This window comes from Leucoraja erinacea, chromosome 28, assembly GCF_028641065.1.
Source record: "Leucoraja erinacea ecotype New England chromosome 28, Leri_hhj_1, whole genome shotgun sequence".
Taxonomy (NCBI): domain Eukaryota; kingdom Metazoa; phylum Chordata; class Chondrichthyes; order Rajiformes; family Rajidae; genus Leucoraja; species Leucoraja erinaceus.
Window position 1 is genome coordinate 25,436,859 of NC_073404.1, and position 256,307 is coordinate 25,693,165.

At 45.2% G+C, this 256,307-nt stretch overlaps 4 protein-coding genes and 1 long non-coding RNA gene across 6 annotated transcripts; 4 read left to right on the forward strand and 1 right to left on the reverse strand.

Annotated features, from left to right (window-relative positions):
- The first annotated feature begins 5,423 nt into the window (after nt 1-5,423).
- LOC129710802 (cytosolic arginine sensor for mTORC1 subunit 2) lies at nt 5,424-112,751 on the forward strand. The gene is made up of 9 exons (XM_055658052.1): nt 5,424-5,834; nt 57,666-57,736; nt 96,835-97,028; nt 100,253-100,385; nt 102,410-102,533; nt 103,174-103,284; nt 104,759-104,841; nt 106,084-106,178; nt 109,639-112,751. The coding sequence occupies exons 1-9, from the start codon at nt 5,722-5,724 to the stop codon at nt 109,702-109,704; spliced, it is 990 nt and encodes a 329-aa protein (XP_055514027.1). The 5' UTR covers nt 5,424-5,721; the 3' UTR covers nt 109,705-112,751.
- A 10,612-nt stretch (nt 112,752-123,363) lies between these two features.
- Nucleotides 123,364-129,526, forward strand: LOC129710803 (uncharacterized). The gene is made up of 2 exons (XR_008725733.1): nt 123,364-127,046; nt 127,693-129,526. It is a non-coding gene; the product is annotated as an uncharacterized LOC129710803 (long non-coding RNA).
- Nucleotides 129,527-171,711: 42,185 nt separating this feature from the next.
- Nucleotides 171,712-208,182, forward strand: vkorc1l1 (vitamin K epoxide reductase complex, subunit 1-like 1). Its single transcript, XM_055658056.1, has 3 exons — nt 171,712-171,947; nt 197,583-197,692; nt 204,390-208,182. Exons 1-3 carry the CDS (start codon nt 171,757-171,759, stop codon nt 204,614-204,616), a joined length of 528 nt encoding a protein of 175 aa, XP_055514031.1. The 5' UTR covers nt 171,712-171,756; the 3' UTR covers nt 204,617-208,182.
- Nucleotides 208,183-208,872: 690 nt separating this feature from the next.
- Nucleotides 208,873-226,899, reverse strand: gusb (glucuronidase, beta). Of its 2 annotated transcripts, XM_055658055.1 has the most exons (14): nt 226,660-226,899; nt 224,750-224,938; nt 222,562-222,743; nt 221,962-222,104; nt 220,128-220,321; nt 219,049-219,201; nt 217,943-218,121; nt 216,954-217,100; nt 216,767-216,851; nt 215,013-215,189; nt 212,696-212,831; nt 211,043-211,169; nt 210,304-210,411; nt 208,873-209,267 (listed from the first exon to the last, which is right to left on the reverse strand). In XM_055658055.1, exons 1-13 carry the CDS (start codon nt 226,867-226,869, stop codon nt 210,327-210,329), a joined length of 2,007 nt encoding a protein of 668 aa, XP_055514030.1. In that variant the 5' UTR covers nt 226,870-226,899; the 3' UTR covers nt 208,873-209,267; nt 210,304-210,326. The 2 variants fall into 2 exon arrangements, with proteins under 2 accessions (XP_055514030.1, XP_055514029.1); XM_055658054.1 differs by having other exon boundaries at nt 208,873-210,411.
- A 9,020-nt stretch (nt 226,900-235,919) lies between these two features.
- On the forward strand, nt 235,920-246,530 carry LOC129710807 (transmembrane protease serine 9-like). The gene is made up of 4 exons (XM_055658060.1): nt 235,920-236,114; nt 237,585-237,847; nt 243,478-243,620; nt 246,066-246,530. Exons 1-4 carry the CDS (start codon nt 236,017-236,019, stop codon nt 246,441-246,443), a joined length of 882 nt encoding a protein of 293 aa, XP_055514035.1. The 5' UTR covers nt 235,920-236,016; the 3' UTR covers nt 246,444-246,530.
- Nucleotides 246,531-256,307: the final 9,777 nt, after the last annotated feature.

Genomic DNA, 256,307 nt, shown 5'->3' on the forward strand with positions numbered 1-256,307 from the left:
AGCAAAAAACAAAAGCTTTTCTCTGTACCTAATAATAAACACATGATAATAAACTAAACTGGACAGAACTAAATCTGTAGGAAGGAACGGAAGATGCGGGTTCCACCAGAGAAAGCTGGAGTGACTCAGCGGGGCAAGCAGCACCTTAAGATAGGAGCAATGGGTGGCGTATTGAGTCGAGACCCTCCTTCAGTCTCAACTAAATTAAACTAAGCTAAACTGTCTGAAGAAGGGTCTTGACCCGAAACGTCACCCATTCTTTCTCTCCAGAGATGCTGCCTGACCCGCTGAGTTACTTCAGCTTTTTGTGTCTATCTTCGGTCTAAACCAGCATCTGCAGTTCCTTCCTAAACTAAACTGAACTATTTGGTGATCCCTGCGGGGAGGAATTTGCCTTGGAATTAGGCGAGGAAAGGGACGGTCTGAAGAAGGGTCTCGACCCGAAATGTCACCTGTCCATTTTCTCCGGAGATGCTGCCGGACCTGCTGAGCTACTCCAGCATTTTGTGTCCTTTAGATGAGGAAAGGAACAGCCTCCACGATGGTGTCCATTACAAGTTAAAGGCTTGACCGTTCAAGAGGCCTGGCCTGTCCATACCCTGTGTCCAGGAACCCTTAAGCAAAGAGGGGAGAACTTCGGAGAGCTAAACTGATTAAAATGTTTTCAACGCTGTATCTCTAAACTAAACTAAATTTACTCTTTAATAACTGTGGTGCCTTGCGTTAGTGTAGAAAGGAGTGAAAAACGTTAAGGAAACGATTGCATCCCTAATTTTAATTAAAACATATTGAATCTTCTGACCTTGCAGCCAGTGATCGAAGTCTAATAAGCCACACCGTTTAAGGAAAGAAAGGAAAGCCTTTCAATAAATTGGTCTCTCATTTTTAGTGTGTTTTAAAAAGTATGCGTTACTGTTCTCTGGGTGGTTTTATGTGGGGGTGGGGGAGGGGGAGGGGGGGTCAGGGTAACGTTTTTCAATCTCGTACCTTGCCAGAGATGCGATTTTTTACTGGATCGTATCTCCGGTCGTTCTGCGGCCTAACATCATGGAGCTGGCGGTTTTGCTCGAGACTGACTTTGAGCCCCACCGCGGGGCCGTGGACTTACCATCGGAGCCTGCGATCCCTTGCCTGGGATCGACGCTCCAATTCGCGGCCTGCGGATTTCACCATCGAGGAGCTCGCAGTCTTGAGTAGAGACCGATGTCAGGCAGCTCCAAACGATGCAGAAGGTTTCGACCAGCCCCGACCCTGGATCAGATCGCCCGGCGCGGGGGAGCTGAGATTCCTCCCCCCCCCCCCCCCCGCCCCCGATGCAGAAACTTGATCGCTCCGACGCGAGGGCCCAAAACGCCGCCAGCTACGGGAGTCAAGATCGCCCCGTCAACGGAAGGCTATAGGTCCCCGGCTGCAGTGAGGAATGTGGAGGAGTCACTGTGGTGGATGTTTATGTTAAAATGTGTTTTGTGTGTTCGGTTGCTTTTTATTGGTATGACTGTACGGGAAATGAAATTCCTTGTATGTTGCAAAACACACTTGGCTAATAAAGTATGATTACTATTATTATGATTATAAGCTTGTGAAGCCCCACAGCAATCTCCAGTCAATAAAATATTTTACGATAGCACAGATTGTTATAATGTAGTAATCAACCCGGAATATCTGTGGGAATTAATCCATTCCGTTAACAATACAATATTAGGGACAATTAGTTGCAGCATTTCCTTTGCGTGTAGTCAAGAGGGTTAGTATTTGTCGGTCATCAGGGTCCTACAGAGTGATTGCTTTGGTGGGTATATGGAATGATCTGCCAGAGTAGATGGGCTCGGTGGCGCAGTAGTGGAGCTGCTGCCTTACAGCGCCAGAGACCCGGGTTCGATCCTGACCACGGGTGCTTGTCTGTACAGAGTTTGTGCGTCCTCCCCGTGACCTGCGTGGGTTTCCTCCGAGATCTTCGGTTTCCCCCTCACACTCCAAAGACGTGCAGGTTTGTAGGTTAATTGGGTTTTGTAAAGTTTTAGGTCGAAGGGCCGAATGGCCTACTCCTGCACCTATTGTCTATTGTCTACCTTTTCTCAAGCTTGAACTCAAACACAAGCTTGAACGCATGTTCACTCCGCCTGGGCCTACGCAATCTCCCAGTTGCTAAACACTTTAACTCCCTTTCCCATTCCCACACTGACCTTTCTGTCCCGGGCCTCCCTCACTGTCAGAGTGAGGCCACAAGCAAATTGGAGGAACAGCACCTCATAGACACAAAAATGCTGGAGTAACTCAGCGGGGCAGGCAATGTCTCTGGGGAGAATGAATGGGTGACGTTTCGGGTCGAGACCCTTCTTCACCTCTTCACCTCATATTTTGCTCGGGCAGTTTATAACCCAGCAGCTTGAACACTGATTTCTCAAATTTCAAGTTGCTCCTACCTTCCCTGCACTCCCCCCCCCCCCTCTCTCTCCCCACCCTCCCTAGTCATCCCACCAGTTTGCATCCTTGTATCCCTCTCGTTAGCACCTTCCTCAGCCAACAATAGACCATTGTGGGCTCCACCCTTCTGTTGCTGGCCCTGTTTTGTCCTGGCCTTCTCTATCTTTCAGTCTGACGGAGGGTTCTGACCCGAAATGTCACCTACTCCTTTTCTCCAGAGATGCTGCCTGACCCGCTGAGTTTCTCCAGCATTTTGTCTCTATCTTCGCTATAAACCAGCGTCTGCAGTTCCTGCCTACACAAGCTTTAACTTATCTTTTCTCCCTGGCTCTTGGTTGCTCACTGACCTAACAGCAACCTCAGCGAGACTTTAAACCCTTGCTTTGACCGGGAACATAATGGTGCAACTAGTGGTGCTGCTGCCTCACATTTCCAGATGTGCATTCAATCATATGTTAACCCACTCATTCCTGGGATCATTCTTGTCAACCTCCTCTGAACCCTCTCCAGAGCCAGCACCTCCTTCCTCAGATATGGTGCCCAAAACTGCCCGCAATACTCCAAATGTGGCCTGACCGTGGCCTTACGTAGCCTCAGCATTACATCCCCTTCATGCTAAAGTGTTTTGAAGAAAGGGCCCCAGAACTGAAACATTATCCAAAATGCTGTGGCTGACCTGCTGATCAGCACCCGCTGCATTTATTTCACGTTTTCATAGCTGAGTCTCTGCTCTGCTAAGTCCCATAACTTTAGTCTGCACCCCTCCCCCGCATATTGTATTAACCCCTCCCATTTCTCCTGATCTCACTCAGTCTCTAACCGCACCACCTACTCCTCGAAACCACCTCATGTTTGTCCCCAAGCAATGATCAGTTCAACTCCACAGCCTGAAGTCCCCACTCAATCTTACTCGCTGAATTCTCCTGTTCTTTTCTCTCAATTAAGGCCCTGAGCTTTCTAAAGTACTGGCTTATCTACGGTATGAGGATATGTTAAGATATTACTCCCACATGCTAAATGCTTCTAATTCAGTTTAGTTCAGTTCAGTTCAGTGCTGTTTAGTTTAGTTTAGAGATACAGCACTGAAACAGGCCCATCAAGTCCGTGATCCCTGCACACTAACACTATCCTACATACAATAGGGACAAATTACAATTTTGTACCAAAGGCAATTAGCCTACAAACCTGTACGTCTTTGGAGTGTGGGAGGATACCGGAGTACTCAGAGAAAAACCCACGCAGGTCACGGGGAGAACGTACAAACTCTGTACAGACAGCACCCGCAGTCAGGATCGAACCTGGGTCTCTGGCGCTGTAAGGCAGCAACTCTACCGCTGGGCCACCGTGCCGCCCTAATCTGTTTCTTTAATGTTTGAAAAAGTCAGAGTTTTGATAAAAGTCAACAGCCCAGTGTTATTGTTCAGAGTTGATATTTAGTTAAAGAAAAACAGACATAAAGGAGGTTAAGCAGCATCTCTGGAGACCAAGGCCCACTGAGTACTCCAGCACTTTGTGTCTATCTTTGATATAAACCAGCATTTACAGACCAAACCCACTAACCTATTTTGGCGTTAAAGTGTGTTACTATGCAAAATGTGAACACAAGCAATTTTGCATAAATATAACATTTCCGTATTTCGCTGCTTTCATTTATTTTCAGTTCTTATTATTAGGTACAAAGTTGAATCAAAAGTTGCAGAAGCTTCATGGCAACGCTCGTTTTCTATGTGTCATTTAATATTTACAGTGTGGTAAATGTCCAATATATTGTGATCGATTAGCTGCCATAACTCTTAACCATCATCAGCAAGAAAAACAAACCTTCTCTGCTTCCAAAGTGATTTAAAAAATACAAAAAGTCAGAATTCTTTCTTAGGCTGTTTGAACAACTCATGCCTTGTAGGATGTTGTTTTTTGAGACATTCATTTGAAACTTAAACCTTAACTTTAAAACTTAACTTGAACTTATTCTTTTTCTCCAGAGGTGCTGTCTGACCCGCTGAGTTAACCAGCTTTTGGTGTGTATATATGTGAATATATGTCGTAAGGAATTGCAGATGCTGGTTTAAACTGAAGATAGACACAAAAATCTGGAGTAACTCAGCGGGACAGGCAGCATCTCTGGAGAGAAGGAATGGGTGACGCTTCAGGTCAAGACTTCTGAAGAAGGGTCTCGACCCGAAACGTCACCCATTCCTTCTCTCTAGAGATGATACCTGTCCTGCTGAGTTACTCCAGCATTTTGTATCTATCTTATGTGTACATGTACTGTATGTGTATATATACACACACACTGAACTTTTTTTCTCTCTCGTTTATTATATTGCTTACAATGTACTATGTTTACCAATTATGTTGTGCTGCTGCAAGTAAGATTTCCATTGTTCTGTACGGGGCATAAGACAACAAAACACTATTTTGCTTACAGGGAACTATGTTTAAATATTCTGTTGTGCTGCTGCAAGTAAGAATCTCATTGTTTTATCTGGGACATATGGCAACCCTAAAACAGACACAAAAAGCCGGAATAACTCCGCGGGTCAGGCAGCATCTCTGGAGAGATGGAATGGGTGACGTTTCGGGTCGAGACCCTTCTTCAGACTGACAGTCAGGGGAGAGGGAGACACATTAGATAAGGAAACGTAAGACAGACACAAAAAGCTGGAGTAACTCGGCGGGGACAGGCAGCATCTCTGGAGAGTTGGAACGGGTGACGTTTCGGATCGAGACCCTTCTAAACGTAAGGTGTGAAACCAGGAGCAAGTTTCAAAGGTTTCAAAGGACTTTTATTGTCACATGTACCACAAAGTGGACGGAGATCAAGGAAAATGTAGAATAGATCATTGTTAGCTGGGAGAAGGTCTCTGGATTTCATGGAAGAGGGGCTCCAGCTAAAAATAAGCCACATTCACCGCGCATGCGCAGTAATTTGGACTACAACTCCCAGCGTGCCCTGGGCGCCGGGGCATGCGCAGTGCGGGCGGTCTGAGTAGCATGTTGTTTGTTACAGTGAAACGAGCTGTTACAGTGGGAACTGCTAGGATCATCACTCTGCATGTTGCCTCTTCCACCCAACCTCCTCTCTTTTTCTAATCTCTCTCCACCCACCCCTACCTCCCTTCCTCCCTCCCCTCCTTCCTCCACCTCCCTCCCTCCCTCTTTTCAAGGAACTTTTTATTTAAAAAAAAAACATATTTACAGACCAAGTGGGAAATGATATAAAGGAGGACGAGGATTTTTTTTTGATTTTATTTTTTTGTTGCAACGAGATGATCCACAAATGAAAAGGAGGAAAATATGGAACTGCACATCTTAGAGCACAGGCTGAAGGTAGCGAGTATAGCCAAGGACGACATTCAGTTGTTTACTCACGGATTAATAAAACTTGCTTTCCTGCCTTCAAAGACGAGGTAAGTCTGCAAAAACAAAAAACGAAGAACACGTTGAAAGGGGCAGAGCACAATGGCACATTTAGTGGGGACTCATGCAGTCCTGTCTTGCAGTGCAAACTGCAAGCTAAGGGGAGGAAAACAACAGTTGATGTCATTGCTTCGACAGACACCGGGAGGCAAGATAGAGGAGAAGGTGGCAGCAATTGACTGGGACTGTGTTTTTGGAAGAATTTTTAAAAAAACAGCTACTTATCCCGGCCTAGTGGGACAGTCATTGTCGTCTGCAGATGGATAATTTGATTCAAGCACAGCAGGGGAAAGTGCAGTTGAAATAAACGGCAGACCCGGGGGGAAAGGGGAAGAGAAGGGGAATGCAAACGGGTCAAAGCATTCATTCGGCTCTTGGTCTGGAGTAGTAGCCCTGGTGTTGGAAGAGGGAACCGGCGTCTTTAAAACAGCGTTTGAGCAGCGCCTGGGATTAGGTGGGATTTTTAACATTGTTGGGTTTAAGCACAGAGAGAGCAGGCTGTCCAACATTGCAATGACACCTGATCGCACCAGAGCTCAGCTAGATGAACGAACGACCTCCACACCCCACCCCTGTGTGTGTGTAAAAAAAAAAATCCACCGCTCGTTGTTGTTTGCAGAAATCATAATTTTGCTTTACGGTTTTAAAAAGACTATCCGTTCTAAGGGGTCTTGTTATCCCGGTTTATTGAACGTGCAGCGTCCCCCAGTTTGGAGTTTGATCGCCTTTGTTTAAGTGCACAGGCGTTAGCAGATACTAGGGAAAATCTCGTTGCTTCAATGACTTTCAGAACATTATTAGCTGGGATTTAACAGCGAGGCACTGCTTTTTTACATTTAGATCTTCCAATGCAATGTGATATTTGTTTGATCAAATTGTACTTATTTGTGGATATTCTCTTTTTTTTGGGGGGGTGGGGGAGATAAATCCCAGATATTGAATATAATGTTTTATGATGTGGTGAGTCGAACAGCCCACAGCTTATTGTGGCTGTAACGTGTTATTTTCAGTCCAGAAATGCAACCAAAGTTAAATCACCTTGGTGTAAACCCAGTGTTGCAGCCGGATAGTCAAACTGATTTTGCAAAAGTATAAAAAATAAGGTCGTTTAACACCTAGTTGATCTTGCAACCAATTTTTTTTTTCTCTCTCCCACTTTTTGCCAAGTCAGCAGATTTGTTTCACCCGGCCTGATGCACGCATTTGTACAATCACGACGCAGCGATTTAATGTGCAACACATTTTTCTTTAGAAGTTGCTGCAAGTATTGTGTTGTTGTTATTGTTGTTGCCCCGAAGAAATCAAAAAGTGGATATGTTGCAGAGAAAAGAAAAATAGCAGTGCGGGCTGACATACAGGGATTGCTGGGCTTTGATTCATTTGAAAGAGGCGGTCTGGTTTGTGTTACTGCTTTGCTAAATGCATGCACTTTCTAACGTGCAGAACAGCACAGTGCAGTGTGGCATTAAACAAATGTATGCAACAGTGTGTGTGTGTGGGTAACCTTCTGCCTGAAACCGACATTATCTAGCTAATTAAACTTCCATTTTCTTATAAAATGCTTAAGAGGTTTTTTTTTGGGGGGGGGGGGGGGGAAGGGAGGAAGGGTAATGGTTGCAAGCAGTAAGGAGTCCTGAACCATTGGGAAGTGCACGGTTTAAGTCAGAATGAAAAAGTAAACTACTTTCGTGTGACTTCGAGTAGATTGGAATAAGAGCAGCATTTCAGCAGGGGCCAACAGTCACGCCCCCCCCCCCCCCCCCCATTGATTAGCTGTGGAAAAGTACAAGGGTGGAAGTGTGCAGAGAACAGCAGTGAGAGGGTGAATAAATGGGGAGTGGTGAGGGAATTGTATCAACTAAGGAGAGGAGGGCTTGGACTTGTAATGATTTCTAAAACCTACTTGATGCTGGATGATTTACAGTCTCTACAGGAAGCGCTATAACAGTGCAGAATGTATGGGAGGACAGGATAATTGTAGCAGAGTGTGGAACTGGAGAGGTTGGGTAAAGAGTTACTCCAGCCTTTTGTGTCTATCTTCAGTTTAAACCAACATCTCAGACTGAAGAAGGGTTTCGACCCGAAACGCTGCCTTTTTCCTTCGCTCCATAGATGCTATGCTGCCTCACCTGCTGAGTTTCTCCAGCATTTTTGTCTGCCTTCGATTTTCCAGCATCTGCAGTTCCTTCTTAAACATCTGTAGTTCCTTCTTGGAGGAGAAGGGTCCCGACCCCATTCCTTCTCTCCAGAGATGCTGCCTGTCCCGCTGAGTTACTCCAGCATTTTGTGTCCATCTGCAGTTCCTTCCTGCACATTAAGAGTATATAGTGTTTTGTTGGACTTGGAAAGTAAAATAAAACACACACACACATACACACACCCTCCTCCTCCTCCTCCTACCTGGAGGAACTTAATGGGCCAGGATGCATTTGAGGAGGGAATTGACAGGTGATGTTTGGGTCTGGACCCTTCTTCAGACTGATGGGATCCCAACCTGAAATGTCGCCTGTCCATTCCTTCCTCAGATGGTGCCTGAAGCGCTTAGTTCCTCCAGCATTTTGTGTTTTGATTAGATTCCAGCATCTGCAGTTTCTTGTGTCTCCAAGCAGTTTTTCACCTTGGCTTATCAACACAATTCTAAAAGTTTCAGCAGAGCGGCAAATTAATTTGTGTAGTGACACTAATCAAAATATAAATAAGGACATAAAGTGCTGGAGTAATTCAGTGGACCAGGCAGCATCTCTGGAGAACATGAAACGTTGAAACTTACTGAATTGTGAAACTGGCCTGGATGAAGTTAATGTGGAGAGGGTGTTTCCACTAGTGGGAGAGTCTAGGGCCAGAGTAAAAGGATGTACCTTAGGAAAGGAGATGACGAGGCATTTCTTTATTCATTCTTAAAGCACGGAATAGTCTTCACCCTACCATAGTTACCCAACCAGACGCAACTAAATCTTTTTTCCCAATAACCTTTTTTTGATTAAGTCCACCCTCCACCACCTCCATTTGGAATATTTTTGGAGGACCAGGAAACCAAGAACCAAGGGTGATGAATCTGTGGAATTCATTGCCACAGAAGACTGTGGAGGCCGTCAATGGATATTTTTAAGGCGGAGATTGACAGATTCTTGATTAGTATGGGTGTCAGTGGTTATGGAGAGAAAGGGTTTGAGAGGGATAGATAGATCAGCCATGATGAATGCTGGTGATAGGTCAGCCATGATTGAATGATGGAGTAGACTTGATGGGCCGAATGGCCTAATTCTGCTCCTACAGCATATGAACCTATGGATAGGTGATGTTTAGGGTCATTAACCCAACAACCTGAGACGTCACCTATCCATGTTCTCCAGAGACGTTGCCTGACCTGCTAAGTTACTCCAGCATTTTGCGTCCTTTTGTGTCAACAACCATCTGCATTTCTTTGATTCTACAATCAAAATATAGATATTATTTGGGGGAGCCATTACTAGCATTAACTTACAGATTTTTGTTTTGGGGTGATAAAGGGGCGGAGCGGTGGGGTAGCGGTATAGTTCGCTGCCTCACAGCACCAGAAACCCGGGTTTGATCCTGACCACGGGTGCTGTCTGTACGGGGTTTGTACGTTCTCCCCGTGACCTGCGTGGGTTTTTTTCCCGGGTGCTCCAGTTAACTCTCGCCCTCCAAAGACATGCATGTTTGCAGGTTCTTTTTCATTTGGTTACAAAAAAAAAGGTACATTTTTTCTGTGCATACGGTATAGGTGCAGGCTTGGTGGGCCGAAGGGCCTGTTTCTGCGCAGTATCTCTAAACTGAACAAAAGATAGCAGTCAAGTCCAAATAGTCACCCTATAGCCACCCTAAAGAATTTATGACTTCTAAATGGCGTGCCTACCCCTTTAAGAATAAGGGGGTAAGCCATTTAGAACGGAGACGAGGAAACACTTTTTCTCACAGAGAGTTGTGAGTCTGTGGAATTCTCTGCCTCAGAGGGCGGTGGAGGCCGGTTCTCTGGATACTTTCAAGAGAGAGCTGGATAGGGCTCTTAAAGATAGCGGAGTCAGGAGATATGGGGAGAAGGCAGGAAATGGGTACTGATTGGGGATGATCAACCATGATCACATTGAATGGTGGTGCTGACTCGAAGGGCCGAATGGCCTATTCCTGCACCTATTGTCTATTGTCTAAACATTCACCCCCCTTTCATGGCTGCAGATGTGTACTGTCCACAAAATTATTGCACTGACTGACATAAGCTATTTCCAACAACACCTCCCATATCCACAACCTCTACTGCAGAGGGCTTCAGGAACTTTCAGGAAATTTGACTTTCACTCCTGGGAGAAATCCTAGTGGATTTGCTGTGAACCATGAGGTGGAACTCCATTCGCTCTATATTTCCGGTGGTGGACAACAATGCTGGAGAAACTCAGCGGGTGAGGCAGCATCTATGGAGCGAAAGAATAGGCAACTTCAGGTCGAGACCCTTCTTCACACTGATGGGGGGGAGGCGGGAGAGGGCTGTGGGAGAGCTGGGAAGGGGAGGGGAAGGAGGGAGAAAGCAAGGACTACCTGAAATTGGAGAAGTCAATGTCCATTCCGCTGGGGTGTAAACTACCCAAGCAAAATATGAGGCGCTGCTCCTCCAATTTGCGGTGGGACTCACTCTGGCCATTATGAATTTCCAGTCATCCATTTCCCAATCCTCCTCTGAACGTTTTGTTTCACCACCTGAACTATTCCATCAAAGTCCGACTTAAACCGAATGACCAGCAGCAGGCTGACACATTTCAGCGCTCATGACCTTATACTGAAGCTAGTATTTTAAGATAACAGCCCTTCCCTGTTAATATAGCACAATGGGACAATTTTGATGAAAAGGATCAACAATAATAGCAGCAGAAAATGTCAAACAAAAAACATGTGCATCATCCGTGGAAAGATAAACAATGTTAACTTTTCAGGGGTGACTTGAACGATTGCACTCGTGGCGGCACGGTGGCGCAGCGCTAGAGTTGCTGCCTTACAGCGCTTGCAGCGCCAGAGACCCGGGTTCGATCCTGACTACGGGCGCTGTCTGTACAGAGTTTGTTACGTTCCCCCGTGACCTGCGTGGGTTTTCTCTGAGATCTTCGGTTTCCTCCCACACTCCAAAGACGTACAGGTTTGCAGGCTAATTGGCTTAAATTGTATAAGTGTAAATTGTCCCCAGTGTGTGTAGGGTAGAGTTAATGTGCGGGGATCACTGGACGGCGCGGATTCGGTGGGCCGAAGGGCCAGTTTCCGCACTGTATCTCTAAACTAAACTAAACTTGCAGTATTTTTCCCCTCCTTTTTCTCTTTACAATCATATTACTGGGTGGCATAGTGCACAAATGCTAAAACTGCTGTCTCACAACACCAGTTACCTGTTCCTTGGAGCACTGCAGGATGAGGGGGTGATCTTATAGAGGTGTGTCAAATCATGAGAGAAATAGATCGGGTAGACGCACAGAGGCTCTTGCCCAGAGTAGGGGAATCGAGGACCAGAGGACGTGGGTTTAAGGTGAAGGGGAAAAGGTTTAATAGGAATCTGAGGAGTAACTTTTTCACGCAAAGGTGGGTGGGTGTATGGAACATGCTGCCAGAGGAGGTAGTTGAGGCAGGGACTATCACAACGTTTTAGAAACAGTTACACAGGTACATGGATGGGACAGGTTTGGAGGGATATGGGCCAAACGCAGGCAGGTGGGACTAGTGTAGCTGGGACATGTTGGCCGTTGTGGGCAAGTTGGGCCGAAGGGCCTGTTTCCACACTGAATGACTCTATGACCCTAAGTCCTGGCATCGAGTGTCACTGCACAGGATTGTCATATTCTACCTGTGGCTATTTGTGTTTTTCCTTTTACTTTCCTCCCACATCCTGGAGACGTGCAGGTTTGGAGGTTAATCGATCATTCTAAATTGCCCCAAGTGTGAAGGTGTAGAGCTGGTACCTCGCAGCGCCAGGTCATCACCTCGGGTGCTGCCTCTGCGGAGCTTGCACGTTCAGCGTTCTCCCAGTGCCCACGTGGGATTCCTCCGGGTGCTCGTGAGTATCGATGCTGTCTGTACGGAGTTTGTACGTTCTCCCCGTGACCGCGTGGGTTTTCGCTGAGATCTTCGGTTTCCTCCCCACACTCCCAAGACGTACAGGTTTGTAGGTTAATTGGCTTGGTATAAGTGTAAATTGTGTGTGTGTGTTAGTATGTGTGTGTGTGTGTGTGAGTGTGCTGGGACCGCTGGTCGGCGCAGACTCGGTGGGCTGAAGGGCCTGTTTCCGCGCTGAATCTCTGAACTAAATGGATAGGGCAGGTTTGGAGGGATATGGGCCAAGCGTGGGCAGGTGGGACTAGTGTAGCTGGGACATGATGGCCGGTGTGGGCAAGATGGGCCAAAGGGCCTGTTTCCACATTGCATGACTCTATACTAATGCTCAGCAATTCTTTATCCTCGTTTAAGATGCACATAAATGATCTGAATTCCCTGCTGACATTGGTCACCTTGCACTGTCATTGGATTAATGAAAACATAAAAGCTTTTTGTTTCCTGTAGATATATGTACTTTGCTCTTGTGGTATTTGAATGATATTATAACCAAATGTCTCTCCCAGCAGACTTTTATCAGAGCATTGAATCTTGATATAGTGCCCCATTGACACAGTGGTAATGAACATAAAATGATTAACTATCTTTCTTGCATTTTATTACATTGTGTAGAAGTTTTCGTGCTTATTCAAGACGCCCTTAAACACAAGAGCTTATTTTTACACTTTGTTCTTTTCATCAATGTTTAGGGCTGGAATAATTATCATAACATCAGGAATATAAATCATGTACAAATCACACACCTCTTTGAGGGATTTCAGTTTTAGAAATCCAGCTTCCTTGAAAAATTACCGGCCTTTTCAACATTGATTCTTCTGTGTGTCGGGCAGAGTTGCTTGCTTGGTTTAGTTTAGTTTATTGTCACGTGGACTGAGGTACAGTGAAAAGCTTCCAGACTGAAGACGGACACCAAAATGCTGGAGTAACTCAGCGGCTCAGGCCAGCATCTCTGGAGAGAAGGAATAGGTGACGTTTCCCATAACCTCGGACACCCGTACTAATCAAGAATCTATCTGTTTCTACTTTAAAACTATCCACTGACTTGGCCTCCACAGCCTTCTGTGGCAAAGAATTCCACCTTCTGACTAAAGAAATTTCTCCTCATCTCCTTCCTAAAATAATGTCAGTTAATTCTGAGGCTATGACCTCTAGTCCAAGACTCTCCCACTAGAGGAAACATCCTCTCTTCATCCACTCTGTCCAAGCCTTTCACTATTCTGTACGATAACCTTCTGTGATGTGTCAATGTAAACACATAAATATTGTACATCCCCTGACCCAATGTGCACCCACATCCCACCTCCTTCCCCCACCCCCTCTCATCACTTCCTCTCCATCCTTTGTACACTCATCTCCCATAGCAATCACCCCCCCCCCTTTCCTTTTTGCTTCTCCCTGTCCCCTCCTCTGTTCCCATCTTCCAAAGGTCCCCCCCCCCCCCCCCCCCCCCCCCCCCCCCCCCCCGGCTTTTATATTTCATTGTTCCCCTACCCTATCTGACACCCTTTTCCATTCACTCCACCCGTTTGGCTGTCTAAGACCGATCACCTGTATCTGCCTATCGGAAGAAGGGTCTCGACCCGAAACGTCACCCATGCCTTCTCTCCGAGATGCTGCCTGTCCCCGCTGTGTTACTCCAGCATTTTGTGTCTACTTGCCAAGCTTTGTTCTGCCTCGACCTCTCTTGACCAGCTCCTACCCCACCCCCCACACTACCATCTGTTTGAAGGTGGGCCCCCACACGTAAAACCTGTCTGCTCATTCCCTCCACGGATGCTGCCTGACCCGCTGAGATCCACCAGTTCCAGATTCCGATCAGAAAGAAAGGACGTACCTTAAGAAAGGAGATGAGGAGGGAGGCATTTCTTTAGCCAGAGGCTGCTGAATCTCGTGGGATGGAGAGAAGGAATGGGTGACGTTTCGGGTCGAGAAGGTCTTGAAGAAGAGTCTTGACCCGAAACGTCACCCATTCCCTCTCTTCAGAGGTGTTGCCTGTCCTGCTGAGTTACTGCAGCATTTTGTGTCTATCATATTGGTTTATTACAATTGAACTTTGGGAAGGCTGTATTAATTAGAACTACAGATTAGAGACTGACCTTGGACAAAGTTTTTTTTCCTTCTTTATTCCTCTCCTCATCGGGTAATGTGAACCAGGGGTATTTCCTTAATCCTGACTGCAACTGGATAGGCAGGGAAATGTCCGTAGAACTATGTTTCAGCATTAGAGCCCAGCCCGTGAATCACAGCCGTGTTTATAGCTCCTTGCTCAGAAGGAAAGATTGTGAAATTATAGATCTTGCATTTCTATAGGAGGTTTCGAGATGTCTGAGAGTCTTAACAGCGGTGACATTTTCGGGAGGGGTAATGTGGTACTCTGGGGAAAAGCAATTCTTAGTCTTCGGCTAGATTCCACAGACAGCCATCAGATCACTTACCAGACGGGATAAATGGCCGCCTTCATTTAGTTCATTGTCACGTGTACCGAGGTACAGTGAAAAAGCTTTTGTCGTGTGCGAACCAGTCAGCGGAAAGGCACGATTACAATCGAGCCATTTGCAGTGAATCGATACATGATAAGGGAATAACGTTTAGTGCAAGGTAAAGCCAGTGGAGTTTGATCAAACATAGTCTGAGGGTCACCCATGAGGTAGATAGTCGATCAGGTCTGCTCTCGAGTTGTGGTAGGATGGTTCAGTTGCCTGGTAACAGCTGGGAGGAAACTGTCCCTGAATCTGGAGGTTGACAAAAATGCTGGAGAAACTCAGCGGGCGCGGCAGCATCTATGGAGCGAAGGAATAGGTGACGTTTCGGGGTCGAGGTGTGTGTTTTCACACTTCTATACCTTTTGCCCTGTTTGTATTTCCAAGTGCGGGAGGAGATAGAACCTTTCATGCATTGGCATTTCCAGCACTCTGTGCTATACTGCAGTCTGAAGAAGGGTCCCGATCCGAAACGTCACCTATCCAATTTCTCCAGGGATGCTGCCTGACCCGCTGAGTTACTCCAGCGTTTAGTTTGGACCCTCCTTCAGTCTGGAGTTCTTTGTTTTTGCAAGTACTTTGTCATGATGCAATAAGTTTGCATGATTTACTGCAGCCTGTTTATAATATTGCATGCTCACTCAAATTAGGCGACCAGTTAATGCCTGGGGAAATTTTAATTACAGATGGCTATCTGTTGGAACTTCAGGTTTGGCTTCCATGCTCTTCTTTTAAGGAGTGTCGTTTGATCTTTTCCATGCCTTGGAGAATGCAAACAGGACTTCACCTGAAGGCCCCATCTGAAAGCTGACACCGCTCTAACTTGCTATAGTGCAGCTGTTGCTTAGTATAGGTTTGGAGTGTTTAGTTTAGATAGGTTTGGAGATACAGCATGGAAACAGGCCCCTACCACCGACCAGCGATCCCCGCACATTAACACTATCCTACACACACTGGGGCCAATTTGCAATTTTACCCAACCAATTAACCTTCAAACCTGACGTGGACACAAAATGTTGGAGTAACTCAGTGGAGTTCCCTCAGTAACTCAGGGAATGAATGGGAGATGTTTCGGGTCGAGACCCTTCTCCAGTCTGAAGAAGGGTCGAGACCTGAAACATCACCCATTCCTTCTCTCCAGAGATGCTGACCGTCTCGCTGAGTTACTCCAGAATTTTGTGTCTATGTTCAGTTTCAACCAGCATTTGCAGTTCCTTCCTGCACAACCTGTACGTCTTTGGAGTCATAAGGTTATAAATGATAGGAGAAGAATTAGGCCATTTGGCGCCATTCAATCATGGCTGATCTATCTCTCCTAACCCCATTCTCCTGCCTTCTCCCCATAACCCATGACACCCGAACTAATCAAGAATCTCTCTATCTCTGTCGTAAAAATATCCATTGTCAGGGCCTCCACAGCCCGTGGCAAAGAATTCCACAGATTCACCACCCTCTAACTAAAGAAATTCCTCCTCATCTCCTTCTTAAAGGAACATCCTTTAATTCTGAGGTCTAGTCCTTGACTCTTCCACTAGTAGAAACATCCTCTCCACATCCAATATATCTGACAACAATCTTAGTGTCTGTAATAAGATAAAATATATAGGGCATATTATTACAGAACAAATGACAGATGATGAGGATATCTATAGGCAACGACGCATGCTGTATGTACAGGTGAATATCCTCTTGCGTAAATTTGGTGCGTGTGCAGATGTGGTGAAGATGTCGCTATTTAGAGCATACTGCACACCACTCTACACTGCGCACCTGTGGTCGAACTATTTAAAGACAAGTATGCAGAGACTAAAGGTGGCATATAACGATGCCATGAGAACACTGCTAAGGCAACCTAGATGGTGTAGTGCCAGTAATATGTTTGTGGCTGCAGGAGTCAGTACTTTAGAAGCTATCCTAAGACACCACATGTATAAATTCATTTGCAGGATAAATGACTCTAAAAATGTGCTTATTGTGGCCTTGTCAAACATAAGGGTTAGCGCTACACGCTACGAATCCCAGCTGTGGAGACATTGGTATCGTTGTCTCGTTGTAGGACATTGATCATCTTTTAATCTGGATTTTTAACTTAAGTATTGTGTTTAAAAAATATATAAATTATGATGTTTTTATAAGTGATATACCATGATTTTATATGTATTTATGATATTTGATGTGCAATGCTTTTTTAATGTAATGTTGCCCCTTGCCTGGACCTTGAGTCCGTAATGAAGTTTATTATTATTATTATTATTATATCGAAACCTTTCACTATTCGATAAGTTTCAATGAGGTACCCCGTCATCCTTCTAAACTCCAGCGAGTACAGGCCTGGTGCCGTCAAACACTGATCATATGTTAAATGCTCATTATATGTTAACCCACTCATTCCTGGGATCATTCTTGTAAACCTCCTCTGGACCCTCTCCAGAGCCAGCACACCCTTCCTCAGATATGGTGTCCAAAATTGTTCACAATACTCTAAATGTGGCCTGACCAGCACCTTATAGAACCTGTGAGAGAAAACCCGGAGCTCCTGGGAAAATCCCATGCAGGTTACAGGGAGAAGGTACAAAGTCCGTACAGACGGCACCCACAGTCAGGATCGAACCCGGTTCTCTGGCGCTGTAAGGCAGCAACTACCGCTGTGCCGCCCGTGTGTAAGCTCAGACTTTCGTGCATGAGTTTCTGGACTAGATCCTTCATGCAGAGACATGGGGCGGCATGGTAGAGTTGCTGCCTTACAACGCCAGAGACCCAGGTTCAATCCTGACATGGGGTGCTTCTCTGTACAGAGTTTGTGCGTTCTCCCCGTGGCCTGCGTGGGTTTTCTCCAGGTGCTTTGGTTTCTTCCCACACTACGAAGATGTATAGTTTAGTAAGTTAATTGGCCTTGAATGCATTGTAAATGTTTCCTATTGTTGGCATGTAGGATAGCGCTAGTGTATAGGATGATCGCTGTTCAGCACGGACTCGGTGGGCCGAAGGGCCTGTTTCCACGCAGCAAGTCAAAAGTAAAGTCTAAAAGATTGGAGATTAAGCTCAGATGTTTGTGCATGAGTTTCTGAACTCGGTCCTTCCTGCCCAGGAAATGTGTCCTATTACCTCAGCCAGGGGCAAAATATATTGTTAAAAATCTACCAATGAAGGAACTGCAGATTATTTTTTGAACCAAAGATAGGCACAAAATGTTGGAGTAACTTAGCGGGACAGGCAGCATCTCTGGATAGAACGAATGGGTGACGTTTCGGGTTGAGTCTGAAGAAGCGTCTTGACCTGAAACGTCACCCATTCCTTCGCTCCAGAGATACTGCCTGTCCCGCTGAGTTACTCCAGCATTTTGTGTAAATGTTTAGTGCAGTTTAGTTTATTGTCACGTGTACCGAGGTACAATGAAAAGCTTTTGTTGTGTGCTAACCAGTCAGCAGAAAGACAATACATGATTACAATCGAGCCACTTACAGTATTCAGATTCAGATTCAATTTTAATTGTCATTGTCAGTGTACAGTACAGAGACAACGAAATGCATTTAGCATCTCCCTTGAAGAGCGACATAGCAAACGATTTGATAAAAAACAAGTGTCCGGGGGGGGGGGCCACTTATCAAGTATATAGTATAGTATATCAAGTGATCTATATACTTATCAAGTATATAGATACTTGATAAGGGAATAACGTTTAGTGCAAGGTAAAGCCAGCAAAGTCCGATCAAGGACAGTCCGAGGGACATCAGAGGTAGATAGATAGTAGTTCAGGACTGCTCTCTGATTGTGGTAGGATGATTCAGTTGCCTGATAAAAGCTGGGAAGAATCTGTTCCTGAATCTGGAGATGTGCGTTTTCACAACTCAGTACCTTTTGCCCGAGGGGCGAACAGGGAGTGGCCAGGGTGCGACCCGTCCTTGATTATTGCTGCTGGCCTTGCCGAGGCAGCGTGAGGCATGAATGGTATCAATAGAAGGATAGGTTGGTTGGTGTGATGGCCTGGGCTGCAATTTCTTACATGATAAGGGAATAACATTTAGAGTAAGTTAGAGCCAGCAAAGTCCGATCAAGGGTAGTCCGATGGTCACCGAAGAGGTAGATAATGTAATATGTAATCCTTCAGAGAGATGATTGATCTGTGTCGTGACTCACCAGCCTCTCGCAGAGGCACTGGGGTAACTTTTTCGCACAAAGGGTGGTGGGTGCATGGAACGAGCTGTTGAGGCCGGGACTATCCCAACGTTTAAAAACAGTTAGACAGCTATATGGATAGGTCAAGTTTGGAGGGATATGGACCAAACGCTGGCAGGTGGGACCAGTGTAGCTGGGGCATGTTGGCTGGTGTGGGCAAGTTGGGCCGAATGGCCTGTTTCCACACTGTATCACTCCATGACTGTCTCACTCTCAAGCACAAAGCAGGTTTCTCCTTTTTTTCTTGCCTCGGGGTAGCAAGTGCATTGCAAAGCTCTGAGGAAAAGGGCTAATTATGATGTTTTATGTCCACAAGTGGGAGTCTCACTCCCCTTTTCCCACCCGCGTCACAAAACAGCAGCAGTTGGCCTCGATCCCCACCCATCGAGCCATTGTCCCCATCCCGAGCTTTGCCTGCTGAATTATCACATTGTTTAAATGTGCTGAGACAACTCCCATGATAAATGCTTCGTAATGCATCGACAGCAAATACAGTGGACTTCCCTGCTCCACAGCCCCCTGTTGTGACAGCTCTGATCTGTCAAGATTACCTTTGTGATTTGGAATGGAGTTTATCAAGTCTTGAAGAGTGTAAGACTAGGTTTGGTCACTGCTGGAGCACAGCTCAGTGTGATTGCTACCTCAAGTCTTTTTTTTTACTTTATAGTTGATGGAGGTGGCACATTTGGCCAGAATTTGGTAGAGTTACTGCCTTTACCGCGCCAGAGATCCCCGGGTTCGATCCGGACTACGAGCGCCTGGCTGCACGGAGTTTGCACGTTCTCCCCGTGACCGCGTGAATTTTCTCTGGGGGCTCCGGTTTCCTCCCACATTCCAAAGACGTCCTGGTTTGTGGGTCCCATTCCTTCGCTCCATAGATGCTGCTGCACCCGTTGAGTTTCTCCAGCTTTTTTGTGTACCTTCTGGTTTGTAGGTCGACTGGTTTCTGTATGTTGCCTCCCCCCCCCCCAGTGTGTGTAGGATAGATCTAGTGTATCGGTCATTGTTGGCTGCCCAGCGCCGACTCGGTGGGCCGAAGGGCCTGTTTCCACGCTGTATCTCTGAACCAAACTAAACCAAGACTAAACTAATTACACACACCACAAATATCTTGCACGTTATCAAAGTTTGTGGCTTCAAGATTTAGGTGTGTTAGATGGACGGTTAATAATTTACCTGGGATCGTATGATTTCATGAGATTCTAAAGATCAAATGAATCTAACATTTTTATGGTTCACTAAGTTATGTGGTTTGGTTTGAATTTTAATGAATATATCAGGGCATTGACCAAGTTGGGAAATGAGACAATCTACAATATTGTTTTGAGTTAGAGGGGTTTGTGTTAATTTTTAATATTTCCTTCATAAGTTATAGGAGTCGAATTAGGCCATTCGGCCCTTCAAGTCTACCACGCCATTCAAACCTGGCTAATTCATCTCTCCCTCCAAACCCCCTTCTCCTGCCTCCTCCCCATAACCCCTGGCACCCGCACTAATCAAGAATCGGTCAGTCTCCAACTTTACAACATATCCACTGACTTGGCAATGAATTCCACAGATTCACCACCTTCTGACCCAAGAAATTCCTCCGCATCTCTTTTCCAAAAGTACGACCTCTATTCTGAGGCTATTGGAGTACTTCTCGCCACCCTGAGCAATTTTGGGCACTATATCTGAGGAAGGATGTGCTGGCTCTGGAGAGGGTTCAGAGGAGGTCTACAACTAATGATCCCACGAATGAGTAGGTTAACCGATGATGAGCATTTGCCGGCACTGGGCCTGCACAAGCTGGAGTTAAGAAGAATGAGGGGAGACTTAATTGAAACATACAGAATAGTCGTCTTCTTGTGTATGGCGCGCACAGCCTAAAGTTGTAGGACACCTTGTTCTATTTGATCTTATTTGAGTGTGCACGCCGGGTTGATTGCATTCGTTGAAACAGGGCGGACAAACGTGAAAGTTGCAATCTCCCACCCCACACAGAATAGTGAAAGGCTTGGGTAGCGTGGATGAGTAGAGGATGTTTCCACTAGTGGGAGAGTCTAGGACTGGAGGTCATTGCCTCAGAATTAGAGAACGTTCTTTTAGGAAGGAGATGAGGAGAAATTTATTGAGTCAGAGGGTGGTGAATCTGTGGAATTCTTTGCCAGAGAAGGCTGTGGAGGCCAGGTCAGTGGACAGTTTTAAGGCAGAGATAGATAGATTATTGATTAGTATGGGTGTCTGAGGTTATGGGGAGAAGGCAGGAGAATGAGGTTGGGGGGGAGGGATAGATCAGCCATGATTGAATGGCAGAGTAGACTTGATGGGCTAATTCTGCTCCTACCCCGTGTGACCCTGGGAAGTCCCTACGGTATTGTCGCATCGTGCGATGTGTCTCTTTTTCTGAATATGACATTAAACTCCGGTTCTGCCATATCCCATGGTACAGTTTAGTTTGGACATACAGTGCGGAAACAGGCCCTTCGGCCCACCGGGTCCGTGCCTACCAGCGATCCCCGCACATTAACACTATCCTGCACCCACTAGGGACAATTTTTACATATACCAAGCCAATTAACCTACAAACCTGTATGTCTTTGGAGGGTGGGAGGAAACCAAAGATCTCGGAGAAAACCCACGCAGATCACGGGGAGAACGTACAAGCTCCATACAAACAGCACCCGTAGTCGGGATCGAACCTGGGTCTCCGGTGCTGCATTCGCTGTGAGGCAGCAACTCTACCGCTGCGCCACCGTGACCGCGAGTTCTAAAGAAGAGGAAGTTACCTCGTGTCTGCTGGCCAGTATTTATCCCTGGATAAACATTACTGAAACGGACTGCACCGTGCTACCATCGCCTACCCCCGGAGCTGGCTGCGTACAGATTGAGTCCTCCCTCCCTTAAAGGTTCCATGGTTTCTTCATTATCACGCTTACCGAGGTAGGGTAGATATTCTTATGGCAGAGATAGACAAATTCTTGGGTGTCAAGGGTTGTGGGGGAAAGTGGGATGAGGAGGCAGAGATCAGCCATGGTTGAATGGTGGAGTGGACTCGAAGGGCCAAAGGAACTTCTACACCCTATAACTTGTGAGCTGCAGTGAGATTCTTTTTTTGCATACAGTTCGGCGAGATTATTTTCATACTTGGATACAATACCTAGTTAGCGCCTAATGCAAACAACCAGCCCTTTGAGTCCACATGCAAGAGTCGCCAGGATTTGCTGCCATGTCACGGTCCCAGCTGCAGCTGGCCAGATAGTCCTGTTGTTTAAGTTGCCTCTGTTCAGTTGTCCTGCGAACCGTCGTACCTTGCCACACCTTCGTGCCCCACGGGAGGGGGCTATGGGGGGGGGTGGGCCGTACCGCGCCTCCCACAGCCGACCATGAGGGTGCTCAAGGTAAGACCACCTGGTTCTCCGTCCCGTCCCTTGTCCAGCGTCCGTCGCCAAGGCGACTCCCTCCTCTGTGTGGGGGTGGAGCGGGCGCGCCGGGCTCGGCAGCTTCCCTCTCCAGGTTCGGCGGCGGGAGAGCCCGGGCCTGTCGCCGCGGTACGGGCCGTGGCACAGCCTGGACCGTCAGCCACCATCCCCGCGGCTCACACACCTGACGCGCTACACCTTGGCCGTGCCTGCACAAATACTTCTTCATCCGGTACCTTGGGAGATCCCAAATGTTAGAGGGGCCGAACTCTTTGTGGAATCTGTGGAATTCATTGCCGCGGACGGCTATAGAGACCAAGTCAATAGATTTTTGTAAAGGCAGAGATAGGTAGATTCTGCATTAGGGGTTCAGGTGTCAGGGGTTATGGGGAGAAGGCAGGAGAATGGGGTTAGAAGGAAGAGATAGATCAGCCATGGTGGAGTAGACTTGATGGGCCGAATGGCCTAATTTTGTTTACTGGAACAAATGAACTTATGAAAATTGATATGAAAGGTATATATTTTTAATATATATATATATATATATATATGCGTTAGTATTTTTTTAACAGTTGCGAGCAAAGACAAGGGATTGATAATGACATGAAGTTTTCAATGACTTGAATTATCAACCTTGCATTTTCTTTCCACAGATGCTGCCAGAATTGCTGTGAGTTATTTCAAGTTTCCTGTTTTCAATTCTGATTTCTAGCATCTGAGCTTTATTTTATTTTTGGTTTTCATCAATCTTCTGACTTTATGGTCGCGACAGTTTCTTTTAATAGAGCCCCAATCTGTTAACTGAGTGTAGTCTTTCTTATATATAGACACAAAATGCTGGAGTAACTCGGCGGGGACAGGCGGCATCTCTGGAGGGAAGGAATGGGTGACGTTTCGGGTCGAGACCCTTCCTCAGACTCTACTTTCCCACTTCAGCTTTCTACAAGACTATGTTTTAACGCAGTCGACCTGGACCTGCTTGGCAAAATATTGACACAACAGATCTAGTTTCACCATGTCCTGAAAACTCATTCCACTAACCTCCCTACATTTGCATTAATGTAAATAATGCAACGCTGAAGTCTGAGATTTAAATGTCATTTTCTGTCTATAATGTTTACTGAGTATAACAGGCATTGTGTTTGTAGTTTGTTTACTGAACAATCAGGGTGCAGGATGCCCTTGCTGTGGGATAGGTTGTAGTATATGAGCGGCACGGTGGCGCAGTGGTAGAGTTGCTGCCTTACAGAACCAGGGACAGGCTGGTCTGATCCTGACTACGGGTGGTGTCTGTACGCAGTTTGTAGCTAACGATGGCCTGATATCCTTTATCTTTGCTACTTTTTTGCATGTCTTTCATTCATTTGATCTATATATCTCTCCATCACCGTCAATATCTCTCGTTTCCCTCTCCCCTGACTCTCAATCTGAAGAAGGGTCTCGACCCGAAACGTCACCCATTCCTTCTCTCCAGAGATGTTGCCTGTCCCGCTGAGGTACTCCAGGTCTTTCTGGTGTCTATCATCGGAAGTAATAAAATCAGGAATGGGTCTGTGAGATTATAGCCAGGTGCTCATCTGTGGGGTCACGGTCCAAGGGTAAGTAGGAGGAGGTGTCCGAGAGCTTTAATACCACCAACCACAGCAACTGAATCTGCAATCCAGCAACAAGAGGACCACAGAATATTAAATGACGTGCTTCGTTAAATACTCTGCAGCCAAATGAAAGTAAATAAGGTCGACCATGCACTACAGCTCATTCAAACTGTTTAGGGTTTTTTTTAAATTTAGTTTAGAGATACAGCGCGGAAACAGGCCCTTCGGCCCATGGAGTGGATAGGCACACTATCCTACACACACTAGGGGCAATTTACAATTATACCAAGCCAATTAATCTACAAACCTGTACGACTTTGGAGTGTGGGAGGTAAACCCATGCGGTCACAGGGAGAAAGTACACACTCCGTCCAGACAGCACCCGTGGTCATGATTGAACCCGAGTCTCAGACATAGAAAATAGGTGCAGGAGTAGGCCATTCGGCCCTTCGAGCCTGCAATGCCATTCAATCTGATCATGGCTGATCATCCAACTCAGTATCCTGTACCTGCCTTCTCTCCATACCCCCTGATCCCTATTTACAGTGCATAGATACATGACAAGGGAATAATGTTTAGTGTGTAGTTGGAGTAAGAAATGTTGCAGTAGGAGTAGAGATTTTAAAGTTTGTAATATGTGATTGTAGATGTGCTTCCGTGGCCAGCACGCAAATAGTCGCCTGGGCCGGGCGCCATTTTGGATGCCGCAGTTAACTTTGTACTTAACTATAATGTAATAAAATTGAACCACAGATGCTGATTTATACCAAAGATAAACACAAGTGAGAGGTTGATCTTTTGTCTCTTTGTCCTGGCAGGCTTGTAACTCCCAATCCTTGTGTACATGTTCATCTGGAATCTTTATCTAAAAATTGTTTTCCTTTTGCCTGTGTGAACTTCTTTCCCCATTCTGCTTGAATTTCTTTCTTTCTCTGTCCCGGCGTGGTCTTTGTGGCTGAACCTTTTTCGCCCAGCGTCAAATCTGAGATTGTCTAATTTAGTTCTGAACTAAATTAATTCCAATTTAATTCTGAGGTAAATTAGTTGGGGTGGCTTTCTTGGAAAATGTGGTCACCTAAGTAAGACATGCAGGCTTGTACGTTGATTGGTCTCAGTAAATTGTCCCTAGTGTGTAGGATGGAACTAATGATCGCTGGTCGGCGCGGACTCGATGAGACAAAGGGCCCGTTTCCACTCTGTATCTCTAAAGCTAAAACTATAATGTTGGCATAAGTTGGTGGTGCAGTGATCAGTAGCACAAAACAATGTACTCTTTTTAAGGCAAGCCCTTGACTATGCAGGTAACTGCAAACATCTTCATCGGCACGGACTCGATGGGCCGAAGGGCCTGTTTCCACGCTGCGCCTCTAAACTAAACAAATCCACTTCAAAACTGGAACTGGGCCAAATTTGCCAACAGGACCACTGCCCAAGCCATTGAAAGGAGAGTGGGAAGTGTTGTAGGGATGGTCATGAGAGCCGGACAGAGGAGGGGGAGGAAAAAAGCAACCGAGAGACGACATAAAAGCGTGTGAAAGGATCGATTAAAAAGAGCTGACAAAGCTGCAAGTGGTGCATATTTGGGAGAAGTGTTCGTGAGCTGTCGGAGCAAGAGAAATGAAACACTTCGGGTGGTCTTGACCTTGTGTCTGTTTACAAAGCCACAGTGTAGTGTTTAAATCCTGTCCCTAAACTGGTGTTCAGTTCCATTGTGCCTCGCGCCACAGAAACGGACAAAATTGTTTACACTGTGCAAGACAAAGAAAAAGTGTTTTGTTTTTTTACACAACGCTGGGATCTTGAAAGTACATATGTTGAAGTTGAAAATACAAAGGTATTTCTGACACCACATTTTCTGAATTCCAGCTAAAGAGTGTTGGATTTTGTTCAGTTTACTGCCTCGTATTGTGTACAGCAATGCTCCCAGTTCTTCCTAGCTGAGCAGAATATGTGGCATTGGCTTCTGTTGTGTGTACAGCAATGCTCCCAGTTCTTCCTAGCTGAGCAGAATATGTGGCATTGGCTTCTGTTATTTTTGCAAGCAACCATGTGGGAGCAAGTTGAAAGTATGATTGGGATGCAGACCTGGGCATTCCAGAAAGTCTTCCCAAAAAAACTCAACCTGAAGCCTCTTTGAGAGTGGGCTCCCACATTCCTGGTAAATGGAAGATTAGTTTTACGCTGAGCCAGCAAGGGCTTCCTTCATCTTATTGAGCTGCGTTGACTTTAGATGGCCGTCTTGGAGAACTAAGCGGATTGATACGTTAAACACAAAAGGCTGGAGTAACACAGTGGGACAGGCAGCATCTCTGGAGAAAAGGAATGGGTGACGTTTCTGTTCGAGACCCTTCTTCTGACTGAGAGTCAGGGGAGAGACGAAACGAGAGATACGGAGGATGCAAGGGCTACTTGAAGATAAAGAAATCTATATTCATACCGTTGGGATGTAAGCTGCCCAAGCAAGATATGAGGTGGGACTAGTGTAGATGGGTCAGTGTCGGCAAGTTGGGCTGAAGGACCTGTTTCCACACTGTATGACTCTCTCTCCCTGCAATTGAATTGGGAAGTGATTTTTCTTTGCATATTTAGACGTGTTTTGGTGGGAAGGGATTATCCGGTGAAGATCTCGATGGAGGATTGCACCTTTCCAATGGAAAGTCTACTTTGGTTCAATGAACTCTGAAGAAGAGTCTCGACCCGAAACGTCACCCATTCCTTCTCTCCAGAGATGCTGCCTGCCCCGCTGAGTTACTCCAACATTTTGTGTCTATCCTCCAAACCAAATGCTTTGTATGTTGAATGTTGGAACTGGGGCCTCTGTGGTTTTTTGGCTGCTGTGCCTTTCCAGCATAGAATGCTGCCCTCCCATCAATCTCTCTTTGTCCACCTAACTAACCCCACTGCCTTGTTGACTGTTGTACACAATAGTCCAGTTTTCTTAACTCAGCGTTTCATAGACTGAACAGCTAACATAAATTCACTGGCTGGTTTTGGAAGTGAATCAATAATTAAAAAAAAGTCTTCTATCCCGTAATTCCCGCAGGTCACCTCCTCCAGGTCTTTGCATGTTTACTTTTCCCATCGGTGCAGTTTAGGTTATTGTCACATGAACAGTGGAAAGCTTTTTGTTGCGTGCTAACCAGTCAGCGGAAAGACAATACACGATTACAATCGAGCCAGTTACTGTGTAGATACATGATAAGGGGAGAACGTTCAGTGCAAGGTAAAGCCAGTAAAGTCCGATCAAAGAAGAAGGGTTTCGGCCCGAAACGTCGCCTATTTCCTTCGCTCCATAGATGCTGCTGAACCCGCTGAGTTTCTCCAGCAATTTTGTGTACCTAAAGTCCGATCAACGGCAGTCTGATGGTCTCCAATGAGGTAGATAGTAGTTCAGTACCGCTCCCTGGTTGTGGTGGGATGATTCAGTTGCCTGATAACAGCAGGGAAGAAACTGTCCCTGAATCTGGAGATGTGCGTTTTCACACTTCTATACCTTTTGCCCGATGGGAGAGGGGAGAAGAGGGAGTGGCCGGGGTGCGACTCGTCCTTGATTATGCTGCTGGCCTTGCCGAGGCAGCGTGAGGTATAAATGGAGTCAATGGAAGGGAGGTTGGTTTGTGCGATGGTCTGGGCTGCGTCCACAATTGACTGCAGTTTCTTGCGGTCTTTGGATGGAGCTGTTCCCAAACCGTGCTGTGATGCAACTATCCTGCTGAAATGCTTTTTATGGTGCATCTGTAGAAGTTGGTGAGAGTTGGGGACATGCCAAACTTCCTAAGCCTTCAAAGGAAGTAGAGCCGTTGGCCCCCGATCTCCTGCATTGCCCCGCACTCCTGCACTACACTGCGGGTATCACCCACTGTAGCCCGATCCCAGTAATTGTGCTGGGATTTGACACGTGGTGAATTGAATTGCAGATTTCCACTTTTTTTTTTGCGAGAGCTTTTGGATGACTGAATTACAGTGTTGAGCTTAATGTAGTACGGTTTGCTTTAGCGTGGGTATGGGGCATGTTCATAAGCCATTGGAGCAGAATTAGGCCATTTGGCCCATCATATCTACACCGCCATTCAATCATGGCTGATCTATCGTTCCCTCTCAACCCCTTTCTCCCCATAACCCCCGACACCCGTACTAATCAAGAATCCGTTAATCTCTGCCTTAAAAATACCCATTGACTTGGCCTCCACAGCCGTCTGCAGCAATGAATTCCACAGATTCACCACCCCCTGACTAAAGAAATTCCTCCCTTCTAAAGGTACGTCCTTTTATTCTGAGGCTGTGCCATCAATAGTGGAAACATCCACTCCATCCAGGCCTTTCACCACCCCCCCATCCTTCTGGACTCTAGCGAGTACAGGCCCAGTGCCGTCTAACTCGCATTATATGTTCACCAGAGAGGATGTCGAGAACATTAACTTCTCTAGGCAATGTTTTGGACAGAAACATTGCCCATTTCCTTCGCTCCATAGATGCTGCCTCACCCGCTGAGTTTCTCAAGCATTTTTGTCTACCTTCGATTTTCCAGCATCTGCAGTTCCTTCTTAAACAAAGAGTAGTTGGAGACTGGTCGGAGAACTGGGAAGGGGGAGGGGATGGAGAGAGAGGGAAAGCAAGGGTTACTTGAAGTTTGAGAAGTTAATGTTCTCGACATCCTCTCTGGAGAACATGGTACGGTAGCCTAGCGGTAGCGTGGCTGCCTCACGGCGCCAGAGACCCATACACTAACGCCAGTCCTACGCACACTAGGGACAATTTCAATACCAAGCCCAATTAATCTACAAACCTGTACGTCTTTGGAGTGTGGGAGGAAACTAAATATCTCGGAGAAATCCCATGCAGGTCACGGGGAAACGTACAAACTCCGTACAGACAGCACCCATAGTCAGGATCGAACCCGGATCTCTGGCACTGTAAGGCAGCAACTCTACCGCTGTGCCACCGTGCCTCCCCATGCCAGGGTAGATTGTCAAGCGCATGGGAGCAGAATTTATTGCACGATAGAACGTAAGCAACAGAAAACAAAATTAAGTTTTAATTTAGTTTAGAGATGCAGCACGGAAACAGGCCCTTCGGCCCACTGAGTCCGCACCGTCCAGAGATCCCCGCACATTAACACTATCCTACACACACTTGGGGACAATTTACACATTCACCAAGCCAGTTAACCTACGTACCTGTGTGGGAGTGAACGGAAAAGATCTGGGAGAAAACCTGCGCAGGTCACAGGGAGAACGTACAAACTCTGTACATACAGCACCCGTAGTCGGGATCGAACTCTCCGGCGCTGTACAGCAGCAATCTACCGTTGCACCACCGTGCCGCCCAGTGTCAGTTAAGCAGGTGGCACGTCTCAAAAAATTCATCACATCGGTGTCAACGGCTTAGTGATTCTCCTGTTGCTGAGCTATTTCAGTAGTAAAATTAACTGCTATTTGTAGAACATCCATCTGTGGCAAGAGTATTTCTGGATGTGGACCTTAGCAAGAGCTAGGGTGTGAGATGGTGTGTTTGTTAACACTCTAAGCAATCACATTTTTAAAGTACCTTTTTGTTTGTCGGACAGTATAGTTAATTCCCTGTTATCGGGCAACTGAATCATCCTACCACGACCAGAGAGCAGTCCTGAACTACTATCTATCTACCTCATTGGTGACCCTCGGACTGTCTTCGGTACGGCTTCACCTTGCACTGAACGTTATTCCCTTATCATGTTTCTGTACACTGTAAATAGTTTGATTGCCATCGTGTCTTGTTTTTCCGTTGACTGGTTAGCAAGTGGCACGGTGGTGCAGCAGTAGAATTGCTGCCTTACAATGCCGGAGACCCAGGGATCGATCCCGACTAAGGGTGCTTGTCTGTACGGAGTGTGTGTGTGTTCTCCCCACGACCGCCTGGGTATTCTCCGAGATCTTCGGTTCCCTCCCACACTCCAAAGATGTACAGGTTTGTAGGTTAATTGGGTTTGGTCTAAGTTGTAAAATGTCCCTAGTGTGTGTGTGTGTGTGTGTGTGTGTGTGTGTGTGTGTGTAGGGTTGTGTTAATGTGCGGGGATCGCTGGTCGGTGCAGACTCAGTGGGCCGAAGGGCCTGTTTCCACACAGTGTCTCTAAACTGGACTAATCTAAAAGCTTCTCACACTGTACATGTGACAATAAACTAAACTAACTAACTGTGGAACAGTTGCAGCAGGGACTTAAGAGATTAACTTGACTTCCCAGTCCTGAGTTGCCTGATCTTCACTGTTAACAGATTAATGGTAGTTAAAGGATGATGAGATTGGAGGTAAGATGCCTGATAGAAGGAGAGGAAAATGGACTAGAATTCCTGGATTGTGTCACTTGTCCACCATAACACACCCAAGGAACGTAGAATAAACAACAAACAGACTCATAACTCTCTGTGTGAAAAAGTGTTTCGTCATCTCTGTTCAAAATAGCTTGCCCCTTATTCTTAAACTGTGGCCCCTGGTTCTGGACTCCCTCAACATCGGGAATATGTTTCCTGCCTCCAGCGTGTCCAAACCCTTAATAATCTTATATGTTTCAATAAGATCCTTCCCATCCTAAATTCCAGAATATACAAGCCCAGCCGCTCCATTCTCTCAGCATATGACAGTCCCGCCATCCCGGGAATTAACCTTGTAAACCTACGCTGCACTCCCTCAATAGCAAGAATGTCCTTCCTCAAATTAGGGGACTAAAACTGCACACAATACTCCAGGTGTGGTCTCACTAGGGCCCTGTACAACTGCAGAAGGAACTCTTTGCTCCTATACTCAACTTGTCTTGTTATGAAGGCCAACATGCCATTCACTTTCTTCACTGCCTGCTGTTACCTGCATGCTTAATTTTATTGACTGATGAACAAGGACCCCCCAGATCCCATTGTACTTTCCCTTTTCCCAACTTGACACCATTTAGATAATCTGCCTTCCTGCCCACTCACCCAACCTGTCCAAGTCACCCTGCATTCTCATAGCATCCTCCTCACAGTTCACACTGCCACCCAGCTTTGTGTCATCATTGATGTATATTGTAAATAGCTGCGGCCCCATCACCGAGCCTTGCGATACCCCACTAGTCACTGCCTGCCATTCTAAAAGACACCCGTTAATCCCTACTCTTTGTTTCCTGTCTGCCAACCAATTTTCTATCCATATCAGCACTTCCCCCAATACCATTTCATTTGTCTCTGTACTGTACACTGACAATGACAATTAAAATTGAATCTGAATCTGAACCATATGCCCTAATTTTGCCCACTAATCTCCTATTTGGGACCTTCTCAAATGCTTTCTGAAAATCCAGGTACACTACATCCACTGGCTCTCCCTTGTCCATTTTCCCAGTTACATCCTCATCAAATTCCAGAAGATTAGTCGAGCATGATTTCCCCTTCGTAAATCCATTCTGAGTCGGACCGATCCTGTTACTGCTATCCAAATGTGCGGCTATTTCATCTTTGCTGACTTTTATGATTGACTACAGCATCTTCCCCATCACCGATGTCAGGGTAACTGGTCTATAATTGCCTGTTTTCACTCTCCCGCCTTTCTTAAAAAGTGGGATAACATTAGCTACCCTCCAATCCACAGGAACTGATCCTGATTCTATCGAACTTTGGAAAATGATTACCAATGAGTCCACGATTTCTAGAGCCACTTCCTTAAATACCCTGGGATGCAGACCATCAGGCCCTGGGGATCTTTCTTCCCCGTGGCCATCTAACTACAACTCCTCCCACCTTCTGTCGTGGGGTAGACAGACGGAAGTAGACAAAGTAGACTGACTCCCCCCCCCCCCCCCCCCCCCCCCCCCCCCCCCCCCCCCCCCCCCCCCCCCCCACCAAATCTTTGCACATGCCCATCCCCCAATCACTTTGTTTCATGTTTTTTTGTGTTTTTTATGACTTGGCAGATCAATTTCCCTCCTGGGATAAATAAAGTTGTACCGTGTTGTACAGTATCATCTGAGAGCTTCTATAGAAAGTGTAAATTGTCTGGTTGTAAACAGCTCGGACGTAGTCTGACACCGTCGATCAACTTGTCACTACTCACTCTGTGGTTACCAGACCTCAAGTGACACAGCGTGGTGCCGTTCACAAACCAGGTTTCCATTCCCTTCTTCACGCCGATGGAAGCCACAACAGCATCGCCCTTGTTGCGAACGTCTAACTTGAGTTTGGGTTCCGTTCATTGTGTACCAAGTGAAAAGCTTTTGTTGCGTGCTGTGCAGTCAGCGGAAAGACAACGCACGGTTACCATCGGGCCATCTGCAATGTACAGGTACATGATAACGTGCAAAATAAAGTCCGATCAAAGATAGTCCGAGGGTCTCCAATGAGGTAGATAGTAGCTCGGGACTGCTCTCTAGGGTAGTTCAGTTGCTTTCTGCACCAAAAAGTTTCCCTGGTGATTTTGTGCATGAAAAGAACATGAACTAATGCTCAGAAATGATCCAGTATTCAGTCCTGGATTTCTTTTGGGGCACGTTTCAAATGGTACAGGGCTGAATAGGACTATCTGGACTATTTGTGTTGGAAGGAACTGCAGATGCTAGTTTGCACCGAAGATAGACACAAAATGCTGGAGTAACTCAGCAGGACAGGCCTGACCTGTCATAGAGTGATACAATGTGGAAACGGGCCTTTCGGCCCAACTTGCCCACACCGGCCAACATGTCCCAGCTATACTAGTCCCACCTGCTCGTGTTTGGTCCATATCCCTCCAAACCTGTCATATCCATGCACTCCCAACATTTTGTGTCTAACATATTGCACCCTGTCAGGAATGCAGACGGGTCTGAAGAAGGGTCTTGACCTGAAACATCACCCATTCCTTCTCTCCAGAGATGCGACTTGTCCCGTTGAGTTCCTCCAGCATCTTGTATCTATCTTCAAAGTAAAACTGCTGCCTGTTTATTGCCGTGTTTTGGATTTCCAACTGTTCTGGAAGTGTTCTGTTTCATTGGAGCTTCCACCTGGAGCTGTTTTCAGATGTTGCAGAGTATTGGTGGTGTTGCAACTGGGAGTTGGCAAGCCCAGCCGTCTTCTAGGATTTCGCATTTTGTAATCGAGGCACTTGAGACTTGTTTATAGCGCGGCGGCTCGGAATTCGGCGGAGGGATCAGGTAATTAAATATAAATAAAGTCCCAAAGACAACTCTCAACGCACCAGGCAGTCACTGCCAATGACAGCTAGCTCATGTCGTGTAAAGTCTCCCAACTAGCCAAGCGGCAGAATTGTAGACAGCAATACGAGGATGTTGACAGGATTCGAAGGCCTGAGCTAAAGTGAGAGGTTGAAGGTAGACAAGAATGGTGGAGAAACTCAGCGGGTGAGGCAGCATCTATGGAGCAAAGGAGTATGAGACGTTTTGGCTCAAGACCCTTCTTCAGACTGATGTGGTGGGTGGGGGGGGTGCGGGAAGAAGAAAGGAAGAGGTGGAGACAGTGGGCTGTGGGAGAGCTGGGAAGGGGAAGGAGCTGCCTTGCAGCTGTGGCTCGCCTGCAGTCCGTTTGTCTTTTCATTTTTTGTTTTCTTTTGTCCCGTTTTTACAGTTTATCTCGGTTTATTTAGTTGTATATGTGTGGGGGGTGGGTGTGGTACGTTTTTTGACTTCCTTCGGAGGGGGGGGATGCAACCTTTCTTGCCGTTTCCCCCGTCTCCGTGTCCGTCTGCGCTGAGGCCTATCGCGGAGCTGGCGGCCTCCAACCGCGACCGACCTCGAGGCTGCGGAGGCAGAGCCAGGACTTACCAACGCGAGGCTGGCCGACTTCGGGGCTGTGGTTGCGGGGTTACCCAACTTCCGACCCGACTTTGGAGGCTCGGCCGCAGGCCAGTGGACGGCATCATCGGGAGCTCACAGGTTGGTGACCTGTTTTTCCGGAGCTCCCGCAACTACAGCTGCGTCCGCTGGGCTGGAGGACGGCAGCTTCGACCGCCCCGGGCCGCGGAGTTTGAACCGGCCCGTTTGCGGAGCACGGATTCAGCCGCGGGACGTGCACACCCGGCCGGGTCGCAATATCGGAGGCTTGGATTGCCTCGGCGCAGAGGGAGAGCAAGGAGGGAAGAGACAATGACTTATGGGACTTTAAACTGTGTTGAGTGTTTGTTTTGTTATTATTCTATGTTATGACTGCAGGCTAAACCATTTTGTTGCACTGAAAAGTGCAATGACAATATAATTGAATTAAAAAAATTAAAAAAAAAAAGCAGGGACTACCTGATAATGTTCATACCGCTGGGGTGTAAACTGCCCAAGCAAAATATGAAGTGCTGCTCCTCCAATTTGTGGTAGGACTCACTCTGGCCATGGAGGAGGCCCAGGACAGAAAGATCAGATTGGGAATGGGAGGGGGAGTTGAAGTGCTGGGCCACCGGGAGATCAGGTTGGTTAGTGCGAACCGAGCGGAGGTGTTGGGCAAAGCGAGCCTACACTTGGTCTCACCGATGTAGAGCAGTTGACACCTAGAGCAGCGGATGCAATAGATGAGGTTGGAGGAGGTGCAGATGAACCTCAGCCTCACCTGGAAAGACTGCCTTTGTCCTTGGATGGAGTCAAGGGGGGAGGTAAAGCGACAAGTGTAGCATTTCCTGCGGTTGCAAGGGGAAAGTACCAGGGGAGGGGGTGGTTTGGGTGGGAAGGGACGAATTGACCAGGGAGTAATGGAGGGAGTAGTCTCTACGGAAAGTCAAAAGGGGAGGAGATGGGAAGATGTGGCCAGTGATGGGATCCCGTTGGAGGTGGTGAAAATGTCGGAGGATTATCTGTTGTGGGGTGGAAGGTGGACTCTGTCCTTGTTACGAGGGGGACTCTGTCCTTGTTACAAGTGGGGGGATGGGGAACGAGAGCGGAGCTACTGGGATATAGAGACCCTGGTGAGAGCCTCATCTATAGTCAAAAATGATTTTTACCAAAGCCAATTAACCTACAAACCTGTACGCCCTTGGAGTGTGGACCACCGAATCTGCACCGACCAGCAATCCCCGCACACTAATACTATCCTACACACACACACACACACTAGGGGCAATATACACTCACACCGAGCCAATTAACCTACAAACCTGTATGTCTTTGGAGTGTTGGTGGAAACCGAAGATGTCGGAGAAAACCCACGCAGGTCACGGGGAGTCGAGTCAAGTTTATTTGTCACATACACATACAAGATGTGCAGTGCAATGAAGGTGGCAATGCCTGCGGATTGTGCAAAAAACGACAGAACAGAATAGAACAGAATCAGTATTTACATGTTGGAAAAAAAACAACAATTTTAAAAAGACACAACACAACAGTAAATGAGTCCCTGGTGAGATAAGAATTTACTGTCCTAATGGCCTGTGGGAAGAAACTCCGTCTCATCCTCTCTGTTTTCGCAGCATGACAGCGGAGGCGTTTGCCTGACCGTAGCAGCTGGAACAGTCCATTGCTGGGGTGGTAGGGGTCCCCCATAATATTGCTGGCTCTGGAGTTGCACCTCCTGTTGTATAGTTCCTGCAAGGGGGCGAGTGTAGTTCCCATAGTGCGTTCGGCCGAACGCACTACTCTCTGCAGAGCCTTCCTGTCCTGGGCAGAGCAGTTCCCAAACCAGATTGTGATGTTGCCGGACAAGATGCTTTCTACAGCCCCAGAGTAGAGGCCCTGGAGGATCCACAGAGAGCCTCTGAATTTCCTCAGCTGCATGAGGTGGTAAAGGCACTGCCTTGCCTTACTCACCAATGCGGCAATGTGTATTGTCCATGTCAGATCCTCTGTGATGTGGACTCCCGGGTATTTAAAGCAGCTCACCCTATCCACAGTAGCCCCATTTATCTCCAATGGAGTGTACGTCCTCGGATGTTGTGCCCTTCTAAAGTCCACGATCAGCTCCTTAGTGTTTATGACATTCAAGAGGAGGCTGTTGTCCTGACACCAGAGTGCCAGATCAGCCACCTCCTCCCGGTAGGCCTTCTCATCGTTATCTGAGATCAGGCCCACCACCACAGTGTCATCAGCAAACTTGATGATGGAGTTGGAGCTGAACCTGGCCACACAGGCATGTGTGTACAGGGAGTACAGTAGGGGGCTGAGGACGCAACCCTGGGGGGGGATCCTGTGTTCAGGGTGATGGTGTTCGATGTATGTCTTCCCATCTTGACCACCTGGGGCCTGGCGGTGAGAAAGTCCAGGACCCAGGCACACAGGGGGGTGTTGAGCCCCAGTTCCAGCAGCTTCTCAGCAGGTCTGGTGGGGACTATCATGTTGAAGGCTGAACTGAAGTCAATGAACAGCATCCTCACGTAGCTGTTGTTGAATCCCCAGTTCCAGCAGCTTCTGGCTGTCAAGGTGAGAGAGGGCGGTGTGCAGAACCTGGGAGACCGCATCGTCCGTGGATCTGATCGGACGGTGTGCGAACTGTAGCGGGTCCATGTTGCGAGGGAGGAAGGCACAGATGTGTTTCTTGACCAGCCTCTCGAAGCATTTCATGACCACCGAGGTGAGGGCCACCGTTCAGACAAGCTGGAGAATCATTCTTTAGTACCGGTACAATGATGGATCTTTTGAAGCAGGCAGGGACCATGGACTTGGCTAGGGAGAGGTTGAATATTGTGGAGAACGTACAAACTCCATACAGACAGCACCCGTAGTCGGGATCGAACCGGGGTCTCCCGCACTGCGTGCGCTGTAAGGCAGCAACTCTACCGCTGCGCCACCCTGGCCGTTTACCTTTCCCGTGAAGATTTTGTTTTTCTGATTTAAGTCTGCAGTTTATTATTCTGTTCGGTTCGCAGGATGTGGTCCAGGTTTGGCAAAATGTATTCACCACATCCTATTTATTAGGAGAACGTTTTGATGGGTTGAACCTCGAACCGATGTCCGTCTTGGCATAGATGCCGTCCCTTGGCATTTGGGGAAAGGAATTTCAACGGCAACAAGGTAACAATAATAAACATCCATGAAAGAATGGTGTGTGACTAGGAGATGTTGACCCCAATCCACCGTTGCATGTTTAACTTAATTTAGTTTAGTTTATTGTTGTGTGTACCGAGGTACAGTGAAAAGCTTTTTTTGTCGCCTGCTATCCAGTCAGCGGAAAGACTATACATGTTTACAATCAAGTCGTCCACAGTGGACAGATGCGGGTTGAAGGAATAACGTTGAGAGCACAAATAAAGTCCGATTAAAGATAGTCCGAGGGTTAATGGTAGGTCAGGACCGCTCTCCAGTTGTCTGTTGGGAGAACGCACAAACTCCGTACAGACAGCATCGATAGTTTCATGCGCTGTAAGACAGCAACTCTACTGCTGCGCCACCGCGCCTGTACCTGTGGAAATACCTCTCTGTACTTTGTTGGGATTGCCCTTTTAATCTCTTTCCAGAGCTTTTCTTTTATTGTTTCTCTGTCGAACCCATTTTTCTCACTAACAACAACGTGCCTTTTCTATGGGGAATTTAGCACGCTACCAAGACCCGTGTAAGTGGCACAGCGGTAGAGCTGCTGCCTTACTGCGCCTGATACCCGGGTTCGATCCTGACGACGGGTGCTGTCTGCACCGAGTTTGCACGTTCTCCCCGTGACCGCGTGGGTTTTCTCAAGTTGTAGGAGTAGAATTAGGCCATTCGGCCCATCGCGTCTACTCCGCCTTTGAAACATGGCTGATCTCTGCCTCCTAATCCCATTTTCCTGCTTTCTCCCCATAACCCTTGACACCCGTTCTAATCAAGAACCCGGTTTTCTCCGGGTGATCCGGTTTTCAGAGATTGGGTAGGTGACGTTTTGGGACGGGACCCTTCCTCAACGGCCTGAAGAAGGGTTCCAACCCGAAACGTCAGCTAGCCACGTTCTCCAGAGTAGCCGCCTTTGCATCTTTCCCTGTGTACACAATGAGCTTCCAGTGGGATGGTGGCAAACGGTTTTTTTCATCTTGGTATCATTTAAGTCAAGTCAATCTTTAGTTTATCGGCATACAGTGCTGAAACAGGAATGGTCGAGTTTGCACCAGAGGGTTATGGTATGACGCTGCACACACTAGGGACAATTTTATTTTAAACATTTACATCTAACCAATTAAAAAACCTGTACGTCTTGGGGTGAGTGGGGGGAAACGGATCTTGTAGAAAACCCCGAGATGGCCTGTTTCCACACGTAGTCAGGATTAAATCCGGGTCTCTGGCGCAGCTGGGCAGTAGCTCTATTGTTACTTGGTCCACAGCCTTATGGTTCCACAAGGAACCTCCTTGAATTCCTTGACGGCTTTAATTCTGAGGCTATGACCTCTGGTCCTAGACTCTCCCACTGGTGGAAACATCCTCTCCGCATCCACTCTGTTGGTGAAAGTGCTAGTGTGCGGGGCGAATTACTGCTGGGCGCGGGCGGGCCGAAGCGCCTGTTTCCACACTATATCTCTAAAACTAAACTGAAATAAGGACATTGCAAGCCGTTTCTGCTTCTCGCTCTGGCGGGCAGTCAGTAAATCTGGAGCACAAGTATTTTTTGTTTTGCTCCAGCAGAATTAGCATCTGCAAAATGATGTTTCCTGGTCTATTGTTGAGAGCCATTTTAATCAGCGCATAGGTTGTTGCTAATAACCTCAACAGCTGGTTTTATAGTAAACCGAGCGTGCCTTTCAGAGCGTCCAAGCCGTTTTCTACATGAAAAGTTCAAAATGATATCTTCGTCTTCAAAGTAGAACAATTGGCACTTAATTTTCTTGTCGGTTTTCATGGCCTTCTCCAGCTTTGCATACTGAATGTTTGCATAGCAACCCCCTGGATTAATTTGTACCCCGATCCCTAAGAGACTTGAGTGTACGTGAAGGCTGGACTGCAATCCTGCCCGGGACTGAAGGCGGCTTTGTGCCGGTGGAAATTTCCAACCCTGACTGGCAGTAAACAGATAATATATTTCTCCAGTAGACTCTGTGGCGCAATATTAAATTAAAAATATCAACCCAGTTCCTTTTTGCTTTATTAAAGCTGTCAGGTTTCGCACTCTTCGGACAGAAAGACCCAACATTCTTAAAAGAGTCGTGAAACCGTCCGTCGCGACTTGTCACCAGCTCTGGTTTATGTACGGGATAAAAACTCTGAACGGGAAGGTAAAATAAATGTTGTTTACTACCAGGAGAAATGGAATGGCATCTCGGTAATTCCATCTCGCTCGGCTGTTGAGAGAAAAGGGCTGGCTGTTTACCAAAAAACATGTCGGATTTAAGCCACTAATTACTTTTATTTTGGCACACCCGCATCCTCTCTCCCCCCTCCCTCCCCTCCCGCCCCCCCCCCCACACAAACTGTTGTCCCCCATGTTTTATTCTCCTCATTTTTTTGTGTGCATGAGCCGCAGTGTGTCAGAATGGTTGAAGAGTCATTTCGGAGTGAATGACACATTCGCGTTTTCTCCCTCCTCTCTCTCTCTCTCTCTCTCTCTCTCTCTCTCTCTCTCTCTCTCCTCGAGTGTCAGATGTTCCCCACTTTCTAACATATATATATATAGAGTAACTTTCATCAACTCTGCCTCACATAAAGCACTTTATGGACAGATGAATGGCTTTGAAGTGTAGTCGTTAAGACTCCCACACCAGCCTGGAACTTTAAACCTTTGGCCTTTTGGTGCCTGCGATGGATGTCACGTCTTCCAAAGTAGTCCACAAGATTGGCCAGCCAGGGTCACCCCTGCAGTGTGGATAAGGGCTGTTTAAGAGGCTAATTTCACAGTGCACATCGCTGACTTCTTTCCAACAACCTGAGAAATGGGTGCGTTTAATTGGCATCTCAAAATTTCATCATGGAGCAAACGTATTCATAGGTTGTAGGAGCAGTATGAGGCCCTTTGGCCCGTCAATACTACTCCACCATTCAATCATGGCTAATCTATCTTTCCCTCCAAACCCCACTCTCCTGCCTTCTCCCCATAACACCCGTACTAATCAAGAATCTATCAAACTCCGCCTTAAAAAAATCCAATTGACTTGGCCTCCACAGCCGTCTGTGGCAATGAATTCCACAGATTCACCACCTCTGACTAAAGAAATTCCTCCTCGTCTCCTTTCTCGAGATTAATTTTTTGGTTAGTTTAGTTTCGAGATACATCGCGAAAACAGGCCCTTCGGCCCACCGAGTCCGCACCGACCAGCGATCCCCGCACATTTAACACAGTGTTACACACACACACACACACTAGGGACAATTCACGTCAAACCAATTAACCTACAAACCTGTACGTCTTTGGAGTGCGAGAGACCTGAAGATCTTGGAGAAAACTCACGGGGAGAACGTGCGAACTCCGTACAGACAGCACCCATAGTCTGGAGCGAACCCGGGTCTCTGGCACCGTGCCAATAGACAATAGGTGCAGGAGTAGGCCATTCGGTCCTTCGAGCCAGCACTGCCATTCAATGTGATCATGGCTGATCATCCCCAATCAGTGCCCCGTTCCTGCCTTCTCCCCATATCCCCTGACTCCGCTATTTTTAAGAGGCCTATCTAGCTCTCTCTTGAAAGCATCCAGAGAACCTGCCTCCACCGCCCTCTGAGGCAGAGAATTCCACAGACTCATCACTCTCTGTGAGAAAAAAGTATTTCCTTGTCTGCAGTCTAAATGGCTTACTCCTTATTCTTAAATTGTGGCCCCTGCTTCTGGTTTCCCCCAACATCGGGAACATGTTTCCTGCCTCTAGCGTGTCCAAGCCCTTAACAATCTTATATGTTTCAATGAGATACCCTCTCATCCTTCTAAACTCCAGAGTGTACAAGCCCAGCTGCTCCATTTTCTCAGCATATGACAGTCCCGCCATCCCGGGAATTAACCTTGTAAACCTACGCTGCACTCCCTCAATAGCCGCCCCTGTTTATCCAAGATTGGTGTACCTAGTCTATTCTGTCACCTTCAATACCTTGGGCTTTGTGCATTCAATTCAGCAGATTAATTCAGCAGTGGAGCCGTGCACTTAAACTGGCCAAGCAGCATCATGTTAACATGGTTGAATAATTTCTAGCCTTGGCGATGAACTCCCAAGTTTCGCCTTTTACTGAAATGAGAAACCTCGTGGCATTTTTCCAGTTGGATGGAAACTCCCTTGTGTTCTTTGAATGTTGGTGCCTTCGAAACACTTGTACAGCGTGTCCCTAATCTCATTTAGCACCCTAACGAAGATCATTGATTCTTGGAAATATAATTAGTCTTAGGTCCCACAAGGCTGCTCTCGATGTCCACACAGGTACCCACTGTCATAATATTTGTGCGTTCCGCAGTAAACACTTCCAGGAAGCAATCAACTAGGTTGCGCAGTTTTAAATATCAATCTCTATTTCAACCTTCGGTTATTTCCTATCTTACATTGGGCGAATCCGAACAGTTTCAGGAATTCACTGCCACAGACGGCTGTGGGGGCCATGTCGGTGGAAAATTTGAAGGCGGAGATAGACAGATTTTTGATTAGTAAAGGTTTGTCGGGGGGTTATGGGGAGAAGGCAGGAGAATGGGGTTGAGAGGGAAAGACACATGAGCCACGATTGAATGGTGGAGTAGACTTGACGGGCTGAATGGCCTAATTCTGCTCCCTGAATTTATTAACCTATCTAGTTATCAACCAAATGCACCAATGGACAACATGCTGCAGAATGTGTTAAATCGTGAGTGATAACTGCATTAACCTAAAAATAATTTTGACCTGAATAATTTCAGTCTGAAGAAGGGTCTCAACCCGAAACGTTGCCCATTCCTCCCTCCCTCCAGAGATGCTGCCTGTCCCGCTGGGTTACTCCAGCATTTTGTGTCTATCTTTGATTTAAACCAGCATCTGCAGTTCCTTCCTGCACAAATTAATTCTACCTAATGTCCTGTTCTAGACGCTGATACCAATTGTGTCAAGAAGGCCAATTATATTCAGTGCAAGACATTTGTTTGAGTGGATTAATGGCCTGTGGTGTCCTTTATTAAGCAGACACTGGTCACATAGGAGGTGAGAGCAGGTATTGAGGGAAGGTACACAAAAATGCTGGAGAAACTCAGCGGGTGCAGCAGCATCTATGGAGCGAAGGAAATAGGCGACGTTTCGGGCCGAATCCCTTCTTCAGACTGATAGGGGGTGGCGGGGAGAAGGAAGGAAAAAGGAGGAGGAGGAGCCCGAGGGCTGAGGAAGGGGAGGAGACAGCCTGAGGGCTGAGGAAGGGGAGGAGACAGCAAGGGCTAACAAAATTGGGAGAATTCAATGTTCATGCCCGCAGGATGCAGACTGCCCAAGCGGAATATGAGGTGCTGTTCCTCCAATTTCCGGTGTTGCTCACTCTGGCCATGGAGGAGACCCAGGACAGAGAGGTCGGACGGGGAATGGGAGGGGGAGTTGAAGTGCTGAGCCACAGGGAGGTCAGGTAGGTTCTTGCGGACCGAGCGGAGGTGCTCGGCGAAACGATCGCCCAACGCTTAGTCTCACCGTCTGAGGAAGGGTTTCGGCCCGAAACGTTACCTATTTCCTTCGCTCCATAGATGCTGCTACACCTGCTGAGTTTCTCCAGCATTTTTGTGTACCTTCGATTTTCCAGCATCTGCAGTTCCTTCTTGAACAGATATTTGAGGGGAGTTCTTCTGGAAAGCCAGAACTAACTGTTGAGCATTGAGGTGTTGTTGGGCCTAACTCAACGAGACACCAGTGAAGAGAGATGCCCACTTGATAACCCCAATGATATACTTGCATCTACACCATCAGTCTTTATATCCTTGTTAAAATGTAGGCAGCTGTTTATTGCATACTGAATTCGTTATTGTCCTTGTGTTGGAAGGAACTACAGATGCTGGTTTAAGCCGAAGATAGCTGGAGTAACTCAGCGGGACAGGCAGCATCTCTGGATGGAAGGAAAGGGTGACGTTTCGGATTGAGGCGTCTGAAGAAGGGTTCGGACCCGAAACGTCACCCATTCCTTCCCTCCAGAGATGCTGCCTGGCCCGCTGAGTTACACCAGCTATTTGTGTCTATCTTTAGTTATTGTTCTTAGCATAAGTTTGTATAATCAGTTTAGATGGTGCTTTGGGTTTGGGCTTGGGTTTCATGGTTGAGAGCTTATCCCTGGTGTTACAGCATGTACTTTGTGTTTCCATTGTAATTCAGCAGCGGTAGACTTAAGAAGGATTAAGTATTTCTTCAATTTCAGGATTACGTACTCCAGCGTTGATTATCGTTTTAAAGGCCAATTCATTGCCATCGCTAAAAAACAAGAGTCATGTTGGCCTTTGTCTTTCAACTATTCCAAGTTATTGTGTGCGTTTCGTAGCTGTTAAACGGCCCAGTTTTGCCCTGATCGCCTTGCACGAGCCGTGAAATCCAGGCAGTTACGAGCTAAAATGTGTAGGAAGGAACAGCGGATGCTAGTTTATACCGAAGGTTGACACAAATTACTGGAGTAACTCAGCGTGTCAGGCAGCATCTTTAGTTTAGTTTGGGGATACAGCGTGGATACATCTAGAGTCAAGAGTGGTTTATTGTCAGTAGGTACACAAAAAAGCTGGAGAAACTCAGCGGGTGCAGCAGCATCTATGGAGCGAAGGAAAAAGGCAACGTTTTGGGCCGAAACCCTTCTTCAGACTTGTTTGTTGTCATATGTCCCAGATAGAACAATGACATTCTTACTTGCAGCAGCACAACAGAATATGTGATCATAGTAAATAATATAACAAAAACTCAGAGAGAAAAAAAAGAACAAACAATAACAGTGCAATCATAATAATAGTACTTTATTGGAGTTCATAGTTTGAGGTTGTAGTGTTTAATAGCCTGATGGCTGCAGGGAAGAAGCTGTTCCTGAACCTGGACGTTACAGTTTTCAGGCTCCTGTACCTTCTTCCCGATGGCAGCGGTGAGATGAGTGTGTGGCCAGGGTGGTGTGGGTCTTTGATGATGTTGGCTGCCTTTTTTGAGGCAGCGACTTCGATGGATCCCTTCGATGGTGGGGAGGTCAGAGCCGGTGATGGACTGGGCAGTGGTCACAACTTTCTGTAGTCTTTTCCGCTCCTGGACGTTCAAGTTGCCGAACCAGGCCACGATGCCACCAGTCAGTATGCTCTCCACTGTGCACCTGTAGAAGTTCTAGAGAATCCGAATCTCCGTAATCTTCTTGGGAAGTAGAGGCGCTGATGTACGTTCATCATGATCGCTGGCTCCAGGAACGATGGTCGTAAATATGTACGCCCAGGAATTTGACGTCTTTGACTTTGGCCCAGCGAGTTAACGCTGACCAGTGATCCTCACGCACTAACCCTATCACACACACACACACACACACACACACACACACACACACACACACACACACACACACACACACACACACACACACACACACACACACACACACACACACACACACACACACACACACACACACTAGGGACAATTTACAATTTTACCAGTCAATTAGCCTACAATCCCGTACATCTTTGGAGAGTGGGAACAAACCCATACAGGTCGCAAACTCCGTACAGACATAGAAAACATAAAAAATAGGTGCAAAAAGAGGCCATTCGGCCCTTCGAGCCAGCACCGCCATTCATTGTGATCATTGCTGATCGTCCCCAATCAATAACCCGTGCCTGCCTTCTCCCCAGATCCCTTGATTCCACTAGCCCCTAGAGCTCTATCTAACTCTCTCTTAAATCCATCCAGTAATTTAGCCTCCACTGCCCTCTGTGGCAGGGAATTCCACAAATTCACAACTCTCTGGGTGAAAACGTTTTTTCTCACCTCAGTCTTAAATGGCCCCCCCTTTATTCTAAGACTGTGGCCCCTGGTTCTGGACTTGCCCAACATTGGGAACATTTTTCCTGCATCTAGCTTGTCCAGTCCTTCGATCATTTTATATGTTTCTATAAAATCCCCCCTCATCCTTCTAAACTCCAGTGAATACAAGCCTAGTCTTTTCAATCTTCCCTCATATGACAGTCCCGCCATCCCAGGGATCAATCTTGTGAACCTACGCTGCACTGCCTCAATCACAAGGATGTCCTTCCTCAAATTAAGAGACCAAAACTGTACACAATACTCCAGGTGTAGTCTTACCAGAGCCCTATACAACTGCAGAAGAACCTCTTTACTCCTATACTGAAATCCTCTTGTTATGAAGGTCAACATTCCATTAGCTTTCAAGAAGGAACTGCAGATGCTGGAAAATCGAAGATACACAAAATTGCTGGAGAAACTCAGCGGGTGCAGCAGCATCTATGGAGCGAAGGAAATAGGCGACGTTTCGGGCCGAAACGTCACCTATTTCCTTCGCTCCATAGATGCTGCTGCACCCGCTGAGTTTCTCCAGCAATTTTGTGTACATTCCATTAGCTTTCTTCACCTGTGTTCACGGGAGAAAAAGAATATGTGGACGTTTCGGGTCTTTTTCTCCCGAGATGCCGACTGACCCGCTGAGTCACTCCAGCATTTTGTGTCTTATCTTCAGCTAACCCGATGCCAAATGCACGGGAACACAGTCGAACACTTGATGGTAATGAGATGCAATGGAGCTCTATGGATTCTGCAGGCATTGTTACCCACAGAATGATTAGATTGTGGAGCTCGCTACCACGAGGAATAGTTGGGATGATTGCCAGTAGCTAGGCAAAGCTGGGTAAACAGGAAAGAGAAAGGAATAGAATGATCTACTGTTGGGGTGGGATGGGGGAAGGTACATGGACGTCAACCTGTACGATACAGCAATTCGACTGAAACGACCTCTTTGTTAGCTGTACGTTCTGTGCAATAAATTGGTGAGCTGCAAATTCTCACAAGCGCTGGATCATTTTTATATTGTGACATTAGTAAAGGGATAAATACCAAAGCCAGGACTCGAGGGCCTCAGTTCAGTTTAGTTTATTGTCACGTGCACCGAGGTACAGCGATGTCAGGACTTTCATATGAAGAAAGGCTGGATAGACTCGGCTTGTACTCGCTAGAATTTAGGAGATTGAGGGGGGATCTTATAGAAACTTACAAAATTCATAAGGGGTTGGACAGGCTAGATGCAGGAAGATTGTTCCCGATGTTGGGGAAGTCCAGAACAAGGGGTCACAGTTTAAGGATAAGGGGGAAATCTTTTAGGACCGAGATGAGGAAAACATTTTTTACACAGAGAGTGGTGAATCTGTGGAATTCCTCTGCCACAGAAGGTAGTTGATGCCAGTTCATTGGCTATATTTAATAGGGAGTTAGATGTGGCCCTTGTGGCTAAGGGGATCAGGGGGTATGGAGAGAAGGCAGGTACGGGATACTGAGTTGGATGATCAGCCATGATCGTATTGAATGGCGGTGCAGGCTCGAGGGGCCGAATGGCCTACTCCTGTACCTATTTACTATGTTTCTATGTTTCTATGAAAAGCTTTTGCTGTATGCTAGCCACACAGCTGAAAGACAGCACATGCATAGGAAAGGACTGCAGATGCTGGATTAAATCGAAGGTAGACACAAAATGGTGGAGTAATTTAGCGGGACAGGCAGTACCTCTGGAGAGAAGGATTGGGTCGAGACCCTTCGTCAGACCTTTGGGTCTCGAGTCGAAAGGTCGCCCAGTCCTTCTCTCCAGAGAGTCTGCCCGCCTGTCCCGCTGAGTTAGAAACATAGCAAATAGGTGCATAGAAATTAGGTGCAGGAGTAGGCCATTCGGCCCTTCGAGCCTGCACCGCCATTCAATATGATCATGGCTGATCTTCCAACTCAGTATCCCGTACCTGCCTTCTCTCCATACCCTCTGATCCCCTTGGCCACAACCCTTCTTCAGACTGACATCTAACTCCGTCTTAAATATAGCCAATGAACTGGCCTCAACTACCTTCTGTGGCAGAGAGTTCCAGAGATTCACCACTCTCTGTGCGAAAAAAGTTCTCCTCATCTCGGTTTTAAAGGATTTCCCCCTTATCCTTAAGCTGTGACCCCTTGTCCTGGACTTCTCCAACATCGGGAACAATCTTCCTGCATCTAGCCTGTCCAACCCCTTAAGAATTTTGTAAGCTTCTATAAGATCCCCTCTCAGTCTCCTAAATTCTAGAGAGTATAAACCAAGTCTATCCAGTCTTTCTTCATAAGACAGTCCTGACATCCCAGGAATCCAGGGCCCCAGCATTCTGTGACTAAGCTGGATTACGTGCTGTGTGCAATGGCGATCCACAGCCTTGTGACTCCGAGGCAAGGTTACCCACAGTGAACCAGAGAAACCTTGCCTTGATGAAGCTCCCAAGAGCACAGGTCCAGTTCTTGAACCCTCTCGAAATGAAATGCTTCCATTTAAAATGTCGATTTTCATTCCTTCAATTCCCAGTGCACCACTGGTTGAATTTTGTAGCCTTAATTCGTGCGGCACGGTGGCGCAGCGGTAGAGTTGCTGCCTTGCAGCGTCAGAGACCCGGGTTCGATCCTGACCACGGGCGCTGTTGGTACGGAGTTTGTACGTTCTCTCCGTGACCTGTGTGGGTTTTCTCCGGGTGCTCCAGTTTCTTCCCACACCTCCCACTGGTGGAAACATCCTCTCCACATTCACTCCTACCCGACCTTTCATTATTCGTTTCACCATTGTTGCCCTGATATTTTAATTTCACGCTGTTTAATTAATTACATTAAAATCCTCCTGATTTTAAATCACATCTACGGCTCATTAGCCAAGATCTTCGGATTACAAATCCAATTATTTAGCCAATATGTTAGTATTCAATAGTACAGATTGCGTGCTACATTGATTAGGTTAATGGACTAGCAGGCAGAGACATGACTTCAATTTTCACTGTGAAATCATTAAATCAATCTAGATGTTGTAATATAAAAAATGGTATTAGAGTTGGCTACAATGAAAATGGTGGATTGACATAAAAATCTATCTGCATCATTGCTTTCCCCTTTGAGGAAGGGAATCCACTGCCTGGGGCGGCACGGTGGCGCAGCGTTAGAGTTGCTGCCTCACAGCGCCAGAGACCCGGGTTCGATCTTGACCATGGGCGCTGTCTGTGTGCGGTGCTTGTACGCTCTCCCCGTGACCACGTGTGTTTTCTCCTGGTGCTCTGCTTTAGTTTAGTTCATTGTCACGTGTACCGAGGTACGATTGCGTGCTGACCAGTCAGCGGAAAGACCATACATGATTACAATCGAGCCATGATACATGAGTACAGATACACGATAAATGGATTCCTCCCACATTCCAAAGCAGTGTTGGTTTGGAGGCTAATTGGCCTCTGTAAATTACCCCCAGTCTGCAGAATGCCAAAATGGGATAACATAGATCTAGTGTGTAAGAAGGAACTACAGATGCTGGCTTAAACCAAAGATAGACACAAAATGCTGGAGTAACTCAGCGGGACAGGCAGCATCTCTGGGGAGAAGGAATCAGTGACGTTTCGGGTTGAGACCCTTCTTCAGACTGAGTGTCAGCTGTTATCAGGCAACTGAATCATCCTACCACAACCAGTGAGCAGTGCTTTTTCTCACAGAGAGTGGTGAGTCTGTGGAATTCTCTGCCTCAGAGGGCGGTGGAGGCAGGATCTCTGGATGCTTTCAAGAGAGAGCTAGATAGGGCTCTTAAAAATAGCAGAGTCAGGGGATATGGGAAGAAGGCAGGAACGGGGTACTGATTGGGGATTATCAGCCATGATCACATCGAACGGCCGAATGGCCTACTCCTGCGTCTATTGTCTAAACTACTACCTACCTCTTTGGTGACCCTCGGACTATCCTTTTGTTAAAGAAAGAACTGCAGATGCTGGAAAAATCAAAGGTAGACAAAAATGCTGGAGAAACTCAGCTTGTGAGGCAGCATCTATGGAGCGAAGGAATATAGCGAAGGTGTCGGAAGAAGGGTTTCGACCCGAAACGTCACCTATTCCTTCGCTTCATAGATGCTGCCTCACCCGCTGAGTTTCTCCAGCATTTCTGTCTACCTCGGATTATCCTTGATCGGACTCTGTTAGCTTTACCTTGCACTAAACGATATTCCCTTATCACGTATCTATCTATACACTGTAAATAGCTCGATTGTAACCATGCATTGTCTTTCTGCTGAAGATTGACACAAAATGCAGTGGGACGGGCTGCATCCCTGGAGAGAAGGAATGGGTGACGTTTTGGGTCGAGACCCTTCTTCAGACTGGTGACTGGATAAACTGGATAAAAGCTTTTCACTGTACCTCGGTACACGTGACAATAAACAACATTAAAACTCAAACTAAAGGAGATAGGAACAAGAGATATACATGGTACCAAGTGGCTATAGGCCAGCAAGGTCGAAGCTCTGTGTGTGGATCTAGGAGGAGGTGGCAAGGGGATATCACAGTCCCCGTGCCAAAGGGAAGCCCAGCCCCAGTAAAATTAATTCCAAAAATAAGTAAAATCAGAATCCAATTAATTGCAATCTGTGCAGCAATCCATCAGGGAGTTTGCCCGATGTATTGTCACTGGCTGCTCTGATCACACCAGCTGGTTGTACATTCCAGTATCACTTTGTGGCCTGGCTTACCCCTTGCCAATTAAGTGACTGGTCGAACCTTCCGCGATGGGAGAACATTGTTCTTGATCAGCACGGGTGTCAGGGGTTGCGGGGAGAAGGCAGGAGAATGGGGTTGAGAGGGAAAGATAGATCGGCCATGATTGAATGGCGGAGTAGACTTGATGGGCCGAATGGCCTAATTCTGCTCCTATCACTTATGAACACAAACGCTGTGATCATTGAATGAGTAGGATGACTAATATTCAATGATCCTGAACCTTAAAAAAAATCACTCCTGCAATCTGTCTCTGGTACAAAAGCTCAAATGTCCTGCAGACTGATATGAGGAATGCATGAACAGACATCACCTGCCTTTTGCTGTTTACTTTTCACGTTGAGAACTGGGGCGTTTCAATCAGTATTACCATTTCTTTCAGCGGAAACCTGGAGCTTAAAAAAGAGAGTGCGGTACTCTAATCTCAAAAGTCAGTCGAGAAACTAAAACTAGCTTCGGGTCGAGACCCTTCTTCAGACGATGTGCTGTGTGTCGGTCAGTTTGTGTTATCGGGCTGACCGCTTCCTTTGGCTGAAGCTGAATCGACGGAGACCGATTATTTTCTTTTCTGTTTCCCCTTGCTCTCCTTTCCTCCTCTTGTCTCAATCGAGGCCTCCGTGTCAGACAAGTGGCCCTCAGGGGATTTAGTAAATGCCAATGAATGGGCACTTGTGCCGTTTATTTATGGCACAGGCCAGTCACAGTCTCGCAGCCCCACATTCTGGTCAAGTGTCAGACTAGGCAGCCCCTGCTGCCTGGAGCTAATTTGTGGGGGGGTGTGGGGGGGTTGGGTTGCCAACTGCCACGTATTATCCGGGACATCCCGTATTTTGGGCTAAATTGGTTTGTCCCGTACGGGACCGCCCTTGCCCCGTATTTGACGGCTACTACTCGGGTCAAGGGGACTGTCGGGTCGGAGCGCCACGTCCGGCCCCGCCTCACCCGTCCCGACGTAGGTCCCTGTGGTTTTCTCCGGGCACTTCGGATTCCTCCCACCCTCCAAATGTGTTCAGGTTTGTAGCTGTAGTTCAGTTGTAGTTGTAGTTCAGGTTCCTGTAAAATTGTCTGTGTATAGAACAATACTAGTGTATGGATGATCGGTGGTCGGCACGGAATCAATGGGCCGAGCGGCCTGTTTCCACGCTGTATATCATAATCATACTTTATTAGCCAAGTATGCTTTGCAACATACGAGGAATTTGATTTGCCGTGGAGCCATACCAATAAAAAGCAACAAGACACACAAAATACATTATAACATTAACATCCACCACAGTGACTCCTCCACATTCCTCACTGTGATGGAAGGCGAAAAAAAAGTTCAATCTCTTCCCTTCTTTGTTCTCCCGCGTTTGGGGGCCTCGAGCTTTCCGTTGACGGGGCGATCTTGACTCGCGTTTCCAAAATTAAATCTAAAAAACTAAAGTGCTTTGGCGATTTTTTTTCGGGCGACTGCCGGCATCATTGACTGACGTATCAGGTGACCGAAAAATTTGCGGCTTGATGACGTATGACACGCGGCAGTTTTTTCAAGTGTCGTAACATTTTTGGCCGCAGCTGGATTTTGAAATGTTCAAAATCTTTTGGCGACACTGATATGGCGCCGGCAGTCGCCGAAAAAAATCGCCAAGGAGAAAAATCCTCTCAGCATCTCCCTGTCAAATTCTCCTCAGAATGTTAATTGTTTCAATCAAATCAACTCTCTTTTTAAAGTCCATCGACCCAACCTATTCAATCGTTAAGACCATTAAGAAGACTCCATTATTCCAGGAATCAGCCCGATGAACACTTTATTGTAACTCCCTTCAATAAAGAGCTCATAATACTCTAGTTGTATTCTCACCATTGCCTTGTACAATAGTAGCAAAACTTCCCAACATTTATACTCTGACACCCTTCCAATAAAAAGTGTAGGAAGGAACTACAGACACAGGTGATCTTACAGAGGAATAGATCGGGTAGATGCACAGAGTCTCTTGCCCAGAGCAGGGGAATCAAGGACCAGAGGACAAAGGTTCAAGATGAAGGGGGAAAGATTTAACAGGAATCTGAGGGGTAACTTTTTCACACAAAGGGTGGTGGGTGTATGGAACAAGCTGCCAGAGGAGGTAGTTGAGGCAGGGACTATCCCAACGCTTAAGAAACAGCTAGACAGGTACATGGATAGGACAGGTTTGGAGGGATATGGACCAAGCGCAGGCAGGTGGGACGGTGTGGGCAAGTTGGGCTGAAGAGCCTGTTTCCATGCTGTATCACTCTATGACGCGATGCTGGTGTGCACTGAAGATTGACACAAAATGCTGGAGTAACTCAGCGTCTCTGGAGAAAAGGAATAGATGACTTTTGGGTCGAGACCCTTCATCACACCCGAGTCTGAAGAAGGGTCTGGACCTGACATGTCACCTATTCCTTTACTGCAGAGATGCTGCCTGCTCCTCTGAGTCACCCTTCCAACGTTAGCCTTCCTAACTAATTTGTGGAATCTGCATGCCAACTTTGTGTTAAATCTTCCCAAAGAAGACACCTAAATATTGCTTTGTCAATCTGTAGCCCGAGGCAAGAAGAAATTGCTTAAACAACTTCTGTTGAGCACTGCAGCGATGTGACTTTGCCAGCTCGTTGACCTAGTACAAGTTTGAAAGTGGTTTGTTTCCCAATTGACTCGTAATGTCGCAGCCTTTAATTACTTCACAAGCTGGAGGCATCAGGAAGTCACTCACCTTGAGTGAACTGCAAGGAACAATCGAGAAAGAATCAATCCGAAGTGTCGACAATTTTCAGCTATAATTAACAGAAGGTTACATGTTTCAGTGCCAGAAACATTGGCGTTATTGCTGTTGCAAACACTGGGCCAGTTGGGATCTGCACATCGGGAGGTGCGGGCAGCATGAGGACTTGATCGGTTTATTTTACGGGGCAGACCATTCTTCAATCCAACTATCGTTGGGGCAGCGGTAGAGTTGCTGCCTCACAGCGCCAGAGACCCGGGTTCGATCCTGACTATGGGTGCTGCCTGTACGGAGTTTGTACGTTCTCCCCGCGACCATGTGAGTTTCCTCCAGGTGCTAGGGTTTCCTCCCACACTCCAAAGACCTACATGCTTGCAGGGTAGGTTAATTGGCTTTGGTGAAGGTGTAATTTTCGTAGTGTGTATAGGATAGGGTCAGTGTGCATGGTGGCCACGAGCTGGGGTGGACTCGGTGAGCCAGTTTCCACGCTGTATGTCTGAAGTAAAGTCTAAAGATTCAAATTATTCCTTAAACCTCAGGTTATTGCTTAATCCCAGCAACTATCGGGCTCCTGAACACTACGCAATGCTAGCGTTACCTCAGCAACTATGGTTCTCTATGGACTATGACTTTAGATGCACCACGGACTTTGGTTTTGCACTATTATGGATACCTGGTATTACGGTTATTAATTTACTGTATTATCGATTAGTACATATTAATAATCAGTGTGTTGTTGTGTTAATAGGCCTGTTAAACTACAGCAAATCAGAATGTTATTGTTCCATTGCTGGTACATATGACAACTAAACACTGGAGATAGACACAAAGTGCTGGGGTGAGTCAGGGGGTTTGTCACATACACATACGAGATGTGCAGTGGCAGCACCTCGAGACTTAACACAATGCGGAGAAAAGACAAACACAAAACACCAAACATTTTAAACACGATAACACACATATTCTTCAGATAATGAAGAAAAACGTTCTGTAGAGTTAGTCCCTGGTGAGATAGGCGTTTACAGTCCGAATTGCCTATGGGAAGAAACTCCTTCTCAAACCTCTCCGTTCTCACCGCATGGCAACGGAGGCGTTTGCCTGACCGTAGATCGTATCAGGGGGTAACTCAGGGGATCAGGCAGCACCTCTGGAGAAAAGCACCAGGTGACATTTCGGGCCGATACCCTTCAGACTGAGAGTCGGGGGGAGGGACTCGAGGTATGACTAGAGGTATGAATAAGTTCAGAACAAATCAGAACCAAGGAAAGGTGGAGCCCACAATGGTCCATTGTTGGCCGTAGAAGACTTGCAACTGAACACTTTTGGCTCTCTTTTCAATAGACAATAGGTGCAGGAGTAGGCCGTTCGGCCCTTCGAGCCAGCACCGTCATTCACTGTGATCATGGCGGATCATCCACAATCAGTACCCCGTTCCTGCCTTTTCCCCATACCCTTGGCTCTGCTATCTTTAAGAGCCCTATCTAACTCTCTTGAAAGCATCCAGAGAATCGGCCTCCACTGCCTGAGGCAGATAATTCCACAGATTCACAACTCTCTGGCTGAAAAGGTTTTTCCTCATCTCCATTCTAAATGGCCTACCCCTTATTCTTAAACGGTGGCCCCTGGTTCTGGACTCCCCCAACATTGGGAACATGTTTCCTGCCTCTAGCGTGTCCAATCCCTTAATAATCTTATATGTTTCAATAAGAACACCTCTCACCCTTCTAAATTCCAGTGTATACAAGCCCAGTCGCTCAATTCTTTCATCATATGTCAGTCCCGCCATCTCGGGGATTAACCATTTGAACCTACGCTGCACTCCCTCAATAGCAAGAATATCCTTCCTCAAATTTAGAGACCAAAACTGCACACAATACTCCAGGTGTGGTCTCACCAGGGCCCTGCACAACTGCAGAAGGACCTCTTTGCTCCTGTACTCAACTCCTTTTGCTCTGGAGGCTTTCTTCACTGCCTGCTGCACCTGCATGCTTACTTTCAGTGACTTTTCAGCCAGAGAGTTGTGAATCTGTGGAATTCTCTGCCACAGAAGGCAGTGGAGGCCAATTCGCTGGATGTTTTCAAGAGAGAGTTAGGGCTAACGGAATCAACGGATATGGGGAGAAAGCAGGAACGGGGTACTGATTTAGGATGATCGGCCATGGTCATATTGAATGGCAGTGCTGGCAGGTAAAGAGTCTATCATTTAGTACAAGATAAAATCCGATACAGTCTGATGTAAGATAGTTCAAAGGACTCTAATGAGGTAGTTTGGAGGTCAGCACCGCACTCGAGAATGGTTCGCCTGATAACAGCAGGGATGATCGATTCAAAATGCTGGAGTAAATGCTGGAGGACAGGCAGCATCTCTGGAGGGAAGGAATGTGTGCGGTTTCGGGTCGGGACCCGTCTTCAGACCTTTCATCACCCACTCCTTCTCTCCAGAGATGCTGCCTGTCCCCGCTGAGTTACTCCAGCATTTTGTGTCTGTCTTTTGATCGAAACCAGCATCTGCAGTTCATTCCTACACAACAGCGGGGAGGAAACTGTCCTTGACTCCGATTCCGAGATGTGCACTGTTATCTGGAAACTTGGTTTATACTCTCTAGAATTTAGAACTTCTGTACCATCTTAGTATTGGACAGGCTAGATGCAGGAAGATTGTTCCCGATGTCCCAGGGAAGTCCAGGAGGGGTCACAGCTTAAGGATAAGGGGGTGAAAATCCTTTTTGAACTTTTTTCACACATGTATCTCTGGAATCTGCCACAGAGGGTAGTTGTTTTTGTAGCTAGTTAATTGGCCCTCAAAATTCTACCGAGAAAATTGTTGGCAAATTTAGTTCCAATGGAAGTGCAACTTTTGAGATAAGCTTTTTTTTTTTGCCATGTAGAATGTATGTTTGTACTAAAATTAGTTTTTGCTGTAATGCGCACTGGAATCTTCTCTTACATATTTCATTAGCGTGGCTTCCTAGGTAGGTTTGAGTAAATACTTGCTTAATTACTTTTCTGTGGCCTTTGCTGCATGCTATTGATCCCTTCAGCTGTTGGTCTGTATATTAGTCTTAATTTTTGAAACTTGTCGCTGGCCCTCGGTGTTTGTTTCTTCAGCAAATTCCAGAGTTGCTGTTCATTGTGAAACATTCCAATAGCTGGAAGAGCCTCTCCGGCCTGTCTGCACTGCAGCCATTTCGTCAGCATCTGTTCTGCCGGCCCCCCACCTCAGGCTTGCTCTCCAACGCGTAATTCTACACATTCTCTGAAGGTCTGGTGGATTAAAGAGGTTCAGACCAAAAGTTCCCCACAGCCATCAGGCTATTAAACCTGGCTCGGACAAAACTCTGATCATTAATAACCCCTTATCTGTTATTTGCACTTTATCAGTCTATTACATAGAAACATAGAAAATAGGTGCAGGAGTAGGCCATTTGGCCCTTCGAGCCTGCACCGCCATTCAATATGATCATGGCTGATCATCCAACTCAGTATCCTGTTCCTGCCTTCTCTCCATACCCCCTGATCCCTTTAGCCACAAGGGCCACATCTAACTTCCTCTTAAATATAGCCATTGAACTGGCCTCAACTACCTTCTGCGGCAGAGAATTCCAGAGATTCACCACTCTCTGTGTGAAAAAAGTTTTCCTCATCTCGGTCCTAAAAGATTTCCCCCTTATCCTTAAACTATGACCCCTTGTTCTGGACTTCCCCAACATTTATTCATGTGTGTATATATTTATATTATGGTATATGGACACACTGATCTGTTTTGTAGTAAATGCCTACTATGTTCTGTGTGCTGAAGCAAAGCAAGAATTTCATTGTCCTATCAGGGACACATGACAATAAACTCACTTGAACTTGAACTTGCTCCCTGTTTCAAATGAAGCCCGCGACTGAGGGGTTCGAGAGTTATATTATTATCCTAATTCCCGGATAGAACAATGAAATTCTTTCTTGCAGCCTGATAAATGATGCATGTTGTGAGGTGATGGATATAGACTTTCGACTCGGACACGGTGTGGAAACAGGCCCTTCAGCCCATCAAGTCCGAGCTGACCAGCGATCACCCATACGCTAGTTCTATCTGACACACTAGGGTCAAAATACAGAAGCCAATTAACCTACAAACCTGCACGCCTTGGGAGTGTGAAACCGGTGCACCCGGAGAAAACCCACGAGGTCACGGAGGAGAAAGTCCAAACTCCATACTGCCAGCACCTGTAGTCAGGATCAAACCTGGGTCCCAATGATTCAGTTCAGTGATGTTTTACTGTCACGTGTGTACCTGGGTACCGTGAGATTCTTGTTTTGTTTGCATACAATACACAAAAGAGTCGCCACATTTCTGGTGCTGACAAAGTTCAGAAAGTACTCTTGTTATTGAGGGAGTGCAGCGTAGGTTCACCAGGTTACTTCCCGGGATGGTGGGACTGTCATATGCTGATGGAATGGAGTGGCTGGGCTTGTACACTCTGGAATTTAGACGGATGAGAGGGGATCTTATTGGAACATATAAGATTGTTGAGGGTTTGGACACGCTAGAGGCAGGAAACATGTGCCCGATGTTGGGGGAGTCCAGAACCAGGGGCCGCAGTTTAAGAATAAGGGGTAAGCCATTTAGAACGGAGATGAGGAAACACTTCTTCACACAGAGAGTTGTTAATCTGTGGAATTATCTGCCTCAGAGGACGGTGGAGGCCGGGTCTCTGGATACTTTCAAGAGAGAGCTAGATAGGGCTCTTAAAGAGAGCGGAAAAGGGATATGGGGAGAAGGCAGGAACGGGATACTGATTGTGGATGATCAGCCATGATCACATTGAACGGCGGTGCTGGCTCGAAGGGCTGAATGGCTCCTACATCTATTGTCTATTGTCTATTAGAGTCATGTTGGTCCCACTCGGTTCTCGGCAGCAGAGGGTGGTGAATCTGTGGAATTAATTGCCACAGAAGGCTGTGGAGGTCCAGTCGTAGGATATTTTTTTAAAGCAGAAATAGATAGATTCTTGATTAGTACGGGTGTCGGGGGTTATGGGGAGAAGGAGGAAAAATGGGGTTAGGAGAGAGAGAGATAGATCAGCCGTGATTGAATAGCCTAGTAGACTGGATGGGCCGAATGGCCAAATTCTGCTCCAATAACTTGCGATGCACGCTCCTGCACCCCTGGGGCTACAAGGAAACCGTTACATACTCAACCACTCTCATCCCTGTGCCCCGCTTGGTCCTCTCGTGACAGCAGATAGTTCGCTGCTAAACATTAATGATATAATTTCCGAGAATTATATCTACTATAAATTCAAATTCACACATGCACTGACTACACCGCCCAACACGGACTTCCATCTGTATATATGTATATATGTATGTAGCGCCGCAGAATTGGTGCACCTATTCCCCCCCCCCCCCATCTCCCTTCTGTTTTTTGTGCTAAATTGTATGTATGCACTGAGTCCGAGCAGCTTTCAGTTTCACTGTACATGTATAGTGACAATAAATGGCATATATATATATATATATTAATTTGGCTTTTGGTAAATTTGGTCTTCATCTGTGCAGGATTCTGGCTCAATCATTTGCACATGAAACCTTCTCGTATAGACAGCCTCGCAACCTCGTTCAGTTTCAATAATCGGTACACAGTCTCAGGTGCTTTTTACCAGTAATGTGTACATGGCCCTTCCCTTCAGGATATTCCACAGTGCTGGTATAGAATGTAATGTGACTCTGTGCACAAGGCCTTATAGCCACTCACTGACCCAAAACATAGACAGTTTTAAATCTCCGCTGATCACGGGGAGATCTGTAGCTGAATTATCTCAAGCTAATGGCCTTGTTTTCAATCTCTCTCTCCTCCTAGGTGCAAGTTCTTCAGTTTGACGGAGACTCCTGAAGACTACACCATCATCGTCGATGAGGAGGGTTTTAAGGGTGAGCACCTTCTTTGCTGCTGCTTTGGTCGTGTCCACCAATAATGGAGATGCGTTGAGCTATTTACTGCCGTGTGAATCTTTTAATGTGGTGATAGTGTGTGCCAAAGCCGTCTTTTTGAGTCTCATTGTCTGTAAAGGGCCTGTCCCACTTGGGGCGTCATTTACGTGACATCTTTTACGTGTCAAGAAGCAGGACGCCTGCGTCGTGACGCGTACACGTGATGTGCGCATGGTGTGCATTACGAGCGCATGGTGTGCATTACGCACGCATGGTGCAGTAGGCAGTGGCGCGCGGTGCCCCAGGATTTTGGGATGTACAAAATCTTTGCGCCCCATCTGCGTGACGCGCAAATGACGCCCAAGTGGGACACGCCCCTTAACTCGTCCTCACCTAGGGCACAGCTAACAATGGCCTGTTCCCTTTATCATCGTTCCTTTCTTGCCTATTTTTGATTAATTTGTTCTATATCTCTCTGTATCACTGTCTATGTCCGTCTATGGGCGGCACGGTGGCGTGGCAGTTGAGTTGCTGCTTTACAGCGCCAGAGACCCGGCTTCCATCCCGACTACGGGTGCTGTCTGTATGGAGTTTGCACGTTCTCCCCATGACCGGCGTGGGTTTTCTCCGAGATCTTCGGTTTCCTCCCACCCTCCAGAGACAAACGGGCTTGTAGGTTAATTGGCTTGGTATAAGTGTAAATTGTCCCCAATGTGTGTAGGATAGTGTTAATGTGCGGGGATCGCTGGTCGTGTGTGGACTCGGTGGGCCGAAGGGCCTGTTTCCGCGCTGTATCTCTAAACTAAAAAAAAAGAAATATCTCTCGTTTCCCTTTCGCCTGATTCACAGTCGGAAGGAGCCACCTATTCCTTCTCCCCAGAGATGCTGCCTGAACCGCTGAGTTTCTCCAGCATTTTGTGTCAATCTTTGGTTTAAACCAGCATCAGTAATCCCTCCCTCCTCAAACGAATCACGATGGGAAGTTCTTAAGTTACTGCCTACGCAAGGGTGCTTTAATGAACCACGGTGACATCTCTCTGAAGATGCAATCAGTGCCCACGGGAGTTAGTAGATACAAATTAAACACTTATCTGCTATCAAACGTGTTATTTTCAATGGATTTCAAATGCAGCTGTTCGCCAGTTGAATTCATCATATAATTGACTTTCCCCAGCTAGTTACATCTTTTCACCAAATGCTGCGTCACAGATTCCTCCTCTCCAGAGATGCTGCCTGTCCCGTTGAGTTCCTCCAGCATTTTATGTCTCGCTTCGGTTTAAACCAGCAGTTCCTTCCTGCATACATTCATTCCTACACCTGCTTACACCAGTGCAGTTGGCCATTGGGCTTTTGAAATTAGCTGAGCAATAATATTTCTGCTAAAAATCTGCTTGATATATAACATTTGCAAACATTCACAGACTCTATTCACAGTGTAATAGAGTAATTCCTTCATTCATCATCGTTGAACACATTAGCGACGCAGTGGTGCTGGTTTCCGATGGGAATGGTGACGGACGCACCGCACATCTCTGTCCTCAAGTTCCTATGGACTTCCGCCGCTGGAAGTATAGGATTTTGGTGTGTGTGCTTTATCATCATTCCTTACAATGCTATGTCCGACAGTGATCGCAACTTCTACTGAAGTGTGGATGGGCGTTGGCTCGCTAGAAGCTCATCCGCCCTTAGACAGGTCTTGTTTTTGATCCTGCTGGGGGTCCACAGCCCCCTCCTCACCTGGCAAACCAGGTGGGGGAGACGGTTTAGTCGCCGACTATCTGACCATGGAGCGGGTAGCACGGGATTACATGGTACCCGTGGCGGGGGGAACATGGATAGGACAGGTTTGGAGGGATATGGACTAAATGCTGGCAGGTGGGACTAGTGTAGCTGGGACATGTTGGCCGGTGTGTGCAAGTTGGGCTGAATGGCCTGTTTCCACACTGTATCACTCTATGACTCAATCTCTACCATCATCGTAACACCCTTGCCTAATGTGCCCTGAGTCCAATTCTGATTTTATTCCCATTATTCAGCTTCCTTTCTTTTCTTAAAGAGACTGCATGGAGGGACACCTCTCCTTTGATTAATCTTTCCTTAACCTTTTCACGCAAAGGGTGGTGGGTGTATGGAACGAGCTGCCGGATGAGGTAGTTGAGGCAGGGACTATCGCAGCGTTTAAGAAACATTTACACAGGTACTTGGATAGGACAGGTTTTGAGGGATATGGGCCAAACGCATGCAGTTCGGACTACTGTAGATGGAACATGTTGGCCAGTGTAAGCAAGTTGGGCCGAAGGGCCTGTTTCCACACTGTATGACTGTGACTCCATGACTTGGGGCATCACTGGACAGAACCTGAAATGTTGGAAGAACTGAGCAGGTCAGGCAACTTCAGTTGAAGGGATGAACAGATGACGTTTCAGGTCCGAACCTTTCAATCTGAGGAAGGGTCCTGACATGAAACGTCACCTTTATCCTATAAACCCCAGAGATGTCCAAAGATGCTGCCTGACCCACTGGGTAACTGAGTACTTTAACACTTTGGGTCCTTTCTAGGTTCAAACTAGTTGGAACAAAGAACTAAAAATCTTCAGTCTGACAAAAGGTCTGAAGAAGGGTCTCGATCCGAAACATCACCCATTCCTTCTCTCCAGAGATGCTGCCCGTCCCCGCTGAGTTATTCCAGCATTTTGAGTCTTTAATTAAGTAAGACTCTTTAGTCTCTATGACTCAATCTTCACCCTCCCCACATCTCTGCCTTTAAGAATAAGGGGTCGGTCATTTAGGACTGAGATGAGGAAAAACATTTTCATCCAGAGAGTTGTGAATCTGTGGCATTCTCTGCCACAGAAGGCAGTGGAGGCCAATTCACTGGATGTTTTCAAGTGAGAGTTAGACATAGATCTTAGGGCTAACGGAATCAAGGGATATGGGGAGAAAGCAGGAACGGGGTACTGAGTTTGGATGATCAATCATGATCATATTGAATGGCGGTGCTGACTCGAAGGGCCGACTGGCCTAATCCTGCACCGATTTTCTATGTTTCTACCGGTGTCTGAACTACACTTTCAGCCATTCCATCTTCAATAGCCGGAGGAATTCCCATTCAATCCCAGAGGAAACCCGGCTTTACTGCTTGCTGGCCTCTCCACTCTCTTTCTCAGGACGGCCTTTGTTATCTGGGCGCTACTGTGTAACCTCACTGACTCCCTCGTATCTGTCCATTCTGTGATGTGGTTTATATTCCCTGTGTCCATCTGTGTGCGTGTGCGTGTGTACGTACGCGGGGCAATGAACAGCTGGAACACAGTGTAACGTCCCACTCCTGGGGACAAGGTCAGGTCACGGTGTCTGACAGGAATAGGTCTCATGGATGATTCACGATGGCGGATTAGTTACATAGATGTTGCTGGCAAGGTGTAAGTAAGTGCAGTGAAAGGCTCCGACCTCTTGCAATCAGGCATGAATGTTTTGTTTAGTTTAGAAATACAGCGCGGAAACAGGCCCTTCAGCCCGCCGAGCCCGCGCCAACCAGCGATCCCCGCACACTAACGCCACCCTACACACACACTAGGGACAATTTTACATTCATACCAAGCCGATTAACCTACCAGCCTGTACGTCGTTGGAGTGTGGGGGGAAACCGAAGAACTCGGAGAAAACCCACGCAGGTCACGAGGAGAACGTACAAACTGGTTTCCCTCCCCCCCCCCCCCCCCCCCCACACTCTAAAGACGTACAGGTTTGTAGGTTAATTGGCTAGTTCGTGTAGATAGCGTTAATGTGCGGGGATCACTGGTCGGCACTGGTCTCGGCGGCCCTGTTTCCGCGCTGTATCTCTAAACTAAACTAAAAGTGACACAGAGAGAGAGAGAGAGAGATGGAGGCCGGAGCAGAGAGTTGCAACAGTGGGTCCTGGATCTGATGTTCGCTGCACAAGATCTGGTAAATTGGGGATGATCTTATTTTAAAGTGCAATTGCGCAAGTTGGACAAGGAAATAGTTGTTTATTTCAAAGCAGCTCGTCAATGCCCCGTGTTGCCAGGAGGAGCACAGGAGAATTAGTGATGTGGCATCGATCCAGTGAAGCCAAGTACAAAAATACACTTTAAAAAAAAGTATGTGGCTTCCTCTTAAAGGGGGAAAAAAAGAAGGAACTTGTGGTTTTCGCAGTGACCTGAAGTTGCCGAATAAATGCCTTGAACGTGCAGTCTTGCCTGTAGTGGGATTTGGTTCTGGTCCAGTGAGCTTTGCTCCTAATATAAGCATCCATGAATTGGAGCACTAACATGGCTAGTGTGGGACGGAACTACAGAGGCTGGTTTCAACCGAAGATCGACACAAAAAAGCTGGAGTAACTCAGCGGGACAAGCAGCACCTCGGGAGAGAAGGAATGGGCGATGTTGCAGGTCGAGACCCTTCTTCAGACTACAGCCTACAAACCTGCACGTCTTTGGAGTGTGGGAGGAAACCGGGGAAAAACCCACGCAGGTCACGGGGAGAACGTACAAAGCAGCATCTCCGGAGAGAAGGAATAGGTGATGTTTCGGGTCGAGACCCTTCTTCAGACCTTCTTCTGAAGGTCCCCTTTAAACATTGCCCCCTCTCATTTAAAGCCATCTCGTCTTTGATATTTCCAAGCTTGGGGGGGGAACAAGGTTCTGACTGTCCACTCTATCTCTGCCTCTCATCATTGTACCTGGTCACCCCTCAGCCTCGGAGGTTCTACCCCTGTTAATAATTTCTTCACCATTTGTTCTGTATGGTATGGAATGGTAGAGCATTTAAAAAAAGATTAGTATATTCTATAACTTTACAGCCACTCGCAATAAACGCAGGATTTTTAAGTAGAAACGAGGAACTGCAGATGCTGGTTAATACACAAAAGGACACAGTGTGTGGGAGTAACTCACCGGGTCAGGCAGTATCTCTGGAGAGCACAGATAAGTCACATATCGGGTCGAGACGCGAGGATCCCGATGTTGGGGGAGTCCAGAACCAAGCACCACAGTTTAAGAATAAGGGGTAAGCCATTTAGAACGGAGATGAGGAAATACTTTTTCACGCGGAGAGTTGCGAGTCTGTGGAATTCTCAGCCTCTGAGGCCGGTTCTCTGGATGCTTTCAAGAGAGAGTTAGATAGAGCTCTTAAAGATAGCGGAGTCAAGCGATATGGGGAGGAGGCAGGAACGGGGTACTGATTGTGGATGATCGGCCATGATCACATTGAATGGCGGTGCTGGCTCGAAGGGCCGAATGGCCTACTCCTGCCCCTATTGTCTTCTTCACACCAAGAAATCCAAGAAAAACTTTGATGAAAAACTGGCCCGTTGATTATAATGGTATTTTAATTTCAAGCTACAGCTCGGAAACAGGCCCTTCGGCCCACCAAGTCTGTGCCGAGCAGCGATCTCTGTACACGAGTTCTACCCTACAGAACAGGGACAATTAACCGAAATACCTGCACGTCTTTGAAGTATGGGAGGAATCCAGAGCACCTGGAGAAATACCCACGCAGGTCACAGGTGGAAGGTACAAACTCCGTACAGACAGAGCCCGTGGTCGGTATCGAACCAGGGTCTCTGGCGCTGTAAGGCAGCAACTCTACCGCTGCGCCGCCGTGCCGCCCCATCGGGGGACTGAACTCTACAATCGTCTCATTTCAAAATGTTGAAATGGCTTTGACAGTCCTGCCCCAAATCTGGCTGTAAAGTCCATCTGTCTTAGAGAGAGGGGCTGGATTATTCTCTCTACCCCCCCCCCCCCCCCCCCCCCCCTTTAGTTCAGTTACAGATACAGCAGGGAAACAGGCCCTTCAGCCTGTTAGAAACATAGAAAATAGGTGCAGGAGGAGGCCATTCGGCCCTTCGAGCCATTCATCGTGATTATGGCTGATCATCCCCAATCAATAACCCGTGCCTATTCTCCCCATATCCCTTGATTCCACTAGCCCCTAGAACTCTATTTAACTCTCTCTTAAATCCCTCCAGTGATTTGGCCTCCACTGACCTCTGTGGCAGGGAATTCCACAAATTCACAACTCTCTGGGTGAAAAAGTTTTTTTCTCACATCAGTCCTAAATGGCCTCTCCCCTTTATTCTAAGACTGTGGCCCCTGGTTCTGGACTCGCCCAACATTGGGAACATTTTTCCTGCATCTAGCCTGTCCAGTCCTTTTATAATTTTATATGTTTCTATAAGACCCCCCCCTCATCCTGCTAAACGCCAGTGAATACTTGCACTAAAGGTTATTCATCCATCAATACGCTATGGACAGCATGGTTGTAATCGTGTATTGTCTTTCTGCTGACTGGATAGTCACAACAAGAAGGCTTTTCGCTATACCTCGGCACACGTGACAATAAACAAAGCTTAACTTCACTCAGCAGGTCCACGCCCACCAAAGATCAGCCGTACACTCGTTCTATTCCTACACACACCACACCATTTGCAGAAATGCCAATTAACCTAATCCCGCGTGCCTTTGGAATGCGGGGGGGGAACCAGAACGCCCGGAGAAAACCCACGTGGTCGCGGGGAGAACGTACAAACTCCATACGGATAGCTCCCGTGGTCAGGATCGAACCCGGGTCTCTGCCGCTGTCAGGCAGAGACTCTACCGCTGCGCCACCGTGCCGCCACCCTGTTAAGGCTAAATGCTTTCAATGAGGTACTTGAGTACCTGACCCCGACCAGTGCATTTCCATTCAGCGGTGGTGGGAAAGGGTGCAAGCAACAGCCTCCCCTTTCACTGTCCGTGGTAGCCTTTCTTCACGTCTGATGAGCTTAGCTTCTCTTCAGGCAAAGGACCCAAGCTGCCTGCCAAAAGTGCTTGTGCGATTATGCTGACTCTGCAGTTTTGGCCGAGCCAGACGCACAAAGCAGCTGAACAAATAGAATATTTCTCTGTCGCTGCACTCCCCCAGCTTTTGCCAAACACATTAAAGCCTGGAGAACTGCATGTGTTATCAGTCACCGTGATGCACCCTTGCAGTCCTGTTACTGCACGGGTTGTGGTTTCAGCAACATATTCAAATTACAGCAAGAGCGTGTTAAGGGAAGGTAACTGATGTTGCTGGTTTAAATCGAAGGTAGACACAAAACGCTGGAGTAACTCAGCGGGACAGGCAGCATCTCTGGAGAGAAGGAATGGGCGACGTTACGGGTCGAGACCCTTCCTCAGACCGATCTGAAGCTTGTTCAACTGTGGGATAGTTTTTTGATATGGAGCCGGAGTTTTCTGCATTATGGTGAAAAAAGAGATTTATAAAATTTAGTTTGAGGAGCGGTGATAGGCACGGTGGCGCAGCGGTAGAGATGCTGCCGTACAGCGCCAGAGACCCGGGTTCGATCCTGACTACGGGCTCCCAGTGACCACGTGGGTTTTCTCCGAGATATTTGGTTTCCTTCCACACTCCAAAGACGTACAGGTTTGTAGGTTGATTGGCATGGTATAAATGTAAATTGTCCTTAGTCTGTGTAGGATAGTGTTAATGTGCGGGGATCGCTGGTCGGCGCGGACTCGGTGGGCCGAAGGGCCTGTTTTCCGCGCTGTATCTCTAAATTAAACTGGATCGGCCACTGGCTGTGACATCATGGGCAAGGTGGCAGAGGGAACAAACACAATTTGGAAAGGGAAATGTCATTTTCCTTTGTAAATCGGCCTTGAACGTGGCCCAAGTGTATGTCCACAGCACAGATTCCTCACAATGATGTTGATGGATTGGCCGTGGTTTGAAGGACTCGGCCTTCAATAGACAAAAACACGCTGTGTTACGCAGCTGAGGCCAATCATCTGATTGCCCTTTCAATGTATCTGCTTCCAGCATGCTACAATTCCTAGATAACACCTGGGGCGGGATTAATTTACAATTAATTTAACAATTAATTAACCTACAAACCTGCACGTCTCTTTGAAGTGTGGGAGGAAACCGAAGATCTCAGAGAAAAACCCATGCAGATCACGGGGAGAACGTACAAACTCCGTACAGACAGCACCCGTAGTCGGGATTGAACCCAGGTCTCCGTTCATTGTAAGGCAGCAACTGCACCGCTGCGCCATCGTTTAGTTCTTAGGGCTAACGGAATCAAGGGATATGGGGAGAAAGCAGGACCGGGGTACTGATTTTGGATGATCCGCCATGATCATATTGAATGGCTTGAAGTGTCGAATGGCTTACTCCTGCACGTACTTTCTATGTTAGCCCCCCCCCTCTCGGACCTCTTCCTACCGGCCCTTTGTCCAGCGTCCACTATCACCTCCTCCCATTTCTCGACCTTTGGGGGACGGGCTGGAGACGGGAGCGTGGGCACACTCCGTAGCGGATTCCGCGGCCCGTCGGGGTCTGGCACCGACTCCAGTGGCTCTACCTGGTACTTTGTACAAGGAGGAGCCCAGCAGAAATTCCCCCCTACAAACGAGGATGTTGCCAAGACTCAAGGGCCTGAGCTACAGGGAAGGTTTGAACAGGCTGGGACTCTATTCCTTGGAGCGCAGGAGGGTGAGGGGTGATCTTATAGAGGTGTACAAAATCATGAGAGGAATAGATCGGGTAGACGCACAGAGTCTCTCGCCCAGAGAAGGGGAATCGAGGACCAGAGGACATCGGTTTAAGGTGAAGGGGAAAAGATTTAATAAGGGTAAATTCTTCACACAAAGGGTGGTGGGTGTATGGAACGAGCTGCCATAGGAGGTGGTGGAGGCTGGGACAATCCCAACGTTTAAGAAACAGTTAGACAAGTACATGGATAGGACAGGTTTGGAGGAATACGGGCCAAACGCAGGCAGGTGGGACTAGTGTAGCTGGGACATGTTGGGCAGGTTGGGCCGAAGGGCCTGTTTCCACACTGTATCACTCTGTGGCTTGTACTCGGGGGTGTTTGTGCTCTGTACTGACAATGATCCCAGTAAGGAGCACAGTTCACAAAGTGAATCTTGTTCTTGCTCCTTGAATGTCATATTACACCAGGCCGCACCTTCCACAGAAGTAAGATAATCTCACCAAGGTTGAATAATATTGATTAAAAATATTTCTCATGCCGTGGGTCAGTTTTCGTCATGATTGTATTACTGTTAAAGTACATTTGCAGCGTTCTGTTCTGGGACGTGCCAAAAAGTGTAGGCAAGCATTTGGGTCGTAGGAATGAAGGCGTGGATTATTTTTCTACATGGGGAGTGAATCCAGTAGTCGGAGATGCAAATGGACTTTGGAGTGCTGGTGCAGGATTCCCATAAGGGTAATCTGCAAGTTGAATTGATTGTAAGGAAGGAAAATGCAATTTATTTTGAGAGGACTAGAATATAAAAACAGGGATGTAATGCTGAGGCTTTATAAGGCGCTGGTCAGGCTGCATTTCTAGTGTTGTGAGCAGTTTTGGGCCCCATATATGAGAAAGGGTGTGCTGTCCATGGAGAGGGTCCAGAGGAGGTTTACGAGAATGATCCCGGGAGTGAGTGGGCTAACATATGATCAGCGTTTGACGGCACTGGGTCTGCACTCGCTGGAGTTTAGAAGGATGAGGGGGTACCTCATTGAAACTTACCGATTAGTGAAAGGCCTGGATAGAGTGGACGTGGAGAGGATGTTTCCACTAGTGGGAGAGTCGAGGACCAGAGGCCATGCCCTCAGAATAAAAAGACGTACCTTTAGAAAGAAGATGAGGAGGAATTTCTTTAGTCAGGGGGTGGTGAACCTGTGGAATTTATTGCTACAGAAGGTTGTGGAGGCCAAGTCAGTGGATATTAAGTCAGGAGGAGATTAAGAGATTCTTGATTAGTTTGGGTGTCGGAGGTTATGGGGAGAAAGAAGGAGAATGGGGTTGAGAGGGAGAGATAGATCAGCCATGATTGAATGGCAGAGTTGACTTGATGGGCCGAATGGCCTAATTCTGCTCATATAACTTATGAACGCCTCACTTGGGCAGATCTGGTGACCGGGCTTAGTTCAGAGTATTAAAGCATGCACTAAGTGAGATTGCCCCAAATGCCAAGTGGGCACAGTGATGGAATCAGTAAAATAACACCTCTCACCTGGGTGAGCTGTTACAGGATTGTAAGTCACTGTCCATGTTGATGTGTGAATGAAGCTGGTTCGATGTACGTCTCGTTAAATCAGTGACCCCAGCACAGCACCATCCCCATGCACACTTGCAGACACATTTAGCCACAGTTATTACGTGGAATTTTAAAGCACTTATGTGATAGCACATGGTGGCAGCCTGACCTTATGGACACTTATTGCAGGAGGTTTAACAGCCAGTGTCAGCAGTTTGAATACAGGCGTTGATTTATTTCCCAAGTCGCCATCTCTCAGCTTGCCAGGGCTTAACCAAGGTGGAAGTGCATCCCGATTTTAGGCAAAGTTGATATTTGTGGTTAGACACATAATTCTGGAGTAACTCAGCGGAACAGGCAGCATCTCTGGAGAGAAGGAATGGGTGACGTTTCGGGTCGAGACCTTTCTTCAGACTTCTCAAGCCGAAACGTCACCTGTTCCTTCTCTCCATAGATGCTGCTGCACCCGCTGAGTTTCTCCAGCATTTTTGTCTACATTTTCGATTTTCCAGCATCTGCAGTTCCTTCTTAAACATGTGAGCGTTCAGCATTTGTTAGAGTGAATGAATCATCTGTAGTTTCAATAGACAATAGGTGCAGGAGTAGGCCATTCGGCCCTTCGAGCCAGCACCGTCATTCAATGTGCAGGCTCGAGGGGCCGAATGGCCCACTCCTCCACCTATTTTCTATGTTTCAATGTGATCATGGCTGATCATCCCCAATCAGTACCCCGTTCCTGCCTTCTCCCCATATCCACTGACTCCGCTATTTTTAAGAGCCCTATCTAGCTCTCTCTTGAAGGCATCCAGAGAACCTGCCTCCACCGCCCTCTGAGGCAGAGAATTCCAGAGTTTCCTTTATTCAGCAGACACTGGTAGCACATGTGGTGATGGCTTGTATTGAGGGGGGTGGTACTTTACTTTAGAGATACAGCGAGGAAACAGGCCCTTCAGTCCAGAGAATTTGGTGGTGGACCTGTATAAGGCTGCTAATGCAAAACAGGTTACAGATTGGGTGAAGAAATGTCATTGGGAAGCTGGTACTGCAGCAACATGCTGTGGTAACTGGTCTTTCCTGTGGTAATGAAAGAGCTGCTGTTCCACTCTTTTTGAAATGTTAATTCCAGAAAAGGGGATTTACTATTCAAGGAGGCTTATGTGAAAAGGACAAATTTGTTGAAAAAGATTAACTAGTCGTCCTGAGACCATTGCTCAGGAGATTTCTTGCTCTATTTTTTTTTCACAAGTCTGACCCTTTAGACTTTGCTTTAGGCTTTAGCGACACAGCGCGGACACAGGCCCCTCGGCCCACCGAGTCCGCGCCGACCAGCATTCCCCCCGTACACCAGAACTATCCAACGCAGACTTAAGGCCAGTTTACAGAAGCCACAAACCTGTACTTCTCTGGAGTGTGTGGGAGGAAACCGGAGCACCCGGAGAAACCCTACATGGTCACAGGGAGAACGTACAAACTCCGTACAGACAGCACCTGTAGTCAGGATCGAAACCGGGGTCTCTTGGGGCTGTCGGACCCATTTTGCACCAAATCTATACATCAGATAGTAGGGTTTTCTTGTTTGTGGACAGAAATGCTGGAGAAACTCAGCGGGTGCAGCAGCATCTATGGAGCGAAGGAAATAGGCAATGTTTCGGGCCGAAACCCCTTGGGAAACCAACAGACATATAGCTATTTAGCACCACGGTGCTTTGCTGGGAAAATAATGATCTCAGCTCTCCTGTGTTGGTATAGAACACAACATGCTGGAGTAACTCAGCAGCATCTCTGGACAGAAGGAGTGGGTGCCGTTTCAGGTCGAGACCCCTCTTCAGACTGAATCAGGGGAGAGGGTGATGCAGAGATAAGGGAATGTAAGGTATGAAAATGAGACAAAGGGGGGTGTGGATCAAGGAAGAGGTAGAATAAAGGTTTCGGCCCGAAACGTTGCCTATTTTCTTCGCTCCATAGATGCTGCTGCACCCGCTGAGTTTCTCCAGCACTTTTGTCTACCTTCGATTTTCCAGCATCTGCAGTTCCTTCTTAAACAATGGTTTTCTTGTTTTATAAGAATATATATTATCACGTTCTGGGTTGAGGGGAGATTTGATAGGAGTATAGGAAATTATGAGAGGCAAAGAGTTGCCCCTCAGGTTCCTATTCAATCTTTCACCCTCTCACCTTAAACCTTGGCCCCTGGTTCTTGATTCCCCAACCCTGGATAAAAGTCTCTGCTCCCACACCCTATCGACTCCCCGTGTTATTTAATACCTTTGTGTCCATAACTTGAGTCTATGATGAGCGTTTGTCGGCACTAGGCCTGGTCTCTCTGGAGTTTAGAAGAATCTGAGGGGGGACCTCTTTGAAACATACAGTAGAGTGAAAGTTTGGGATAGAGTGGATGTGGAGAGGATGTTTCCACTAGTGGGAGAGTCTAGGACAGGGGTGGGGAACCTGGGGCCTTAAGGCCACATGCAGCCTTCTAGGCCATTAAGTGCGGCCTTTTGAATGTGAATTTTAAGTGCGGCCTTTAGAACAAATCCATTTATTTTTATTAATATGTTTTTGTTCGTCTTGTATTATTTTTATTTTAATCTTAAAATGAACGTATTTAAAATACCAAAGAGTAAAAGAAGATTGAACGAAACAATCCTATATCTCATTGAAGTTTCTTGGATGCGGCCTTATTAGATCACAGCTAACTTAATACAGCCTTCCAACATGAAAAGGTTCCCCACCCCTGGACTAGGACAAGAGGTCATAGCCTCAGAATGAAAGGACGTTCTTTCAGGAATTGGATGAGGAGACATTTCTTGAGTCAGAGGATGGTGAATCTGTGGAATTCTTTGCCACAGAAGGCTGTGGAGGCCAAGTCAGTGGATATTTTTAAGGCAGAGATAGATAGATTGTTGATTAGTGCGGGTGTCAGAGGTTTTGGGGAGAAGGCCGGAGAATATACGGTTAGGAGGGAGAGACAGATCAGCCATGATTGAATGGCGGAGTAGACCTGATGGGCCGAATGGCCTAATTCTACTCTTATCACTTATGTTTGAGAGGATTAAAATTCAGGCCAGAATAGTTCATAGACAAATTACTAATACTCTCGTAATATACTTTTTAGTTTAGTTTAGAGACACAGCGCAAAAACAGGCCATTCGGCCCACCAGGTCCGCGCCGACCAGCAATCCCCGCATATATTAAGACTATCCTACACACACTAGAGTGAATTTTTACATTTACCAAGCCAATTAACCTCCAAACCTGTTCTTCTTTGGAGTGGATTTTAACCACTTTTGTGCGGATTTTATGCAAGAATAAATCTGTTTGTTTTCACTGAGAAAGTTTGTGTGAAAATAACACAGGGTGTAACATGAGAGCGAGTGTGTTCAGAAAGTGGTGGAAAGAAAGTACTTGTCATTACACAGCATCATTAATGAATTCAGAAGGTCCCGAAGTGTTAGGCAGCTAGCGAGGTACTCCTGACATGCAGGCAGTTTACTAACAGCAGGGTTTCACACCAGCAATGTATTTACCAGCAGGTTTTATTTTTAAAGCAAAAGAACTTTAATAGCAAGTTTAACTTTAAAAATAACTTTGGAAGCAAAATTATTTTTAAGGCAAAAGCACCACGGTGGTGCAGCGGTAGAGTTTCTGTCGTACAGCGCTTGCAACGCCGGAGACCCGGGTTTAATCCCGACTACGGGTGCTGCCTGTACGGAGTTTGTCCGTTCTCCCCGTGACCGTGTGGGTTTTCTCCGAGAACTTCAGTTTACTCCCACACTCCAAAGACCAACAGGCATGTAGGTTCATTGGCTTGGTGTATGTGTACATTGTCCCGAGTGTGTGTCGGATAGTGTTAATGTGCGGGGATCGCTGGTCGGGGCGGACTCTGTGGGCCGAAGGGCCTGTTTCCGCGCTGTATCTCCAAACCAAACTAAAAGCAGTTTTTTGCTGGAAACAATCACCATGTCAGGCAGCATCTATGGAGAGAGAAGCAGAATTTGATCGTCCAATACTTGGTGGAAAGCACTGGTTGCCTTATGGGGCCACGTGCTTCCCTGGCTTGTAGCAGGCGGGCCAAACTCAGTCTGCAAGTGTATCCAGGATCTGATTGTTGAGGCCAAAAATCAAGGTGAGAGGGGGACAGATTATGTAGGCATCTGAGGGGCAACCTTTTCACTCAGAGGGTGGTGGGTATATGGAACGATCGGCCATGGGAGGTAGTTGAGGCAGCTACAAATACCACATTTAAAAGACTCTAGACTCCGAGTCTCAAGCAAGGGTCTGACCCAAAAAGTCACCTATTCTTTTTCTCCAGAGATGCTGCCTGACCCGCAGAGTCACTCCAGCATTTTGTGTCTATCTTTGGTATAAACCAGCATTTGCAGTATCTTCCAACAATGCTTATGGATCACACTAACACTTGAACGAGAGTAGCAAAAACAATCCTTTGTGAAAGCTGAAATCCCGCCTATACTGGGAGGTATAGAGATTTTCCCTCTGAAGTTTTTGAATGTTTAGCATACTGAGAATGTCTAAAAGCCATCAAAAATCGCATGATCATCTACATTTTCGTAATTATTTAAAATATAAAGATTATTTAATGGCCTCAACGCTTGGAAACACTTTGAAATAATTCACAAATGCAAGGTAAATTTAATTAAAAACGAATGTAACTTTCTGGCATGGGGCATTTCTGTCTCCATTGGACAAGGGCAGAAGGTTCTATGCCTCTGAGTAAAGCCCGTGTCCCACTTTCCCGAGTTACTTACGAATTCTCCCGAGTTTTCCCCTTGATTCAAACTCGGAGAATGTCCGGAGCGAGTCCATAGGAGTCCGTAGATATTTCGTAGCGGCTCCTAATGCCAGCCGTAGGTACTCGGGGCATCAGGTAAGTCGGGACGTTTTTTCAGCATGTTGAAAAATGTCCACGAGTTTAGAAAAAAAATAGCCGCGAGTACCTACGGCTGGCTATTACCGTAATTCTCCGAGTTTGAATCAAGTGGAAAATTCGGGAGAATTCGTGCAAACTCGGAAAAGTGGGACGGGGGCTTAACTCAGCGGATCAGGCAGCATCTGTAGCGAAAAGGAAAAGGTGGTGTTTCGGGTCGAGACCCTTCTTCAGACCAAGAGTCAGGGGAGGGGGGAACGAGGGATATAGATGGCATTTAAAAGAAATGAATTGAAGATTATGTTAGTGTCTGTCTTTGGTTTAAACCACCATCTGCAGTTCCTACACAGGGTTTAGGCCACGTTCTTCAGCAGCGTACCATTTTATTTATTTATTTGGAAGCCACCCTGGTGTGAAGTTGGCCTGCAGGGTGAGTTCAGGTCTCGGGAGCAGAGATTGAACCCACGACTTTCTGACTCAGAGGCGAATGGGTTAGCAATTGAGCAACGTCCAACCTTTAGAAACTATAGAGATCAACTCAGTTTAGTTTTAGTTTAGAGATACAGTGCGGAAACAGGCCCTTCGAAGCCCACCGAGTCTGCACCGACCAGCGATCCCCGCACACTGACACTATCCTACACGCGCTAGGGGCAATTTACATTCATACCAAGCCAATTAGTCTACAAACCTGTACGTCTTTGGAGAGTGGGAGGAAACCGAAGATCCCAGAGAAAACCCACGCAGGTCGCGGGGAGAAGGTACAATCCCTGTACAGACAAGCACCCGTAGTCCGGATCGAACCCGGGTCTCTGGTGCCGTAAGCACTGTAAGGCAGCAACTCTACCGCTACGCCACCGTGCCGCAGCTAGTAGAGGCGAGCAGAAAGGATGATGAGAAAGAGGACTATTGAACAGCACAATGTAGTGTAAAGATTGCAGAGATGGGCAAGAATAGACGGAGCTGAAGTAAATGTGTGCAGCCCCGTTTAGTGTGTTTCTTTTAATGTGTACCGAGGTACAGTGAAAAGCTTTTGTTTGCATGCTATCCAGTCGGAGAAAAGACCACACGTATGATTGTAGATCTGCTTCTGTAGCTGACACACAAATAGTTACCTGGGGTGGGCGCCATCTTGGAACCATCAAGGTGAATAACGTGAAGAACGTTCCGTGCAAGATAAAGTCCAGTAAATTCTGATTAAAGATCGTCCGAGGGTCTCCAATGAGGTAGATAGTAGCTCTTGTATATATATATTTTTTTGGCATTTTAAAAAAACAGAGATAGCGATGGAGGTGGTGAGGATAAGAAGGGTGAGTTCTTGTTATCTCTCTGTGCTGACTCTTGTATGACAACAGACAATAGGTGCAGGAGTCGGCCATTTGGCCCTTCGAGCGTATACACCGCCATTCACAGTGATCATGGCTGATCATCCACATCAGTACCCCGTTCCTGCCTACTCTCCATATCCCTTGATGCCGCTATCTTTAAGAGCTCTATCTAACTCTCTCGTGAAAGTATCCAGAGAACTGTCCTCCACCGCCCTATGAGGCAGTGAATTCCACAGACTCGCCACTCTCTGGGTCAAAAAGTATTTCCTCATCTCCGTTCTAAATGGCTTACCCCTAATTCTTAAACTGTGGCCCCTGGTACTGGACTTCCCCAACACCGTTCGAAGGTGATACAGCGTGGAAACAGGCCCTTCGGCCCAACTTGCCCACACTGGCCAACATGTCCCAGCTACACTAGTCCCACCTGCCATATCCCTCCAAACCTGTCCTATACATGTACCTGTCTAACTGCTGGGATAGTCCCGGCCTCAACTACCTCCTATGGCAGCTCGTTCCATACACCCACCACCCTTTGTGTGAAAAAGTTATCCCTCAGAATCCAATTAAACCTTTTCCCCTTCACCCTGAACCTATGTCCTCTGGCCCTCGATTCCCCTAGTCTGGGCAAGAGACTCTGTGCATCTACCCAATTTATTCCTCTCATCTTATACACCTCTATAAGATCACCCCTCATCCTCCTGCGCTCCAAGGAATAGAGTCCCAGCCTACTCAAACTCTCCCTGGAACTCAGACCCTCTAGTCCTGGCAACATCCCCGTCAAGATGTTGCATTTGGTGAATCATAATTTGATTGGCATTCCTCACGGCTCATGCCTCGGTCGCCATGGTGAAATCCTTTTAATACCCAGCAACCCAAACTTCCATTGTTCAAAATAAGTGGTGACTCACCAAAAAAGCCAGAATGGTCTCTTATTTTGGACTAAAAGTACCCATTGAATCAGATGACACAGTAATGTACGAGGGAAGTGCTTACTGATATGAACAGGATTTATATTTTATCCATAATTTTTTGCCAAAGGGATTATCTTTCCTGTATGTAAGAGAAAATCTAAGGTTGCAATTGACGACTTAAAGGACTCTGTTTCCCTTCCCACTTACAAATCGATAAAGCTCTGATTTGATTTTTCTTTTAACAGGCCATTCGGCCCATCAAGTCCACTCCGCCATTCAATCAGGGCTGATCTATCTCTCCCTCTCAACCCCATTCTCCTGCCTTCTGCGGCCCTTAACCCCTGACACCCGTACTAATTAAGAAATCTATCTATCTCACTGCCTTAAAATTGACTTGCCCCCACAGATTCACCACCCTCTGACTAAAGAAATTCCTCCTCATCTCCTTCGTGAAGGAACATTTGGTCCGAGGCTCTCTCACTATTGGAAACATCCTCTCCACGTCCACTCTATCCGGGCCTTTCACTATTCGGCCTTCTTAATTATGAAGCAGAATTTTCATTTTTGGTCTCCTTGACTACCGGCGTTGGAGATGAATGAATGAATGAATGAATAAGTTTATTGGCCAAGTATTCACATACAAGGAATTTGCCTTGGTGCTCCGCCTGCAAGTGACAACATGACATACAGTGAGAGTTAGGAATGACAGATAAAACATTAAACATTAATAATAAATCATTATTGATTTTACTTCGGAGTCACGTGAGTGACTACGTGAAGAACCCACCCAGCGCGCAGGCGCGGCATTACGTCAGCAGTGCAACAGCGGCAGCAGCTGGAGCCAGGCTCTCCAGCTGCAGCATAAAGACGAGACCTCAGGTAAGTGTCTTTTTTGTTACAGAGTCGCGCTAGAGAGAATAATGGCCTCTCGCAAGCGACCAGCCAGGAGGACTGCCTGCCCTACTCCACCCGAGGACGGGTCCATAGCGGGACGGCAGCCTCTCGCAGCGGAGGAGCTTTTTCAACGCTCCCGCTCACCCGACACCGAGCCGCCCCCAGTGCTGCAGATCTCAACGCCCCGCACAGGGAGGAAGGCGACACAGAAAACCGACCGGCCGGTGTCCTCCGATGATTCGGAGGAACGGGAACACTCTCCCCCACCGAAAAGGGGAGACGCTCGGATAAGCTGCATGAGGCAGCTCCTCGAGCGTATGATCAATGAGGAGATGCGGCATCTCCCAGGAGGACGGGCTTTGGCCTCCTCCTCTCCACACCCTTCTGTACCCTCTATATTCGAGGGCAGTAAGGGAGGCCAGGACTGGGCTGGCCTATCCCAAGGGCAGGCGGAGGATATCGTCAGCATGCCGGGCGTGCCGGAAGAAGAGCTACTGGGTGTAGTGGGCCGATATGCGGCACCACCAACAACTGGGATGGTGTTGCCACCCAGAATGGCGGCAACTATAAACAGGCTGTCCAACAACCCGCTGCAGGACAAGGCTGTCCAGCAGGCCCTTGACAACTACATCGTGCCCGAAAATTGCGAGGCGCTGAGGGTCAAGACGGTAAATGGGCAGATCTGGAACCAGCTGGGGCAGCACATAAGGGCTCACGAGGTCAAAATGCAGCGAGTCCTGAAGCTCCACTCAGCAGCCGTCACCGCCTTTGCTCGGTCCGTTGGGGATGAAGACTTGACCATACCCCAGCAGGATGCCCTCGCACTGATGTGCAGCACCACGTATGAGCTAAACAACCTACGGCGGGACAACATCAGGCCTGCCCTCAACCCAACATATGCCGGCCTCTGTAAAGCTCCAGCGCCCGAACGACAGGCGCTGCTATTTGGTGCGGATCTGGCCAAAAGGCTCAAGGAGTTGGAAGAGGCGGCAAAACCAGTAGGCCTCATGAGGGCAGGGCCAGGACCGAGCAGGGCGAAGACACCCAGTTGGCCGCACGCCTCGGCAGCCACCAGCAGATACCGAGCTGGTGAAAGCCTGGTGACCGCCTCCCACTACCCCCAGAGCTCTTTTTTAGAGCGGGGCCCAGGGCGGAGCCGTGGGAAGATGCGCCGCCCCACCGCAGCACCAACACGGACAACCTTGGGCCAGACCCACCGGAAACGACTCCACAAGTGAACATGGAGGTAGGTGGGTCTGGTTCCTGTCAACATACACAGACAAAGGGTGTAGTATTAACAGGGGGACGGTTGAGGTTCTTCAAGCATGTTTGGTGCTCCCTTACTAACAATCAGTTTATACTCAACAGTATTAGTGGATACAAGATTGAATTCAAACCAGGCGTAGAACCGCCAGTTCAGCACATGCCCCAAAGGGTGTTCCTTCCCTCGGCAGTTGAGAAGGTAGAAGGACAAGCTGAACTTGATCGGCTCGTGGCTAAAGGCATCATAGAAATGACCACACACGAGCCGCAAGAATTTGTATCAAATATTTTTCTCAAAACCAAAAAAGATGGTGGATGTCGCATTATTATTGATCTGACATCACTCAATCAGTCTGTTGAGTATCAACATTTCAAAATGGAGACATTTGTCACTGCCAGACAACTGATCTCCAAGGGATACTACATGGCAAGCATAGATATCAAAGATGCTTACTATTTGGTACCCATTCATAAAGATTACTTTAAATATCTGAAATTTATCTGGAGGGGCCAGCTATGGCAGTACCGAGCTTTGCCCAATGGTTTAACGACAGCTCCCAGACTATTTACGAAAATTCTTAAAGTGGCCATGAAGAAATTGAGAGAACTAAAACATTTAGTAGTGGCCTATCTGGACGATGTTCTCATATTAGGAAGAACACGGGAACAAGCTGTCGCAGGAGTGTTAGCCACTAAACAACTCCTTGAAACTTTGGGTTTTATCCTCCACCCAGATAAATCAATATTGGAGCCTACTACTAACATGGATTACTTAGGCTTCACTATTGACACGATTCACATGACTGTCACTCTGCCCAGGAACAAAACAGTTTCACTCATTGAAGCTTGTAGCCATTTAATTGCCACACCACAACCTAGAATACGGCATGTAGCCAGAGTTATTGGCTCTATAGTAGCAGCATTTCCGGCTGCCCAACATGGGCCCTTGCATTATCAAAATTTACAAAGAGCAAGGACTCATGCATTACGCCTTCATAGGGGGCATTATGATCGCAAAATGGATTTACCCGCTGAAGCCAAATTAGAACTTCAGTGGTGGGTTGACAATATTTGGCACGGTCACAGTCCTATCACCGTAACCAATCCTAACATAACCATTGCAACGGATGCCAGTGCTTTAGGCTGGGGAGCTACTAACTCCAAAGACAGCACAGGTGGCAGATGGACTAACTCAGAGGCATCGCTACTACAATCACTGGGCATTAACTTTTTGGAAATGCTCGCCGCCTTTTATGGGCTAAAAGCATATGCATCTGGTATGCGACACGTGCATGTTAGAATTATGATCGACAACACTACGGCAGTATCTTATATCCAGCACATGGGTGGCATTAAATCAGTATCATGCGACAAATTAACTGCTATAATCTGGCAATGGTGTGTCGAGAGACATATTTGGCTATCAGCTGCCTATTTACCAGGCAAACTAAATTTAGTGGCGGACACCAGGTCACGAAAATTCAACGACAACATCGAATGGATGTTGGACCCAAAATTATTTGCTAAAATTATCAAGCAATATGGTACGCCAGATATAGATTTGTTTGCGTCTAGGTTAAATCACCAACTACCCATGTATGTGGCTTGGGAACCAGACCCAGAGGCAGCAGCGGTAGATGCCTTCACGCTGGACTGGGGAAATTTCTTTTTCTATGCTTTCCCTCCCTTCTGCCTCATCAGTCGGGTACTCCAGAAAATTCAGGCAGACTCAGCCTCTGGCATTCTGGTCGTGCCCGACTGGCCTACCCAACCATGGTTCCCAATGTTCCACGACATGGTGGTAGAGACACCAATGGTCCTTCAACACCACCCCCAATTATTGACTCACCCGGTAACTGGCATTAGCCATCCATGCCACCAAAAATTGAAACTCCTGGTTTCCAGATTTTGAACAGGCCTTACCGGGGATTGGGGTTATCAGACAGAACAATCACCACCATGTCGGCATCCCTGCGAGTTTCCACCAAGAAACAGTACCTGACCTTCATCAGGAAATGGGAACAGTACTGTCTGGACGCAGGGACATCCTACACGACGACTTCGATCTCGGATGTGCTGGAGTTCCTGGCCCACCTGCACCATGACCTCAAGATGAGCTACAGTGCCATCAATACGGCTCGGAGCGCACTGTCCGCATACCTCATGCCGATAGAACAGCATAGTGTGGGATCCCACCCTCTAGTCATCAGACTCCTTAAGGGGATCTTTAATACCAAACCCCCTACACCTAGATACACTCACATGTGGGATGTGAGTGTAGTTCTTACACACCTTCGAGGTTGGCCTCCGGTGGGATCCCTGAGCCTGGAACAGGCCACTTACAAAACCCTCATGCTCATGGCGCTTGTCTCAGCTCAAAGGGTCCATTCGCTCCATCAGCTTAATCTGAACTACATGGTGACCACCCCAGATACCATTACTTTCACCATGCCGGGGTTGGTAAAACAAAGTAGACCAGGTACATCAAACTCCCCGTTGATCTTCCGGGCTTACCCTCCAGATCCTAGGCTGTGTGTGGTGACCCACCTTCATCATTACCTAGACACTACCCAAACGCTAAGAGGGAGAGAGAAAGCCTTATGGGTTAGCCACAGAAAGCCTTTTGGACGGGTAACCAGCCAAACATTATCCAGATGGTTGAAACAGGTCCTCAGCATGGCAGGGATTAACACAAATGTTTTTAAATCCCATTCAACCAGGGCAGCGTCCACCTCAGCGGCGGATAGGATGCAGGTTCCCCTCGACCACATCCTCAGAGCAGCGGGATGGTCAAGGGAATCGACATTCCAACGATTTTACAAACAAACCGCTGATGGAACAGGACGTCTTTGCGGATACCGTTTTAAAAACCGCAAAGTTATGATTTAAAGCCCATGGGAGCTATTTTGTTTTTTGTTATAGTTAATAAATATTTCTTTTATAACTAAACAAACTTGTTGGTCTCTAGCTACCACTTCCTCCCTCGATGATCTTTCGGCAGTGAGTGATATAACTGTTACACGGTTTGAAATCACAGACCTTTGAAGTCTTCACGTAGTCACTCACGTGACTCCGAAGTAAAATAGTAAGATTAAACGAGTACTTACCAGTACGAAGTTTGATCTGTATTTTATGAGGAGTTACGATGAGGGATTACGTGCCCTCCGCTCCCACCCTCATTATATAGATCAAATTCGGACTAATGTCTCGTTGGTCTTCACTATCTTTACTTCAACTAGTGTCTATCTGTGATTCCACACCGCTGCTTGGAAGTATGCCGCGCCTGCGCGCTGGGTGGGTTCTTCACGTAATCCCTCATCGTAACTCCTCATAAAATACAGATCAAACTTCGTACTGGTAAGTACTCGTTTAATCTTACTATTAAACATGTGAATTAAATAAAATACCACATCTAAAGGAGACTACAGATTTTTTGTTATTGAGTAGAGCTACTAATCGTGGGGAAAAAAAAAGCTGTTTTTATGTCTGGCTGTGGCAGGTTTGACAGTCTCCACATCGGCCAGCGAACCTTCGTCCCTCTCCTCACCCAGCTTCCGTTCAGCCTTCGTACCACGGGTGCGCCTCCCAAAACCAACCGTGACAGTGAGGATGGTAAAACTCATTGGCAATATGAAGGCACATGCAGACTGGAGGAACAGCACCTCGTTGCCGAGCTTACAACCTAACAGTAACCGTACTAGTTCTGCCTTCCAACTCATCCAGAGTTTAGTTCAGTTTAGAGATACAGCGCACTAACAGGCCCTTCGGCCCACCGAGTCCGCACCGCCCAGCGATTCCCGCACACTAACACTACCCGACACACTCTGGGGACAATTTCTACACTTCTGCCAAGCCAATCAACCTGAAAACTTGCACGTCTTTGGAGTGTGGGAGGAAACCGAAGATCTCGGGAGACAACCCTCGCAGGTCGCGGGGAGAACGTACAGGCAGCACCCGAAGTCGGGGTCGAACCTGGGTCTCTGGCGCCGTAAGGCAGTAGCTCTACCGCTACGCCACCGCGCCGCCAGTTCATCCAGAGGCAAGCGGCAGCAGATGGCTATTTGCTGGGTTTACTGATCTTGCAGAAGTATAAAGCACACACGAACCACTCTCTGCTGCGCTGCATTTAATTGACTTGCAACTCAGCAAACAGTTTGCCACACAAGCATAATTACAACTCCAGATTGATAATGCTTTATCTTGTGTGTAAACGCAGGCCACATGTTGCAATGAAATTGGATCTAACCTCCGGCAAGATGCCACCGACCTCGCTCTTGCTCTCTCCCTCTCCCTCTCCCCTCCTACACGTTTAACCTACAAACCTGCACGTCTTTGGAGGGTGGGAGGAAACCGAAGATCTCGGAGAAAACCCACGTGGTCATGGGGAGAACGTACAAACTCTGTACAGTCAGCACCCGTGGTCAGGATCGAACTGGGGTCTCTGGCACTGTAAGGCAGCAACATTACCGCTGTGCTACCGTGCCACGCTGCCTTCGTCAGTCTATGCTGGGAGAGGTCCAGACTTCTGATCAGGCTTTCCACCATCTTAGCTACGGCACATCATCAGACCATAAAGGTGTGGCAGAGCATTTGGCTTTGAATCCTAGAGGCCGTGTGACATTGCTGTAACTAGGTACTGTATTTAATACCTCCATCTAGCATGAATTCCACGGGAATTAACCTCATTGACTTATTTTCCTTCAAATGGATCATCAATTCGAAACCAGGGTGAATTTAAAAAAAAATCTATTAGCTTAATTGTAGGAGGATACGGGGTGACCTTTTCGAGGTGTATAGAATCATGGCTGATCATCCAAAATCAGTACCCCGTTCCTGCTTTCTCCCCATATCCCTTGATTCCATCAGTCCTAAGAGCTTATATCGAACTCGCTCTTGAAAACATCCAGTGAATTGGTCTCCACTGCCTTCTGTAGCAGAGAATTCCACAGATTCGCAACCCTCTGGGTGAAAACGTTTTTCCTCATCTACTCTCTGAATGAATACGTTTATTGGTCAAATATTCACATACAAGGAATTTGCCTTGGTGCTCCGTCCGCAAGTAACAACATGACATACAGTGACAGTTGGGAATGGCACATAAAACATTAAACATTAATAATAAAACATTTTCGATTAAACATGTGAATGAAATAAAATACCAGAGCAAAAGGAGGCTACAGATTGTTGGTTATTGAGTAGAGCTACTGCTTGTGGAAAAATAGCTGTTTTTATGTCTGGCTGTGACAGCTTTGACAGTCCGGAGTCGCCTTCCAGAGGGAGTTTGTGGCCAGGGTGAGAGGGGTCAGAGATGATCTTGCCCGCTCGCTTCCTGGCCCTTGCAGTGTACAGTTCATCAATGGAGGGAAGGTTGCAGCCAATAACCTTCTCTGCCGATCGGACGATTCGCTGCAGCCTCCAGGTGTCATGCTTGGTGGCTGAGCCAAACCAGACCATGATGGAGAAGGTGAGAACAGAATCTACGATGGCCGTGTAGAATTGGACCATCATTGACTTGGGCAGATTGTGCTTCCTCAGCTGCCGTAGGAAGTACATCCTCTGTTGGGTCTTTTTGACTGTGGAGTCGATGGTGGCCCCCCCCCATTTAAGGTCCTTGGAGATGATGGTTCACGGGAATTTAAAATACTCCACAGATGTGACTGTGTGAGGGGAGGGGGAGGAGGAGCTCTCCTAAAGTCTACAATCAATTCCACTGTCTTAAGAGCATTGTGCTCCAGGTTGTTGCGATGGCACCAGGATGCCAGCTGTGCCACTTCTTGTCAGTAGGCAGATTCCTCCCCATCCTGGATCAGTCCAATCAGGGTTGTGTCGTCCGCAAACTTGAGAAGTTTGACAGAGGAGTCAGTGGAGGTGCAGTCGCTGGTGTAGAGAGAGTAGAGGAGAGGGGAGAGTACGCAGCCTTGCGGTGCTCCTATGCTGAGGGTCTGCTGGTCCGAGATGTGCTTTCCCAGCCTCACATGCTGCTTCCTGTCTGTCAGGAAGCTGGTGATCCACCGACAGAGAGGTTCAGGCACAGTCAACTTGGATGAAGAAGTTTTATCCTCATCTTAAGAGGAATAGATCGGCGTATAAAATTATGAGAGGGATAGATTGGCTGGAAACACAGAGTCTATTGCCCAGAGAAGGGGAATTCAGAATCAGAGGGCACAGGTTTAAGGTGAAGGGGAAAAGATTTACGAGGAACCTGAGTGGGTAACTTTTTCACACAAAGGGTGGTGGGTGTATGGAACGAGCTGCCAGAGGAGATAGTTGAGGCTGGGATTATGGCAACGTTTAAGAAACAGACAGGTACATGGATAATGTTTAAGAAGGAACTGCAGAGAATCGAAGGTACACAAAAAAGCTGGAGAAACTCAGCGGGTGCAGCAGCATCTATGGAGCGAAGGAAATAGGCAACGTTTCGGGCTGAAACCCTTCTTCAGTCTGAAGAAGGGTTTTGGCCCGGAACGTTGCCTATTTCCTTCGCTCCATAGATGCTGCTGCACCCGCTGAGTTTCTCCAGGTACATGGATAGGACAAGTTTGGAGGGATATGGGCCAAACGCAGGCAGGTGAGACTAGTGTAGCTGGGACATGTTGGCCGGTGTGGGCAAGTTGGGCTACTGCTAACAACCAAAGTTTAATTTTACACATTTTTGAATTGTGCGCTGTTTTTCAAGCACGTGATCGCTGCATAAAATGTGAGGTGCCCGTATTAATAAACGACCTATGGAGAGTGGGCCACGTGCAGTTTGCGCACATTTCTAACCCCAGGAACTTGTGATTGCCCGGTGCATGTCGCAACAAGGTGCCATTGAGCCATTGAAATAAACTGATCCTGTTAACCTCAAGCAGATACTGATACTTGACCTTAATGAGCGACGCATCGATTACTTTGTGAGAAGCATTTGCCTTTGGCTCTGGACCTTCAGAATGCAGAGATACCTGTTGTCAGAAGGTGCCCCACAGGCAGTGTCGAGATCCAGTCTGTTCGGAGAGAGTAATCTGTTCACCAGTTTGTTTTCACGGCCATAGAGAGAGCAATGTCGGAGAAAACGGACCTGGAGTAACACGGCGGGTCAGGCAGCATCTCTGGAGCAAAAGAATTGGGTGACGTTTCGGGTCGAGACCCTTCCTCAGACTGAGAGTCGGGGGAAGGGGAAACGAGAGGTATAGAATGTAAATAGAACAAAAGAATGAAATCTACGCATAATGCAATGATGATCAAGGAAAAGTGGAGCCCACAATGGTCCATTGTTGGCTGTGGCGATGGTGATAACGAGTTACACAGACAGTGAAACTCAACAGGACGGCAGTGAAACTAGTATGATGACTAGGGTGGGGGAGGGACCGAGTGAGAGGGGGCGCAAGGGCTGCTTGAAGTTGGGGAAATCAATATTCATACTGCTGGGTTGTAACTTGCCCAAGCGAAATCCTCCAGTTTGTGTTTGGCCAAAGTTTGAAAAATGCAGATTTAGAAAAAAAAATTGCAAAGTAACATAAGAGAAAAATTATAGGAAACTGGAAATTGGATAAAAACCCAGATTAGTATTAGTTTAGTTTAGAGATACAGCACGGAAACAGGCCCTTCAGCCCACTAAGTCCGCGCCTACCTGCGATCCCCGCACATTTAACACTATGCTACACACACTTGGGACAATTTACATTTATACCAAACCAATCAACCTACAAACGTGTACGTCTTCGGAGTGTGGGAGGAAACAAAGATCTCGGAGAAAACCCACGCAGGTCACGGGGAGAACGGTACAAACTCCGTACGGACAGCACCCACTGTCGGGATCAAACCTGGGTCTCTGCTGCTGTAAGCGGTGCAAGGCAGCAACTCTACCGTTGCGCCACCACCACCCCTTTCTGGAGTAAGAACGGTGCAATTTCACTGCTTAGCAGTATCTTCCCCGCTGAGAGCCTTAAACATACACTTTATTTGGAAGCTTATATCTGTTAATTTGGAATGGCTCTGCTGTTGCTTTTCTTGTGAAGCGTTCTCTTTAGGTTACTAACCATGTAGCTGTGAACTTCTCACCAACCTGGACTGCAGTCCAAGTGCTAGGTTCCAGCAGTAAGGGTGTATCAAAGGTTACGGGGAGAAGGCAGGAGAGTGGGGTTGAGGGGGAAAATTAGTTCAGCCATGATCAAATCAAGCAGGTCTGACGAAGGGTTTCGGCCCGAAACGTTGCCTGTCTCCTTCGCTCCATAGATGCTGCTGCACCCGCTGAGTTTCTCCAGCATTTTTGTCTACCATCAAATCAACCTACAAGCCTGTACGTCTTTGGAGTGTGGGAGGAAAGTGAGGATCTCGGAGAAAACCCACGCAGGTCACTGGGAGGACGGTACAAACTCCGTACAGACAAGCACCAGTAGTCGGGATCGAACCCGGGTCTCTGGCGCCGTAAGGCAGTAGCAGCTCTACCGCTGCACCACCGTGCCGACCAATCCAGAGATTGGTAAATCAGTTCTGTCTTTTTGTTTTACCACCATGAATTGCCACAATCGGGAAACCTTCTTTTTTACAGACACAAACACTGAAGAAAATGACTGATAAGAGCTCAAAATCACTTATTTGTTGAATGTTCTGTGCGTTCACAATCACTTTTGTTTCTCTTTCTTCTGGACATTTGATGAAAAATATCAAACAATACTATTATCAGTTTGTTTTTTTGCCGGTTCCCATGCACTGTTGCAAAGCTGACTGTGCATCCGAGATTTCAAAGAGCAATCTCGCCACTAAAGCCCCTGTCCCAGTGTACGAGGTAATTCAAGAGTTCTCCCGAGTTTTCCCCTGATTCGAACTCGGAGAATTACGGTAATAGCCGCTCGTAGGTACTTGGGGCTCCCTTGGACATTTTTCAACGTGTTGGTAAAACGTCGCGAGCTTACCGCGTTTCCCGAGTACCTGCCGTTAGCGTTACGAGACGTCCAGAGATCCGACGTACCCGCTACGTACATTCTACGTACTTACCATGAGTTTGATTTTTTTGTTTAAACTCGGGAGAACTCTTAAGGAAAAACTTGTATAGTGGGACAAGCCCTTAAGCACAGCAGAAGCAAGTGTCCCCGGCAGAGTCCCAGACCCACCCATCAGAACTCTTTCCATAATCCGGGAATGTGATAATTTTTGGAGGAGGTTACCGCAGATGCTGGTTTACACCGAAGATAGACACAAAAAGTCAGGGTCACCTATTCCTTTTCTGCGCATAATGTGTGTGACAGCAGGAACTACTCAGGAAGAGTGTAGAGGCAAGGAACCTCCAGAATGGGCAGCATGGCGGTAGAGTTGCTACCTCACAGCGCCAGAGACCTGGGTTCAATCCTGACCGCGTGACTTGCGTGGGTTTTCCCCGGGTGCTCCGGTTTCCTCCCACACTCCAAAAACATACAGGTTTGCAGGTTAATTGGCTTCGATAAAATTGTAACTAGTCCCAAGTGCGTGTAGGACAGCGTTAATGTGCGGTGATCGCTGGGTGGCGCAGACTCAGTGGGCCGCTGTTTCCATGCTGCATCTCTAAATTAAAATAAGAACATGGCTCTCCATTAAGTGTGTGTGTGTGTGTGTGTGTGTGTGTGTGTGTGTGTGTGTGAGAACGTGTGTGTGTGTGTGTGTGTGTGAGAATGCGGGTGTGTGTGTGCACGGGTGCGTGTGCATGATGAGGGAATGTGAGTGTGAGAACGTGAGCATGTGTGTGTGTGTGCGCGTGCATGTGTGTAACATGCCCTTCCTGCATTCAGAGCACTATTGAATTCTTTCTTCCAACTAAATTCAAACTACTTCACCAGAGTGGAGATTGTAAAAAAATGCCAAACGATTACATTCCATAAACATCACAGTCTTGCAGCAGATGATGTTACTCGAGCCCTGAGATAAGAGTGCCCTGCCTTGCAACCAGTGACAGGGGGCCCAAGATTGTCTGAAGAAACAAAACAGGAATAAAACGTTGCCAAAACCCCCCGTAATCAACTGGCTGGCTTGTTTACGACACTATTCATGTTTCAAGCTGCAATAACCTTTTAATTGTGGCTTGATTTTAATCGTCGCTGGTGTTACGACTCTTGGTGCCAGCATTTATTGGGGTCCAAAATAATGGAGGCACTCTGTGGTGGCAAATCTTTCTTACAAACAGCCAGCTGAAATGGCCTCAAAGGCAAGAAAAATAACATCCTTCCTACACGTTTTGGCTGCTCCAATTTTTTTTTAAAGTTTAGTTTATTGTCAAATGTACAAGTGGGAAGTGCTTTTTACCAGTAATGTGTACCTAGCCCATCCCATCATGTTTATTCGACAGTACTGGTTACAAATGCAACGTGACACTTGGGCGTAAGGCTTTAAACCAGGGGTTCGGCAACCTACGGCCCCCGGGACGAAATCATCCGGCCCGAAGGCGGATTCTTTTTCCCGTAATCATCCTGCCCGCCGAGCGCCGAGCTCTTGCTGTACCGCATCCTGCGCAAAGCCGCCGGCACGGCCGCGGACCCTTCTGTGAACACGTTTTAAGAAAGATCTGCAGATGCTGGGAAAATCAACGGTACACAAAAATGCTGGAGAAAATCAGCGGGTGAGACAGGCAAGGATTGCATGAGGCTGCCTCACCCGCTGAGTCTCTCCAGCATTTTTGTCTACCTTCTGCCAAGACGTGATTTGATGGGTGTCAAGGGTCATGGGGAGAAGGCAGGAAAATGGGATTAGGAGGCAGTGATCAGCCATGATTGAATGGGGGCAGAATCGATGGGCCGAATGGCCTAATTCTACTCCTGTAATTTGCGAACTTGTGCACCGAGGTACAGTGGAAATCTTTTGTTACGTGCCAACCAGTTAGTGCAATGACAATGAATGAATGCAATCGAGCCTTTCACAGCGTTCAGATACATGATAAAGGGTGGCCTCCCACATTGCCCACAGCTGTGCAGGTTTGTAGGTTGATTGGGCCTCTGTAAATTGCCCCCCCCCCCTAGTGTGTTGGATGCGCAAGTGGGATAAGGAACAACTAGTGTACGGGTGATGGATGGATGGTCGGTGGGGCCATCCACAGAGTGCAGTACAGTCCGTGATAAAGGGAATAACGCAAATAGCCTTCAGCGAAGGGGTGTCAAACTCTCGGCCCGCGGGCCGCGAGTTTGACACCCCTTCGCCAAAGGTTATTTATGGGGTCCAAACAACTAGTGTGGGCTGTCCCCGTTGGATGCTGCGTTAGCGCGTGGTGCAATCCATCCACTAAAATGAGTACAGGTTGACGGTCCAGGTGATAAAGGGAATAATGCAAATAACCTTCAGCGAAGGGGTGTCAAACTCTCGGGCCGCGAGTTTGACACCCCTTCGCCAAAGGTTATTTAACCATATAACCATATAACAATTACAGCACGAAAACAGGCCATCTCGGCCTTACAAGTCCGTGCCGAACAAATTTTTTTTCCCTTAGTCCCACCTGCCTGCACTCGTACCATAACCCTCCATTCCCTTCTCATCCATATGCCTATCCAATTTATTTTTAAATGATACCAATGAACCTGCCTCCACCACTTCCACTGGGAGCTCATTCCACACCGCCACCACTCTCTGCGTAAAGAAGTTCCCCCTCATATTACCCCTAAACTTCTGTCCCTTAATTCTGAAGTCATGTCCTCTTGTTTGAATCTTCCCTATTCTCAAAGGGAAAAGCTTGTCCACATCAACTCTGTCTATCCCTCTCATCATTTTAAAGACCTCTATCAGGTCCCCCCTTAACCTTCTGCGCTCCAGAGAATAAAGACCTAACTTAAATAAAGACCTAAATAAAGACCTAACTTATTCAACCTATCTCTGTAACTTAGTTGTTGAAACCCAGGCAACATTCTAGTAAATCTCCTCTGTACTCTCTCTATTTTGTTGACATCCTTCCTATAATTTAGCGACCAAAATTGTACACCATACTCCAGATTTGGTTATTTATGGGGTCCAATCCGACCCGCGGGATGATTACCCCGGTGCCAGAGTGGGCTGCAGCTCTCCCCGTTGACGGATCAGGCTGCGTTAGCGCGTGCACGCCGCAATCCGGCGCGCATGGTCGCATTTTGCCCGCGACCTAAAATGAGTTTAAATGAGTTTGACACCCCTGCTTTAGTGCAGGTTAAAGTCCAGTAAATTCCGATCAGAGATAGTCTGAGGGTCCCCAATGAGGTGGGGAGCAGTTGGTCGGATGATGCCGTGACTGAACCCAAGAAGCCATCTTTTAAAATAATCAGACTTGGTTATTAATTTATGAACGGGTCTCCCAGAATGCGTGATCATATGTCCCAGCAAGAGCTGGGGCAGTGAATTATTCACTCCCAGCTCTTCCATTAATTATCCAGCGAACATATCGCTCAGGAAAGCAAGCCCGTCATTAAAATACTTGTCAGCAGTGAGGTTAATGCATCTAGACCGTCTTGTGCGCGACCTGCGGGCATGTTGTGCCATTTCACAGGCCATGGGTTTTTAAGTGTACTTCTGACACGCAAGCATGTGGAGCAGCAGCTTGCACATATCACTATCTCCCTGGCATCAAAACAGATCTGTATGGTGTAAGAAGGAACTCAGCGGGACAGGCAGCGTCTCTGGAGAGAAGGTACGGGTGACGTTTCGGAAGGAGGGTCTCGACCAGAAATGTCGTCCATTCCTTCTCCGCAGAGTTGCTGCCTGTCCCGCTGAGTAATGCCCTGTCCCACTTAGGAAACCTGAACGGAAACCTCTGGAGACTTTGCGCCCCAGATTAAATTGCTTTCTACTGTGCATCCGACACACGCTAGGGACAATTTTACATTTATACCAAATCCAATTAACCGACAAACCTGCACGTCTTTGGAGTGGGGGAAGAAACCGGAGCACCTGGAGAAACCCCACGCACATCACAGGGAGAACGTGCAAACTCCGTACGGACAGCAACCGTAGTCGGGATCGAACCCGGATCTCTGGCGCTGCAAGGCAGCAACTCTACCGCTGCGCAACCGTGCCGCCCCTGATTAGTTCCGGGTGTCAAAGGTTACTGGGAGAAGGCAGGAGAGTGGGGTTGAGAGGGAAATATGGATCAGCCATGATCAGATGGCGGAGCTGAGTTGATGGGCCAAATGGCGGAATTCTGCTCCTGTGTCTTCTGGTCTTTTTCATGGGCATGAGAATGTAGTCTAATGTTATCATTATAAACACGAATGAATTCTCACATGGGCACTGTTATCCCAGAATCTGCACTAAACAAACGTTGGCATCGAAGCAGCTTTTAATGGCCTGTTATCTGTAATACTAGTATCAGCTTGTAATATCCAAAGTCTGCACCAGGTACTATAACGCCGCGAAATGTGGAGTTATAAAAGATGATAAATGTAGTTAACCTTGCGATCATCGGGAGAATGAAGGGCCGAGAAATAAGAAGGAACTGCAGATGCTGGTTTACACCGAGGCTGGACACAAAATGCTGGAGTAACTCAGCGGGACAGGCAGCATCTCTGGGGAGAAGGGATGGGTTGAGACCTTTCTTCAGACTCGACCTGAAATTCCTTTTCTCCAGAGATGCTGCCCGACCCGCTGAGTTACTCCAGCGTTTCGTGTCTATCCTCAGAGGCTTGATATAGGTTCATTATTGATCACGGAAGAATAAATGGAGTGGAAATATTCAAAAGTAGGACACAAGATCCTGAACTGAAAAGAGGAGAAATAAATTATCGGCAGGTAATTTTAGTCAGCTTTGACCCTCGGTATTTTATAGATTTACAGCCACCTGTGGCAATGAATTCTGCAGCTTCACCCCCTTCAGGCTAATGAAGTTCCACCTCACCTCACCATGAAAATAAATAAATAAATAAATAAATAAATAAAAAATCATGAGAGACCTCTTCCACCCCTGCAACAGACTGTTCCAGCCGCTACGGTCAGGCAAACGCCTCCGTTGCCATGCAGTGAGAACGGAGAGGTTGAGAAGGAGTTTCTTCCCAGAGGCAATTCGGACTGTAAACGCCTTTCTCACCAGGGACTAACTGTACAGAACGTTTTTCCTTCTATTATTTATTATGTAAAATAATATGTGTGTTATGATTGTGTTTATAATTTGTTTGGTTTTGTTGTTCCGCGAGCATTGCCACTTTCATTTCACTGCACATCTCGTATGTGTATGTGACAAATAAACTTGACTTGACTTGACTTGACTTGACTTGCATTCCAAAGGGCCTGTCCCACTTGGCGATTTTTTCGGCGACTGCCGGTGTCATATCAGTGTCGCCAAAAGATTTAGAACGTTTCAAAATCCAGCGGCGACGGAAAAAATGTTGCGACACTTGAAAAAACACCGCGCGTCACGCCACGCCACGCCACGCCACATCACGTCGTGAATTTTTCAGTGACCTGATACGTCCGTCAATGTTGCCAGCAGTCGCCAAAGAAATCGGTACGTCCTTTTATTCTGAGGCAGTGCCCTCTGGTCGTAGACTCTCTCAGTCTCTCCCAGATAGAAGCCATTATTAAACAAATAACAGGTCGTTTAAAGAAAAAACTCAAAGTCAACAACACAGTTCTTGAGTCATGGAGAGAGATAGTACGATAGCAGGCCCTTCAGCCCACCAAGACTGCGGTAACTGCTGAGCTAATCCCATCCTCGTATCCTCTCCGGCCCAGATTCGATCTCTCCCCCGTAGATTGGGATGTTTCACAATGAACCTGTCAGCCTAATTGTTTTTGGGATGTGCAGGTACTATCGCTGCGTTTAAGAAACATTCAGGCAGGTACATGGATAGGGTAGGTTTAGAGGGGGAAACGGGCCAAAGGCGGGCAGGTGGGGCTGTAGATGGGGGTCTCGTCTCAAAACGTCACCCATTCCTACTGTCCGGAGATGCTGCCTGTTCCACTGAGTTGCTCCAGCATTTTGTGGCTGTCGTAGATGGGGCACGGTGATCAGTGTGGGCAGGTTGGGCCAAGGGGCATGTTTCCACAACGTGTGGCTCGATGTTGGAGGAAATGTGAACTCCTGGAGGACACTTACTCAGACAATAGACAATAGGTGCAGGAGTAGGCCATTCGGTCCCTTCGAGCCAGCAACGCCATTCAATGTGATCATGGCTGATCATCCCCAATCAGTAACCCGTTCCTGCCTTCTCCCCATATCCCCTGACTCCGCTATCTTTAAGAGCCCTAACTAGCTCTCTCATGAAAGCATCCAGAGAACCGGCCACCACTGCCCACTGAGGCAGAGAATTCCACAGACTCACAACTCTCTGTGAGAATTGTGAATCAAAGGAAAAGTTCCCACCAAATAGAACCCTGTTCGCTGGAGCTGTGAGGCAGTGGCTCTTCAAGCTGCTCCACTGTGTCACTCTGTCTGTCTTTGAAAACCTAACGTATTTGGAAAAAGGGAAACCAATGAATTTACCATGTCTAACTTCAAGTAGCCCTTGCTTTCCCTCTCTCTCCATCCCCATCCCCTTCCCAGTTCTCCGACCAGTCTTACTGTCTCCGACTACATTTTATCTCTGTTTGCTTTGTTGTTACCTTCTCCCAACTAACAATAATCTACTCTCCATGTTCCTTGATCACCATGCCCTTTGTCATGTTTCACACCTTACACTTCCTTATCTATGTATCTCCCTCTCCCCTAACATCAGTCTGAAGAAGGAGACGTCGCCCATTCCTTCTCTCCAGAGATGCTGCCTGTCCCGCTGAGTTACTCCAGCATTCTGTGTCTATCTTTGAACTAAACTAAACCTTTGTCAACGCAATCTCCCTGTCCTCCTGATTAATTCTACCGATTGTATGCCTCGTTGTCACCTTCCCCTCAGCTAACAATGATCCATTCTACATTTCCTTGAGCAGCGTCTGCTTAGATCTGTTATTTTCACACCTTACCCTTCCATATCTCTAGTCTCTCTCTTCCCTGACTCTCAGTCTGAAGAAGGGTCTCGACCCGAAACGTCACCCATTCCTTCTCTCAAAATGAGTTACTCTAGCATTTTGTGTCTGTCTCAAATTTACCATACTTCGATTTCTAAAAGGCACTTGATAAGGTGCAGTATGAAAGCCTAATGATATGATTAAAAAAATGATATAGAAGGCAATAGATCAGTGGGATACGGGACTGTTTTGTTTGTTTCGAGACACAGTGCGGAAACAGGCCCTTCGGCCCACCGAGTCCACGCCGACCAGCGATCCCCGCACATTAACACTGTCACACACACTAGGGCCAATTAACAATTTAGCCAATTAACCGACAAACCTGTACGTCTTTGGCGTGTGGGAGGAAAATGGAGATCTCGGAGAAAACCCACGGGGAGAACGTACAAATTCCGTACAGACAGCGCCCGTAGTCAGGATCGAACCCGGGTCTGTAAAAGGCAGCAACTCTACCGCTGCGCCACTGGCTTCTAAGAAACAAAATAGAAGTAAATAGATCTTTATTCTGGTCGTCAAGGTGCAATGAGTTCCAGAGGGTTTTGTGACCAGGCCTGACCTTCATATTAATGATGAGGATGATGGCATTGCAGCACTGCTCATTAAATTTGGCCATGACACAGGGATCAGCTGAAGATTAAGGGCAAGACAGAAGCAGGCTTCAAAAGACACAGAGAGAGAGGTAAAGTGACGAAGCATAGGAACATCCTGCCAACTGGAGAATAATGCTGGAAAAATTAACATCCATTTTGACAAGAAGATTCTAAATGAAGCATATTACGTAAATTGTGAGAGACAGCAATGCTCTGAGATGCAGAGCGATTAGGATCACTGCGCATGAGTTTCAAAAGGCAAGTGAACTGTACAGCAAGTAGTTAGGACAATTGCAGAAATGCTTTCTTTACTGCAAAGAAAATCACTTGAAAATGCTGTAAGACTGTGCCTCAGTTCCATCATAGAACAGCGCAAGGCCATTCGGCCCACAATTTCTGCCACCACAACACGACACACAACACACAACATCAGGCAGGGTCCCGACCCGACATGCCACTGTTTAGGAATAAGGGATAGGCCATTTAGAACGGAGATGAGGAAAAACTTTTTCACCCAGAGAGTTGTGAATCTCTGGAATTCTCTGCCTCAGAAGGCAGTGGAGGCCAATTCACTGGATGCTTTCAAGAGAGAGTTAGATAGAGCTCTTAAAGATAGCGGAGTCAAGGGATAGGGGGGAGAAGGCAGGAACAGGGTACTGATTGTGGACGATCAGCCATGATCATAGTGAACGGCGGTGCTGAAGGGCCAAATGGCCTACACCTGCACCTATTGTCTATTATCTATTGAACGTTTATCTCCAGAGATGCTGCCTGACCCACTGAGTTACTCAGGTAACTTTTTTTAAATGTTAACAATAGAAAGGGAAAATATAGTAAATAAAAACACATAGGTTTATGAGTAGAGTTAGGCCATTGGGCCTATCAAGTCCTTTCCGCCATTCAATCATGGCTGATCGATCTTTCCCTCTCAACCCCATTCTCCTGCCTTCTCCCCGTAACCTCTGACACCCTTGATAATCAAGATAATACCATTTTCCGGACATCCACCCATGAAGTGTGACACAGTTGACTTTCCTCGTCCTTCTTGCTGACGGGTACAGCTAATCGGCCGGCGCCCACTGACTCACATTCATTTTTGACGCGCACATGACCATGTGGCACCCGTTGCCACTCAGTCCAGCGCCACTCAGAACAGCATCCCTCCTCATCAGAACTGACTCCTTTAAATCGAGGCTCAAAATTTTGGAAGAATACAGCTATTCCAACTGTTAAAATGTGGATTAGGAATATGATGGACATAGCACGCCTTGAAGACATGAGACTCCGACTAATAGATAAATATGACCAATTCTTAAGGAGTTGGTCCCCTTTTATCGACTTTTTGGAATCATGTGATGCAGTGGTACCGTAAAGATGACTGATTTCAGGTCAGGTCGTGGATAGATCTACATCTCCGAATAAAGATTTGAAAATTTCTCTTTTAAGGGTCTTTTTCTCCCATTTCTACTTTCCACTTTTTCTTTTCTTATACACACACTTCATGTTTTTTTTATTTTCTTCTATCTATTTTTCCTCTTTTTCTCTCCAATTTTTTTTTTTTTTTTTTTTCCCCTTCTTCTTGTCTTTCTTATTTCCTTTTCAAAAACATAAAACTAGAGGTTGTACATAGAATGTATAATTACGTTATGACATAGTTCGCACCTAAAATTAGGTCCCACTGTATTGTTTTGTATTGTACTAACTTCTAATAAAATAAACAAAAAAAAAAAAAAAAGCTATTTCGACTCCCTAGTGTTTTTGAGGTCCTCTGAGGGCGTGCTGTAAACAGTTTATGTATGTATTGTTAGGCCTGTGTACCATTGTATGTAGCACATTAGTATCTGCACTAATGTACAGCACTTTGGTCAACGTGAGTTGTTTTTAAATGTGCTATACAAATAAAATTGACTGACTGACTGACTGGTTTTCATGAACATCACTGCAGAGAGCAACAACAGTGATTAATTCCTGGTTACGGATGGATCATTTCAAGCCTGCTTTGATCGAGTTTACAACCTGGCCAAGAAAATTGATATTTTTATGGCAGAGATTGATAGATTCTTGATCAGTACGGGTGTCGGCGGTTATGGGGGGAGAAGGCAAGAAAATGGGGTTGACAGGGAAAGATAGATCAGCCATGATTGAATGGCGGAGAAGACCGGATACGGCCTAATTCTGCTCCTACGGACTTAGGTAACCGAGGTTTGACTGAATTTCTAACGGGACATATTCCCCCATTGTCCTCCTGCAGAATTGAAAACTATAGTTTTAAGTTTTTGAGATACACCATTTGAAACTGGCCCTTCGGCCCACCGAGTCCATGCCAACCATTGATACCCTGTTCGCAGTGCCCTACTTTCTCATCCACCCCCGACATCTAGAGGCAATTTAGAGAGAGCCAATTAACCTACAAACCCGCACCTCTTTGGGACGTGCGAGGAAACCATAGCACCAGGTACAGTGGATAAAGAATCTAACATATATTTAAAGCTGTGTAGCAAGAAACTGCAGATGCCGGTTTACACCGACGCTAAACACAAAATGCTGGAGTAACTCAGCAGGTCAGGCAGCATCTCCGGGTCTCCGCCATTCAATCATGGCTAATCTATCTCTCCCCCTCAACCCCATTCTCCTGCCTTCTCCCCATAACCCCTGACATCCGTACTAATCAGGAATCTGTCAATCTCCACCTTAAAAATATCCATTGACTTGAACTCCACAGCCGTCTGTGGCAATGAATTCCACAGATCCGCCTCCCTCTGGCTATCGGGTGCCGTATCCAGTAACAATCGTTGTTGATCCCAACTGTTCCAGCAGCTAGAGAATTCATTCGTTAAGTAGATTTCGAGGTTTCGGTATAAATTGTAATGAATTAATCTACACATTGGATACATTCCAAACACTTCAAGGTATGTTTAACGGTTTTAAACTTACTGCACAGAGGGGCAGCACGGTGGCTCAGCGGTAGAGTTGCTGCTTCACAGCGCCAGAGACCCGGGTTCAATCCTGACCACGGGTGCTTTGTCTGTGCGGAGTTTGTACGTTCTCACTGTGACCCGCGTGGGTTTTCTCCGGGTTGCTCTGGTTGCCTCCCACACTCCAAAGACAAGCAGGTTTGTAGGGTGTGTGTGGGGTAGCGTTAGCGTGCGGGGATCGCTGGTCGGCGGGGCCGAAGGGCCTGTTTCCGCGCTGTGTAACCAAACCAAACTAAACTAACCCGTGCACTTTGCTTGAAAGTGATAGCCTGCTCCTTATTCACTTGTCTTTGGTCTTTGCAGAACTGCCAGGGCCCGAGCAGCTGAGCGTGGCAGATGAGATGTGGCTAGCGTTGAATGTGGTGTCTGGCGGTGGCAGCTTCTCCGGCTCACAGCCCATCGGAGTCACCAAGATCGCCAAGTCAGTGATCGCACCCCTCGCCGACCACAACATCTCTGTCTTCATGCTCTCTACCTATCAAACAGACTTCATCCTGGTAAGACATCGCTGCTCGGAGACTGTGTGCCACCTTCTCCCTGGGTGTGTACTCACTCACGTTCAATCGTGCCAAGAGTTAGCGGCAAGGTGGCGCAGCGGTAGAGTCGCTGCCTCACAGCGCCAGAGACCCGGGGTTCGATCCTGACCACGGGGGTGCTGTGCTGTCTGTGCGGAGTTTGCACGTTCTCCCCATGACCTGCGTGGGTTTTCTCCGGGTGCTCCGGTTTCCTCCCACACTCCACAAGACGTGCCGGTTTGTAAGTCAATTGACTTCTGTAAATTGTCCCCAGTGTGTGGGATGGAACTAGTATAGGGGCGGTCGTTGGATGGCACGGACTCGGTGGGCTGAAGGGCCTGTTTCCACACTGTATCTATAAACAAAATGAAACTAAATATAGAAGGACTCCGGCTCTCCCATGACTTTGTTCGTGCTGGACCAGCAGATTCTTCAGACTTTTAGATGTTATTATTTCTACTAATACCCAATATCACTTTTTAAAGACTTTCCTTAGATGTCACATCAAAGCTAAACTAAACCAAAGCAAACTGGCTCTTGGAGGCAGGCGTAGTGATAATGTCAAAAAAATAGCACGTGCAGACTTAAGTCAAATTCATTATTGTGTCAGGAGGGTGTCAGATACGGAGCATTTAAATGTCAGTGGTGTCGGGGGTAATGGGGAGAAGGCAGGAGGATGGGGTTAAGAGGAAGAGTTAGATCAGTCATGATTGGATGGCGGAGTAGACTTGATGGGCCGAATGGCCTAATTCTGCTCCTATCACAACTTCTTCTTAACACCTTTTCTCCTCTAGGGAGCAAAAGCCATTGACAAATGTCCTCCACCTCACTCGGTTGTTGCCAGTTGTTTCGAGATCTCCTCAGTTGAGCCCCACTCTCAGACATTTCTGTCTGGACACCTCTTCTCCAGCTGTTCCTGGGGCGACCTCCGTTCCTTTTTCCTTGGGGGGGGTTCCATTTCAGGGCTTGCCGGGTGATGTTTGTGGCAGGTTTCCTGAGGGTGTGTCCAATGCAACTCCATTTTATGATGCTAATGAATCATGTTCCAGGTGCACGGCACTCTGCAGTATCTAAGTGGCTCGAGGGGCTATTTTGGGAGACCAGTGGGTGAATTGTGTAACTAATGGTTACAGAATTGTTGAAGGAGGTGGCAAAGAGAGTCTGCCCCTGATATCCACCCGCCCTCGATCTTCTCCTCAGCTGCATTTTCTGTAACACAGCCAGCATGGACATTTCAACATCAGACCTCTGATTCGAGCTGCCTCAGGTGTTTCCTCCGTGATGTGTTAACAGTATCCTTCAGTATAGTTGAGTTTAGTTTATTGTCGCGTGCAGTGAAAATATTGTGTTGCGTGCTAACCAGTCAGCAGAAAGACAATAGCGTCATAGAATGCTACAGTGTGAAAACAGGCCGTTCGGCCCAACTTGCCCACACTGGCCAACATGCCTCAGCTACACTAGTCCCACCTGCCAGCATTTGGACCATATCCCTCCAAACCTCTCCAATCCATGTACCTGTCTAACGACTTCTTAAATGTTGGGATAGTCCCAGCCTCAACTGCCTCCTCGGACAGTTTGTTCCATACATCCCCCACCCTTTGTGTGGAAAAGTTACCCCTCAGACTCCTATTAAATCTTTGCCCTCCACCTTAAAGACAATACATGATTACAATCGAGCCATCCACTGTGTACAGAGACATGATAAGGGAATAACGTTTAGTGCAAGGTAAAGCCAGCAAAGTCTGATCAAAGACGGTCTGATAGTAGACCAGGACTGCCCTCTGGTTGTGGTTGGATGATTCAGTTGCCTGACAATACCTGGGAGGAAACTGTCCCTTTTTGCCCGATGGGAGAGGGGAGAAGAGAGAGTGGCTGGGGTGCAACTCATCCTTGATGATGCTGCTGGCCTTGCCAAGGCAGCGTGAGGTAGAAATGGAGTCAATGGAAGGGAGGTTGGTTTGTCTGATGGTCTGGGCTGCGTCCACAATCCGCTGCAATTTCTTGCGGGTCTCGGATGGAGCTGTTCCTAAACCGTTGGGGAAGTCCAGAACAAGGGGTCACTGTTTAAGGATAAGGGGGAAATCTTTTAGGACCGAGATGAGGAAAACATTTTTCACAGAGAGTGGTGAATCTCTGGAATTCTCTGCCACAGAAGATAGTTGAGGCCAGTTCATTGGCTATATTTAAGAGGGAGTTAGATGTGGCCCTTGTGGCTAAAGGGATCAGGGGGTATGGAGAGAAGGCAGGTACAGGATACTGAGTTGGATGATCAGCCATGATCATATTGAATGGCGGTGCAGGCTAGAAGGGCCGAATGGCCTACTCCTGCACCTATTTTCTATGTTTCTATGCATCCCGATAAAATGCTTTCTACGGCGCATCAGTAGAAGTTGGTGAGGGTTGTTGGGGACATGACGAACTTCTGAAGCCTTCTCAGGAAGCAGCGGCGGTGGTGTGCTTTCTTGGTCGTTGCTTCAACAAGTAGTTCTTTCGGCTACTTGAGTGGACATTTCATGAAACGAAATACAATACTTTACATGGCTGTGGCCATTTTCAAAAACATCACCACTCGCACAATGCAAATAAATTGGAAATTCAGAAGAGATCATTTTCTTGTGAGCCGCAGGCTTTGGTTCAGTTCAGTTTAGTTTATTGTCACTTTTAACAAGGTACATTTTTGCTGCATGCTATCCAGTCAGCAGAAAGACTATACATGATTACAATCAAGCCGTCCACAGTGTACAGATACAGGATAAAGGGAATAATTTTTTGTGCAAGATAAAGTCCAGTAAAGTACGATTAAAGATAGTTCGATGGTGTAGATGGTTGATAGTTGAGGTAGATTGTAGATCAGGACCTCTCTCTAGTTGGTGATATGATGGTTCGGTTGCCTGACATCAGTCTGAAGAAGGGCTTCGACCCGAAATGTTGCCAATTCCTTCTCTCCATCTAGTTTCTCCAGCATTTTTTTGTCTACCTTCGATTTTTCCAGCATCTGCAGTTCTTTCTTAAACATCCTTCCTCAGATATGGTTCAGATTCAGATTCAATTTTAATTGTCATTGTCAGTGTACAATTTATGGTGCCCAAAATTGCTCGCGATACTCTCAATGCAGCCTGACCAGCGCTTTACTCCAGCTGTTTGTGTCCCGTTCCCATCCGGGACATCAGAAGGGCTTTGACATTTTCCATTTCTTTTGCTCTTAGGTACGGGAAAGAGACCTGCCTCTGGTCATGCACACCCTGTCAGCAGAGTTTACCATCCTCAGGGTAGTGAATGGGGAGACAGTGGCTGCTGACCACCTAGGAATCACCAATGGATTTGTGAAGCCAAAACTAGGTGAGTTTGTAACCACTCTGTTACTTGGACTTGTCTATGACTTGGCAACGTTGGCCTAACCGGGGGAAGGAACATTGGAGGACCCGGCGTGAGGGTGGGGCAGGCACGGAAATCGGTGTAAAAACATGCGGGGGACACAATTTCCTGCCGGCCACGCGCGCGCGCACATGCGCACACACAAGCGCACACACGCGAGGGTTTGGCTGTGGGCAACAGCAGTTTCTGCCGCCCCGAATCGTGGGGCTTGAATTGGCCCGTTCATGGGGCCTTTCATCAGCTGGCGGGGGCTTCAACATCGGGAGCCTCGATCGCCTCGATGCAGCAGTTTGATTTTAAGCCGCGCTGGGCACTGAAAGGCCCCGCGAACGGGACGATTCAGCCCTTAGAAAGCGGCTGATAAAGTCCGGATTATAAAACATGAAGGGGGGACCGTCCCCCACCTCTCAAAGCACGTGTCCCCCCTGTACCCCCCCGGGATTTCCGCCCCTGAAGGGGATGAGGGGAATACAATGGGGACCTGGCGCGGGGGAGGGTGAGGGAGCACAAAGGGGGACCTGGCGCGGGGATACTTTGTAACTTTGTTCGGTGCCCTTTACCTGGCCACTATTCGCATACCTTGGGTTGTGCAAGCAAAGAATTTCACTGTGACTTGTCACATGTGGCAATAGAGCATTCATTCATTCATTCATTCATTCATTCATTCATTCATCCATTAAATCATTCATTCATTCATAACCAAGGACAGTGAAGGAATTGATCACTGTGTGAATGATGAAAGAGCATCTGCACTTCTTTGCTGCTACTCTTTGAAGTGTTTTCAGACGTCACCAAATATGTAAGTGGCTGGGTTATTTTTATTTTTTTAATTTTTATTAGAAACAGTGTACAGTAGTATAAAGCGTGGCATAGGACATAATACATTTCGTGTACAATTTCTATTTAAAATTTAACAAAAGAAAGATAACACAAGAAAAAGAAAGCGAGACAAGGAAAGAGTAAAATAAGTTATGACGTGTAAACCCTTGGAGTGCCTGGGGTTAACAAGTGATAGCTTGTAGGGTGATCAGGGAGGAGCAACGGACGCTGGTTTAAACCGAGGACAGACACAAAAGGCTGGAGTAACTCAGCGGGTCCGGCAGCAATTCTGGGGAGAAGGAATAGGTGACGTTTCGGGTCGAGACCCCTCTGTTGATTTTTATCCATTGTACCGATCGCAGGTTGCAACTGGATCAAAGCAGGCTTGAACTGATCCATCTGCAGCCAGGAATTAATCACTGTTTAGCTTCTCTGCAGTGGCGTTCATGAAATCTTTAACACTATAACAGAGTGTGTAGGAAGAAACGGCAGATGCTGGTTTAAACCGAAGATAGACACAAAAATCTGGAGTGACTCAGCTGGACAGGCAGCATCTCTGGTGAAAAGGAATCGGAGACGTTTCGGGTCATAGAAACATTGAACCATCAAAAATAGATGCAGGAGTAGGCCATTCGGCCCTTCGAGTCAGCACCACCATTCAATATGATCATGGGCGATCATCCAGAATCAGTACCCCGTTCCTGCTTTCTCCCCATATCCCTTGATTCCGTTAGCCCTAAGAGCCACATCTAACTCTCTCTTGAAAACATCAAGACCCTTCTTCGGACCAGAGCGGACTGACCCGAAGCGTCACCTCTTCCTTCCAGACATACTGCTTGACCCCGCTGAGTTGCTTCATCTATTAGTGTGGGAAAGAACTGCAGATGCTGGTTTAAATCGAAGACAGACACAAAATGCCAGAGTAACTCAGCGGGCCAGGCAGCATTTCTGGCGAGCTCTCCAGAGGTACTGCCTGTCCCGCTGAGTTACTCCAGCATTTCGTGTCCATCTTTTGGTGTCTTGTCTTCGGGATGAAGTGCTTTATGGTGCATGACGTAGCTCCCGCCTGTCTCCATGCACCAGTAGAACCGATGCATCAAGTGGCAGAGACCACCTTTCACCGAAGGGCTTTAATGCAGACATCTTGATTTTTGTCATCCGTCACACAGTTCAGAGGCCAGTTATTCATCCGCTCTCGAGCCCCAGCAACAAGTTCTGTGTAACCAGCTTGGATCCCGACACCTTACCCACCGTAGCTACTCTTCTCATGGACGTCATGTTTTACTCCAACGGGTGAGTCAGAAAGATCACGATGATTTATGTTTGCTGCGCGATCTGTAAATAGCCGATGGAACTGGTGTGAAGGACAAATCCTGATGACGTTTTTCTTTTGCCAGTGAGAAATTGAGATTACAATCAAATTTTTTTTGGTTCTCGAGACCTTGGCTGTTTCATTTAATCCTCCGTGGAGAAATATGCCCTGTCTTCATCGTCGGTCACTGGCAACGAGTATGACTGTCCTCTGCTTAGGATCATCTATTTGTGGGTCTGCAGATGTCTGCAGAGGCCGATCCGCGATCCACACATCTTGGTGCAACGTGGGCAGTGGAGACTGGCGGCGGTTGGTAGTCGTCGAGCTGGTGCTGTCGTTTTGTCTCTGCGACACGGCATCGATCCATTTCGTGACGTGCAGCTCCTTCCTGCACGGATTTCCTCCAGGAGCGCCTGTCCAATGCAATGTGTTCCCAGTTGCTCGATGTGATGTGATGTTGTCCTTGAAGCGCTGTCCTTGAAATAACGCATAGACGATTATCTTAATGTGAATTTTCGTTCAGTGAAAAAGCTTACAGATGTACGCAAGTGTGCCACAGCGTTTCAACGAGCACAGAGCGACAATGTATTTGACCACGTGATGTGTTTGTTGTGGTTACAGTGTGAAAGACTCGGCAATAGGCAGCGAGGAAAGTGGTCACATTCGGTTCTTTTCCTTCTCCCTCATCGAACGCTACATCTCGCTAGTAATGGACGTGCAAACGCAACAGAGGTACGAGAACTCTCAGGGTTGTAACGCTGAGGCTTTATAAAGGCACTGGTCAGGCCGCATTTGAAGTATTTGTGAGCAATTTTTGGGCACCATATCTGAGGAAGGATGTGCTGGCTCTGGAGAAGGTCCAGAGGAGGTTTACGAGAATGATCCCAGGAGTGAGTCGGTTGACATGTAATGAGCGTTTGACGGCACTGGGCCTGTACTCGTTGGAGTTTAGAAGGATGAGGGGGCACCTCATTGAAATGGACCGAATAATGAAAGGCCTGGATAGAGTGGAGAGGATGTTTCCACTGGTACTGCCTGCCCCGCTGAGTTACTCCAGGATTTTGTGTCTATCTTTGGACGACATTGAAACTAGTTAGAGAGTTGGAGAAATCAATATTCATACCGCTTGGTTGTAAGCTGCCCACAAACTTGGAAACACGTACACATAGTCCTTTCAGGTGAGGCAGAGGTTCACTTGCACCTCCTCCATTGACCATACAAGATACAAGATACATTTAATTGTCACATGTGCCAGATGGCACCGTGAAATGAAATTCCCATACAGCCATGCAAAAAAAATAAAGAACTCAACACACTATAGAATTTGACATAAAACATCCCCACACAGCAGAATCAAAGTTTCCCACTGTGTGGGAAGGCACCAAAGTCACTAAACTAACAAACTAATCTACCTATTAGAGACACAAAAAAGCTGGAGAAACTCAGCGGGTGCAGCAGCATCTATGGAGCGAAGGAAATAGGCAACGTTTCGGGCCGAAACCCTTCTTCAGTCTGAAGAAGGGTTTCGGCCCGAAACGTTGCCTATTTCCTTCGCTCCATAGATGCTGCTGCACCTGCTGAGTTTCTCCAGCTTATTTGTGTACCTTCGATTCTCCAGCATCTGCAGTTCCTTCTTAAAACACTACCTATTAGAGACCTTTGCCTATCTTTAATCGGACTTTTATCAGACTTCAATGATATATCTTGCACTAAACCATTGCCCCCTTTATCCTTAAGTAGACACTAAATGCTGGAGTAACTCAACGGGACAGGCAGCATCTCTGGAGAGAAGGAATGGGTCGAGACCCTTCTTCAGGCTGGTTAGGGATAAGGGAAACAAGAGATATAGATGATGATGCAGAGAGATAAAGAACAATGAATAAAAGATATGCAAAAAAGTAACGATGGTAAAGGAAACAGGCCATTGTGCACTGCGGACAGTTTGATTGTAATCATGTGTAGTCCTTTCTTTGACTGGATAGCACGCAAACAAATGCTTTTCACTGTAGCTCGGTACACGTGACAATAATAAACTGAACTAAACTAGAAACTTTTTTTAATACAAAATAGCAGAATAAAGAGTATTATTCAGAGACCTGTAAAAAATTATATTTAGAATCCAATATGATGGTCAAATTATAATATCATAATTTCAGTTGATGCCAAGCTAAAGCTAATTTATTTCACAATCTCACCTATGTTTAAGGTTTCCAAATAATCTACTATTTACAAGTGCATCTGGTGAACTTTGGAAGATGGTTCGAATAGGTGGGCAGCCCCTGGGATTTGGTACGTAACTATCTTTTCACTTCTTCACTGATTTTCTTATTAGTCATCTGAGTTTGGGCGGCACGGTGGCACAGCGGTAGAGTTGCTGCCTTACAGCGCCAGAGACCCAGGTTCGATCCTGACTACGGGTGCTGTCTGTACGGAGTTTGTACTTTCCCCCTGTTTTCCCCGAGTGCTCCGGTTTCCTCCCACACTCCAAAGATGTACAGGTTTGCAAGGTGAATTGGCTTCGGGAAAAATTGTCCATAGAACTCTGTACGAGCGATCGCTGATGGGCGCGGACTTGGTGGGCAGAAGGGCTTGTTTCCACGGAGTTTCTCCAAAGTCTAAAGTTTATCACGGCTTCAATGGATCAACTTGCATTTCCCCAATGGTTAAATCTGAACAACTTGTGATATGCCTCACCTCTGTTCCCTTCACCCTTCTTCAGACTGAGAGTCAGGGGAGAGGGGGACGAGAGTTATAGATGGCACACAGTACAAATGGATGAAAGATATGCAAAAAGCATTGATGATAAAGGAAAGATAGAGCCCACAATGGTCCATTGTTGGCTGTGGGGTTGGTGATAATGAGTTATACGGACAGTAAAACTCAACCGGACGACAGTGAAACTAGTTCACCGACTAGGGTGGGGGAGAGATGTAGAGAGGGGGGATGCAAGCGCTACTCGGAGTTGGAGGAATTAATATTCATACCGTTGGGATTGTAAGCTGCCCAAGCGAAATATGAGGTGCTGTTGCTCCAATTTGCGCTGGGCCTAAGTGGAGGAGGCCCAGGACAGAGAGGTCAGGGTGGGAATGGGAGGGGGAGATAAAGTGTATGGCAAGGCGGACTGTCGTTATTTCAACGGATCGTTGCTACGGCTAGTGTTTTCTACTGGAGGAGGTTACGCAGTGTGAAAGAGATCAGAAGGGCGGCACGGTGGCGCAGCGGTAGAGTTGTTGCCTTAAAGCGCTTGCAGCGCCAGAGACGCGGGTTCGATCCCGACTGCGGGCGCTGTCTGTACGGAGTTTGTACGTTCTCCCCGCGACCGCGTGGGCTTTCTCCAATATCTTCGATTTCCTCCCACACTCCATAACACTTCAGGTTCATTGACTTGGGTAAAAGTGTAAATTATCCCTAGTGCGTGTAGGATGGTGTTAATGTGCGGGGATCGCTGGACGGCGCGGACTCGGCGGGCCAAAGGGCCCGTTTCCGCGCTGTATCCCTGAAATGAACTGAACCTGAATTTCTTCCCACCAGATGAATGTGGAATCGTAGCTCAGATTGCAGAGCCCCTGGCGGCGGCTGATATACCAGCATACTACATCAGTACATTTAAGTTCGACCATGCCCTGGTAAGTTCTGAAACAGGCTGGCTGTAAACGCGCACACTGCAGTGTCACTCTCTGCCAGAGAAACAAGCCTGTAGCTTTGCACTACTGTTGCTTATTAAATCTATTAATTCCTCTGAATCATAGAAACATAGAAACATAGAAATTAGGTGCAGGAGTAGGCCATTCGGCCCTTCGAGCCTGCACCGCCATTTCAATATGATCATGGCTGATCATCCAACTCAGTATCCCGTACCTGCCTTCTCTCCATACCCCCTGACCCCCTTAGCCACAAGGGCCACATCTAACTCCCCCTCTTAAATATAGCCAATGAACTGGCCTCAACTACCCTCTGTGGCAGAGAGTTCCAGAGATTCACCACTCTCTGTGTGAAAAAAGAGTCTCGGTTTTAAAGGATTTCCCCCTTATCCTTAAGCTGTGACCCCTTGTCCTGGACTTCCCCAACATCGGGAACAATCTTCCTGCTCTAGCCTGTCCAACCCCTTAAGAATTTTGTAAGTTTCTATAAGATCCCCCCTCAATCTCCTATATCAGCAATCACAGCAATGGGCCCAGCAAGACCCTCAAGAACTCGCACGCTGAATGTGAACTGCGTGAAGATAGACACAAAACGCTGGAGTAACTCAGTGGGACAGGCGGCATCTCTGGAGAGAAGGAGTGGGTGACGCTTCGGGTCGAGACCCTTCTTCAGACCTGAAGATTTTGGCCACCCATTTCTTCTCTCCAGATGATGCTGCCAGTCCCGCCGAGTTACTACAGCGTTTTGTGTGTTATCTTCGGTGTAAGCCAGCTCCTCCCCGCACACATGAAGCTGATGTTCCTGAGCGAGGTTAATCTACTAAAACCGTGGGCAGTGTGAAGTGTTGTTCTCTGTGTTTGCATGCGCGCCGTCTGCTCCACTGCTCTGCAGTACTAAACGCGATTTATCAGCACATTGATCACTGCTAATTGCTTCAGCCCGGTAAAGCGTAAAGCAGATGGCACCGACCTTGCACAATTTTTGCTTTTAAATCTTTCTTGTAGTGTTTGCTCTTTTCCCTTCCCCTTTTGAGTGCAAACCTGTTGAGCTGTGACCCGCTGCAGACAGCGCAAGAAATGCCCAACCCTCAACCCCCCACCCCCCAATCCACAAACTGCTCCTTACTGCAGGTCTGCAGAGTGCCTGCCTCCATTCAAAGGGCGGCTCCAGAGACCCGGGTTCGACCCTGACTACGGGCGCTGTCTGTACGGAGGTGGTACGTTCTCCCCGTGACCTGCGTGGCTTTTCTCCGAGATCTTCGGTTTCCTCCCACACTCCAAAGACGTACAGGCTTGTAGGTTAATTGGCTTGGGATAAATGCAAATTGTCCCTGGTGTGTGTAGGATGGTGTTAGTGTGCGGGGATTGCGGGTCGGTGCGGACTCAATGGGCCGAAGGGCCTGTTTCCGTGCTGTATCTCTAAACTAAACAAAGCCTCTTTGCTCTGCTGACTCTGGTTACCACTGTTTCCAGTTGTGTAAGCACAATTTTTTTTTTTAAGTGAGTGAGCTGATTCCTCATTCCTAACCCTGGGTTGTCGTTTTATTTTGTGCCTCTGTTTGTCCAGATAAGTTTTCCTACTGTAAGTAGCCAGTATTTTTTTTTTAAACTGAATAATTAAATATTAAAAGGCCCATAATAAATCATCCATCCCATCACTCTAACAGCTTTTATATTTGACTTGAATGTGTAAATGATCTAAAGTATCATCTCAGCAAGTAAGAAATGGATCGGGGTTTCCATGTAGCCAGGATACGCTGTCATCTTTATATATTTTTTCCAATCACATTTATTCCCCCTGAAGGCATTTAGTCCCGCGTAGACCAATCTCACGGAGCTAGCTATTGTGTGACGCCATAGTGCAGCACGGTGGCACAGCAGTACAGTTGCTGCCTTACAGCGCCGGGGACCCAGGTTCGATCCTGACCAGGGCTGCTGCATGTACGCAGTTGCCACGCTCTCCCTGTGACCGCGTGGGTTTTCTTCAGCTGCTCCGGTTTCTGGAACATCGCAGGAGGATTTGCATCATTCCGAAGACCAGCCCTGAACGACAGGCTGATCCCTCATCCCAGCCTCCGGAATGACCACCGGGTTTAGTGACGCCAAAGATGAGCAAAGTCCACCCATGTTTGCCCAACAACTAGGACCTTCATGTGCTCTATGGGAAGGCCACGTCTAGGCCCATCTCACTCACCCTCAAGCTTCACTAGTATTTCTTGACAGACGCACTGTAAATTGCTGGCGTTTAGTTTATCATTAGGTTCACCATTGTCACATGTACCTAGCTACAGTGAACAACTTTGTTTTGCGTGCCACCAAACAGATCAGACAGACCACGCATAGACACTAACTCAAGTGCAACAGCTAGAACAATGGGGAGGATACAGCAGTGTGATTGTTTAACTCATGATCCCAGCGCTGGCAGACTCTTTAGTCTTCATCATGACGGTGGCGCAGCGGTAGAGCTGCTGCCTTACAATACCAGAGACCCAGCTTTGATCGTGACTGCGGGCACTTGTCTGTACCGAGTTTGCACACTCTCTCCGTGACGCCGTGTGTTTTCTCCGCGGTCTTCGGTTTCCTCTCACACTCCAAAGACGTACAGGTTTGTAGAATAATTGGCTTGGTGCAAGTATAAACTGTCCCTAGTGTGTGTAGGATAGCGTTAATGTGCGGGGATCGCTGGTCGGCGCGGACTCGGTTGGCTGTTTCCGCGCTGTATCTCTAAACTAAACTAAACTAAACTAAACTATTGAAGCACTTCCCTTGGGTGCCATTTTGTACACTTAGGGTCTTCCTGGTATATCTGGATCTGAGATTTCTATTCTTGAGACAGCAGGATGGCTCTGGTCAATTGGTCTGGGTTGGATTAGATAAGATGCCAGTCCTTCAAATGCTTTTTAGAGTCATAGAGTCATACAGTGTGGAAACAGGCCCTTCGGCCCAACTTGCCCACACCGGCCAATATGTCCCAGCTGCACTAGTCCCACCTGCCTGCGTTTGGTCCATATCCTTCCAAACTTGTCCTATCCATGTATCTGTCTAACTGTTTCTTAAACATTTAGGTAGTCCCAGCCTCAACTACCTCCTCTGGCAGTCCCATCACCCTTTGAGTGAAAAAGTTACCCCTCAGATTCCTAATAAATCTTTTCCCCTTCACCTTGAACCCATGTCCTCTGGTCCTTCATTCACCTACTCTGGGCAAGAGACTCTGTGCATCTACCTGATGTATTCATCTCATGATCTGGTACACCTAAAAGAAATCACCCCTCTACCTCCTGCGCTCCAGGGAATGGAGACCCAGCCTACTCAACCTCTCCCTATAGCTAACACCCTCTAGCCTGCAACACCCTCGTAAATCCTCTCTGAACCCTTTCAAGCTTGGCAATATCTTTCCTATAACATGGTGCCCAGAACTGAACACGGTTTACCTGTTTGTTTCCAGGTACCTGAAGAGAATATCAACAGCGTGATTAACGCTCTCCAGGTCAGCCAGAACAAGAGACATTAGGCGGAAAGCCGAGACGCTGTTGTTCCTTCCTCGCACGGTATTTGAAGCTGGGCCTAGATTTGAAGAAGAATCCGTCGGGTGTGTGTGTTGAATAGCGGAGAGATTGTTTCCTTCCCCCCGACGAACCGTTGGCTTACTGAAGTCGTCCCCAAAGTGAATGTTCCCTTTGTGTTCTGTTTGTGGACCGTGTCACGTTGTGCTGGTGAAGTCAAACTACTTTCTACTGATATTTGCCACCTCCCTCATCCCACTGCCTTCTGTGAAGCATCCACGATGACTGACTGTCCTTCTGTGAATCGCTCGGGATAGTTTTAAGATGCGTCACGTAGTTGAGTTTGTGTCAGTGGGGGGGGGAGGGGGGGCTTTGAGGCGGCTAATTAAGTCTGGGACAGGTATGGACAGTCTAGGGACAGGTACGTAATAGTACAAAGTGAATTTACAGCAAAACTCTGCTTTGAAGTGTCGACCAGGTTGGGGGGGGGGGGAACACTTATCGACCGCAACGATGACTACAAGATTCCAACTGTCGGCTCCTGATGCCTGTTTACCCGCTGAATGAAAATCAGCTTCATTTGTGGTTCCTGGAGGGAGAGGCAGGTTGCATCTTGCAGTGACCTTTGGCAAAGAGCTTCACCTGATCTGTCCGTGGTGCTGACAAGGCAGTAATCCAGTCCTGGAGCAAGATCACACGCACGGTGCCGTTAACGGCAAAAGGTGGCGTTGGAATCTTGCTCGGGGGGGGGTCTCGGGTCACTCACTACCTGGCGGTCGGTAGCGTGTTCCCCGTCACCCCCCGCGGGAGGTTGTGCACGGTGGGCGGGTCCGCTGGCTCCCAGCGCCGTCCACGCGTCTGGTCAGTGCCATCAATGGAGGTCAATGGACAGGTGTCGCCTCCGGCACTGATCCCACGCACAACCACCGCACAAGCACCGACCGCACCTGCCCACCGCCACCTGTGTCCTCCCAGCGTCGGGGGAACGGCAGACGGATAGTCACCGTGGAAGGCTGACGTCAGTAGAATGTCCCGGAAGAGTGTTTCCCCCCCCCCCCCCCAATTTAGAGGCGAGAGAGATGGGTTTCCGCGAACAAGAGCAATGAACGCCCAGCTCCGCCAAGGCTCGTTTTGCTCCCCATTCATATTATGCCCATTATTATCGACAAACCTGGACAAGCAAGTCGAGCGGAAAATTCTTCTTATCTTTCAATGACGTTTTGATCAAACTTTGGCCAGGCATTCCTAAACTTGGAGATCGGACTGCTGGGATCTTAGGAAGGGATCTTATCCTTGATGTTAACGTGTGGGGCATAAGATTCCGACCCAATCATCAGGTTCCCAATTAGGAATTGCAGTCTAACCCGATATTTTAAATGTAATCCCGCTGCGTTACGGATGCCACACCTCTGGATTAACATAGTTCAAGCCAATACTGATGTAGCATCAAGATAAATGTACAATGTTTCTCGTCTGAAGTTACAGTTCATGAGGGGGCAACAGAATTAATTATGCACCACCCATTGCAGAGTTCTGAAAAAGGGGGGAAAAGACAAATTGGTTGAAGGGAATATTAAAAAAATGTAGATATATATATACAGCATTCCACTTTTATTGCTGGTCACGTCTTTAGAAGTGGCGAGAACTAACATTAGATTTGGTTAAGGAAGAACTGCAGATTCTGAAAAAAAATCGAAGGTAGACAAAAATGCTGGAGAAACTCAGCGGGTGAGGCAGCATCTATGGGGAGGAATAGGCGACGTTTAGGGTCTCTGCCTCGTCTTTTTCCCGCCTCCTCCCCTCCCCCCGACATCAGTCTGAAGGAGTGTCTCGACCCAAAACCACGCCTATTCCTTCTCTCCACAGATGCTGCCTCACCCACTGAGTTTCTCCAGCGTTTTTGTCTACCGAACATTATAATTGGAATCACATTGGCTTGGGTTTTATATTAACGTACAACTGATTGTCGTCGCTGTTTTAATAGCTCTGCTCTTCAAAGCTGACCCCAATTTACTTTCGAAGGAGTTGAAAGAAGTGTGCATTATTGCTGTATTCGCCCTTTTTAATTCTGCAATTGGTGGTATATTTTATCGATTATTCTTTTAATAGGGCAGCACCGAGTCTGGCGCCTTTATCTCCATGACAATGGATACATGTGCTGATACTTTAGAACAGGTGCCACCTATCCGTCAGGGGCAGGGAGAATGTAGAGTGCTATTTATATTTTGTACACTAATTTGCACACAGTTGCCAGAAAGCCCTTGAATGATAACTTGAGACCACGTTTACCTGGGTCAGGTAACCTCCGCCATCCACCGTTTCCTTCGATGTCATTTATGCACATTTTTGTGAAAGTAAATAGGACTTCACTTTTTTTTTGTACTCCGACATTCACTGTAAAATCCACTCCTTTATTCTTCAGTGGTCGGTAGTGGAAGGATTTTTTTGCTCTTCTAGACTCCACAGTATTACCTGTCGGATGTACAGTCGCAAGAGGCGATGGCAAGAGACATGAAGCTGCCTGTAAACATGTGCTGAAGTGCCTGCTTAATCATCAGCCTGCTTCATTAAGGAACATTAACAAAGCTAAGATTGTAGTTCTGAGATGGGGGTTCCAAAGTGTGTCATGAAATTACGAAATAGTTCAAAGCTGGTCTGCTTTCGATTGAATTTACTTTTGTTAAAAACTACATTTTTCATTTATTTCAAGGCCTGGTTTACAGAAGTGATGTGTGATCCTTGATCGTAGATGCTGTGTTTTACTATTGGGGAAATGTGCTGAAACACTAACCGGAGATTTTTTTATTAAGTGTTTTTTTAACCCCAGCTGCTTGTTGAATCAGTGGTAGCAGCAACGTTTACAAGCTAGTGACTTCTGAACTCTTCATTTCATGCTCGTCATTAATATATCTATATTTGCTGTGCCACATTCACGGACCTCTTGTGTTTTCATTTTTGCATGCGTGCATTCAGCTCGTCCTAACTTTTAGTTTGTTTGCTGCCTGTAATTGGTGAACCACTGCGTAGTCCATGGTGATGGGAGAACGTGTGAATGTGGAAACACTCACAACCTCCTTGTTCCTATCAAATTCGCGTCAGTGGTACCCATTCTGAAAGCGACTCCAAAATGGTGTCGAGTTGCTGCCTCACAGCGCCAGAGATCCCGGGTTCGATCCCGACTACGGGTGCTGTCAGCACGGAGTCTGTACATTCTCCCCGTGACCTGCGCGGGTTTTCTCCGAGATCGTCACTTTCACCCCACACTCCAAAGACGTACAGGTTTGTAGGTTTAATTGGCTTGGTATAAATGTAAAATTGTCCCTAGTGTGTGTTGGAGAGTTAGTGTGCGGGGATCGCTGGTCGGCGCGGACTCGGTGGGCCGAAGGGCCCTGTTTCTGCGATATGTCTCTAAATGAAACTTTAAATTCACTCATCCAAAACCTAACCTCGGTCAATATTCTTAAGTCATCTCTTTCTAAACCATAAATAGACACTGGTTTCTTCAAGCATTTGTGTTTAGATCTGAGATTAGTTCCCTGCCTCCCCTCCCCTTGCCAGCTTCAGATGAACGCTCCTAAAGATGGTGCAATCTCCATCTTGCCACTCGGATGGCCACTTACATAGACGAGGCACAGAAGGAGTGTGTAGGAAGGAACTGCAGATGATGATTTACACCGAAGATAGACACAAGATTCTGGAGTACCTCAGCAGGACAGGAAGCATCTCTGGAGAGAAGGAATAGGTGACGTTTCGGGTCGAGTCTGAAGAAGGGTCTCGACCCAAAACTTCACCTGTTCCTTTTCTCCGGAGATGCTGCCTGACCCGCTGAGTTACTCCAGCATTCTGGGACCATCTAAGGCATAGAAGGAAAGGGTCCTAACACGTGCAAATGGGATGAGTGTTAATAACCATATAACCATATAACAATTACAGCACGGAAACAGGCCATCTCGGCCCTACAACAACTTTTTTTTCCCCTTAGTCCCACCTGCCTGCACTCATACCATAACCCTCCATTCCCTTCTCATCCATATGCCTATCCAATTTATTTTTAAATGATACCAATGAACCTGCCTCCACCACTTCCACTGGAAGCTCATTCCACACCGCTACCACTCTCTGAGTAAAGAAGTTCCCCCTCATATTACCCTTAAACTTCTGTCCCTTAATTCTGAAGTCATGTCCTCTTGTTTGAATCTTCCCTATTCTCAAAGGGAAAAGCTTGTCCACATCAACTCTGTCTATCCCTCTCATCATTTTAAAGACCTCTATCAAGTCCCCCCTTAACCTTCTGCGCTCCAGAGAATAAAGACCTAACTTATTCAACCTATCTCTGTTGAATAATGGCCAATAAGGTTAGCATGGACCTGGTGATTGATTCATTACGATACTGCAGAAAGCAGACTGTGGCAGATTTCTGCATCTAACACAATATAAAGACAGGATTGCTAGCCACATCTGTAGGAAATGCACTCAATCCAGCTTAAAGCTTCAGCAAAAACTGCCCGACGTGAAGAGTGGCATCAAATGTTCCTATTTCTCGAACTGTGAAGGTGCTCTGTCGCAAATAATTGCATTAAAATGTAATAATGTCAAAACGACCCCCATTGTGGCTTCAGTATGCCCACTAGCAGTTTAAAATGACCACCGGTCAAATGGTGCTTCACACTGTGGCCTGGCTGGTTGAAGTCACAAGGAATAGGAGTAGAATGAGGCCATTCGGCCCATCAAGCCCACTCCGCCATTCAATCATGGCTGATCTATCTCTCCCTCCTACAACCCCATTCTCCTCCCCATAACTTCTGACACCCGCACTGATCAAGAATCTCATCTACCTCTGCCTTAGAAATATCCACTGAAGTCGCAACTGATTGTTGGTACTTGCAACTCCTCCCTTGCAAACTTCACCCACCTTGTTTCTCAGCCACAGGCCTGCTAGCATGAACCTTGGCACAGACTGGACAATTGAAAGGAGGACAAAGATTGAATTCTGTAAGACTTCGACCTCCCCTGTTTGTTTTTCAAACAAAACAACCCATCCGTGTTCTGGTTGTCTTCCAGCACTCTGGCTGACAATATCTTGTGTCAACGTTACATCATTTTTGTTCTTTGTTTTCATTTCCATTGTTAGGTTCATCCCCTTAAAATTATTATGCTATTATCATTGCGGTTTGGAACTACCATCATCCAGCAATTTCTCTTAGCCACAGGGGCCAATCCGCTATTGAATGAGGCAGGTTCTTGATTAGCGCGGGTGTCAGGAGTTACGGGGAGAAGGCAGGAGAATGGGGTTGAGAGGGAGAGATAGATCAGCCATGATTGAATGGCGGAGTAAGCTTGATGGGCCGAATGGCCTCATTCTGCTCCTATGAACTTAGGTAATGGAGGTTTGACTAAATTTTTAATGGGACATCCCCCCCCCCCCCATCAATTGGCCCCCTGTAGAATTGAAAAGTATAATTTTCAGTTTTCGAGATACAGCATGGAAACAGGCCCTTCAGCCCAGCAAATCCACGCCAACCATCGACCAACCATTCACATTGGTACTATCTCACCCCCACTTTCTCATCCACCCTCGGGGCAATTTACAGCGAGCCAATTAACTTACAAACCCGCGTGTCTTTTTGGACGGCGGAGGAAACCGGAGCACCCAGAGAAAACCCACGCGGTCACAGGGAGATGCACACAGATAGCACGTGTAGTCAGGATCGAACCCGGATCTCTAGCGCTGTGAGGCAGCAGCTCTGCCAACTGCGCCATCGTGCCACCCTTATTGCTTCATGTCATGGACCAGCAATGGAGCTCATCCGTCTTGTAAACTTAAGCTGTGAATGGAACCTACGATGCTCTTAGTGAGAATCAAGTTGTCGATGATTTTTCATTCACTTAATGGTCTATGGAATAAAGCACCATCGTTTTCAATTTCACAACGAACACCAGGGCTAAAGAAGGGTCCTGACCCAAAATGGTACCTCTCCATGTTCTCCAGAGATGCTCCCTGACCCGCTGACTTACTCCAGCATTGACCCATAGGTAATAACATGTAGAAAACAGATTTCAACCCAATTCAGTCGCAAGGTTTATAGACCTGCCTACCTTACATCCATCTGTTGCTGGAGAATCATTTGTAGTCATTCACTGATCCATGAAAGAGTCTTGGAGAATCAAACAATGTTAATCCTTTAATCCATCCAGAGGATTTGCATTTAGTGCTTCAATCGCCAGTGCTGCCTTCCATAATCCTGAAGTGATGGCACATTTGTGGAAGACCAGCTTTGTATTGCTACCTGCTTCACACAAGAAGGATCAAAGTGCAACATTGCCCCAGGTATTTAACCGGTCAAGCCTCCATATGTTTTTATTTTTGACCTCCAAATGGATTGAACGTCATCTAACGCCAAATTCGTGCCAAGTGTAATTTGGAACATTATCTTGACGGCTTGGATCCAAGAGCATTGTTTAAATCTTCTTAAATCCTCCAAGTTTGTTTCAATTGCAGAGGCAGCAAGCCTTTTCATGCATAAACCGTGTGATCTGAATGCACCTGCTGCGAAAGTAGTGAACAATTTTTTCAAAGAAAACTGTGCTTCAATAATACATCTCCAATATAACATTCCCAGGATCTTGCCCCGTTGCAGCTTACCGTTCGATGCTTTCTACATATATGCATTTGGTTTTGTCGGTTCCTTCCATAAATTAAAGACAAAATGCTGGAGTAACTCAGTGGGTCAGGCAGCATCCCTGGGGAAAAGGAGACCCTTCATGGTCTCGATCTGAAACGTTGCCCATTCCTTCTCTCCAGAGATGCTGCCTGGCCCGCTGAGTTATTCCAGCTTTTTGTGTCTATCTTCGGTATAAACTAGCATCTGGAGTTCCTTCCCACTCCTTACATAAATTAAGCTGACATCCATTCTTTTGAAGGAGAAATTCCTGTCTGATCTCGTGCGAATGTTAACTAGTTAATTTCCAATCATACCTTCATTGCCTTTGCAGTTATTAAAATATTAAAATATTAGCCAGGGTTGTTAAACAATAACCATATAGTATGAATTATTCTCTGTTCGGCTAACTTACTATGTTAAGGTAGCATTGTTTTGCTGAAAGATTAATGACAATGAGTAGAAAGGTTAAAAATAATTACCTATTTGCACAATCAATCATTTTAATTTATGACCAGTCACACGATAACTAAGTTATTAATCTGAAGACCCAAATATTATGACATTTGACAAAATATATGACTATGTTATCGTTCCAGAAAATAAATCTGATCAAAGTTCTGGGCAAGTTCATGATCAAAGTTCAGCCACATCTGGAGAGGAGGAAGCAAATTGCAATAAACCTTCTCCAACTAGAAACCTACTGCGCCACTATGTGGTGGAGTTGCTGCCTCACAGCGCCAGGTACCCGGGTTCGATCCTGTCCTCGGGTGCTGTCTGTGCGGAGTTTGCACGTTCTCCCTGTGACCACGTTGGTTTCTTCCGGATGCTCCAGTTTCCTCCCACATCCCAAAGACAGGAGGGTTTCTGAGTTAATTGACCTCTGTAAATTGTGTAGTGTGTAGAGTGAATACGAATAAGTGTGACAGAGAATTAGTGTGAAACATAGAAAATAGGTGCAGGAGTAGGCCATTCGGCCCTTCGAGCCTGCACCACCATTCAATGCGATCATGGCTGATCATCCAACTCAGTATCCTGTACCTTCCATCTCTCCATACCCCCTGATCCCTTTAGCCACAAGGGGCCACATCTAACTCCCTCATGAACAGGTGATAGATGGCCAGCATGGACCTGATGTGCTGAAGGGGCTGTTTCCATGCTGTATCTCTAAACCAGGTTAGAAGTTGATAATATTGTTCACTCTACGGTGTTATCAAGAACTTCTCGTTAGAATAAAATGGAGCTTTATACTGCATTTAAAAAAAAAATATCAGTATATATATATATCTAGGTGCTGTCCTTATGGAGTTTGTACGTTCTCCCCGTGACCATGTAGGTTTTCTCCGGGTGCTCCGGTTTCCTCTCACTCTCCAAAGATGCACAGGTTTGTAGGTTAATTCGCTTTGGTAATTCAATTCAATTCAAAGCACTTTATTCGTCCCCGAGGGGCAATTTAAAAAGGTGCATTACAGTAGCTTTTTAAAAAGGGACACAATCAACAAACATAAGCAGCACGCATACTGCACAATCAACCAGCACACGCATTTCACAGACACACTGCACAATCACACATCAACATTCAACACATAGCAATAGTTTTAAAGTGCTTCCTAAGTGCTTCAATTAAAAAAGTGCATATAGAAGGGTTATTTCATTTCATATGTTCATGAGTCAGTGATCAGCATTAAAAAGCTGGACAGCCCTGGGGATGAAGGTTGCCTTCCTCCTCTGTGTCCGGCATCCCGGACAGCGGAGTCTGCGTCCTGAGGGGAGCCACTCAAACTCAGGAAACAGGATGTGAGAGGGGTCCTGAAGAATCCTGCGTGTTAACTTTACAGACTGTTGGTCGCATAGGGCAGTGAGAGTTCGGACGGGCTGCTCAATGATTTTTGAGCAGACCTTGACCACATTCAACAGGCGGTTTCTGTTTTGCAGGGTGATGGAGTGGAACCAGCTAGTGAAAGAGAAGGTTATTACATTTTCAATGAATGCGTAGTAGAATGTAGTGAGAATGTCTTTTGATTGTAAAGATTGTAAATAGTCCCTATTGTGTAGGATAGTGCTAGTGTACGGGGATCGCTGGTCAGCATGGACTTGGTGGGCTGAAGGGCCTGTCTCCACGCTGTATCTCTAAACCAAACTAAACTAAATTGTACAACAATCCTTCCAGTTAACCTTTACTACAATAGTATTCTCCATCAAAATTATTCTTCAAACTTGCGTTCTTTGCTATAAATAAGCAATGTTTGATAATAAAGACCAGTGAGACTTTAAAGTAGGATTTAAAAAACGTTTGGTGCTCAATATCTAATCAGATTGCATTGTTCAGACAGGGCGACATCAGTGACATCTCATTAGCTTCCTCCCTTTACACCAAATGGATTAGAATAATGTGCTACTTTTTAATTTAAGATGCTAACAATGCGATCTAATTTAGTTTTGATTAAACATCTGCTTGCTTTGCTCCGTTGAAGAACATTACATGTTTTAACAAGCCTGCTCTTCCATGAAATTGTTTGTGTGTAACCTTCTTGAAGGAGGATTGTGGCGATGGGACTAATACTGGAAATGGCGAATAATCATTCCGAGGGATAGAACAAGTGTTTATGATTGTTGAGATAATTTAGTGGTAGGCAATCACCCGCTCATGTACATTATGTTTAATCTTCATCCATGTACTTTAGTTTAGTTTAGTTTAGTTTAGTTTAGTTTAGTTTAGTTTAGAGACACAGCGTGGGAACAGGCCCTTTGGCCTACCGAGGCCGCGCTGATCAGCGATCCCCGCACACTAACCGCGCACTATCCTACACACACTAGGGATAATTTACAATTTTACCAAAGCCAATTAACCTACAAACCTTTGGAGAGTGAGAGGAAACCAGAGATCCCGGCGAAAACCCACGCAGGTCACGGGGAGAACATACAAACGTGGAAACTGCATGCAGACAGGCACCCGTAGTCAGGGTTGAACCGGGATCTCTGGCGCTGTAAAGCAAGTTACTGCTTAGTAAACTGCGATAACGAGGCTTGAAGGAGCCAATTGGTGGCAAAGTGCAACTTTAGCAACTACAGTGTGGAAACAGGCCCTTCGGCCCGACCTGCCCACACCGGCCAACATGTCCCAGCTACACTAGTCCCACCTGCCAGCATTTGATCCATATCCCGCCAAACCTGGCCTATCCATCTACCTGTCTAACTGCTTCTTAAACATTGGGATAGTCCCTGCCTCAACTCGAGTACCTCCTCTGGCAGCTCGTTCCTTACACCCACCACCCTTGCTTGCTTGTGAAGAAGTTACCCCTCAGATTCCCATTACATTTTTTCCCTCTTCACCATATTAGATAAATTTATTATAAGCCTTTGATTGGGGAAGATAGCAGAAGTGGACATTGGCTACAGGACATGTGGCTGGGTTGGCTCCAACGTTCTAATCTCTAACCTTTGTTCCAACTACCTGCCTGTCTTCTGTGTCCACCTGTTACCTGACGTGCGTTGTCCTTTCTCCTCTCATCCAACTTTACACCCCCCCCCCACCCCCCACCTAGAATCAGCCTGAAGAAGGGTCCTGACCTGATTCGTCACCTATCCATGTTCTCCAGAGATGCTGCTGCCTGACCCGCTCAGTTATTCCAGCACTTTGTGTTTAGTTTGGTTTAGAGATACAACAGGGAGACGGGCCCTTTGGCCCATCGAGCCCATGCCGACCGGCGATCACCCGGCCACTAACATAACCCTACACTCTCAGGACAATTAACAGAAGGCAGTTCACCTACAAACCTGCACGTCTTTGCGATATGGGAGCAAGCTTAAACCCATGGGGTCACAGGAGAACGTGCAAACTCCGTGCAGACAGCACTTGTATGCTAGATCAAACCCAGGTGTCCGGGGTTGTGAAGGGCCTGTCCCACTGTACGAGGTAATTCAAGAGTTCTCCCTAGTTTCCCCTGATTCGAACTCGGAGAATTACGGTAATGGCCGCTCGTAGGGGCTCTCGTGGACATTTTTCAACATGTTGCAAAATCTTCACGAGCTTACTGCGTTTCCCGAGTACCTGGCGTTAGCGTTACGAGCCGCTAAGAGACGTCCCCGAGCTCTGACGTACCCGCTACGTACATTCTACGTGCTTACCACGAGTTTGATTTTTTTTAAAACTCGGGAGAGCTCTTGAATTACCTCGTACAGTGGGACTGGCCCTTAAGGCAGCAACTCTACCGCTGCGCCACGGTGTTGCCGTGACCCTCTTGTGTAAACCAACATCTGCAGTTCCCTGTTTCTCCAATAAAGATGATGGTTCTATTATTCAGTCTATGAATGTCAGTATTATAGTGAAACAGCTGAGGCAGCATTAACCCATTACCCGGGCAAGCAATCAATGCTGTTAGTTCCAAAGACGTTGTCCACTTCCTTAAAATGCATCCTTAAAATAGAAGCATCATTCATTGTCATTCCACTAATCCCAGTGTAGTTACACTTTGTGACAATGATCCAACACTACAGAAAATAGGGGTACATTACAGTACCTCTGTCTCAGTATCGACAAGATGACAAGCACTTAATAATTTTAAAATTCATTTTGATTGATTGTAACAGACAGCTGTTGCCCTGAAACGGAAAGCTTGCGAGATGTTTTATCGCCTTGCGGAATAAAGCACATGTGGCTGAATCATTTAACAACACAGTGTCTTCATATTAAAGCTCGTGATGTACGGGAGCTATTTAATGACTAGCTGATATTTTCTGCCGATTTTTTTCACCATGCAAACAAGGTGAATACGAATAAATGACAGAGCGTTCAGTGTTAGTGTGGGATTACACTCCAGGAAACAAGTAACGGAGCGATTGATGCACGTGGCTCACTTGCCTCTAACGTCAGGGAACTGTGGGCATTTTGATCATGAGCTTGATCGTTTTAATGAAAATGAAATTATGGGCAGAGCTTCCAAATTCTCGGTGTCAAATAATGGAGCTAGAGCCACTGAATTAACAGGTAAGTCATCCCTGATAAGTTCAGACAGTAAGACATAGCAACTGAATTAGGCTATTCTGCCCATCGCGTGTGCTCCCCCATTCGATCATCATGGCTGATCTATATTTCCCTCTCAAACCCCACACTATAAGACCATAAGCTTGAAAGCCCTCACTCTCTTGCACAAACTACACTGGGATTAATGGAATGATGTTTCTATATCCAAGCATTTTAAGGACAAAGACAACTTCTTTGGAACCAACCACATTGAGATGCTGCCTGTCTCATTGAGTTACTCCAGCATTTTGTGTCTGTCTTTGATTTAAACCGGCATCTGCAGTTCCTTCCCACACAGCATTGATCGCTTGCTCAGGTAATGAATGGGTTCATGCTGCCTCACCTGCTTAACCAGGATACTGGCAGAAGACATGAAGCTTGAAAACCCTCAGTGTCCCATTTAATGTGTTTATTGAACAGGACAATGCTTCCCTCAAGGAAAACAGTGAGGAATTTCATGCTAACACACAGCATTGATGGGACAGTATGGAACTCAAAACTTGCCAACCTACATGAAGCTTTGTGAAATCACAGACTGGTTGTTCTCTGACAACCCCCAGCAGATCGCAGATGGATTACCCCGTCGATGTTGCAGGAACCAAGTGAAAAGGGATTTACATTTGGGAATTACATAAGGATGCGACTCAAAAGACAAGCTGATTATGTTAGTTCTTTGGCAGTCTACGGGAATTTTATGCGTGCAGTTTGACCAAGCAGCAAGCAATAATGTGTGGTATTAGCCATTAACTTCTCAAAGAAAATTAATGAGCTTTAAGAGTGCCAACACAAAAATAATCTTCCAGATTAGTACAGATTCCCAGATATTTGGGGCAACACGGTGGTACAGCGGTAGAGTTGCTGCCTTGCAGCGCCAGAGACCCGGGTTAGAACCTGCCTACGGGTGCTGTCTGCACAGAGTTCGGACGTTCTCCCTGTGACCACGTGGGGGTTGCACAAGTTATAGGAGTAGAATTGGGCCATTCGGCCCATCGAGTCTACTCCGCCATTCAATCATGGCTGATCTCTGCCTCCTAATCCCATTTTCCTGCCTTCTCCCCATAACCCTCGACGCCCGTTCTAATCAAGAATTTGCCTATCTCTGCCTTCAAAATATCCAATGGACTTGGCCTTCACAGCCCTCTGTGGTGGTGAGTTCCACAGATTAACTAGCCTCTGACTAAAGAAGTTCCTCCTCACCACCTTTTCTCCGGGTGCTCCGGATTCCTCCTACACTCGAAAAGCCGTACAGGTTTGTATGTTAGTTGGCTTCGATAAAGATTGTAAATGACCCCTAGTGTGTAGGATAGTGCTAGTGAACGGGGTGGTTGCTGCTCGGCGCAGACTCGCTGGGCCAAAGTGCCTGTTTCCACGCTGGATCTCTAAACTAAACTAAGCTAAAAGCAGTCGTTTTTTTGATCTCGCATTTTACTCTAGCAGTTTTTCCTCTGGCCTGTTTCAAACAGCACTTGAGCAGTCACTGTTGCAGATTGACTGGAGCATATGTTTTGAATCAGAACTAGTTCAGGTCAGATCACTTCTGATTTAATTCTGTTCCCCCAGCCAGTCTACTTAATTGAAATGATTTCCAGCTGATTCCAATGACTATTGCAACCAGGGAAAACGTGACAAGGCAACTTCAGGAAACAAGAGGTTGGGAAGTAGTGCAGCTGGCTGGCTGGAAAAATGTCGCTGCAGGTAGGTGCCATCTCGAACCATCTCATGTGTTTCAACCTTATTCCTGTTCCTAGTTTATTTTGTGTCAAGGTGTACACAGTCTGAACATTCATGCCATCGTCTGGTTTAATGGCAACTGAAGCACCTGGATAAAATCTTTGGCCTTACACCCTTATGCCCCTGTCCCACTTAGGAAACCTGAACAGAAACCTCTGCGTCCGTGCGGTTCCCGGAGGTTTTCGTCAGTCTCCCTACCTGCAACCGCCGGGAACCGCACGGAAACCTTGGGCGGGGCGCAAAGTCTCCAGAGGTTTCCGTTCAGGTTTCCTAAGTGGGACAGGGGCATTTAGGCTATTCGTTCCACCAAGTCTACTCTACCATTTGATCATGGTTGATCTATCTCTCCCCTCTCAATCCCGTTCTCCTGCCTTCTCCCCATAACCTGACACCCGTACTAATCAAAAATCTATGTCTGCCTTGAAAAATATCCATTGACTTGGCCTCCAGGGCCTTCTGTGGCAGTGGCGATGGCAAGTGAAGGCTAACTGAAGAGAGAAGGTGCAACAAAGAAATTACCCTTGCATTTTCACAATGTTCTTAGTCATCAGTGAATGTTAGCCATGCATTGCCCCTTTTGAATAAAAATCTGATTCCTTCACCCCCAGCCTTTTAATTATTTATGGTTAAATACAAACTGCTGGAGGAACTCTGCAGATCAGGCAGCATCTGGAGGGTATGAGACAGACATCGTTTTGAGCTGGGACCCTTCTTCAGATTAAAACGTCATCTGTCTCTTTCACTCCATGGACGCTACCTGAACTCGGGCAGTGCGGCACGGTGATGCAGCGGTAGAGTTGCTGCCTTACCCTGCTTTCAGCCCCAGAGACCCGGGTTCGATCCCGACTACGGGTGCTGTCTGTACAGAGTTTGTACGTTCTCCCTGCGAACCCGTGGGTTTTCTCCGAGATCTTCGGTTTCCTCCCACGCTCCAAATACGTACAGGTTTGTAGTTTAACTGGCCTGGTGTTTGTGTAAATTGTCCCTGGTGTGTGCAGGATAGAGTTAATGTGTGGGGATCGCTGGTCAGTGCGGACTCGGTGGGCTGAAGGGCCTGTTTCCGCGCTGTATCTCTAAACTAAAACTAAAACCGTCTCGACCCGAAACGTCACTCACTCCTTCTCTCCAGAGATGCTGCCTGTCCCACGGAGTTACTCTAGCTTTTTGTGTCTATCTTCGGTAGAAATCAGCGTCTGCAGTTCCTTCCTACACATAAAACTAAAACTCCTCCAAATGTTTTTTTTTTAAAACTCAAGATTTCAGCCCCTGCAGTCTCTTGTGTCCGTCGTTCTTTGGTTCCTTTTGAAGTGTGAGGGTGAAATTAGTCTCTCTTCTCCCCCCCCCAGTGAAGAGGAATATCAATGGATCATAAGCTGACAGTTTCACACTTTGCTTGAACTTCTCCAGTGTGAGTTCAAAAGGAAAATAAAATTGGACGCCGTGTAAAAGTGGCTATTGATTTGTTCCGTTTGGCATGGTTGGGGAAAGCCCGATTTCACTCTTGTGCCCTTGCCGGGCTGGTCACTGTGATAAGCAGTCGTGTCACGTCGCAATAACCCAGTCGATCGCAGTTGGATTTACAGCCGCTGATTACAGCTGTTATTGCGGGGCCATGATCGACAATTTGTACCCTGGTCTCGGAACGGGTTCGCCCCATCTGCACATTCATCGCCACCTCCACAGAAAGCGCGGGAAACGCTTAGTAAATCAGACAACGCGGCCTGGAGTGAACGGAGGGCCAGTGACCTTTCCACAGAAATAGTTCCAGCACTGTTTTCCTGCCAAGTTTCCAGTCCCTCAAGTATTTTACTGTTGCATATTAAGGCACACAGTCCTGGCTATGACTTCATAAGTTCTTAAGTTAAAGGAGTAGAATTACTCCGAAGGACCCAACCTCTTCAGATTTCAGTTATTAGCATCGTTCAATTATTATGTGGTCTGAATTTCTAAATTAAGCTCAGTTCCGTCTTATGATCATAAGTGAATTAGCAGAATGAGGCCATTCGGCCCATCAAGCCAACCAATCACGGCTGATCTATCTTTCCCTCACAACCCCATTCTCCTGCCTTCTTCCCGTAACCCCTGACACCCGTGCTATTCAAAAATTCAAGCCTTTGAAAAAAATATCCATCGATTCGGCCTCCACAGCCGTCTGTGGCAATGAATTCCACAGATTTGCCATCCTCTGACTAAAGAAATTCCTCCTCATCTCCTTTCTAAAGGTACGTCCTTTATTTCTGAGGCTGTGACCTCTGGTCCGCGACTCTCCCACTAGTAGAAACATCCTCTCCGCACCCATCCTCTCCACATCCACCCTATCCAGATTGCTGAACTAATCTAGCCCCTATTGCAATGATGTGCGGATGCCCTATATTAGGTTGGAAGCTTCAACCCATTGGAGTGCACTTCAGCATTCTCAAGGGTACTGAACATGAGTTTTCATCTCTCTGTATAAATGAAGTGTACACCTAAATTCTAAATTATTTGGTGTGTACTTTCAATAGCAGGACTCCCTGTCAGGAACTATCCATGCAAACAATTACACTCATATTTTTGATTTATTTTGTTCTCAAAACATATAAAGGACAGCACGGTGGTGCAGCAGTAGAGTTACTGCCTCACAGCACCAGAGACCCGGGTTCGATCCTGACTACGGGTGCTTGTCTGTATGGAGATTGTACGTTCTCCCCGTGATCTGCGTGGGTTTTACCCAGGTGCTCTGGTTTCCTCCCACACTCCAAAGACGTACAGGTTTGTAGGCTAATTGACTTGGTATAATTTAAATTGGCCTTAGTGTGTGTCAGATAGTATAAGTGTGCGGGGATCGCTGGTCGGTGCGGACTCGGTGGGCCGAAGGACCACGCAGTGTCTCGAAACTAAACTAAAATGACACTCCTGCAATTTTTCCCTTTTCACCGCAAATTGAAAAGAGGACTTTTTTTTTTCTCTTGTTTCTGGAATCCTGTTTGCAGCTATCAAACATTTCTCATCTGTTTCCATTTGCCCTGGACCTTTTTCCTTCTCCATAAGTAGTTAAGGTAACTTGATATTTTTACGCAGCAGTGTTGCAGCATTTCAAGAACACGGGATTCCAAGTGTGGAAGGAATGTACTTTTTAAATGTCCATTTCTCGATAGATTTCGGAATGGCAACTTTTTTTGATTCGAACCTATAACTATGCTTGAGTGTTTCTTGGTGAAGGACTGTTTTTGGGGAGGGAGGGGAGAGTGGTTGAGGGCAGTTTCAGTAACAAGGGGACATGCTAGTGTGACTTATCGCCTTGGAATTTGCCGATCTTGCTCCAATTGCCTTCTGCAGCAATCAAGTGATTTTTGATAAAAGTTTTAATTTTTTTTTTCTCTTTTCAGTTTTTCTTCTTGGCAGAAACTGGGAATTTATTTGAAATGTTGTGAGTTATTTGAAAGGATCCAAGTACACCAGCATAAACTGGAATTAGGTAGTGTTCCGATTGTGTCCCACTTTTATGATTTTTCTTTAAGACTTTGCAAGTTAAGCGTAGTTAATTTCCGTTCATTTTTAGTGAGGTTGTTCTGTGATTATTAGAAACTTAAATATACAATGTGTTAGGAGCAACAATTGTACAGAACAATCTTTGCAGTTATGTGCTAACTTGCAGCAATATATATATAAATTTAATAAGATTTTTGAATGTTTGAACAGTAAAATGCTTTAATCTTACTGTGGTGCTGTAACATGAGCAGTGGGGAACCCACTTGATCAGTATTCAAAACAAAACATCTTAAAGAGAGATGTTCATGTGTGTGTGTGCGTGTTTACAGAGATCGTGTCATGAGTAGGTTGTCTGTTGTTTGCACAGTATTGTACAAATAGTGACTGCTTTGACCACATATAGATCTAGGCATTTAATGGGACACAGCAGGGAACAGTAGGGCTGCTTACCCCGTTACAAGGACAGGTAGTCACTGCAATATCTATTGAGCTTCTGCTATGCTCAGCACTCGGTACTATTGATCAGTCGTGCTCTGACTAGTAGCCATTGACTCTGGGCTAATCGAGGAAAATGTAAGTGAACTGGTGGCTGTTTGACAAGGAATGGCCTTCAAGCTGATTTATCGCCATTAGTTTTTCTATTGTGCCCATTTCTGCAAGGGGGGGGGGAGGGGAGGGGGGGGGGGGGGGGGGGGAGTCCTTTGGAATTTGACCAACATAAGTAACCAGAGAATGTATATCTAGCACAAGGCCTATTGTTAAAATAAACTTGGAAACATAATTGTCCCGAGTGTGTAGGATAGTGCTGGTGTACGGGGATCGGGGGTCGGTGCGGACTCGATGGGCCGAAGGGCCTGTTTCCGCACTGTATCTAATCTAAACTAAATAAGCGTCTATATCTCTTGTTTCCCTTTTCCCTAACTAGTATGAAGATGGGTCTCGACCCGAAACGTCACCCATTCCTTCTCTCCAGAGGCGCTGCCTGTCCCGACACCAGCTTTTTGTGTTTAAAGGGCCTGTCCCACTTGGGCGTCATTTGCGCGTCACGCAGGTGCCATGACGCGTAAATGATGTTGCGTAAATGACACGCAAATAACGCCCAAGTGGGACAGGCCCATAACTTTAAACTAAACTACTGTTATCTGGTAAACCTATCCATGTTACTTCCCCAATTTATTTAATTATTTCAGAAATAACCAATCTCATCTGAGTGTGTACAAGCTGTGAAAGTCGTGAAAAGCTTCCGACTGAATGAAACTGAGGTTATTTGGGTTTCTTACTTGCTAATTCTTTAGCAAATTGTCTCTTCTCCCCACCCCTCCGTAGACTGCTCCTACTGCAATCCATTAATCCCTTGACCAAAATGTATAAGGTGTTAGTCAGTCCTCTCAATACCGCTGGAGTGAACATTAATAATAAGAGCCAGAGCCATCTTTAAACCCACAAATATTAATTATAGCGAGTTAAAGCACTAACCAAATGAATATGAAGCTAGTCACTTGGATGCAATCCAACTGGGCCACTTGGTCCCAATGGTCTACACAGGCGTTTAATACTCTACAGGAGTAGCACACTTTGAATGTGAAGGAGAGTTGTCATGATGTCAGGTTATGTTTTGCAGTGCATGACTTTTTCCCCCATAACTATTCCGATCATAAAGGGTGCTGCTAACTTTTAACAGTGTGGACTGATGTTGGTGGGAAACACAGCATTAAAGAAAATCGAAAAGGATTTTTTTTTTTTTTTTTTTTTTTTTTTAAACTTTGTGTCCGAACTAGGTCTTATCCCCAGAGGTGTGATGCCCAGGGTATCGTACAGAATGAAACTTGCGCAAAAGAAACCGACTTTAACTTGGTGCCGATTAAGAAAGCAGTCACAATTTGTTCTGGTGTACTATATATACACACCCTTGGGCTGGGAATGCAGGGGAAGGATATCAGAATATTGGTGACTTTTGATGCAAGCAAAAAAACCTCCAGCAAATGTTGGAGCGTTAAACACAGCGTTAAAGAATATCTTTGAGCAGCATTTTGTGCATCAGCCGCGGGTGTAGTTTTCTTGAACGCTTATTGAGTTGCAAAGCCTGCGACAATTACGGATAATAACTACCGAGAAGGAAAAATGTCGGTTTGGTTTATTGTCACGTGTACCGAGGGGCAGTGAAAAAGCTTTTGCTGCGTGCCAACCGGTCAGCGGAAAGACAATCCGCGATTAGAATCGAGCCTTTTACAGTGTGTGGATACATGTTGAGGGAGTAACGTTTAGTGCAAGGTAAAGCCAGCAAAGTACGATAAAAGTAAGAAATGTTGCCGTGGGAGTAGAGATTTAAGAGTGTGGAGCGATTGTAATATGGGATTGTAGATCTGCGTCTGTGGCTAGCATGCAAATAGTCGCCATCTTGGGTTGGACGCCATCTTGGGTTGGACGCCATCTTGGAATCAAACACTTGTACCTGGATAAATAAAACCATACTTGCTTTGGAATTGATTTGATGCTTTCTTCCTACATCCCCTCGCCAACTTTTTGCTGATACTGTGATTTTAATAATTATATCACTAAAAGAGATGGTTATAGCGATGGAAATGATGTGTTCATTTAAAGAAAATGTTTTAAAACGCTCCCCTCAACTTGGAAATGTGATATTCTAATAGTGTACAACACTGGTTTTCATTTCAGTCCTTTTGTGTTCACTTGCTATTCATTTTAAGTGCCTTTTGTATCACTTAGCATCGAAGCATATGTTAAAAATCAAAGGTGTTTATTTTTATTTTTTTAAACTGTGGGGAGTTCTAAAATTGGCACCTCCACAGCCTTCTAAAGGGGAGCCAGCCTTCAGAAATAACTGGCTCAGTGTTCACCACATCCCAGGGTACATAATTGGTAGCACGCAAAAAAAAAAAACCCCACCCTTCCAGAGTTCACGGAGGGCAAATATCAGGAGAAAAAGCTTCGCATTTCACCTCATCCGTTTTCTTGGACTGTGAAAGTGATTTTAAGTGATCAGCTCCAGCTCCAAAATATTGAATTAGTAATCACACTGTGAAGAACATGTACACTTCTAATGGGATTAACGCTTCCTATGTGCATCTTCTTAACAGTTCTCTGTTTTAAGTGGTGCGCTATTTCAGTACAGTGCTGCTTGGTAATTAGTAAAATTCCCCAAACAAAGAATTTAAAAAAAAAAAAAAATTGTGTGCCATTTTATTAAGCATTGACACTCAAAATTACATCTGCCTAATATACGATGAATTGCGTAGATTTATTCTAAATTGAACTTTTATATATTTCCTAAATCGAGTTCTGGATGATCATCTAATGACACAGTAATCATGGCAGCATATAGGAGTCCCAAAATATTACAGTCATAAGTGATAGGAACAGAATTAGGCCATTCGGCCCATCAAGGCTACTCTGCCATTTAGTCATGGCTGATTTAACTCACCCTCCTAAACCCATTCTCCTGCCCACAACCCCCAACCCCCTAATCAAGAATCTATCTCTGCCTTAAAAATATCTGTTGACTTGGCCTCCACAGCCTTCTGTGGCAAAGAATTCCAATTGGTTAAAATGATCTCGCTGATTCTTGTGCACAGAATCTCGCTTAGTTCTGAGAATGATCGTTGACAATAGACAATAGGTGCAGGAGTAGGCCATTCGGCCCTTTGAGCCAGCACCGCCATTCAATGTGGTCATGGCTGATCATCCCCAATCAGTACCCCGTTCCTGCCTTCTCACCATATCCCCTGACTCTGCTATTTTTAAGAGCCCTATCTAGCTCTCTCTTGAAAGCATCCAGAGAACCTGCCTCCACCGTCCCTCTGAGGCAGCGAATTCCACAGACTCACCACTCTCTGTGAGAAAAATTGTTTCCTCGTCTCCGTTCTAAATGGCTTATCCTTATTCTTATTCTGTGGCCCCTGGTTCTGATCTTCCCCAACATCGGGAACATATTTCCTGCCTCTAGCGTGTCCAAGCCCTTAACAATCTTAATGTACTTTACTTGTTCTTTTTTTGAAGGGAAGGTTGTGGAAACAAAGGTAATGTAATAGTGTGACCTATTGTCACCATTTTCACGCCTGCACTTCACGACTGGGCTGGAGGCTTAAATGCGGCCTGGCAGTATTTGCACTCACTATAATCTTAAACTTGTCATCTGCTATCGGTAAACACGAAGATCCCACAGTGATAAGGTTTGCAAGGGCGGCACGGTGGAGCAACGGTAGAGTTGCTGCCGCGCAACGCCAGAGACACAATTTTGATCCTGACTATGGGTGCAGTCTGTACGGAGTTTGCACGGCCCCTCCGCATGACCATGACCATGTGGGCTTTCTCCGAGATCTGTAGGAAGGAACTGCAGGTGCTGGTTTACACCGAAGATGGACACAAAATGCTGGAGTAACGCAGCGAGACAGGCAGCATCAAGGAACGGGTGACATTTCGGGTCGAGACCCTTCTTCAGACAAAAGAAGGATCTCGACCCGAAATGTCACCCATTCCTTCTCTCCGGCGACGCTGCCTGTCCTGCTGAGTTACTCCAGCATTTTGTGTCTATTTTCTCAGAGATCGTTGGTTTCCTCCCACACTCCAAAGACGTGCAGGTTTATAGGTTAAATGGCTTGGTCCCGAGTGCCAATTGTACCTAGTGTGTGTGTGGGGGGTAGTGTTAATGTGCGGGGATCGCTGGTCGGTGCGGACTCGGTGGGCCGAAGGGCCTGTTTCGCACTATATCTCTAAACTAAACTTAACCACATCTACAAAGCTGGATTGTTTTAAAAACCAATCTTAATTAGCACCAATGATAAGTCGTTCTGAAATGTTAGCGTTTACCAGAAGTTGGAATACTGTTCAAAAGTAAATGACTCCTTTTCTTTTTTTGCCTGACAATAATAAACATTGCAATTGCTTTGTTCGAAATGAGGGTTTCCTTTGAAACAGCGACTGATCTACTCCAAGCGTATACTTTAAAGCCAGTCTTTTGTTTCCTTAATTATAATGAGCATTAAAAGTGACAAGCAAAAGCCTTCTGAGGAACTATTGGAAACAGAACAGCTCGGTTGAAACTAGTGCTATCTCTCGGAGAATGTGAGAAAATGCACATGCTTTTGTTTGCTTGTCTTAAGCTGAAACTGAAGATTTATGTACTGTAAGTAAAATTAATTCATGTTTCAAACAAAAGACGGTATATTTGTATTTTGTACGTTTGTAAAAAACGTGTTTTTTAAAAAAAGGGCCAATGTGTGGGCTTTTGTAAAAAAAACCTTGCTTTTTTTTTTTTTAAAAAGTAACGTTGGGCCTTCAAGCAATGATCTGTGGCATTTATTGCTTTTTGTACTTGTACCCAACAATGTTCACCATCTCTCCTCCATGAAGGCACAAGGCGTGTAGTCCTCCATTTTGAGGAAAGGGGCCGCAGATGCTGGTTTGCACCGAAGATAGCCACTAAAATCTGGAGTAAACTCAGTGGGGTCAGGCAGCGCCTCTGGAGGGGATGAATGGGTGATGTTTCGGGTCGAGACCCTTCTTCAGACTGAGAGTCAGGGGAGAGGGCTTTTGGAGACTGGGGCTTCATTGGTCACACACGTGGTAGCGAGTCGTGTTAAAATGGAGCCCAGCAACGGGATCTCCCTCTAGGGTCGAAGAACGAGAGCACAAAATGTCATCCACAGAGTGCTGTCACTGCTGAGTTATGTAGGTCTTGCATGGCAGGAGTTACGGCCTATGGACAATAGGGAGAACGTACAAACTCCATACCAGACAGCACCCGTAGTCGATTGGATCGAACCGGCGCTGAATTCGCTGTAAAGCAGCAACTCTACCGCAGCGCCACCGTGCCACCCATAATATTCGGTAACAGCTGCTGAAAGCCACCTCAGGAGGTGGCTAACCACCTCAGAAGTCCATCGAACTCATGGTAGGGGTTTTCCATATGGGCCATGAGTATTAGGCGGCCTTGCCGACTTCGTACCATATCTTCTGTCTCATTTCTCTCACCCTCGCCCCCTTCCTGTCCAAGTCCCTTGTGGGGCCTTTATGCTCCTGCGATGCCAAGTGATTGGCTTCTTCCACTTCTACAATCACCAACAATCTCTGCATTTCCAAACCCCAAAAGATAGCAGGAGCCTGAACCTATGGATCCCTGGTCATTCCCTCTTGGGGTCCATGCTCTTGGCTGCCGGTATGTCAGGTATGTTTGGACCAGTCTTTGGGGAGAGTTCGGGCGGCAGGGTGGCTCAGCGGTTAAGTTGTTGCCTCCCACCTCCAGAGGCCCGGGTTCGACCCTGACTACTGGTGCTGTCTGTGCGGAGTTTGAACGTTCTCCCCGTGTCTGCATGGGTTTTCTCCGGGTGCTCCGGTTTCCCCTCGCTTCCCAATGACCGGCAGGCCTGTAGGTTAATTGGCTCCAGTAAATTGTCCCTATTGTGCAGGATAGAACTGGATGGCAACGTGGATCACTGGTCAGTGTGGAGTCAGAGGGCCGAAGGGCCTGTTTCCATGCTGTATCTCTAAATGTGTACCGAGTTGTTTACATCGGGGCCCAGACATTTGGATTGGGAGGACCTAAACTCTAGGGCACCCCTTAACCTAGGACTCTTTCTTCCCCCTTGAGTTCAGATGAATCGGAACAATCAAGTCTGAGGAAGACTACTGCTACACTCACTCATCATGGCGTTGCAACGCTATTGTATGGAGGCCAATGTGGATTCCCTTCCCAAAGAACACGGATAAAAATGAAAGAGGAAAATGGCTCTAACATCGGGAAGCATTTCGTTTATTTTAGTTTATTGTCACGTGTACCGAGGTGCAGCGAAAAGCTTTTGTTGCATGCTAACCAGTCAGCGGAAAGATTACACATGATTACAATCGAGCCATTCACAGTGTACAGATACATGGTAAGGGAATAACGTTCAGTGCAAGGTAAAGCCAGTAAAGTCCGCTCGGAGATAGACCGGGGGATCTCCGATGAGGCAGATAGTAGTTCAGGATTGCTCTCTAGTTATGGAAAATTTGGGCCACATATCTGAGGAAGGATGTGCTGGCTCTGGAGAGGGTCCAGAGGAGGTTTACAAGAATGATCCCAGGAATGAGTGGGTTAGCATATGATGAGCGTTTGACAGCACTAGGCCTCTACTCGCTGGAGTTTGGAAGGTTGAGGGGGGACCTCATTGAGACACAGAATAATGAAAGGCACAGATAGAGTGGATGTGGAAAGGATGTTTCCACTGGTGGGAGAATCTGAGTCCAGAGGTCGTAGCCTCAGAATTAAAGGGCGCGCTTTTAGAAAAGACTTGAGGAGGAATTTCTGTAGTCAGTGGGTATTTAAACTATGGAACTCATTGCCACAGAGGGCTGTGGAGGCCCAGTCAGTGGATAGTTTTAAGGCAGAGATAGACAAATTCTTGATTAGAACGGGTGTCAAGGGTTATGGGAAGAAGGCAGGAAAATGGGATTAGGAGGCAGAGATCAGCCATGATTGAATGGTGGAGTAGACTTGATGGGTGAAATGGCCGAATTGTGCTACAATAACTTGTGAACAGCTGGGAAGAAACTGTCCCTGAATCTGGAGGTGTGCGTTTTCACACTTCTATCTATTTTTATTCCCGCAGTGATCAAATAGATGGGGTTTTCCCCCATGGTAGACAAATCACTACCCAGAAGGTTGCAAATTGCTGTAGCAGGGATGCAGTGTGTTTCTATGGTGAACTAGTGGCTTGAACTACCTTCCTGTGAAGAATGTGATCATTATCCTTCATCATAAGTATGATGGATTTATGAAAAGATGGATCGGGTGAACAAAATGCACAATGGAATGTCACTGAATTTGAAGTCTTTATTATGTGCGGCAGCATACAATTCTACCGTGTGAGTTTGTTTTTTAAAAAGCGTTAGCAAACTATGGGACCATTCAACAGGAAGAGGGTTTTATAAATAATCTTGTTTTCCTGGGATATATCCTTCCTGTGTGTACTAGCATCGGTCCTTGTTTTAAACTTGACAACTGTTTTTGTTAACTGTGTTAATGTTTTTAGGCTGTGTTAGACCCATTTTAAAATCACACGATGCAACTCCAAATCTCACTGCCTTGGCACTCAACAAATATATTCTACCTTTCTTCGAGGTTTGGAGGGATATGGACCAAACGTGGGCAGGTGGGACTAGAGTAGTTGGGACATGTTGGCCAGTGTAGGCAGGTTGGGCCGAAGGGACTGTTTCCACCCTGTATCATCCTATGACTCTGAGGAGTTTGATTTACTGCCAGATCTGTGTATTGGCCAAATGATTTTCTTTTGAAAGGAGATTTTCACCAGGTGGTTTATGCCATTTAACACTTCCTGAGTGCCTGAAGGCCTAAGAAGCCTTACTACTAGAGGTGGCTGCAGCAACTGCAAGCCTTTCTCATAGGTTCATCAGGGATAGGAGTAGGATTAGGCCATTCAGCCCATCAAGTCTACTCTGCCATCCAATCATGGCTGATCTATCTTTCCCTCTCAACCCCATCTCCCCATAACCCCTGACACCCATACTAATCAAGAATTTTATCGATCTCTGCCTTAAAAATATCCATTGACTTGCCCTCCACACCCTTCTGTGGCAATGAATTCCACAGATTCACCACCCTCTGACTAAAGAAATTCCTCGTAGCCTCCTTCCTGAAGGAACGTCCTCTAATTCTGAGGCTACTACCTCTGGTCCATGACTCTCCCACGAGTGGAAACATAGGTTACAGCAGAAAGGTTTCCTCTATGCTGTTATTTACCAGCGGATGCCTAACACACTGTGTTATGATGGAGGATACTCATAGCTCCATAGACTTCTTGGCTGTTCCCGCTGTGGTTCTATTACTGGACTAGATGGTACATGACTCCCAAGGGAGAAATTTTAGTGCAGTGTAAGCAGGGATGGAAATATTTATTTTTTCTTAGTCATGTCCAGGGCTCGGTGACTTGGTTACTGTACTCATTTTTATTTCCGAGTCGTACAGTGTGGAACCAGGCCCAGCGGCCCAACTTGCCCGCACCGGCCAACATGCCCCATCTGCACTGGTCCCACCTGCCTGCATTTGGCCCATATCCCTCTAAGCCTGTCCTATACATGTATCTGTCTAAATGTTTCTTAAACGTTGCGATTGTACCTCCCTCAACTACCTCCTCCAGCAGCTCGTTCCATATACCCACCACCCTTTGTGTGTTAAAAAAAAAGTTACTCCAGGTTCCTATTAAATCTTTGCCCCCCTCACCTGAAATGTATGCCCTCTGGTTCTCGGCTAGACTGGACAAAAGACTCTGTGTGTTTACCCTCTTCCTTTCTTCTTCCCACCCCCCCCCCCCACATCATCAGTCTGAAGAAGGGTCTTGACCTGAAACGTCACCTATTCCTTCGCTCCATAGACGTTTCCTCACCCACTGAGTTTCTCCAACAATTTTTGTCCACCTTAGATTTTTCCAGCATCTGCAGTTCTTTCTTAAACGGTGTGTTTACCCGATCAATTCCCCCTCATGATTTGGTACCCCTCTATAAGATCACCCCTCAACTTTCTGCACTACAAGGAATAAAGTCCTCGCTTGCTCAACCTCTCGCTACAGCTCGGGCCTTCCAGTCCTGGCAGCGTCTTCGAAAATCTTCTCTACACATCTTCCAGCGTTACCACATCTTTCCTATAATATGGTGCCCAAAACTGAAGACAATACTCTAAATGCGGCCTCACCAACGTCTTCTATAACTGCAACAAGATCTCCCATCCTCTATGCTTGATATGTCGGAAGGAACTGCAGATGCACCGAAGATAGACACAAAGTGCTGGAGTAACTCAGCGGGACAGGCAGCATCTCTGGAGAAAAAGGAGGGGTGGGATTGCGGGTCGGAACCCTTCTTCAGACTTGTTCAAACTTCAGACAGAGAACATTTTGAATTTGGAAAGCAAGCAATGTGAAGATTTATTTTTCCACCACAATATCTCACACCAGGCTGTTTGGCAAGAGTACAGTAAGTCATCTCTATAGGTGGTTTGACAGCGGGTGAAGGAAGGTTTCATGTGTCTGGTGACTTGAGATGATTTCTTGTGCGGCTTTTGACTGATATTAGATCTTTACCAATGACCTCCAGAGAGTGAACAAAAGTAATGGGACATATGGGATTCAGGCCTAGTAAGATGGAAGAGGAATAGACAATAGGTGCAGGAGTAGGTCATTCGGCCCCTCAAGCCAGATCCGCCATTCAAGGTGATCATGGCTGATCATCCACAATCTACCCCGTTCCTGCCTTCTCCCCATATCCCTTGACTGCGCTATCTCTAACAGCTCTGTCTAGCTCTCTCTTGAAAGCATCCAGAGAACCAGCCTCCACCGCCCACTGAGGCAGAGAATTCCACACACTCACAACTCTCTGTGTGAAAAGGTTTTTCCTCATCTCAGTTCTAAATGGCTTACCCCTTATTCTTAAACTGTGACCCTGGTTCTGGACTCCCCCAACATTGGGAACATGTTTCCTGCCTCTAGCGTGCCCAAACCCCTAATAATATTATATGTTTCAATAAGATCCCCTCTCATTCTTCAAAATTCCAGTGTATACAAGCCCAATCGCTCCATTCTATCAACATGTGACAGTCCCTCCATCCTGGGAATTAACCTGGTGAACCTACGCTGCACTCCCTCAATGTCCTTCCTCAAATTGGGAGACCAAAATTGCACACAATACTCCAGGTGTGGTCTCACTAGGGCCCTGTACAACTGCAGAAGGACCTCTTTGCTCTGAAACTCAACTCCTCTTGTTATGAAGGCCAACATGCCATTTGCTTTCTTCACTGCCTGCTGAACCTGCATACTTCATTGTGAATCACAGGAGGGAGTGATTTGCAACATATTTCATGACTTCATGTTGGATTAGGTACCTCCAGTTATATAGTAAGCTAAAAATCTATCTGGCAAATTCATTTCAGAATAGGTTGCTAGTTCCAGGAAGTGATTTTTTTTTTTTTTAAACTGCAGATAATGGAAATTTAAAATAATCCTTCCGATTTATTTTGGTACATGCTAACTGATTGTGTTTCCACTGTCCTGCAGACAGTGTGACTCTGGTCAAAAGGCTTTTCTATAATCCCTGTTGTATCATTTGCTCAACCTTGTAAACCTGTACCAAGAAAGTCATAGAGTTGTACAGCGAGGAAACTGGCCCTTGGTCTCAACTTGCCCACACCGACCAACATGTCCCATCTACAATTGAATTGAATTTCCTTATTTGTCAATCAAAAACAAGTATGCAGCCATAACAGTAAAAAAGCAACAAAACACACAATTAACACGAACATCCATCACAGTGTCTCTCCTCCAGGCACCTCCTCACTGTGATTGAAGGTCAAAAGTCTTATCTCTTGCTTCTTTTCCCGCGGTCAGGCAGTCAAACTGCTGAGTCGAGGCTAGGCGAAGTTCCACCTGCCTATATCCCTCTCAACCTGTGCTATCCATGTTACTGTCCAATTGTTTCTTAAACATTGTGATAGTCCTTGCCTCAACTACCTCCTCTGGCAGCCTGTTCCATACACCCATCACCCTTTGTGTGAAAAAAGTTACCTCTCAGATTCCTATTAAATCTCTTCCGCTTCACAAACCTATGTCCTCTGGTCCTCGATTCCCTTACTCTGGGCAAGAGACTGTCTACCCGATCTATTCCTCTCATGATTCTATACACCCCCTCATCCTCCTGCGCTCCAAGGAATAGAGTCCCAGCCTGCTCAACCTCTCCACTATCGCTTAGACCCTCGAGTCTTGGCAACATCCTTGTAAATCTTTTCTGTACCCCTTTCCAGCTTGACGACATCTTTCCTGTAACATGGTGCTCTGAACTGAACACAAGACTCTTAAGTGCGGCCTCACCGACATCTTATAGAACTGCAACATGACCTCCCAACTTCCACTCCAAGTCAATGGAAAACTTTGTCCAAAAGACAATACCAGCAGCTTATACAAATTAATTCTGGCAACAGAAATTTATTTCTATCCTCCAATTACTGATCAGCAAGAGATCCACAGGTATTTTTCTTTCCGAATCTGGGGCACTGTTTAGTTCAGGTTAGTTTAGAGATATAGTGCGGAAACAGGCCCGACCAGTGATACATTAACACCACCGTACTGGGGACAGTTTTTACATTTTTAACAAAAGCCAATTAACCTACAAACACGTACGTCTGGAGTGCGGGAAGAAACCGAAGTTCTTGGAGAAAACCCACGCAGTCACGGGGAGAATGTACGAACCCCGTACAGACAGCACCCGTAGTCAGGATCGAACCCGGGCCTCTGGCGCTGTGAGGCAGCAACTCTACCGCTGCGCCACCGTGCCGCCGTACTGATCCACAGGTATTTTTCTTTCCTGATTTTAATCTTCCAATTGCTGAGATTAGCTTGCTGACTGCACACTAAGGATCAGAGACGGGACCACTGTTCCTTGCAAGCCAATACCATGCAAGGTGAGGTGTACATAAGGAGCGCACCTTTCAAACGGGAGAGTTTACTGTGAATTATCTGATGGCCAGCACTCTTGCCCACTTTAGATTTGCAAGCTGTTTCTTTAGTTTGGTTTAGAGATGTACCGTGGAAGCAGAGGCACGTCTGCCTACTGAGTCTGCGCCGACCAGCGATCCCCGCACACTCGTTCTATGCTGGACACTAGGGACAATTTACAGAAGCCACTAAATTGTACAGAGTCCAGTTAACCCACAAACCTGTACGTCTTTGGAAAGTGGGAGGAAACCGGAGCACCCGGAGAAACCAATGAGGTTGCAGAGAGAACGTACAAACTCTGCACAGACAGCGACCGGGGTCAGGATCGAACTTGGGTCTCTGGCGCTGCAAAGCAGCAACTCTACCGCTGCGCCACCGTGCCGCCCCATAGGATGATGCATACATTGGCATAGAACGCTGCAGCATGCAAACAAGGCAACTTAGCCCACCCAGTTACTGCTAATCCTTGACCATTCATTTGCACTGTGCTATGAATGAATGAATGCTTCATTGTCACTTTATTGAATACCTTATTGTCAAGGTATGCAAAGAGTTACCACATAAAGGGCACCGACAAAAGTTACAATGTATCCGTCCTCATCCGTTGGTCAGCGGCATCATTGACCCCCACATCGTGACCCACTCCACTATCACCGCCAGGTGCATCCATGGCACTGGCCCCAGCCACGGGCTCCACAGACCCAGGGGGGCAGCCGTGGGCTCTGTCCCACACCAACCCCTTTAGTTTATTCATTCTCACCAACTGCTTCCAAGATTCTACCTTGCCATAGAGGGAGTACAGAGAAGGTTCACCAGACTGATTCCTGGGATGTCAGGACTTTCATATGAAGAAAGACTGGATAGACTCGCTAGAATTTAGAAGATTGAGGGGGGGATCTTATAGAAACTTACAAAATTCTTAGGGGGTTGGACAGGCTAGATGCAGGAAGATTGTTCCCGATGTTGGGGAAGTCCAGAACAAGGGGTCACAGTTTAAGGATAAAGGGGACCGAGATGAGAAAAACATTTTTCACACTGAGAGTGGTGAATCGCTGGAACTCTCTGCCACAGAAGGTAGTTGAGGCCAGTTCATTGGCTATATTTAAGAGGGAGTTAGATGTGGCCCTTGTGGCTAAAGGGATCAGGGGGTATGGAGAGAAGGCAGGTACAGGATACTGAGTTGGATGATCAGCCATGATCATATTGAATGGCGGTGCAGGGCCGAATGGCCTACTCCTGCACCTAATTTCTATGTTTCTATGTACCCACGGTGGTACAGTGGCGCGGCTGGTATAGATCTAATGCCTCACAGCGCCGTGGACTCTGTCTCCACTGCTGTGCCACTGTGCTACCACTTCTATCCATGCACAATCCCCCACTGTTTTTACTTGTGAGTCCCAAGGTTAAGGCCCATTATAAAACCCACAAGATCTGTGCTGAAATAGCGCAGCAAACTCAGAAAATTGGATATCATTGAAACAGTCTCTTCAAATGGCTGTGATGAATTCAAGTGAAAATGACTTTGACTTTCAGATGTACGGCAGATAGACTCCCAGAATCTCATTCAAAATATTTAACCAATGCGAGGGGCTTTGTGGAACCGATTCTTGTGTAGATCGACACCGAAGATAGACTGTCTGAAGAAGGTTTCTCGACCCGAAACGTCACCCATTCATTCCTTCTCTCCAGAGATGCTGCCTGTCCCGCTGAGTTACTCCAGCATTTTGTATCCATCTTTAGTGTAACCCAGCATCTGCAGTTTCTTCCCACACAAGATTCTTGGGTAGGTTAACTATTCTTTTCCAACATATTCCTCAAGAATGACACTGAATCTTGTCAATTAAGCTACTTATCAGCGCATATTTGAAGTAGAACAAAGCGTGCTTGGATGCGATAATAATGAAACCATTGTGTCTGTTAAATGGTTGGAACAAACGACACAATTTTCCAGCCACACACTGTAACAAAATATCCTACAAAAGCTGGGAATTCCTGCCATGACCAATGATTTAACACCGGTGAGGCTTGTCAGAATTTCCTTGGTAGATTGGGCGGCTCATTAGATTATTAAGTGTGACCCATGGTAGATCACAAGACATCGGAGCAGAATTAGGCCATTCAGCCCATCGCGTCAATACCGCTATTTAATCATGGCTGATCTATCTTTTCATCTCAACACCATTCTCCTGCATCTCCTTGAAACATTTGATGCCCATCCTAATCAAGAAGGTATCAATCTCCACTTAAAAAATACCCAATGTCTTGGCCTCCACAGCTGTATGCTGCAATGAATTCCACAGATTTACCACACCCTGGCTGAATAAATTCTTCCTAATCTCCATTCTAAAGGTGTGTAATTTTATTCTGAGGCTGTACCCGCTGGTTGTGGACTCTCCCATTACTGGAATAATAATCCTGTTTAGTTCAGTTTAGAGATACAATGTTGAAAGAGGCCCATCAAGCCCGCGCCAACCAGCGATCCCCGCACGTTAATACTATCCTACACACACTAGGGACTAAACCTACTTAGTTGACATCTCCATTGCAGGTCTACGCCGCATCTGCTCCACAAACCTGGACGTCTTTAGAGTGTTGGAGGAAATCAAAAATCTCAGATAAAATCCACGCAGGTCATGGGGAGAATGTACAAACTGCGTACAGACGAGCACCTGGAGTCGGGATCGAACCCGGGTCTCTGGCATGCTGAGGCAGTTGCTCTACCACTGGGCCACCGTGCCACCCCAACAGGATATATGTAAAATACCTGTTGTTCCTCAAACTTCTACAGTGCATCACATTGTATCCCTTGCATCAGAATCAAAGGGAACTGGTGAGGTAGAGTACACACAAAATGCTGGAGTAACTCAGCGGGACAGGCAGCATCTCTGTAGAGAAGGAATGGGTGGATTTTCGGATCGAGACCCTTCTTCAGACAGGGAATTGAAGCACCTTTGTCTTGGCACAGGATTTGGTGAGAGTACATACTCGCTTGGCACCCAGACCATGTTACACTAAAGGAGTGTTTAAGAGGGAACTGCAGATGCTGGAGAATCGAACCTGCCTATTTGTAGGTTACGTCGAGCAATCCTTGTTCAATACATACCAGGGCCCCATCCCCGACCTCTACCTCCGCTACATCGACGACTGCTTTGGTGCCACCTCCTGCACCCGCACACAACTGACTGACTTCATCCACTTCACCACTAACTTCCATCCGGCACTCAAATACACCTGGACCATTTCCGACACTTCCCTACCATTCCTTGACCTCGCTATCTCCATTGCAGGTGATAGACTTCTAACCGACATACACTATAAACCCACTGACTCCCATGGCTATCTGGACTACACTTCTTCCCACCCTGCTTCCTGTAAGGACTCCATCCCCTACTCCCAATTCCTCCGTCTACGCCGCATCTGCTCCACGGATGAGGCGTTCCACACCAGGACATCTGAAATGTCCTCACTATTCAGGGAACGGGGGTTCCCCTCCTCCACCATAAATGAGGCTCGCACCAGGGTCTCTTCCATACCCCGCAACACTGCTCTCTCTCCCCATCCCCGCACTCGCAACAAGGGCCGAGTCCCCCTAGTCCTCACCTTTCACCCCACCAGCCATCACATACAAAAAGTAATCCTCCGTCAGTTTCGCCACCTCCAACGTGACCCCACTACTCGCCACATCTTCCCATCTCCCCCCATATCTGCCTTCCGCAAAGACCGCTCCCTCCATAACTCCCTTGTCAATTCTTCCCTTCCCTCTCGGTCCACCCCCTCCCCGGGCACTTTCCCTTGCAACCGCAAGAGATGCAACACTTGTCCCTTTACCTCCCCCCTCGACTCCGTTCAAGGACCCAAGCAATCGTTCCAGGTGCGACAGAGGTTTACCTGCATCTCTTCCAACCTCATCTATTGCGTCCGCTGCTCTAGATGTCAGCAGATCTATATCGGTGAGACCAAGCGGAGGTTGGGCGATCGTTTCGCCGAACACCTCCGCTCGGTCCGCAATAACCAAGCTGACCTCCCGGTGGCTCAGCACTTCAACTCCCCCTCCCACTCCGCCTCCGACCTCTCTGTCCTGGGTCTCCTCCATGGCCACAGCGAGCAGCACCGGAAATTGGAGGAACAGCACCTCGTATTCCGTTTGGGGAGTCTGCACCCCGGGGGCATGAACATCGAATTCTCCCAATTTTGTTAGTCCTTGCTGTCTCCTCCCCTTCCTCAGCCCCCCTGCTGTCTCCTCCCATCCCCCAGCCTTCTGGCTACTCCTCCTTTTCCCTTTCTTGTCCCCACCCACCCCTGCCCCCGATCAGTCTGAAGAAGGGTTTCGGCCCGAAACGTTGCCTATTTCCTTCGCTCCATAAATGCTGCTGCACCCGCTGAGTTTCTCCAGCTTTTTTGTGTAACCTTACACTAAAGGAGCCTTGTTTGATGAAGCAAGTTTCCATTGCATACCAACTGATTTCAAAGGAGTGTCTTGATATGGGGTTTTCAAAGCAAACTCGAGAGTTGACACAGCGGTAGAGATGCTGCCTTACAGCGCCATTGACCTGGGTTCGATCCCGACTATGGGTGCTGTCTGTACGGAGTTTGTACGTTCTCCCCGAGATCTGCATCGGTTTCCTCCCACGCTCCACAGGTGACAGGCTGGTAGGTTAATTGGCTTGGTATAAATGTAAATATTGCCTCGTGTGTACAGGATATTGTTAATGTGCGGGGTTCACTGGTCATCGTGGACTCAGTGGGCCGAGGCTAGAGCGGAACTCGCTATAAAAACATGGAGGGGACGGGGGACAATATTTTGGCGGCCACACGTGCATACACACACACACACACACACACACACACACACACACACACACACATATATATATATATATATATATATATATATATATATATATATACACACACACACACACACACTGGATTAGCTCAGTGGGACAGACAGCATCTCTGGAGGGAAGGAATGGGTGACGTTTTGGGTCGCGACTCCAGCAGAAGAATCTCGACCCGAAACGTCACCCATTCCTTCTCTCCAGAGATGCTGCCTGTCCCGCTGAATTACTCCAGATTTTTGTGTCTATCTTCAGACGCGAGGCTTTGGAGGCTCAATCCAGCGCTAAATGCAGCTCAACTCTGCCTGTCTCGCCGGGTTAACTAACAGCCCTGCCTGGACTGACGGGACACCAGCGCAGCTTCTCCACGCTGGCCATATTTCCTGCCCCTGGGCCGAGGGGCCTGTTTTCGCGCTGTATCTCTAAACTAGATGGATATCTTCTACTGCTCTACTAAAATAGCTGCCCTCACTTCTCAGCAATGACATGTGCCTCAGGAAGTTTAGTAATAAATGATTGCTGGAATAAGCTAATGCATTAAAGCAATCATTGCTTTTGCTTTGAACCAATTTCGGACTAAGGAACAATGGTTGACTTGTGGACTTCTTTAAAAAAAAATGTTGTTCCATGTGAGGCAAATACTTGAGACTATAAAAAGAGACAAAATGTTGGAGTAACTGTGGGTCAAGCAGCACACCCTGGAGAACATGGATTGGGACCCTTCTTCACACCCATCCCAAGAACATTTTGGGTCAGGGCCCTTCTTCAGACCCCCTTGCCTTGAGAGCCATGAATATAAAATAATTCCGTTTTAAACTTATGAAACATTTCACTGCAGCCTGATTTTTTTTTTAAATTTATTTATTTTATTAATTTATTTATTTTTTTCCTGGTAATCAACTCTCTGCCTAATTTTTTTAAGGATATGGATTGATTTACAAGAATTAAACAATTTTGCTTTGAGTGGAACGGAGGCTTTCACTTATCAGTGTAAAAAAATAGAATGCATGCAAATAGAAAAATAGAATAGAATGCATTTCGTTGTCTCTGTACTGTACACTGACAATGACAATTAAAATTGAATCTGAATCTGAATCTGAGAAAGGCTCGAATCAAATCCAAACTCCATTTACGGGTGACATTTCCAAATCTTTGCCCATCAATTCTTTGGTCATGTTTGAACGTTATTGAGTTTGAGGATTATATATGCAACTTTTTAAAGGTCCTGTGCAGATGATCCAAAGATGGGGCGGGGTAACAATTGGGAAACTTGTTCCGCGTAGAGTTACAACTGAGTTAAGCAAATGCGGTCAAGTAGGAAGCAGATGGACAATAATATGGGGAATTGTGACATTGGTGGTAAGAATAGGGAAGAGGGGTGCTTTGTTTTTTAAGAGAGTGATGGGGAGATCATGATCAAGGCCCAGTTGATAAACATGTAAGTGCAATTAAAAATCACTAAGAAAAAGTAGCGAGTCTGAGTTAAAACATAGAGCAGGAGGATAATCAGATTTCCCTCTCCCCTTCTTCTTATCGAGTCCACACACAAGATCAGAGGTAGTTCAGCCAGAGCTACCCCATTGGAAACCCTCAGACTATCTTTGATCGGACTTCCCTGTTCAACCTCCTGCCCTGTGGTAGGTGGTACAGGTGCGTCAAAAGCTGGACAAACAGACTCAAGAACAGGTTCTTTCCCGGGGCCATCAGAACTCAAAATTCCTCAAATATCCACACGACATGAGAGATGCTGTCATCCATTCCACTGTAAAACAGACCACTCAGCTAATATTTCTTTTAAAATTCTTTTAAAGTATTTATTACATTTTAAAGTGTAATATTCTCCCAGTGCAATGTTCTAACAACGTGTGACAAATCTAATTTATCTACTATTTTAAGCAGTTAAATAATGTATTGGATGTATTGGTTGTGTTTTTATCTTGTTTTGGTTGCACTGATCAGTTCTAATTTTGTTGTATTTCTAAGTACAATGACAATAAAGGCTTATTATTATTATTATTTACTGGACTTTATCCTGCGTTATTCTCTTTGTCATGTATCAGTACACTGTGGATGGCTCGAATGTAATCATGTGGGACCCGTTAGGTCCCTGTCACACAGGCTTGGTCCCCCAATGCAATATTCCACCACTCACCCATAGCCCCCAACTTGACAGGCACAGCTCATTTCCCCTCATCCCTAGCACTCTCTCCCCCTCCTCTTCACCCTCCCTCTTCTTTCCCCTCCCTTCCTCCCCTCCCCAATCCCCGGAGGAGCATCAGCCATCGGCGCGGATCCTCAGCTCGGCCTGAAAGCACCAGCAGTTACAGCCGCGCCGGCGTGTAGTTGAGGGGGGGGGGAGAGCTCGGAGAAAAGACTGGGGGAGAGGGCGGTGTCACGAGGGAGGGGGCAGGAGCCAGCGAGGGGGACCAGAGGGGAAGGGGCATTGTGATGGCGGTACAACGTTTGGGACTCACAGTGGGTGCTGGACGCTCTCCTCCGCCGGAATCAGATTCTCTGCTTTCCAATTGGCGACATCTCCCGGGCTGGGCCGCTTCCGGTCCCTCCGAAAATTGCGTCCGGTTGAAGACCTCGGCCGGCCACGCGCAGCGTCCCTCAGCTCCAGTAACGACGCGATGGCGCAGGAAGGGGCGGACCATCCCAGGGAGTGACAGGAGAAGAGACCAATCCGCATGGCGCTGACTGTCAGGAGAGGAGATCGATCTGCGCACAAGCTGTTTATAACATTTTTAAACCTCGCTAACTTTTACAAAAGGCCACTGATCGGAACAAAACTTGGTGCTCTCGCAACACAGGAGAACGGTGAGTGAGCTGGTGAGAAATCATAGCGCTATCGTGTACCGTTTTTGCACGAATAGAAAAACCACTCAAATCCGAAGAGTACAAGATCAGAGTTGTAGTGATAGATAGATAGATAGATAGATAGATAGATAGATAGATTGTCTTTCCACTGACTGGTTAGCACGCAGCAAAAGATTTTCAGTGCGCCTTGGTACACGTGACAATAAACTAAACTAAACCGATGAACATTAAAAGTAACTCTATCCAACTTCCACGCTACCTATTTAATCAAACTCACAAGCAACAGCAGGGTAGTGTCATTTCATTGCTTGCAGGCTTGCATTAACCAACAAAGATGATCACTGTCAGGATAAAATTATATCACAGCTGACCTGACATTCGCACATTTTCCAGAGTTCAGCCAAGTACCAATTTAAAATAACTGGGCTGTATTTTTTTTTATTATTTTTTTTATAGCAGCCTTTGAGAACTGTGCTTATGAAATGAAATTTAAGTTACTGAAGTCAAGGAAATATTGTTCAGCACAGCAAATTAGACAGTAAATCATTCTTTGGTTTGTTTTGTGTGGGGGGGGGAGGGGAGGGGGGGGTTGGGGGAAACTTTTTTTCAATCTCTTACCTCGACGGAGATTTTATTAATTTTTTTAATTCCATATCGTATCTCCATCCGCACTGGGGCCGAACATAGTGGAGTAGCGCGGCCTTTCCTGGAGACCGACCCGGCGCTTCAAGCCGTGGGAGTCTGCGGGACTTCAACATCGTGGATCTTGCGACCCCTTTGACGGGGATCGAAGCTCCAACCGCGTGGCCTGTGGATTTCAACATCGTGAAGCCCGCGGTCTCTGGTAAGAAGAGGCCGACTCGGGAGCTCCATGCCGTGGAGAGAGTTTCAACCGCCCCAACGCGGGAGTTTCGATCACCCCGATGGGGGCTCCGATCGTCGGCTGCGGGGGCTTTGATCAGTCAATCACCCACGTACTTTTAATGTCCATCAGTTTAGTTTAGTTTATTGTCACGTGTACCGAGGCGCACTGAAAATCTTTTGCTGCGTGCTAACCAGTCAGCAGAAAGATAATCTATCTATCTATCTATCTATCTATCTATCTATCTCTCCAACTCTGATCTTCTGCAGTCAAACCTGCAGATGGTTTGACTGCACCGCCCGTGGGAGATTGAACTTTATTGCCTTCCATCACAGTGAGGAATGTGGAATCCACTGTGGTGGATGTTTATGTTAACTTTTATGTGGCTGTGTGTCTTGTTGCTTTTCACTTAGTAAGGCTGTATGGTAACTCAAATTTCAGTGTACCTTAATTGGCGCAGGTGACAATAAACTGACCTTGGGACCTTGAATTATCAAACAGAACCATTTCATAAGAAGTGTTCAAGAAGGAACTGCAGATGCTGGAAGATCGAAGGTACACAAAATTGCTGGAGAAACTCAGCAGGTGCAGCAGCATCTATGGAGTGAAGGAAATAGGCGACGTTTCGGGCCGAAACCCTTCTTCAGACAGGCAGCATCTCTGGAGAGAAGGAATGGGTGACGTTTTTCGGGCCGAGACCCTTCTTCAGAGATGTAAACCAGCATCTGCAGTGTCTTCCTACACATCGCTTGTCAGGCTTTGTCCTGACCCCATTTCCCTTCCAGCATTCTCCCAACCCCCCCCCCCCCCCCCCCCCCCCCCCCCCCCCCCCCCCCCCACCCCATCCCACTCCACTCCACTACAATAACCACCATAGTCAGGGGCTCAACCCAAACTTATTCATGTTCTTCAAAGATGCAGCCTGACCCACTGAGTTACCCCAGCACTTTGTCTTTTCTTATCTCTCCCGTATGTAGTTCAGTTGTGGAGATACAGCGCGGAAACAGGCCCTTCGGCCCACCGAGTCAGTGATCCCGCACACTAACACTATCCTACACACACTAGGGGCAATTGCTACACCAAGCCAATTAACCTACAAACCTGTACGTCTTTGGAGTGTGGTTGCAAAATTAAGTTTGATTTGATAAGATTTATTGTCATTCAAACCTAGGTTTAAACGAAATATCATTTCTACAGTTTTTAACATTACAACACAATCCAAGACTCACACTTAACACAGTTTACATAAACATCCATCACAGTGAGTCTCCAACATCTCCTCACTGTGATGGAAGGCAAAGTCTTTATCTCTTCCCTTTGTTCCTTCTCCCGTGGTCCAGCAGCCCAACTGCAGTGTTGAGGCGAACTCGGAGAATGTACAAACTCTGTACAGACAGCACCCGCGGGCAGGATCGAACCCGGGTCTCTGGCGCTGTGAGACCTTACTGGCCTGTGTTTTTTACACTTTTTGAAGTAGGCTCCCCCTTGTGGACAGAGAGGGAGCTTGATTGTTGGGGATGAAAGCCTGCATGTTGCTGCTGCCGGATTACATGTATTGAGTATATCTCCTGGTGGGTGGCATTGTGTAGTACATGGTGATAATGTAATGTAAACCCCACTTCTGTCAGTCCTGTCTCATGGCAGTCTCAGCCTCTGACTCAGAGAATGGCTGTGGTTTGGTCCCACTCCAGGGACTGGAGCAAGCAATGCAATGTAACGCTCTGGTGCATTGCTGAGAACATGCATGGCAAGTTATATTGTTCAGGAAGGAACTGCAGATGCTGGTTTAAACCGAAGATAGACACAAAAATCTGGAGTAATTCAGCGGGACAGGCAGCATCTCTGGAGAGAAGGAATGGGTGACGTTTCGGGTCGAGATTCTTCTACTGCAGTCGCAACCCAAAACGTCACCCATTCCTTCCCTCCAGAGATGCTGTCTGTCCCATTGAGCTACTCCAGCTTTTTCCGTTGTGTGTGCGTGTGTGTGTGTGTGTGTGTTTTTATTTTCTCGTTTATTATGTTTACAGTGTACTATGTTTACATATTCTGTTGTGCTGTTGCAAGTAAGAATTTCATTGTTCTATGTGGGACATATGACAACAAGACACTCTTGATAGACACAAAATGCTGGAGTAACTCAGCGGTTCAGGCAGCAACCCTTCTTTGGACTAGTCAACTTTCAGACTAGTCAACTTTTTGAGTCAAGACCCTTCTTCAGGTACGTCTCTGGTGCTGTAAGTCAGCACCTCCACTGCTGTGCCACTGTGCTACCTCTTCTATCCATGCACAATCCCCCTCTGCTTTTAGTTGTGAGTCCTAAGGTTAAGGCCCATTATAAAACCCACAAGGTCTGTGCTGAAATAGTGCAGCAAACTCAACAAATTGGATATAATTGAAACGGTCTCTTCAAATGACTGTGAAAAATTCAAGTTATAAGAGCTTTTGATTTTCAGATGTACTGCATTCAACCCTGTGTAGTTGACTGCTATAATCTCATTTAAAATATTTAACCAGTGCAAGAGGCTTTGTGGAACAGATTCTTGGGTAGCTAGACACCGAAGGTAGACAAAGATAAGGTGGTGAATCTGTGAAAATCTTTGGCACAGAAAGCTGTGGAGCCCAAGAGTGGATATTTTTAAGGCAGAAATAGATAGTTTCTTAATTAGTACAGGTGTCAGAGGTTATGGGGAGAAGGGAGGAGAATGGGGTTAGGAGGGAGATAGTTCAGCCAGCATTGAATGGCGGAATAGACTTGATGGGCCGAATGGCTTAATTCTACTCCTATTCCTTATGACCTTATGACTGTCTGAAGAAGGGTCTTGAACTGAAGCGTCACCCATTCCTTCTATCCAGAGATGCCGCCTGTCCCGATGAGTTACTCCAGCTTTTTGTGTCTATGGTGAGTCATATTAATGACCTTCATACATTCTGGTGTATTTTACTCGTTTAAGATATTGTAAGCTCCTGATTGCTATGTGTCTATTCTCAGAACACGGCATTCTTTCGCAAAAGTAATAAAATAATATTGCGCCTATAAAATAGTTAATATCTTTATGGAAAAAATATATATCTTTTTGTTCAAAAGGTGAGATTTCTTGAATTCAATGGCAGGTCCATAAAGCTGTGCCTTTAGTTAAATTTATTTAACAGATTTTGTATTTTGCGCAATTTAGATTTAGAAACATAGAAAATAGGTGCAGGAGTAGGCCATTCGGGCCTTCAAGCCAGCCCCACCATTCAATATGATCATGGCTGATCATCCAAAATCAGTACCCCATTCCTGCCTTCTCCCCAGATCCCTTGATTCCGTTAGCCATAAGAGCTGTGTCTAACTCTCTCTTGAAAACATCCAGTGAATTGGCCTCCACCATCTTCTGTGACAGAGCACTCCACAGATTCATAACTCTCTGGGTGAAAAAGATTTTCCTCATCTCAGTCCTAAATGGCCAACCCCTTATTCTTAAACTGTGACCTCTGGTTCTGGACTCCCCCAACATCGGGAACAATTTTCCTGAATCTAGCCTGTCCAATCCATAAGAATTATATATGTTCCTATGATCCCCTCTCAACTTTCTAAATTCCAGTGAATATATTGTAAGCCCAGTCGACCCATTCTTTTGCTGACCGATCCATTTAGAAATGCAGCGTGGACATTTTGGCGCAGAGAGTGGTGAATCTGTGGTTTTCATTGCCACAGAAGGCTGTGGAGGCAAAGTCAGTGGATATAGTTAAGTCAGAGATAGATACATTCTTGATTCGTGTCAGAGGCTATGGGGAGAAGGCAGGAGAATGGGGTTAGGACAGAGAGATAGATTGAATGGCGGAGTGGACTCGATGGGCCGAACGGCCTAATTCTACTTATGAACTGATGAAAACATGAACTGATGAATATGCTTAGTTGGCCAGAATATCATTCAAAAGAACCTTGGCAATAGATCCAGGGTCAGGATCCCATTCTCTGCAGGTTCCTGGGGCATGGCTGCAGATGAAGGGGTTGAGCAGCATCCAAGCATGACGTGCGTCTTGGTGTCTCCAATAAAGGCGACAATCTGCCTGCCGCTGCGGAGGTGTTGATTGATTGTCTTGCATCATAACACGGGGTGTGCTGCTGGGCATCTGCTGTGCACAGGCTTATTACTAAGCATTGGGCAGGTGGTGCTGAGGGGAAGTGTGACACTTTGGTTATCACCTCATTTGAACAGACATATTCTCATTTGATGGGTGATCACACCAGGGTTTCATAAGTGATGGAAAATCAGCAAATTATTTTATGTTATTTAAGTTGAGGGAAGGGGGGGGGAGTTGCAGTGAGAACACCTAACGTGACACGAACCATCCAATTGTCTGCATTCCCACGCCTCATAATCCCTTGTGAACCAACGTTTATTGAGCGGAGCATCCTGCTGTCTTCATCATCATCGGCGGTCACTCGAAACGAGTATGACTGTCCTCTCCTCTCCCCTCCATAGGGTCGTCTACTTGTGGGTCTGTGGAGGCCGATCCGCGATCCACACACCGTGGTGCAACGTGGGCAGTGGAGACTTGCGGTGGTTGGTAGTCGTCCGAACCCCCTTCTCTCTCCCTCTCTCTCCTTACGGTGCTGTCGCTTTGTCTCTGCGATACGGCGTAGCGCCGTTTCGTGACGTGCAGCTCCTTCCTGCACGGATCTCCTCCAGGAGCGCCTGTCCAGTGCAATGTGTTCGCAGTTGCTCGATGTGATGTGGAATTTCTTCAGACTGTTCTTGATGTTGTCCTTGAAGCGTTTCTTTGGCCCACTGGGGGCTTGCCGACCTTCCTTCAGTTGAGAGTACAGGATCAGTTTAGGGAGACGTGTGTTGGACAGCGGATGACATGGCCAGTCCATCGAAGTTGGTGCTGCATTATTGTGGTGGTGATGCTGGCCATGTTGGCTTCCCCCAAAACGCTGATGTTGGTGCGTTTGTCCTCCCAGCTGAGCCTCAGAAACTCTCGTAAGGATCTTTGAGGTACTGTTCCAGCGCTCTCATGTGCCTGCTGTAGGTGGTTCATGAGTGTACTGCTGTATTGGTTTAGGGATACAGCGCGGAAACAGACCCTTCGGTCCCCATGTCCGCACCGACCAGCGATCCCTGCACATTAACACTATCCTACACACACTAGGGACAATTTTACATCCATACCAAGCTAATTAACATCAAGAGATCAAGAGTCAATTTAATTGTCTCTGTATGCCGTTTCTGCCATACATTACACACAAATAGAGGACACAACATAAACCGAAGATCTCTGAGCCAAAAAAACCCACTCAGAGGTCAGCCCGCTGGCGATGGGATTGTCCCGCGGCCATTAAAGAGTACAAACCGGGTCACGGTGTGCGTACAGCCAGCAGGCCCCGCAGTCAGGATCGAAGCCCCAGGTCTCTCCAGGGAGCCGCGGGGTGCGTTGTAAGGCAGCAGCAGCACTCTCCACCGCTCCACCCGCCGTCTCTGGTGCGTGAAGGTAATTCCCTGCCTGCCAACTCGTGGCCTGTAGACGAGGAGCTGCTGTATAATAATCCCCCCCCCCCAATTTGACATGGCCAGAGCCGCGCCGCCCTTACTTTGGTTATACCTTAACGTTATACCAAAGATCCTAGAGTACACACACTGTACATCCAGCACCCCCAGTCAGGTATCGCTAGCTCTGCTATAAGATCTTTGGTGATACCTTAACGATGAACAATTAATACAGGTTGCCGTGCTGCCCTGGTGGTTTACAGATAAAGTGTAAACTTAACCATTTTGTGTATAGGCTTATTCTTTGTGTTAAATTATAGAAATAAATGTGTAAATGGTTGGTCCATCATCCCTCACTGATTCAATGTCTCAATGACACTTTGTCACATGTACCTAGGTACAGTGAAAGTCTTTGTTTTTGCATCCGGTAAAATTATACAGCATAAAATTATACCCTCTTTGTTCTTTTTTTTTTAACCAAAAATGATTTCAATCAATTATTTACAAGAATAATATTTACAATACAAAACAATACCCACCACCATCGCACAAAGTAAAAAAAATATTCTTCAATATCAATAGGCTGAAAATTAAACGGCTATATTACACCCCTTGTCAAGGATACATTCCACCCCGCACAGGGTCCGAGGCCCCGGGAATCCCCCAGGGCGTCCGTGGACAGCACGTAGACCCTCTCTAACACCACCCGGGCGTTTACTTCCATCTTTGTTCTTGGGAGGCCCCCCCCCCAATCCGGGTTCTACTTTGTTCTGGGCATCTTCCCCCCCCCCCCCCCCCCCCCCCCCTTCCCCCCGCCAGGTCTCTCTTTATTTTTGGGGGCCCCCTGCTGGTCCCTCTTAGTTCTAGGTGGCTCCCGCTCGCCAATGGACAGATGCCAACCAAATTGTAGAAATTCAAATAAAATTATTCCAGTGTTGTATAAGTTCCTGGGTTTCCTTCGTTGGTTGTAAAAGGCTTTGGGGCGCGAGTTCATTAGTGATTGGGGCAGAATTGGGCCATTCGACCAATCAAGTAAACTTAATGGGCCAAATGGCTTAATTCTGCTCCTGTGACTTATGAAGAAGGGTCCCTGCCTGAAACATCACCTATCCATGTTCTCCAGAGATGCTGCCCAACCCATTGAGTTATTCCAGCACTTTGTGGCTTTTCTTGTGAACCAGTGAGTGTAGACGTTGGGAGGTCAAGTTGCAGTTGTATAAGATGTTGGTGAGGCCGCATTTAGGCCCATTCCGTTCTGGGCACCATGTTATAAGAAAGATATTGTCAAGCTTGAAAGGGTTCAGAGAAGATTTAAGAGGGTGCTGCCAGGACTAGAGGGTCTGGGCTATAGGGAGAGGTTGAGTAGGCTGGGTCTCTATTCCTTGGAGCGCAGGAGGATGAGGGGTAATCTTATAGAGGTGTATATAATCATGAGAGGAATAAATCGGGTAGATGCACATAGTCTCTTGCCCAGACTAGGGGAATGGAGGACCAGAGGACATAGGTTCAAGATGAAAGGGAAAAGATTTAAGATTCAAGATTCAAGATTCAATTTATTTGTCATTTGGACCCCTTGAGGTCCAAACGAAAAGACGTTTCTGCAGCCATACATACAAACAAATAGACCCAATCTAATTTACATAAACATCCATCACATTTTGATGGAAGGCCACAAAACTTATGTGGTAGGGGGAGGTGTCAGCCATGATAGAATGGGGGATAGACTTGAGCCGAATGCTACTGAGTTTGAGACCTGGGGGTTTTCTTCGGGAGTTGTTTAATAGGAATCTGAGGGATAACTTTTTCACACAAAGTGTGGTGAGTGTATGGAATAAGCTGCCAGAGGGCGTACTTGAGTTGAGGCAGGGACTATCCCAACGTTTAAGAAACAGTTAGACAGGTACATAAATAGGACAGGTTTGGAGGGATATGGAACAAACGCAGGCAGGTTGAACTAGTGTAGCTGGGACATGTTAGCCAATGTGGGCAAGTTGGGCCGAAGGGCCTCTTCCACACTGTATCACACTTTGACTCTAAAATCTGTAATGTCTACATCGGAATATAGCAATCAGGTTCACTCACGGCCAGATAGCTGAGTGTTGTGCTGTGCCACAGAGACTGTAAAATATTGAAAGATCCATAATAGGAATTAGTATCATTTGATTAACATGTTAGCCTTCTACAAAATTACCTCCTGAATTTTCAATGAATGCAGGTATCATCTATTCGATGTGGCCTGGCTGAAAATATTTCAATGGGTAAATAGATTTTAGACATACAGCACAGCAATAGGCCCTTCGGCGCACAGAGTCCGCCCCGACCAGCGATTACCCCGTACACCAGCACTATCCTACACACACTCGGGATGATGGCGTAGACTTGCTGCCTTGCATCAAATGCTGCGCTGGAGACCCAGGTTCGATCCCGACTACGGGTGCTTGTCTGTACGGAGTTTGTACGTTCTCCCCGTGACCTGTGTGGGTTTTCTCCGAGATCTTCGGTTTCCTCCCACACTCCAAAGACATACAGGTTTGTTGGTTAATTGGCTTGGTAAATGTGAAAATTGTTCCCAGTGTGTGCGTAGGATAGTGTTAGTGTGCGGGGATCGCTGCTCGGCACGGACTCGGTGGGCCGAAGGGCCTGTTTCCGCGCTGTTTCTCTAAACAAAACAATTTACCATTTTTACCGAAGCCAATTAATCTACAAACCTGTACGTCCTTGGAGTGTGGGAGGAAATCGGAGCAGCCGGACAAAAATCACACAGTCACGGGGAGAACGTACAAACCCCGTACAAACTGCACCCGTGGTCAGAATCGAACCAGGTTCTCTGGCGCAGTAAGGCAGCAACTCTACCGCTGCGCCACTGTGCCGCCGAAATTGGGATTGCAAAACTTGTGCAATAACAAATGATTTTCAGCTGCAGTTACTGTAACCTGTTCCTGACTGAAAAATGTCAAACTGCAAAATCAATTAGTAAACAGTTCAATACAGAACCTTTTTCCCAGCTTGGAAATGCCGAAGACTAGAGGGCATTGCTTTCACGGTTTAGTTTAGTGATACAGCATGGAAGCAGGCCTTACAGCCCACCGAGTCCGTGCCGAGCAGCGATCCCTGCACATTAACACTACGCTAAACACACACTAGGACAATTTTACATTTATACCAAGCCAATTCACCTACAAACCTGTACGTCTTTGGCGTGCGGGAGGAAACCGGAGCTCCTGGAGAAAACTGACTCGGTCACGGGGAGAACGTACAGACAAGCACCCGTAGTCAGGATGGAACCTCGGGTCTTTGGCGCTGTGCGGCAGCAACTCTACCGCTGCGTCACCGTGCCGCCCACTATGAGGAGGTGAGAAAAGGAGGAAAGTTAAAAGGAGATGTTCGGAGCGAGCTTTTTTTTAACTCGGGGAGGTGGGTGCCTGCAATGCGCTGCCAGAGGTGGTGGTGAAGGCGATTCTCGGTGAAGGTGATTCTTGATTTGTGCGGGTGTCAGGGGTTATGGGGAGAAGGCAGGAGAATGGGGTTAGGAGGGAGAGGTCGATCAGACATGATAGAATGGGGGAGTAGACTTGATGGGCCGAATGGTCTAATTCTACTGAGTTTGTACGTTCTCCCCGTGACCTGCGTGGGTTTTCCTCGGGATCTCCGGTTTCCTCCCGCACTCCAAAGACGCACAGGTTTGTAAACTAATTGGATTGGTATAATGGTAAATTGTCCCTAGTGTGTGTGTAGAATTGTGCTAGTGTGTGGGATGATTGCCGGTTAAAAATGAGCGACTGGTTAACCGACTGTGACATTGCAAATACTTCTCGTAGACAAGAAATGCAGAAGTGCGGCAACTTTTTAAAAACGTAATATTCACAGACTTCCTCTTTCCACATCCTGCTGTGTGTTTCCAACATATTCTATTTTTCTTTTTCCCCAAACATTAACTTGGTTTAATTGGAGAGAAGTCTTGGCTGGGTCATGAGACAGATTTTTATAAACACTGAAGAGAATTAATTACACATTTAAGCATTTTATTTAGGTGTTTTTTTTTTTTAAGGTTTGGAGATACACCGCGGAAACAGGCCCTTCGGCCCATTGAGTCTGTACTGACCGGCGATCCCCGCGCATTAACACACATTACGGACAATTTTATATATGCAACAAGCCAATTAACCTACAAACTTGATTAGTTTAGATTAGAGATAGAGTGGCGGAAACAGGCCCTTCGGCCCATTGAGTCCACACCGATCAGCCATCCCCGCACATTAGCATTATCCTAAACACACTAGGGACAATTTATAATTTTATCAAAGCCATTTAATCTACAAACCTGTACATCTTTGGAGTGTGGGAGGAAACCAAAGACCTCAGAGAAAACCTATGCAGTCATGGGGAGAACGTACAAACTCCATACAGACAGCACCTGTGGACAGGATCGAACCCGGGTCTCTGGCGCTGTAAGTCAGTGGTTCTACCGCTACGCCACCGTGCTGCCCGGTCATTCCAAACTTGGAAATACGATACAAAATTAAGCATCAAACCTGCCAGTCTGAGACTACAAAGAATCACTTTTCACTGAGTAATGGAGAAATGCAATGGACTTCGCTCAAAAACAATTAATTAGTTTTGATTCCTTTCTTTAAAAGGAGGCTAAGTAAATAGTGAAGGTGTGACGCTCCATGCCTTGTGAATGGATGATTACATTATAAAACCTGATAGCTCCATTCGTACTGAGATTTCAGAAATGTGTCCACTTGAAAATGAAGATGAGATGGAATTTCATTAGTCAGAGGGAGGTGAATCTGTGGAATTCATTGCCACAGTCCACAGAAGGCAGTGGAGGCCAAGTCAATAGGTATTTTTAAGGTAAAGATTGACAGATTTATGATTAGTATGGGTGTCTGGGGTTATGGGGAGAAGGCAGGAGAATGGGGTCGGGAGGGAAAGATAGATCAGCCATGATTGAATGGCAGAGTAGACTTGAGGGGCTGAATGGCCTTATTCTGCTCCTAGAACTTATGTACCTGAATTCATGAAGTATGTGAGGCTGGTGTGTAGGGGTTTGGACTTGGAGGGTTTAGTTTAGTTTATAGATACTAGTTGGCCTGCCGAATCCGTGCAAACTAGCAAACCCTGCATATTAACACTACCCTACACACACTAGGGACAATTTTACATTGTCTTTGGTGTGTGGGAGGAAACCGAAGATCTCGGAGAAAACTCACGCAGGTCACGGGGAGAATGCACAAACTCCGTACAGGATGAAACCCGGGTCTCTGGCGCTGTAAGGCAGCAATTCTACCTCTGCCCCAACATGCCGCCCTAATGGGTCATGGGCAATTATTGAGTTCTGAGTGCATTTCTGACAGAAATCCAAATCCGGTACAGACTAGAGATTAAACCGAACTGCACCTTTGTCCCAAACATTCCCATGACATTGTTTTAGGACGAGATGCTGAATTAAAATGTTTTTCTGCAAAGAAACAAACAACCTAATGGCTGACTCATCCTGGATTAATGGAATGTCTCACACGGAGGAGGCTGATCAGTTTAGTTTAGAGATACAGCACGAAAACAGGCCCTTCGGCCCACCGCGTCCGCACCGACCAGCGATCCCCACACACTAACACTACCCTACCCACTCTCGGGGCAAGATTTACATTTCTAAATTCATACCAAACCAATTAGCCTACAAACCTGTGCATCTTTGGAGTGTGGGAGGAAAGCAAAGGTCTCGGAGAAAACCCATGCAGGTCACGGGGAGAAGGTACAAACTCCGTACAGACAGCACCCGGAGTCAGGATCAAACCTAGGTCTCTGGCGCTGTAAGGCAGTAGCTCTACTGCTGTGCCACCATGCCAGAGACTGTTATCTCCACTGGTACACAAACGTGCTGGAAAAACTCAGCGGGTGCAGCAGCATCTATGGAGCGAAGGAAATAGGCAACGTTTCGGGCCGAAACCCTTCTTCAGTTATTTTGCTACAAATTTTGCAACGCCTGAATGTATGTATTGCCTCCGAGAATGTCGGAAGTATTTTTGCACAGTTCTTGTTTAGTAGAGATTTTTTACACTGAATAAATTTTATTTTGTTTATATTTTTAAAAAAATGGACAATGGGATTGTATATTACAGCAATGTTTTTATTCTACTTTTTTAATAATTTAATATAGTGTTTCAAGCTGGCCTTGATTTGAATCCAAAACTGCTGAAGTGAGGAAATGAAACATTTGCACCTTTTATACCCACAGATTCTCACCCTATACTTCTCAATAACCTCCTTAAAGATCCTCTTTAAAATCCACCTCTTTTTGCCAAGATTTGGAGAATGTATTTCCTTCTTTGGTGTGACATCTAGGATAGTGTTAATGTGCAGGGATCGCTGGTCAGTGTGGACTCGGTGGGCCGAAGGGTCTGGTTCCACTCTATATCTTTAAACTAAATAAAAACTAAACTAAACCTTTCTTTTTAAACCTGCCAACACCTCTGTTGCGCATTGGGTATATCTTCTGTATCATTGTTGGCACACGATATGAATGTAACTTATAGAACTGGTAATTATTAACTCAGTTCTTTGCTGTACATACAGAAGCATTTTACAAAACAAAACTAAACCTGGCATTTCAACACACATCTGAGGTTACTGCTGCCTCTTCCACCCCCCACCCCCATCACAGTGAGATAACAAAAGTCCAGCCCTAACCTGCCCCATCTACACCAGTCCCACCAGCCTGCGTTTGGTCTATTTCCTTCTAAACCTATCCTATCCCTGTGCCTGACTAAATAATTTTTAAACCTTGAGCTAGTACCTGTACCTGCCTCAACTACCTCCTCTGGCAGCTCGTTCCATGTACCTACCATTCTTTGTGACATCAGTCTGAAGAAGGGTCTGGAACCGAAACGTCGCCTATTCCTTCTCTCCATGGATCCTTCTCACCCGCTGAGTTTCTCCAGCATTTTTTGTCTACCTTAGATTCTTCCAGCATCTGCAGTTCTTTATTAAACATCTTGAGCCATGAGACTTTTGCCTACGGTGTGTGCCCATTAAATTGATGGTATAAAGGCCATTACAATTGGGTTTTTTAAATCTTGTATGCCGCCTTCCATTTTAGCTTGGAAGGAGACAAAAGTGCTGGAGTAACTCAGCAGGTCAGGCAACATCTCTGAAGAATGTGGAGTATTGTGTTCAGTTCTGGGCACATTGGCCTTCATCAGTCAGAGTATTGAGTATTGAATGTTGGGAGGTCACGTTGCAGTTAAATAGGACGTTGGTGAGGCCACATTTAGAGTATTGTGGTCAGTTTTGACCCTCACTGATATCGTAGTCATATAGAATGGAAACAGGCCCTTCGGCCCAACTTGCCCATTCCAACCAAAATGCCCCATCTACATTAGTCCCATCTGTCCGCATTTGGCCCATATACCTCTGAACCTTTCTTATCCATATACCCGTGTAAATGTATTTTAGGTGCTATTTGAGTTATTCACTCACAGAAAAGTCAGCTTTCACAAAGTTTTCCCCAGAAATTGTGCTATTTAATGGACTAACCCTGAACTGTATTATTTGACCTTGGGCAACAAAATATAATCTCTTGTATATGTGCTCTTAATGGTTTCCTGTTGCCGCTGATATCAACCACATTTTAGGTGCATGGTTCTTGAAAGTGACCTCATAGGCAGATGGGGTGGTCACAAAGGCTTTCGGCACATTGGCCTTCAGCAGTCAGAGTATTGAGTATAGAAGGTAGACACAAAATGCTGGAGTAACTCAGCGGGACCTTATGAGAAGAGGGTATGGTAGATATACTTTACTTTAACTTTAGAGATACAGCACAGAAACAGGCTCTTTGGCCTTTGGCCTCACCGACCAGCGATCCCCACACATTAACATTATCCCACACAGTGGGGACAATTTTACACATACACCGAGCCAATTACCCTACAAACCCGTACGTCTTTGGTGTGTGGGGGGAAACTGAAGATCTCGGAGGAAATCGACGTGGCCACAGGGAGAACCTTCAAACTCCGTACAGACAGCGCCCGTAGTCGGGATCGAAGCCGGGTCTCCGGTGCAGCATGCGCTATAAGGCAGCAACTCTACTGCTGCGCCACCGTGCCTCCTGTCTATGGCATGGGTTTCCAGTTCTTTTGGGGCTTGTCCTGCGTGCTGGAGGCGGTCCTCCATGCAGACTTTGAACTGTTTCTTTGGGCGCCCTGGGTTCCTTCGACCCTGTGACAGAGGGTCCGTGCAGGAGTTGACCAAGAGGATGAAGTTGCTAACTCACTGCACCACCAACTGCAAACTGGCTCGTGGTCCCCCGACTTCCCCGTTCAGTTGTCGACGATTAGCTCCTTGGCCTGTTGACGTCGAAAGAGAGGTTGCTGTCTCAGCACCAGTCAACCGAGCGTTCTGCCTCTCTCCCCCATGTGCTGACTCATCGCCACCCGCGAGTCGACATCTGCCACAGTGACAATGTTAGGAGTTATTATTGACTACATTACGGCAAGGCGTTGACAATAATGCAAGGTAATCAGGCAAAGTCAACATGGTATCGTGATAGGAAAGTCATGTTTAACCAACCCACTGCAGTTATTTGAAGAAGTAATGTGCTGCGGTTGAATGGGAATCGGTACATTTGGTTGAGTTTTTAGTTCAGCGCGGAAACAGGCCATTCGGCCCACCGAGTCCGCGCCGACCAGCGATCCCAGCAAACTGATGCACCACCAAATGTGGTAATAGATTATCAGAAGACATTTAATAATATGTTAAATGAAAGACTATTGCAGAAAATAAATAAAAAGTGTTGGAGGTAGTATATTCATAGAGTTGTACACCATGGGAAGAAGGCTCAACTTGCCCACGCTAACCAACATGCCTCGCTACACTAATCTCAATTGTCCTATGTCCCTCCAACCTTCCCTGTTCACATATTTGAGGTCCAAATGCCTTCTACTGTAGTTTTAGAGCTACAGTGTGCAAACAGGTCCTTCGGCCCATCTAGTGCACACTGCCCCAGCGATCCCCGTACACTAGGACTATCCTACGCTCGAGAGACAATTTACAATCTTTGCCAAAGCCCAATTGACCGACACCCTGCCGTCGTTGGAGTGTGGGCACAGACAGCAAATCGGAACCCAGGTCTCTGGCGCCCGGAGCCACCCTTTTAAATAAAAGCCAGCAGGCAGTCATGGAGAGACACGTACAAACTCCGCACAGACTCGCTGAGCATCCCGTAATCAGTTTTGATCAAGATTAGAGCCCAGGTCTCTGGCGCCTGCAAGGCAGTAGCTCTACCCGCCGAAAAACCTCTCGCTGTCCCATTTACACCCTTTTTAAAAATATCGAGTTTTTGCTGGAGAAGAAAGCCAGTTCAGGTCAGTGTGGCACGGTGTCTGTGGGAGGAGATGGACAGGTGACGTTTTGGGTCCAGGAGTTCCCCTCAATTGCTTCGGGTGACTGATGTATACTGCCCCTAGGCCTGACTCGCTGAGTTCCTCCCATACGTTCAGGTTTTGCTCAAGATTAGAGCAGTCTTTGTGTCTTGCCTTTTAAATATTACAATTGTATATCCTGGGTTTAACTTACCACGCTATATCTCTTAATATAACACGTTGGTAACTTCTCCCAAATGTATGAATCGCATCAATGAATCCTTTTTAACAAAATCCCTTTAGGTGTAAAGATCCAACTGCAGCCACCAGCGATTTGTACACCTGTAACATGATGTCCCAATTACTTTTCTCAGTGGCTCAGCACATGAAGCCAAGTACCTTCTTCACCATACTGTCTACCTGTTAAGATACCTTTGGGAAACTATGTACTACTTACACTCTAAAGTCACCACTCTATGGCCTACTGGGTGATTTAACTTCTCAGAAGCCAAATTAACCTTTGGAGTGTGGGTGATCGATGTTTCACACCTCAACCAGATTTACAGAAGACCTGGAGGACCTGGAGAAACACCCACACAGTCACAGGGAGAATGTAAAAACTCCGTACAGAGTACCCGTAGCCGAACCCAGGTCTCTGATGTTGTAAGACAGTCACTCTACCACTGCACCACCGTGCCACCCAGAAATAAGGTCATATAAGTGATAGGAGTAGAATTAGGCCATTTGGCCCATCAAGTCTATTTCGCCTTTCAATCATAGCGGGTCTATCTCTCCCTCCTAACCCCACGTTCCTGCCTTCTTCTCATAACCTCCGACACCTGTACTAAACAATAATCTATCCCTCTCTGCCTTAAAAATATCCACTGATGGCCTCCACAGCCTTCTGTGGCAAAGAATTCCTTTAATTCTCAGGCTATGACCTCTAGTCCTAGACTCTCCCACGAGTGGAAACATCCTCTCCACATCCACTCCATTCAAGCCTTTCACTGTTCTGCATGTTTCAATGAGGGCCCCCCTCATTCTTCTGAGCTCCAGCGATGAGTGCTGACAAACGCTCATCATAGGTTAACCTACTCATTCCTTGCATCGTTCCTGTAAACCTCCTCTGGACCCTCTCCAGAGCCAGCACATCCTTCCTCAGACATGGTGCCCAAAATTGCTCACAAATGTTAAATCTCATCAGTCACTCCCTTGCCCATTTTGTCAATTGAGCTAGTACCTTTTGTGACCTTAGATAACCTTCGTCACTGTCCACTCTACCACCAATTTTGATATGATCTGCAAACTTTTGTCATGCCACTTTTATTCCCTTTCAAATTATTAAGCCTGCAATGACAAATAAGGGAGCAAGCACCAATTCCTGCGCCACTGGGCAAAGGTCTCTGAGAAACAACCCTCTATGACTCCACTTTGCCTCCTACCATCAATATAATTTTGTATCCAATTTGCTATCTCAGTTGTGTGTGTTTGGGCTGACCTACTATATGAGACCTTGTCAAAGCCCTTGCTAAACACCACGTAACAGTGTTCACCGTCCTGCACTCTCTTGGTACTAGCATGGTTAGAAGATTGGCTGGTCAACGGGGAAGATGGCTCTCGATCCGAAACGTCACCTATTCCTTCTCTCCAGAGGTGCTGCCTGACTGTCTTCTGGGAAATAGATAGCTGGCACAAATGCACTGTTTTAAGTTAGCGAGATGCAGAAAGTGCTTTGGCACGGGGGATTAGAGTGCTGGCCAACAGATTTTGCATCAACTATTTAGACAAAGGCACCGATGGTATGGTTGATAAATTTGTTAGTTACACAAAGATAAAATGGAAATTAAGTTATGGTGGTGTCAAATTAGCACTTTTCTGGACTATTGGATAATCGTCCTGTAGTTTCTGTCTCTCTCCCAGTGTGAATTAGTTACATTTGCTATTTTCAATAAGGAATTTCAGGAGATTGATATCAATGCATCAGCCATTTTGCTTCTGTCTTGCATGCAGCTTCCTGCTAAGCCGGTCGCCACCAAATTGTAGAAACATGGAACTGCAGATGCTGGTTTACCAAGGAAAGACACAAAATGCTGGAGTAACTCAGCAGGTCACGCAACATCCCTGGAGAACCGAGTGGTGAATCTCTGGAACTCACTGCCACAGAAGGTAGTTGAGGCCAGTTCATTGGCTATATTTAAGAGGGAGTTAGATGTGGCCCTTGCGGCTAAAGGGATCAGGGGGGGTATGGAGAGAAGGCAGGTACAGGATACTGAGTTGGATGATCAGCCATGATCATATTGAATGGCGGTGCAGGCTCGAAGGGCCGAATGGCCTACTCCTGCACCTATTTTCTATGTTTCTATGTTTCTAACATGGACAGGTGACGTTTCGGGCCAGGGCCCTTCTTCACACCCACTGAGTTACTCCAGCATTTTGTCAAAGCCCTTGCTTGTTTAATGATTAGCGGAGTAGACTTGTGTAAGAAGGAATTGCAGATGCTGGTTTAAACCGAAGAAAGACACAAAAAGCTGGAGTAACTCAGCGGGACAGGCAGTAAATCTGGAGAGAAGGAATGGGTAATGTTTTGGGTCGAGACCCTTCAAGAGTCTCAACCCAAAACGTCACCCATTCCTTCTCTCCGGAGAATCTGCCTGTCCCGCTGAGTTACTCCAGCTTTTCGTGTCTTTCAGCAGAGTAGGCTTGACGGGCCGAATGGCCTAATTCTGCTCCTATAACACCCTGAGGAAATTAATAGCAGTACAGACAGAGACGAGGCTGGAGATGTTGTTTGCCTAAATTTTCAGAAGGCCCTCGATAAGGTGCCACACGGCAGGCTGCTAGGGACGATGGGAGCCCAAGGTATTAAAGGGAAGATACTAGCATGGATAGCGGGGCTCTCTGCCTTAAAAATATCAACTGACTTGGCCTCCACAGCCCTATTTGGCAATGAATTCCACAGATTCATCACCCTCTGTCTAAAGAAGTTCTTCCTCACCTCTTTTCTAAAAGAGCGCCTTTTAATTCTGCTATGACCCCTGGTCCTGGACTCTCTCACCAGTGGAAACATCCTTTCCACATCCACTCTATCTATGCCTTTCATTATTCGCTAGGTTTCAATCAGTTTCCCCTCAACCTTCTAAACTCCAGCAAGTGCAGGCCCAGTGCTATCAAATGCTCATCATTTGCTAACCCTCCCATTGAATCATTCTATTAATCCTCCTCTCGACCCTCTCCAGAGCCAGCACGTGCTTCCTCAGATATGGGGCCCACATTTGCTCACAGTACTCCAAATGCAGCCTTATAGAGCCTCAGCATTACATCTCTGTTTTTGTATTCCTGTCCTCTTGATATAAATGCTAGCATTGAATTTGCCTTCCTTAATACCAATATGACTTGCTAAATTAACTTTTTGGGAGTCCTGTACCAGCACTCCCAAGTCCCTTTGCATCTCTGATTTCTGGATTCCCTCTCTATTTAGAAAATAATCTACCGTCTGATCCTTACTACCAAAATGCATGACTCCGCACTTTGCTAAATTGAATTTCATCGCCACCTCTCTGCCCACTCTCCTAACATGTCCATGTCCTTCTGCAGAGTACTTGCTTCCTCTACGCTGCCTGCCCCTCCACCTATCTTAACATCATCTGCAAACTTGGCCACAAAGCCTTCAATCCCCTTATCCAAATCATTGATATACAATGTGAAGAGAAGCAGCTCCAGCACCGACCCTTGTTGAACTCCACTAGTCACTGGCAGTCAACCTGAAAAAGTGCCTTTTATTGCAACTCGTTGTCTTCTGCCATCCAGCCAACCTGCTATCCATGCCAGTATCTTCCCTTTAATACCATGGGCTCTCATCTTCCCCAACAGCCTGACGTGCGGCACCTTACCAAAGGCCTTCTGAAGATCTAGATAACCAACATCTACAGCCTCCCCTCTGTCTGTCCTGCTAAGAACTTTCTCAAAAAACTCCAGCAGATTCGTCATGCAAGATCTTCCCTTCGCAAAACAATGCTGGCTTTGGCCTATTTTATTGTGAACTTCTAAGTACTGCATAACCTCATCCTTTATAATTGACTCTTAAGGTGAAGTGGAAACCTTGGGGGTAACTTTCTAACACAAGGGGTGGTGGATGTATGGAACAAGCTGCCGGAGGAGGTAGTTGAGGCAGGGACTATCACTACGCTTATGAAACATATAGACAGGAATATGGATAGGACAGGTTTATAGAAACATGGGCCAAAGGCAGGCAGGTGGGACCAGTGTAGCCGGGATGTGTTAGTCGGTGTGGGCAAGTTTGGTCGACGGGCCTGTTGCCAACCACGCTGTAAGAGTCTATGACCCTCGGCCAACTTACACACTCTCTGACCACAATATTGATATCATAATTGTACATTGACTGAGTTTGTCATTGCCAATTAAGATGGTTACTACATCAATCAATAATCCAATTTTAAAGTGCATTTTTAAAAAAGGGTTATAAACGATAATCTCTAAATTAACAAAAACAAAACAAAAACAAATTAAGTAGACACCAATCCTATTTCGATTGCAAGAATCAACTCAGTTTAAAAGAATTTCATTGTTCTGTCTGGGACATAAGACAATAAATATTGTTCATTAGGAACTAGAAACTGCAGATGCTGGTTCAGCAAGGAATGACACAAAATGGTGGAGTAACTCAGCGGGTCAGGCGGCATCCCTGGAGAACATGGATAGGTGACGTTTCAGGCTGCGACCGTTCTTCAGACTGGTTGCAGGGGTGAGAGGAAAGAAAGCTTGACATGTGGAGAGGCAGGGCAAAGCACGGCAGGTCATAGGTGAACACAGGTGAGGAGGGAGGGGACTGGGCTGATGGTTGGACAAAGGCCAGGGATGAACGCACAGAAGGATTAAAGAGTTGTGAATTGTGAAGCTCGAGGATGGACGAGGTGCGAATTGTGTAGCCAGGGGAGGGAATGTAGGTGGAGGTAGAGGGGGGAGAGATAGGTGCAAGGTCATCCAGGCCTTAGGGGGGGGTGGGGGGGGGGGGGGGGGGGGGGGGGGGGGGGGGGGGGGGGGGGGGGGGTGGGGGTGGATGTTATGTGGGAGAGTTCAATGTTCATACCATTGGGTCAAGTTCAAGTGAGTTTATTGTCATGCGTCCCTGTATAGGACAATGAAATTCTTGCTTTGCTTAAGCACACAGAACATAGTAGGCATTTACTACAAAACAGATAAGTGTGTCCGTATACCATAATATAAATATATAAACACATGATAAATAAACTGATCAAGTGCAAATAACAGAAAATGGGTTAATAATAATCAGAGTTTTGTCCGAGCCAGGTTTATTAGCCTGATGGCTGTGGGGAAGTAGCTATTCCTGAACCTGGTTGTTGCAGTCTTCAGGCTCCTGTACCTTCTACCTGAAGGTAGCAGGGAGATGAGTGTGTGGCCAGGATGGTGTGGGTCTTTGATGATACTGCCAGCCTTTTTGAGGCAGCGTCTACAGTCTACCAACTTCAAAAGGCCCCACGTATTCCAACAGACTCCAAATCTTTTTTCCCTTGAACAGTTGACACGGTAGACCATTTTAATCGTGGAGGAAGAAATGGGCGGCACAGTGTCGCAGCAGTAGAGTTGCTGCCTTACAGCACCAGAGACCAGGGTTTGATCCTGACCACGGCTGCTGACTGTACAGGGCACCTGTGTTGTGAATTATTGTGGAGGATGTTTGGTCACCACTCTTTACAGATTTTGGTCAATGGGGCAGAAAATCAAGATCCATTCGCAGAGGAGGTTGCTGAGGGGGCGGAGTCCTTGGTGCAAGAGTGTCCTTGTTATTCAGACTTGGCTCCATTCAGTTGAGTCTTGTGCCGTTTGTCCGGACTGGTCTCAGTTGAGTCAAATTTTGTGTCATTTGTTCCACACTGAATCAGTTTCTCTAATACACAATAACATCAATCCAAAATTATGATTTGAACTTGTATGTTCATTTGTGTGATCGTATTAAGATAAGACGATAACTTAGCTATTGGTGGTATTGCCAACTCAGGGTCAAACATTGCTAATGAAGACCAGTCATCTGTGACCAGAATCTACCCAATAAAAGCTGAAGTCACATTTGCACCTAAAGCATTTTGCAATGCTTCTCTGCCAACTTGAGCATAATTTTGCTCATTACAGCTGCCCCTTGACCTACGATAAACCCATCGTAAATTGAAAATATCGTAAGTCGAAAACGCATTTAATACAATTTGATCGCATGACCGGAAGTAACGTGCGGCTCGCTGCCGCTGCCCAGCATTTGCACCATTGTAAAGTCGAGCTATCGTAAATCGAAGCATTGTAAATCGGGGCGCTCCTGTATTTGTCAAAGCTGTTGACGGCACTGGGCCTGTACTCGCTGGAGTTTAGAAGGATGAGTGAGGATCTCATTGAAACGTACAGAGTAGTGAAAGGCCTGGATAGCGTGGATGTGGAGAGGGTGTTTCCACTTGTGGGAGAATCTAGAACTCCGAGGCCATAGCTCCGGAATTAAAGGACGTTCCTTTAGGAAGGAAATGAGGAGAAGTTTATTTAGTCAGTGGGTGGTGAATCTGTGGAATTGTTTGCCTGTGGAGGCTCGTCAATGGGTATTTTTAATGCAGAGATCATCAATAGATTTTTGATTAGTGTCAAGTGTTATGGGGAGAAGGCAGGAAAATGGTGTTAAGAGGGAGAGATAGATCAGCCATGATTGAATGCAAAGTAGAAGATGGGTCGAATGGCCTAACTTGGCTCCCATCACTCATGATCTTATCAATATGTGTGGCAAATGCAAATGGTTGGTCTTGACCCATTCCATAATTCAAATCATCACGCACAAGTTTCAACATGTTATGCTGCAATATAATGGATTAACAAAGGCTCTTTTTTCATAAATCATGTCCTTTATTGCCCTTTGCCCCAAGTCCATTTTTCATCTTGCCAAAGACGACAGGAAATTTAAATTTCTTACCGATTATGATTTGGTCGCTAACACAGTGTCAGTCACGTTCTTATTAATTAGCTGTACTGACCAGCATCACCTTGCTTTCATTTACGCATCCTTTTATACCTAATGTAATGGTGTCAATATGCTATAAGATCTGGCATAAATCCACCAATTGTACTTTGCTTAAGAATGATTAAAATTTGGTTATGAGACACATCAACTCCCGCCTCAGTAACAATCTGGACTCACCTTAATTTGCCTAATGTCATGATAGATTGATACTAATGAGATCTGACTGTCTCTCCACTCTGCCATGCACCATTTGAACAACAGGAAGACATACGTCAGGCTCTTCGCTCAGTCCGCCTAAACCTACCTGATCTCCCGGTTGCTAAACACTTTAACTCCCCCTCACCATGAAGGTGACACCTTTCCGGCACCCGCTGGAGAATAAAGCCCCGGAGGCGAGGCTGAGTAAACAAGCCGTGCTGATTGAGTCCGCAAGAGTGGAGTCGGGAAAGCCGCTGTGTGGAGTCGGGAGGTGCTGTGTGGTGCCGTGGCTGGTGGCCGCTGAGTGGAGTCCCTCACTCCCCACTTCCCCCTCCCTCCTCCTTCCCACTTCCCCCTCCCTCCTCCTCCCCACTTCCCCCTCCCTCCTCCTCCCCACTTTCCCCTCTATCCTCCTCCTCCCCCACTTCCCCCTCCCTCCTCCTCCCCACTTTCTCCCTCCCCTCCTCCTCCCCACTTTCCCCTGCCCCTCCTCCCCACACACCTTTACCCCTCCCCCATTCTCCCCCCCTTCCCCCACACCACATCATCACCCCCTTCCCCCCACCTCTGCTATCTTTAAGAGCCCTATTCAGCTCTCTCTTGAAAGCATCCAGGGAACCTGCCTCCACCGCCCTCCGAGGCAGAGAATTCCACACACTCACAACTCTATGTGAGAAAAAGTGCTTCCTCGTCTCCGTTCTAAATGGCTTACCCCTTATTCTTAATCCGTGGCCCCTGGTTCTGGACTCCCCCAACATGGGGAACATGTTTTCTGCCTCCAGCGTGTCCAAACCCTTAACAATCTTATTGTTCAAGAAGGAACTGCAGATGTTGGAAAATCGAAGGTACACAAAAGAGCTGGAGAAACTCAGCGGGTGCAGCAGCATCTATGGAGCGAAGGAAATAGGCAACGTTTCGTCCCGAAACGTTGCCTATTTCCTTCGCTCCATAGATGCTGCTGCACCCGCTGAGTTTCTCCAGCTTTTTTGTGTACCTTAACAATCTTATATGTTCGACATATGACAATAAAACACTGTCTGAAGAAGGGTTTCGGCCCGAAACGTTGCCTATTTCCTTCGCTCCATAGATGCTGCTGCACCCGCTGAGTTTCTCCAGCTTTTTTGTGTACCTTAACAATCTTATATGTTCGACATATGACAATAAAACACTGTCTGAAGAAGGGTTTCGTCCCGAAACGTTGCCTATTTCCTTCGCTCCATAGATGCTGCTGCACCCGCTGAGTTTCTCCAGCTTTTTTGTGTACCTTAACAATCTTATATGTTCGACATATGACAATAAAACACTGTCTGAAGAAGGGTTTCGGCCCGAAACGTTGCCTATTTCCTTCGCTCCATAGATGCTGCTGCACCCGCTGAGTTTCTCCAGCTTTTTTTGTGTACCTTAACAATCTTATATGTTCGACATATGACAATAAAACACTGTCTGAAGAAGGGTTTCGGCCCGAAACGTTGCCTATTTCCTTCGCTCCATAGATGCTGCTGTACCCGCTGAGTTTCTCCAGCTTTTTTTGTGTACCTTAACAATCTTAAATGTTCGACATATGACAATAAAACACTGTTGATTCTGGATTTGGCTCTGGACTTCAAGTCAAGTTTATTTGTCACATACACATACGAAATGTGCAGTGAAATGAAAGTGGCAATGCTCGCGGAACAACAAAACAACCAAACAAATTATAAACACAATCATAACACACATATTATTCAAACTTGACACTAAACTGACCTTGGAAACACTTGACTTCAAACATGACACTTGACACTTGACATTTGACACTTGACACTTGACTCTTGACACTTGACTCTTGACTCTTGACACTTGACTCTTGACATTTGACACTTGACACTTGACACTTGACTCTTGACACTTGACACTTGACTCTTGACACTTGACTCTTGAGGAAGGTACCATGTGCCTCAAGGGCCAAAACCTGAAGCCTCTGCTGCCACAGGGAGGGCGCACCTCTAATGACGTCAGCAGGGGGGGGGGGGCGGGGTTGGTGACGTGGAGGGCGCCGGCGCTGGCCAATGGGAGTGCGCGGCGTCTCGGAGGCGGCGGCGGCGGGGGGGAGGAAGGCAAGATGGCGGCGCCCATCCTGAAAGTGGCGACCCCGAGGTGGGAGAAAGTAGCGCGGGGCAGCGTCTGCCTGCTCGGGGCGCTGCTCTCCGTCTACGCCTACCATGTGGAGAGCGCCCGGGGCAGCGACCCCGGCTACGTGGCCATGTGCGACCTGAGCGAGCGGATGAGCTGCACCAAGGTGTTCGGGTCGAGGTGAGTCTGGCGAGAGGGGAGGGGAGGAGAAGGGGATAGCCAGGCCAGCCCCAGTCCTTCCCAGCCGGGCCCCCCTCATCCCACCCCCATCCACAGGAGAAGAGTCCCCCATCCCTTCTCTCCAGCCCCGCCGCCTGCCCCGCTGAGTTACTCCAGCATTTTGTGTCTGTCTTCGGTATAAATCAGTATCTACAGTTCTGTCCTACACGGACCTATCCATGTTCTCCAGAGATGGTGCCTGTCTCCTTGAGTTACTCCATCCTTGTGTGGCTGTCTTTGATGTTTACCAGCACCTGCAGTTCCTTCCTACACGTTTTGTAAACATTCAGTGTTGCCATCCCTTCAGGGTAAGCCTTTGACAGGTGGTGGTGGGACCCAACGCTGAAAGAGAAATCCATCTCCTGCAGGAGATGGTCAGAGTTGATCAGAGCTGTGGTGTTGTCACTGAGGTTTTATTGATTATAGAGCATCTGATTTATACTTAACTAACATAGAACAGGGTACTCCAGAGGTCCCGCCTGTCCCACTGAGCTACTCCAGCATTTTGTGTCTATCTTCGGTGTAAACCAGTTACTGCGGTTTCTTCTTACACAGGGTATCATCTGTTCTAATTTGTGCGGTCTGGCCAAAAGGTTTTGGTTCCCACTACCAGATCGAAGATCTGTCATTGCTGTTTAAAACAATTTTAGTGTTGCAGATTCTGGTTTGCAAAAGAAATACAAAATGCTGGAGGAGTAACTCAGTGAGTCAGGCAGCATCTCTGGAGGATATCAATAGGAGAAGGGTCCCTGTCTGAAGAAGGGTCCCGACTAGAAAAGTTACCTATCTATGTTCTCCAGAGATGCAACCTGACCCATTGAGTTACAATGCACTTTGTGAAGTTTATTTGAGCTAAGTTATTGTGCACTTTGTTTTTCTTTATCCGTGAAGCCAAGATCTATGCCTTAATCTTTATATTGGTATATACGGGTTACAGATTGGTAAATATCTCAATGGAACCAATAGAGACAATTGAAGCACACCATTATGTTGGAGTAGAATTATGGGTGTCGTTTTCTGCAGTCTTTTGTTTCAATTACAATGCGGCTAAATGCTGAAAATGGTATGGACATTTTTTAAGGAAGGACTCGATTGATGCAGAAGGATCTTGTTGTGTATCATGTGTTCATTTATGAGGATTAGTTAAACCGTTTTGTACATTATGAGTTACAGATGAGCCTTGTGTACTTGTATCATTACAGTGCTCTGAAAGAAAATTTGGAATTTAATTTTGCTGATGGAAATGTACATTAGTTAGGAGTAAATGTGCACAGCAATGACAAATAAAAAGCCTTGCGGGCATTCCTGAAACAACCTGAACTTTTATTCTCTGGTGACAGGTGAAATTTAAGGCAGTCGCAATGAGCTGTTCAAGAATTTATTGATAGAAACATAGAAAATAGGTGCAGGAGTAGGCCATTCGGCCCTTCGAGCCTGCACCGCCATTCAATATGATCATGGCTGATCATCCAACTCGATATCCTGTACCTGCCTTCTCTCCATACCCCCTGATTCCTCTAGCCACAAGGGCCACATCTAACTCCCTCTTAAATATAGCCAATGAAAGAAGTAGGCGACATTTTGGGTCTCCAGAATATTTTATCTACATCCTAACTTATATACTCAATACTCCCTTCTGAACCTTCTGAATTTTGTAGTCGGCAGGGCAGTACTCTGTATATCGCCAACTTGGACAATTTTTACTGCCAAATAACCTACAAATCTGTATGTCTTTGGAGTGTGGGGGGGAAACCGAAGATCTCGGAGAAAACTTACTGGAAGAACGTACAAACTCCATACAGACAGCACCCGTAGTTGGGATCGAACCCGGGTCTCTGGCACTGCATTTTGCTGTAAGGCAGCAACTCTCCTGCTGTGCCACCATGACTGCCCATTGATATTATGGAAAGAATAATTGGTGGTATCAGTTAAAGCTGAGGTTTTATCAGTAAGTTCCCATTGTTAGACCAATGTGTGGACAAGATAGTTTGGGGACTATTTAAAAAAAAAAAAAAGGTTTTTATAATGTTTTGCTGAGATGAAGCAAGGAAGGGAAGCCCCATTCAAACATAAATATAAAAGTTTGCTTGTTTGGACCACGTGGCATATTCTTTCTACAGAAGATAAACACAAAATGCTGGAGTAACTAAGCGGGACAGGCAACATATCTGGAGAGAAGGAATGGGCGACGTTTCTGGTTGGGACCCTTCAGACCCTTTTATGTTACAATTATTGTCATGAAGAAGGGACTTTAATCAATTATAAATCCATGTAGACAAATGGGTTGCTTATTGAGTGGACATGCTTGGAGGCAGGGAGAAGATTCAGGGAAATTTGTTCGATTCAACCCTGGCATTTGCCCACATTCTTTTGGGGAGAACTTTCTATGGCAAAGTAATGTTTTAAAGTCCCACATACACCTTCAAAAACTCCTTTAATTCCATTGATTTTGACAAAAGCGATTCCATTTAAAATCCAGGAAACTATCAGTGTTGCTGATAGAAAATAGGATGAGATTAGTGAGATTGGTGTTTTGTCCAATAAATCCAAAATTTGATAAATGTTTGTGAAAATTACGTTGATCCCCGGATCATGGATCAAATTATTGGAAAGTGGTGTTGTCTTAAATAGCTTTCTTCTTGGTCGGCCTGGATGATTCTGTTATGTTTTTGTTTTATATGCTATACTGTTGGTCAGAATAGTCCAATTTGTCTCCCTCAATGTTCAATACATTTTATTGAAGAATATTTTGAAATGATATTGAACGGTTTAAGAGGGACCAATGGCGACTGTAATGAATACGTTATAACTATGTCGGCGCCCGATACGTGGCACTTCTTTGCATACCTTGTATGGTGTACAAAACAAATAATTTCACTTTGACATGTCACGTGTGATAATGTATCTATTGTAGAATATGTCACAAATTACATGCCTCCAATCAATAGACAGCGACAATATGATCTGTATTTTTATGACGTTGTGCCAGAAAAGGCAACATGCAAATATTGTTCCCACCAGCACATCAAAGTTCACATGATAATTGTACTTGCTTTAATATCAGGAATATTACTCTGCAATGTAGTCGTCGTTCTGAAGAAATATGTTATTTTGTTTTTATAATTTGAAGAGTACAAGTGTACTGTGAATTTCGCTGGCTTCATTTATTGACTTTTGGTATAGGATTATAGAGTAATTTGTAAAGTGACAAATATCAATCAATAGTAGAAAAGCCCAGAAAAAAATAATGAAAAAAATAATGAATATAAGAACCAGTGCATTTAGTTCATGTTCAACTTGTTGCATTGAGAAATGTAATACAACATGTACAAACAGTAATAATGCCTTGTGTTCATTTAATCTGTTTCTTTAAAATTTAATATTTTCTTCCCTTAAATAGTGAAACATGATAGAATTAAGATAGTAAGGCAGTTACAATGTGAGATACCTAAATGTCTTACACACTTCTTCTTGCTTATGGCGTGCACAGCCTAAAGTTGTAGGACAACTTGTTCTATTTGATCTTATTTCATTGTGCACGCCGGGTTGATTGCATTCGTCGAAAACAGGGCAGACCACGTGACGGTTGCAATCTTCCACCCCATACACATACTGATGATACTGATGATTGCCTGCAGTATTGATTTGCCTGGTGTACCTACTTTTGTGTGGAGTTATATGAAATTGTAGAGTTGAACATTGTAGATTTTCATCTGTCAGAATACAACAGATACAATTAATTTACATGAGTTTGAAGATCTTGCTGCATTTTGTTTTAGGGTTGGGAGTAAATTGATTGGAAATGGGTTAAATACAAATGGCTAAAGATAGACACAGTGCTGGAGTAACTTAGCAGGACAGGCAGCATCTCTTGAGAGAAGGAATGGGTGACATTTCGGGTAGAGACCCTTCTTCAGACAATTGGCGTTTTATTTCAGAATGCAGGAGTAGATGAATGTTGCTCTGAAATGGTAGAACGGTTACAGGAGCTTTTCCTCCAAACTAGAAATATACTTTTAAATTCTAATTCAGAATGTCTTTTGAAGAGATTAATTCTGTGTGATTAGTCCATCTGCAGCCCTGGGTAATTTTCCCATTTTGTATTTGTGCTTTTTTTTTCAACATATCATTGAAGTGCAAAGTCTAGGTACATTTCCTCTAACTCACACCCAGTATCTCACAATCTTTGCTTGAAGAGCCACAGGACTTAAACTTGTCTTCAACTTGTCTTAAAACTTGACTCAATCATATCTTTGCCACCTAACAAGCTAGGCTGTTTAAATAGCTTGGAGTTTCTGCACTATGGCATTGACCCTTCACCCATGTTCCTCAACTCCTATTTTTTTTTTTAAGAGATATCTTTGCTGGAGATAAGGTTGGAATTTTGTATCTCTTGCTTTCTTCCAGTTTCTTTAGTCCTTAGTCTTTATTTGACATGGGGTTACTTCATTTGGCTTTCACATAAAGAAACTCTGAAACCTGGAAGTATTTTAAAGAATACCTAGGGAGTGGTTGAGATAAATGGCAATGGAAGAAAGTTACGAACAGTAGAGAAAAAAAAAAGATGATGGTTAGATTGGATGAAATAGGGCGGGACGATACATTATAAAGCATAAATACCAGTATGGTGTAATTAAACAGCTCCATTACTATGTTCATTTATATTTTAGCCTCATGAAAGACAACCAAGTGAATTTAATTTTATTCCTGAATTAAATATAGCAACTTTGAACTATCCATGCTGTGAATGTTTTAAATTGAAATGATTGCTATCTTTCTTATAAACTTTGGAAAGACTACTGTCTTTATTGTTACAGTCTTAAAAACACATATATGGCACAGTGTGCAAAGAAACAATATTATGGTGAGCATTCTTTTAATTAAAACAACATAATCTTAGTATAAGTAAAGGTTGTGCTTTATCTCCTTAAAGATTTGACTTGTGCAGCTCACAGGTTAAGACTGTTCTTTGGTGTCTTGACTGGAACAGTCATGACCTGTCACCTTCACTGGTCCAATAAGTTTGATGTGGCTAAGGCTGAATGAACGGTGTCATAACGGATAAAAATCTTGTTCATCTTTGGGTCCATGGGCAATATGGATCTAGAAATAGTTTACCTTTGTTTAGTCTTATCCAGATCATTTATGATCCTGTACACTTCTATCAGTCTCCTCTTGATCCCTTTTGCTCCAAGACGAGCAATCTCCATTTTAACCGTTTATCTGTAATCGCTCACCCCTGAAACTATTTTAGCAAATTATTTTTTTATTTTAGGTCAGTTCATATATTGTCATGTGTACTGAGTTTTTCACACAGAGAGTGGTGAATCTCTGGAACTCTCTGCCAAAGAGGGTAGTTGAGGCCAGTTCATTGGCTATATTTAAGAGGGAGTTAGATGTGGCCCTTGTGGCTAAGGGGATCAGGGGGTATGGAGAGAAGGCAGGTACGGGATACTGAGTTGGATGATCAGCCATGATCATATTGAATGGCGGTGCAGGCTCGAAGGGCCGAATGGCCTACTCCTGCACCTAATTTCTATGTTTCTATGAGTACAGTGAAATGCTTTTTTGTTGCTTGCTATCTAGTCAGTAAAGAGACTATACATGATTACTAGTTTCACTTTCGTCCTGTCGTGTTTCACTGTCGGTATAACTCGTTAGCACCTAGCCCATAGCTAACAATGGACCATTGTGGGCTCCACCTTTCCTTGATCGTCGTTACTTTTTACATCTTTTTCATTCACATTTTCTATATTTCTCTATATCTCTGTCTATATCTCTCGTTTCTTTTTCCCCTGACTCTCGGTATGAAAAAGGGTCTCGACCTGAAACGTCACCTATTCCTTTACTCCAGGGATGCTGTCTGACCCGCTGAGTTACACTGCTGAGTATGGGAACTTTCATTCATGCAACAAGTGTAGACAGAAGCCTTGCAGAAGGGCCACACCACCTCATGAAACTCCATACATGCCTGTCCGGTCAGGCAACTCTTTCCTGCACCAGCTCTGGAGGAGTTGCAGGTTCTCGCATTGATGTCACCCGTTAGCCAAGAATCTTTACATTTGCTTGAAAGCAGCTCGTCCTTCCTCTCATGGGACTGCCAAAGAAGGATCCAGTAATATTTGAAGCAATTTTAGTATAAAAGGAAATTTTGATAAAAACGTATATTCTACTAAGCTGTTGACTATTGCAAGTTAGTGATAAGGTTGTGTCAATGGAAATGGCCACATTCTGCAGCGCGAAAAGAACCCGGGTAGACACACAACGCTGGAGTAACTCCGCAGGGCAGGCAGCATCTCTGGAGAGCCGGAATGGGTGACGCTTTGGGTCGAGACCCTTCTTCAGACTGAAGTGTCTCGACCTAAAACGTAACCCATTCCTTCTCTCCAGAGATGCTGCCTGTCCCGCTGAGTTACTCCAGCATTTTGTGTCTCCCTTTGATTTAAACCAGCATCTGCAGTTCTTTCCTACAAAAAGAACCAGTTCTGCTTTAGAAATCCCTGCAGGCAAGTTTAAATTTAAAAAAAAAAAAAAAAAAAAATCATCACAGTAACTCCCCCTTCCCCAACTTTCCCAACCTTTGAAAATGTTGCCCAAAATTTAAAATCTTTGGTCCCTTGGGCATCTGCATTTAGAAACGGTTTACATTTGTTTAGCCGTGTCTAATCCAGTTATGATCTTGTACACCTCTTGTCCTCTTGATTTTTTTTTCCGAGAAGAACAACCACATCTTTGCAATTTTAACCCTTTATCTATAATCATTCAGCCCCAAAACCATTCTAGTAGATCATTTCCGTAACCTCAATCAGTTCTTTATACCATTATTCAATGGTGTACATATTGGGTGTTTAATGTAGGTTCAATGTAACATTTCAATGTATGAATCCTAAGAATCAGCAACGCTTAATGAGCACTCACTCAAACTGCCCTTCCTCTTTTTCGAATTTGTGCATATTCGCACACAATGCCTCCGTCCACACACATCTTGTTAGAATTGTACCATTTGGTTTATTTTGCCTCCCCTGATCTTTCTTCCTACGTGCAACACTTCACATTTCCCAGTATTAAATTTCATCTGCCATGTGTTTACAGTTTAGTTTATTGTCATGTGTACTGAGGTACAGTGAAAAGCTTTTGTTGTGTGCTATTTAGTCGGCGGAAAGATATTAAATGTGATCACTAACGAGCCATTTACTGTGTATAGTGCCTGTCAATTCTACTAGCCTAGCACTTTCTCCCCCTGCTGTCTTTTTTACTATTTGTATTACTTCCAAACATTGTGCCATTTGGAAATTTTACTGTGACAACTCAAGCCTATTTTTTTTTAAACATTTCAGCTAAAAGCAGTGGACCCGATATCAGTCTTTATGGAACATTTCTATTTGCTGTAATTCAATTTGGAAGTACAATCATTCACCACTATATTCTGACTTTAAGCCAATTCCTTTCTGTCTACTAGTAGAGCTTTAATTCCATTTGTAGACCATTTAACGTTTTTGCACCAAGAAAAGCACCAATATCTCAAGATAATGGTAACTCAAATTTTGAAGATCAGTGTAACTACCTACAGCTTGGATCCATTTGAAAGAGCAGTTAATTAACTAACATTTTATCACTCGATGTCCTTATAATTCTTTGTAATATAAAGCCATTAGTAAGGTGGACAAGAAAGAGGCAAAAGGAATATACTTTGGCAGAGTATAAGGTAATGTATTTGGCATTGGCAATTTGGCATAACAAGGGTTGTTAGAAACTTTAAGCTACACAAAAATGCTGGAGAAACTCAGCGGGTGCAGCAGCATCTATGGAGTGAAGGAAATAGGCAATGTTTCGGGCCGAAACCCTTCTTCAGACTGAACGAAGTCTGTTAGAAACGTTCTTTTGAAAGCAGAGACGTACAAAAAGATTAGGGAGGGCGTATTAAGCTGCATGACACGCTAATTAAGCCACATTTGGAGAACCAAGTATAGTTCTGGTCACTACATTAAAGTTTGAGTTAAATGCAGTTATCTACAAAATGAGTAGTTCAAAATCAGAGTAGTTCAATGAGTCAATTAGATGGTGATCTTAAAATAGTAGCAACAAGACTCTTAGATCATTTCCAGCGACAGACATCTAAGTTTGGTAAAAGACAAGGCTATCTCCTGAAAGAATTTAGCTGATTTAGGGCAGCACAGTGGAGCAGAGGTCGAGTTGCTGCCTTATGTGCCTGTTCCACTTAGGCGATTTGTTTAGGCTACTGCAGGCGCCGGGGTGTGGCCTATATGGTCGTGAGTAGTCTCCACAGTCGCCCAAAGCGTCGTGGCGCCTTTCTGGTCGCCGCTGGATTTTCAACACGTTGAGAAATTATCGGCAACAGTGGCAACTGTGGTTTGAGGCCAATGAGCGTAGCTCGACATAGGTGCTGTCGTAGGTTGTCGCCAGCTTCACGAAGGTTGTCGCCAGGATGTCATAGGTTGTCGCCAGGAGGCGTAGCTTGTCGCAGGTGCTGACTTCGGTGAATTCCATTGTCGTATTCGCACGCTGTCGCCTAAAAAATCGCCTAAGTGGGACAGGCCCATTACAGTGCCAAAGACCCGGATTCGATCCTGACTACGGGTGCTCTCTGTATGTAGTTTGGACGTTCTCCCCGTGACCTATGTGGGTTTACTCCAGGTGCTTTGGTTTCCTCCCACATTCCAAAGATACGCAGGTTTTAGATTAATTGGTAATTTGTCACTCGTGTGTAGGGAGTGTACGGGTGGTCGTTGGGCATTCGGACTCTGTTTCTGTCTCAGTTGAGTTTATTGTCACGTGTACCGAGATACAGTGAAAAGCTTTTCTATTTGTTAAAAATTTTGTTGCGTGTTTACCAGTCAGCCGAAAGATGGTACATGATTACAATCGAGCCATTTACAGTGTATAAATACATGATAAGGGAATAACGTTTAGTGTAAGGTCCACATCCGATCAAGGATAGTCCGAGGGTCACCAAAGAGGTAGATAGTAGTTTAGCTCTGCTCTCTCATTGTGGTGGGATGATTCAGTTGCCTGATAACAGCTGGGAAGAAACTGTCCCTGAATCTGAGGGTGTGGGTTTTGACTCTTCTATACCTTTTGCCTGATGGGAGTGGGGAAAAGAGGAAGTGGCCAGGGTGCGACTTCCTATATTAGTCGAGAAAACTTTTGTCTCCCTGCCCTACTTAAGTATAGTTTAATCAGGGATTAAATGAAACAACATTTCATTTAAATATGAAATTGTATTGACAAATAAAATGACAAATGACAAATAAAACTATTGTATTGTATTGTATTGTAATCAGGGATTTGAGGTTTTATCCAGAAATGTGGTCCAGTATATTTTAGCATCACGCTCTCACGTAATGTCATAAACTATCGTGAAAAACTGAGGGACCAACATTGATCCTGTGGAATATTAATAGTCACTATCTATGTATGTAGCCATTATCCCCATTATTAATGTCTAAATAATCTTCTAACTAGCAGCAATTAATTCAGTTGCTTAGGCTTCAATTTAAGTTCCCAGTTAGTTTGTGTGGAACATTATTGAAGGCCATTTTCAACTATATCCCAAAACGTAAGATTCAGTTCGGATTGTTAACCATGCTCCAACCTTTACGTTGGTTTTCGAACCTACTTGTGTTTCTCCAAGTGCTCAGTCATTTTGTTCATAATTATCCTTTCTAAAAAACTTCCCGCAAAAGACAGGCTAGGCTAACAAGTCAATATTTTCCTGGCCTCTGTCCATTTTCTTAAAGGATGGAATTGCATTTGCAGTTTTCCTATGAGTTATTTTCCAAATCAAGAGGACTTTGAGAAGCAATGGCTTGAGCCAACTTCTTTGTCTACCTCTGTTAAGTACAGGGACGGAAACAGAGTGAGCTTCCAGTCTACCTTGAAAGTTATTTTTCTTTGTGTTCCTACATAATCTGCTGTGTAATGTAATCCTTGATCGATTATTACGGATGACTAGAACAATGATGCAGAACGGAGGCTTTAGAGTCCCAGGGACAATGGGACACACTATGTGGGAGGTGAGACCTGCTGCGATCAAATGGGTTGCCACATAGTAGGATTGAGACCAATTTTGTGAAGAAGTCGACAGATGTCTGAGAACCTATTCAGAAGAGATAAGAATAAATGTGAAAAACTTAAGCAGAAAATTAGCAAGCCAGTATTAATGGCTGCAGAAACAAAAGCAACTTGGACACCAATGACGTTGAGCAATCCTTAGTGATGAACACTTCATTCCAAGGAGTCCAGTGAAGAAGCAAAAGGTGACGGTCGATTAGTCTTGAAGGGTAAAGGATGGTGCCAGAAATGTGGCGACTCTTGTAATTTACTATCTTAATCTCTTGTACTTGAGTGTGATTATGTCTAAAGTGTAGTAATATTGTTACTGAACTGTATGCAAAAAAAAGGGAATTTCACTGTACTTTGGTACACATGACAAAGAAGTACCATTGAACCATCAAGCGTTTGCATTTTTGATAGCCATTGGAAGCTGTTTCCAGAATGGTTTTGCAGGGCTCAGACTAGCTTCCTTGATTTTTAGCTGTACATTAATGATTGAGGTACAAGCTCAAGTGTCTGATTTAAAAGGTTTGGAAATGATACAAAGATTGGCATTGTGGTTAATAGTGAACAAAATGGGCTATAGATTGTGTGATGGTATCAGTGGGCTGTAATACTGGAAAGGAGAGTGTTTTGTTAGTCCTGCCTGTACTCATTCTTTGGCACTTCAATAAACTCCTCTGCTATTGTCAAAGGAATTTTGAAGGAATTTTTGGGGATATCTGGACCTTGCCTCATGTAAGGGTGAGAGAGGCGGCAACCTCCTTTCATTTAAAAAGTATTGGCATTTAAACTGGTGCAGCCTTAGGGTTTATCAAGGCAAAATAGTGGTCTGCTAACTTTCAATTATGAGCCATTTATGCATGTTAATATATTATAGCCATATCTAGATATTTCTAGTTTAATCTTTTTTGGTATGCTTGTGGGTGGGATTTGATATGTAGTAGGGCGTGTCTACATCTGAGGAGGCTGGCATAGCCACAGAGATTGGGATTCAGTTTAGCCTCAAGGGATGGTGGAGACAACAATTTTTTACTACTCACACAAGACGCCACACTCTCACACGACTCTACAGGACAAGGATGAAACAGTAAGAACGAAAAGTTCTATGAATTATTTCTTTGTTTTGTATCACTTCAATAAAAGACCAATTAATCAAGAAACAACGACTGGAAGATTCATTTTTGCTATCGGCAAGTGCATAGACTATATCTCGATTACATCCCCGAATAGTAATGGCAATTAAAAGTTGGACATTGGAAAGTTAAGAAATTGCCATTACAATCCTCTTGTCGTAACAAAGTACTTATTTACCAGTGCTACTCCTTATTTTGATTTGTAATATAATGTATAGCTACTTTGGAAAGGCCCACGTGCTTAACATTTATTGTTTTAATAAAACACTTCCCATTTCATTTCCCTCTTTAGTAAATCTTAATATCTTTTACCTTCCTTTAAGTTTTGCAATCTCCAGAATCAAGACTATGAGTGGGTTTACACAATGCTGGAGTAACTCAGCGACCCAGGCAGCATCTCTGGATAGAAGGAATGGGTGAAGTTTTGGGTCGAGACCCTTCTGAAGAAGGGAAGGTTTCAAATAGTAGAAGCAGAGACGGTAGTTTGTGTCTATCTTCTGTGTGAACCAGTTTCTTCTGCAGTTCCCCACTACACATTAGTGGGTTTATACGCTCTTTCCCACAGTTTTATATCCTCTTTTGCTTCCTTTCTTGACCATGGGATGATGCATTGTTTGTCAACTAGAGCACTATTATAAACAACATCTGCCATCTGAAAAATATGGTGCTGTTTATTCACTTATCGGAAAGAAATGAAGTGAAGAAATTAATGAATATAAATTGGACCAGATTCTTTGGATGATGATCGGTACTTGTGACTTGAAAGGAGATAGTCAGGGATGGTTGCTGTACTGATTGCAAACTCTTGATCATCACAGCAGCACAGTGGTTAAGTTGCTAGTTTAATATCTAAAGACCTGCATTATTAATCCAGAGGGATGAGACTATATTCCAGCAATGCAATTCAACTCATTATATTAGCTCTGGAATGTTTAAAGACTAATCGCAGTTAAGACGATTGTGAAACTTCATGATTATCTTAGAAATCTATCTGCAAATCAGGCCAATCCACTGGGCTTGCCTGATTTGTCCTATGTACAATACAATACAATACAATACAATATAATTTATTTGTCACTTGAACCTCATAGAGGCTCAAGTGAAATGTTGTTTCTGCAGTCATACATACAAGAAAAAAAAGACCCAAGACACAACACAGTTTACACAGACATCCATCACAGCGCATCTCCTCCTCGCTGTGATTGAAGGCAAAAAAACTTATCTCTCCCCTGCACTTCCCTCTCCCCCCGATGTCAGAGTCAAAGTCAGAGCCCCCGGCGGGCGACAACAATTGTCCCGCGGCCATTAACGCTACGCCGGGTGGTGCAAGGCCACGCTCCGGGTCTTGCGGATCCCTCAAAGTGGTTGAATCTCAAGCACCCTCTGAAATGGCAGCAAGCCATCACTTCGAGAGCTGATTAAGGATTAGTTTTAGTTTAAAGATACAGCAAGGAAACAGGTCCTTTGGCCCACTGTGTCCACGCCGACCTACCCATTCACACTAGCTCTATTTTCTTCCACTTTCACGTCCACACTAGGGGCAATTTACAGAGGCTGGTTAACTTACAAATTTGGAAAATCCCAGTGAAAGTGATGAAGAAAATTGTGCTCAACTTTTCCTGCCAAAATAATGCCAAGTCCAATGCCACCTCCATTGTAAAGCAAAATGCTTAAGCAACCATCAGCAGGGTGCAAGCTTAATATCAAAAGGTCACTGTCATGATTGCTCCGCTTGTTATTAATTAATTTTACAAACACAGTATCTCATTTGACTCTCTTTTGAGATCAATACCATAAAGTTGTTTCATCTCTACAGCAGAAACAAATTAAATTTGCGACAGATTTAATTTTTCTCACTACAGTGGGTACAGCTGGTAGAGCTGCTGCCTCACAGCACCAGCGACTCGGGTTTGATCTTGACCTTGAGTGCTGTCTGTGTGGAGTTTGCCCATTCTCCCGGTGACCGCGTGTGTTTCCAACGGGTTTCTCGGTCTCCTCCCACACATCTCCAAGACGTGTGGGTTAATTGGACTCTATAAATTGCCCCTAGTGTGTAAGGAGTGGATGAGAAAGTGGGATAAGATGGAACTAGGGTGAACAAGTGAATGATGGTTGGCATGGATTCAGTGGGTCAAAGAGCCTGTCCCATGTTGTATCTCTAAACATTCCCGGACTCGTCACATAATGTGTCAAATGGTAATTGTTTCCAATCAGTCACTCTTGTAAGTAAATTACTATAAGGGTGGCATACCATTCATTCATGTTTTGTCAATGATTCATATTTTTTTAAATAAACCTAATGGGCCATTGCGGGCTCCACCTTTACTGAGTCATCGGTGCCGGCTCTGATTCATTCTGTATCTTTTTATACCTCTCGTTTCCCTCTCCCCTGACTCTCAGTCTGAAGAAGGGTCTCCTAGATACATAGACAATAGGTGCAGGAGTAGGCCATTCGGCCCTTCGAAAGCCAGCACCGCCATTCAATGTGATCATGGCTGACCATCCACGATCAGTACCCTGTTCCTGCCTTCTCCCCATACCCTTCATTCCGCTAGCCCGAAGAGCCTACCCCTTATTCTTAAACTATGGCCCCTGATTCTGGACTCCCCCAACATCTGGAACATGTTTCCTGCATCCAGCATATCCAATCCCTTAATAATTTTATATGTTTCTATAAGATCTCCTCTCATCCTTCTAAATTCCGGTGAAAACAAGCCCAGTCGCTCCATTCTTTCATTACATGACAGATCTTTGGTCCAGCCATCCCGGGAATTAACCTCGTGAGCCTACGCTGCATTTCCTCAATAGCAAGAATGTCCTTCCTCAAATTAGGAGACCAAAACTGCGCACAATACTCCAGGTGTGGTCCCACAAGGGCCCTGTACAACTGCAGAAGGACCTCTTTGCTCCTATACGCAACTCCTCTCGTTATGAAGGCCAATATGCCATTAGCTTTCTTCACTGCTTGTTGTACCCGATGGTTACTTTCAGTGACTGGTGTACTAGGACATATTCCTTTTCCTTTTCTCCTGCGATGCTGCCTGACCCGCTGAGTTACTCCAGCATTTTGGGTCTATCTTTGGTGCAAACATTTCCTTCCTACACATTTTAACTTTTACAATTATTTTTCAATTTTATTGTTCCTTCCCGACCCTTGTTTAATATTGAATTCTCTTCTATAGTGGACTTGATTCTCCAAGAGATATTGCTCTTAATTTCAGACGCTTTCCTTCAGCCTGTTTGATAAAGTTCCGTTGCTTGCCATGTTCAAGCACTTGCTTGCCCTGCCGCACTAGTACCCAGATCTGTTTTTCCCCTCCGAGATATCCATTAACCTGTAAACTTTGTTATATTAAAAATATTCTAGGGCACATTTCACAGGGTCAAGTACAATTAGTTACCCTTCTTCAGAAAATTCAACCCAATGAAAAACTCGGTTGAGTGTGGGTAAAGCAACCCATATGGAAAATATTCAGAAATAAACACGCAGCTAATGCAAGTGTGAGGTGGGGCCACTCAGCAAAGAGGTGCCTATGTCCTTGTACTTTGTCTAAAGTGAAGATATGGAGGTAGTAAATATTGACAGTTGAGAGCAAGATTGATAACTTGATGGTTACAAAGAAAATGTTCAGAGGGTAGTTGAATCATCAACACTCTTGTTTACTTTTTGAATTCATTGAGTTAATAGCCTCTTGGTTCTGTTCCCAGGACTCGTGAAATTTTGGAGTACTGTGTTACACCATATGCCGGAGTAACTCAGCAGGTCAGGCAGCATCTTTGGAGAACATGGTTAGGCAACGTTTCATGTCGGCACCTGTTTTCTGATTGTAACGTCGCCTATCCATGTCCTCCAGAGATGATGCCTGGCCCGCTTACTCCAGCACTTTGCTTTTTTTTGGTGTAAGCCAGCATCTGCGGTTCCTTGTATTACACCAGTATGTATATACGTTCATCGGAGTTTTCTAAAGATTTTCTAAAGCTCATAGTTGTTTGGCTGAAGAAACCGAAGAATCCTTGAGGTGCACTGTAAATTAGAGCTTCACGCAGTAGCTGCAAATATCTGTCATGTCGTGGTCACCATCTTTAGAGAGTTTGTGTACTGGAATTCAAGGACTGAAATATTCATGTTAATATTAATCTTTGTAAAGGGTATCGGGCTGATTTAGTGGTGTAAAATGAGTCAGAACAAAACCTGAAGGAAATAATAATGGGAAAGGAATTTAATCAATTAAAGACAAGTATTTATGAGATGATGACTCACAAAAGGTCTATTGAGACTGATCAGCATGGATTTGCAAACATGATGAATGTGTTTGCCACATGTGTCTGATCCTCTTCATGGGTTCATGAGTGATAGAAGCAGATTTGGGCCATTTGACCCATCAAATCTACTCTGCCATTCAATCATGTCTGATCAATCTCTCTCTCTCCTAACCCCATTCACCTGCCTTCTCCCCATAACCCCTGACACTCCACACTAATCAAGAATCTATCTCTTAAAAATATCCATTGACGTGGCCTCCACAGCCTTCTATGGCAACGAATTCCACAGATTCACCACCCTCTAACGAAATAAATTCCTCCTCCTCCTCATCTCCTTCCTAAAGGTACATCCTTTTTTTTCATAGGCTATAGCCTCTACTGCTAGCCTCTCTCATTAGTGGAAACATCCACTCTATTCAGCTTGATTTGAATATTTTGGTGAGATAACATGGATGTTAGCAAGGCCTTGGTAAGTTCCCCCAGCAGATTGGTCAGATAATTACAAGATCAAGGAGCAATGATAAGTTGGATTCAAAACTGGCTCGGTGATAAGAAGGAAATGCATCAACTGATCTTGAAGCAAACACGACCGTCTCTGTTTGCCAAGACTCCCTATACAAACAATCTGATTTTTTTATTGAGGGATAATGGAAGCAGGAATCTAGCCAAGACGATGAGAGAATGCCGTTCCCCATCATAATTATCATCTACCTGAACAAACAAAAGCTTGTTTAAACATACTGTCTGTCTGAAACACAGCAGCAGACAAAGTGGCATTCATTTGTTGGAGCGCTGACCTAAATTGTGCTCCAGTGGCTGGCATGGGGCTTATCATATCCTTGTAAAAAAATCTTGTAATACATACGTAATATACTGACCCAGTAACAATGGCGTCAACTGAAGCAGGCTTATTCATACCTGGACAATTAACTTTGGTAGGGTATTGGGTGCGAAGAAGGGTCTCGACCTGAAACGTTACCCATTCCTTCTCTCAAGCCTGTCCCGCTGAGTTACTCCAACATTCTGATATCGTAATCTATTTATACTCAAATTATTTTCGTTAAGTCCAGCTACCTCTGGGCCAAATGTGATCAATGGACCTTTCTCTACTGTCTATTGTCTCCCTGAAGACAATTAGCCTTTTATCTGCAGGCCATTCTTTGTGTGAACTTGATTGAGGACCGATCAGGCAGAAAATCTATTTTGAATTCAACCTCCAGAGCATGAATATTGATTCAGTAGAACTCTGTGTCATGATTTCTCAGCAATGGTGTAAGTTGACGATGTAATTGGTTCTTTATATTTCAGATTGGCTTGACAAAACCAAGTTATGTCATAATCATCTAGCAGAAAATGAGGCCCTTCAGCCCACCAGATTCATGCTGCCCATCTAGACTAAGCGCATTTGCCAGAACTTGGTTCCACAACCATCCCAGCTTAAGCGGTTAACCTGCTTTGTCTTGAGTAAAATTAATATGTTGTCTGTGTCGTTCCCAAATCAATGCTCCCAGAGTTCTTCCTTTTCCAACCTCAGTTTTCTTCTCTGCTTCCAAATTTGGGAGGAAATGCTGTTTCCCGTAGCACTTAATAAAGAACAATGGTGACCATCAGTAAACTCTGTCCTGGACTAAATGAGCCAGTAGTAAATTCTGTAGTCTGTAAATGTGGAAACCTGGTACTTTTGGTTCAATTTACCTTGCTGTGCTCCGATGGTGTTTTCCTGCTAGGCTGGGGACTGAAATGTCTGAAATGAAGTGGCAATGCTGTCCTTTCCTCCTTAATGTGGCAGGCACAGTGATGCAGCTGGTAGACGCTCACAACGCCTGAGACACTTGTTCCATCCTGACCCTGGATGTTGTCTGTGTGGATTTGGCACGTGCTCCCCGTGACTGCGTAGCTTTCCAGCAGGTGCTCCGGTTTCCTCTTGAGTCTCAAAAATGTGCGGGTTTGTAGATTAATTGGCAAATGTATTTTGTCCCAAGTGTGAAGGGAGTGGACGCAAAAGTGGGATAACGTAGAACTAATGTCAATGGGTGTCTGACAGTCTGCATGCACTTGGTGGGCCGAAGGGCCTGCTTCCACGCTGTATCTCTAAACAAAATAAACTCACAGTTGGGGGGTGACACAGTGGTGCCTCACAGCGCCAGAGTCCCAGGTTCAATCCTGGCCACGGATGCTGTCTGTACGGAGTTTGTACGTTCTTTCTGTGACCGTGTGGGGTTTCTCCAGTTTCTCCGGTTTCCTCCCACACTCCATAGATGTACAGGTTTGTAGATTAATTTGGCTTCTGAAATTGTAAATTGGCCCTAATGCTAGTGCACGGGGATCACTGGTCTGCGCAGACTCGGTGGGCCGATGGGCTTGTTTCCGCGCTGTATCTCAAGTCTAAAGCTGTGCGCACACGGATGATCTTTGTTTTAACTGCTAATTGTTGACAAACCTTTTTTTTAAATATTGAGAATTTACCGTTCATGATTTTGACATTTGTTTAGACCTTGATCACTTAAAAAAAAAAAAAAAAAAAAAAAAAAAAAAAAAAAATTATTGCTGGAATCATATGTTGACACTGAAAAGTTTGCACAAAAGCTGCTGTCAGTTGTAATTGTATTGAATAATTCCTTTGTGGATTGCAGAATATGGGCCATTGTTCACAAGTGCTTGGTGTTCTGTGATACGTTACCTAGTGAATATCAGCAAGTGTTTTTACAGAAAATGGGATAAGTGGTCGAAGGATTTCACCATTTTGTTTTCACACATATTCTGCTAGGAACGTCTGATGATCAGAAACGGGGAAGAATTTTTAGATTAACTATCCCCAGGCTCAATTTTGTTGCATTCATTATTGCACCTGTCTTGGATTATTAATTTTTTTGTGTGGTCGGGTTCTGCACTGGGTTGAACCTTTGCCCACTCACTGAGCCATCATGAGAATTGCACTTGAACTGTGTAATTAATCTTTGAGAAAAATGGATGAGAAAGGGACGCAAGAATGGTGCACCAATAGAGACCCGGGTTCGATCCTAAAGGGGCTGTCCCACTTGGGCAACCTAATTGGCGAGTTAAGAAGAATTTAGGAGAGTTTGAAAAAATGTCATGTTGAAGACCTCCTTCGACTAAGGTGAAGACTAGCTACGACTAACTTCGGGAAAATTGGACAACGAATAGTGGAGAGTGAAGACGACCTCCTTCGATCTCCCTTCAACGATGATGAAGACTATCTACGACTACCTTCGACTACCCTCGATTACCTACGACTAACATGCCGACCTACTACGACTAAACCTACGAGTAAAAAAAGCACTGATTTTTTTTTCATGGCAACCTTTTTTTTTATTCGCGGGCAGTTTTCAGCATGTTGAAAAATACGGCGCAACGTAGCTGAGGCCTCGGGTACACGGGGACTACTCTCGAGCATGAAGGAGAGTTACAAAGACCTCCTACGACCTCGTGTCGATCATGCTGCGGGTTTGAGTCGAGGGCAAACTGGCCAGAACTCGCGGATTAGGTCGCCCAAGTGGGACAGCCCCTTTAGATTGCTGACTGTACGTTCTCCCTGTGACCACATGGGTTTTCTCCGTGTGCTCGGCTTTCCTCTCAAATTCCACAGATGCGCAGGTTTGGTGGTTTCTGTAAATCCCCCGACTGTGTAGGATTCACACAGGGATAACATAGAATTAGTTCACAGGTGATCGTTGGTCGGAGCGGATTCGGCAATCCGAAGTGCCTGTTTTCCACAAAGTATCTCTAAACTAAACTAAACTAAACTATGAACTGACCTAAACTATGAATGTGATGAAAAGGGGTTGGCAGAGGAAGGAAGAACAGTGGTAATATTTAAGAAGGATAATTAGAGTAAAATAAATCTTTTTAGTAAGTAGCAGGTGATCTTTTATCGCCATTGACATTGTGTTTCTGTGAGGTCTTTAATTCTTGAAGTGCACTTTCCATCAGGCAATAATAATGATTAGTGGTGCTTGACAGGTTCAACTCAAATATTCAGAGGTTCTTAATGCGTTGGACTGTTGAATATTTGAGTTAAAGATAGCCTTGGGAGCAATGAGCAACCAGAACATGGGCAGATTATCAGTGAATTGCTAGTTGGCCTGTCCGTTTGATATTCTGTCGGTCATGGACTTTCTCTCGGACCATGGTGCCTGTTTAGATATTTTTTTTCTCCCTCCTGAGATCTGGTGGAATTTCCAATCTAAAAATGTCCTGTGTTCATAGTTAATTATCTCCAGGTAATTCTCATCAAACCAGTTTGGGAGATTTCTGGCATAAAGCTCAGAGTCTTTTCACAGGTACTAATTATGGTGGACCACAGAACAAATGACATGTTGTAGACACTATGTGGCTCCTGTTGTGTGGGGAGATCTGGCTGCCTATGAATTGATGTCAGAAGAGGTATCTGCAGGGCCCACGAGACACGACAGCAAAGTTTCATTGTTTTGAGGCACGATTAACAAAGATTACCAAGATTAAGTGATCTCCAGAGTATTGTTAGCAGCGGTCATGTCATAAGGAATAGTAAAATTAGGCCATTCGGCTCATCAAGTTTACTTCGCCATTCAATCATGGCTGATCTATCTCTCCCTCCTAACCCCATGATGTTGGCGATGTGGTCATTCTTCCAGTCGTCTCCTCGATTTATAGACGGTAACGGTGGTGCCAGGAACTGCACTTGTGGTGTTGCAATGAAGTTCCCTGCTTTTTCTTTCTGGCAAAACGTGGTTGTTTGCACTGAGCATCTTTTCAGCAGACGGGCTCTGTTGGAATTTCCGTTGACTACACCCTCCTTGCCAATTGTTTGACTCGAGGGTTATTTTTTTTTAATAAGGTGAGAGTAGAAATCATGTACAGTTCCAGGAAGACAGCATATGTACTGATGATTATAGCCGGCTGCCGGGTATGAGTGAGTGCGCTGTGACATTACTTATCCCACGGGGAACTGGTGAGATTCCAGATTATTTCATTTCTGATGGCAAAGCTCACCCCATGAAGACAGCTTTTTTAATTCTGGATTGCCCTTCCTGAAGAAAGTATTCTAATCCACTTGATTAGTTTAGAGATACTGGGCGCGGTAACAGGCCCTTCCCCCCCCCCCCCCCCCCCCACCAAGTCCGCGCCGACCAGAGATCCCCACATACTAACACTATCTTACAACCACTAGGGACATTTATAATTTTACTGAAGCTATTTAACCAACAAACCTGTACGTCTTTGGAGTTTGGAAGGAAACCAGAGATCCTGGGGGAAATCCACGCAGGTTACAGGGAGAACGTACACACTCCGTCCAGACAGCACCCGTGGTCAGGATCGAACCTGGGTCTCTGGTGCTGTGAAGGCAGCAACTCTGGCAGAAGACCAAGGAACTCATTGTAGACTTCAGGAAGTCTAGGGGCGGCACGCACACCCCCATCCACATCAACGGGACGGAGGTGGAACGTGTTTCCAGCTTCAGGTTCCTGGGGGTCAACATCTCCGATGACCTCTCTTGGACCCACAATACCTCAACTCTGGTCAAGAAGGTTCACCAGCGTCTCGTCTTCCTGAGGAGACTGAAGAAGGTCCATCTGTCTCCTCAGATCCTGGTGAACTTCTACCGCTGCACCATCAAGAGCATCCTTACCAACTGTATCACAGTATGGTATGGCACCTGCTCTGTCTCCGACCGGAAAGCACTGCAGAGGGTGGTGAAAATTGCCCAACGCATCACCGGTTCCTCGCTCCCCTCCATTGAGTCTGTCCAAAGCAAGCGTTGTCTGCGGAGGGCGCTCAGCATCGCCAAGGCCTGCTCTCACCCCAACCATGGACTGTTTACCCTCCTACCATCCGGGAGCCGCTACAGGTCTCTCCATTGCCGGACCAGCAGGTCCAGGAACAGCTTCTTCCCTGCGGCTGTCACACTACTCAACACTGTACCTCGGTGACTGCCAATCACCCCCCCCCCCCGGACACTCCTCCCACAGGAAAAACACTATGTCTGTATACATGTAAATAGATTTATTTATTGAAATCATATTCTATGTTGCTCTTCCAGGGAGATGCTAACTGCTTTTCGTTGTCTCTGTACTGTAAACTGACAATGACAATTAAAGTTGAATCTGAATCTGAACCTGAACTCTACCGCTGCGCCACCGCAACACCTGGAAATGTGTGTTTGTGTCACAGCTCTTGAGCGTTAAAGCAGAGTGATGTTTGGGTGCGTCAGCACTGGAGCTGTAGATAAGGGGGCGAACATTCCAGTTCCAGAACTACCACCATACCTGAAACATTACCCAGCTGCCTGACCCGCTGAGTTACTCCAGCACTTTGTGATTGACTAAATTGATGAGATTGTGATCAGAAAAAGTATGTTTGACGTTTCGGGCCAGACGCATAAATATAGATACTATTGGAAGATTAATTTGAAGCCAACAGCATTCTGTTCTGCTCCTCTGATTGTTCGCCATCTTATTTCTGATGTGTTTAAAATTGAATTCTCTCTTGGTTGGGATAATGATTAGTATTAAGAAGTGTCTTTGCAGCGGCTTAAGTACCGCTAATTGCCTGTCCCACTGGGGAAAGGGTGGATGTGATTCAGTTCTGCATGGTGCTGTGTTAACTCTGCCCATGGTGCTAGATTAATTATTAATTTTACTTTTCTGTAATGCAGGGTAACTGCCAGTCTTGGTGTTTATAGAGTTGTAGAGAATATCAGAAATTCTGTAACGCCATTGAGACAGGATCAGTGCACAGTGGTAGACACAAAATGCTGGAGTAACTCAGCGGGTCAGGCAGCATCTCGGGAGAGAAGGAATGGGCGGCGTTTCGGGTTGAGATCATTCCTCAGACTGATGCCAGGGGAGGGGGTGGGACAAAGATGGAATGTAGTTGTAGACAGTAAGACTAGTGGGAGAATGGGGAAGGAGAGAGAAAGCAAAGGCAATCTGAAGTTAGGGAAGTCGATGTTCATACCACTAGGGTGTAAACTACCCAAGCAAAGTATGAGGTGCTGTTCCTTCAGTTTGCGCTGGGCCTCACATTGGAGGAGGCCCAGGACAGATTGGGATTGAAGTGTTGAGCCACCGGGAGATCAGGTAGGTTAAGACAGACTGAGCGGAGGGAGGTACAGTGTACAGGATCAGTGTACAGTAGTCTACATTGTCAACAGTACTGGTTATTTGTGGCAAGCACGGGTGGTACCTTTCACGTTCGTTGCTTCTAACTAAACCTTTTAATGCATTGTGCCATAAGCTAGGCTGTGTGCAACTTCTGTAAACGAGTGGCATTCAGTAGTATTGACGGGGGATAGTTGCTCCTGTGTGAAATGACCAAACATTTCTCGTTAGATGCATTTCTCCTTCTCCTGGGGTGACGCTTGTTTGGTGGTGAGTAGTCGCCCAAACAGCTGTACCTTTTTTGGGTCGCCGCTGAATTTTCAACATGTTGAAAATTTTCGGCAACCTGCTGCGACTATGACGGGTGCCGGCAAGTTGCCGAAAAAAACCGCGTGTGGGACAGGTCCTTTACCATGCCTTTTAAAAAAAAAAACTTTGATCCCTCTGAAAAATACACAAATGTTATTTCATCTTGATGGTTTCAAAATTAGTCTCGTGCCTTAATTGTGTTTCTGATGGAATGGAGTGAAGAAGTGCATGAGGTTATGAGTAAAAAAAGAAATAAATCCACTGTCCGGTAAAGAAATAAAGATGGTGCAAAGGAAACCAAAAAATATGATTAGATTTGGGGTCAACACAGTGCTGAAACAGGCCCTTCAGCCCACCGAGTCTGCACCAACTAGTGATCACCCCATACACTAGCACTATCCTACACACTAGAGACTGTTTACATTTACAAACCTATAGGTCTTTGGCGTGTGGGAGGAAACCGGAGCCCCCGGACAAAACCCAAGCTGTCACGGGGAGAATGTAAAAACTCTGTATTGACAGCACCCGTAGTCAGAATCAAACCCGTGTCTCTGGCACTGTGTGGCAGCAACTGTACCTCAGCGCCACCGTGCTGCCCCAATTCGAGTCGAGTCCATTTTATTTGTCACATACACATACAAAATGTACAGTGAAATGAAAGTGGCAATGCTTGCGTTGACTGTGTCAGAGACCCAGATTCAATCATGGCCTCGGGTGCTGTCTGCGTGGAGATTGCGCACTCTCCCTGGGACCACATGGATTTCCTCCAGGTGCTCTGGTTTCCACCTACATTCCAAAGATGTGCGGGTTTGTAGGTTAATTGGCCTCTGTAAATTGCCCCTAGTGTGTAGGTAGTGGAAGTGGGATAACATAGAACTGTGTGAACGAGTAATTGATGGTCGGCTGGGTCAAAGGGCCTGTTTGCCTGCTGCATCACTCAACTGAACTAAATTGGAGGTTAAATGAACAGCCTACAACTGTATAGGTTCTGCAGTTCACAAGCTATAGGAGTAGAATTGGGCCATTCGTCCGATCAAGTCTACTCCGCCATTCAATCATGGCTGATCTCTGCCTCCTAATCCCATTTTCCTTGCCTTCTCCCCTTAATCTTTGATACATGTTCTAATCAAGAAATTGTCTATCCCTGCCTTAAAAAATATCCGCTGACTGGGCCTCTACAGCCCTCTGTGGCAATGAGTTCCACAGATGAACCACCCTCTGACTAAAGCAGTTCCTCCTCACCTCATTTCTAAGAGTGCCCTTTAATTCTGAGGCTATGACCTCTGATCCTAGACTCTCCCACCAGTGGAAACATCCTTTCCACATCCACATTATCTGCAGTTTCCTCCTTTGTGCCAATGAGTAAAGCTAATTTGCTACCGTAAATTGCCTCTTAGTGTAGGTGAATGACAGGAAAACAGAGGTGGGGGAGGAGGAATAGTGATTGATAGTGAGAGAGGGAAAAAATGATCATGGTAACGATGGTTGGCGCTAAATTGGTGGGCAAACGGACCTAGTTCTCTGCTGTTTAACCATGACTTATGTGTGGAAAATATTCGAGCTACAGCAGATTTGCTGTTACTACCTGACCTCATTTTGGGAACAAAGAGTGCTTTGAATTAGTTTAACAGTATATGGACTCAGCTTTTTCCTGCTGCAAATGTTGTTGGGCAAGTACAATATACAACTGAGTTAATCTAAGTTAAACCACAGTGAACACATTTAAATTAATACGCACAAGTATCTGAGGGAAGATGGAAATTATTTTTACATTCCAGTTTATGTCTGCAATGCATAGCTTAAAGAATGGAGAAAACTGATTCAGCGCTGTCTCGAAAGGGAATTGAAGATTTTTTTTTTTAGTTTGCCTCCTCCTAACATTCATCGACCTGAATCTCATAATTCCCCCCCCCCTCTCTCTCCCTCTCCCCCCTCTCCCAAATGTGACTTCATCCAACTGTTATCCTTCACCAAAGACAGACACAAAAAGGCTGGGTCTCTCTTGTCCAGCAGTGGCTCCTGTTGCACCACTCTCAATCCCAATGTACCACTGATAATTCCTCAACTACCCAACCTATGCATGCTGCTAGATCTGCTGATTTCCTCTGGCCCAGATTGATTGTTACTCCAGATTTTGGCACCCGCAGTCTCTTATCTCTAATTGGAAATGTCTCCTGGATGGAAAATATTTTTCCAAATTGCATCCTAGCCCTGTGAGCTTTAGTGCACATTGAGCCAATATCCTTTCTCCAACTCAGTGCTTCCTGTTACAGCTGTTTATGTTGCTAATTTTGTGGTGCTTTTTTTGGGGGGGGAAAGCCTCCTTTTGTTAGTTCAGGAAATTAAACCTTCCTTTAGCTAACAGATGAACATTGAACTATTGCTTCTAGAGATGGAAAAAAAATAGTTACCTGGGATTGTGGTTCAAGATCATTTTTACCAATTCTACTTGTTCAAGTGTCAGAATTTCCAGTTTTTGTTCTATTTTTTTTCATTATTGTGTGTGTGTGTGTGTGTGTATGTGTGTGTGTAAGTGTGTGTGATCTGTGTGTGTGTGTGTGTGTATTTTGTGTAAGTGTGTGTGTGGCGTTGTGTGAACGTGTGTGTGTGTGTGTGTGTGTGTCTGTGTATGTGTGTGTGTGTGTGTGGTTGTCCATGTGTTACTAATAGTTATGTACCTACTGTGTCATTTAACTCATTATTATTTGTTGCAGGTGGGGAAGAGGATTTGGACTAGTTGGGATCATTTTTGGAAAAGAGAGTGCTTTGAATCAGCCAAACAGTATATATGGACTTAGTTTCTATGTGCTACAAATGTTGTTGGGTGAGTACAGCTTACGTCTAAGTTAATATGATTCCCATTTGGTGATCTCAGCTTCATAGAGTCACACAGTGTGGAAACAGGCCCTTCTGTCTAACATACAACTTCAGTGAAGGCTTAATTTGTTGAATTATAAAGTTTGTGCAGAGCTGATCTTCATCAGTCCTTAACCTACTTAAGAATGTTGCCATGGTGACTGGGTGTTTATCCATCTCAGTGAGGTCAGCCAGGTTTTCCACTTTTTTTTTTTTTTTTTATCGTTCCAAATACTAATTTTAAATTAATTTATATCCGGATTATTTGAAATGTGGAAAAAGTGTTTTTATTCCCACTGATCAACAAAATTGATCGTCGTTATGCACTTTATGAATTTACTGAGCCCAGCTCTTAATGTCTCAGTCTTCCTAATTTTGCCCGTTAAATGCCATTGGTAAGATGATCTACTTTCAAGATGCAGCATTCTTCTGATCAGTAATTATATTTTGTCACCATGAAGATGGGGGTGGAAGACGGCTGTAGGTTCACTGGGCTCCACGTTAGGTATCTGAATACTGACACTAGATTATGTGAAAAGATTCAATCTCCTTCCCTCATGTTTGATTTATGCTTGTTTCGCATTCACGTTCCCCTCGGTATCTTACAGAGAAAACAAAATTCAAGGAAAGACAGAAAATGCTGGAGTAACTCAGCAGATCAGGCAGTATCTCTGGAGAACATGGATAGGTGACATTTCAGGTTGAGGCCCATCTTCGGACTGAGTGAGATGTGGGGGGGGGGGGGGGGGGGGGAGGAAGAGAGGATGGGCAGGACAGAGCATGGCTGGTAATAGGTGGACATAGGCAAGGGGGGGGGGGGTTTTTAGATGGGCAGGTTGTTGGACGAAGGCCAGAGAAAAGACAGCTGTGAGACATGGATAGGGAGTTGCCAAAAGTTGTGAATTGTGTAGCTGGTCGAAACGGGTAGAAGGGCAAGGAAAAACCAGTGCAAGGAATGGCCTTAAATAGGGTTTGTTATCTCTGTGTCCTTTTTTTATTCCAGGAAAAGAATCCAAATGCCACTGGACTGAGTAAATCCTGCTTTGTGATAGTAAAACACTGCGCTTGATCCAAATTAAACATTGGCTCTGTTTAAAAAGTCAGGCTTTAACGTGGAGCAAACTGAGGAATCTAGTGGCCAGTGAACTACTTTGGAATTGTGCTCTGTCATGGTTCATTGATCTCATTAACCAGTTTTGCTACTGCGTTGAAAGCTTAAAGCTCAGAATCCTATTGCAACATTCTGCTTCATTTTGGGAACGTCATGAATGGAAATTAATTTCTAATCCTGCAATTGGAACTTATGTGGAGCAAGACTAAATAGTTTGGTTTAAATTTCGCTCTGGTGAGAATCCAAGGAAAGAAAGTGAGATTAGCACATCTGATTTTATCGAGCTTTCAATATTCTATGGTTTCTTGTGATGCTACTGTGGTAGAATTTCTGGCGGCACAGAGGTAGAGTTGCTGCCTTAAGGCGCCAGAGACGCAGGTTTGAGATTCTGACTACGGATGCTGTCTGTACAGAGTTTATGTGTTCTCCCCGTGACCTGCGTGGGTTTTCTCCAGGTGCTCTGGTTTCCTCCCACACTCCAAACACTCCAGGTTTGTAGGTTAATTGGCTTTGGTAAAATTGTAAATTGTCGCTAGTGTGTAGGATAGTGCTAGCGTACACAGGGTGGACTGAAGGGCCTTTCTCTAAAACCAACAGTGCAAAGCCTAAATTTTATATCTTCATTTAAAGTCATTTAGTTCAAGATGAAACCTTGATCCTAAATCTAATAAAGTAATGAGGTTTGATTTGGTTGCAGTAGATTGGAAAAGTGAATTAAAAAGTATGGCAGTCGATAAGCAATCAAACGTTTAATGAATAATTTGTTTACAACATATACATATCCTTTTAAGGCAATTTAAAAAACAACAGGAAAAGTGGTTCAACCATGACTTAAAAAGTTAAAGATAGTGTTAGATCTGAGAAAAAAACATTCAGTCAGTGTGAAGATTGCGGTCATTTTTGGAATTTGGCGAAGACCATACATTGATAAGGAGAGTAGAATAAGAGAGTAATTTAGCAAGAAAAATAAAAAAATAAAGTGTTGATGCTTCTGTGGACATTTGTCAATAAAGATGGGCAGGACTTAATGCTAAAAGCTGGTAACATTTCAGGTCCCTGTCCCAGTTCTAACTAATTTGTTCAAGAAGGAACTGCAGATGCTGGAAAATCGAAGGTAGACAAAAGTGCTGGAGAAACTCGGCGGGTGCGGCAGCATCTATGGAGCGAAGGAAATATGCAATGTTTCGGGCAGAAACTTCTGAAGGGTTTCGGCCCGAAACGTTGCCCATTTTCTTCGCTCCATAGATGCTGCCGCACCCGCTGAGTTTCTCCAGCACTTTTGTCTACCTCTAACTAATTTGTCTCCAGTTGTGGGTCAGAGAAATGAGGTTGGCCACCTTTGATTGCGGAAGATACAAGGAACAGCAGATGTTGCTTTACTACAACAGACACAATGTGCTTGAGTAACTCAGCAGATCAGTCAGCATCTCTGGAGATCATGGATAGGTGATATTTTGGATTGGGGTCATTTTCAGGTTGTGATTATGTATATGATACAAGATGGGCAACGTTTCGGGTCAGGTCCCATCTTCGTTCTGAAGTAGATTGCTCAATAGTTAGCTGGAATGGATTGGATTTGTCGTGCTTTGTATGAGCAGAACTCACCTGGAGAGTGTTCCTATTGTTTAGGGTGATGTCATTTGCAGCATGAACTCCTTGCTCTTTTTGCTTTGTCCAGTCAATGTTAGTATCCTTTGTGCAACCTTAAATAACTTGTCTATTTGTCCTGCAATCCTCGCTGAAATGTGGACATGCATTCCATGGATTCAGTATATCACATTTTCCTGTTTATAACCTGATATGATGACCCCCAAATGCATTACCTTGCTTTTCTATTTTGAATCCCATTTGCTGTATGTTTGGTCACCCAACTAATTCTATTGACATCCTCTTCATCCTTCACCTTCCTTGCTTGCTACTAATCGCATTGCCAGTGTTGGTTTGTCTGTAAACTTCGAAGTGTGGACCCTATCTTATGTTTGATCATTCAGCTACACCACATAAAGAGACCAGCACCAAACCCTGCAGAATGCTTATTAACCTTTTCCTTCCTGACACCGAGTCAGTTCTGTATCCAATCTGTGACTTTCTTTCTCTTCACCCATAGAGAGAGGGCATTCAAGGAAAGGTTACAAAACTGCCACTTGTGGTGGTTTTAGTGAACTCGACCCTTTTATTGCAAAGTTCAAATCAGAAAATACTGTAGATGGGGCCCATCTCACTTTTATATTGTACATTTTGGAATTATTTGAAACTGAATCTGTGATCGTTCTGATATGTGTTATATTTTGCTTTTATTTTAGTTTGACATTCCTCTCACCATCAACTTTAATTTATGTATTGCTGTAATAGTAAAGCACCCCAAGCAAGCCATCTTACTGGTGTGAAGTTGAATAAAAATTGGCATGAGGTAAAGAAGTAGACTTTGGGTTGGTTCATTGGATTGTGGAATAAGTATTATTTGACATATTTCATATTTTCTTACAACAGAGGGGGTCACTATGAACATTCTTTCACACATTTTCTAATAACCCTTTCTCTCTCGCCTGCCCTCGTCTTTCCCTCACCGTCTCCCTCACTTCTCATACTACCCACCTTCATTGTGTCTGATTTGTAGTTCCCAATTATCTTACATCTGTGGGGCTTAGAAAGCAGGAACCCCTGTGATGGGAGTGGCGCTGGGGGGGGGGGGGGGGGGGGAGGGCAACCCTTATAGATAAAGGGAGAGCAAGTAAAGTCCACACGCATGGTACCTAAGATCAGGATGAAACCTAGATGACAGTAGGACTAATGGCTGAGCCAATGTCTAGCCCCGTAAATAGATTGTAAGCAGGATTTTTTATGGATACAGTTGGAACAGAAAAAGGTTTACCGTAGAAATTCAGAAGTTAAGGGCTTGATAGGTTAAAACTGTGATGGAGTGACGGAATATATTGTAAACTAACCATTTTTAGGATTAAATTCAATAAGAGTAAAATCATTCTGTTTCATGGACCGTTTACTGGAATATTTGTACATGTACTCCCATGTGTCTAAAATGGTACATTTTAGTTTTAGATCATAATGCTAAGGGCTTAGATGAGGTGAAATTTGTTAAGTGTGAATTTACTCAATTAATCTGCAAATGGTCCTGCTGGAAATGGAGCAAAATTTGACCTCTTGGGAAACAAGGCAGGTCAGGTGAGTGACGTGGGAGAGCACTTTGGAACCGATGACCATTAACTAGTTATGGGAAATTGCTCGAGACGAGCCCTGTCCTTTTTCAAGAACATTCAAAGGGCAGGGATTGGGGGGAATTGATATGGGGGAGGCCGTTTGTAGGTATATCTGGGAAGTGGGAGGCTTTTAAAAGTGAGATTGTGAGAGTTCGGGGCCGGGCCTGTTCCTGTTAGTGAAGAGCAAAGGCTAGGCTGGTGCGAGTAGGAAACACTGACCCTCAAGAGATGCTGAGGCTCTGGTCAAGAGAAAAAAGCATATGTCAGGAGTGGGCAGCTGGAATCGTGAAGAGTATAGAAGAGGGAAAGGGAAAGCAGGAGGGCAAAAGGGGGTTGTAAGAAAGCTGGAAGATAAGATAAAGGATAATACAAAGACATTCTTCTGCCCTTAATATACTTGGTAAAGGTAGAGGGTAGAAGATGGGGCCAGAAATGTGGCGACTCTTGTACACGGCCTCGGTGTAATCCACCATCTTACACTCTTGTCGTTAAGTTTGATTGTGTCTAATGTAGAGTAAGATTGTTAATTAATTGTATGCAAACAAATAATTTCACTGCACCTAGGTACATGTGACAATAAAGTGGCATTGAACCATTGCAGGAGAAGATGCATAACAAATCAGACTTGGAAGATCAATGTTTCAGGAAGAATTGTATGGCTGGAGTAGATGGGAATGCCCAACAGCGAGGCAGGGGGGACTGGACAGACAACATGGCCATTTTAAACTTGGGGCTTGGACCCATTGAACGTTCCTGAGCACAGAGATAAATATCTATTCAAATATAATTTGTCTAGAGTCAAACTCAGCAATCCATGTGAACTGCATATTTGCATGTGGATTTGCAAAGCAGTAAATATCACATTTTCTGTATGGTGCAAAATGAAGTGTTGTATTGCATTCATAATCTACAAGATGTTGTATGTGTCCATGGCCTTGGGATAGGTGTTCAAAAAATACTCGGCCAGGTTGTTAAGACAACGTAAATGGTGCGGGAATAATATTTGTTGCTTCTACTGAGTTTTAGTATTGCTTTATTATTGTCACCTATACCAAGATACAATGAAAAGCCTTGTTTCTTGCTATCCCATCACAACATATTATTCCATCAAGCCACACACAAGTACAACAGGTCGTGTAAAGAGAAAAAAAATAGATTGCTGAAAATTGTGTGGCAGCATTATAACATTAGTTACGAAGAAAAAGTGCAAGGCCCGCGCATTGGAGTAGATTGGAAGATTGGGACTGCACCCCAGCTTATGGGACGGCTGTTCAGTAATCTGATAACAGACGGGAAGAAGCCATTCCTGAATCTGATGATACATTGCTATCTTCTACCCAATGGAAGAGGAGAGAAAAGAGGGACTGACTGGGGTGTAAATGGTTATGATGACTGCTTTCCCGAGGCAGCGTGAAGTTTAGATGGACTTTATAGTGTGGGGGGCAGGGAGGGGGGGGGTGGGGGGGAGGGGGGTTTGTGTGATGGATTAGGCTACATCCACAATTCTCTACACATCCTTGTCGTTTTGAGTAGAGTCGTTGCCAAACTGTTCTTGTTCTCTGCCATAAATATCCAAATGGCTCAACGGACCCTCCGGACATGACAGTCATACAGCGTGGAAAGAGGCCCTTCGGCCCAACTTGCCCACGTCGACCAACATGTCCCATCTACACTGGTCCCACTTGCCTGCATTTGGCTCATATACTTTTAAACCTGTCCTATCCATGTACCTGTCCAAATGTTTTTTCAACGTGATAGTATCTGCCTGAATAACATAGAAACATAGAAAATAGGTGCAGGAGTAGGCCATTCGGTCCTTTGAACCTGCACCGTCATTCAATATGATCATGGCTGATCATCCAACTTGGTATCCTGTACCTGCCTTCTCTCCATACCCCCTGATCCCTTTAGCCACAAGGGCCACATCGAACTCCCTCTTAAATATAGCCAATGAACTGGCCTCAACTACATTCTGTGGCAGAGAATTCCAGAGATTCGCCACTCTCTGTGTAAAAAATGTTTTTCTCATCTCAGTCCTAAAAGATTTCCCCCTCATCCTTAAACTGTGACCCCTTGTTCCGGACTTCCCCAACATCGGGAACAATCTTCCTGCATCTAGCATGTCCAACCCCTTAAGAATGTTGTAAGTTTCTATAAGAATAGCCTTTTCTGGCAACTCATTCAATATACCCACTATCATTTGTGTGTACAACAGAATATTTATCATGGTTTTGCTAAATGCAGCGACATTTACTTCTGTAAATGTTTACAACTGTTTGTTTTGTACAGCAAAGAATGACTTTTGTTCATGAAGTAACATTTTATTTTCTTTCCCGCAGGTATGACCGTGAGTGCAATGGCTGCTTTAATACTAATGACGACCTCCATAGTGTCTGTGGTGGGCGCACTGTATCTAAGTTACATCCTGTATTTTGTGCTGAAGGACTTTTGCATAATTTGCATTACTACATATGTCCTGAACATCATTCTCTTTATTATCAACTATAAACGACTCGTTTACTTGAATGAGGCCTGGAAACAGCAACTCCAATCCAAACAGGAATAATGTGTGATCTGCAAGCCTAACACCTGGAGAGCCTGCTTTCATTATGTCTATTTGGCAGTCTTTTTTTTTTGAGAGAGAGAGAGAGAGAGAGAGAGGTGTATATGATATTATGGAAATCAAAGTCATTGAGAACCAATTTTTTTAAATGGAATACTTCTGTGGGGCCCTGAGTGTTGGTTTATCCTCCCTCCTGCACAGATATAACAGAGACCAACAAAGAGCAAGCTTTAACTGTAGTGCACATTCCTTCGGAGATCTGAATTTAAACAAATACACTAAGTGGCATTTGTAATTTTAAGCATTCCTCTTTCTTTTCCTTCTCCCAATAATGCAAATTGTGTTAAATTGTGATTGAAAGTGCCTTCTGTTACAGAGGAATTTGCTGTTTTATTTTAATCCTATTCAAGTGTTTTGTATTGCACAGAAAGTGGTTAACAGGTGTCCTGGGTCTTGGTGCTTTTTTACGTGGGGTCAAAAAAATGTACATCTTGGTTGAATGGCAGTGTGAGTGTTGCAAGTCCGATTTTTCTTTCCGTACAGTAGTAATTTATCACATGTTAAATAGTGGCTTTCCATGTAAAAATGTTTGGGTCCTGTAGGCGTAGGCCTTATCTGTGTACATGCTTGTTTTTCTTTTAAAAGGCCGACAATGTACCACAAAGGTATTTAAACCAGCATTATTCTTAGTGCTGGGTAGCTCTAGTCACAGCTTGCTAATGGTTTAAAATGACGCATCTGAGTATTTTCGGTAAAGTTACAAAAGCTCTAATCTTTGCAGGTGACTAAAATGGGACTAAGAATTTGTTAATATTTTTGATGTAATTTAGTAAAAGTGCAGTATAAAATAGTTTACTTTTTGTTAACAAAAGAACTTCCACATTGCACTTTAGACATAGTAATTTTATTTTAATTTCAGTTTTTGAAAATTTGTTGAGTGAAGCAACAGGACCATGTCTATATAAATGTGTGGTCATCCAGACCCATGTTTAATGGACCCCTTTTGGTTTGAATTTAGTTGTGCTGTATACAACTTTTTTTTAAATTCATGTAAGTTTTTAAAAGTTTTGATTACGTTGAAGCCCCCTTTTTTTGTCGCTAGTGTAACAGCATTGTGCCAATTGTTTGTGTTTAAGATTAGTTGATTTCAGAACCAGTGCTATATTAAACATATGGGTGGCACGGAGGAGTTGCTGCCTTACAGCGCCAGAGACCCAGGTTCGATCCTGACTAGGGGTGCTGTCTGTACGGAGTTTGTACGTTCTCCCCGTGACCTGCGTGGGTTTTTCTCCAGGATCTCCAATTTCCTCCCACACTCCAAAGACGTACAGGTTTGTAGGTTAATTGGCTTGGTATCATTGCAATTGTAAAATTGTCCCTACTCTGTGTAGGATAGCGTTAATGTGAAGCAGGTCGGCGCGGACTTGGTGAGTCGAAAGGCCTGTTTCCACGCTGGATCTCTAAACCAAACTAAACATCTTTCAAATTAATTGGACTGACTGGATGGAAAGAGGAGTTTACATTTAAAAAGTTTGATCTGGCATTAAGAAAGTATTTAAAATCGATTCTATCCCCTTAAACAAATTAAAATATGCATGACAAGTGCTTAAATAAAGGATTTTCTCTCGTTACAAACAAATAACTGCCATTTAAAATGCCCGATTTTGCTCAATACCATCTTCGAGCTTTGTTTGGAAGTTTGTCATTTTCAGCACGATGACAATTAGACCTAGAGGCTTTTCCTGGTTTTGAAGCTGTGGTGCTCCTTAAATATTGTTGGAAATGTGCATTCACTGTGCAATGCCGGCTGATTAATTTTGTATTCATTGCTGCACTAGATAAAAGATTTCAATTCAATATGATGATGATGATGTCCCCGAAACTACAAGTTGTGGAGATTGTAACAAATTTAATAACTTTTTTTCAAACACTGTAATTATTCACATCAAGCAACCTTGTGGTCTATTGCACTAATTGATATCCTAACAGTTTTGAATTTCTTAAAGTAGCTTATGATCTCATTAGAATGAGGTTACTTTACATTTCATAGATCGTGAAAATGTTTAATGAAATGATGTAATTGCGACTTTGAACTGGTAAATATTGGTTTATTGCAGAGGTAGTTGAACCAATTTTTTTTTTTCTCCTAATGTAAATTTTAATGCCTTGAACCAACTTTCCATAAAAAAACGTGTTAATTTTTAGTATACCTCAGATACTGTGCACATATGCACAGGATCCATCTTACATGGTTGAGTCATCCAAACAATTGTCAACTTTCTGTGCCTACTTGATGTGCATAGTCTAATCAAAATGGAAGGGACAGTTTTAGATCAGCAGACTCACTGGCAGAAAAGGATGAGTTCTATGTCAATCAAGGACTGCATGTATAGCTAACGCATAGTAATTTACTTTGAAGCTAACGCTTGTTAACGTGCAAGATGTTGCACACGCAATCAGTAATTTATGGAGCCAGTATTTTCGCAACTCTTTGTTTTGTGTGCCCTTAAATGTGTGATTTTTAAAAAAAAATCCTTGCACTGTAAATGTTTAGTTGATGTTAAATGCCATTACTACATTCTTCATAGAATGCTGATAATCCAGAGGAAGTTGGACACAGTTAAAGCTTGCATCCTGGATGTGGGGGAAGTACATTTATTGTATCTGTGCTCCTTGAAGCTGCTGGGTTTAGTAAATATCTCCGTCTGTCTTGAGATCTACATGACCACTGGAATGCTATTGTACTATTTTGTGACATTCCTGTGGCCCGATAAGCTGTAAGAAAGAAGAAAAAAATTCCAAAGGAGTTAACTTGTGTTTATAATACTGGTACTTTATACCTTGACTGTGGACGTCCTGCTCATTCTTGATCCTGTTTTGGGGTAAAACTATATACTATGTAACTGCAATTCTACATGTTTGGTACAAAACAAATTGAATATTGGTTTTTGCCACTTTTGGGTTGGGTTCGAATTTTGTGTATCGCCTGGTATTGAGATCATTTTACCAGCAGTAGAAAGATGGACAAATTTAAGGTCTCAGAAATCTAATTGTATTAACCCTCTTCCACCACCATTGTTTGAAAATATTGCACTGTCTAGCATGAAACCCATGTTTACTGCTCATAATGTACTGTAATTGAATATAACTAGATTCATCACTACATATCACTGGTATCAGTATCAATACAGGCAAATGGGCCCCTATTAAAGACAGTGAAGTAAATTGGTTTTCATTACAGTAAATTGTCATTATGAAAGTGACAGGGTGACAGATGCTCTTTATTTTTGTAAACTGTATCTAGCATGGCAGAAGTACTATGTTCTTGATCTGTATAATATGTTCCATCAGAGTTATTTATTAATGCTGCTTCATGCTCATGAGCACACATGTTAAAACTTTAAAGGTGGACTCTCTGGGCATTGATCCCTTTCACAGCCACAGACGAGAACGGTTTTTTATACATAGGTTCAGGAATATGATTTTGCTAAATGGCAAAAATTGTAAATATGTATGAATGTGTATTCATTGCACAAAATTTTTGGTATGAAATAAATGTAGAATTTACATGAGTCTTGTACTTTTTGAATGTTAATTTTGTCGGATGGCTTCTACTGTTAATAACTCCTGCAAGCAAAATTGTTCAAAACAACCCATAAACTCAGAATTTTGTTTAAGAAGGAACTGCAGATGCTGGAAATTCGAAGGTACACAAAAATTCTGGAGAAACTCAGCGGGTGCAGCAGCATCTATGGAGCGAAGGAATTAGGCAACGTTTCGGTCCGAAACCCTTCTTCATACTGAAGGGTTTTGGCCCAAAACGTTGCCTATTTCCTTCGCTCATATATGCTGCTGCACCCATTAACTCAGAAAACTGACTAAGGAATCAATACTTAATAACTCCTGCCTGAATCATTCATTGCTTTTCCATGCTATTTCTTGGTTATAACCAATTCCAGGAGTGCGGATTACTCCTGGATAATACTGTGAATTTCACGTATTAGGATGTGGAAAGAAATGCTGTTTAAATACTCACCCATAGTTTTCTGTGATACGACCAAATAAGATTTTAATTTGATTAGGTTTAGATTAAATTCTCCTGCGACTAAAAACCATCGTATGAATTTGACCATGGCATACAATGAAATGCATATTTCCAGAAGCTATTAGTCTGTTCATGCTGAAATTTTAACTATGTGCAATTTAGTACCTGAACCTGTAAGAATTTATGATGAAAGCATGCTTTGTCTGACAAACTATTTTTCAGTCATTGACATTTTTATTGGTGGCAAACATTTTTATAAAAACATTGCACGTTTGTCAAATTTTAATACATTATTTAAAGAACTTAATTCTGCCACACATGTTGAAGGAGTAACTGTATTCAATTTCCCATTACTGGTAACTTATCTCTTAAACTTGGTTCAGTTTAAGTGCATTTTTTAAAAAAAGAGTAAAAGTAAAGCTGTAGGTAACATTTCTTGAATGCTTAAAGGGCCTGTCCCACTGACGCGACTTTACAGCAACTGTCTTCGACCTTCAAGCTCGAGGGCACTCGCCTGGAAAACCTCGAGCGACCGCGCGCACACACACACAAACGCATTGCAAAGGCGGGGGGCAGGGAAAGCGGGGGAGCGCTGTCTGAAATTCACACCTGCGATGAACAGGAAGGTAAAAGACCGCTGCACAGTGTACGATAAATCCTTTAGAGTGCGGGGGGGGGGGGGGGGAGGAGGAGGGGAGACACTTTTAAGAAGCCAGACAACTTATAGTAAAGTTTAGCGGGCATTTAAATTACCGGTCGGTTTTCCTTAGTCCTGAAAACTCCAATGAGCCAATTAAAATGCCTGGTCAGTGAAGGAGATTGCCTACGGATGCCCTCGACTGCCTGTAACTACATGGCGACCCCACTCCACTGCACTACGAGTTCAAAAGAACCATGCCAACCAATTTTTACTGGCGGAAAATTTTCCAACATGCTGAAAAATTTTCCTCAACCAAACTGAGGCCGCAAGTATGCGGGAACTTCCCTCGAGCATGAAGGACAGTTCCAGTGACCTCCCAGGACCACGAGTCGACCATGCTGCGAGTTTGAGAGCCAACTCTTCTAAACTCGCAGATTAGGTCGCCGCAGTGGGACAGCCCCTTAAGTCAAACAGCTTTATTAGAAAAAGTTCATTAAAGATGCCCTTAAATATGCTTTTTGAACAAAAGCTAACAACAATCTCATCTACCTTATGTAAATTATAATTTGAATTTTTATTTAAGGTTGGTCTACTGCTACTTCAGAATCACTTTGAAAAAATCCTATAACATAGTTTATACAAAACAGGCAGGCCCAGTGGCGCAGCAGTAGAGTACAGCACCAGAGACACGTATTCAATCTTGACTATAATCTTTACGATCTCCCTGTGACTGGTTGGGTTTCCTCCCACATTCCAAAGACATACAGGTTTGTAGATTAATTGGCTTCTGTAAATTGCCCCTAGAGTGTGGGATCGTTGGCTGGCTTGGACTCGGTGGGCCAAAGGGTTTGTGTTCACGCTGTATTTCTAAGCTAAACTGTTGAGGTATTAATTCCATTTGACCTGTTACAATTCCTAGTGTTGTTTTTACCAGGCTGGGAAAATAATTGCAAATGAGCACCAGATAGGCAATGTTGGTTTGGTAAAAATCTGCTTTTTTCTTACCTATTTTACAGGGGATAGGGTCGTCATTGAAATGAAGGCTTGGCTGTACATGTTTTTTCATCCCTTTGGCAGATGTCCTGTTCTTCATTTTGAAGCTGGTAATAGAACCTGCCAAACAATAGGATTGAAACTCGCTAAGTGGGGATTTATTTTGGTGAACTTTACAATTCCTGTGCAAGTACTGAACATTTTGTGTAAGCTGAAAGTGATACGGTTGCCTCAGACTTTTATACTTGGACTTTAAGTATTTTTCAACTCGAGAACACTCAATAGCATTTAAAATAGGTAAGTCCAGGAATGATTGGCTTAACATATGAGCGTTTGACGGCATTAGGCCTGTACTCACTGGAGTTTAGAAGGAACTTACTGAATAGTGAAAGGCCTGGATAGAGTGGCTGTTTCCACTAGTGGGAGAGTCTAGGACCAATGGCTGTGGAGACCAAGTCAATGGATATTTTTAAGGTGGAGATTGACAGATTAGTACGGGTGGAAGGCAGGAGAATGGGATTGAGAGGGAAAGGTAGATCAGCCGTGATTGAATGGCAGAGCAGACTTGATAGGCCGAATGGCCTAATTCTGCTGCTATAACTTAAGCTAGTACATGTTTGCAAACATTGTCCTTCCCAGCACTGTCACCACCACAACTTCAGGTACTTCTCTTCAAAGCATGTTGAGGAAATCGATACATAATTCCCTGGAGCACTGTGCCTACTTCTGTATTCACTGGTAGCCATTGTACCTCTGAGAAATGTTTCTGGCCTCATTTGCCAGTTTCCAGTAGCGATCCCGAAGAATGAAGGCTGCCATTTTGGGTTGCCGTTGACGAGTGAAGATCCCTTTCTTGTTTCCATCCACACGTGTTACGGCTGCAAGCAAATAAAGCAGTTATTCAGCATCTGTCAATGAAATCTCCCACATCCACATTTCAGTGTCAGGTACAGATTTTTTAGAATCACTCCCCCTCAAGGCCATCAGCAGGAAGACTTCTAGAGACTAAGAAAGCACTTCTGATTACAGCTACCGTAACATTGTCTATTTCAAATTTTGCTTTCTCATTGACTTTTCAGTAGTGTATTAAGTCATAAGAATTAGACCCATCAAGTCTACTCTGCCAATCAATCGTGGCTGATCTATCTCTCCCTCCTAACCCAACCCAATTCCCCTGCCTTCTCCCCATAACTCCTGACCCCTGTATTAGGACTCAATTAGCCAGCTCAAAGTGGAACATGTACAACCAAGTTAAATTACAGGTGAAAAGTCACTAGACCATATCGCTAATACAAAACTATTAGACCCAGGCATTTTAAGAGCAGGTCCTCCACAGGTAGGTAATTCATACTGAATGTCCTTATGATGATTGGAAGTTTACTACTACTCAAGGTAAGCCATATCATTGCATTACTATGTTTGCATATCTTAACCAGGGACTGTTATGTAAAACTTGTATTTTTCAGCAGCAGTTACAATTGCCAAACTATTCAGTTTTTTCGCATAAAGTCCATTGCAGATTCTTTTGTTTTGTTGATTTTAATATCATTTAATACCTTCCTATTCCACCAAAATTGTTCAGGATTCAACTTCCTCTGATTTATCCATTTTTAATAAAACGATTCACAATGCAGCAAAGACTTAATAATATATCAATTTATAAAGCGGAAAATCATAGGAAAAAAGAAACAGCAGATGCTGGTTAATACACAAAGTTCTGGAGTAACTCAGCAGGTCCGGCAGCACCTCTGGAGAACAGGGATAGGTCATGTTTCGCGTCGACAAGGGTCTCAACCTGGAAACGTTACTCCAGGTTACTTGAGCACTTTGTGTCCTTTTGTGCATCTCCCAACAGATGCCAAACTGCTGCATGAGCAATATTGAGCAATGTTTTACCACCCAGCTATGGCCTGACATTTTAAAGTGCAAAATACCACGAGCCACTCCCCGACTCAGAAACTATGTGCAAAATACCACTGAAACAATACAAACAAACAATGTGAAGCCAGCCAGACTGCAGCCCCCTCTGCTGGGTTCGCACAGCTATTGCAGCAGCAGCAGCATCCCCAGTTCAATCCTGACCTCCGCCTGTGTCGAGGTTGCACATTCTCCCTGTGACCACGTGGTTTTCCTCCCACATCACATTGGTGCCATTCTAAATTGCACATTGCATATGTCAGCAGCAAAATTTGAAGGGGGGAAATAGATTAGAGTAAATAAATGGGGACCGATATTGCCTAAAGGACTGGCATAGACATGGAGGGCCAAATTATTTCTTGATAGAGTAGATCATCAGAATTCTTTGAGCAGCAATTCAGAGGGCATAGTTCAAAACCTAAAGCATGTTGGGTGTATATAATCTGGGAGATTTATTAGTATCAGATAATAACAAAATATTACTTACATTGGGCAGTCATGAAGTCTGCAAAATTCCAAATTAGTTCACCGATTAAGTAGTCTTTCCTTTTTTCATCAAATATTTTAAAGTATTCTTGCATTACAGCTCGCTGGTATTCTTCAGTGAACATTACTGGTGGATCCTATAGACAGATGTGCATAATCCAATAAAATCTACTTCAAATTTCAGCAACTAAGTTACAGAGAAAGGTTGAACAAGTTAGGTCTTTATTCTTTGGAGCGCAGAAGATTAAGGGGGGAGACTTGATAGAGGTCTTTAAAATGATGAGAGGGATAGACAGAGTTGACGTGGATAAGCTTTTCCCACTGAGAGTAGGGAAGATTCAAACAAGAGGACATGACTTGAGAATTAAGGGACAGAAGTTTAGGGGGAACTTCTTTACTCAGAGAGTGGTAGCTGTGTGGAATGAGCTTCCAGTGGAGGTGGTGGAAGCAGGTTTGATTTTATCATTTAAAAATAAATTGGATAGTTATATGGACGGGAAAGGAATGGAGGGTTATGGTCCGAGTGCAGGTAGATGGGACTAGGGGAGAATAAGTGTTAGGCACGGACTAGAAGGGCTGAGATGGCCTGTTTCCGTGATATAATTGTTATATGGTTATATGGTAAATCTCATTATGATTATTAAGTTATTACTAGCATTTGATGCAAGTTAACTATGGGTGGAAATGTAACTCAGCAGGCCAGGCAGCATCTCTGGAGAGAAGGAATGCGTGACATTTTGGGTCCGAAACGGCACCCATTCCTTCTCTCCAGAGATGTTGCCTGTCCCACTGAGTTTCCTGGTTTCTCACAATCCTTAATCCAAATAGTTTTCAACATGGAAAATGACTGATTCCTTGGCTGCAAGGTTATAATGAGGAGTAAGGCTCTCAAGCCCGTTGCCTTGATGCTATAAGTCAATCTTGAGAACGGCCAATTCCACTTGCTTGTAAACCAATGTGTTGACACCTCCGTGTTAAAAGGAACTGAGAAGATGCTGGTTTAAACCGAAGATGGACACAAAGCTGGAGTAAATCAGCGGGACAGGCAGCATCTCTGGAGAGAAGGAATGGGTGATGTTTCGGAATCGAAAGGTCACCCATTCCTTCTCTCCAGTGATGCTGCCTGTCCCGCTGAGTTACTCCAGCTTTTTGTGTCTATCATCAGTGCTGACACCCTTTGTGTGTGTGTGTGTGTCCTGAATCCTGACATGCCCAATAATGGGAGAAGTTGCAGATATTGGCTGAAAGGTGTTATTTTATGAGCATGAGCATGAGCACGGTCATTGTTTGACCAGGCCATGATAACTTTCACAGGTTTGACACACACCCTCACATTTTGAGTAAGAAAGATTTTGCAGAGCCAAATATGTAGTGCAGATGCCCTTGTTGAATCTTTGTGCTGAGATTGACACCTTGTGGTCAATATAATTGCATGAAATCTCTTACAAAGAACCGCTGAGTTTCTGGTAAGGCCATTTCGAAGGACAGCTCAGTGTGGAGATAAATACAGCAAATGACCTTCGCCAAAAGAAAGACCCCTCAATCATATGGGCTTCTTCTCTCAACACTATTCTAGATAGTTTAATTTATTCACTTTAAGAGTGGACATTGATGACAAGGCCAGCACGTTGCTGATCCCCACTTGCCCTTGATCCGAATGGCTTGCCAGGTACGGGGGCACAAGTCGACCATACCTCATAAGGATGGTACATTTTCTTACCCTGAAGAACATTAACTAGCACTTCAGTTATTTTGGCCTTCATTACTGATGACTAGTTTTACTTTCTCCCCAAATCCCGGCTAATTAACTATTTAAATTTCACAGTTGCCATGAAGGTTTTATGTCTGGTTTGTTATGGGCCTGTCCCACAGTACGAGGTAATTCAAGAGTTCTCCCCCGATTCGAGCTCGTGTAATATACGTAGCGGGTACGTAGGAGCTCGTGGATGTCACGTAGCGGCTCGTACGAGTAACGGTAGGTATTCGGGAAATCTGGTAAACTCATGACGTTTTTTTTAACACTGAAAAATGTCCACGAGTAAAAAAAATACTCGTGATGAAAAAAAAAGTTACTATTTACTCGTACGAGCCGCTACATATATTACATGAGCTCGAATCAGGGGAGAACTCTTGAATTACCTCGTACACTGGGACAGGCCAGATTTTTGGATTACTGCTCCAGTATTTTAGCCACCGCTGTTTACATTATTCAATCGAGAGCTGCCATGATATAAAATTATGTGAAAGCCTTAGCTTTACATTCCAAACGTTTTAAAATGCAAAATGTTTAATGCCAAGCTCATGCTTTCGTTACTCACACTGTGCAGTCCTGCTATCGTATCCGCTCCATATTCACTCTGAATAATTGGCTTTTGGTATTTTTTATACCAATTCTCAAACTGATTGGCAAGTTGCAATTGAATGATCTCCAAATGGCCAGAATCATGGTACCAGGAAAAATAGCTGTTCACACAAATAACATCTGTGTACTGGACCTGGGAAAACATAACCAAACTTTCATTTATCCCAGAGTTATTTTCCAATAAACAGTTTCACTCACTTCGGACAGGTTTCAAAGAACAAACATTAAAAAAGGTTCTCTTGTCATACATCTCAAACAGACCACCTTTTCATTCATTTATTTATTTTTGCGATGCAGCGTGGAAACAGGCCCACCGAGTCCACACCGACCAGCAATCCCCGCACATTAACACTATCTTACACGCATTAGGGAGAATTTACACGTACACCAAGCCAAATAACCTACAAACCTGTATGTCTTTGAGTGTGGGAGAAAGCCCACGCCGTCACGGGGAGAACGTACAAACTCCGTACAGACAGCATGCGTAGTCGGGATCGAACCCGGGTCTCCAGCGCTATAAGGCAGCGACTATACCGCTGCGCCACCGTGGCCGCCCATTTTAGAACATTTTGCAGTGACAGATCCATCTAAGTCACAATGTGTAGGAAGGAACTGCAGATGCTGCTTTAAATCAAAGATAGCAACAAAATGCTGGAGTAACTCAGCGGGAGAAAGGTCTCAACCCGCAACGTCACCCATTCCTTCTCTCCAGATATGCTGCCTGTCGTGCTGAGTTACTCCAGCATTTTGTGTCTATCTTCCATCTAAGTCACAATGGAAATGTACTCTCATTAGAAATCAAATGTACCAGATTTAAACAAAACAGGAGTAAAAGCTGCTTCTGCAAAGTCACTGTCATAGAATATTATTAGCCCTTCAAATGAGCGTTAAACTTTCTATAGTAATTTTCTATTATAATCTACAGCAATGTTCTATTGATTAGGCATTTCTTGTACATAAACTTCCTCTAAAATGCTTGTGAATTGGAAAACAAAATGCAAGTCATCTATTTCTTTGCCTACGTTCTTTCTTACTCATCTATCCTGTCGTCCCTCTAGAGCGACCATCCCCTAGTATTCTTGGATTCAATTAATGAATTCTCTATTCATTTCAAGAATATTCCTCTTATCCGGAACATTGGACGCAACAATTTTGTAAGAGCTCAAAACGTAACCATTTGAACATTCCTTGTTAACTTAAGGATTACACAGTAATCAAGCTGCTGCTCACTCAGTTCTAGGCAGGGTATTTAGCACAAATTATAAAAATGCAGATAGACACAAAATGCTGGAGTAACTCAGCGGGGGCAGGCAGCATCTCTGGATGGGTGACGTTTCGGGTCGAGACCCTTCTTCAGACTGATATCAAGGGAATGGGCGGTACAGAGATAAAATGTAGTCGGAGACAATAAGACTGGTCGAAGAACTGGGAAGGGGGAGCGGATGGAGAGAGAGGGAAAGCAAGAGCTACTTAAAGTTAGTGAAGTCAATGTTCATACCGCTGGGGTGCAAGCTGCCCAAGTGAAATATGAGGTGCTGTTCCTCCAATTTGCGCTGGGCTTCACTCTGACAGTGGAGGAGGATTTATAAACATTTATAAAATTGCGGTCTGGTCACAGGGTCCGACGTGAAAGAAATTAAACACGTTTTGCTCTTGTGCTTTGGACCTTTACAAATGTAGAACATTGAATAGACTTCATTTTCTACTCACACCTTTGTCAGTCTCATAGTCAGTGTCTGTTACAAAGGTGACAGGCCTGGTTGGATCCATAGCTTTTGTTGATGCAATTAAAGTTCTGTTTTTAAAGAACAATATAAAGATCGTTTAAACATATGGCTAGATTTGTCAAAAAAAAACGATTTAGTAATTAAGAGCACATGATCATCTCAGTACTTACTTGAAGTAGTGGCCTGCTTGAGGTAACGCAGATGCAGGTTCATTAGCTACGGACCACATTACCACTGAGGGCCTGTTTTTATCTCTATGCACCAACTCTTTCATTACAGCTAAATGATGAGCGAGGGATTTATTGCCAAAGCTCAGGCTAAAAGAAAGCAAATAAGAGGTTAGCATTGTGCTTTGGACGTATAAAATATCGATTATGAGAAAGGCTAGGTTTTATATTGCATGACAGTTAGTGCGGCAGGAACTGCAGATTCTGCCTTAAACCAAAGATATCATGTTTTGTATCTTCACATTATTTCATGTGGCTTGCCATATTCAATGGTACTAAAGGATTATTTTCCAGATTCATTATTTTCAATGAGAATGCGACATATTTTAGCCGCCATCTCATGTTTTCGCTCAGAGATGGGGAAAAAAAAGCTTTCAAAATTGATGGGGAAAGAATAAAATGATCTGGTTTGGCCCTTAAGATGAAATGTGATTGACTTTGCAGTTACCAATGTGCCAAACTACCCATCTTCTCTCGCTGCTCCCTCTCTGTGATTCTTCCTGCTCCTTTATCATCGTTACGTTCTTGTGCATCTTTCATTCATTTGTTCTATATCTCTCTACATCACCGTCGATATCTCTCATTTCCCTGTCCCTCACTCAGTCTGCCGAAGAGACTTTCGACCCCGAAACGTCACCTATTCCTTTTCTCCAGAGATGCTGTCTGGCCCGCTGAGTTACTCCAGCTTTTTGCACCTCTCTTCCATTTAAAGCAAATGCGGATTCTTTTCAACTTAAATGCTACGGGATCACGAACATAACATAATTAACTATGGCTCCCCGATTGCACGCAATCAATTAATTGTATACATTTTACAACAGTTCCTTTTCAGATGATATGAGATTAACAGCGAACAGAATATTCTTACCCCAGTGGAGCATCTCATGAGAATTTTACCAGACTGTTTTGTAAAGTTTAAGAAATGTTCTTACGGATTTTTGATGCCCACGCCTGGACACTCATCAATGACCACAATCCCATACTTGTCACACAAATCCATAATTTCCTCTGCATATGGATAATGGCTCGTACGAAATGAATTTGCTCCCAGCCATCGAAGAAGGTTAAAGTCCTTGATAATCACTGACCAGTCAAGGCCTTTTCCTCGCATCTAGTGGTGGTGGTGGTGATTAATGAAGGTTTCGTACAAGTCAAGCTCGCAAAACATTATTCTACGTTACTCCGCAAACCCGATGATTGATGTACACAATTAGATAAACTTCCCTTTAATGGCAATTCTGCTTCTGGTAACTTCTCCAGTTTTAGGATTTACACCCCCTCCCCCGCCCCCCGCCGTCTTCAAAAGAGTCTCAGGCAACTAAATAAATTATTTAGGAATCATAATTCCCAAGGTCACATACACAACGATCAATCACTCATCAGAGAGGCCATAGCCTGAGAATAAATGGACGTACCCCTTTAGAAAGACGAGGAGGAATTTCTTTAGTCAGAGGGTGGCGAATCTGTGGAATTCATTGCCACAGACGGCTGTGGAGGCCAAGTATTTTTACGGCGGAGATTGACAGATTCTTGATTAGTAAGGATGTCATGGGGAGAAGGCAGGAGATTGGGGTTGAGAGGGAAAGATAGATGAGCCATGATTGAATGGCGGAATAGACTTGATGGGCTGAATGGCCTCATCCTGCTCTTGTGACTAATTAAATTATTTAGCTGTAATGCAGAAATAGGATCAAAACAATGTTTAACTGCAAAAGGAAGTTAGACAGCAACAGAAACAAATAATTATCCAATTGCAAATCTAAAGTGCAGATAAAGACTAGCTCCATACGCCGATAGCTAAAATTATGTGAACGTTTTTATCATAATGTTAAATGTTACCTTGGATGTAAATTTATTAAATGGTTGCATTTTACATCGGCATGGTTTTTAATTTTTGCTGTCAGCAATGTTTGTTGAAATAGAAATAAAACAGTTTATGACCAAACTGAAAACGTAAAATCGCATGTAATGCCACAAGACGGTAAAGGCAAAACAGAAAAGATACAAACAATATGAATAGGCAGATACTCATACTCACATCTGAATCTTCATGCTTATTTACTCCATGGAAATAGAATGGCTTTCCATTGATAAGGAACTGGGTCTTGGTAACTTGGACCTTGCGAATTCCAACTGGTAAAGTATAAAAATCTTCATACAGAGTGTTATCATTTTTGCTCTTCATATGCACCTAGGTAAAAAATGTTTATCATTTATTAAATATTAGGTTGATAGATCCAAATTTTAAGTTATACTACAATCGGTAGTTTACAGAATAAAACCAAATAACATTCAGAATTTTGTATTGTTGACAGGACCTGGTGCTGCTTCAGTAATGATAGCTCATCTGTATGAAAAGATGTGGGAGAAACATTACAGAACATGGTCTTAATAAATGTGGAAACTAATGATACGTTAACCAATTTTGCTGTTAGCCCAAAACCTGAGCAACAGTGCTACAAGTTACATTCAGAAGTAAGCAAATAATTAACTATTTCTCTGTAAAATTAAGATAGGATATGAATGATAACATCCACATGCTGTTAAACTGCATTAAAACGGTTCAAATTGCTCTACAAACCAAAATAATGTATGACGGAATAAGCCCCAATTGCTTGAACTTGCCAGTTCAAGAGTTAAGGGTGCATGTTTGAAATATGCACCGGATATGAACTGGAAAACTAGAACAATGAGGTTAAGTCAAGTGGTAAAGAAAGAACTGCAGATGCTGGAAAAAAATCGAAGGTAGACAAAAAATGCTAGAGAAACTCAGCGGGTGAGGCAGCATCTATGGAGAAAAGGAATTGGCAACGTTTCGGGTCGAGAATTCAGACTGATGTCGGGGGGTGGCGGGAAAAAGAAAGAAGATGCGGAGACAGTAGGCTTTGTGGGAGAGCTGGGAAGGGGGATGGGGAAGGTGGGAGAAAACAAGGGCTATCTGAAATTAGGAGTATGGTGAGGTACAATGTTTATTGTCGTGTGTACAGGTATTGTGAAGTACAGGACAATGAAAATCCTTGCTTGCTGTAGGGAAGAACTCTCACCAATGTTATATGTAGAGATCATTAGACCAATTTATTTTTACACAGTGAGTCCCGAAAATATTGCAAACCTTACCTCAAGGTTGTAAAGGTACCCAGGATTCTCATGCATCAGGTATGGCCACCACAGGTTAGGATCAAGTAGTTTAAATTCTCCAAATGGAGGTCCATCGATGATAGAAGCAACAACTTTCCCTCTGTGATCACGCAATGTTAGTGACAGTGTAAAATGTGTGCTTCCACTTATGGACACTTTGTAATTTATAAATCCTAGAGGAAAAGCAGGTACAGCTACTGAAAATCAGAGTGAAAGCTATTTCTTTGGAGTCTTAAACTGTAACAAATGTCAATGAAAAGTCGCACCACAACATGTTCTTGTCAAGGGTAGACACAAAATGCTTGAGTAACTCAGCGGGACAGGCAGCATCCCTGGAGAGAAGGAATGGGTGATGTTTCAGGGCAAGACCCTTCTTCAGACTGAGTGGGCGGGACAAAGATAGAATGTAGTCAGAGAAAGTAAGACTGGTGGGAGTACTGGGAAGGGGGAGGGGATGGAGAGAAGTTTTTGAAGTTAGAGAAGTCTTTGAAGTTGGAGAAGTCAATGTTCATCCAGCCGGGGGTGTAAGCTACCCAAGCGAAATATGAGGTTTTGTTCCTCACTGGGCCTCACATGTTCTTGTCAAATATATGGCAACAATGTCAGTAGGTAATTTTCTTTACGGTAGCCTTTCATTTTTTAATATCAGATATTTGAAGCTAATAGGAGCATGTAGAAAATGTACTTGATAGGTTTGTAGTTAATGCCAAATAAAGTCAAATCATGGCCAGTATTCTCTATGCACAGAAAACAGGTAAATCCAATCCAGTTCATTCAATTGGCACAGCTGTTAGAGATGCTGCCTCGTAGCGCCAGAGACCCGGGTTCAATCATACCCTTGGGTGCTGTCTGTGTGGAGTTTGCACATTTGCGGGTTTCCTCAGAGTGCTCTGGTTTCCTCCCACATCCCAAGGACGTGCGGGTTTGTAGAACAATTGGTCTCTGTAAATTTTCCCAAGAGTGTAGGGAGTGGATGAGAATGTGGGAGAACATAGAATAATGGGAGCTAGTGTGATCAATGGTCAGTGTGGACTCAGTGGGCCTGTTTCAATGTTGTATCTCTAAACTCTAATACCCACCCAATCTGCATCTTTTCTATCAGAGGAGAGTCATATGCAGGTTCTCCCCACCATATGCGCCGCCCATACATACGGACGAGCATTTGGGAGATTGGAGCGATGGATTAGTGGCTGCTGCAGGCATCTTCTATCGTGTGGGAACTCAGTTCATGGTCACATTTCCTACTTGTGAACTGTTCTGGTTGCCAGTAGTTCTTAGGAACAGAACCTTGCCGTAACCCGAGGAGAACATGGACTAGTTTCACAATCTATAACTCAAGGTCAATCTACCCAGCACCAGAATATGGCTGCAGGACTATCTCGCACCATCTCCAGCTGCTTCATATATACCTGCTTTGATACAGCGAGGAGCCAATTGGCCCAAAGAGTCTATATTGATCCTCGGAGCATCTCCATCAGTGCTTTCCCACCCTCATTACCTGTAAACTAAACACTATCACATGCCCATCAACCTCCACTCTGTCCCGTCCTTACCTAGTGACAGGGTGGTGGTAGTAATATACAGTAGCCAGTTAACCTACCATGGCATCTTTGGGATGTGGGAGGAGATTAGAGAATTTGGCGGAAACCCATGCAGACCCACATAGAACATTCAAACTGACAGCAGAACTGAGATAAGGATCAAACTCACTGTAGAAGTTCACGGGGGTAGTTTTTTTTAGTGCAATTATGCTTGACAATAAATGCCAACCTTACCAGTGATGCCCAAAACCCACATTAGTTTAATCATCTACCTGTACCACCCACAACGTCTGTTACAACTGTTACATCTTCGATGTAGACATTCGGTGTGGTATATAGTAGAACTGGCCTGTGAATCCCAGCATAATTGAAGAAATCAAATTGGATGATCTGCACAAAATAACCACGAGGATACCTAGAGAAAGTTAAATAGTGCAGACGGTAAATGAAAAGCACAAGGCGGTGTTTCGTCACTCTTATCTTCTGGCTCACGATACCAAAATAAACACAAAGCACCGTAAAAATATTAAATGCTAGAAATACTGAGCAGGTCAGGCAGTATCCGTGGAAAGAGAAATAGTTGGTGGAAAGAGTAGGTGACAATAAATGACCTTTGAGTTAATGATTCAGATCTTGGGAAAGAGTTCTGGTGAAGGATCTGGGACCAAAAATATTAACCATCTTTCTTTCCAGAGATGCTGCCCGACACACTTAGCATTTACAGCCTGTTCTGTAATTTTAGTTATAAGCCAGAAATGAATTACTCCCAACATGACCAAAAAAGCACATCCACTTCATTATTCTAGAACACAGAGGAAAGAAAAATCCTCATTACTATCAATTACTTAATTATGTATTTGAGTTAGTCTCACCTTTTTGTATCCGTCATGTATTCAATATTTCCTGGAGGTAAAGTATAAGGCGTAAGTGTGTTGTTTACTGCTATAGTGATTCTGTGCTGAGGAGATGGACTACTCTGAATGATTTTAGTGATGTCAGCTTCAAAAGGAAGGTGGCCCCCTTCGTGGAAGGCAACCTGAATACCATTCACCCACTGCAAAAAGACAGAGCCTCGTTAATCACACTGCTGTAAAATATTTCATTTTGCAACCATCTAAATGAACTGAACTAATGAATACCCAAAATGCCAATCGGGCATCAGGGTGGCACAGCGATAGAGTTGCTGCTTTACAGTGCCAGATACCATGGAATGATCCTGACATAGGTGGCTTGTTTGTACAGTATTATCTGGTGCGTTCTCCCCGTGACCTGCGTGGGTTTTCTCTGAGATCTTCGGTTTTCTCCCACACTCCAAAGCCGTACAGGTTTGTAGGTTAATTGGCTTGGTATAAATGTAAAATTGTTCCCAGTGTGCATAGAATAGTGTTAATGTGTGGGGATTGCTGGTCGCTGCGGACTTGGTGGGCCGAAGGGCCTGTTTCCATGCTGTATCTCTAAACTAAACCTGAATATTGATTGCGAAATACTTTTGAATGCACGTCTATTCCTCGAGGCTTAGTGAAATCTTTAGTTAAAAGACTTGTGCAGCCATGTCTTTTAACTAAAGATTTCACTAAGCCTAGAGGAATAGACAAGTGCATTCAAAAGTATTTTGCAAAACATGTCAAGAGGAGGATTTACTAACCTCTATTATTGCTAACCATCGCTGTACAAAACATAGCTACTAATTCAATGTTTTCAGAAATTAGAGAATGGTGTGGGCTTTAGGGGCTGTGTAGAAGTCTCCTGCTTCCCAAGCAAATGAGACAATACCCTAGCTATGGTACGACTGTTCAGATGCCTGACAGTCTACTTGCCTACTTCACTGCATGCAGGTGCAGCAGGCAATGAAGTAGGCATGCAGGTGCAGCAGGCAGTGAAGAAAGTGAATGGTATGTTAGCATTCATAGCAAAATGATTTGAGTATAGGAGCAGGGAGGTTCTACTGCAGTTGTACAGTGTCTTGGTGAGACCACATCTGGAGTATTGCATACAGTTTTGGTCTCCAAATCTGAGGAAGGACATTATTGCCATAGAGGGAGTGCAGAGAAGGTTCACCAGACTGATTCCTGGGATGTCAGGACTTTCATATGAAGAAAGACTGGATAGACTCGGCTTGTACTCGCTAGAATTTAGGAGATTGAGGGGGGATCTTATAGAAACTTACAAAACTCTTAAGGGGTTGGACAGGCTAGATGCAGGAAGATTGTTCCCGATGTTGGGGAAGTCCAGGACAAGGGGTCACAGCTTAAGGATAGAGGGGAAATCCTTTAGGACCGAGATGAGAAAAACATTTTTCACAGAGAGAGTGGTGAATCTCTGGAACTCTCTGCCACAGAAGGTAGTTGAGGCCAGTTCATTGGCTATATTTAAGAGGGAGATGTTGCCCTTGTGGCTAAAGGGATCAGGGGGTATGGAGAGAAGGCAGGTACAGGATACTGAGTTGGATGATCACCCGTGTCCGGTGGCACGTACTCTCAAGCTTCTCCAGCTAAAATCCCCAATTTTAATGCTGAAAATGTAAAGTGTCACATTTTTTGCAGTGAGAATTGGAATGGGCAAAGTAAATCCCCGGAGGGACATTAGATGTGAAGATACACCAGAAAGGCTGAGATTGCTCTCCTGAGAAAAGATATCTGGAGAGATTGAGGCTGGGACCCCTACAATTTCCTCAGCAAACATAATTATCCACTAAATCATCTCTACCATTTTATGTGCAATTATCTCCAAATCATTGAATCTACATGTTACAAAACTAATTTTTAAAACGATACTTGCATTGACAATTTAACAAATGCTATAAATTAACTGTTCTAAAAAAAAGATACTTAAGTAATTCCCTCTAAGAGACCAAGAATGCATACATAGTGTGTATCGGTAAAGCTTTCAAGACTCAAACTTCAAAACACCTGTACTTGCACCAATCATTTATCATCACCTAAATGTCCATAATTTCATGGTATTGTTTGTTTTATCCATTGAATCAAATTTTAATTCTTACTTGCGTTAATAATCCATTTCCAAATGTAAGCATTATATAGAATAATTAGGAATACTTACAACAACTGCAAAATAATGGGCACTTCCAACATAGATGACCACTCTCTTCCCAGCTTCTGGGGAGATCCAACATCTGGGCACCCACACTTCATTCTCATACCACACCCAGCCGATGAAATTCTTCAGATTGGGATCTTGTGTGATGTCATTGTAGCTTGCTGGAACGGGCATGTCGATCACCGGCCCAGTCTAAGATAAAAACTTAGAGATACAGGTGCGGAAACATGCCCTTCGACCCACCGAGTTCACCCCGACCACCAGTCACCCGTACACTAGTTCTGTGCCTTACATGCTAGGGGCAATTTGCAGAAGCCAATTAACCTACAAACCTGCATGTCTTTGGACTGTGGGGGGGAAACCGGAGCACCCGGAAAAAACCCACGTGGTCATAGGGACGGTGTACAAACTCCGCAGACAGCGCCCATGGTCAGGATCATCCCAGGACCTTGGCATTGCGAGTCATCAGCTCTACAAGCTGAGCCACTGTGCCACCCATTTCTTCCTGCATGATTAAAATGACTACCATGGTACATTTTGCATTGTTCACACCCAGTTAATCCCTACATTCAAGGGAGAGGCACAAAGCAAGCTTAACAGTTGGTAAACATGGCTACAATATTTAGCCCGACATTCTAGCGAAGTGCTAAATGATTGATAAAACTTCCAAAAAACTGCCTTTCAGTTGGAATATTAAACTGAAACTCTTCCTTTTGCTCAAAGAATATTTACAGATCATCATGTGCATTCTCCAAATGTTTTCACTCCATATTTACCCTCCCAGCCAGTCTCACAACAGAGTATTTGATCATTTATCATATTGCTAATGAAGAAATCAGATAAGTTTCACTGCAGTTTCCTACATTCCAACAGCTTCCCTTCAAGGTGTTTTATTGATGACAAAACGTTTTACAATCTCTCAAATAATGGAAGTTGCTACATAAAATGAAAGTTATTGCTTTACTGCATTGCACAATTTGGTAGGATTACCACCAGAGCTTATGCAGGCATGTTGACACTAGGCTTTCTTCACTGGGGGATGGTTGCAACATCACATTTTCAGGAAAGATAATCAATCTCAAGGGGGAAGTTGCAATATTACCCGTCTCAACTAAAATTCTTGTCTTGCCCAAGAGATTGGGGGAGGGAGGGATGTTGGGGGTTTCATGGATGCTAGAGAAGAAACTAAGGGCACTAGAGAGAGAGGTGGGTGTGAGAGAGCGATGAAGCAGGACAACAATGGATTAACTACCCTCACTCCTTCCACTATCCTACGATACAGCTTTATTTAATTCGGGGGGGAAATTAGTCTGCCACCAGTCAAAAGATACAGTAACAAGTGACAGTTATTGCACAGCACATATGTAATATTGCACAAGCATTAAATTAAATCATGTGCAGTATGATTTAATTTATATGGGGGGGGGGGCAGTCGACCCCATGACAGAAGGGGGAGGAGGTTGTACAGTCTGATAGCGACAGGGAAAAAGGTTCTCCTGTGGCATTTCCTCACTACTCCTTCCATCCTCCAATCCTTGCTCATTCTTTCCACACCCCCTTCCCTACTACGCGCCCCTCTCAGCCCAAAGCCATTAGCCACTCACTCCCCACCCCCTCCCCTACTCCCCCCCCCCCAACTCACCCCCCCCCCTCCAACCTCTCCACACTCCCTACCCTTCCCACCCTCCCTACCCCCCCCCAATTCCCTCCACACTACCTACCTCTTTCCCTACCCCCCACTCCCTTCCCCCTCCCTCTCCCCCCCCCCCCCCCCCACCCCGGCCCCGACCCCCCCCCCCCCCCCCCCCCCCCCCCCCCCCACCCCCCCACAAAAAAAAACCCTCTCCCTTCCCCCCCCCCCCCCGCCTCACCCCCCACCATCCCCAGCCCTTCCCCCTCACTCCAGGCCTCACCTCTGCCAGCGGCCGCTGGAACCACTTCTCCTCGAAGCCCTGCTCCCTGCTGGGGGAGCGATCGGCCCGGAAGCTCCACAGGCCGCCCAGTTGCTTCAGCTCTCGGGACGGGCTGTCCCGGGGACTGAGGGCGGCGGCGGTCGAGGCGAGGAGGAGGAGGAGGAGTGAGAGCGGGAGCAGCGACACCGAGCATCTCCCCGCCGCCGCCATGATGCCGTCACATGACCCCCCCCGCACCGTCACATGACCCCGAGCCCGTTGTGGGACGTCCCGTATTAGGATGTCCTGGGTGTGGGGGTGGGGCCCATCTCAATATATGCCCCATGTGGGGATGTGTCCCGTGTGGGGATGTCCACTCTCATGATGTCCTGTCTCAGGATGTGTCTTATGTGGGGATGCCCCATCTCAGAATGTCCCATCTCAGGGTGTCCCATGTGGGGATGTGTCCCATTTGGAGATGTCCACTCTCATGATGTCCCGTCTCAGGATATGCCCCGTACAGAACGTTTTTCCTTCTATTATTTATTATGTAAAATAATATGTGTGTTATGATTGTGTTTATAATTTGTTTGGTTGTTTTGTTGTTCCGCGAGCATTGCCACTTTCATTTCACTGCACATCTCGTATGTGTATGTGACAAATAAACTTGACTTGACTTGACTTGACTTGTATCAATAACCAGTGGCAGGATGAGTAAGAAGGAACTGCAGATGCTGGTTTACACTCAAGATAGACACAAAATGCCGGGGTAACTCGGCGGGTCGGACAGTATCTCTGAAGAGAAGGAATAGGTGACGTTTTGGGTCGAGACAGGGGAGAGGGACACTAGAGGTACAGAAGGATAAGGTGTGAAAACAACTGTTAGGTGGAGAGCAGGAGGAATCACCAAGGGGGAGCAGTGAGAGATGATGTTGCTGAACTCTTGTCGGAGAGGGGAGAAGAACCTCTTCAAAGTAGCCAGACCTTGAGATTTGGCAATGGAGCAGGCGAAATGTGCAGGAAGGAACTGCAGATGCTGGTTTATGGTATGCCTACTTTGAATAAGTTCTCCTCTCTCTGTGGAGAAAGTTTCACTTTCCATGTTAAAGGATGCAAAGTGCTGGAGTAACTCAGCAGGTCAGGCAGCATCTCTGGAGAACATGGATAAGTGACATTTCAGGTCGAGTCCCTCCTTCAGACGAAACATCACTTATCCAAGAAAATCCCTTTGATCCATCTATGGGCTCTCACTTAGACTGCGTCATCGCTCTGGTTCCCTGTGGCCAGCAATGAATTGCTATTGGAGACAAAAGGAACTGCAGATGCTGGAATTTTGAGCTAAACACTGAGTGCTGGAGAAACCCAGTGGGTCAGGTAGCATACCTTGAAGAAATGAACAGATGACATTTCGGATCAGGATCCTTCTTGAGACTTTGATAGGTGACGCTACAGTTCAGGACCGTCCTTCAGACGGATAGGCAACGATTCAGGTTGGGACCCTTCTTCAGTGGGTCCTCACCTGGAACGTCACCTATCCATTCCCTCCACAGTTGCTGCCTGACCCGCTGAGTTAACCCGGCACTTTGTGTTTTGTACTGGATTGCTGCTGTTTGGCCCAGTCGCTGACATAAGCTGAACTCTAAATCATGTTGTATCCGGAACATGCTGAACTTCAAGCACATTACACATTTGCATTCAGGAAGACATGAATGAACTACTTGCTCTTCTGATATGGCCATAAGGAGCTTACTGCTTTATTTTGGTGAATTGATTCAGAGTTTTAAGTTCCAAGAGAAGAACTGAGTAGAGACACAAAAACTGACATTGATGCAGGTACTTAGGAGGTCAGTCAGCAAATGTGGAAAGGGAAATAGTTCATATTTCAGGTTGAAAATTGCTGGCCAAAACATTAACTAAAGTCCAAATAAAAAACACAAGATCCGTTTTGGTACAAACTGTAGAATGACGTGTTCACATCCTGCGCTGAAATGAGATATATGATAACAGAGACACAAGGAACTGCAGATGCTGAAATCTTGAGCAAAACTCAAAGTGCTGGAGAAACCATGTGGGTCAGACAGCATATGTGGAGGGAATGGACAGGCAACATTTTCAACAAAGAACTGCAGATGCCGCTTCACAAAAAAAAAAGACACAAAGTATTGGAGTAGCTCGGCAGGTCAGGCAGCATCTCTGGAGAACATGGAGAGGTGACGTTTCTGTTTGGGAACCTTCTTCAGTCTACCATCCGCTAATCAACCAGACTCCTCTCACCTGCATTCACATATCCCCTCCCTCTCAGTCCTTCCCCCCCACCCTCGTCATCGTACTAGTTTCACTGTTGTCCTGCTGAGTTTCACTGTTTGTATCTGCTCGTTATCACCTTCTCCACAGCCAACAATGGACCATTGTGGGCCCCACCTTTCCATGATCATGGTTGCTGGCTTCGATTTGTCAATAGACAATAGACAATAGGTGCAGGAGTAGTTAATTTTTATTCTGTACAACTGCAGAAGGACCTCTTTGCTCCTATACTCAACTCCTCTTGTTATGAAGGCCAACATGCCATTTGCTTTCTTCACTGTCTGCTGTACATAGAAACATAGAAATTAGGTGCAGGAGTAGGCCATTCGGCCCTTCGAGCCTGCACCGCCATTCAATATGATCATGGCTGATCATATTGAATCTGCATGCTTACTTTCATTGACTGATGTCCTTTTGCATACCATTCATTCATTTTTTTCTCTGTACCTTTCATATCCCTCCTTTCCATCCCCCCTGAATCTCAGTCTGAAGAAGGGGATCTCGACCCTTTTCTCCAAAGATCGTAGAGGGACAAGATAGACCACTCCTCGAAAAACGCGTAGTATGACGTGTGTGACCGTCGACGCCATATTGTTAAGCATTTATTGGGCTGTAATGGCGTCCTCAGCTAAATCTTCATCTCACTGCTCTGCTATCAAGTATTCTAATCGTAAATCTAAACGACCCAACCTGTCATTCTTTAGGTTCCCCAATAAAAAAGAAAGGTGAGAAAATATTTTTATTATTTTCAGTCGATATTCTGTCGTGAAAATGGTATTTTCTGTTCTCCCATCAACGGCCATTGGGAAACATTAGTCGGTACATTAGAAAGTTCTTAGACTTATTTTTAATAGTTCTTTACTCACCACAATAATAAAGACAATTTTAACACTTCTGTACGTTTTTGGTTTTGTTTTGTAAGGGATTAGTCTCCACAATATGGCCCGCGGACACATTAGGTCCAGTGACCAGGAGATTTTTCGAGCTCAGATTCAAGTCCGAGAATGGGCGGCTGTTACCCATTATATTCCTCGAACATAGGGACATAGCAAACAACACTCACATACATACAAGACATCACAAGCCCGCCGTGAAGAAGGGTGCAATCAAATATTATATAACTCTGCTCTATCATCTTTGGGTGCAATGGTGGGTCGGGGGGTTCGGTGGCGGCGGCCGCAATCAAAGATACTAGTGGAGCTCTGCTCTATAATCTTTGGTCGGAATGGGACGGCTGCGCGTTATAATGTGCTATCGTTCCACTCTCCCTCTCCCCATTCTCCCTCTACCCCTTCTCCCCTCCCTCCCCCCTTCTCCCTGTCCCTTTCCCCTTCTCCCTCCCCCTTCTCCCTCTCCCCCCTTCTCCCTCTCCCCCTTGTCCCTGTCCCCCCCCCTCTCCCTGTCCCCCCCCTTTCCCCCTCTCCCCTCTCTCCCCCTCCTCCCTCTCTTCCCCCTTCTCCCTCTCTTTCGATCTCTCTCTCCCCTCCTCTCGATCTCTCGCTCCCCTCTCTTCTCTCGCTCTCTCTCTCTCTCTCTCTCTCCCCCTCTCTTCGCGATCTCCTTCCCTTCCCTCTCTCCCACCCTTCCATCTCTCCCTCCCTTACCTCTTCGTGAGAGTTGGCAGCTCTGCTATGCCTTGGGTCCAAAAGAGGATAGATAGAAAATACTTAATTGTCTTTGTAAGAAGATTTTAATAAGCTCTTCTACATTTAAGGTAAATTGACATATTAGAGGCAAAACACATTTTCAATATACAGGTCTCTCCACACAACTGAAAACAATTGCATTTAAGTGATATATCATCCATTGTTCAGGCAAGTAGCACTAGGTTACAATAAACTTCCTGCATATTCCAGGAATTCATCTCATAAAAATGGGAGAGGCTTAAATGCATTGTAAAATCATAAATCCATGTTGACTTGGACTAATGCTTTTACTGCTATCCAAATGCCCCATTATTACATCTTTAATAATTGACTCCAGCATCTTTCACACCACCAAAGTCAGGCTAACTGGTCTGTAATTCCCCGTTTTCTTTCTCGCTCCTTTCTTGAAAAGTGGGATAGCATTAGCTATCCTCCAATCCACAGGAACTGATCGTAAATCTATTGATCGTTGAAAAATAATAGAAACATAGAAATTAGGTGCAGGAGTAGGCCATTCGTCCCTTCGAGCCTGCACCGCCATTCAATATGATCATGGCTGACCATCCAACTCAGTATCCCGTACCTGCCTTCTCTCCATACCCTCTGATCCCCTTAGCCACAAGGGCCACATCTAACTCCCTCTTAAATATAGCCAATGAACTGGCCTCGACTACCCTCTGCGGCAGAGAGTTCCAGAGATTCACCACTCTCTGTGTGAAAAAGGTTCTTCTCATCTCGGTTTTAAAGGATTTCCCCCTTATCCTTAAGCTGTGACCCCTTGTCCTGGACTTCCCCAACATCGGGAGCAATCTTCCTGCATCTAGTCTGTCCAACCCCTTAAGAATTTTGTAAGTTTCTATAAGATCCCCTCTCAATCTCCTAAATTCTAGAGAGTATAAACCAAGTGTATCCAGTCTTTCTTCATAAGACAGTCCTGACATCCCAGGAATCAGTCTGGTGAACCTTCTCTGCACTCCCTCTATGGCAATAATGTCCTTCCTCAGATTTGGAGACAAAAACTGTACGCAATACTCCAGGTGTGGTCTCACCAAGACCCTGTACAACTGCAGTAGAAACTCCCTGCTCCTATACTCAAATCCTTTCGCTATGAAAGCTAACATACCATTCGCTTTCTTCACTGCCTGCTGCACCTGCATGCCTACTTTCAATGACTGGTGTACCATGACACCCAGGTCTCGCTGCATCTCCCCTTTTCCTAGTCGGCCGCCATTTAGATAATAGTCTGCTTTCCTGTTTTTGCCACCAAAATGGATAACCTCACATTTATCCACATTATACTGCATCTGCCAAACATTTGCCCACTCACCCAGCCTATCCAAGTCACCTTGCAGTCTCCTAGCATCCTCCTCACAGCTAACACTGTCCCCCAGCTTAGTGTCATCCGCAAACTTGGAGATATTGCCTTCAATTCCCTCATCCAGATCATTAATATATATTGTAAATAGGTGGGGTCCCAGCACTGAGCCTTGCGGTACCCCACTAGTCACTGCCTGCCTAATGAAGAACTCAACCATATTATGGTCACTCTTGCCCAAGGGGGCAGTACAACAAGATTGCTAACTAACCCTTCCTCATTACTCAATACCCAGTCTAAAATAGCCTGCTCTCTCGTTGGTTCCTCTACATGTTAATCATATGTATAAATATATATGTATGTGTATATATATGCATGTATATGTATATGTGTGTATATATGTATGTATATATATGTTTATATGTGTGTATGTATGCATATAAATGTATCCATATGTATGTGTGTATTTGTATGTGTGGATATGTATGTGTATATGTATGTATGTATGTGTATATATGTGTGTGTATATATGTATGTGTATATATATGTGTGTGTAAATATATATATGCATATATATATTATTACTATATAATTATATATATAATTGCCTTTATGGTTTATGTATATCATCTTACAAGACAAATAAATTAATAGCGATTATTTAAATCAAAGTAGCTTCTGATACATGAGAATAAACTATTATCTCTAACTTGCCTCTCACACACAGACACACATTCATATAAATATATTAAATATATATACGTTAAATTTAATTTTTTGCAGTGTGTGTTAAAGCAATACAATGCAAGGGAAACTACACAAAGGAGGGGGCTGTTCCCGCTACAAGATACTCGAGGATCTTTGCTTTGGATCAAAGATTATAGCGGAGCTCTATAATCTTTGCTTTGAATCACAGCGGGTGGAATACCGGAAGTCGAGTGTCGCTGTAACAAATGGCGGCCGTGACGTTCCGTTGCGTACTACACGTCAGCCCATTGAATTTCGAAGGAGTGGTCTATCTTGTCCCTCTACGATCTTTGCTTTTCTCCACAGATGCAGCCTGACCCACTGAGTGACCCCAGCACTTTGTGACATAGGCTACGGTGTTCTATTCGACGTCTATGGAGGCCAGCTTGAGATTGCTTTCACAAAGCATTTAGATGTATTGGTGAAAACATTCCCTCGAGTGTTAATAACAGCACCAACAACAAAAAAGCGTAGATTTAAACAATAATTAGAGAAACGGGGGTCCAATGACTCAAAACGTCCTCGGATTAGTGAAAGAAAAAGACGCAAAAGTGCTGGAGGAACTCAGCGGGTCAGGCAACATCTCTGGAGAACATGGATAGTTAGATGAGTAGGAAGGAACTGCAGATGCTGGTTTACACCAGAGAGAGATACAAAGTGCAGGAGTAACTCAGTGGGTCAGGCAGCATCTCCGGAGAACATGGATAGGACGAGGTAGACAAAAACGCTGGAGAAACTCAGCGGGCGAGGCAGCATCTATGGAGCGAAGGAAATAGGTAACGTTTCGGGTCGAAACCACTTGATAGACCCGGGTGAGATTCCGGGTGGGGAAGCCTTCTTCGTCGTGGTAAACCTTGTGTGTACATGAACCATTTAAACGGTAACTGTGGAGATCAGGACCTTACAAGAACGGTGTCCGATTTTGTTCCCCTTGAAATTGAACGGTCCCGGGTTGAGCCCAGCAAATGTCTATTTCCATCTGGTCATCCTTTGACCCTCAGCATTGGCTTCTGGCGAAAGACATTGTGAAGTGGTCAGATATTGTGATTTCTCGTCATAATCTGACTGGTTGACGTTCCTGTGGTTTTGCTACGCTACCTGCAGTCTGGACAAACTGGATAATGTGCACGGATTTCAGGGACGGGCTCTTGTTCTGTGCAATCTTTCTATCAAGTTTCATTATTTTAGCAAGCGGGGAAACGCGAATAGGTGAGTTGGTCACCTCTGCGTTGTTTTGGGGTTGTTTTTTTTTGTCGATTAGAAGTATGCTCTTTCAGCAAGCGTTATGTGAATACAAATGAACGCCAAGATGTTTTTTTCGGGCACGTTATTAATATATCAGTTCACATAGAGAGAGCAAGAGACACAGAGTGCTGGAGTAAACTCAGCGGGTCAGGCAGCATCTCTGGAGAACACGGATAGGTGACGTTTCTGGTCGGGATCCTTCTTCAGGCTGATCGGGACTCAGGGGGTGATTACAATCGAGCCATCCACAGTTTTACAGATACACGATAAAGGGAATAGCGTGAACAACATTTAGTGCAAGGTGAAGGGGGAAAATATTTAATCTGAGGGGTAACTTTTTCACACAGAGGGTTGTGGGTGTATGGAACAAGCCTCTGGAGGAGGTAGCTGAGGCTCGGGGCTATCCCAATGTTTATGAAACAGTTAGGCAGGTACATGGACTGGACAGGTTTGGAAGGTTATGGACCAAACGCTAGCAGGTGGGACATGTTGGCAAGTTGGACCGAAGGGCCTGTTTCCATGCTGTATCACTCTATGACATATCAAGTCGGAAGATTTTGTATAGTTTAGTTTAGAGAAAAGTAAATTAAAGCCATCTTAATATGTTTCAATGAGATCAACTCTTATTCATGTGCACATTATCTTCAGAGGGGATTTTCAGTTCCTGCAATATATATTTCCACAAGATCAGCTCAAGCAATTTTCTGTATTCAAGTTTTAGCACAATTATGATTTAAAAAACCCAGCTGCTCTTTGCTGATTATAGAAAGTAAAAGGTCATTGTTCCACCAACTCCTCAATCTATTTCACATTAATCGGTATATCTTGTTGATAACCTTATTTTAGCCATTAGGCTATTAAACACTACAACCTCAAACAATCCCTGAACTACAATGGCTAATATTCTTATTATTGCATTATTATTGTTTCTTTGTTTTTTTATGTGTGCATGCCAGTGTGTGTGTGTATATATATGTACAGGTATTTGTGTATATGTGTGTGTGTGTGTATATCTCATTTATTATATTGTTTACAGTGCACTATGTTTATATATTCTGTTGTGCTGCTGCAAGAATTTCATTATCCTATCTGGGACATATGACAGTAAAACACTCTACAATGCCAGAGACCCAGGTTCGATCCTGACCACGGGCACTATCTGTACGGAGTTTGTACGTTCTCCCCCTACAGGTTTGTAGGTGTAATTGGCTTCAGTAAAAATTGTAAATTGTCCCTAGTGTGTGTAGGATAGTGTTAGCGCACGGGGATGGCTGGTATCTCGAAACCAAACTAAACAAAACGAATCTACACGCAGTGTACATAGACACATATAAAATAGGTGCAGGGGTAGGCCATTCGGCCCTTCGAGCCTGCACCGCCATTCAATATAATCATGGCTGATCATCCAACTCAGAAGGGCCTAACCCGAACCATCACCTATTCCATGTTCTCCAGAGATGCTGCCTGACCCGTTGAGCAACTCCAGCACTTAGTACATCGAGCGTGCGGACTGACCGGATTTTGGACTTTGAACAATGACGCCAAAAATGACCATATAACCATATAAACCATATAACAATTACAGCACGGAAACAGGCCATCTCGACCCTTCTAGTCCGTGCCGAACAAATAAACTCCCCTAGTCCCATATACCTGCGCTCAGACCCTAACCCTCCATTCCCTTCCCAAAGGAAGGAGCAAGTATTTGGAATGTATGCAAAAACAATTTCACCGTACAGTTGCATATGTGACAATTAAACCACTATTGAACCATCGTGTGATTTTATTGTAGATTAACATGTTCTGTTGATAAAACAGTGTCATAGAGTCATAGAATGATGCAGCGTGGAAACAGGCCCTTCGGCCCAACTTGCCCACACTGGCCAACATGTACATTAGTTCCACCTGCTCGCATTTGGTCGCTATCCCTCCAAACCTGCCCTATCCATGTACCTGTAACTGTTTCTTAAGGTATTGAGTGTATTAAGTGTTGCAAATTTAAAACTATCTTTCCTTTCAGGATGCGGGACGAGAGCGATTAGTGTACGAACAAGCCAGTCACGGATAGTGGGAGGTCGTAGTGCAGTGACAGGCGCATGGCCATGGCAAGTTAGCCTCCAAATGGCATATGACAAAACGCATCTGTGTGGAGCAACGATCATCAATCAGAACTGGCTTTTATCAGCCGCTCACTGCTTTCCTCATAGCCGAGGATTAAAGTATGTTAAACAAACATTACTATTTTACTCTTACTGTTCACCTAACCCACAGCAAACAGGGGAAAATCGTTACTTTTTGGCATTTATTTCATTCATTTTCTCCCTCTCTTCCTATATCACCGTCTATATCTCTCGTTTCCCTTTCGAACCGCAGTCTGAAGAAGGTTCTCGACCCGAAACCTGTTCATTTTCTCCAGAGTTGCTGCCTGACCCGCTGAGTTACCCGAGCATTTTGTGTCAATCTTCGGTGTAAACCAGCATCTGCAATTCCTTCCCACACATTACTATTTTATTATTCCATACGAGACAATTGAACAGATTAAGTTCATAAGTTCTAGAAGCAGAATTAGGCCATTCGGCCCATCAGACTACTCCGCCATTCAATCATGGCTGATCTACCTTTCCCACTCAACCCCATTCTCCTGCCTTCTCCCCATAACCCCTGACACCCGTACTAATCAAGTATCTATCAATCTCGACTTAAAAATATCCATTGACTTGGCATTCCCAGCCATCTGTGGCAATGAATTCGACATATTCATCACTCTATAACTAAAATTTCCCTTCTAAAGGTAGGTCACTTTTTGTAGGCTATAGCCTCTGGTCCTAGACTCTCGTACCAGTAGAAACATCCTCTCCACATTCACGCTATCCAGGCACTCTATTTATGTATTTGTTTTGTACATTATTATTCAAAATGAACTTTGGGTCTATTTTCATCCAGCTACATAGCTCCCTTAAAACTTGCAGTTATGAGAACAAAATGTTCTCCCAGTGTCACTTTCACCATTAGCCCATTAACATCAGTTGTAATTATTTTAGAGAGTTAAGTTTAGAGGTACAGCGAGCAAACCGGCCCTTCGGCCCACCAAGTCCACTACAACCATCGATCACCTGTTCACTAGTTCTATCCGACACACCAGAGTCATTCTACAGAAGCACAATTAACTGACAAACCTGCACATCGTTGGGATGTGGGAGGAACTGGATCACTCGGAGAAAACCCACGTACGTGGTCACAGGGAGAACATACAAACTCCTGCAAGACAGCGCCGGTAGTCAGGATCAAACCCGTGTCTCTGGCGCTGTGAGATAACAGCTCGACCGCCATTACTATTAATGCAAACTAAAATATAGATGTTTTTGAACAACCATTGTGGCCATATCCATTATTAATTTGTGTTACAGTAGTGTTAGCGTGCGGGGATCGCTAGTCGGCACGGTGTAGGTGGGCCAAAGGGCCTGTTTCCGCGCTGTATCTCTAAGCTAAACTTAATTAGAGCCTCATTAGTGTGTATTTGACTTAAATGTGAACATATCCTCTCTTAATGTAAGTTACAACGGAGCCTCTATATTGGGCCTTTGACTTTCCTGGTAATTTGTGCAGCCAGTGGGCCTGTTCTGAACAGTCAGTTCTGGAAGTGATTTCCAGTTGTTATTTGACATTCATTTTCTTTTGTCCCATCACAGTGTGAAGACACTTTGGAGAGCTGTGATAGGGCTGCGGGAAATAGATAAGCCCGACAGATGGACGGTTACACGGAAAATAGAAAAAATAATAGCACACGAGAATTTCCTGAACGGCAGAAACGATGTTGCGGTGCTTAAAGTGGACGATCCCATCGTATACGGAGACTACATCAGGCCAGCCTGTTTACCAACGCCTGGAAAATTCCGGAATGAGAAGTGGGCCCACTGTCATGTTACAGGATGGGGACTTATGGAAGAAAATGGTAGTATTTTTATGAGTAATATTTGTAGCGAAGTGTCTTACAAATTACTGGTTTTGCAGGGCCTTGCGCTAAATTAAACAGATTTTTGGTCAGGCTTTTAATTTCAGATTAGCTCATCTTGAAAACATGTCTCTTACACTTCTCCCCTAACCCCCCCCCCTCCCCACCCCCTTCCTAGTCTAGCACCTATTTCTCCCCTCCCCTTCCCTTCCATCTACAGTCCTTCCTCTAGCTTCACAATTCACAACTCTTTAATCCTTTTGTCTCACACCTTCTGTCTATTTTTTTTAATCTCCGGCCTTTGTCCACCATCTTGCCTATCAACCTCCCTCCCTCACATGTATATGATCCTCTTACCTGCTATGTCTTTATCTTGTACCTCCTCTCTTCCAGCTTTGTTCCCCCACCCCTCAAAGCCAGTCTGAAGAAGGGTTCCCAACCCAAAACCATCCATGACACCTATCCATGTTGTCCAGAAATGCCGCCTGACCAGCTAAGTTACCCCAGACCTCGTGTCTTCACTTCAGAATAGCCGTGCCAGTCAATGTGAAACTAACTTTCTAGTTGAGACGAAACCATCTGCAGATGTTTAAGAAAGAACTGTCCCTGGGATGGCGGGACTGTCATATGAGGAAAGATTGAAAAGACTAGGCTTATATTCACTGGAGTTTAGAAGGATGAGGGGGAAACCTTATAGAAACATATACATTTATAAAAAGACTGGACAAGCTAGATGCAGGAAAAATATTCCCAATCTTGGGTGAGTCCAGAACCAGGGGCCACAGTCTTAGAATAAAGGGGAGGACATTTAAGACTGAGGGGAGAAAAAAAAATTTCACCCAGAGAGTTGTGAATTTATGGAATTCCCTGCCACAGAGGGCAGTGGAGGCCAAATCACTGGATGGATTTAAGAAAGAGTTAGATAGAGCTCTAGGGGCTAGTGGAATCAAGGGATATGGGGAGAAGGCAGGCACGGGTTATTGATAGGGGACGATCAGTCATGATCACAATGAATGGCTGTGCTGGCTCGAAGGGCCGAATGGCCTCCTCCTGCACCTAGTTTCTATGTTTCTATGTAACTGCAGATACTGGAAAAATCGAAGGTGGACAAAAATGCTGGAGAAACTCAGCGGGTGAGGCAGCATCTATGGAGCAAAGGAATAGGTGACGTTTCAGGTCGAGACCATCTGCAGATCATCATTTCCAGTGGCATTTTCCAATTTTTAACTACTTTTTGGCAAATCAAAGAGGGAATATTTGTGCATGGTTATCAATGTAATTTATGTGTGGTCATACTACTGGTTTAAGGGTGTTATTTATAATTCTTTCTGTTGTTGACAACATGATCGTGATGTCTGTCCCATTCATGTGACCATTAAAATGTCTTAAAGTATAAGCATTTTGAAAAAATGTAAAAATGTAGTTGGCAAAGTATGTTTGAGATCAATTGAACATGTTTTGACTGCGTTGATAATAACCTGTGGCCTTGACTAGACATTCGTATAAAAATGATGAGCTGTGGAATGCTATGTATCTGCTACTAGGTTAACAGGCATTTCTTGTTAAAGAATTGACTCAATGTGGAAAATATATCGTTGACTTAATACGAGGGAATATATTTTTGACTACTTATCAGATATAAAGGAAATAATCCAAAGAGTGTCATTTATTGAACCAATGTTTGTTTAAAGTCTTCTGAGACCATTCTGAGAAAAAGGCCTCCAAATGTTACGTAATTCAATCATTAAAAGGCACAAGCAATAAGTGAGACACTGTGTTAGTGATCTTGTTGCTTTGGTGACATGAATTTCATTGGATGGAGATGGAAGAAAATGCTACTGGTGCTTCCTCAGATGGGTCTTAAGGTCATGCAGAAATTGTGCAAATTCATCACTAAGGTCTTGGAACGTCTGTCCCTCAATCTTGATTTGTATTGAATTAGTAAATCGTCCTAATCGTGGTGGCAGTAGCAATACTCTTCAGTTCATGTTCACAAATTATAGCAGCAGAATTAGGCCATTCTGCCCATCAAGGGCGGCGCGGTGGCACGGCGGTAGAGTTGCTGCCTTACAACACCAGAGACCCGGGTTCAATTCCGTACGGAGTTTCTACGTTCTTCCCGTGACCTGCGCGGGTTTTCCTCCGGGAAGTTCCGGTTTCCTTCCACACTCCAAAGATATGCAGGTTTGTAGGTTAATTGGTTTGATATAAATGTAAATTGTCTCTAGTGTGTGTGTAGGGTAGTTAGTGTGCAGGGATCGTTGGTTGGCACAGACTCGATGGGACGAAGGGCCTGGTTCCGTGCTGTATCTCCAAACTAAACTAAGGTGACAGTCTACTCCACCCTTCAGTCACGGCTGATCTATCTTTCTCTAAACCCCATTCTCCTGCCTTCTCCCATATAACCCCTGACACCCGTACTAATCAAGAATCTGTAAATCTCTGCCTTAAAAATATCCATACTCTTACTTATCTTGGCTTGGAAGAAGATGATTGATCCCACATTTGATGGTTGGTGACCCATAATGAAGATGCACAGAAAATCAGTAAATACCAGAAACACTCAGCGGGTCAGGCAACAACTATAGGAAGAGTAAATGCTTCAGGTAATAAACCCATGATTAGCACTTTGCATTTTCATTTCTATCTTCCAGCATTATTTTTTTATTTACTGTAGATAATGGGTTACTGGTAAGGATGGACTGGGCTTGATTCTAATGCACCCCCTTGTAAATAAACTAGCAGCACTCTAGGTTCAATAGACAATAGACAATAGGTGCAGGAGTAGGCCCTTCGAACCCAGCACCGCCAATCCAATATGATCATGGCTGGTCATCCACAATCAGTACCCCGTTCCTGGCTTCTCCCCCCTATCCCCTGACTCCGCTATCTTTAAGAGCTCTATCTAACTCTCTCTTGAATTGAGAGAATTGGCATCCACTGTCTTCTGAGGCAGAGAATTCCACAGATTCACAACTCTCTGGGTGAAAAAGTTTTTCCTCATCTCTGTTCTAAATGGCCTACCCCCTTATTCTTATCATTGATGATGTGCATGAAACACGTGACCGATTGGTGCCCAAGGTATGATACCAAGGAATTCAGGAGAGAACGGAGGACGCATTTGGTAACATCCTTTCACTGCCTTTAATCATTGCCTATCGTGGCTGGAGATCCACTTAGACATTGTTTTCCGAACAAGTGTTGTCTGGAAATCTTTGCTTGCAGCTCTGGACAGGTTCAGCACTGCTGCCCCTCCAGTGCGCTGTCCCATGGTGAAATACCGTGGTTCTGTGCTCTGAATAAGTCTGAAGAAGGGTCTCGACCCGAAACGTCACCCATTCCTTCTCTCCAGAGATGCTGCCTGACCCGCTGAGTTACTATCCCTGCAAATGAAGTTGCGAAGTTTAACAACTCAAGGAGTAGCAGTCACTTATGCCCCTGTCCCACTTAGGAAACCTGAACGGAGACCTCTGGAGTCTTTGCGCCCCACCCAAGGTCTTACCTTCTACTACCTGCAACCTACCTGCAACCTCCGGCAACCACCTGCAACCTCCGGCAACCACCTGCAACCTCCGGCAACCACCTGCAACCTCCGGCAACCACCTGCAACCTATTTAGACCGGCAAACTATTTTTAGTCGCGGCCGGTTTTGAATTTTTTGAAATAATCGCCGGAACATAGAAGAAGTGGAAACCACTTTCGACCATTAGGGAGACTGACAAAAACCTCCGGGAACCGCATGGAAACCTTGGGTGGGGCACAAAGTCTCCAGAGGTTTCCGTTCAGGTTTCCTAAGTGGGACAGGGGCATAACTGTCAAAACTTCACTGCCTTCCCATCAGTGTCTGCAACCTAGCCTGGTGTTGGGTGAATGAACGATACACATTGCATGCTGTGAGCAAATTCAGCCTTTGAAAGAGCCTCTCTGAATAATTCCCAACATTAAGGAATTTCTATGGAATAACATTCGAGGCCCAACTTGTTTTATACAACCTTTCCTGAATTTCCTTCTTGCAACAAAGGCCAATTTAATGAATTCTCCATCTATTCCACCTTTGAGTAACGTAAGCCTGTTTGATTCTAAGAATGGCAACTGAGTAGAGAAAGTTCATCTTACTGTGTAGGAAGGAATTGCAGATGCTGGTTTAAAACCGAAGATAAGACACAAAATGCTGGAGTAACATAGCGGGGTCAGGCAGCATCTCTGGAGAGAAGGAATGGGTGACGTTTCGGGTCTTTCCAGAGATGCTGCCTGTTCCGCTGAGGTACTCCAGCATTTAGTGTCTATCTTAAGTTCATCTTGCTAATGGGTTTTAGAGTTCCCATTGTATTCATGGTAAAGGGCCTGTCCCACTTGGGCGTCATTTGCGTGACACGCAGGTGGCGTGCGAAGATTTCGTGAATCCCAAAATCCTGGGGCGCCGTGTACAACCCCGCGTCACTGCCTATGTCACCACGCACCACGCGCGCGTAATGCACGCCTTGCACCCGTTGTTAGGATCGAACCAGAAACCCGGGTCTCTGGCGCCGTAAAGCAGCAACTCTACCACCGTGCCACCATGCCGCCCTTTGGTTTTCCAAAATATTCTACTTTGGAAAGAAAATATACCTGGGAATCGCAGCCCCTTGTCTCTGCACAGAAACTATCGTACATCTCAGGCAATCACATTTCATTGCCTGCGTTCAGCAACTACTGTTACGCCGCTGGTGAAGATTTCAAGAGAGCAGCCATCTCCAAAGACTGAAGAACTTGTGCAAAGTTCGCCAAAAGTTGTCAAGGATTTGTCAACAGAATGTTGGATTTCCTGTTTTATTTAAAATCTTATTTTTGATAATAGAAATATCAGTTCCATGTTGTCACACACCATATAGAAGGAAGATACTGAAGCTTTTGAGCTTCATCAGTTTTCCCTGCGATTTAATATCGACATATTCCCATCCCATCCGTGCCAGGGCTAATTTGCAATGGCCAATTCAACTCCCAACCAGTGCTCCAATCACCCAGAGAAAACCCACACATTACCTCACCCGACACTAGCGATATCCTGCCCCTTCTCTCTTCCAGTCTTCTCTTCTCTACCACGATCAATCTGAAGAAGGGTCTCGATCCAAAAAGTTGCCCATCCATCTCGCCAGAGATGCTGCCTGACCCATTGAGTTACTCCGGCACTTCATATTTTTCTCAAGATTCCAGCATCTGTAGTTCCTCGTGTCTCCACACAAGTGATAGTGGAAATATTGTTAACTCTTCATGTATCGTAGGAAGACGCTACATTCTATTTTCGATTGTACTGACGATGACTAGATTGCCTGTGGACGTTATGCAATCCAGTGGAATTCACTTAGGAAGGAGATGAGGAGGAATTTCATTAGTCAGAGGGTGGTGAATCTGTGGAATTCTTTGCCACAGAAGGCTGTGGAAGCCGGGTCAGTGGACATTTTTAAGGCAGAGATAGATATATTCTTGATTAGAACGGGTGTCAGGGGTTAAGGCAGGAGAATGGGGTTCGGAGGGAAAGATAGATCAGCCATGATTGAATGGCGGAGTAGACTTGATGGGCCGAATGGCCTAATTCTGCTCCTATCGCATGAACTTCTGAACTTATGAAATCCCTCTTTGTTTTTCTTTAGGCAGACTCTCACGCGTTCTTCAGGAGGCTGCAGTTCAATTGATTCCTTTAGAAACTTGTCAACAAAGCGACTGGTATGACCATAATGTAGATGATAAAATGATCTGTGCTGGTTTTGCGGGTGGAGGTATCGATGCCTGTCAGGTAAGATCATCCTTATTTGATAAGTACGCAATACCTCTTTACCCTGTGCCTCGAACTAAATTCATCAATTGACGTATTTTTCAATTAGCTTCCTTCTGACATTAGCAATAAATAGGAAATGAATACATGCAGAGAGACTAAATATATTAAGCACTTGTCATCTGCAAACTGCTTTGCATTATGAGTAGAACATATCTATATCAATGATTTGGACGAGAACATATCTATATCAATGAAAGTTCATGGCAGGATTAGCAAGTTTGCAGATGATACAAAAGTGGGTGGTGTTGTAGATAGTGAAGATGGTTGTCAAAAATTGCAGCAGGATCTTGATCGGTTGGCCAAGCGGGCTGAAGAATGGCTGATGGCATTTAATACAGAGAAATGTGAGGTGTTGCATTTTGGAAAGTCTAACATGGGCAGGACCTACACAGTGAATGGTAGGATTCAGGTGAGTGTTGTAGAGCAGTGGGATCTATGAGTGCAGGGGTGCATGGTTCCTTGAAGGTGGTGCCTCAGGTGAATAGGGTGGAGGAAAAGGCTTTTGGCACATTGGTCTTCATCAGTCAGAGTATTGAGTATAGAGGTCGTGAGGTCACATTGCAGTTGTATAAGACATTGGTGAGGTCGCATTTAGAGTATTGTGTGCAGTTCTGGGCACCATGTTACAGGAAAGATGTTGTCAAGTTGTCAAGTTGGAAAACAAGAACAACACAGCAGTGGGTACAAGTACTCATGAGTTGAGCTGCGAGTAAATTAAATGCATGAATAGAACAGCTTGTACATGTAGTGTATGATGTTTTGGCCGTATTCACAGTGGGCTTTTTTAAGTGTAGGCCAATACTAAATGTAGTTCAATCACTATTAGCTGATTTGATCCAGGTCTGGTTTTGCTGTTGTACACCCGATCCGTAATCCAGTTCGGGTTTCCACTACATCATCTAGTGTGCAGGTTGGGCTATTCTTCAGATTCATCTAGGAGCTTGAACCTACAACAGTTATGAGTATTTACTCTATGTGTTCTGCTAATAAAGAACGTAAATACGAAGCTGAACGGTCCAGTGTTTATACGTCGACAAACACTAAATAGCACATCAGTATTACTGAAGTTGTTTCCAGTGTCCCTACTCATATAGCATTGTATATTCAGAAAGCATGTTTGAGCGTTGAATGCCAAAGACAGCTTTATGTCTCAGTATACACTGGGCCTTCTGTCTCCAGGTTCAACATTACATACTGTACATGTCAGCAGATATATTAAATGTGGCTGGTGCATTGTAACTTATTTTCACTTTGAGCAAATGTAAAAGTCCATAGACCCATGTAATCAATTACACAAACACACCCTTGTTCCCAAATACGGTTCAGGAGTTATTTATTGACATTTCATTTGGTAAAAAGATGTTCAAAAGGATTTTGGGTGGAAGACGTATTCTGACGGTTATGAGCAGAATGGTAAGGGATGTGGGAGTGGATTCAGATAATCCAATTGTGTATGGTTTAGTTTAGTTTAGTTTGGAGATATAGCACGGAAACAGGCCCTTCGGCCCACCGAGTCCATGCCGACCAGCGATCCCCGCACACTAACACTGTCCTACACACACTTCTCTCTCTGTCAGTGATGAGGTGGTAAACTGTTCTACTTGCCTAAGTCAAAGTGTTCACCCCAAGGCCTAAGATCAATAGAAATTACAAATTTAAACTCATGTCTCCAGGGCTATTATAGATTATTAATCCAGTTTGGTCGCTCATGTGTCAGACGACGTGTAGCTGGCTGTTGGCTTCTGTCGCCGTCCAACATGTTAACAGAATTGGTCGCCCGCGGGTCACAGAGTGCATCGTGTCATCGTTTCCTGCGGATCGCCACCAGGAGGCTTCTGTCACGATCCCCATTTATCCAGTACATTAACCAATACACCACCAGCCCCAACACAAGGGTCAGTTCTAGTGCATCAACTTGGCAGCAGAATCTGCACTGCCCAGCTAAAGAACAAATCCTATGATGCGTTAAAATGTAAGAATGATGTAAACATCTTTATTGGTTTTGCTGGAGTTATCGATTGGTTTTGTTATCTGAGAATCACTTCTGACATTACGTTTCAGTTCAATTCTTATTTGTTGCTAGTTTGTGAGCAAAAACTAACTCAAGATACAAAAAAAAAAAATGTCAAAGTGCACTCACTTTAGACATTTTACTGTTTTACTGTTGTTTTTGTTTATAAATCATGTTTCTCTGGGTATCTAAATGTTATTAGTTGTTTAAGTTATGACATCGGATGGAAGCTGCATAGCAAATCTCGTTGCACCTATGTGCAATGTCAATAAAATATATTATTATTATTATTATTATTATTATTATTATTGGAACATTGATGGCATGGTTTCTATAGAGCCTGCTTGTGAATACAAGACACCTACAGATCCCAGTGTGTTTGTGTCTCCTAGGGTGACAGTGGTGGGCCGTTGTCGTGCAAGCAGAAAGGTGGAGAGGATTTCTACGTGGTTGGAATAGTTAGCTGGGGTGAAGGCTGTGCGCAACGTTTTAAACCGGGGGTTTACACCAGCACCAGCGCCTACGGAGAATGGATCATGGAAAGAACCGGGATGCACACCGCCCAAGTGATAAGTGCGCCGGATCAGGGAGAGAGCGTCGCCGTCGTAGAGAGTCAGACATCGTCCTTCGTGACAGAAGCAGCACCTGTACACCAATTCGCCACGTCAGAGCCCGTATCAATGGTGCACAGAAACTCACCTGGACAAACAGCTCCCCTTTTAAATCTGCTTATTGTTTTATATCACTTTTGTATTAGTTGTTATTCCTGAAGTTAAAGAAATATAATGAAAATGATTTTCAGACAGAAACATAAAACCCTTAGTATGACTGCTGTTGCATCCATCCTTTATTAAACCATATCGTGTCTCTATCCTCAACTCCTTCCTTATTTGCAACTTAATTGAGCAAAGTGTGATTCAAACCAGAACTTTTTGTTGTTTCTGCGAGAATACCCTTAAAGGCAAATGCAAGAAAGTCGATGTTTAGCTAGAGCAAGGGTTCCCAACCTGGGGTAAATTTACCTGTTAGGGTGTACATTTCGCCTACCCAGGGGGTAAATGTGTTGATTCTGGGTTTGTACATATTTTTTCTCATTGACTGACTGTGTTTGGTTCTGGTATACCGGTATCTGTTCATCATTAGTTGTTCATAAATAAGTGAAACAACATCATCTGTTATTTCATAATGTAATTATGCCGGCAGACGTTACAAGGCCTTCTATGCCTGAACCTCCAGACTCAGGAACAGCTTCATTCCCAGAGCTATAGCGGCTCTGAACCAGCCCTGCTGAGCCCCCCCCCCCCCCCCCCCCCCCCCCCCCCCCCATGTCTCCCTCGGATGGTTTTACAAACCTTTATTTCTATTTTACTGTTGTAATGTTCTTTTTACAAACCATGTTCTTGGGGTATCTAAATCTAAATTTTATTAGTTATTTAAGTTATGACATCGGATGGAAGCTACATACCAAATCTCGTTGCGCTTATGTGCAATGACAATAAAAGATATATTATTATTATTATTATTATTAAAGTTGCCAGGCATAAATGGAGCGATAAAGGTTTGGGAACCCCTGAGCTAGAATGTAATTTTATTTGTCGGTTAAATGTTAGTTGAATGTAGTTGGAAAGTCTCACGTTGAACGGAATGAAAAATGTTGTCGGGTTGAGAAAGGACTAAAAGAGGTCTTGGTTTTAGCGCCATATTTTAAGTTACTTCAGTAATGATTTTTAAAAAGGAACTGTAGATGCTGGAACATTCGAAGGTAGATAAAAATGCTGGAGAAACTCAGCGGGTGAGGCAGCATCTACGGAGCGAAGGAATAGGTGACGTTTCGGGTCGGGACTGAAGAAGGGTCTCGACCCGAAACGTCACCTATTCCTTTGCTCCATAGATGCTGCCTCACCCACTGAGTTTCTCCTAATTTTTGTCATTGGGTTAATGGTGCTTTATACTGCAAATACAAGCTGTTGTTGATTTCAACTCACAGTGGTTGAGGGCTACTAAAAATGCAAATTTTGAAAATGCAGACTTTTTTTTAAAAGAGTACAAGCTGATTTAGTTATCACTCTAGTGGACATCAAGGATGAAAATTACTTGAACGAGAATAAAATAAACAATTATAATAACTGATGCTGCTGGATTGCACGGAAGATTTGATGTGTACAATTATAAGATCACAAGATCATAAGTGATAGGAGCAGAATTATGCCATTCGGCCCATCAAGTCCACTCCGCCATTCAATCATGGCTGATCAATCTTGCCCGCCTAACCCCATTCTCCTGCCGTCTCCCCATAACCTCTGACATCTGTACTAATCAAGAACCTTGTATATATCCATTGACTTGGTCTCCACAGCCGTCTGTGGCAAAGAATTCCGCAGATTCACCACCCTTTGACTGAAGAAATTCTTCCCCACCTCCTTTCTAAAAGAATGTCCTTTCATTCTGAGGCTATGACCTTGAGTCCCAGACTTTTCCAAAAATTCAAAGACAAAATTCTTCACCATTAGAAGGTTACCAAAACACTTACTCCAGAATATATCACACTGCTACTTTGTATAGAGTTAAGTATTTATTTCATTTTCATAAAATATCTGTAATATTTAAGTTCTTGCTCAAATGAGAGAAAGGTTGAAGTTGAAAGAATAAACAATGCCCTTGACATGACTATCCTTCAACATTTATTGTTTCTACATCAATATATTTGCAGAATTTAGTGGTTAATATATTTTTAAATAGTGGTGTTTAAATATCTATTGCTGGGAGTGAATACATATGTAGGAAGGAACTGCAGATGCTGGTTTAAACCGAAGGTAGATACAAAAAGCTGGGGTAACTCAGCAGGACAGACAGCATCTCTGGAGAAATAGTTGGGGCATTTCGGGTTGAGACCCTTCTTCAGACGGGGGCCAAGGGAAAGTGAAACGAGAGATAGATGGTGATATAGGGAGATATAGAACAAATGAATGAAAGATATGCAAAAAAAACAATGATAAAGGAAACAGGCCATTGTTAGCTGTGGGGTATAGGTGAAAATGAGTTACAGACAATGAGACTAAAAAAGTAGTCAGCAGGAACTAACAGTATTACCAACATAATGCCATTCATGAAGAAACATTTTAATGTTGGATATTTCAGTTTGTTGTGAAATTAATTTTGCGTGTTAAAGAAATGTTATCATTATAGAGTCCCATTGACACATTCCAAATCCAGGTCCAAGGTGGTGAATCGGTGGAATTTCTTGCCACAGAAGGCTGTGGAGGCCAAGCCAATAGATATATTTAAGGCAGAGATAGATAGATTCTTGATTGGTACTGATGTCAGGGGTTATGGGGAGAAGGCAGGAGAATGGGGTTAAGAGGGAAAGACAGATCAGCCATGATTGAATGGCGGAGTAGACTTGATGGGCCTTGCGGACTAAATCAGCTCCTATCACTTATGAACACATTAATTGTAATCGTGATATCATGAGCCCATGTTTTTAATGTGCAAGTGGTTTGCAATATCAAAAATGATACAATTAGAATAACAGCTGTTCTTTAACAATCAGAAATTTAAAATAATTCCGTCCGTGTATGCTTACAAGTTCCTGAAAATTCAGCAAGAAAGATCTTCCTTGCATTAGAGCAGGTGATCGACTATCCTTGAATGCATGCAATTAAAGCACGTCATTTATGAAGTTGAGGAAAAAACGCTGAATGAACCTCCCTGGACTCGCGTGAGGGTAACTAGGACAACACAGAAGATCATTGGTTGCCCTCTCCCCTCCCTGATGGATATTTACACCTCCCGCTGCCTTAGCAGGGCAAAGAATATCATCAAGGACAGCTCCCATCCTGCGTTTGGACTGTTCGACCTGCTGCCCTCTGGAAGGCGCTATAGGTGCATCAAATCCAGGACAAATAGACTCAGGAATAGTTGTTTTCCGAAAGTCATAATTACTCTTAATTCACACATGCACTGACTTCACAGCCCAACACCCGGACTTCCATCTATTCTATCCACGTACTGAAATTTGGAACTGTAATGTGTATTGTAACTAATTTTTAATATTTTTAATTTAAAAAAAAATATTTAATATAATCTTTAAAGATCTGCCTAAGAATACTACCTATTCATCCTTCACCATTTTGCCTCTATAGATATGTATATAGCGCTGCAGAATTGTGCACCTATCTCCCCCCCCCCCCCTTTTGTTTTGTTTTTCTGTTTCTTGTTTTTTGTACTAAATTATATGTATGCACTGAGTACGAGCTGCTTTTAATCTCATTGTACATGTATAGTGACAATAAATGGCATATCTATCTATCTATATCCTCGATTTACAATCAATTCTTGACACCAACCCAGCAAATAGTGTGTCTATCAGCAATGGTGGAGATCATTTATGGGGATCAAAATGACTTGAAACACTGAGAATCAAACTCAATAGTTCAATGAGTTTTAATTAATAATAAGTAAGAGTACACGTGTATTTTGAAAAGTCACTGTGCAGGGCAGCAAAGTGGCAAAGCTGGTAGAGTTTAGTCTAGCTTAGAGCTCCCGGAGAAAACTCATGCAGGTCACAAGGAGAACGTACGGACACCGTACAGACAGCACCCGTCGTCAGGATCGAACCCGGGTCTCGAGCGTTGTAAGGCGGCAACATTACCGCTGCGACAGTGGGAAATATCAGATGTGCTAAGAATAGTGAACAGCTGTGCTCAAGTCCATTTCCAACAGCCCAAATATTTCATCTTGTAAATGATCACTAGACTGATCTAAACCGTGTTCCTTTGCTTTCATGTGCAATTTGTATTGAAAAGTGGGTACCAACAAAATAATATCTAGCTCCACGATTGTAACTAACTTTCCACTTTGCTGTTGCTTTGCCCAACCTATAATTTACCTTCAGCTGTTCCAATGAACACCTGCTAAATAATTTCTATTGAGTATATGCAGTAGGAAAAAGTGAGATTACTTCTGGATTGCTTCTCTGGAGACCTGTCTATGTGTACAATAGTAATCTTTCAACAGAACCTGACAGGAAGAAGGGTTTTGGCCCGAAATGTTGCCTATTTCCATCGCTCCATAGATGCTGCTGCACCCGCTGAGTTTCTCCAGCACTTTTGTCTACCTTTGATTTTCCAGCATCTGCAGTTCCTTCTTAAACAAGTTCCCTACAATGTACAGGCCTTGCTTTTTAATATATGGATTTCATATCGCAGCCAAATTCACTGTTAATTATTGGGCAACTGCTGAGTTATAATGCCTGATATTCTGACTTTCTCCAGATGGTGGCAATGATGTTTCTTGCAATGAAGTTTTCTCTTGCCCTTTACACAGGGGTTTGGCATTCATTCCGTGGGTACTGATTTGATTAATGAGACCCTCCACTCTTTTCATAAGTTCATTAGTTTTAGGAGCAGAAGATTACGCCATTCGGCCCATCAAGCCTACCCCGCCATTCAATCATGGCCGATGAAGATGGGATGACATGAAAATGGTAAGGACGGGTAATCGATGGTTGTTGTAGACTCCTGGGCCAAAGCTGTTTCCATGATATCACTAAACTAAACTAAATGTGGTGTGGCGGTGGAGTTGCTGCCTTACAGCGGCAGAGACACAGGTTCGATCCTGACTACGGGTGCTGTCTGTGTGGAGTTTGTCCGTTCCCCCCGTGAACACGTGGTTTTTCTCCGGGATCTCCAGTTTCCTCCCACGCTCCAAAGACGTGCAGGTTTGTAGGCTAATTGGCTTTGGTAAAATTGTAAATTGTCCCCAGTGTGTGTAGGATAATGCGAGTGTACGGGGTGATCCCTGGTCAGCGAGGACTCGATGGGCTGAAGGGCCTGTTTCCGCGCAGTTTCTCTAAACTAAATTAACATTCCAGCTTGTCCCCCGCTGATCTCCGACCTTGTGCAACTGCTCTGCTGCTGTTTGCTCTTTAGCTGCATCTGGCAAGGACTTTGATCCTGCAGAGGAGTGCAAGTAACTGCAGCCTTGCTTCAAGTGTAAATAATCTGCCCAGCTACATTTCTTGCAGAGGAGTGACCTCCGTGGGTACACGCTGCATATTCACGCTGAGTCAGCAAATGCCACTTGTCCCCTTGACAATTAGCTTGTCACAGTGACTCGGCAAACCTCCACAGCATGTCCATGCCAGCTGATGGGCACAGACTCGCAGATCTACATGCCTGTGTAAACCAGAATCTGCAGTTCCTTTCCACACATTGTGCCACCAGCCAGATATTGAAGAAGCGAAATCCTGTTTGCATCTGACAAAAGGACAGAGTTGACATTCGGTGCCCATAAAGTGATCCGCCAGGAATCAATGCCTCCCTGCAACCTGTGGTAGTCTGTAAACTCAGCAATGCAATGTGCTTTCTTCACTCTGCTGGTTCCTAGCAAGCACGAATGAAATATACAGATATAGTTTATACAGATATCAGTTTAAAGATGCAGCACAGAAACGGGACCTTGGGCCCGCTGAATCCGCACCGACCAGCGATCCCCGCGCACTAACACTATCCTACACACACCAGGGACAATTTACAATTTTGCCAAGCCAATTAACCAACAAACCTGTACGTCTTTGGAGTGTGGGAGAAAACCGGAGCTCCCGGAGAAAACCCACGCGGGTCACAGGAAGAACGTTCAAACTCTGTACGGACAAGCATACAAGCATAGAAACATAGAAAATAGGTGCAGGAGGAGGCCATTCGGTCCTTCGAGCCAGCACCACCATTCATTGTGATCATGGCTGATCGTCCCCTATCAATACAGAGAGTTGCGAGTCTGGAATTCTCTGCGGAGGGCGGCAGAGGCCGGTTCTCTGGAAACTTTCAAGAGAGAGCTAGACAGGGCTCTTGAAGATAGGGGAGTCAGGGGATATGGGGAGAAGGCAGGAACAGGGTACTGATTGTGGATGATCAGCCATGATCACATTGAATGGCGGTGCTGGCTTGAAGGGCTGTATGGCCTACTCCTGCACCTATTGTCTATTGAATGGGGTTTAGAGGAAAAGATAGATCAGCCATGATTGAATGGCAGAGTAGACTTGATGGGCTAAATGTCCTAATTATGCTCCTACCACTTATGAACAGACAAATGGAACTTTCCATAATAGCAGGAAGTGTGAAGTTCACATAATTCATGAATAAAGCTGAAAGGTAAAATAGCCATGAAATAGATTCTATTCAAAGTTTTGAAAAAATATGAAATTCCAGGAATATATTTGTATGGTACAAATATACACATTTGAAGATAGATTTAGGATTGAGAATCAGCTGACTGTGCACTAGTATCTAGTTTGTGTCTGATTTGAGATCCATTAGCAATTATATAGAAACAGGGAACAGTTCAGTTCAGGAACAGCTTCTTCCCCACAGCCATCAGGCTATTAAACATGACACCAAATAAGCTCTGACTACAACAGACTATTATTATTGCAAATATTTGTTTATTTATTGAGTACGTGTGCATGAACTTCTTTTCTTCTCCCGTTTTGTACTAAGTTTACATATTCTGTTGTGCTGCAGCAAGTAAGAATTTCATTGTCCTATCTGGGACACATGACAATAAAACACTCTTGACTCTCTTGTCATGTGTACCAGTGAAAAGCAGATGCTGGTTTACAAAAAAAGTGCTGGGTTAGGGCAGCATCAATGGGTTAGGCAGCATCTCTAGAGAACATAGATAGGTGACGTGTCTGAAGAAGGGTCCCGACCCAAAACGCCACCTATCCATATTCTCCAGGGATGCTGCCTGACCCGCTGAGTAACTCCAGCACTTTGTCTCTTTCTTTTCAATGAGCAATTAGCTTTGATGGCAACTTTTTGTGAACTATCAGTTATTAGCTAGACTTTGATGTTCATCCATTTTATATTTCTCATGACAAGCATGTGTAGAAATATTAGAGAGAGAGTTTCAATTCTTAACACCGATATCCAAAAGTTAAGAATGGTTTCTAAATGCTATATTTATCTGAATTTTTGTTTGATTTGTGTAGTGGAAAGATGTTTTAAGTCATTATTTTAGTTCATTTGTTCTGTTGTGAATCGGGCTGGCTCCTATATTTTACAAGTGACTGATGTGTACGCTTTAATGAGTCAAGAATGTTATTTCGGTATCTTTACCCTTGTTCAGCCACAACTTTGGCATTAAATTGGATTTCTTGGCGCTCTTTGAGCACTGGCGCTCTTTTAGAAAGGAGGTGAGGAGGAATTTCTTTAGTCAGAGGGTTGGTAATCTGTGGAACTCATTGCCACAGAGGGCAGTGGAGGCCAAGTCAGTGGATAGTCTTGAGGCAGAGAGAGACAAATTCTTGATTAGAACGGGTGTCAAGGGTCATGGGGAGCAGGCAGGAAAATGGGATTAGGAGGGCAGAGATCAGCCATGATTGAATGGCGGAGTAGACTCGATTGGACTGAATGGCCTAATTCTACTTCTCTAACTTGTGAACTTGGACTGTTAACACCTACTAATGTCCTCCCTTAACCTCACTCGTCAGAATATCCATGCAGCATCAGAAATGACACCCGAAAAAAGGTATTTATCAGGGCCAGTGACTGCTTACAGGTTGGTTCTCGGTTTATTTGGGAAGAAAGTGTCCCTGATATGCTGGGACATTGTTCAGGAAGGAACTGCAGATGCTGGTTTGAACCAAAGATAGACACGAAAAAACTGGAGTAACTCAGCGGGTCAGGCAGCATCTCTGGAGAAAAGGAATAGGTGACGTTTCAAGTCGAGACCCTTCTTCAAGTCCGAAACGTCACCTGTTCCTTTTCTCTAGGGATGCTGTCTGACCCGCTGAGTTGCTCCAGCCTTTTGTGTCCATATGCTGTATAGTTCTATATTCTATTACTTTAATGTGTTGTTAATTCTTTTTGTTGAGGTATAATATGTAAATGGGCCTGTAAAACTGCAGCAAGTAAGAATTTCATTGTTTCATTCCCAGTACATATGACAACTAAAACACTATTGGCCCTTGTGCCTCTTGAAGAGCAAAACATCTCCACAAGAAACTGGCCATTGTGGGTTCCATGCTTGCTTGGTCATTTGTTGCCAACCCTGCTTTGTCCTGGGCTTCTCTTACCCCCAGTTCCCCCCTTCTACTTGTGTTAAGTTTAGTTTATTGTCACGTGTACCGAGGGACAATGAAAAGTTTTTGTTGTGTGCTAACTAGTCAACGGGAGGACAATACATGATTACAATCGAGCCGTCCACAGTGTACAGATACACGATGAAGGGAATAATGCAAATTAATCTGCTCAGTTAATCTCAGTGATATGTTGCAAGGATTATCTATTGAACTTTTCCAAATTCCTCATCTGCAGAAAAGTCCTTGGACGTTTGTTTACCTTTTGTAAACTTTGCACCGTTACATGAAATCTACCCACACACACGACGGGGGTATAAAGCCTCTTGCAACACACGCCCTGCAACAGAGAGAACAAACCAAATTGCTGGGGGAATTCAATGGGTCAGGCAACATCCGTAGAGAGAAATGGGGATCTTTCTTCAATACTGGAGTAGAGGAGGGTTAGCTAGTGGATAGAGGCGAGGTCCACACTGTATGACTCAAAGAACAGTGTGTACAAGCAGGGCGGCACAGTGGCACAGCGGTAGAGTTTCTGCCTTACAGCACCAGAGACCCGGGTTCGATCCCGACTACGGCGTCACAGTCCCGGGTTCGATCCTGATCCAGTAGCCTGATAACAGCTGGGAAGAAACTGTCCCTGATATGCTGGGACATTGTTCAGGAAGAAACTAAAGATGCTGCTTTGAACCAAAGATAGACACGACAAAACTGGAGTAACTCAGCGGGTCAGGCATCATCTCCGGAGAAAAGGAATAGGTGACATTTCAGGTCGAGACCCCTTCAAGTCCAAAACATCACCTGTTCCTTTTCTCTAGGGATGCAGTCTGACCCGCTGAGTTGCTCCAGCCTTTTGTGTCCAAATGCTGTATAGTTCTATATTCTATTACTTTAATGTGTTGTTAATTCTTTTTGTTGAGGTATAATATGTAAATGGGCCTGTACAACTGCAGCAGGCAAGAATGTCATTGTTTCATTCCCAGTACATATGACAACTAAAACACTATTGGCCCTTGTGCCTCTTGAAGTGCAAAACATCTCCAAAAAAAGGGGTGAAACTATAATTTTAAGGCAACTGCGTCCCCTGTTCATGGGCGAATAATTGAACAAAAGTTTATTCAAAGACATATGCAGCAAATCAACAGAATTGTATCAAATACATATTGCATTTAACTTCTGAATTTGACCCTGTGGTAAGCAAATTTCAAAAGCAGAAATCAATATGTTTGGGCTACTATCTTATGCATGTAGATCATATTAGTTTAGTTTAGAGATACAACGCGGAACCAGGCTCTTCAGCCCACCGAGTCCGCACCGACCAGTGATGCCCATACATTTTTTTTAAATTTAATTTATTTATTTATTAATTTATTGAACATGTTAAAAAATACAAACACAAATAAACTTGTAAGCAATAAAAAAAAGAAAATAAAACACAAAGGAAAACAAACAAATAAGTAACTCAAATAATACAAATAATATCGTTCATGTTCAAAAGGGGTAAGAAGTTCGAAAACCTTTCTGGCCCTACACTAACATTAACACTATCCTACAC

What these genes read in the sequence shown, in the direction of transcription:
- LOC129710802 (XM_055658052.1), top strand. Translation starts at nt 5,722, where the DNA reads ATGGAACTGCACATCTTAGAGCACAGGCTGAAGGTAGCGAGTATAGCC. An exon ending in CGATGAGGAGGGTTTTAAGG is followed by an intron (nt 57,737 to 96,834) that starts GTGAGCACCTTC and finishes TGGTCTTTGCAG; the next exon opens with AACTGCCAGGGCCCGAGCAG. An exon ending in GACGTGCAAACGCAACAGAG is followed by an intron (nt 103,285 to 104,758) that starts GTACGAGAACTC and finishes CCTATGTTTAAG; the next exon opens with GTTTCCAAATAATCTACTAT.
- gusb (XM_055658055.1), bottom strand. Translation starts at nt 226,869, where the DNA reads ATGGCGGCGGCGGGGAGATGCTCGGTGTCGCTGCTCCCGCTCTCACTC. An exon ending in CCCATTATTTTGCAGTTGTT is followed by an intron (nt 222,744 to 224,749) that starts GTAAGTATTCCT and finishes GTCTTTTTGCAG; the next exon opens with TGGGTGAATGGTATTCAGGT. An exon ending in ACTATGAGACTGACAAAGGT is followed by an intron (nt 215,190 to 216,766) that starts GTGAGTAGAAAA and finishes ATGTTTTCCCAG; the next exon opens with GTCCAGTACACAGATGTTAT.
- vkorc1l1 (XM_055658056.1), top strand. Translation starts at nt 171,757, where the DNA reads ATGGCGGCGCCCATCCTGAAAGTGGCGACCCCGAGGTGGGAGAAAGTA. An exon ending in ACCAAGGTGTTCGGGTCGAG is followed by an intron (nt 171,948 to 197,582) that starts GTGAGTCTGGCG and finishes TATTTGTTGCAG; the next exon opens with GTGGGGAAGAGGATTTGGAC. An exon ending in TGTGCTACAAATGTTGTTGG is followed by an intron (nt 197,693 to 204,389) that starts GTGAGTACAGCT and finishes TCTTTCCCGCAG; the next exon opens with GTATGACCGTGAGTGCAATG.
- LOC129710807 (XM_055658060.1), top strand. Translation starts at nt 236,017, where the DNA reads ATGGCATATGACAAAACGCATCTGTGTGGAGCAACGATCATCAATCAG. An exon ending in GGGACTTATGGAAGAAAATG is followed by an intron (nt 237,848 to 243,477) that starts GTAGTATTTTTA and finishes GTTTTTCTTTAG; the next exon opens with GCAGACTCTCACGCGTTCTT. An exon ending in GAGGTATCGATGCCTGTCAG is followed by an intron (nt 243,621 to 246,065) that starts GTAAGATCATCC and finishes TGTGTCTCCTAG; the next exon opens with GGTGACAGTGGTGGGCCGTT.